Source organism: Lynx canadensis, chromosome F2 (assembly GCF_007474595.2).
Source record: "Lynx canadensis isolate LIC74 chromosome F2, mLynCan4.pri.v2, whole genome shotgun sequence".
Classification (NCBI taxonomy): Eukaryota; Metazoa; Chordata; class Mammalia; order Carnivora; family Felidae; genus Lynx; species Lynx canadensis.
Genome location: NC_044320.2, coordinates 58,128,096 through 58,416,453, shown reverse-complemented (window position 1 = coordinate 58,416,453; position 288,358 = coordinate 58,128,096).

Sequence of the window (288,358 nt, the reverse complement as noted above, 5' to 3'; positions counted from 1 at the left end):
CTTGGGATTCTGTCTCTCCTTCTCTCTGCCCCTCCCTTGCTTGTGTGTGCATGCTCTCTCTCTCTCCCTCTCTCTCTCTCAAAATAGGTAAACTTGAGAAAAATGAAAAAAAATTTTAAAAAACGATTCTTTCACTCTCCCTCTGCCCCTCTGCCCCACTCACTCTGTCTCTCTCTAAAACTTAAAAACATAAAATAATAAATAAAATAAAATAAAATAAAACAAATTAAAAGAACAAGACAAGGATGAACACACAAGGATTGAGGCTAAATGATTAAATGGGACTTAAAAATGTGAAAAGCTTTTGTTCCTACTCAATATATGGCAAACCATCCCAGCTAGCTGTTACACCCTCAGCTACCCTTATCCAATCCACATAGAAGAAATTCTATTAATAATGCCACAAAGTCCCATGACAAATACAGCTTTGCACAAACTCTTTTACCCTGACAACTTTTTATTTGTTACTGCACATGTTCAGAATCCTGCCTGGTAGCCATCTTGCTTTTTCTAGTCTCCTGCTCTTGCCTTGCTTGTCAATCATCCCCTCAAGCACAGTTCCTGTGTTTTGGGAATTCACTGTTAAGTGTCTTGTAGCCCTGGCTACTGCCTGAACATAACATCTGTCAATGCAAAAGAATCCAGCTATATCCCAGCTATTTTCCTCCAAGGATACAAAACTTGCCTGCACCATATTGGAGACTCTCTCAGACTCATGCCTACCTTATATCATCACGTGACTCTGTAGAGATCTTCCCAATTTTGCCTTTGCTTTTCATTTTTCAAACCAGATAGATAAGCTTCTGCTTGTGTTGGCTTAATATTTTGCACAGCGTCAAAATGTATTTTGTCTTTTCAAGTGAAATAAATAGGAACTGCTGTGGTCACCCGTGCAAATGAGCACATTTCGGGCTCTGCCATAACCTATTCAGGAAAGCAGGGCAAAGCAATACCCTGCTAAAATTAATAATAAAAGAATAATAGAGAGAATTATATAATTCTTCACATAGTCATTTGCAAAAGTGAAGTTTCTCTCCAAAGAATAGGAGTTTAAATAATTAAAAGTTACAGACTCTGCCAAGTTATGATGAAAAGTAAAGTTTACTCTGTAAAACAGTACATATGCTGCTGATCTAAAGAGAGAGAGGGAGGGGCGCCTGGGTGCCTCAGTCGGTTAAGCATCGACTTTGGCTCAGGTCATGATCTCACAGTTCCTAAGTTTGAGCCCTGTGTCGGGCTCTGTGCTGACAGCTGGGAACCTGGAGCCTGCTTCAGATTCTGTGTCTCCTTTTCTCTCTGCTCCTCCCCTGCTCGTGCTGGTCTGTCTCTCTCAAAAATAAATAAACATTAAAATTTAAAAATACATAAATAAAAAGAGAGCGGGAGACAGAGAAAGTGAGACAGACAGCTACTATAAAGGAGAAAGCATATCTTACAGTGCATATTATCAGTTTGAGTTACTAGGTATTTTGAATATTTACTTTATGTAGCAAACAAAATTAAATTATTTAATAGTGTCATGACATCCTTCAATAATCTGATGGCAAGATAATGCCAAATGAGGGGAAACTGATAAAAACTGATTTCCTTATAGGTTTAAACCATGCAGAACACCATGATACTGCTGTATTTTATTGCTATCTTTTAAGAAAGACAAACTAAAAACAATTAGTTTTACTTCCCAATTTCTGGAATTAGGATATATGCATTATAGTTCATATTCCTATATGTATCTAGCAGATGGGAAGTGTTGAACTATAGCCTCTGCAAATTGCAAATTAGCTTGCTGGCTGGCCTTAGAATGAAATATCAAACAAATACTCTTCCCCTGCTCTGTCTTGTGCCTTCCGTCCCTTTCCTGACAGAATGGCCAAAACTAGTCAAAGAGGTTCTGGAGAATTCCATAAAGGGTTACTGCTGTGACGATTCATGCCAAATCATCACAATAGAGCAAAAGCTTTTTTTTTTAAATTCAGATAATAAAATACACGTTAGAAATGGCATAAAAGAAAATCGTCTCATTCAATTTGCTTTTAAAATTGCTATATGATCCATAATGTTTATTTGGACAGACACGTTTTAATTAGAGTAGTCATATTATCACTGACTATCAAGCAAGCTGCATAGTACATCATTCATGCACCTGAATAAAAATGATGGGAAATATTAATATGATATCCACACAGCACTTCACACAATTGTTTTTTTCTATTACTGCATTTTACTGTTAGGGAACATAGTTTGAAGTTGTGGGTTTTTGGACATACATCTAAATACTTGAGAAGAGCATATTATGGGTATTGAACTCATGATCTTTAAAAAAAAAAACAAACCCAACTTTGAAGTCAAGAATTAACAACACCAACACAAATGCTATGAGAAATGAATTACATATAGAACAAAGATGAAACTCACTATGATTAATTTTATTGTCCTCTTTATTTTCTCTGCATATTTTTATAGACATGCTTTTGTAGACATATGCAAATATATGAAAATAGTAATGCTGTGAAGCTGCTCTTTGAGGTAAAGATGAAGAATTTATGTCCACCAAAATCCAACTTCCTGTTCTTAAAGTACAAAATATTTGTGTTTTCAGTTTTATCTTTCCCACCTCAATTATCACCAAATTTAATTAAAAGAAAAAAATATACTGGAGCATTAATTTGTTTCTCTGTAAACTTTCCATCTCAGAGAGAACCAAGTTTCAGACTGTAGACCTGTCTTAAATTGCCTTATTATTTGTTTAATGTATTTATTTATTTTGAGAGAGAGAGAGAGAGAGAGAGAGAGAGAGTAAGCAAGCAGGGGTGACAGAAAGAGGGGGAGAGAGAGAGAATCCCAAGCAGGTTCTGGACACTGTCCACACAGAACCCAGTGCAGAGCTTGATCCACAAACCATGAGGTCATGACCTGAGCTGAAATCAAGAGTCTGACACCTAACTGACTGAGCCACTCAGCACCCTCCCTTAAACTGCCTTTCTATCTGTTGCAAGAAGTTTCACAATGAAAGGAAAGTCTTGGAAAAGTCATGATGGGTGAATGGTTATCAGAACTTGTTTCAGTTATTCTCATTGTCGTATACATTGGTGCAGGTGAACCAAGTTGGAATGAAAAAATGACTATATGCTGGTAGCATGAGTTCATTCAGAACTGGGGATCTGAGCAGCTTCCACTGTGATGCTACAGATATGACTATGAGTAAGTTCTTTACCTTCTTTGGTGCAGTTTTCTCATATCTGTAAAATGAGAAGATTATGTTATGTATTTTCCAAAATGAAAATCTAAAAATCTACCTGATTACTTGTTTCCTTAAAAAAAAAAAAAAAACCTGACTCATTTTTAAGCAAACGTTTAGCCACATACATGGAATCTTGGCTTTCTTGCTTTCATTTGTATCTAGATTATTCATAATCTGTAAATTACTTGAATATTTAGGGCCATTAGTAGTTGGTATTTCCATAATGTTTCCATTTTGGAAGGCATATAAGAAAAGTATAAATAATGCCATGAAAACGAAATATGTCAGGAATGTGTAAAGCAAAATTGCTACTGTCACTTATTTATTTAAAAATTTTTTGAATGTTTATTTTTAGAAAGAGAGAGAGACAGACAGAGTGTGAGCAAGGGAGGGGCAGAGAGAGATAGACACACACAGAATAAGAAGCAGGCTCCAGGTTGTCAGTACAGAGCCCGAAATCGGACGCCTGAGCCGATGTCAGACGCCTAACCGACTGAGCCACCCAGGCGCCCCACTCATTTATTTTTTGAGGGGGAAAAATGTATTCCAAAAGGTTCCTCTGTTTAGAATAGGGCTACATTCTATTCATATACTGTGTAAACCCATTTTGTAATATATATACTAATTTGAAACAAAATATGTAAATTTGGCATAAAATTAAACCCCAGCCCTCTTTTATCTGTCTTCATTGTACCAAGAACTGTCTAGAAATTGATCACTCTGAGCCAAGTGACAATCATGTTCAAATATGACATAGAGTTCCTACGAGAGTTAAAAATTAGTGAATTGACATAATTCTAGTTCAGCCGTGTTTACACTGCCATTCTACAAATGAGCTTTTCTTTCTAATAGAACAGCTTGACAATTCTCAGAAACCCAGACTACTTGAGTGAAAATTCAATAAGTAAGTTAGGAATACCAAATGGTAACCAGGCCTTGGGGAAGCTATAGAATTGAAACACAACTTTTTTTTTGACAGTTTGTAGTGTAGCTCTGGTGCTCTGTTTCAAAATCTGTCAAAAAGATGATAACTGGACTTAGGAGTTTAGTTTGATTTTTAAACCAAATAATCGGACAGCCTGTCTGGCATTACTGCCTTTGGCCATTTAGAAAAAAAAAAAAAATCTGAGTTCTGAAAGAGCAAGAACATTAAAATCATCAAATTGTTGCCGTGTACTGGCAGAAACATTTTCTAAGTTTCACTGCATGAACATCCAGTCAGGGCAACCGGATAATGAAGGCATCCTCACTGATGTCAATAGGACTCGACAGCAAACACATCCCCAAAGAAATAATCTTTAACAATGATGTCATCTAAAGTGATGGGGGAATCATCAGCCTCCATTTGTTTCAATGGTGATTTTAGTTTCACTTTCTCAACATCAATAAACAGGTACCCCCACATTTATTTTATTGGATACTCAAGGAAAACTAAGGAAATTGACACTAGAATCTCATTGCTTTTGAGTTTCATCAGGTTGCTGTTAGACATCTACAAAGAAAAAAAGGATAACTAAGAAAATACATTAGTAATATTATATTTAGGGTTGTATTTGACTGGACACTTATTCAAAAAAGTAATTCATAGTTGTATGAATCACAGAATCATTATTCCCTAGGGACTGAAAATACTTTAAAGATTATGTCATTTTAAACTCTGCTATTTCTGCATTCTGTAACATTTGAATACAGAATATATTAAATTAAGCCATTAAAACAACAAGATCCTGATTTTTTCATGATGACTTGAGACAAGTAACAATCGTAGAGAATATTTATTACAAGTCTTTTATTTCTCAGTGCTATACTTAATACTTTATGTACCCTTTTTTTTTTTTTTTAATTTTTCTCTCAAACCCTTCTGTGATATCCCTTCTGAGGATATTGAGCTTAGAGAGGCTTTCTGACCTCCCCGGAGCACAAAGTCTGTAAATGGTATTCATAAGTGACTCTTAATCATAGTCTACCCAGCTTTATACAGAGATGTTTGACAGGTGTTTGATCTCAGTTCCTAGATAAATAATTACCTGAAGAAGTATTTGTAAATATTCAACCTGATGTACTTAAGGGATTTGAAATGGTCTACCCATTAGGAAAAGAACAAACAAACAAACAAACAAACAAAAAACAGCTCATTGTGGACCTGGTCGAAAATTTATATCAATTAATTCAATAATACAAACAAATTATTAAGGAACTTACCTGCATCCCATTATGTCATAATTCATCAGATCTATAACTATTATTCCGAAGGCAGGTGGCACCAAAAGGTAAGTTTCAAGAGAGTAGGTAAGACAGGGACAAATCTTACTAAAAGGATTAATGTGTGACATGAAACTAGGGAAAGAAGTTCCGACATGGGGCTTTGTGTAAGGAAAAAAAAAGAGAATTGCTGAAAGAAAAATGAGATAGAGAAAGAGAGAGAGAGTAGAAGAGACAGAGAGAGAAAGGGAGAAGGAGACAGAGAAGAGAGGGAGAGAGAAGGAGACAGAACTCTTTGGTGAATATAAGCTCAACTCTTTGGCATAGGATTGGCACTATTCATATGTCTCTAATGTTTTTTAATGCCCATTTGTATATTGAGTAAGGAAAGAAAATTTTTAAAAAGTCATTATATCTATAATGCTTATAAGATGTAGAACTAATATCTGTCAAAGAACTCAGACAACTAGGATTGATGCTGAAATTACAAGAACTGGTTTAAGGGTCAGGACAGTATGGAAATTGCTCAATGTTCTCTAGCCATGCAAACTCCATGAGAAACATAAGAGGATGAAGAAAATTGTACTTCCTTGAACTCTCTTCATGGGAAGTTATGTACATAGTGGAAGATGGAATACTTAGGGTGAGCTTTGGCTCTCTGTCCCCAGCTGTCAAACTAGATTCTTCTATCAGGAATTTCCAGTCTTCTGTTAAGTGAAAAATGCAAATTTGGAGCTTGGAGTTTGGAGATGAATTCTTCAAGGCATTATGGTATTGCCATAAGCAGTTCTTTTTCCATTCTCCTTCCTATAGATCCCAGCATCTTCCTTATTTAAAAAAATGTTAAACAGTCATCTGACAATATTTATCTGAAGGAGTATCAGGTTATGAGCCTTCTTAGGGTGCCCATATGTCTTTGACTAGCCCTGATCACTGCAGAATCAGGAGAAGCAATGAAAGAATATCCCACTGTTTTAAGTAATCACCGACATTATAATAAAACTAAGCAGGGACGTCTACGTAGCTCAGTTGGTTGAACATAGAACTTCGCTCAGGTCATGATCTCCTGGCTCATGAGTTTCCAGCCCCGCGTTGGGCTCTGTGCTGACAGCTTGGAGCCTGGAATGTGCTTCGGATTCGGTGTCTCCGTCTCTCTCTGCCTCTCCCCTGCTTGTGCTCTCTGTCTCTCTTTCTCAAAAATAAATAAACATTAAAAATTAAAAAAAATAATAAAACCAAGCAAATATTGAAACTCAAACCAACAAAAAGAAATCAGAAAGAAAAGTTCATACATATTTTTCTTTCACTCTGTATATCTTTTTATCACTTCTGTCCTTTAATACTGGATAAGTATCCTCTAAATAAGCAATAACTTTTCTTCTGCAGGCTAAATCGATAAAAAAGTTTGTCATCTTTTCATAGTGAACTAAATATCTGCAAAGGAGACTAAGTGCTCAGTTCATATGCAACTGCCTCTCGTTCTTTCTGGATAGTTGTGGGGGAGAAAACTGTACTTATACTTGTGCTATGCACTGTAAAGAAAATGAGTTGAATTTGCATATTCACTGGGATAAATACCTACAAAACAACCCCGTAAGTAATATTTGGACTATTTTATAGAATCATAGCAATAAGGTGGAATGTTGGAGATGCTAGGCAAAATATAACTACGGAATTTCCACATTTGGAAAAAAGGTTTTTACAAACAGCACCAGTTATAGAAGCTGTTTCCAAACTACCAAGTGGCATGGAGGACGAGGGAATTCTGTCACCACATCAGCACCGAGAGGAAGGCTGGTCACCTGCCATGTGCACGCTGGTCATGTGGCACATCTGAGACACCTACAGTAGGAAGTAGAAACAGAGAGGGCCAGACCTTGGGAAATCCTGTTTGTAACAAATGTTTTACTTATCGAAATTACTCTTGAACATTTATAAACTTCGAAAAGAATCCTTTGCAAATTTATCTTACTGCTATGGCTACAGAGGAGACAGACAGAAATCAGTTAGTTGGGTGACTGAAAGCCAGAATCACAGAATTTGAGGATCTAGAATGAATCAGAACAGAGACATTCTCCAGGGCCATAACCGACTGATGGTTTTATCAATTTTTGTGGGAAAGACTTAGCAGATAACACCAGAATACCAGATCAATTCCACAATTCATATATATCTGTATGTGTGTTGTGTGTATCAAAATTGCTTTCTATATTTACGCTCAAATTGACTTATATTTTGAGAGCCTTTTTTGTTTCGATGAACTTTTCATTAAGGACGTGAATTGAAAAAAAAAAAAAAAAAAGGAAAAATACCTTCCAAAGATGGTAATGGGATATTTATATATTTGAAGCAATTATTTAAAACAAGTATAGAAACATAGTTAAATGTTTTTAAATATAATATAAAATGAAAAATAATTGGGCAGCAAATTATATATGGTAAGGTAGAAACTGTTAAATGTTCTAAAATATGAGAAGGTATTGTAGTACTGCTCATTCTGAAATAATGGTTTTTTTTCTTAAATAAAAAAAACCCTTTATTTATTTTTGAGAGAGAGACAGAGAAAGCAAGTGGGGGAGAGGCAGAAAGAGAGGTAGAGAGAGAATCCTAAGCAGGTTCTGCACTGCCAGTGCAGGGCCCTACGTGGGGCTTGAACTCACGAACTGTGAGATCATAACCTGAGCTGAAACCAAGAATCAGTCGCTTAACTGACTGAGCCACCCAGGTGCTCCTTGAAATGATGTTTTAATTAATTTCTTTCAATATGTTTTTCAGTTTTTAGATGACTATGCATTATTAAAATTTTTTTTTTAGAGTTTCTGTTTCTATGAGGAACCAGTTTAGATATTAAGACTGAATAGATCAAATGACTGTCTCCATTCCAGTGACTGGTGCCACCTGGGAAGCCAGGTAAACAGCACCCTCTGCAGAATGGTGACAAATGGGATCTTTTTGATTTTGGATGAACTAGTCCTTGACTTAAAACCGACAACAACAATAAGAGCTGTTAACAGGTTGTGTTATGCTTAAATATAATAATGTACTTTTGTTCTTCTTGTTACAGAAAAAAAAATGGTGCTGATAGTGATTGCTTGCTAAATTAGAACATTCTTTTTATTCTTTCCTTCTACGTTCTGCTCCATGCACACCTGCTTTCAAGTCTCAGTGGCATGTAAATTTGGACCTGCCAAATTATACTTGTAAATTTGTACTTGCTGAACGCAGAGACAAAGTTTATTTAAGTCAGATATTGTGTTTATAAAAAACAATGAGGTATTGTTATGTTAGTTATGATGTTAGTCCAGGGCACTGTCACAAATAAAAAGCATTGACTTTAAATAACTAGGTGGGTATAATCGGCTGATTGTTGAAAATAAAATCTTAAAACTGAAGTACTTTTAAGACTATTTTCACTCATATACCAACATTACACCATTGTTAGTAATCTTTGGGAAAATACCTTGTTCTTTTCTATTCAACTCCAACCAGATTTCATTAAATTAAACAAAGCAAGTTTTAGAAAAAAAGTATACTTCCTACACTAACTTTCCAGCCTTTATATTTCTTTTTTATTTTTTATAAATTTTTTTTATTAGTTTTCTTTATTTTTGAGAGGCAGAGAGAGACAGAGTGCATGTGGGGGAGGGGCAGAGAGAGAGGGAGACAGAGAAACGGAAGCAGGCCCCAGGCTCTGAGCTGTTAGCACAGAGCCCAACGCAGGGCCCGAACTCAGGAACCGTGAGATCATGACCTGAGCCGAAGTCGGACGCCCAACCGTCTGAGCCACCCAGGTGCCCCGCCTTTATATTTCTTAACCTCACTTTTTCTCACTATCCACACTTGCACATGCATGCACATGCACACTTACGCCCGCAAGCATGTACATGTACACAGTCACGTGCACATTCACCTACAGTGAAATTCCTTTCATCCATTTATCCACATTTATACCCCATTGGGGAACTGACTTATTAATTTAAAAATCTATTCCCTACTTCTCTTAATTCTATTCAGCTCAGTCTTATCCTTTGCAAAGTCAACCTTTAACCAATTGCTCACGACCATTCTCCCTTCTACCCTATGGATTCTTTAACATACTGCTGCCAATTCTTCTGACTCCTCTGAAATTACATAATTGTTCCTGGCATCTTTTTATCTCTTCTTGTGAATTGTAGTTCTCTACCACTTCCCTTCGATACTGTAGCCTTTGTTTCTTCAGTACCCTCTTGAAGTGGGAGCACCCTTTACTTCACACTCTCATTTTTGGAACTTTGGTTGCACCACATCTCAGCAACTCAACTTTGTTAACATTTTTGCCCTCTGTTTAACACATTCCCTCAGAACCACATACTCTTAATCCCTGGGACACTCTCCCAATTTACCACTTTATTATGAGCTTTTTGAAAAACAGACCAGCTACTTACTTTTGCTTTATTGAACACAGTGACTGTTACCAAGTAGGAGCTCAATAAATATTATTTAAATGAGTTTATTCTGAAATTATAGAACAAGACTTATTTTATTTCCTCCACTCAAAGCCCTCTCAATAACCTCTGTGATTTTAATATCTATGTTAATGCCTCTGTTATTAATGCTTTTCCCCATATTCCAGAATCCTTATATTCTCTCAACTACTTCAATCATCCATCGGGACACCTATAACGGAGACCTCACTGTCATTCAGAATGGGTCATCCCCAACATCTTTTGTTAAGTACCTTTCCCATACCTTCATTTCCATATAAACCAATATAAAATAAAATCTTTCGATCATTGGTTTCTTCGTCCCAATAAAAAAAGTTTATAAACTTATAAGTAAATTCTCACATTTCCTCTTAAGTTGATAATTCTTGCAATTTCTTTCAAAGTCATATACGTTGGCAGAGTGAAATTTACTCACTTGGTTTACATTGTCTTATGCCTTTCAACGTTCATTTCTACAAGTTTCACTTCTCTTGCACATCCCCATATATTCTTCTGGTTGGATACCTTCCATCAATGTGTTGCAAAGTTACTATTTGCTCTGTCATCCCTATTCTGCTATTATGCCCATGCAGTGAATTGTAAAATTATGTATATGTAAAATTATATATACATATTATATATATATATATGACAGTTTTAAAATTTCCATTTGATGATTGTTTCTGTTTCCTCAGGCAGCTGCACATCAATTACCACAAACTGGGTGATTTCAAACAATAGAAGTTTACTCTCTCCCAGCTCTGAAGTCTGAAGTCAAGATGTTAGCAGGTCCACGTTCCGTCAGTGATTGCTGGCAGTTCTTAGTGTTCCTTTCCTTGTGGTAGCCTCACTTGAATCTCTGTGTGCATCTTCCTGTGGCATTCTCCCCTCAGTCTCTTCTGCGTTTGAGTCTTTTATTAAGACGCTACTGATTGGATTTAGAGCCCACATCAGTCCCTTATGACTGCATCTTAACTGATTACATCTTCAAAAGCCCTATTTCCAAATGAGGTCACCTTCACAGGTACCAGTGGTTAGGACTCCGACATGCTTTTGGCAGGGGTGGGGGAGGGGGCGCAGTTCAATCTACAATTCTTGTTTTTATACTCCCTATTTGTGGCTGAAAGTTTACTATCTTGTCTTCAATGACAAAAATATTTGCCTTCATCTCATTGAGCAGAGTTATATTAGCTGCTTTAAAACCCTTATCTCATACCAGCATCTGTACCGTCTCACAGTCGCTGCTGTTGATGATCTTCTGTCTTTGGAATAAACCATAGTTCCTGAGTTCTTTGTGTACTGAGCAATTTGCAATGGTATTATATGCATTTTGAATATTAGGTTGTGGAGTCTTTGGATTCTGTTAGCTTCCTCCAAAAAATATGACTCTTTTGTTCTATCATCTAATGTGGTTCGACTCCAGCAAATTCTGTTCCAACTGCTGTGGGCAGCTCAGTTTGAGAGTCTTCATTAGCTGAGAGGTTTATAGACTTCTTACAGGCTGGGTCCAGTGTTCAGAACTGGCATCGATTTTATTGATGGAACTGGGTTTCCTTTTTCTGGATCTCTTTTGTGCAAATTCTTCCCTTGCCTTCTGGCTTCTCTGGTTGTCCTGTCTTCCTTTTCCAGAGGCCGGAAAGATGGCAGATTTTCTCTAGGAGCTGTGCCATGCTGCAGTCTCATCCTGCCGTCAGGCCGAAGCCACAAGGACAGGAACCATCCCTTGAGAGATTCTATTTCCAATCCTCTGGTCTCATGCAAGACAGGCTTGCTTCTGTTCACTCTTTAAACCCAGAAGGTAGTTGTTTTATGGTATTCTGCCCAGAATTTATAACAATAAATAGGTGTTGGAAGGTGGGTTCACTGAAAACTTACTCCGCCATATCAAAAGTTAAACTTACAACATCTGTTAGATATTTCTAGTATCTTTACATTCTGGCCTTGATATTTCAAAGTCGTGTTCATATTTTTTGTTTTCATCTCTCTGTAGTGCATTCGGGGTAGATTTATTGAATCTATCTTCTCATTTATGAATTAGCTATTCAGTTTGCAAGGAATCTCTTTCCCCCTTCCCCACTTTCCATTTATGTTAACTAGTAGAGCTTAAGTAAGAAATTGATGAAAAATAATAACTAAGGAAATTAATAAAGACGGTTATAATCCCTTTGAGGAGAATAATAATGGATTCACCTATATTTTGTTTTATTTCGTTTATCATTTCCCTTTTGGGGAATATTCCTTTTTTTTTTTTTCTTGTGAAGATTTCCTTTTGCTTTTTTTTTTTTTTGTACTCTATTCTTGATTTCCTATATCCATATCCCAAACAGTACAAGATAGCATAATTTATCTTTGTAAATTGCTTTCAAAAATCATTATCATCTTACTAATTATATTGTCTGAAAAATTTGCATTGACTCTAGTCACATTTACCACAGATAAAACTCCATTTCCTGGATGCCTGACCAAATACCAGTTTCAGCCAACATTGTCTGCATCTGCCCATATAAATCATTTCATAAATTAGAGTCTGCATTCCTCACAGAAAATGGATTCGTTTTTGAATCCACACAAAATAAATCATAAAGGAGAGTCATGAAATTAGGATTACAGCCTAATTTTCATTAAGTTCCTTCATTAACATAGTTTAAAGCTTCAATTCATAATCAAAATATTGTAAAATTATGCCCATCTTCAATGTTATTTTTTCTTCTTCTCATTTCATCCAAATATACTAGTCACTTAGAAAGTTTTCCTGCTTTTGTTTTCAGGGTCTTCGGGCATTCATCAGCTGCTTAATATCATTTATGACTTTCAGGTTCCTTTATAGGATCCTGCAGAAAGTTAACAAGTATTTTTGATATTTTAATGTGAAAGGGGATGGAGTTTGGATTCGGTTACAATATCAACATTTCAACTATCACAGTCCTTATTCATTCTTTTCATATTAATTAGTTCGTTAATTCATTTAACGTTCATTGAGTGCTTACCATGGGTGAAGTATTTGATGGTGATAAATGTTATGTTTTCTGTTCTTAGTCTCACAGTCAAGTGATAGAGACAAATACTGATACATTCGAGATATGTGCTGTAAACGAAACATGTGCATAGGAAGAACATCTTCACCGGCCATTGCCAGTTAAATGTCTGATGCAAACCTAAATCAGTTGGAAGGCTGTCAGGAATCATTGCTCATATCACTGACGTTATCACTTCCATAGCTGCTCAGTCTTTGTTTCTTTATTGGCTAGGAATTATGTAAATTGTTTACTCTATATGCTTAGAATGTAAGGATGATTGTTTCTTATAAATTTTTTTTAAACTTGTCCAAGCATTTTAAACAGTATAAAGGGTGAGAAGTAGGAATGTCACATGTCACAGTGTATCAGACTAATGAGATGTCTAAAAAAGACTCAAAAACATACAGCCTGAAAAACTCTTCTTCACATTCATGTTCTTGATAATTTTTTGTTTATACTATTGCATAAGCAAAGAAAGCTATTTCTTTCAGTAGAATCATGGGTCATCTCAAGGTAAGCCATTATTCTATAAAAACATTGTTCAGAAATAACCTAATTAGGTCTTATAACCACATTTCTAAGGGCTACTGTTCCGTTATTATGTGTAAAATATAGGAACACTTCCCAATAAAGTGAAAATGAGGAAAACTGATAACGATATCTACAGGAGTAAGCTAACAATTTCCCAGACAACAGAGTTATATATTTTGCATTATTGTACTGAAGACCTATAGGCTTTGATTACTTGGAACTGCCTTTTTTTTTTTTCCCCTGCCCTTCCTAGCAGAGCTGCAGATTTAATTTTATCGGTATGAGAAATATGAAGCTAGGGAATTTAATAATTGTTTCACTAGGTAAGGGATGAAGTAAATTCCATTGCCTTTCGTTTGATTACAATCTTCCCTGCTGGTTTAATTAAAAATATCCATGTGAGGAAGAAGAAACATGGTAGAGGATCTAATTGTTTTATTGTATTGGATGTAGAGTAGGAATAATGAAATTGAAAGTTTATAGTTGTAAAACCTAAATGTTTCATGTAAATCTAAAATGCAGACACAGGTCAGCTATAGACAAATGTCAGTAGAGTAGATTCAAAATGCACTGCAGGCAGAAAAGATGACATTTATCAGTCATCCATACATCAGTAACTAAAACAATTTTAGGGTTGTCTAGACAGGCATTTATTATTTCTTAAATTTAAATCTTTAGCAGAAGGACAACAGCAGGCATAGTATCTATATTTAGTTTCACAAGAAATGAGAAGGCCTAGGAAACATTTCAAAAATATTTGCAGGGATATATAGAAAAAAGTTTCATTGCTCTTACTACATATTGGAAGCAACTATGTGACTCGATTTGTTTTCTCTCCTACCATGACATAGGCCTGAAAAATTATACAAAAGACATACACATAATTCAGTTTTCTGATCTTTGGATAATTTGCCAATTACAATGTTTTAATTTAAAATAGGAACCTTCAGTAACATTTTCAAGCTTTAAAAAAATTTGTCATTAAATTAGAAAATTGTTTTTAATACCAATTTTGAAAATAGTAAAATTAAGTAGCAGGAAATGAAATGTGCTACCATTATGAAAACATCATCCAAAACTTTTTCCAAATACAGAGCCAAGAAAGGATTGTGAGAAATAAAAAACAAACAAACAAACAAAAAAACAAAAAAACCAGGATGGTGTGTTGTAGGGCTATAAATTAGCTTTCAATCAAAGGGAAAACAAAATTGGACAGGAAATTTTATTTAAATTATATTTGAAACTATCAATTGGAAGTGTAGTTTAGACAACCTGATCTGTAAAATAACAACTAATTTGTCACAAAATTTCTAAATGGAAAGAATGGAATAAATCATATATAAGAGGTTTGGGAAGTTAAAAACAAAACCAAAGAGAAACACAAAGAAATAAACAAAGCACAAACAAGATAAATCTCAACCTATCAGTTGATGGGATATTCTGGAATTTTATTTATTTTTCTGCTGCTATTTTATTTTACTTTTCACTTGTAATTACAGCTTTTAACGGTATAATTTATTATTATTGAATAAATTTGCTAGTATTAATATACCTTTCTACATGTGTAGATATCTAGTCTATCAATTATTAGTCTTCATCCTTATCTACCATCAAGAATCTATAGGTTCCAATATTTTTCACTGTTCAATGCTAAAGAATTCCTTCTTTTCTTTTTTCTTTCTTCATATTTTTCAAACAAAATTTTTGATTTTTTAAGACTTCCTTAGTTTGGGTCCAACAATTTTTAAAAAACTACCAATGAACTTGATTTTCTAGCAGTGATTTATTTTAGGTATGCATTTTTTGTGTTTGGAAATCATGGTATTTTAATGCTATCTATTCTTTGGCTTTCCAGGAAGTGCATTTTACCCTCTCCCCCCAACACATACCCCAGATATCTGTCTTTGTGATGAACATTATTGTGCTAAATGTATTACATGGTGCAGATTACCTCAGTCCAGTACTTCTAGATCTTATAGCCGTAAATCACAGCTTTTAAATATTTATAACATTCCCTTGAACACTTAAAGGAGAAAGCCAAAATAAAATTTTTCATTTGCTCTTAGAGTAAAAATTCTTTTGTTGGTTAAAAAATACTAGTTTTTCCCTCCTCCTCCTCTTCCTCCTCCTCCTCCTCCTTCTTTTTCTTAAGAAATTAAGTTACATCAAATAACCCCACTTAAATCTTTGGTACTAAATAAGTATGGCTGAGTGTTCAGCTTTGCCTTTATTAGCATCAAAATAATGGCAAATAGGAAGATCCTTAATATGATCTAAGGTTCTCTTTTTATCTTTTATTTTTTATTTCACCTGGAATTACCTTCAGCTTTCAATGTTATCATCAACTTCCCTGTTTTCTTTAGGCAAAAAATTTGAGACAATACCCACTCAAATATCCACCAAATCAAACAAAACAATCCCAATTCCATTTAGAAATCATGTTTTCCTATATAAGACCAGCTACAATACACACTTCAAATGTACAAACATAAAGTTGGTTTCATGTTCAGCGAAGACACCTTGCCCATAAGCAGGGACCATTTTCTAACATCTAGAGAGAAAATAATATGCTCCTAGATTTAAAAAAATAAAACACACTAGTATCCTAGCATTCCTTAGAATTTCTCAGGACATCATAAACCAATTTGGGGTTCATGTCCAAGATTTTTATGGCAAACCTGCTTTGCTATTATACGGTGGGAATTTCTTAGCTTTTACTCGTTATACCTGCTTTACCGTCAGTATCCACTAGGTGGAGATAAAATTATATATTTTTTTAGGCTTAGGACAACTTGAGCATTTATGATGCTCTATGAAAAAATGTTCATCTTCCCAATTGAACATGAACCCCTTAATTGGTTGCTGTTTTATAATACTCTAATATCAGTCTGTATTTTTCCTGAATATTATTTTTATTATCAGTCCACATTTCTTTCTTTCTTTCTTCCTTTTTTTTTTTTTTTTTGGTTTTTGTGTTTTATTATAGATTCTAAAATATAGACAACTGATTGAATTGACTTAATTTTTGTAATTTCCTTTATCTATGAGAAAATACAATTGGATGAATATTCTCAATTCCAGAGTAGAGTTAAATGTAATCTCTAGCATTATTACAGATGCTGTGAGACTAAGCACAGGTTGTTGGTAGGGATTTAATTGGAGGGGTTAGACAAGAGGTAGGAGATTTTCCTTTTTTCAGAATCAGGTAAGAATGCTCCACTTAGCTCTATGACTACTAGGAAGCAAAGGATATCAAAGCAAATTAAGTGGTTACCAGATCCTGCAAGATCACTGAGTCATAAAGATCTGTCTATTTTCTCTACTTTTTTTCTTCTCTCTGCTTTCTTCTTTCTTCTCTTTCCTCTCTCTCTCTTTCTTTATCTCTACATCTACCATTTGGATACCCATATCCATCTAGCTGGATATAAATAGTTATATGTATACAGACATATACACATACCTAAATTTATATTAGAATTTTATACAATGCAATTTATGTCATATATGCATACCCAATAAACATACATAGTTAAGAATTTTATTTTAAAAAGGAAGAAATAAAAGAAGTATCCACTTTTAAGAGGACTCCTTTTGTTGCTCTCTTTCATGTGGTGCTTGTTTGACTATTTGCTAATTGCCTATTAGATCTCTAAGCATTTTATTTCCTCCTTCTTTCTTATTTTGCTAGAGAACAGAATGTTTCCTGTGAATCGTGTTCAAGTGCTTTCCGGGAAACTGGGACTTTAAACTCTTCAGGCAGAAGGCAGAAGGGTGCTCTTCCTTACTTAAGAACAAGCTAGATTTAAAACAAAGGACTTATAACTGCCTTAAATCTAGGGATGGCAAGATTTCCAGAGCTAGTTGAATGTGAAGCTCTGAGTTACCAAGCACAGTAACTAACCCTTGGAAGACAGGATCTCTTACTCTCTTCCTAGGAAACAAAATCCTAAAGTTCAAGGATCTCTCTGACAATAGCACTTCTTATCTTTTTTTTTTTTTTTTTTTTTAAATTTTTTTTTTCAACGTTTATTTATTTTTGGGACAGAGAGAGACAGAGCATGAACGGGGGAGGGGCAGAGAGAGAGGGAGACACAGAATCGGAAACAGGCTCCAGGCTCTGAGCAGTCAGCCCAGAGCCTGACGCGGGGCTGGAACTCACGGACCGCGAGATCGTGACCTGGCTGAAGTCGGACGCTTAACCGACTGTGCCACCCAGGCGCCCCAGCACTTCTTATCTTTTGTGACATACGCACACAAAGGTTCATTTGTGAATGACAGCACCTCTACCAAAGTCTTGTAAGAGCAAACACACAAGAGCAAAGGAAACATGATTACTTTGCTTTTGGTAAATTGTTTAAGCTCATTTAGTACATTTGATCATATGTAAATGAACTCAGTGTCTTTGAGGTTTGAAGAAATAGTTTTCTCTCATTCTCTGTGGTTATCTGTGTGGATGGTCCTTTAATTCTAGGTTACCATGCTCACAGTAACTTTAGCCAGCCATATGTCAAGCAGCCTGTCATTTTTAAAAATAAAATAGAATTTTGTGATATGGAAAGTAAATAAATCATGCTCAGTGAAACACAACCTTTACCAATTTGAGTCTTTGACCAATCCATGTTGTTAAAATCAATGATATAATTGCCCTTAGATACTAAAAGCTTTTTAAGCCTAAAGCATTTAAGGCAAGTTAGTTTCTCAAAATTTCAAATTGCTTCCAGTTGGTAGCATTAGGGCAATAATAATGTTTGATGGGTTTAGGCTTTTCATTTAATTCTTAATTGGAATAGAGACAAATGTTACTGATTGTGAAAATGTTACATCATATAACCAAATAAAATAAATCATCAAAAAGACAAATGGTGTCAATCTTCACACTTGTATAAAGAAATAAAAAGTAATAAGTAATAACATACTATTACTGTTTGAGAGTAGGCACATGGGCTTAATACTGAGCATTTCTTCACCATTCCCACCCCCCCACCCCATATTTATTGGCAGTCTTTTTAAGACCTGCAAATAATCAAAGAAAAAAACAAAGAAAATAACTGGATAATGCATACTATTTATATTTTTTATGCTTAGAAATATCTTTTATGCACTAATGTTATGTACTAATACTGTTTTGGTACAGAAACCACCATTGTTATTGACAATGGCCTCCAAACTGCAATTAATATCAGTATTCATCTTCCTCAGAAATGATAAATTCAAAAGAATAGTGTTTTAACATATCTTAAAGGGACAAAAATCATCATGAAGTTCAAGTCATTTTTCCCAATGTTTTTTCTGCTCCATGCTGACCTCCCATCACACACACACACACACACACACACACACACAAATACACACATGCAAATGCACACACACATTCTCTCTCTCTCTCTCTCTTTATTCTTTCATGTAATATTTTAAAACATAGGAGTAACAAGAAAGTTTCAATACTGAATTTCTGTGAATCTGGAGTAATTCTTACTATTGAGTTATGGTTTTGTTATTCAGAGAATCAAGAGCTAGTTTACATTCATTATCTCAGATTATGAACTGGACTATGTGAACTGAAATGAAAACATTACTAAACAACATTACTAATCTGACAACATTACTAACATGACAACAACATTACTACTAATGTGACTTTGACCAAATAAACTACTCCTCATAATTTCACCTGTAAAATTAAAATGATACATACCTGATTTTGATATTAAAATATTAACTCAATTTAATATTGAGTTAATGCATGCAAAATTCTTAGAAAAGGGTTTGAAACTCAAATGTAAAATGTTACTGATGATGATGACAATGGTGATGATGATGGTGATGATGATGGCAACGACTATGGAATCTGGAAATGTTTTAGCATTTCTTGGCATTAGTTGACTTATTTTCAAATTTTCTTGCATGGCATTTGGCACTTTTATATTATCATTTATTTCTTTCTCTGTTTTTTTTTTTTGTTGTTGTTGTTGTTTGTTTCCTGGAAGTATTGAAAGCTTGTAGATAAAAGACAATGTGACTTTTCCAAAGTTTTAAGCCTTATACATGAAATAGAGCTGAGGGTATGGAAAACAATCATCATTGAAAAGACCCATCATGCTTATTCACCACACATGCTACCTAAAAAACAACAGTGTGCTAACAATGAGAATGGTCGCTATTCAAAATTAAGAAAAAAATAACAGAGGCTCTCGGTGGCTCAGTCGGTTAAGCACCTGACTCTTGATTTGGGCTCAGGTCATGATTTCACAGTTTGTGAGACTGAGCCCCACGTCAGGCTCTGTGCTGACAGCACGGGGCCTGCTTGGGATTCTCTCTCTCTCTTTCTCTGCCCCTCCCCCACTTGCATACACTCTCTCAAAATAAATAAACAAACACTTAAAAACAAAAAAAGAGAAAGCAATAAGAATACTTCTATAATAGCTATAATTTGAATAGGTAGATTTAAAACTATTTTTGATTTTGTTTTATTTGAACCCAAAATAACTGTGTAAAGTAGGCATCATTAGCTCCAAATAAAAAAAAAAATAAGGCAACAGAAGCTCGCAGACTTAAATAACTTGCCAAGACTCACTTAACACGAAATAGTGGAACTGTGTCTGGGAGGCAGGTTTTCTATCTGTGGAGCTCCCACTCCTAAATAGATCATTAGGACTTAAATGGACCTTCACATTTTCTAGTCTAAATCATTATTTATTCATTGAGAAGATGGAGGACAGAGAGGAGAAGGACCTGGACAACGTGAGAGAGAAGTAGAATCACGACAAGTCTCCTTCGTTGTAACTTATAATTCATTGGCCTTTTTTCTATACTACAATATCCTGTAAACTGCATTTTAAATAGTTTTTTTCCTACAAAATTTGAGAATGTCTAAAGCTTTTTTGAAACCCTCCTAATACTTATAATATTGCACAATTGACCTGATCCTTTGAGTTGGAAACAAGAAAATGGTTTCCATGCGCTGCCTGTGAGGAAGCACAGAACTTTATCTCTTAAGATCCCACATTCTGTTATTTGTACAGTGGGGATAGCAAATGAGGTTAGCAGTGCCTTATAATCACGGTTTTCTCAATTGTATGATTCTCACAGACCTAATCAGAAGCCCTGTAGTTTGCTTTATATGGAGCCCCAGGTTTTTTTCCCCAAATCCCAGTAGAGGGGATGCAAAGAAGGTAAAACTTCCTCAAGCAGTGATGAACCAAAGAGACATTTCTTCAGGAACAATGCATTTGTTTACAAATACTACCTAGGAATTTATATCTAGAGTCCCTGCAGATGACCATAGTAGAATAACATTTTCCTAATGACAACTTTATTTACATGTCAAATGTAGATGGATAATACTACCTTGAAGAAATCAAAATTTATGTCTCAGGTTTTGGTACGTGGAGTACCCTAAGACTTCATTCATTTAACAGAGGCTTTGAAGATAAACATTATCAAGTGAATACAAACTGAAAAGTCTAGAAGGATGCACTTAGCCTTCTCAGACTGAATTAAATGTGATTCTCTGCAAAACTTAGATTTCTTTCATTTACTCATTCATTCATTTTCATTCATTTATTTAGTAATATGGATATTCATTCTACAAACATTTATTGAGTCTACCAAATATACAGGTCTGTGCTAAGTGCAGCTAAGGAACAAACAAACAAACAAACAAACAAAAAGGTATGGGCTTCTAAGAAAGCAGGTGGGAACTGTAATATTAATACAAATAACTATTTTATAAAATTGAGACCAGTAAGTGTCATAAGAGCTCATTTTAAGCAAGAGTTTTGGAGGTTTTAAGAAACAAGGGTGTGTTCTCAAGGAACGAAGAATTGGCGAATGGTTCACAAAGGAGGAGAGTTCTGGTTAACTAAAAAGAAGATAACCTGAGTTTGTGCAAATAGAGGTCAGGGCAATTAAAGAACAGGGCACAAAATGAATGTCAGTAGAAAGTCAGGCAAACCAGAGGGTAGTGAAGATTAGTGAGTTGTTTATTTTGACTAAAGCAGAGAATAATTCGATAATACATTGTGAGAGGGGCACCTGGGTGGCTCAGTCAGTTATGCATCTGACTCTTAACTTTGGCTCAGGTCAGATCTGATCTCATGGTTCGTGGGTTCAAGTCCCACATTGGGTTCTGTGCTGACAATGTGGAGCCTGCTTGAGATTCTCACTCCCTTGCTCTCTGTCCCTCCCTCACACTGTCTCTCTCTCAAAATAAATAAACTTAAAAAAATTAAAAAATTAAAAAAAATACATTTGAAGAAAAGATTAAAAAGAGGTTGTTTTGTTTTTAAATAAGCAATTTTATGCCTCGAAATTTATCTTGCATATATACTTGCTCCCTTGAGCAATGACATCTATAGACTATAGCCTTTACAGTATTACTGAAAATTTTAAGACACCTAAGCACTCATCAACAGGTAAATAAATTATAGTACTCCTATGCAATGACTGAGCAGCTATTAAAGCAAATAAACAAACAGATAAAAGAAACATCAAAAACAAGTCTAGATCTTTTCATATGTATGGATAATGCTGCAGCCTTCAAGAAAATTTGTGTCAGGTGAAAAAAAAAACAACTCATGGAATGTTGCTCATTGTATGTAATTGATTGTATAAAAAAATCAGGATATAAACATCTATGGTTAAATACATTTAGACTACCTCTGGAAGTGTACCCTGATAAAAGTGATTGCCTCTGGGAAAGGAGGCTGGGCAGTTGTTGGGAGAAAGAAGTATTTTCCACTGAGTGCTATTTAATGTACTTCAAATATTATATATATTCAAGTATTTATAATATGTATCATTTAAGGTTTATCTGGAGACAGTTGGTGGAAAGTTAAGTTTTTGAAAACACAATTGGAGAAAAAATAAAATACATACGAATTGGAAGCACCAGTGTTGAATTTTTTTTCTTTAATAGTAAATGTCCTGGGTGCGCTCGAAGGCAGAAGTGAGGAGATGGATGGATGGAGAGGAAATGAAATAGAAGGTAAGTGAAAATTATAGGATTTAGGGCAGAAGTAGAATGGCTGGTATCTTACAAGACAAATGTTCTTTCTGTGTCGTGTCTAAACAGAGCCACTGAATCACATGTTTTGGACAAAAGCTGATGGGTTGTTCTCTGGTTTGTTTTTCTATCAACAGCAGTGATTGGGGAGATGTGTGACTGAGTGTTTTACCTGGTGCAAAGGTGAAAGCACAGTTGCTTTAAGAAAATGGTTGAGTGGTTGAGGTCTACAGTTGAATGACTGCTTCCCTAGCTGCTACTTCCTCATAGAACATTTTGTTCATAGCCAACCAGGTGATGGGGGACTTAAATGGGAAGGACTGGGATGGAAACTTAAATAAACTTGTTTGCCATTCTTAAGGGCATGTGCTTTTCTCATCTATTACTTAATTGATAAATCTGGGGCAGTTCCCTAACCTACCCACTTGTTGTGAGGATAAAATTAAGTCAATATACTGACACTACTTTGGAAGAAAGTATAACATCTTATTCAAAGACAGGTAGAAGACAAAATATAGATGGAAAAAATTTCATTTTTTCCCTAGGAATTTCAGAGAAAATTTCAGGCAAAATTTCAAAATTTTGCCTAATTATTTTAGTCTCCAAAATAAGTTGCACTGATGGCAAAGTCTGAAATTAGGCTGTGGATTATTTGGTTCACATCAGATAAACATTTTAACGTTTAATATAAATGTGGGTACTTTACTGCATTCACTCTGAAGATGGGCAAGTAAAAAATAAAATTTGTTTTTGTTGTAAAACAAAATCCATTTGGTTTTCATTTATGTGGATCTTAGCATAATGTTGCATGCATTATTTGGTGGGTGAATGGTATTGTTGAGAGGCATTCTGGGGGTTGCTGTGACCTCCACCCTCTCCTGTTCCAAATTTTTGAACCAATCTAAACATAACTGAATAAATATCCAAAAAGTGTTAAATAATGAAAGATTAGTAGAACAACAAGAAGGTCATTTTTAGTCATGGTTTCTGATATTTGGGGACTAGGGAATAAGAATCTTGGGGCGCCTGGGTGGCTCAGTCAGTTAAGCGTCCGACTTCAGCTCAGGTCATGATCTCAGAGTTTGTGAGTTTGAGCCCCGCGTCGAGCTCTGTGCTGACAGCTCAGAGCCTGGAGCCTGCTTCACATTCTGTGTCTCCCTCTCTCTCTGCCCCTTCCCTGCTCATGCTCTGTCTCTCTCTGTCTCAAAAATAAATAAACATTAAAAAAAATTAAAAAAAGAATCTTGATTAAAGAACTATGGAATAAATAAAAAGAAAACATTTTTTTGGGTTGTACTTAGCCTGGCATTTATTCTCTTTATTTCAGATCCACAGTAGACTACAGAAGCTGACTCTAGAAAAGGGTAGAAGATGACATTTTGAAGGTAGAAAATGCATTAAAAGAGTTGAAAGTATCTCTCTCTCTCTCTTCCCTGCCCTACATCTCTCTAGCTATCCATCTATCATCTTGTATCTGTGTATCTATGCATGGGTGTGTATGACATATTAAGTAAGAAAAATAACTAAGGCAACGTAACTTTCCCTAATAGGGTAAATATTAAACTTTGAACAGTTGGTTGAAGTGCATAGTCGTAACTAATTGAAATTAGTATATCAGCTCTGGTAAAATAAATTTGACAGGAAAATTGGGTCTGGCAAATATTTCTTTTAATATATAAAACTTCAAAATAAATAAATTAGAACCCGAATTATGACGAACATTGCCCCAGCCATTGCTTGTTAAATATATCACCATTACCTCAGGGAAATATTTCAAAAATTTCATTCATTCAGTCAAACGCTACCTTTGTAATTCTTGTTATGTAAGTTTGCCATGTCACAAGTATTACTGACTTCTTTATAATATTTTTAGATCAATTTTAATTTGAATTAGAATTTTTAAAAGTAGTTTCTTCCTACACAAGGATTTATTTGAAACTTTAAGTTTGATATTTTAGTTATGTTGCTTCTAATACAGATACAGTGAATGTATAACTAATAAATAATATTTACCTGTTTATCTTCTAAAGTTGTGTTGAACACTGTAATTTAGCCATAGTTATTAACTTTGGCATAGTGAGAAGAGATAATTATAAAAACCCATTATTTTGACTGTTGCTAATCTATTTAGTAAATATAAACTTTATATATGTAAAGTAAACAATATAGATGTAAAGAAGTAGCACCAGAATTCTTAGAGAGGAAAGTATCTTGTAGTGACTTTAGGGAAGGTAGTGAAACTCTGAAGGTCTAGGCAACAAATAATTTGGTTCTCAAAGAGGGGATATAAAGAGAGGAGAAAGGAAGAGACATTGGGGCATGAGAGACAGTATGCTTCAGGGATGGCTTTAGCTAAAGCCAGGGTAAAATCTGTTACAGTGTAAAAAATATTTTACTCCCCACCTCTCTCTCCCTCTGTCTCTCTGTCTCTCACTCATTGTGCCCTCTCTCTCTCTCAAAAAAAATTTTTTATAGCGCAGAGAATAGAGTCACCAGGTAATGTATTGACAATGGGTTGTGCAGTGCTCTATGGGAGAGAAATGGCTCTCTTTCATGTTACAGTATAAATATTTCTCCCTTCCCACCTCTCCCAGTAAAGTCTCAGTGAAGTCACCACACTGAGTGCTAATTTGTGTGAATAAGAATTAAAGAGGCTGGCATAGAAGTATGGTCCCGGAGACACAGGTGATTATGGAAAGTTACGTTTTTTCCCTAGGAATTTCAGGAAATATATGAAGGACTTTGGACTCTCCCAGTGTGGAATTCAGGGGTATGAGATGATTTCAGACTCCTCAGGGTCAATTACATTACACTTAGTGCTTCTATTGCCTACAGAGTACATTCAGTTCTCAGCTAGTTCATTTTTGATTTTGGTAGTTTTCATATTGGTCCCAGAAGATAAGTGTTCGAACTTATAGGAAAAGACAATGAAGTCAACTGGAACTCATAACAATTGCAGTCACAAGCCCAGACTTCAGACTAGGTTGATCAAAACATTAGCATCCCTGAGGAAGCTGTTTATGTGTGGGTACATCACAACTAACAGAGCTTCCTCCTACTCACTCTACAGAGGTGCAGTGGTTTTCGGCGGGGTATTACTGGAAGCAGACTTTGAGACAAAGCTGCAAGCGCAAATAGCTTATTTGGAGTGTGAAGTAAACACTAGAAGGAAAATAAAGAAGCAAGTTTATTCTCCCAAGGAAACTCAGAAATGCACTTACCTCAGAATTATCCCACTGAATGGCAAGCGAGCTGGGGGATTTATACCCACCTCTTAAGAGTCATTACTTAAAGAATAACAGGGGGTGTTAAATATTGATTTCACCAGTATGTCCAGCCTGTTTCGTGTGGGCCACTCGGGCATATTTAGCCCACAGACAGCAGGCTAACCAGGAGTTGGCAGGAGTATCCTGACAGAGTAAAGTCTGCAGGATGTGAGCGTCCTTCACAGTAACTAAATAGGCAAGGTTACCTCCCTCCAAATGCCAGAAGGCTAGGAAGAAAAGGGATCAGAAAACCAGCAGACTTTCCTAAGGCTACTATATATCACAGTGCCACAAAGTTGCTGGGGTATTAACACAGCACACACATGCATACTAGTAACAGTTGAGTTGGTTGGTCTGATATTTAGATTTTATGTAAATGTCCTGTCACACACTAATCGTCTCCTGACTACAGAAGCAGTTCTAAATTTGTATACAAGGTGACTTGCATAATCTTCACATCACTTTAGCACTGCAGAATTACCGTATCAATTTTAGGTGAGAAGGCTAAGGTTGAGTATGGAAATGGTTCCATGATCCATAGCAGCAAAACCTGCATATGAAGACAAAGGTCAAGACCATTGTCCTTTGCACTTTTAAAAGTCTCTACCTTGGGGCACCTGGGTGGCTCAGTTAGTTGAGCATCCGACTTCAGCTTGGGTCATGATCTCATAGTTTGTGGGTTCGAGCCCCGCATCAGGCTCTGTGCTGACAGCTAGCTCAGAGCCTGCAGCCTGCTTCAGATTCTGTGTCTCCTTCTCTCTCTCTGCCCCTCCGCTGCTCATGCTCTGTCTCTCAAAAATAAATAAATGTTAAAAAAAAAATTAAAAGTCCCTACCTTATAAAAGATTGAGATGTATGTTCCTGTGTAGGTTAAGGAGAGAAGAAACTTTGGTGGTCCAAGGATATGATATGGGTAAAACAGGATATAAAATGAGAAATCATAAAGCAATTGTCTTTGTCTGTTTTGGATGTTATGACAACATGCCATAGTCTGGGTGGCCTAAACGAGAGACGTTTATTTCCTCATGGTCCTGGAGCCTGGAGGTTCAAGATCAGGCTACCAGCAGAACAGGGTAGCGGTGAGAGCCTTCTTCCTGGCTTGCAGATGGCCACCTTCCTGCTGTGCCCTCACCTGGTCTTTCCTGGGTCCATGTGCAAGGAGAGAGGGAGGTCTGGTGTCTCTTCCTCTTCTCATAAAGGCACTAATTCCATCATGAGGGGGTCCATTCTCAAGATCTCATTTAAAACCCAATTAGTCTCTAAAGGTCTCACCTCCAAATACCATCACACTGACGGTTGTGAATTAAACATCTGGATTTTGGAGAATTTCAACAATATAAGGAGTTATTTACAAAAATATATTTTTGCAGAATGTTCATAGGTATTTTATAAAACAGGATGGAGAACGGAAGTCAAATAAATTAGGGAAATGTTAAGTTTAAGCAATGTGACTTTGGTTAATATATATTTTAAAAATTTTTTTTTTTAACGTTTATTTTTTTATTTTTGAGACAGAGAGAGACAGAGCATGAACGGGGGAGGGGCAGAGAGAGAGGGAGACACAGAATCAGAAGCAGGCTCCAGGCTCTGAGCCATCAGCCCAGAGCCTGACGTGGGGCTCGAACTCACGGACCGCGAGATCGTGACCTGAGCTGAAGCCGGACGCTTAACCGACTGAGCCACCCAGGCGCCCCAATATATATTTTAAAAAAATTTATTTGTTTTCCTGCAGGACATTTCAGATTTTTTAACACGTTAAATTATATTGTGGCTAGCCAAGAAGAAGATAGAGTATGTCTTTCTCCCAAGATTATTTGATTATAATCCCAAGATTATTCCCCTACTTTTCATGGAATATATTCCGAGTAGAGATCCTGAGCTCTTTTATACTGGATATCTTCCCCCACACATAAATACTGTTCAAGTTAATTTGTTAATAAATTTTCCATTCTAAATTTCCTAAATTAAGTACTTCTAGATTAAGCATTAGAAGAATTTATGCTTCCTTTTCAAAAAATTGCGTCAGGTGAACACATTGCCAAAAGATAGTTATAAATGTCAGAGATGGGTTCCTACGCGGATCTATTTAGTGATTAAGGCCACAAACTGCCCACTATCATTTTCATACTTGCAATTATTCATAATTTCAGACTTGTCTCAGGCAGATCAACTAAATTTCCCTTGAAAAATGGAGAAGGAAGCCAGTCCCATTCAGTCACAGTCCAGAAGGAATTCCCTGATTTCAAGGACTCACATGACACGATTTCTTTTTAGTTCCATACCTTGTGTATCTTTTGGTAAATCGCCTTCTATATTCCTTTATTTTTTAATTCAAATTAATGAAGTCCGACAGGGAATTCATTTTCAGTTTCTTCAAAATTCTCTTCAGTGGTACAGAAGTCTTCCAAATCACAATAAAACCTTTTTTAAGGTCTTTATTCTCTCTCCTAGACTGAAGTGACACTCTGAAGTTTCATATAATTTCTAGTCTGCATCTCATAAAATACTGGCAAAATTTATCAATTCAAATTAAATAGATGTAGCACAGCGTAATCTTTCTCTATTAAATATGTCACTTTTTGCAATTGTTTCTTAATATCCCTCACAGCTTCCATCTAAGATTAGCACTTTCTTTGCTGCCAGAGTTTCACTAACCTACTGAATTATTCACTGAAGCATAACCTTCAGATATCAGGTTAGAAAGACCTTGATTATGGCAGGAAGTGAACTGTATAAACCATTTTTCTTTAAAAGAAAATTTCTCAGTATAGCAAAGTCTGAAATGAGATAAGTATTAAATGTGTGTAAAAATTAAGTTCCTAATTGATAGGAATTTAGCCAACTGTGACATTCCTGTATTTTGTTTATTAGAATGTATAATACCATCTTAAGTACCGCAAAGCAGCATAAAAACATGCGCATTGTTAGAGTGGTTTATGTGCATTGCCATAGTGGTTATTTAACCTGAGAGGACACCAGGTGTAATGAACAAAATTGTTGTGTGTTAGATCACATGATGTTTTACACACTCTCTGAATATTCAGCATAATCTTTAAAAATTGTATGTCCTCTTTATGTTCTATTCACTTTTTTTTTCCTTCACTAGAGCTTTGGTTTAGTGTCCTGTACCACTAGAGTTCATGGTGAAGTCAGCAATTCACCACGGGCCTCCCTGCAGCAAATTCTATTAGTAGCGTCCATTGCTTTATCTCAATTCAGTGCTGAAAGGTTATTAGAATACCGACTGAGGAGACAACACTCTTGGAACACCTTTGCTAGTGTTGAAATCAGAAAACTCACCACTCACAAATCAGCCGCTTCATGACCAATCCACTGGGTACCCAATAGCTAAAGTGCAACACAGCAGTGTGTTCCTACTAGATGAGAAGAAAATGCATAGAGACAAACACTAGTCTACATTTATCTACATTTATTCCATCAGCCATTGGGAGAGATTTTTTTCCTGACAATATATTTGACCTAAGACAGCATTCAAATGACTTTCCAAATACTCAGGTGGAGCATATATATTTTAAATATCAGTCTACTTATTAATGTTAGGCTTCTCCTACCATTACCAGTGTTGTAAAAGTCAACACAACTTAAGAATGTCAATAGCGAGACATGATGCATTATTAAAGAGTGTGCTTTGATCAGATTTTCTACGTAGACTTGCTGTTCAGATGGAGGCAATAAACTAAGAAACATTTTTCACCATGAATCAATGTAAATGGTATAGACAACATTAACAATTTTCTTTTAATGTTGCCCACCCTATCCCCACCAAAACTACTGATTGCATTCTCTTCTAAAATTTTAATCTGGTTGAATGATTATTTGAAAGGCTTTTTATAAGCACTTAGGGAAGTGCCAAATAAGCATGCGAAATGACAAGTTGCTCAGAACAAACAGTGCACTGGGGGAGAAAGACCCAAGAAATGTGCTGGTAAAAAGAAAACTGTGAAAACGCTTTTTCCTTAAGAAACAAAGAAAATCTTATTAGAACCAACATCTCAGTAATTTGTGATTTTGTGCAGGTTAAAAATTCAATTATTATACATTCATACCAACAAAATGTTTTTAATGGAGAGAAAACTATCAGAACTCGGAGGTTTTATAAGAGGTTGCACATGGTTTATTAGAGTACAAATGCATAATTTTTCTTTTTTCTCTCTATGAATTTTTTTTAATCCCATAAGTACTTGAATTATTGGACAAATACAGTAAAAAAAAAGTAGAAGAAAAGATTTCCCCTTTTATTGCATCTATGTCATACCTTGCCAAATTGATACAGCTTCCTTTTTCTGCATTTGGCACTTGCATCTTTTCTGGGTGGACTATGAATTTAGAAAATCATAGCATCAACATATGAATGTGAGAGACATCATATGAATTAGAAAGATGCAGTTCCATCACCTGGTAATGAGGTATGGAGCCATAGGTCATATTCCAGGAAAATTCCCAACAAAACTTCTTCCATTAAACAAAAAAATGTGGGATAGAATTAAATTACAAAGAATTTTCCTAGTGATAATTCTCAGTGGTGGGAGGCTATCTAGAATTGCCCTCTCATTTACAATGATTAAACCCCTAAATAAGTGCAAAAATGAGTAGGACCCTGTCTAGCCCTCAAGAAATTCTTTTATGGAGGTGTTCTCAGTCTAGTCCAAAAGGATGTGCTCCATCTAGCACAGGGCTGGCAAATAGAGTTATTCTTCTTATGTTCACATCACTCATACTTTTATTGGTCCTTTTTCTTCTGGTCTCAAATGTGACTCAAGAATCTTTCTTGACAAAGTGTAGATTAGCCTTTGACTTGAGATTGCATTGCTGTCTCTGATTTAATGGGCAGTCCGTATTCTATGATATTTCTACTGTGTCTGACATTATGTATTCAGGATTTACATGGATGAGAAACAAAGTGCAAGTGTTAGTTATGTCAGGAGAATGCCTCAGTAGATTGCTTTGAGGACAAAGAATTTAATTGTTCTAATTTACTTGAGAGTCAGGAATTTATGCCAGTGTGAATCAGAATTCAAGAGAGGGTCTGGGATTCGTTTTCCTACCTGTCTTTTGCAGGTTAAAACAGGACATGATTTGTTTGATGCTCTTGATGGTAGTTACAATGAGCTCCAGAATCATTGTGTACATAACAGTCATCAAATTTCATTGAATTTTTTTATATAATGCCTGCTTCCATGCAAGACCACATCTTGTCTGCAGGCATAGAACACATCTATCTTGTTCACTGCTTTATATCCAACATATCATAAGGGGATCTCTGGGGTAGCCTAAGTGCTCAATAAATTTTTAATAAATTAATAAATTAATTGGATGATTCTCTGAGGGTGCTTGATATTTGAAAGTTCAGGCAAAATTAAACAAAATTCTAGGGGTGCCTGGCTGGCTCAGTTGGTAGAGCATGTGACTCTTGATCTCAGGGTTGTGAATTCAAGCCCCACGTTGGGCCTAGAGCTCACTTAAAAAAATATGTGAATATAAATGCAAGACCAGATGACTGGATATACCATATTCATCAGGCTAAAACCAGGCATTCTCTTGGCTTCTCAGAAGTTCCATTGGCAATGGATATAAACTTTGGTACACTCAAAGTCACCCAGTTCTTAACTGGCTTAATTCATGCTGGAAATGCAAAAGTCAGTGGAGACCCCCAGGGAAGGGTAGATCTCATGGAAAGTTAATTAAGTAAATTAGGCATGTGTTGGGATGGGAGAAGCTTCAGAGATGGGACAGTGAGTAGCAGGGTCCAAAGTTTCATATGAATCTGAGGACTGCTGGATACCTGGAGCCAAGGTTTCCTCCAAGGTGAGGATTCATTTCTCCCTTTATATTTTTTCTTTAAAAAAAATTTTTTTTTAATGTTTATTTATTTTTGAGAAAGGGTCAGAGTGTGAGTGAGCAAGGGGCAGGGAGAGAGGGAGACACAGAATCCGAAGCAGGCTCCAGGTTCTGAGCCGTCAGCACAGAGCCCGACACTGGGCTCGAACCCATGAACCGCAAGACCACGACCCGAGCCAAAGTCAGACGCCTAACTGACTGAGCCACCCAGGCACCCCTTATATTTTTTCACTTTCCCTATTTTCCCTTTGTTTTTATTCCTTCTCAAATTGATAACAGCAACTACATATTATACAGCAATCCAGTGTAAACGACACTTAATCTGTGGCATTAAGATCACTCATGACGAATTAAACCAATCCATACCCATTCTGTTAGTCTACTTTTGCTAAGTATATTTATAAGAAATGGAATAGTTATATGCAAGAAATTACCAAAATAAACTGAGCAAGCAATCTTTTTCCTTCCCAAACAATTCTTTCTTATTAAGATCCTTCATGAGATTGCTAATGAAGACTGTGATACAAGCATTTTATTTAACACCTTTCTCTAGTTTGTCAGGATACAGTGTTTACAGTGCTATAGAAAGACCTATTGCTGGCATTCTGGAATTCACCAGTGGTTTTTCAAGAGCTGAACACCATTATTTCATTGAGACATCTTTTGCCTCTGTCCCTGATGTCTCCTTTGTTACCAATAAAAACTATACCTGAGCTACCTGGTAAGCAGTGGTTGTGGTTTGCCTCGGAAAATAGGCCACAAAGATGGCAAATGGAACTTCTGCTGGTGGTCATTTCAAAGCACTTGCTTCAAAACAAATTTGAGTGATGTCTCCAAGCCATATAACAAACTAAGTTAGATCATTCTTGGAACAATTACTCATTTCTGTGGCCCCCTTATCACTTCCTTGACTAGCCAAGTGAATATTTCACTAGTGGGCTATTCATGGAAACCCAATCAAGATTTGTGTCAGGGTGATAATTTATTTCAAGTTTATGATTGTATTCCCAATGTGTATGAAAGGAAGTAGTTTGCCCTTACTTTCCCTATGTAGAGCCATACGATGAGGATTTTCTGAGTTAGGTGACTATTTCATAACTAAGTCTGGGCTGCAGACAGAGTAAGCTACCACCTAAACAGCATGATTTATAGATTTTTCAAGAGTGCTCTCCTACTGATTTTATTTCTCCCAATAGCTTACTACCATACCTGAAATTTTCACTAAAATCGCACCTTTGGATCCCCTCAAGGCAAAGCTTTTAGCAACTTTGAGGAGTCTGCTTTGTGGGGGAGTAAGCGATTGAGGAATTAAGACTCTGAATTACCAAATACTAGAATATTCCAGGATTCTATACTCAGGTGACTTTTCTTCTCTGTTGAAGCTTTCTCCCTAAGTGATCTTAACCAAATCCAGGTAAGTGAACTTTGCAAAGAATATTTCCAAATTTTATCTTACTCTAACTTTTCCATCATGCTCTGTATTTTACATCTGATTTCCTATTAAACAACTCCACTTGGATGTGTAATTGGCATCATAAATCCCATCTGGAAGCAAGTACTTCTCCCAGCTTCCTTCATCTTAGCAAATAGCATCGCCATGGATCTGGAGCTATTATTGATTTCTTTATTTCTTCACCTTGCACATCTAATTTATTAGTGAGTCTGATCAGTTCTGCCTTAAAAATATGTCCATTTTCTGCACCATGCCCAGAATCAACTTATAGAAATGTGAACACGATTAGTATATTTTCCTACTTAAATTTCTCCAGTACTTTCCCACAGAATTTAACAAATAATTGCAAGGACTCTTGCCTTAGGTAGTACTACTCTCTTCATGTTCACTGTGTTTTAATACTGTAATACCTTGGATTTCTTTCTTTTCCTTAATGTGTTAAGATCATTTATACCCAAGGTCCTCAATCTGAAATGTTTGGGCTAACTCCTTTATTTCTAAAAAAAAGAGGCCTTCCATAACTATTCAATTGAATAGTCTCCTAGCCAGCTTTCTCACATTATATTAATATTGCCTTTAACAACACTTGTTCATTTTTGAATTACTTAGCTAATTTATCTTATTTTTATCTTACCCCTTTTTCTGAGAACAGGGATTTGTCTTATTTACTATTCCCAGGGCATATCTGAAACAATGATTAAAATACTGTAGAAACTCTATACATATTGTCTGAAGGAATACAGAATGGACAGAAGTAAAATCCTAGTGTCTTAAAATACGGCTTGTGTATTCTCTCTAATTCGCGTGCTGAAAATGAATACCAATGTACACATTAGTTTAAAATGTAGCTTAATGTTGTGTGTCAACTAAACCCAAATAAAAAATTAAAATAAATAAATAAATATTAAGAAAAAATTAAGAAATATCTCTGTGGTCATCTTTGGAAACATACAGTCTGCTGTATTATACTGCATTGCATTTTAGCTCCACTAGAGTGATAGCTCTGTGACAGCTGTGATTTCTTACTCATCCCTGTATGTGTTTGTTGAGTAAATAAATAACAGTATCCACCCACACAAATAAAATAAATAAAATAAAATAAAATATAGCTTAATGTATAAACTAGATTATGCTGCAGGAACAAATTGTCCTCAGAATCTCGATAGTTTAACATACAACTAACTTTTAATAATTTTTCATGGGAGGTCTGATGCCAGTCAGTGGAGGTGCTGCTTCATCAGGTGACCCAGGGTTCCCTGCATGTTACCCTCTCCCCCAGAACATGGAGCACTAGCTCTTAACTGCTTGGCCTACAAGTGAAACAGGTCACTTCTGATAAGTTAGTATTGGCTGGAACTAGTTTCATGGCCCAATGTAATTGCAAAGGGAGTATGTGATGTATAATTTGGGAGAGTGTATGATATGCATGGTAAGCAGTGCTGCCTCTAACACATCAGCGGCAAATTAGGCAAGTTACAGGAGAAAGATGCAGAAGGGATGTAGGAAAAAAGGTCAAGTGCTTGAAATTTTAAGAAGAAAAGAGAGAGGGAAAGAGGGAAAAACAACGTAACTGAAATACGCCCACATTGCTCTCAGGGCTCTATGAACAGTTTATGCAAGGCCAGCATCTCTACACTGGTGGATGCATTTTCCCATTTGGTTTGCAGCTGTAGCTAACATTATTTCCTGTGCCTACTATTATTTGAAAGTTTGCTTCTTAAACTCATGTCCTTCTTGATCCTTTGGCTCTAAAGTATCTTCCCACCCTCAGATGGCTCCACCCCAGGCTCGCTTTTGTGTTCCACTTCACAGCTAATCATCTTAGATTAATACCAGGGGCACTTTTTCCTAATGGAGTTTCAGCCAGAAAGAGAGAGAGAGAAAATCCAGGGAGAAAGCTCCTGCTAAGTGAATATGTCTACTCATTTTCTTCTGTGTTTTACATGCTCTCTAGTATAAAAGAAATCACAGAAGTCAATGGATTAAATGTAAATGTGAAGTAAGGAAATATGCGATAAAAGAGAGGCGGATAAAAACGTACTTGAGCCCAATGGGCGGACCATGTGGTGAGCTGATATATACTTTAATTCTGGCATCCCCGTGGCTAGCCAGGTTGACAACATTTCAAAGATGACAATTATTTGGAATAAATCCAAGATTATACTTTAAATAAAAATGTTCATAAATCATAGCTCTTCCACTATGAATAGGACAAGCACATAAGCAATTACTTACAGGAGCAGTATTATCTTGCAATTCAAGCTGTTTCTTAAGTTGATTTGACTAAAAGCTTATTTTTTTCCCCAAAGTGAAAAATGAACACATTCAACTTGTCTTGCTTTGTCCTGTATATGAAGTTCAATTAGATGAATCACTTATTCTCTCAAAAAGTTACATGAATGAAAAATGGGAATTCAGGGAAAAGGAAAGAGAGAGAGATTAAACCTGGGCCAGGTGCTGCAAAAGGAAAGCTGGATGGCTGGGAGAGAATTGGGACCCAGTCCCCCCAGTGAGAACATAAGGTGCCTCAGGAGACTCTGGATTTGGGAAGAAGAATCTCTCTGTCTATTGGCATCGAAAACAATGGAACCCATAAAACAGCTCCTTTTTTTTTTTTTTCCTGCCCTTTTGGTAGTGTGTAAGAGTGAGCAACTCTGACTTCTGGTCTTGGATGTACCAAATTTCAGCTTTGTGTACTTGGGTAAGTTTATAAACTCCTAAGTGTCAGCTGCAGCATTTGTACAATGGAAGTTTAAACCTCACAGGCAGAGTTTAAATAAGGTGATGCATGTCGACTTCTTAGCACATCTCAGGCACATATTACATGCTGCTATGAAGCTTTGGTGCTGGTAAGGATACTATAAAGAATTTCATATATAGCTATATCTATCTATTTCTGACATTGAGACAATTCATGAATGCTCAATTAGTGTATAAAAAATAATAATCTCATCACTGTTTTCCTATCACAGCTTATAATACCACCAGGTGATATAAACTTTACTACTTCAATTTCTTAGTGGAGACAAATGTTTCATTGCTACATGTACTCTCAGTGATATGTCAATTGCTTCTTAGATAAAAATGATACAGGGTATGCTACCCATTCATTTGGTATGGAGAATGGCTCTTACCTACATACCAACGGAATAGGTTTTCTTGATACAAAGGGAAGTTGTAAATTCATTGAATAAATGTTACATTGCCTAGTAGCGAATCAAATTCAGGGAGATGCAGAGAAGAAATTACAGAAGACAAATCCATGTTGGTTCCAGATTAGAACATGTTTCTTTAACATGTTGAGAAATGTTAAAATGTAATGGGAATGGATATAACCTGCAGACTACATTTGACAAAATTGCCTTTTAAAATGGGAAGAAAGATGGTGATCCTTAATATAATGCCAGTATATATCCACGTGGACAAATTTTGGTAGGGGGCATTGAAAATTGAAAAAAAGGGATGCCTGGGTAGCTCAATCAGTTAAGCATCTGACTTCAGCTCAAGTCATGATCTCATCATTTGTGAGTTAGAGCCCCGCATTGGGGTCCGTCCTGACACTTCAGAGCCTGGAGCCTGCTTCAGATTCTGTGTCTCCCTCTCTCTCTCTGCCCCTTCCCCACTCATGCTCTGTCTCTCTCTCTTCCTCTCTCTCTCAAAAATGAATAAACATTTAAAAAAACATAAAAAAATAAAATAGACTGTTTTATAAAATATTCAATTGAATTATTAAAAATAAAAGCTATAAAGGAATATTTATATTATCATGTACTCACATGTATAAGAAAGTATAGGCATAGGAGTGAAATAATATAAACTCCTGAGTTATACCTGTGTTTATAAGAACAATTTCACATAAAATAAAGATACGGTTCCAATCAGGGATAAGATCATATGTTGTACACAAAAAATTGTTAGTGTAAGTGTTAGTCATTTGGATAAATGATGTTTAGATTCTCTATTTCACAAATTATGCCTAAATAATTTGCAAATGCATTAAAAGATAGGTATAGAGAACAAAACATAGAGAACAACATAGGTATAGAGAACAATAATGATGTGACATGCTTGTCACATCAAGTGCCCTCCTTAATTTCCAGCACCTGTTTTACCCATCCCCCCGCCCACCTCCCCTATCAGTTTGTTCCCTATAGATAAGAGTCTGTTTCTTGGTGGAATAAAGCTGCTTTATGCAATTTGGGGGCTGTAGAGGCCTTTCTAAGCATGACAATAGTCAGAAATCATTTTTAAAAAGTTATAGAATCAATTACCTATAATGCAGAATTGAAACCCAAATGACAACCTGAGAATAATTTGAAACATATATAACATCCAAACTATCTCTAATATATAGATCCCTTTCTTAATGTTTAAAATAAATGCCACCAAAATAAAAATAATGTGTAAAAAGTATAAATAAATAATTCATAAAGAATAAACATAAACATCTATAAGAAAAGAAAAAAAATATTCAAGCTGATTATTAGAGAAATTCAGGTTAAAATAATAAGTAACTTTTGTGCTTATCAAATTGGCAAAGATGTACTTTTAGAGTTAGAATGCCTACTGACATTTATTGACTGCTTTCTATATGACAGGCACTGTTTTAATCATTCAACGTCTTGTTTACTCTTTCTAACAAACTTGTAAGAAGATAACTACCATCTCTATTTATAGAACAATGAAGCTGAGACTGGTTAAGTAACTTGCCTCATACAGCTAATAAGTGGTGGAGTCAGGTTTTGATGCCAGGAAATCTTACATTAGAGCCCACATGTTTAATGAGGAGTGTGAAAAAAAAAATATTGTTAGAGGAAGTGCAAGATGGCACTATATTTCTAGACAGCAATTTTACAAAATATCTCCCAAATGCTAAAAATGTGTATACTGTTTGGAATATCAATTGCATTTCTACAAATTTACCCAAGATACAGATACAAGCTTATGCAATCACATCAATTTCCGTAAAAACTTTTTTATAATAGCAGAAAGTTAACAGAAGAAGAGATTAAATATTTACTAGTTGAGTACATTATTTGTGGCATATGCATGTAACAGAATATCTTTCATCAATTGAAATACTGCCTTTGTTGAATAGTTATTGACAAACAGAGAAAGTATAAAAAAACAGATTATGAAACAATATGTATAACATGAATCAGGAGGAGGGAAGAGAGTGATCAGAGTAATAATCTTGGCATCCTCCCTGTAAGTTTTTCTTGAACTGGCTGAGTCCAATGACCATGGTCATGTTTGCTAACAAGATAACTTGACTCTACATAATTGTCTATCCTTCTAAGTTCCAGAGACAATACTCTCATTCCCATTCATTTGTACATAAAGTTTTGGTAACAGCTCACCTGTGACAAGCTCTGGGTTATTGTCCTAATCTTTGTGATTTCTCTATATTCCAAACATTTGTAATTTACCGACTTTTAAAATAAACCTCCTCAAATATCCATTAGAGTTCATTGTGTATCCAATCTGAAGAAGATATACATAGAAGAGATTAAGTAAGTGCCCTATAGGACTCACTTTGAATTCAGAATATAAGTATAAACTCTTAAAGTATTTTAAAATATTTATTTATTAGTTCTGTTCACTGAAAAGGCTGATAGACAATGACTGGCCCAGTAGTAATGAGCATCATCAGGATATAGATTGTGCTGTTGGAATAATGGATGATACCACACTGGCACAGAGGAGAAGGGTAGAAGACAACTCTAGAGTTTCTTGATATACCAGAAAGCATGACAGTTATCAAAGATTACTGGGATAAATGGGAGAATTTGAACTTGTAGAAGGGAGACCACTGACACCCTGGATGATTGAATCAGGAGCTCTAGGGACGTATCTAAGCTGCAGGTGCTGCAGAGCTCTGAGGGTGGTTCTGAGAGCGGGGGGCCCTGCACTGATGATGTGTCCCTGACTTCCTGGCCTCAGTACCATCCCCAAACCCACCCTAGCTAGCCTTGGTGACACTCTTGCTCTCCAGATGTAAGGCCATGCTTTCAGGATGATAGGCTGTATTGGGAAGCATAGGCCAGTGAAGGTGGCAGCCATTTCAATTGTGTCCATGACCAGAACCAGAAGAACTTGGGAGGAATGCAAAGCATGATGTGTTGAGATAAACTCATGACTGCACTTGGAGAGACTGAAGCATCTTACCTCCATTTGCCATCATAATTTCATTACATTCCATGAGAAGTGTCTTGGCATCACAGGGATTTGTGTTTGTAAAGTGTAGCTCTGAATAGATGTTTCCAGTGTCCATGTGAATAGTTGAAAATAACTGAAATCGGTATTCAAAATTTACTGTTGACTGCATTCTCAATAAAATGAAGGTAGTTAAAAGCTCAGGAAAAATATAAATAAAAAAATAAAAGGGTAAACATTGAAATTGATCTAAGTTTGTTAAATATGTTTAAACAAACAAGGTTAAAAAATATACCAAAAAATTTAATTGGAGGGTACTTGGGTGGCTCAGTCTGTTAAGTGTTGGACTCTTGATCTCAGCTCAGGTCTTGATCTCAAGGTGATGAGTTTAAGCCTGGGGTTGAACTCCGAGCTGTGTGTGAAGCTTACTTCAAAACAAACAAAACAAAACAAAACAAAACAAAACAAAACAAAACTTAATTGGTTACCTGTGAAGATAATAGGGAACCAATTCATTACCTTGAAAACTTGTTAAATCAGAGGAAAGAAATCAACATTATCCTACCTTTCCATATGAATTAAAACCATTGGACAAAAAGTTAGTGGGTGAGGAGAGTTGTCTTTGAAAATATTTCTTAGCTTTGGATATTGAAAAGAGTCATAAGACTGAGCAGAATGTTCTCATTTAAGGATATTATCTAAAGTCAAAGAGGGTGATACATCAGAAGGAAGAGAATGTAGGTAGGCATTGGAGATCCAAGAGACATTCAGGTGCAAGCTCTCCATGGTTCTTATTGATAGACAGATACATTTCATGTTTTGATTTAACCACCAAGATCTGAGCAATGAATTTTGGCCTCAAAAGAGCTCAAGGCAGAAGCTTCCAAGAGGTCTTTCATATGCCTCTGGTTACATAACCTCTCAGGTTATCTAACAAGTTATGCCAGTAGAAAACTCTCAGTAAATAAACTGGCCTTAGGGTTGGGGAGGGGTCACCAGAGGAGTTTGGGGTTTTAAACAAAACATCATAAATTCCAATGCAGTTATTTTGGTCAAGAGTCAAAGCCAGACATCTAGGCATGCCTGGAAATAAAAAGACAGCTTTCCAAGGCCAGGTGTAGATTAATTCTGTCTTGTAGAGCCTCCTTTTGAAATCATTCCACCTAATTAGTGAATACAAAATAATAAATTAGAATATCACTGGTTTGCAATCCTTAATGAATTAATGGATCTAAGTATTTTGTATTTCAGTTGCAAACATCACAAAAAGGAAAGACATTTTGTGTCTCTTGATGAAAGAGCACAGCATCAAAAGAATCAATCCTGAGACCAACAGAGTCTCTGCACACAGTGGCCAGTTTTCAGGAAATCTGAAGGACAGAAGAAAATGTGACATTGCACCATGAGAACTCAATCAGCACATCTAGACTCAAAAACTCAGGTCATGTGTTTGTAGGTTCTTTAAGATATTAACAGTCATGAGGACACCTGGGTGACTCAGTTGGTTAAGCCTCCAACTCTTTTTTTTTTTTTTTATGTTTATTTATTTTTGAGAGAGAGAGACACACACAGAGCATGAGCATGGGAGGGGCAAAGAGAGGGAGACACAGAATCCGAAGCAGGCTCCAGGCTTTGAGCTGTCAGCACAGAACTCGAGGCGGGGTTCCAACTCATGAACCGGGAGATCACAACCTGAGCCAAAGTTGGATGCTTAACTGACTGAGCCACCGAGGCGCCCCACAAGACACCTTTTTGTATCTCATTTGAGGATTTTTGCCTATGGTCATTGTTAAGGCCACTGATTTGTAATTTTCAATATTCACCTTTTGTCCATCTTTGGAAGTCAAAGCTATCTCCAGCCTCCTTTTTTTTAATTTTTTTAAAGTTTACATCCAAATTAGTTAGCATTTAGTGAAACAATGATTTCAGGGGTAGATTCCTTAATGCCCTTACCCATTTACCCATCTCCCCTCCCAGAACCCCTCCAGTAACCCTCAGTTTGTTCTCCATACTTATGAGTCTCTTCTGTTTTGTCCCCCTCCCTGTTTTTATATTATTTTTGTTTCCTGAAGCCTCCAACTCGTAATTTCAACTCAGGTCATGATCTCACTGTTGTGGGTTTGAGCCCCACCATCGGGCTCCACGCTGACAATGCAGAGCCTGCACTGGATTCTCTCTCTCTCTGCCTCTCCTTTGCTTGCGTTCTCTCTCTCTCTCTCTCAAAATAAATAAATAAACTTTAAAAATATGTATGTTTTAAGAAAAGATACCATTGGTCACATGCTCTCCACTTGAAAAATTGTATAGAAAAGAAGGGTAGAGTAGGGGAATGTAAAGATTCGTTTTTATTTTTTTTATTTTTTATTTTTTTCAATGTTTATTTATTTTTGGGACAGAGAGAGACAGAGCATGAACGGGCGAGGGGCAGAGAGAGAGGGAGACACAGAAACGGAAACAGGCTCCAGGCTCTGAGCCATCAGCCCAGAGCCCGACGCGGGGCTCGAACTCACGGACCGCGAGATCGTGACCTGGCTGAAGTCGGACGCTTAACCGACTGCGCCACCCAGGCGCCCCTAAAGATTCGTTTTTAAACTTGAGAGATATCAAGTTAAAATTTTGGCAAGACTATATTATAGTGACTAGGGCTGCACACACACTTAGGTGATGAAACCCTAAACAAATGTAAAGAGAGTGGGCTCCCATTGGGCTGAAGCATGTAGAGGTGTTTCTGGGGTGGCAGAGAATGTTCTATTTTGATCTGAGTGGGATCACAAGAGTGTTTGCATTATAATATTTCACCAAGCAATACTATTTTTGCATGTGTGGTTTTCCAGATCTGGGTTTTATTTTACAATAAAAAAAATTTAAATTGTAGAAAGAGAGGTTGGAGCCTTGAGTGCAAGGATAAGGAATCTGAATTTAACTTGATAATGTACAACTATCTATCGATGATCTTTAATATAATAAGCAGATTTTGGAGAAATATAGTCTTGAGCCTGAATCCCAAAGAGTAATTTGAGAATAGCTGAGTAATTAGAAAGGCCACATTTGGAGCCATCTGGCATTAATACTTGGCTAGTCTTGAGAATTCTAGACCAGATATGAATAAGAAAACTGTGTCTTCATATATCACAGACATTTTGGTGTAATAACCACAATGTATCTGTGACAGCTTCATAAAAAGAGCAAGCTGGCTCCGGAGTAAGGGAGAGATCTATACATGCCAGGCATGCTGTGGTTTAATGCCAGTGTACCTTTTGTCTTTTTGAGCTTGTCTATTAAAACAATAGATGGCAGAGAATGTGATCTTTGCCCAAATAATATATTTAATTTTTAAACAATTTGCTGATGTTCTTTCTTCCTGTTTATTACTACTTCAATACAGTAGATGATGACCTGATTTTCAAATGGGAGCTCTGCTGTCCTTACAACGATTGGATTAATAGGCAATGAATTTGTTGAGAAAGAAAGTAATTGAGACCATAAAACCAAAGTGTAAAAGATTCTATTAATAGTTATCATTGGACTTCCCTGTGATTTTAAATGGAAAGAGTAAGATGGGGGTTAGGACCAACGGTGGAAGGAAGTAGTCATATGAATAGATTTTCTTTAAACACTGGGTGAGGGTGGAATTCAAGATAATATCATGATATATAAGTGCCTTTAATTTGTTTGTTTGTTTGTTGGTTGGTTCTTGGCTAGGATAACAAGAAAGATGTGGTCTGGTGGTAACATGTATGCATTCACATGCACTGTGGCAATGTATAAAGGGAAGAAAGGACAAAAAAAAGTAGATTTTATATAAAGAACAGAAAGCAGCACTAACTGTCCAATTCTGAGCTTTAGATGATGGCGAACCCTTCTATTTAAAATGACCTGTTAGATAATCTAACCATTGGTGTTCTTAAAAGGAGAAGTGCTTTTGGGGTGCCTAGGTGACTCAGTCAGTTAAGCACCCGACTTCAGCTCAGGTCATGAACTCCCTATTGATGGGTTTGAGCCCCGTGTCGGGCTCTGTGCAGACAGCTCAGAGACGGCAGTCTGCTTTGGATTCTGTGTCTTCCTCTCTGTTCCTCTCCTGCTCTCTCTCTCTCTCTCTCTCTCTCTCTCTCTCTCTCTCTCTCAAGAATAAATAGAGATTAAAAAAATTTTTTTAAGACGTGCTTTGTACTTTTAATAACTATCATTCTGTTTTTTTGATATATAAAAAACTCCCACATTGTTTTTTCTTGAAATGATGACCAATTTCTAAGGTAGTAAGAGAAGCAAATGAAGTGTAAATTGAGAAGGTTTATATATTTCCATAAAGTAGCCGGGGAAACCCTCCCCCATACACATGCACGTGCACACACACACATACACACACACACACACACAGTTCCATGGGAATGGTAAAATTAGAGTTATTTGAATTATTACATTTGGTAACATCACAGGCTGAAGTAATACCTGGTCAGACCCAGAACACATGAAAATGGGGGAAAAAAGCTAAATACCAGCCTAGATAGGCTTGTGATATGGTAAAAATGAATTTCAAGTACTAAAAGCACCGCATAAGAGGAAACTATCAAAAAACTGCCAAGTTTGAGATTTAGAAATGTCATTCGCTGATGCTGTTTCCAAACAAAAAGCTTTTATTCTTATGGCAGGTTTTCACAGCTTAACAGATAAGCTTGTGTTAGGTGTTTGCATGTTGCCTTTTACAGAGGTATTTTCTAAAACAAGGAAGTCAGTGTGCATAAGGAAAGAAGTTAATGGGTTAAAAACTGTGTAAATGTTACTCCAGTAAAATTACAGCTTGTTGTTCAGATGAATACTCTCCACTTCTCGTATAGCTTTAAATTATGGACAAATGCTTGCAATTGTGAACTCCCTACATTGTGGCTGCCTGTTCCCAGGCTTCATCAACCAGGGCTGTCCAATGGGATTACTGTAAGCCTTCACGGCAGTCTGCCAGCCACTGATGAGAAACTCATACCCCTGGATGTTAGATTGCTCTCTTTATTCCATCCTTGTGATGGCTGTGATTGCTGTCATGGTGTTAGGCTAGAAATTAGCATTTTGTGCCCCCAAATTTTGCCATCCAGAACGCACTAAAAAAAAAAAATCAGAGAATAGTAATTTCTTCTGTCAAAAAAGCAACACACGGCTACCATGATACAGATGTCTACAAAACTTAGGGCAGGAAATGTTGTTGTGTGGTCCCGGTTGGCAAAGCTAATGAAGGGGGTGTTTTACTGTTGTCACAGGCCTCTGCTTAGAAAACAGTGGTTTTCATTTTGCAAAACTAAGACTGATTGAGGAAAATGTGGATGAGCTCTTAAAAATGTAAAAATTAAACAATAAGCTTGATTTTTAGCATTAAATTAAAAAATAATCTGAATCTTGAGGCCCTCCCCAAACTAATTTTTAGCATCATTTCAGTTCTTACATCTAGAAGCAATGACAATATATGTGCTCTCTTGTAACAGCTTCTTTCTGACACGTGTTTGAGTAAACTATGAAAAGATGAAAGATAAAGGAGTTATGAAAAATAAAGTGGTAATTATCACCAATTTTATTTGTGGTTACTCCTTAAATCATTATGACAAAATGACTAAAGTAGTGCTTTTATAGCAATCTGGGTTTTATGTCATTAATGATTCTCTAAATATCCTTGCATTAATATTTCCTCTCTATCTGGTATTTTTTTATACTGTTTACTTACTAAATAATTATTAAAACTACTGACTTTGTAGTTTTTTTTAGTTTTATATGAACCTGCATTGTGCTTAGGACGTATATGTAATTTAATTCTACTCTTTATGCTGGGGCTTAATTACAGGAAAAAAAAAGGGAAGAAAGTGATTTAAATTTTACTAAGAAAAGATGATACAGTTTCCTTATCTCTGGTTCTTCTTAGGCTATCCACAGACATGCTAATTTTTCCTGTCATTAACAGTGAGGAAGCTGGAAGGATTCTGACATGTGAGGTGCACAGATTCTGTTAGGAGCCTTGATATTTATCCACCCAAGCTTATCCATCATCTTTAATCATGCAAAAGGCAGAATTACTTAATCATTTCATTTTATTGAAAAGAAAAAGAAAGATTTACATTAAAATGATGACATGCAAGAAAAAAATAAATTGAAAATGATTACGAGGAGAGGGGAATGCGGAGACTACAGCTCCATCGGTTTTGTGATGCTCATTTAAAGCAATGATCTAGTCAAGCTGAGGCATAAAAGCAATGATGATGTTCGCTATTGGGGTATAGTCATCTTATCTTCACATTCCTCGTTTGCATTCTTAGAAAATTATGTGGGGAAGCTAAGGCAAGTAATTAAACATTAGACCTAATTACCTACCCCTCCTCATTCTTATTCCAGATTGAATTATACTTTAATGATACTCTTATATAAAGAAACATGACCCCCAGATTTAAATTCAACACCTTGAAGATCTTTATACAAAATACTTGTTTTAATTCCGACAGCAGAAAATAGGCCAAACCATTTAGACTCCAAGAATTATAACGTTCTGTCTATATACATTGATGTATATTTATTTTTCTCAAGCAAGCATGTTCTTTTTGGTTTTGATGTATATTATCAGTGTTCTTTACTTTTATGGACAATAATAGATGTTTTCTATAAGCAGTGTCTCATGCCCTGCTTTATCCAGAGATGGTTAGGATATTTCAAAATAATTGGTTGGTATATTTCCACTGTTCCCCTCATCTAACTTTTCTATTATATGTGGTCTTTATTTTTCCAGTTGAAATATAATAAGTAATTATTTCAAAGATAAAGAATTTTAAAAGATTTGTGAAGACATTAATGAACAATTTTAAAAATTTTTTTTAATATTGTATAAAAGATATTTGAAAAAATAGATCTCTCTCACAGTTTTTTTTTACCTCAAAATATATGTTGTCTTGTAAGGTTAACATATTTCTGAAAACAATCTATACTTGAAAGGAACTGTGTTTAAAATAATTAATTACATCAAATAAGAAGAGCAATTATACACAGAGGAGATGAAATTGAGAAAAAAAAATGCTTTTGATCCTTCCAAGGCCATACAGTAATTGTACTCATTCTTTTAACCTTGGATAGATAGGTGTTTAACACCTACTATGTACCAAGAACTATGCTAGCTTTTGTGAACAAAATTCCTGGTCTATAAGACGCTTTATTACATTTTGAGACACAGCACAAATTATTTAGGATCGAGAAAAAAAGATATTTCCTACTCTCCTAAATATGTAACTGGCCATATTTTCTCTAAACTTGAATGTCTTCTAAACATATACACAGCTATACAGTCAGTGATACTAAACTAATTCAATATTTCATCAGACTCAGACTGTCCATGGCATTCATAAAGTTTATTTTGAATTTAAATGGCACAATTTGAGATGATCCAAGAATATTACCATTTGTCATATAAACATATACAATGAACAAAACAGTTCAATGTAATTCAATATAAAAATTAAAAGATACAATTGAAAGATTGGAATAATTTTTACATCTAAGTTACAAAGATTATATACAAACTACAGTAATTGTAATTTTGAAAACCATATAATCTATATAATTAGGTTTTAGAAGTACATGATTTATGATATCTTCCCTAAGGATCAAGAAGCATGTCTTAAAAATCATCTGTTCTTTTGCTCATCTAAAGTATCTTTAAATTCCAGACTCTATAAATACCACTTTAGACCACAATCCATTTGGGGAGATAAAGAGAAAATTCTGCTTTCTAAAAAATTTAACTTCATTGATGACTTTGCTGCTGGAAAATTCAAGAACTTCCTTTTACATTCTTGGACAGTCTTAAAATTTATGCAGCCCTATGCAGTTGCTTTTAACATACAATAATGAAGAAACAGAAAGCATCACAATATAGCTAAATGAACTAGCAAATAAACATTTTATTTTTAAACATATTAAAAATTTAGTTACATTAAAAAGATATTCATATGCATGTTTTTGAAAATAGGCAACTGATATTAATTGTATGAATGTGTATGTGTAGTAAATTTTGAATTCTTATTACAAAATAGAAACAATGAAATAAAATGTGCCAACGATTACAATTTACATATTTTTACATAAATCCAAATTAGTGCTATGAACAATTTTTTGAAAAGAATTTCACAATTTTTATCACAACAAAAGAAATTGTATTTTCTTTTCCAGTGATCTATTTTAAATATATTTTAGTATATTTTGTCACAGATGAAATCAAAGACCTAATATTTATGCTTGATACTGATATAAAATAATTAAACATACAAATTTCTGCCATACATTTTTTGGATGCTGGTTTTCAAAGATAGAAAAAAAAAATCAAGCCTAAATTATTTTATTTTTATATTGATTATTGACCCGTGGTCTATTTAAACCTTCAAGTAAACCTCTCTTTTTAAAATGTACTTTTCCTGAAAGCATTAATATATTTGAATTACTTGATGTCATCCATTACTTTAAAATGAAAATGAAAACTTACGATAACAGACAGAAGCAGAAAAAATAAGGATTGTAGCATCAAATACTAAGGGCATGAAAACAAATAGGGTTACTTTAACTTTATAGCAATAGGTGGCACTGTTACCTAAATACTCTTTGATTTGAGTTGAAGAACAGTGGAAATGGGTTGTCTCTGTATATAATTTCATATATGTAAACAAATGAGAACACAGATGTAAACTTTAAAAATTCTGGGAATTATTTTGTTCCGTTATTCCTTAATTATTATTTTTATTTTTACACCCAGCAGTAATTCAAACAGAAAAGCAGATTCATGAAAATGTTGACATTTTAATACAAATAAAAAGAAACCCCTTAATATTTTTCCCACAAAATTGTACTTTATGAATTCCTACTCCTGTGGGAATTAGTACCGGACATTTTCAGGTGTTCTCATTACCAAACAGTAATTCAGAATGCTTAAGTTGATTAATAAAATTAATTTTCTATTGCCACGTTTCTTCTAGCCTTGTTTTGTGAAGTGGTGTAAATAAGATAGGTGTCATGTGATGTATATGCATGTTAAATAGTGATTTTTTTCTAAAAATTTTTTATTAATTTTTTTTTAATGTTTATTTATCTTTGACAGAGAGAGAGCATGCACGTGGGGGAGGGCTGAGAGAGAGGGAGACAGAATCTGAATCAGGCTCCAGGTTCTGAGCTGTCAGCACAGAGCCCGACTCAGGGCTGGAACCCACGAACCGCGAGATCATGAGCTGAGGCCAAAGTGGGACACTTCATCAACTGAGCCACCCAGGTGCCCCTTAAATAGTGATTCTTGACAATGCAACCCATTAGGCTGATAGTGCAGAAGTGTAATTCTTTCACCACTGCCAACATAGTCACTGTTAACATCTGAAAGGGAAAAGAAAAGGAATAAGACTATATATGTGTTCACAGTGTTTATTTTAATTTTTAAAAATGTTTTATTTTTTGACAGAGAGAGAGAAAGAGAGCAAGCACGAGTGGGGGAGGGGCAAAGAGAGAGGGAAACACAGAATTCAAAGCAGGCTTCAGGCTCCCAGCTGTCAGCACAGAGCCCGACATGGGGCTCGAACTCACAGACTGCGAGATCATGACCTGAACCAAAGTCAGACGCTCAACCGACTGAGCCACACAGGCACCCCCACAGTGTTTTTATGCAAGTGAGAATAGCAATAAAGACTGAGCCCTAACTACAACACACAGCACTTCTGTGAAAGCTGGATATGTTGACCCTATGGCACACAGATTGCCAAAAGACCATTCCTTCTTCTGGGCAGACAGTCTGTCACAAGTCTTGCTAAGTTGGACAAAGGCTGGATTTAACCCCCGTGCTCCCCGCACCTTGGCGATGCAGCCCAGTGCAAGCCACAGTCCGCACCAAGCCTTGCAAATTGATTGTTACGCCAACTGACGGTTGATAGCCCTTCTCCCAGAATTCTCAGAAACGATGGCCAAATGGTTTGATGGTCTTCGTGACTATGCTGTCTTGTGCTTAGACAATGCTACTGTCGTAAGAGAGAACCAGAGCACTGTGACAAACACTGACGCATGATGCAAACCCCCTCCAGAAAGGAAGGACTTACTTCCTGCTCTGCTGCAAATGCTGGGGGAGACAGGCTTCAGCTGTCTGCCCCAAGCAGATTCCTTGTGCTGAACAGGAGCTTGAGGCCCAAGGTCACATTCCTTTTCTGAGGAGACTCCTGCCTAATGAAAACCAAGGAGGGGGGGGGCGGTTACTCTTAGTTTCAGTTTGGGGCAACTATTAACGTTCAACCCAACTCCAGAACTTTCCACAGAACTGGGTGAGACCTCTGCGGAGAGTGTCTCACAGGTCAGGCCTTTGCCCAGTGCTGCTTGATCACCTCCCCTTGCACAGGGGCTGATCCCGTTGGCATTCAGGGATAACCCTCGTGCACAGGAACCTCTATCTCCAAGCCTACTTCCTGAGGAATTCAAGCTGTGCCCTGCACGGATAATAGGATGCCAGTCTAACTGGAGTCCAGGAGGCCAGAAACTATAGATCATAACCATGGCAAGAAATTTCATAAACAAGTTTTTGATAATAAAGAAGACCTTAAGGAATGAATAACTGAAGAAAACAAACTTAAAAAAATGTTATTTTAAGAGACAGAGACAGCACAAATGGGGGAGGGCAGAGAGAGAGAGAGAGAGAGAGAATCCCAAGCAAGCTCCGCACTGTCAGTGGAGAGTCCAATGCAGGGCTCAAACTCACCAACTGCAAGATCATGACCTGGAAGAAGAAGAAGAGAAAAAACAACAAACAGAACAAAACAAAACAAAAAACCTCTTATAGGAACACCTAACACTGCTTGATACTAGAATAAGTGAATACTCAATAAATGTTTGAACTGAATGCTATACTGATTGGATACAGTTGAACAGTATGATTTTGTCCATATTTACTGTACATCATTTATGCGTCTGTCCCTAGGGAGGAACACAAAGTTAAGTAACTCAAGAAGCTACTGGACCAGCAGCATTTATAGTCTGTCCAAAACCCACATTAATTTATGCTCTGCTATTTAGGATGAATCAGATACCAATTGTGTGGAGCAAACAATTTTCCAAGCATGAAACATTTTTCATGTGATATAAAACAAGTCTATTGGATAATTTGGATTTTTGTGTAAAAAGAAAGATTTCTGTTTACACACAGAATTGTACTAATTTCTCCATCAGGTCAAATACATTCCAGTTGAATGCCATAGTTAAAATTTATTTTCAAAAACAGGTGGCCCAGAAAGTATTATTACAAACAATTTTAACGTAACCATAAGGAATTCATGCATTTTTTTAGAGCTACAAAGGATCTTATTTATACAATTCTTCAGTAGTAAAAATAGGACGTGTGGGCGACCACTACCTCATCCGTGGCCTCCTTCTCTCTATGGCCAAATAGAAATAGAGTCTAAAAATGAGTCTTAGCACAGGACTCCAGAGAGTTATCATTAATTGGTTAAAATAGATGTTATACCCTATTTGCTATCCAAATCTAGTCAAATTATATCACTTTATAGTACAAGGCACTAAACTGAGATTTAGGAAAATAAAAACATTGCCTAGATATCTTTATCTAGGGTTGTGGTGCCCTGATTTTCCAGTCTAGTTCCCTTTAAAATTAAAAAAAAAAAAATTAATGTTTATTCATTTTTGAGAGACAGAGAATGAGCGGGGAAGGGGCAGAGAGAGAGGGAGACACAGAATCTGAAGCAGGCTCCAGGCTCTGAGCTGTCAGCACAGAGCCCGACGTGGGGCTCGAAATCATGAACTGTGAGATCATGACCTGAGCCGAAGTCGGGCGCTCAACCGACTGAGCCACCCAGGTGCCCCTTTAAATTTTTTTTTTAATGTTTATTTATTTTTGACAGAGAGAGAGAGAGAGACAGAGCATGAGCGGAGGAGGGGCAGAGAGAGAGGGAGACTCAGAATCTGAAACAGGCTCCAGGCTCCGAGCTGCCAGCGCAGAGCCCGACAGTGGGGTGGAACCCACAGACCGCGAGATCATGACCCGAGGCAAAGTCGGATGCCCAACCAACTGAGCCACTCAGGCGCCCCTAGTTCCCTTTTTATAACACTCTCTGGGCAAATATTCGTGGTGCTGAGCTATTAAATCACTGTGTTACCAAAATTATTCTTCAATGAAAATGGAAAGCAGTTTATAGATTGACTTTTGTACTATGCTCCGAGATGTATAGTATTTAAGCCAAATTGTTTGGCTTCAGAATCGTCGTGCTCTGTATTGTGCTGATTAATCATGTGGAATCTCCAACCAGATTAAATGTAGCATTTATCTAATTTCTTGTATTACTAAGCCAATTATCAAAAGCCAATAGCCAATTTCAAGCTTTCATCAAATGTTGGCATCAGGCATTATTAAAATTTCTGATGATTTGTTACATTCTAGAAGCAGATGAAAGAAAACTTGAGTGTCACAGTTTTACAACTGAGAGTGTTACCTTTTTTTATTTTAAAACATACTTTTTTGGATAGGTGAAATAATCTATAATAGTACACATGCTTCTAATTCACCTTGCCACATTTTGTAGTTGAATAAGCCAATTACTGTCATGATTGTACTCAGTTCATGCAGTCCATTTCGTGGAGGGATGATACTTGGCAAAGCAGAGCAAATCAAGCAAACAAACCCACCCCATTTCTTCTCCACCACTACAAGTGGGAATTTTAATAACCTATTAATTAGAGGAAGGGTATGCAATAAAAGATGAAACAGGACAGTTCAGAAGATGGCCAAAGAAGGCACAGAGCAGCATTTATATCAATACCTTAAGAGATAGACTTTGAGAATACTAATAGCTCCCCGTGACTGATGTTTTCAAGTGCGAGGCCCGCTTTCGAGTGTTTTGTGGGTACTTTAACATGCTTAAGATGTTTTGTAATTGTTTTTATTCATGGTTGGAAGATAAGGTAACTGAAGCCCGGAAAAGTCAAATGACCTACCAATGAATCCAATACTGGGAGAGGTGAGATCTGTATACCCAGGCAGTCTGATGGCCAAATCGGGCTTCTGTGTTATTGTACTATAGTTGTCTTTTGGCAATTGGTAATAAATATTAATAAAGCATACATAAAAATTATTTGCATGAGGCAATTTTACACTTTATTTTTTATTTATTTTGAAAATTTTGTAATTTTTTAAATTAAAAAATTGTTTATTTTCGAGGGATAGAGGGAGAGTGCGTGACAGTGCGTGAGCGGGGGAGGGACAGAGAGGGAGAGAGAGAGAGAACCATGTGCTGTCAGCACAGAGCCGGTTGCCAGGGTCCATCTCAGGAACCGGAAGATCATGACCTGAATTGAAGTCAGACGCTTAACCAACTGAGCCACCCTGGCATCCCATATGTTTTATTTTAAGGAGTAACAATGCCAACTAAGACATATCTACAAAGGTAACAAGGTTGCTAAGTCATAGGGTTGAAGGCAGAAACTGCAGTTTTCTGTAATTAGAGTCCAGGGGTGTATTGGTCCTGAAATGATGTGCCAAACACTGCATGTATGTGCAGACGGGCTTATTTGTGGGGAATGAATTCATAGAATTCATAACAATCTCAAAGAGATCAGACTGGTAACACAGGAACTTTTACTTAGTATACTATTTAACTTTACTCACAAGGTATACATATATATATATATATGTGTGTGTGTGTGTGTGTGTGTGTGTGCAAATATACGTACTTGCACATATAAAAAAGCTAAGCGTGCATATAAAGGCAAAAAAATATTCGTGACTATACACACACACACACACACAGAGGTTCCTAGTAAATGTTATGTTGCACATTTGTAGCAGGAGAAAGCATTGCATTGTGTTTTGAGTAGCCCTTTACCTTTCTATTTATCCCAAATAACTTTTATCGCAGACTTATCTCAAAAGGTCGTGTCAGTGCAAATAATTTCTCAAGAAATGTTTTCATTTAGTTTTCTTTAAAGACTTTGTTTTCAATGGAACTGAAAAATTGTGATCACCTGTTGACTTGTGCAGAACTATTGAAGCAAAGGCTAACAGACGTTTGTTTTTATGGGTGGTGTGGTTTATACTTACTGTATACATACATAATAAGGACAATCTTTGAAAAATTTGGTTCTAAATGTCAAGAACCAAAAAGAACTCTATCATGTGTGTTATTAATATGTTTCACTATCTAAAAGAATATTCCATCATGTAGTAGGAATGTCACATTACCATAATTTTCTTATATCAAATGCATGCATTTAGCAAGTACATTATGATAACGTCTGCCCTGAAAGAAGAAAATCCAGTTTGTACTGAGATTCACAATGTGCTGATGCTGAACTGTCCAATCTACTTTAAAAATAGATCAATATTTTAGAAGTAATTTTTGTATCCTTTGTTTAGTAATTAAATATATTTACATAAACTCCTTTGTGTCCGTCTACAGAATACAAAATATAATAGAGTCTGGTAATTATCTTGTCAACAGGATCAGTGTGGACACAATATTAAGTGAACAAAGTTGTATCTCTTTATTTTTACTATGTGTTAAATTGTGTATTTTGTCTAAGTTTAAAATAATTATTAAATCTTCATTTTTTGATTCTATATTAGAATAGTCATGATTCTTTTCATATGCTTACAAATCAAATATAATTTATTTATGGGGATTTTTTTAGGTTTAAACACAGGTAAAAAAAGAATACTTGTACACCAAAGAAAGTAAAACTGGGAAATTTTTACTTGGCCTGTTATAATATTTCTAACTTAAAATTTAAAATTTAGAAATCCATTAAATATATGAATATAAATTATAGGCAAAAATACAAAATTGGCAATGTTTGACTAGTTGGGGTCTTCATATTTTCACATGGTTCAACTTAACATATCAAGGGATAATAGTGCCATTGCTATCCATATTATATTTATAAAAATATAGCTTTGCTTTGGAAATAAATACATTTATTTCAATTGTATATTTAACAACTATGGTTATAATATTAGTTCATCTGCCTCACATGGGAAGCCTTATATTGTTTGCTTAAATTTGGTAAATAATCATGTTTTCATTAGGAGCTCCAAATTCCATGGCTAGAATGCACATTACTCTAACTTTGCAAAATTATAGATGCTATAGTCATCATCTGTTATCTTCTCGGGTAGAGTTTGTGTTCTAATAGAGATCAGTAGAGATCTTATCAGACTTCTATCTAGTAAAGATCTAGTAGAGATCTTATCAGACTTCCATGATAAACTTTGTAGAAGTTTGTTTGGAGCGTTGCTTTCTGATATTCAAATAAGACATATTTAGGTTTGCTCTGCATTGACTGTAAACTACCTTATTCATCTCTATACTTCCTTGGTTCCCAACTTGTCAGCTTGTTTCAAATAGCATGTCTCTGGTGTCTGTCCACATCATTTACCTTTACACACTACTTCTTTCTCAAACTCTGAGCCTGCATTTCTAAATTTCATGCACACCCATCTCTGAATACCAATCTTTATTTAAGACTGAATTTCTGTTTACTTCTAAAATGCCACTCCAAAGCTGGCATCTGAAGAGCACTATCATGACTTTCCAACTCAAAAGCCTTAGAATCATCTTTAACTCCTTTTTCCTCTTCTTTCCTAGTGGGTGCATTAAATTAGTGTTTATTTTCCTTTAAAATAGCTCAGGTTTCTCTTCCTACTGCTACTCTTGTTGATTCTGACCCAACTGCAGTGGCCTCTCAATTTGTCTCCCTGTTAGTTTGCTTCTCTCAACTCCATCTTTTTTTTATCATCACTAAATAAATGAGCAAATTATATCCACTTCCAAAAATTCCATAGGTCCTAATTTTCTACCAGACAAAAGCAAGATGACTTGCTTTGTTGTTATAGTCCTGAATATTAAAAAAAAAATATTTTTATCTAGTTTTGAGAGACAGAGACAGAGCACTAGCAGAGGAGGGGCAGAGAAAGAGGGAGACACAGAATCCGAAGCAGGCTCCAGGCTCTGAGCTGTCAGCACAGAGCCCGACGCAGGGCTCAGACTCACCAACTGTGAGACCGTGAACTGAGCCGAAGTTGGACACCCAACCAACTCAGTCACCCAGGTGCCCCTATAGTCCTGAATAATTTGATTGTGCATTCCTTCCCACATATTCTGTCCAGCCTCGCCTCAACCTCTTTTGTAAACAAATTATTCTTCTTAGCAAAAACTCTACTTATGGTGGTACCTCTGCTCAATTGTCCCATTACTTGCACTTGTAATACTACATGTGCTAGAATGTTCTCTTCCCTGCTTACCTACCAGCTGTGCTCATATAATCTGTCCTAACAGTTACTCTAATTCATTGAAGAGATTATTTTGTATAGTCTTTCTATTACTTTTGATAATCTTTCTATTACTATCTTAAATTACAAATAATAAACTTATTGTTATTTACTTCTAATGTTTTTTTTTTCCCCAACTAGACTATGAACTTCTTGAATGGAGATTAGGACCTAAACTTCTTTTACCTTTTCAATGCACCTTAGGGCTTATCATAATTCCAAATGCTTGAAGTGTGTTCCCAAAACACTTTCAACTCTCTGTTATATAATTTATTACACAATTGCCCAGTTTTTGTTTATGCTCCATAGGCTTATTTTTCCCCCTTTCCTGGGATGCTGCAGTAGTGTGTTCATAAAAATTTATAGTGTCTTGTCACCCTGTTCTCTGACAAAGTTGTGCTTATTTCAACTAATTTAATCTCTAGACCATTTTAGTTAGTTTTATTGTCTTAGTTTTTAACCCCAGATGTAGAGTGTTTAGTTTCCTTATTTATACTATTCATCCACCTCTAAAATCTAACAGTAGGCGAAATTAAAAATTCTTTGTTCAACAAGTCAATCATTTTGCAGATATCCTTATGAAAGAAAACTGGGGATCAGAGGAGGGAAGTGGATTCCACAAATCTATAAAACTACTAGGTGACAGAATCAGCATTTGAACAGCTATCATCTGCTTCATGATAAATCAAAACTCCCACTCATTGTGGGGTGATATTGTCCTGGTCATTCTCTGTCTGTCCTCTAGGAATCCCTAGATGCCGTCTTCATCCTTTCTGACTTTGTTCCCTGGGATATGACACTTCTTTTCATTCACCCAGTCTCCCTTACTTATTGAGTTCATTTTTTTAAATTTTTTTATTTTAATTTTTTTTAGCTAATATGAAGTGCCAGGAGGAAATGAATAGGAGAGGTGATGGGGAGCAGTGTATTTTTTTTAAAGCTTATTTATTTATTTTGAGAGAGAGAAAGAGAGTGAGCAAGCAAGGGAGGGGCAGAGAGAGATGGGGGGGGGGAGAGAGAGAATTTCAAGCAGGCTCTGCACTGTCAGTGTGGAGCCCGATGTGGGGCTTGAACTCACAAACCACAAGATCATGACCTGAGCCGAAATCAAGAGTTGGATGCTTAAATGACTGAGCCACCCAGGTGCCCCCAGTGTATTTTTTATCTGTTCCCTCCTGCTCTGGGCTGCAGTTACTGGCAGTCACCATGTCCTTCTGTGACTCTAAGGCTATAGTATCTCTCGAGCAGCTCCTCTGTGTCTCCAATTTCCACTGGGCTTCAGTAACTCTGCTCCCACTAGACTGGCTTTCACAGTTCTTTGTTCTCCTAAACCCAGTTATACCTCCGTTAGTAGATCTTCATTTAAAATCTTTCCAAATATCTGAATTATATTGTCTTTTCTGCCAGGAAATAAAACTCAGCAATAGACAATGGGGCGCCTGTGTGGCTCAGTCAGTTAAGCGTAAGACTCTTGATTTCAGCTCAGGTCATGATCTCATGGTTCATGAGTTCGAGCTTCACACCAGGCTCTCTGCTGTCAGCACAGAGCCCACTTTTGGATCCTCTGTTTCCCTCTTTCTCTGCCCCTCTTCTACCCATGTCCTCTCTCTCTTTCAAAATAAATAAACATTAAAAAAAGAGAGAAATAAACAATAGGTAAAAGGACCACTTGAAAAATGGGAAGACTTTTTGATTCAGGTTTAAAATATAAATTCAAATATTTAACTAAGTCTATTATTCATTCTCACATCTTGTGCAATAATTTTTCTTGGATTTTCTTCATGAAGACTAATCAAAATGCAAACTTTTCCTAATTCTGTTAAGATGAAGAATGAAAGAAAAGGGATTAGATTTTTTTGTCAAAGATAATTAAAAATTATATATTTAGAAATATTATCATTTATTTTGATCAATAAAGTGCTTCTGGTAAAGAGTAGCTTTTTCCTTTTCCCTTTAAATGGCAGTGAGGTTGTTGAAGGATTTCTGTGTGATGGTGCAATGCTTAAATTAAATATAGATTTGGGAGTCTGAGCCTGCTGAGATGAGTGTGCTGAACACACGAATGGACCGATCACAACAAACGGGAATGAATGATGGTCATGGAATTGGTTGGCACTTGTTTATTTTGTAGACAAACAATTTGACTTTTTCTCAGCCTGAATGGAAACAAATGGCTTTAGTGTTGTCAAGATTAGATGATGTAGTCAGAGTTTACCTTTTAAGCAAGTCAGTTCTTGGGTTCCATTAAAATTACAATAAATGTGACACTAAAAAATAAATTTTGTCAGTGCTACTTGCTTTTCCTCCAGAATTTTGTAGAGCAATGAAGAAGCTCTATTTTTTGTCTATTTTTACTGTTGTTATCTCCAAGTCCAGAACAAATGCTGTCAATCCATGCAATTACTTCCCGTCTTTAAAGATGTCCATCAAAACTTTATGGTTTGCCTAGACTGTGTCCTTAGAGACAAGAGTCTTATAGACCTCAAAGGCACACTGAATTTTGTTCTGTCTACTCAGCTATAAATTTTTGGCAGAATAATCTAGCCCATTGTGTCTCAAAAACTCTTTTAAATTTAAAACATTTTTTCCCCGTATGGCCCTTCTTTGTCAAACATAGACTGATACCTCATAAAGCCATACCTTCATCTAGCACTTCATTAAATTTAAGTAGATAAATATGAAAACATATGGTCACATCTATAATTACCTTACTCTACAATAGAGAAGTTGAGAAGTAGACTCCCTTGAAATAAAACTATGACACCACACGTGAATTTAGTAAGGGAAGTACAAATCGAATGCCTTGAGAATTCAGAAGAAATGGATTATTAACATTATTTTTTGACACTAATAAAGTCATGCTACTTGTAAGAATGTGATGTAAGGTGTCTAGCTAGGCTGAAAGTTCTTTGAGGACAGAACTGGCTATATGTATCTCTTCATGGACAAAACTACTTCTTGCCCACAGTAAGCTATAACTGAGTAATGAAATGGAGGTGATATTCTGGCGTGAGAGAATTCAAAATGGCACGGCACTTTTTGAGCAAATGTTCTGAGAAGGATCAAATGTTCCTGAGAAGGAAACCAAATTTAAGTAGAGATCATCAGAATAAAATACATGAGCATGCAAGATGAAACCCTGCCCCTCACATCTGATGCCCCCAAATAAATAAGTAATCCCAGAATACCAAGACTATAACAATCTCTTCATTTTCCTGTCAATTGCTATCTTCTGTCACCAATTCCCAAGACCTGGCAAGAGGAAATAGTCACATCCAAGAGCTGGACCCCCTGTACCTATATGTGCCATGGTTAAATTCTAAGAGTACTGAGTATCCACCTCACCTTCGATAACTTTCTGTCCTACACTACTTTTGCTACATATCTGATGACTAAACTCTACTTTGCTCTCACTTGAAACAACTCTAATCCTGAAATTAAACTCCATAGAGCCTCCTTGCTAACTTTCTAGCTTGTACTCCAACCACACTGGTTTTTAGATCATTTTGGAAAGCTTTAATCCATTGATTGCCATACCAGATAAAATTTATTGAATGTTTTGTATGTACTGAACCCTATGGATAGCATCTGCTCATGGTTTTCCCCTCATGCTAAACTCATAAATTCCCAATTTTAAATCATTCCAAATACCTGCCTTTTCCACATCTGCATGCAGCCTATCTAACACTGTTGGGGAACTAACCCAATAGTGTAAATTCTTGCCACTTGTTTTCATGAGGAACTCTGCTGGGAGAACCCAACTCTTCATCCTCATTCATTCAGTTTTCTTCTCTCCACAACAACTGTTTCAAATATCTTCTGTTTTCAAAGTCTGTGTTCTTCCTTTGATTTTCAGAATTAAAAAAAAGCATTTCTTTCAACTTTTCCGATGAAATGGAAGCTGTCCGGTAGGACCTCCCTCAACTTCTCATCATAAAAATCTACAATTCAGGTCTCTGCACCATTCTTTCTCCCTTCCCTCCTGCTACAGTGGAGAAAGGACTCATTCTCCTACCAGAGACAGTTCTTCCAGCTACACTCGTGTCCGTGGACTGTCACGATTCATCCATCATTCTCTCCCTTGCATGACTCTGGTCCCTTCCCATTTTACTCCCACTCATGTGCCCTGCGGCCTCTCCCACACCCTCATTACACACAATTTAAACTGTCTTTCTGGATCTGTTCTTATCCACTCAGACACCTTGCAGTTAATTGTGTGCTTCTACCCCTCCTTCAAAGTCATATTTTGCAAATAGTTTTGTACATTCCTTATCCATTTTTTTCTTCCTTTGACATCAGTCTTTTATCTGTTTTACCACCACCTTCTCCCAAATCACCATTGGCCTTACTATCTCTAAATTCAATAGGTAATTAGTACTATCTTGCCTCTAAATCACATTTTCATAATATATTAATAACTCATTATTGGCCTTACTGTCTCTAAATTCAATAGGTAATTATTATGGTCTCACCTCTAAATCACATTTTCATAATAGATTAATTACTCAAGTGATATATGTAAAAAGTAATGCAATTGTCCAAGATTAATTTTATGCAGATTAGCTTTCAAAAAAGAATATGACCTCCTACAAAACTCCATAGAAATAGGTCACATCTCAGTGCTTAAGGCAACCAAACTTAACTAACCTCAAGATTTGGACTCCTGCCTCTTAATTATGCTGTGGAAGGAGCCGTTGCTTCTGTAAGCAAGAATGCAGATATGGTGAATTCTGCAACCAGCTTGCTAGACAATTAGCTGCAACAGCAAGTCGTGGACCCCAACCCTTAATTAGATCATGGAAGGGCCAGTGACTACTGGCCCAAATTGCAATCAATTAGCTTTCAGGCTAGAGCTGGGATGAGGATTCTACCAGATCATATTTCTATTGTATCCCCTGAGTGACCAGGTGAGGGGCTGAGGTTTGCCTGTTCCTGCAACTAAAAAGTCACAAGCCCAAGTTATTAAGGTACCTCACCTGGAGTCTGATGAACAACCTTAATGGAGCTCTATGTGCTGCATAAGAATAAGTGGGAACTGGGGACCTGCTTGCTGGCTACTCATCTGGTCTTGGCAGTTTTCTCCATTGAATACTGCTGTGGTAGGTAGGGAGAATGTATGCCTTGGTAATTTGCTTTTATCTGCAGGGTAATTGGTAGACATTTTTCTTTTAAAATTTAAACAAAATTTATATAATAAAACTATTAAGTTCTTTTTCATCATCTCAGATTTCATTCATTACCTCCAAAGTAACCATTATTAACGTATTGGTTAATTAATATATACTTTTCCTATGGATGTAGAATATACAAATGTAAGAAAGCAAATATATAGGGACAGGAAGATAGAGATTGAAAGAGAAATGCAAAAGAATATCTGTGGAAAAGTACATGCAGTCATTTACATTTATTATTCTGCAAATTGCCTTTTTCGTCATCATTTGGAGATCTTTCCCCGCCAATATTCATAGCTCTGCCTCATTCTTTCTGACAGAAGCTTATTATCTGCAATATAGACAAATCATAATTAGATTAGCTATTCCTCATACTGATGGACTCTATTGAATTCCAGTTTTGCATTATTGTAAACAAATCTGTAGTGGACATCCTTATAGATTCTTCTTTATAAATACTTTTGATTACTCTACTGAAGCATAGGAATTGTAAGGAATGATTATATTACTATATTACATAAGAATGTTCTTTCGGTTGAACATCAGACTTCAGCTCAGGTCATTATCTTGCGATTTGTGGGTTCGTGGGTTCATCGGTTCATGGGTTGGAGCCCTGTGTTGGGCTCTGTGCTGACAGCTCAGAGCCTGGAGCCTGCTTCACATTCTGTGTCTCCTTCCCTCTCTGCCCCTCCCCCGCTCACACTCTGTCTGTCTCTCTCTCAAAGTAAATGACCATTAAAAATTTTTTTTTAAATATTTTTTGATGATCAGTCTGGCGTGAACATGAAATAACACCACGGAGAAGTACCAAAGTGAAAGAGATTTATTATATTCACAAGTCCTAGAATAGAGAGGCACAGCCTGCTGTTCAGGAGGCCATGTAGGAGGTGCTCTAGGAAGTGGGCTTAACTAAGCAGGTGGGGAGCTGAGAGACAGATCGCAGATCCACAGGCAAGTGTCTATGTTAAGAGTCAGGGTAGAGTACACAGAAAAGGCATGAGGGGATTTCACTGGTGTGTTTAAACATCACCAGGTCATTGTCAGGGGTGGGGGCAAGAAGGAAGACTTGACAGGGGCCAGCCTTATCACACTGGTGCACCAAGTCACCTGGGTGGGGTGCTCACACAACTTGGTTGTGGAGATGCGGAGGCATCAGGAAAATACAAAGTTTTCAAAATTTACAGTGTGGTGTGTGTAAGAATATAAGCTCCATGAAGACAGACACCTTTTATGTTTTATTCTGCTATATCCTCAATGCCTACACGTGTTCAATAACTAGTATGTAGGTGCTCAATAAATGTTAGACAGAGGACTATCTATAGGTTGATCTGTACATGTGGGCCAATAGCCTTCCAAGAAGCTCTATCAGTTTAGTGTCTGTCAACTGTGTATGAAAATATGTTTCCTCACACTCATGTTAACGCTGTGTATTATAAATATATGTATATTTTTAGTTTTTCCTAATCTAATGGGAAAAAAACCCAAAAATCTATTACTTTAATAATGAACTTGCTACTTAATGAAGTGATTTACAGGCTTTTAAAATATTTATTGACCATTATGGTGCCTGGCGGCCCAGTGAGTTAAGCATCCAACTCTTGGTTTTGGCGTAGGTCATGACCTCACAGTTAGTTTCCTGAGATGGAGCCCTACATTGGGCTCTGCGCTGAGAGCATGGAGCCTGCTTGGGATTCTCTCTCTCTCCCTCTCTCTCTCTCTCTGCCCCTCCCCTGCTCATGCTCTCTCTCTCTCTCAAAATAAATAAATTTAAAAAAATAAAATATTTATTGGCCATTACAGGCTTTTCAATAAATTTTCTATGTTTTATTTATCTATTTTTAATGTTTATTTATTTTTGAGAGAGAGAGAGAGAGAAAGAGAAAGAGAGACAGAGCATGAGCAGGGTGAGGCAGAGAGAGAGAGGGAAACACAGAATGTAAAGCAGGCTCCAGGCTCTGAGCTGTCAGCACAGAGCCCGAAGTGGGGCTCAAACTCATGAACTGTGAGATCATGACCTGAGCTGAAGTCAGACACTTAACTGACTGAGCCACCCAAGTGCCCAAATTTTCTATGTCTTATTGTTGTCTTTCCTCATTGATAGAAATTCATTGCAAATTCTGGAGAGTAATAATTTTTCCAATAGACAATACATTTATTTTTCATAAACTTTTAGTTGTATTGTTCAGTGTATGGGCGTTTAAAATGTCATAAAATAAAATTCATTAATATTCTTTGTGTTGGTTTCTGTCTTTTAGGTGTTACTTAAGAAGGCCTTCTGTACTTCCTCAGATTGTGTAAGCATTTCCTCCTAATATTTTGTTAATTAAAATATTTACTTTGTCCTCCAAATATACTCATATCTGAAAGAATTGGGCGAATAAAGTCTTCAACTACAGTTAATAAATGTCAACTTCTATTTGTATTTGGAACATTTATTTCTTTATACACTTTAGGATTTTTTTTTTTTTTTTGTTTAAGAATTTTTCTTTTTTCTGTCATATTGATTCTTTTTCCCTATTTTTAAGGCTCTTAAATTCTGAAACTCTTATAAGAGAATGGTAGACCTCCTGGAGTTCACACTATTCCTCCCACCCCCAAATACTTTCTACAAGTATTTCCTTTTATTTTTTCTATATTCTGAATATTTCCTTAATTTATAATTTATTGATTTTGTTTTTTGACATTGTTTTTCTCGTTAAGCCCATATACTTGGTTTCTTAAAATTTTACAATTTAACAACCTTAAATTTTCAAAGACTGTCTTGTCTTTTACTTAACCATTTGAGAAAACAGCTCACCATTATTATTTTATAAAGTATCTTGAATTTCTCTGAAGACATGGTCTCAAATTCATCTGTTTTCTGAATAATCTGTTTTCTGTGAGATCAAGTACTTTGGATGTTTATTCAATACTTATCTTTTGTGAAACATATTTTCCTCAGTCATCTAGAGATATCTGTGTGTCATTGATACCCTTGGGAGTTGAATGTACTTAACAGCCATGGGTCCTTGTAGTGATGCAGTTTATTTTCTAAAAGGTCACTGTCAAAATGTAGGTGCTGATTCTGAGAACTGTGCATTTGTCTGGGTGTGCATTACTGTCTGACTTTATTTTAGACTATAGATTTGCAGGTAGATGCTACAGAAAATTTTAGTATATTTCTCTTGTTGGAGGTATATACTTCTCTTCCTTCTTTGGGGAGTTGTGGCAATCCAGTGCTAATGCAAGTTCTGCTTTGTTTCTTTGTTTTTTTTTTTTCTTTTTTTTAAAATTTCTTTTTAACATTTATTTTTGAGAGATAGAGTGAGACAGAGCATGAGTGGGGAAGGGTAGAAAGAGAGGGGACACAGAATTTGAAGCAGGCTCCAGGCTCTGAACTGTCAGCACAGAGCCCTATTAGGGGCTCAAACTCATGACCTGAGCCAAAGTCGGCTGCCCAACCCACTGAGCCACCCCCAGCGCTCCAACTATGTTTTGTTTCTTTTCCCAAACTCTCAGTCTCATTAGGTAGTCGGCATTTTTCCTCAGCACAAAGAACACTTATTTTTTAACGTCATACAGTTACTTTATTCTCTGTTGAAATGGGGCTCCCAGATGCAGCTCAATATGTCTCCCACACCACCATCAATGGCTGCTTTTTAAGAATGCAATTTCGTTGGGGAATCTGGCTGGTTCAATTGGTTGAACATCCGACTCTTGATTTCAGCTTACATCATGATCTAACAGTAGTGGAATAGAGCTCCGCACTGGGCTCTGTGCTGGTAAGAGGAGACCACTTGGGATTCTCTCTCTCCCTCTTTCTCTGTCCCTCCCCCGTTCTCTCTTTCACTCTCTCTCTCTAAAAAATAAATGAATAAACATTAAAAATTTTAAATAATGCCATTTAATTAACTAATAACACTAATTGTATTTGTTTTCTATTGCTATGTAACAAACTGCCAAAAATTTAGTGGTTTACAGCAAAAAATCCTTTACTATCTCACAGTACTATCGGTCAGAAGTCCAGGAGTGGCATAGCTGCGTTCTTTGCTCAGGTTGTCACAAAACTGCCAACTGAGATGTTAGCTAGGGCTACGGTTTTGTCTGAGGTTCTGGGTTCTCTGCCAAACTTATTCACAATATTGGCACAAGTGAATTCCTGTGGTTTTAGGACTGAGGTACCCAGTCCCTTGTGGCTCATTAGCTACATACTTCTTTTGGCCCCCTGAGGCCACTTGCATTCATTTCCAGAGTCTTCTCCATCTTCAAGACCAGCAGTAGAGAATCTCCCTCAAGTTAAATCCTTATCATGCTTCAAATCTCTCTGATTTCTCTTGCCTCCACCTTTTAGCCTGGCTTTTAAGAGCTAATCTCATTAAATAAGGCCCACTAAAGACAGACTCCCATTTGATTATATCAACCAATTATACACCTTCATTGCCCTTGCCAAAATCCCTTTTCCAGTATAATGCAACATAATCATAAGAATGATATTCCCTTATGTAATTGGCTATGCCCACACTCATGATGAGTATATAGGCAGGCTATAATGGGTACTAGGATTCTCCCCACAATATTTGACTTTATATTTTGCAGTTATAGCTCCACAGGGTCAATGGAGGTAACATAATATAGTTAAATACCAAATGGATCACAACATATTAGATAAGTTTGTTTTCTGAGTTATGTCAGATAAAAACAAAATGATCAACAATACTATGTTTTGAGTCCAACTCAAAGGAGTCAACGTTTTTTAGAGTTCACATAGTGTCCCCCAAATGTGACTAAATTTCAATAAATTGTGGTGGTATTTCCTCAGTCCTCTTTGTCTTGATTTCTAATTTATTAGGGTCTCTGATTTATCCAGAGAGAATACTGTGTGTAACCTCCATCAGCCTGTATCTCAGCATGCCTCTTGCTGGGGTTCTGAGTCTCTTGGAGACAGTGGCCTCTTTTTGCCCTGCTGTTGATCAGACCTCTGCAGTCATGGCCCTGTGGCAGGGCTTAGGCTGCAGTATTACCACTGCTCTGGCCTTACAGGAAATATTGCTTTTTTCTCACTACTTTCTTTTAAAAAGTGTTCTCAAATACTTGTTTGAATTTTCTACCATTTGTCTGAAACCAGAGTATGACATGTAGCAAGTTTTTTTTTTCTGAGAATGTGAGGGCCAGGAAAACGAATTGCAATTTTAAGTAACCATCTTCTAGTCCTGGCTGTTCTCGTAACCCACAGATTTAGGCTCATGGTCATTCATCCTTACCATTCCTATTTCTAATCTGCTTCTATTCAATAAATTCCAGCTTCCTTCAAGCACCAGGAATGCTTTTAATCATCTCCAAGCCTGACAAAGGAAGGGCTATTCTTTCCTCCTCCCCTAGTCTAAAGCTTCCTTTTTTCCTTATTACTTTCTTCTCCATGACCAGCTTCTTTCCAGGAAAGTTGGCAGTGTTAATAATATATTACCACTGAATTCTGGGGCAGAATTCAGAAACATTACAGCATTTTAAGTAAAGATTTAATATTGAAATTCATGTCTTAAAAGATCTCTGGATGGAGTGGTATAATGGCAGTCAGAGTGCAGCTACATGTGTTTAAGAGTGTAACACATCCCAGGCACCTGGGTGGCTCAGTTGGTTAAGCATCCAACTCTTGACTTTGGCTCAGGTCATGATCTCACAGTTTGTGGGATCTGAGTCCCACATCAGGCTCTGTGCTGACAGTGCAGAACCTGCTTGGGATTTTCTCTCCTTCTCTCTCTGCAGTTCCCCCACTCATGCTCTCTCTCTCTCTCTCTCTCTCTCTCTCTCTCTCTCTCTCTTTCTCTCTCTCTCTCTCAAACTAAATAAGTAAACTTTAAAAAAAAAGAGTTTAACACATCCACTAAATTCCAGAAGTTAGAACATTTCTCCTGCTGCTATTACTATTGCTGATAAAATGCCTTTTAACATTCACAAAACTGGTGGCTAGACACAGGAATACTGAGATGGACTACCACAACTTTCTCTAAACATTCATGTCACCATGACTGTCCTTGCCAGAAGAAAAAAGCAAGAAGTTGGGTATAGTAGACAGAATTCTAAGATGGTTCCCAAGATTCCAGCCCCATGTTGTATAATCCTTGTAGTCCCCATCTCTTGAGTGTGAGTGAGACTTTTAAATATGATAGAATATCTCCTGACTATGTTATGTTATATGGCCAAATAGATTTACAGATGTAATTAAGACCCCCAGTGAGTTAACTTGGAGTTAGTTAATCAAAGGAAGATTATCCTGGGTGGGTCTAACCTAATCAGGTGAGCTCTTAAAAAATGTCAGAGGGATTCACAGAAGTGCTGCCCTGTTGTTGTACTTGAAGGTATAAACAGCCATGTTGTAAATTGTTGTGGAGAGGGTGCCTCTAGGAGCTAACAACAGCCCTTAGTTGATAGCTGGCATGAAAGCAAGGACTTCAGTATTAAAACCACAAGGAACTAAATTTGGCCAATGTACAGTGAGCTTCAGATAAGAGGGTATCTCCCTTTGACACCCTGATTATATCCCACTTCAACACTGTGAGAGGACTCAGCTAATCTATATCCTAATCAGTACCCATGGAAATTGTGAGATAATAAATTTATGTTGTTTTATGCTGCTCAATTTTTTGGTAATTTGTTATACAACAATAAAAACTAATACAATACCTTTTGTCTCATTTGTGTTTTACAAATATGTGCCTGTGCACCTATATGGTGGAACCCTAGTGGTAAGGGAATCGGGACTATGTAGCTTTTGGCTCCTTTGCCCCTGTGGCATTGGGAAATACGTAAAAAGGAAAGGGAATGGAGGTCAAGGAACAATAGACAATATCCTGCATATATAATATCTAAATATTTCAAAGGAATCCCTGGTTTTTAAATTACATGTGTGGTTATGTCTAGTTGCCTCAATAGCATATAAGAATCCAAAATCAGTTATTCTGCATGTTTTGTTTTAAATAAGTTAAAATAGTTAAAACTAATGCCACGTCTAAGACATTAGTAGTGCTATCTAGGTTCAGTTTTATCTAACCTGATCCATTCCTTCCTCCAATGTAAAGAGGATAAGTGTTCTAGAACTTTTTTGGTGTCTAAGGATCTGATAAAAATACATCCATACACTTTCAAGATAAATAATGTTTTGCCTCTGCATGCAGTTGGGATATTTAGAAAATAAACAGGTCTCTATGTTCTACATGATCACCTACATGTTCACCAAAAGAGAGAAATCCTTAGAATTGCAGCTCCTCTATATTTCTCTCCCCCCTCTCCTCTTTCTTTGTCTTTTTTTTTGGTTTTCATTTTTGTTCTTGTTTCTTTGTGATCGCTGGTTTACATTTGCAAAACAAGGACTCATTTTGTGGATTTGCTAGAAAATCTGAACTTTTTTTTTTTTTTTTAATCTTCGACAGTTTCTGAGGGTTGAGAATTTGGGTGCAGTTTAGCTGGCAGTTCTAGTTCATGGTATCTCATGGGACTACAGTGGACCTGTCAACCAAGGCTGCAACTTCTGGATACTTGACTAGAACTAGAGAATCTGCCTCCAAGATCACTTATATGGCTATTGGCAGGGGCACTAGTTCACATGCAGCACTTCTCCATAGTGCTGCTCATGATATGGTTTTCCAAGCATGAGTCATCTGAGAAATTGAGAGAGAGAGCGAGAGTGAGAGAGAGAGAGCTAAAGAGAGTGCACGTGCCTGAGAGAGTGCAGAAGAACCATCAGAGCAGAAACCTTTGTGTCTCTTCTATTACCTAACCTTGGAGGTGGCATGCTATCACTTCTGCTATATTTTATTGGTCATAAGTCAGTCACTATGTCCAGCTTCAATGGGAGGATATTACACAAGGGCATAAATACTAGGGGGTAAGTAACACTGAGGGTCATCTGAGAGGCTGCTTCCCAACATGGCATTTTTTAAATTATTTTTTATTTTTTTAATTTAATTTTTTATTTTTTTTAAATTTACATACAAATTAGGTAGCATAGAGTGCAACAATGATTTCAGGAGTAGATTCCTTAGTTCCCCTTACCCATTTAGCCCATCCCCCCTCCCACAACCCCTCCAGCAACCCTCAGTTTGTTCTCCATATTTATGAGTCTCTTCTGTTTTGTCCCCCTCTCTGTTTTTATATTATTTTTGTTGCCTTTCCCTTATGTTCATCTGTTTTGTCTCTTAAAGTCCTCATATGAGTGAAGTAATATGATTTTTGTCTTTCTGTGACTAATTTCACTTAGCATAATACACTCCAGTTCCAGTTCCACGTAGTTGCAAATGGCAAGATTTCATTCTTTTTGATTGCCGAGTAATACTCCATTGTGTATATATACCACTCTTCTTTATCCATTCATCCATCGATGGACATTTGGGGTCTTTCCATACTTTAGTTATTGTTGATAGTGCTGCTATAAACATGGGGGTACATGTGTCCCTTCGAAACAGCACACCTGTATCCCTTGGATAAATGCCTAGTAGTGTAATTGCTGGGTCATAGGGTAGTTCTATTTTTAGTTTTTTGAGGAACCTCCATACTGTTTTCCAGAGTAGCTGCACCAGCTTGCATTCCCACAACATGGCATTCTTAATAAAAACTAACCAGGAAATCAAAAGAGAGAAAACGAAGAGTAGCCACAGCAGAGTTGAATTTCTAGCCTGATTTCATATGGTAAAATCTGAGTTTTATCATGTCCTTCCTTTATGTCTACCAAACATAAATGTGGCAAGATGGCTATTTGTGCCCAAATTTCCATTTCTCCATGTTACAAAGTTAATTAAACTCTGGATTTTTGCTAGCTATCTGTCTGCCCAAAATACAGATCATACTTCCCAATCTCTCTTGGAACTAGATAATAGCATCTGCTGTGAATAAAAGCTGTGGACAACTTTGAGTCATGCTCTCATATTTCCCTTCTCTCTCTCTCTTAATGATTGAAATGTGGACATGGAAGTGAGCCATCTTGGATCACATGGGTGAGAAAAATTCTCCAGAGATGTACCACAAAGCAACAGAGGAAGAACTGATCCTGTGGAGATGCCATGCTAGTCTTGGATTGTTTATCTACAGATCTTTAGATGAGAAATAAACAACTGCCTTTGTGTTTAAACCAAAATTATCTATGCTAACAGAATAGCCAAACTCATATTCTAACTGCATATTTTTTCAAACTTTTTGAACCACTGCCCTTAGTTACAAATACATTTTAAATTGCAACTAGTATATATACAACTATAAAACTCATCAAGAGTTCTTACAAAAGTATAACTGTCTTTAGTATGTACACTCTGATATTTTCCATTCTACTGTACTGAATTCTATCCTATTCTATTCTATTCTATTCTATTCTATTCTTTTCTTCCATGCTATTAAGAGAAATATTGCTGAACACTACTAAATCAATTTCAGGACTCACTAATGGATCATAATTTATAGTCTAAGAAACACTGTCCAAACTGTTTTAATAAGATAAAAATGATGTATATGTGTGATATGTTCTATTACAGAACTTCCCACCCCCATTCTGCCAACCTCACTCTCCTGCTTAAATAAAATGAGAAGTAGAAACTTTAAGTTATTATTAGTTCTTTTTTTTTAATTTTTTTTAACGTTTATTTATTTTTGAGACAGAGAGAGACAGAGCATGAATGGGGGAGGGGCAGAGAGAGAGGGAGACACAGAATCGGAAGCAGGCTCCAGGCTCTGAGCCATCAGCCCAGAGCCCGACGCGGGGCTCGAACTCATGGACCACGAGATCGTGACCTGAGCTGAAGTCGGACGCTTAACCGACTGAGCCACCCAGGCACCCCAAGTTATTATTAGTTCTTATATGTTCAATTTATTAGCAGTTTATCATGACTTCAATTCCAATTCAAGTTTTTAAGAAATTTTTCCTTATATTACTGAAGGAATACTGAGTGCCTTATGTTACTAGGTTTTGTGCTAGATGAATAAGAAATTATTTCCCTCAAAGAGTGATAGTCAGTTGACAGAGACCAACATGTAAACAGATTAATTAAAATACAATATGATTATTACTGTTGTAGCTGAGACACAGTGGTGATGAGCTGATGAAACAGCAAAACCTCATGTTTGTAGCCAAAGAAAGTATTGACAGTAAAACATCATGCAAGGTTGGAGGAATCTTCACTTCCTTCTGGAATTTGTTCCTTCCCTACTAAATAGCCTGGAACAGAACACTTTTAAATTTTAGGACTGAAAACAAACAAACAAACAAACAAACAAAACAACCATTTGAGTTAGAAGCCCAAATTCAAACTCCTTTTCTTGTACACAAGAATGAAAGATATTCTTAGGATGAAAAACCGTGTACATTAAGACTATGTGATGAATGTTATAAAACTAGCGTTTCAGTAGTGGTTTTTGCCCATGTTTATTGAGACTTATTACAGTGTAAAAATATTTATAGCTTTAATACTCAAAATCCCTTTGTCCCTTCCAATATCTTTGACATTTTAAAGTGACTGATCTATCACTTTTTTTTTTCAAACTAAAATCTTAGAAATGTGCTTGTCTACTTTGTATTAACCTACTCTAACTGGAAGAATTTCCTTATCTTAAAAGTGGCAGGAATGTGCTCTTGTAACAAAAATCTTAGGGGCAAGACAAGGTTCAGAGAGAATGAGACTATTTCTTATTTGGATGGAAAGTGTTGTGGACAGTTGATGCCAATCTCAGATTCAGAGTTGAAAGGTATAGTAAGAATTCAGATGAGCTTAAGCTCAAGAAATAAAGGGACATCAGTATGTTGTGAAGAGAAAGGGAAAGACGGACAGTGTAAAACTTTGAATTTCTGCTTGTTTTGTATTAACCACAGTTCCTTTTAGCATGTATCTCCTTGGAAATGGAACCACAGCACATTTGGAATATCTTATATAGGATGGCAGAGAACAGGCTATTTAACTAGTGGCCAAGAACAACCTGATGTTCTGAGCTACAAATTGAAAGTGAAGGTTACTTTCTTGTAGACTTTATCTTAAAGCAGTAAAACGGGTAACTGCAGCTACAACTGAAAGTATTGATTTTGTAATTTCAGCAAATTAAGAACAAGACAGAAAACCTATTAAACCTTTCCACTGATTGCCAGGGTACTTTTTGGTGATTCTGAGGTTGACATTAAAATTACACACACCTATCTCTTGAAAGTAAAACATATACATTATATAGAAGATGATAAATGAAATTTTAGTATGTTTTAAATGTGAAACTTGCAAAGCCTGATACTATAAATGTCAAACAGCATAACTAATTTTTGTACATTTTCATAAATTAGGGTTAAAGTTAGATGTACCTTTATTATGCTTTAATAAATTAAACTTTTTACAGAACCAGAAGATATTTTTTAAGTAGAGAAACTCCAATAATAACATTACATGTCAGAACATTGTAAGTAATGACTATGTAAGAAATAGATTACAAAGACTACTGAATAAGTATCAAATTATATTTTTTGTGTCCAAGAGCGGAACAAACCTATTTTAAAGTTTTGTGGAACATGTGAAACTTTTAAAATGTAATTCTAAGATTCTTCAAACGAATATATTAAAATTTACATTAATCGTAATGCCAAAGAAGAAACTGGTTATAAAAAATTTGATAACATGATAGAAAATAAAATTCAGGAATTTTTTTCAGTGAAATAAATTGAATTAAATTTATATCTTCCTTTCATATTCACTCTACCTCAAATATCATATTTTCTTAGTAAGTAGATAAATTAGAGAAAATAATACTTTAAAAACTTGGGAGGTAGCTTTTGTCTACAATTAAGGAAAATCACAACAAAAAACTCATAAACTGTAAGAAAAATTAACAAATTAGGGAAGTCCAGGCTTAGTTAATTCAGTGATTCAACCATGCATTTTTTAAAAAATTTGTTCTTTTTAAACTTTCTATTTTTCCTTCTTCAGTGTGTAATTTTTGTCCTAATGATTGCAAGACAGTGTTGATGTTCACATACAAACACAAAAATGTTCATCAAAAGAAAAGGATCATTTCTTTCTTCACATCTCCTTTTAAGAGCAAGGTAACTTTTCTCAGGCGCTGTCTAGATTATTTTCTTTCCTGCCTCACTGAACAAAATTTCATACAAGTTTTATGATTTCATTAATCTCTGGTAAAGTAAGTGGAAAAATCAAAATTAGCTTAGAGTTTTAATCACAACTAATTAACACAGGTTTTGGATGAGGATATTCCCTACAGGTATATGACTCTATATGGTATAGATTTCTGAACCAAGTCAGGGCCAGGAAGAAGGAGGATTGATTTGGAGTACTCAACCACAATGCCTGCCACTGGGGTTGTGTTTCAATAAACTGAACACACACATAGATAATATACAATAAGTTGGGAAGTTATCTACGGTTTCAGTAGTGCAATCTACACTTCATAATCATAAAAATAAAAGCTGAAAGAAAATTCTCTGAAATATCTGAAGAAATGCAGATAAAACTCCATCTATCTTCCAAAAAGTGAATAGAAATAATATGGTGCATAATATCTTATGCAGTTATTTGAATGTTATTTGAAGCATGAGGAAAAATAGTATTTTGAATATTGTTAATTAACTAATTAATTAATTTGAGTGACAGAGAGAGCACATGTGTGCAAGTAGGGGAGGGGTAGCAGGAAAGGGAGAGAATCTTAAGCAGGCTCCAAGCCCAGCAGGGAGCCTGACACAGGGCTTGATCTCATGACTGTGAGATCATGACCTGAATCAAAATCAAGAGTCAGAAGCTTAACTGACTGAGCCACTCAGGCACCCTGCAAGTAATTTTAGATCACTTATAAAAAGATCTAAATAAGTCACTGGAACATGTGTTTCACAGTTTGTTTGTTTGTTTGTTTGTTTTTAACTCAAACACTTGGCTTCCTCTTACTGCTCTTATTTTAAGTCTGCCATATTTTCAGTTCCTCAAAAATTTGTAATCATACCATCAGATGTACTGATATTTGATCTAAGGATGCTTGATTCTAAGGATGTTTGATTCTATTGCTACACAGAAAATTTTTTTCACCAGTGTCAAGAGAGTCCATTTACATTTTTTTTAAGTTTACTTATTCATTTTTGAGAGAGAGACAGAGAGAGTGAATGGGGGAGGAGCAGAGAGAGAGAATCCCAAGCAGGCTCCACAGTGTCAGCATAGAGACTGATGTGGGGCTCGAACTCACAAACTATGAGATCATCACCTGTGCTGGTCTCATGCCCAAGAGTTGGATGCTTAACAGACTAAATCACCCAGGTGCCTGTTCAGTGTTAGACTGTTTTGCAAAAGGAATGGCATAACCAGTTAAGTCACCCTCTCTATAGTGAAGGTCAAACAGCATTAGAATGTATGTTTACAACGAAACCCCAGATGCATGAGCTCTATCTCCATTAACTCATATTTCATGCATAGACATTTATCTACCATTTACCATGTAGCTAGCACTGGAATAAACATTTTGAAAGATACAAAGATGAATCAAATAATCATTTTCCTTTTATAAAGAGATAAGTCTACTGAAGGAAGTAAGATATGTTCAGAAATAAAGTAGAGGAAGTCTGTAGTTCCAGAAGAGAACAGAGAAGGGAAGTTAAGGAAAGAGAAGTTTAAGTCCTGGTAGAAAATCAGGAACTGATCTATAGAAACAGATATACTATTTCCATATCTGGCTTACAGTCAGCATTTCTCTGCTTCTTCATTCCATTTAAGCAATTCTCTGTAATGAGAGGGAATAAAGCAAGGGATTTAAGAACACGATATGAAGTAAGACTACCTCACTAGGTGGGAAAATATCCAAAAGAATATCAGTGTATAGGTAGACAAAAAGACAGACAAGTACACACCCCCACAACATAAAAAGTAGAAATATTTTAAAGAAGTAGAAGTATTTTCCAAAATCCCTTTTATTCTAGTCCAAGGAATTGCTTACAAATGTTGGATTTACAAGTTATATGATTATTGTCAGGAGAGATGAATTTATTATCAAGTACTTTCCCAGAATTCCATGTTACTAATGGTATGCAAAGTCTTAGATCATCAAAAAAAAAAAAAAAAAAAAAACTTTTAGCATCAAAATGTTATCTAAATAGAATTATTTTTAATGATGAATTTTTGTGAAATAGTAGTTGGAACCCCCAACTGCATTTTGTATGATTATCAGCTAATAAATTCAACCTGAAAATAGCCTTAGATATCTGATTGGACAAATATTTTGTTATGTGCCCTTGATACAGCTATGATAAAAGGTAAGGTTATTATACTTGTAGATTCTTATACTGAATAATATAACTTCTGATCTACTCAAGTGAAATCTTAATCAAAGAAATTTCTATAATACACAGTATAGTCTAAAGAAAGAATATAAAATAATATCATCCACAAACATAGGAAAGAGAAGAAAATTAGAATATAGTATCAATAAAATGTTTCTGAAACATTCATATCAAAAGATTTCTCATAATCAGAGACATAAATACAGCCCAAATGGCACCTAATGTCCATATGTTCAGCAAGTTATTTAAGTTGAGGAAATACGTTTGAGACATTCAGACAAGACTGAATTTATTTTGACATTGAAAAGTGCACAAGAATTTTCCATTTTTCATGAGACAATATGAGAAACTAAATCATTGGCTGACAGAAGATATTTTGACAGCCTAACTAATCAGTGTTTCATCTATATTACTAAACATAACACTTTCAAGGCACTGCAGAATGTAAATTGTGATCACTGACCCAAAGGGGCAAAGTACTCCATTCAAGCCCTGTGCTGGTCTCTGTCAGATTGTTGCTAGTCTGCACAAGAAACTTGTGTCGGTCATCTTTTCCCCAACCTGCAGCATCATATAGTTGTTACATCGAACTAAAACCAGATAAAGTCAGGAATGAAAAGATAAAAAATAAAATCAAACTCTCATTTTTATGTCCAGATTATTTGATGAATTTGGATGCATTTTAAGTATGCAAGTATTTCTAATTAAGAAAAAACCCACCTGTTTCTAGACAGACTAGCATATACAGTGGTAATTTAAGGTCACGCCATAAAATGAAAAGTTCTCCAGATAGACTCATTTTGGCCTAGATGGCAAATATGTGTATCAATAGTACACTCTCCAATGTCCATGACAGATATTGCTAAATAATCAGAGTGGAGTTTCCAGCTGAAACTAAATACATCTTCAGAATTGAATATAATACTCAATATAACACTCCAGGCATCCATTACTCTTCTCTTACATTGTTTGAAGTTTGTCATACTAAAATCATGTCAAATACTAGTTCTATGAGTGTCTGAATAATTGTTTTAATGAATCTGATAGTGATCTTTTTTATATTTTGAATGTTAAAAACTTTCTATTTACATTTGCAAGTTACTTCTAGTAGGCTATTTGTTAGAGTGAGAAAATGATTAAAACTTGCAAAAAAATAAAGATCTTATTTGGGGAATGCACAAATTGAGTGAATTAAAATGACCTAATTGTATATATATCTTATAATTTAAAAATAATATATTTATAAGAAAACAGTAAAGATACAGAGATTAACCATAGGAGCAAACTTAAATAACCTATTTCAAGTATTCATTATTTGGCATAGCATGAAAGCAAGTTAATTGTTCTTTCTTGGTGTGAGATCACACTATTAAATCATGAATCTAAGTTAACAAACATATCTGGAGACTTAAAACAGCTACTAGGACCCACTGGACAGCATAAGGGCTTGTAGATCTTTCGCAGAATCTCTTCTCACTGTTGTTCAGTAGCTCTGCACCCATCTTTAGACTATCTCCGTAATTTACAAGTGTACAATGCAAATAGACGTAACTGGCAACTGGCCCACTCTCCCAAATGGTCCCCTGACTCACAGAGCAAAGGTTGTTATGGTAGGTGGAAGTAAAGTGGAAGCTCCTAGAAATGCCACCCCTACCCCTACCTGTTAGCTTCTCTCTCTTCCTACACAATACCACACCAATACTAAGCCAAAAGTACTTTCCTAAGGGAATTATTGGTATTAGTACTACCATCACAAACCAAAGATGCCAAAGATGATGATACCTACCCAATGTCCATTTAATTCTCCTTTGGGTCAGTACAAAAACCAGATGAGTCTTAGGAATGATTGCAGATTATCATAAACTTTAAGAAGGTCGTGATTTCGACTGAGGTTGCCATTTAAGATATAGTATTTATGTTTTTATCACTGAGCAAACAACATAGCCTCTGTCACCTTGTTTGTAGCTGTTGACTTGAAAATAATTTTCTTTACCCATACTAATAAGGATAATCAGACGTAGATCGCTTTCACCTGGGTGGGACAGTAGTACGTCTTCACTGGTTTAAATTACACTTATAGCAACTCTATATTTGGTCATAATATAATTGGTAGGAATACTGAACCTTTTGATATTTCACAAAACTCCACGCTGGTCCATTCTTTTTGTGAAAATATGCTAACTGGACTTGAGAAGCAAGAACTAATAAGTAAAGCACGGGGTGCCTGGGGGGCTCAGTCAGTTACAGTACTGACTCTTGGTTTCAGCTCAGGTCATGATCTCGTGATTCATGGGTTCAAGCCCTGCATCGGGCTGTGTGCTGACAGTGCGAAGCCTGCTTGGGATTCTCTCTCTCCCTCTATCTCTGCCCTCCCTGCTCTCTTTCTCTCAAAATAAATAAATAAACTTTAAAAAATGTTTTAAAAAGCACAAGCATGCTAGAGGATGAGATATTAAGTCAGGAGAACCCCCAAGCTCCTGCCACAGTAAAATTCAGTTTAGTTTTCTGGAGCTTATTGAAGTAAACCTTCCAAATGTAAAGGCAAGTTGCTGCCCTTTGTAGTGTCCACCATAAAGAAAGAGCACAGTGCATGTTTTGAATTTTGGAGGCCATGTGTACCACATCTGGGTATACTGTTCTGATTTTTTTTTCTTAGTAACTTATAAGTCTTCCAGATTGGAGTGGGACGCATAAAAAAAGGGAGCTCTTCAAGTCCAGGCTGCTCTGTAAGTTCCTTGAGACTTACGACCAATGTTACCTCGTGCGTCTTTTACAGCTAGGGATGCTTTCTGGAGTTACGGGTGAGCTCCAATAAGAGAAACATGGGATCCATAACTTGGGGCAATGCAGTATCATCCTCTGTCAACAATTATTCTCCATTTGAGAAGTTCCTGGCTACTGGACCCTGTGAAAGATTGAACATCTAATTATAGGACATCTAGTGACTATTAAATCCAGTTACCTATCACAAACTCAATGTTTTCTGAATTGTGATCATATGTGAGAGATCTACTGGGTCCAACTAGATCCAGAAGATATAAATAAATTTTACTTGTAGTTGAGTCAGACACTCATAGTACCTTTCCTTCTGGCTTTGTTACTCCTTTCTCTGACCTCTCCTTTACCTTTTGGGTAGTTTCTATGACCAGTTAACAAAAGAAAATTTTTGGAAGTCTGGTTTAGAAATGGATCTGCATGTTATGTTGGTACTGCCAGACCTAGGCATCTACTGTCCATATTCTCCAACAGCTCAACCCAGGGTAACTCTAAAAGATAATTGTGAAGGTAAATCTTTCTAGTGGGCAGAACTTATAACAGTAAATTTGAGGTGGGGGGTTTTCCTATAGGGTGTGGTATATGCTTTATACTAAAAACAAATATATGTGGTGCTATTTTTACCATAACTGTAATACAAAGGGCTGGAAACCAAGGAATTTTACTATTGCATGTTACAACCCACTCACAGAGTGATTCTTCATATTTCCCCAGCCTTGGACTTGGAAGGTACAGAGAAGCCCTTGTTTCCAAAGGAAGAAGTTTCCACCAAGGAACAAAACCATGATACCATTAAATTGGAAGCTGAGGTTGCTCCTGGGTCATTTATGGCTGCCCATGCCTATAAATCAATAAAGAAAGTTACTAATTTGGCCCGTGTAATTCAACCTGATTCTTTACTTATTAACATTGCCAGAAAATGGGCTAACTCAATATTGAATGGACAACTGAGAATCTAGAACTTTTAGAAATAAAAATTTGGGGTCACTCCACCAGGTAAAAAACATGAATCAAAGTTTGGGAGAAGTTAAGGGAAACATGGATGGAAAGAAGTTTTAATACCCCTGACCAGCTGGAGAAGTAAAGACTGTAGCAGTTATGCCAATTTTATGCCAAAGGTATATAATTTTTAAATTTTTTTAAACTTATTTATTTTGAGAGAGAGCACAAGCAGGGTAGGTAGGGGCAGAGAGAGAGAGAGGGGAGAGAGAGACTCCTAAGCAGTTTCTGCCCCATCAGTGCAGAGCCTGATATGGGACTCGAGTCTAGGAACTGAGATCATGACCTGATCCAAAACCAAGTCAGACACTTAACTGACTGAGCCACTCAGGTGCCCCCCAAAAGGTATATAATTTTTAAAGTCAGAGGAATTTTATTTAATTTTTTAATTTTTAATTTTATTTATTTATTTTCTTGAGAGAGAAAGGGACAGCAGAGTGGGGGAGGGGCAGAGAGAGAGAGAGAGAGAGAGAGAGAGAATCCCAAGCAGGTTCCACACTGTCTGCACAGAGCCTGATGCAGGGCTCACACCTACATAACCATGAAATCATGACCTGACCCGGAACCAAGAGTTGGACACTTAGCCATCTGAGCCACCCAGGTGCCCCTCAAGTCAGAGGGAGTTTGAAATCTAAATTTAAAAATAAAGGAACTGAATGTAAGTAATTTAAAATGAACTAATGATGGTCATGTAACTACTTAATGGCAGAACCCACATCTACTGACCTGCTGGGCCTGTGTCCTTTGCACCACATTATGCCATAGCACCCTTAATGCCGCAGTCCAGGGAAGATGGTAGAAAGGCTCCATAGTGCCTGGGGCCAGGGCTGGAGCACTCATCATCTGGTCTAGAGACAGTTCTCCATTGAGTGTTTCCCCAGTGTGAGATGCCAAGAGCAGTGTGAGCATCTCACCTGAACTGCTTTTCTTAGACTCAAGCTTGAGAAGGAAATCTGGGAATGCATTAATAAGCACAGCAGATTTTCATCTCATCTGAATTTCCGTATCTAGGATAATAAGAACTTCATAATTCTCCCCAAGGATATTCCTAGCTTATTTGTTCACTATTTTCTTTTATCACTTGAGTGCTTATGCTAGTGGTTTTCCTCAACTGAAGATTATTATACAAGAGAAATGATGTCTTTAGCAGCAACTTTTAAGTAAACATTTTTTTAGTTTAAAAAAGAATGTTTTTTGATTATTCATTTATTATTATTATTTTTTTAGATTCCACATATGTGTGAAATCATACAATATTTGTCTTTCTCAGTCTGACTTATTTCATTTAGCATTATACCCTCTAGGTACTCAAATGAAATAAAAAGAAAAAGAAACAAAATCACTACGGTAAAACTCTAGAATTTAATTAAAGTAACATCTATGTTTTTTGCCTTATAACAAAAAAGGAGAATGTTGTTACCACTCAGCTCCTTTTCCTCCTTTTTTAAACTCAGAATTATAGAGTATATACTAAGACTATAATTTCAAACATAAGAAACTATCATTTCTTTTTATCTTTTTATATTCTTGTAATGGCTTTGTAATAACATACAGACTCATCATAGATTAACCAGTGGGCTGTTATTAGATATTTAATGTTTTGATAATTTTATGACTATAAAAACCACCACAATAAGCATATTTGCATCTGGATCTTTATACACATTAATAAGTAGCACTTTAGGAGAAAATCTTCAAGGTAAATCACTAGGTAAAGGAGTATATATCATTTTTAAAATGCTTGCACTAAGATATGGAATCATATCAATAAATTATATCTATACAATATTAAAATACCTATTCAGTGATATAACTTGTCTCCCTATTAATTTCTTCTTTTATGTCCTTTAGCAATGCCCTGTAATTCTTTTTTATGTAAACTTTTGCATATTTCTTAAGTTTTTCCTAACTATGCCATATTTTTGTTGCTATTCTGAATAGATTTTCTCTTTTATTATATGCTCAAATTAGTTACTGCTTGCATAAAAAAAGCTATTGATTTTTACATATGTATTTGAAAACAGATACCTTTTTGAACTGTTTTATTAGAATATTAAAATATTTTTACTAGAATACAGTACTTTTATTCCAGTATGATTTGAAAATTGTATTTTAGATCTCAGGGGTCTTGAATATCTAATGTTTTATAAAACTAAAAATGTAGGGGTGCCTGGGTGGCTCAGTCAGTTGGGCAACCGACTGCAGCTCAGGTCATGATCTCACAGGTCGTGAGTTCAAGCCCTGCGTCAGGCTCTGTGCTGATAACTTGGAGCCTGGAGCCTGCTTCAGATTCTGTGTCTCCCTCTTTCTCTCCCCTCTCCCACTCACACTCTGTCTCTCTCTCTCTCTCTCAAAAATAAAATAAACATTAAAAAAAAACTAAAACATGTAAAAAATAATAAAAATAACTCACCTAGATATAAAATTCTTGGGTCACAATATTTCCCTCAGATTCTGGTTTAATCTCGTTTTGGTCAGATATTATTCTCAAGTCTGCTCTTGAAAGGTTACTTAATACTCACAAAACTCCTATACAATTTCCTGATTTGAATGGACTTCATTTAGCATCGTTTGGCCCCCTTGTGATGATTTTTTCTCCTGCCCCAATCATTTGATGATTCAATCACTGTGACTTCCAAACCCTGCATCTAGGGTAGTTCCCATTACTTTTTGACAAGCTCAGTTTTTTTAGGAAAATGTTCTTCCTAGGTTTTGAACATTTGGAAACTTCCTCTGGTTGCTTTGGAGATTTGTACTTGTGACATGAGGTATAATGGTTCAGTTTCTGGTACAGCTATAGACTGCTGGGTTTCTGGGACTTGAGACACAAGGGGACGTAGGGGAAACTTCCCAGTTTTTTTTTTCCAGTTTATTTATTTATTCTGAGAGAGAGAGAGAGAGAGAGAGAGAGAGAGAGAGAGAGAGAGAGCACTGCAGGGGCAGAGAGGGAGAGAGAGAATCCTAAATAGACTCTGCACTGCCAGCGTGGAGCGCTATGCAGAGCTCAAACCCATGAACCATGAGATCATGACCTGAGCCAAAACCAAGAATCGGATATTTAACTGACTGTGCCACCTAGGTGCTCCAGAAACCTTCTGGTTTTTTAACCTAAACAATTTTGTGGATGTTCCGTGAGGCAAAACTTTAATAGATTTTTCTCCATCTAGTGAAGAAGTCTCCATTTTACTTTAAGGCAGATGGAAATTTCCAATATTCTTGTATAAGGCTGTCTGACAGTGAGATTTCTGCTTTTTCAGTCTGTCTGTGTATGAATTTTAGTGGAAAGTGAAAAACAATATTAAAAATTGCTAGGCAGGGGTGCCTGGGTGGCTCAGTTGGTTGAAAATCCGACTTTGGCTCAGGTCATGATCTCACAGCTCCTGAGTTCAAGCCCCCTGTCAGGGTCTGTGCTGACAGTTCAGAGCCTGGAGCCTGCTTTGGATTCTGTGTGTCTTTCTCTCTCTGCCCCTAACCCAATTACATTCTGTTTCTGTCTCAAAAATAAACAAACATTAAAAAAAATTTTTTTTAATTGCTAGGCAGATGCCATTTTCTTTTTTTTTTTTTTAATTTTTAAGTTTATTTTTAAGAGAAAGAAAGAGTGAGCGGGGGAGGGGCAGAGAGAGAAGTAGAGAGAAAAATCTCAAGCAGGCTCCACACTGTCAGCACGTAGCCCAATTCGGGGCTCGGATTCACAAACCGTGAGATCATGACCTGAGCCGAAACCGAGTCGGATACTTAACTGACTGAGCCACCCAGGTGCCCCAAGAATTTCCCCTTAAATAGTAGATACTTGCAGAATTACATAATTTTGATTTCTGTAAAAAAAGGTGTGGAAATACCTTAAAATTCAAATTTATTACTAGAATAAAAGTATTAGAATTATTACAAATATGCCCTGAAAATTATAATATAAAACTTGACAGCTTATCAAAACTGCTTCAAATTTTATCAACTTCTATAACTACTTGTAAAATTTCTCTTAATTTTTAGAGACTCAGTATTTGAAACTCTTCCTATTTTGACCTTTTCTTTCTTTCTTTCTACTTCTTTTATTTTCTTTGTTTTGTTCCCCAACTGCTCAAATAATCTCTGTACACATTCACTAGACATGCAACATATAATTCTTAGGCATCAATTTACATTTTAGTGACTTTTCTATTTGTTTTATGTTTTTGCTATATCTTACTTGTGAATCCTTTTAAAGTCTTCTAACCTATCCACCTCCCTGGGTAGTTTTTAGATAATATAGTTGGCTTTGCTGAATCTGTCAGAAAAGACAATTGCTTAAAAATATGTCTTTGTCAAATTCTTAGCCTCTGACATCAAGTATATATTGCTACACCTCCTATAAAAATTGCTACACTATTGTTTTCTCCTTGCATGTAATCCCAGAATGATTTAAATTTGAACTTTTAACCTGATACAATAGAAGCTGAATTAAAAAGCTAATTACAAAAACAGGTTTTATAATTGTGTGTTTATTTCTACTATTTAAATTTATTCTAAAGCATCAGGCATCTATGTGATTACAAAATTAAAGGACAGGAAATTGAACAGATTTTCAGAACTGGCACATTTTTACAAGTGTGATATGTACAGTACACTTTTCTGAGCGGAATGAAATTCTGTGAATCGTTAAGTTCCAAACAAATTGAGGAAAAATGTTTATATGGAGGATCTATTTTCCGTTAAATATATACATCTCTCCCATTTCCTTGCATTTTACATTTAAAAGGAGTTATTTTGGTTGCTACATTTTTTTTTTTCTTTTTACCTAGCTCTACTTTTTGTCATGGCTTAAAACCTTATATTTCAAAGACAACACTGAAAGTTCTCTAGGGATTGGTGTTGCTTTATTGAGTGATCTTTGATCAGATTGTAATGGAATATCCCTGCAGGTGATATAAAATGTGTACATATATTTGAATACATAAAATATGTATTTTTTTATTTCATCCATCTTTGACACTTCTAAATATGGACTTATTTAGCATGCTGGCCCTAAAATGATAGGATCATCTTGAGGGTATGTTTCAAAAGAGTGACAATTTTAAAAATTGATGATGAAAATAATTGGATTTATAAATTCTTTGGAAACCAGGGCATACGTCCCCACAACAAAAGTAAAGGCTCTTACGGAGCATATAGAAACTCAGTGGAAAGATATATAATATTCTTGTTCCATGAAATATGTCTTAAATATTGTTAAGCATCATGGTGTTCACAAGCTTAGATGACTTAAAAATTGAATACTAATACAGTCATTTATTTCAGAAACTGAGAGATATTTTGTATGTAAGAGAAATATGTGATATTATTTTTATTGACATTAAGTTCAAAGATCCTCGATTATAGATATTATGTGTTTTTATGTAGGTTCACGTTAGATTTTGACAAAAAAGCAAGAATTCTAAAAATTAGGGTTAGCCATTTCTTTAGATGTCACTCATTAAATTATCATTTACCTCTGAGGCTACATTTACACTAGTTTGTGTTATATTGTTAGATGGGGGGTGCTGAGAACCCATGTCTAAATTTGAAATAATTGCAAGTAGGAGCGCCCAGGCGGCTCGTTCAGTTACGCGTCCAACTTTGGCTCAAGTCATGATCTCATGGTTAGTCAGTTCAAGCCCCACATTGGGCTCTGTGCTGACAGCTCAGAGCCTGGAGCCTGCTTCAGATTCTGTGGTCAGAGCTGATGAACTGATTGATGGTCAGTCAACTGTGGCCATAAGAGGGAACACAGGAGAGGTTCAGGAAAACACAGTTTATTATACTTACAAGTCCTACAGATACAGGGTTACTGCCTGCTGTAAGGGACCATGTAGGAAGGATGGGAGTGGGGAAGTGGACTCAATCAAGCACAGCAGGAATCCATAGACAAAGGAACAGTACAGGAGAAAACGTGAGGAGATTTCACCCATGCGTTTGAATGTTACTAGGTCATGGTCAGGACAGGGCAGGAAGTGGAATTTGTGCAGGGAAAGTCATCCTTATCACACTGGTGCACCTGGTCACCTGGGCAAGATGTGCACAATGGGGATGTTAAGTTAGCAGGAGGCAAAAAACAAAGTTCCAAAATTTACAATACCCTTTAACACTCCTAAAAATCAGGAGATTGTGTTATTCTATGAATGGCATAGTGTGTCCTAGGTCCCCAAGACCACCCTCAGGTTCATCACTGGAAGGATTCACAGAAATCAGAAAAACTGTTACACTTATGGTTTATTACAATGAAATGGTGCTGATCAAAACCAAAAAAGAAAAAGGTGCATAGAGCAGACTCCAGGAGAGACCAAGCACATGTTGCCCTCTCCCAGTGCAGTCATATGAATAGCATTTAATGATTCAAGCTTCAATGTATGACAGCACATGGGACATACTGTCAACCAGAGAGGTTCATCTGAGTCTTGGTGTCTGGGATTTTTATTAGAAGTAGGCATGGAGCATCCATTGCAGCCGACCATAGTTACTGAGGCTCCAGTCCCCTAGATGTCAATCTGATTCCACATGGCCCAAGGCCCCCAACATAAAGGACATTGTTAATATAAACTATCTGATGTATTCCAAGGTCCCAGATAAACAAAGGTACTATTACCGGGGAGAATATTCCCAAGGCTTCGATGTTACCTCTCAGAAGCAGTTCAAGAAACAGACCTTTCTTTGGAATGTGCTGGGCTTGAACACCCTAGACCTGCTAGTCAGACTTTTAGTTTTTATTTTTTAGCGCTATTGAGATATAATTGATATGCAAAAAATAGCACACACTTAATGTGTACATCTTAATGAGTCTGGACATGTGTATACACTCATAATACCATTACCACAACCAAGATACTAAAGGTATCCCTCATCTCCAAAAATGTCCTTGTGCTCTTTTGCATTTTGTTTTGTTTTATTTGGGTTTGGTTTAGTTTTGGTAGGACACCCAACATGAAATCTATCCTATTTACATATTTTAAAGTCTACAGTATCATGTTGTTAACTTTAGGTACCATGTGGTACAGCAGATCCCTAGAATTTGTTCATGTTGCTTAATAGAAACTTTATATCCATTAGAACAATCTCCCATTTCCCCCCCACTCACACTTGAACCCACCATTCTATTCTCTGCTTCTCTGGGTTTGACTGTTTTAACTACCTCATATAAATGGAATCATGTAGTATTTGTCCTTCTGTGATTGACTTATTTCACTTTGCATTATATCCTCTATGTTCATCCATGTTGCGGCAAAGGGAAGATTTCCTTCTTTTTTAAAGGCTGACTAATATTCCACTGATTATATATTTCCACACATGTATCCATTTATGCATTGGTGAACATTTGGGTTATTTCCGTGTTTTGGCTACTGTGAATAATGCTACAATGTGGGAGTGCAGATATCTTTGATATACTGATTTCAATTCTTGTGGACATACACTCAGAATTGGGATTCATGGATCACATAACAGTTTTACTTTTGAGGAACTGCCATACTGTTTTCCATAGTGGCTGTCCCAATTTGCATTCCCACCAACACCATATAAGACTTATCTCCACGCGCTCGCTAATACTTACCTTCTTTTTTTAAAATAATAACCATCCTAACAGATGTGAGGTGACATCTTGAGGTTGTTTTAGTAAGTATTTCTCTAACAAATAGTGATTTTTGAGAACATTTTAATATATCTAGTGGCCATTTGTATGTCTTCTTTGGAAAAATATTTACTCAAGTCTTTTGTCCATTTTTATTAGGGTATTTGTTTCTTTTTCAGTTGAGTTGTAGTAGATTCTTACATATTTTGGGCATTAATCCTTTAGCAGATAGATAGTCTGCAAATATTTTCTCCGATTTTGTATATTGCCTTTTTACTCTCTTGATTGTTTCATTTGTGGTGCACAAACTTTTTAGTTTGATGCATTCCCAGTTTATTTTTTATTTTATTGCCTGTGTTTTTGGTGTCAAATCCAAGAAATCATTGTGAAAACCAATACTGAGAAGTTTTCCTCCTGTGTTTTCTCCAAAGAGTCTTACAGTTTCAGGTCTTAATATTTAAATTTTTTAATCCAATTCCGGATTATTTCTCTGTACATTGTAAGATATGAGTTCAAGTTCATTCTTTTGCATGTGGATATCCAGTTTTCCCAACATCATTTATTGAAGATACTATCCTTTCCCCATTGTGTGGTATTGGCACACTTACTGAAGATCAGTTGGTCATATGCATGTAGATTTGTTTTTGTACTCTCTATTCTATTCCATTGGCCTATATATCTGTTTTATGTTGGTGACAAACTGTTGTCATTACTGTAGCTTTGTACTACATTTTGAAATCAGGAAGTGTGATGCCATCAGCTTTGCTCTTTTTCAAGATTGCTTTGGCTATTTGAGGCCTTTTGTGATTCCATAAGAATTTTAGTGTTTTGTTTTGTTGTTCTATTTCTGTAGAGACAAGTGTTGGAGGACATTTGGGAAAAAGGATTCTCTTGTAAATTATAACTTAGTTTTTCTCTTTCTGGTTTTAAGATTCTCTTTGTCCTTGATTTTTCATAGTTTTATTATATGTTTCTTTGAGAAGATCTCTTTAGGTTAACTTCCTTTGGTAACCTTACAGCTTCATGAACTTAGATATCCAAATCAGTTCTTAGATTTGAGAAGTTCTCAGCGATTATGTAATTTTTAATTTTTTAATGTTTTATTTATTTATCTTCTTAATTTTATTTCTTATTTTTTAAAATTTACATCCAAATTAGTTGGCATATAGTGCAACAATGATTTCAGGAGTAGATTCCGTGGTGCCCCTTACCCATTTAGCCCATCCCCCCTTACACAACCCCTCCAGTAACCCTCAGTTTGTTCTCCATATTTATGAGTCTCTTCTGTCTTGTCCCCCTCCCTGTTTTTATGTTATTTTTGTTGCCCTTCCCTTATGTTCATCTGTTTTGTCCTTTAAAGTCCTCATATGAGTGAAGTCATATGATTTTTGTCTTTCTCTGACTGACTACTTTCACTTAGCATAATACCCTCCAGTTCCAGTTCCATGTAGTTGCAAATGGCAAGATTTCATGCTTTTTGATTGCCGAGTAATACTCCATTATAATATATATATAATGGAGTATTACTCGGCAATACTCGGCAATATATATATATCACATCTTCTTTATCCATTCATCCATTGAGGGACACTTGGGCTCTTTCCATACTTTGGCCATTGTTGATAGTGCTGCTATAAACATGGGGGTGCATGTGTCCCTTTGAAACAGCACCCCTGTATTCCTTGGATAAATGCCTAGTAGTGCAATTGCTGGGTCGTAGGGTAGTTCTATTTTTAGTTTTTTGAGGAACCTCCATACTGTTTTCCAGAGTGGTTGCACCAGCTTGCATTCCCACCAACAATGCAAAAGAGATCCTCTTTCTCCACATCCTCGCCAACATCTGTGGTTGCCTGAGTTGTTCATGTTAGCCATTCTGACAGGTGTAAGGTGGTATCTCATGGTGGTTTTGATTTGTATCTCCCTGATGATGAGTGGTGTTGAGCATTTTTTCATGTGTCGGTTGGCCATCTGGATGTCTTCTTTGGAGAAGTGTCTATTCATGTCTTTTGCCCATTGCTTCACTGGATTATTTGTTTTTTGGGTGTTGAGTTTGATAAGTTCTTCACTGATTTTGGATACTAACCTTTTATATGATGTGTCATTTGCAGATATCTTCTCCTACTCTGTCAGTTGCCTTTTAGTTTTGCTGATGGTTTCCTTCACTGTGCAGAAGCTTTTTATTTTGATGAGGTCTCAGGAGTTCATTTTTGCTTTTGTTTCCCTTGCCTCCAGAGACGTGTTAAGTAAGAAGTTGCTGCGGCCAAGATCAAAGAAGTTTTTGCCTGCTTTCTCCTCAAGGATTTTGATGGCTTCCTGTCTTACATTGAGGTCTTTCGTCCATTTTGAGTTTATTTTTGTGTATGGTGTAAGAAAGTGATCCAGGTTCGTTCTTCTGCATGTTGCTGTCCAATTTTCCCAGCACCACTTGCTGAAGAGACTGTCTTTATTCCATTGGATATTCTTTCCTACTTTGTCAAACATTAGTTGGCCATATGTTTGTGGGTCCATTTCTGGGTTCTCTATTCTGTTCTATTGATCTGAGTGTCTGTTCTTGTGCCAGGAACATACTGTCTTGATGATTACAGCTTTGTAGTATAGCTTGAAGTCTGGGATTGTGGTGCCTCCTGCTTTGGTTTTCTTTTTCAAGAATGCTTTGGCTCTTCGGGCTATTTTCTGGTTCCATACAAATTTTAGGATTATTTGTTCTAGCTCTGTGAAGAATGCTGGTGTTATTTTGATAGGGATTGTATTGAATATGTAGATTGCTTTGGGTAGTATCGACATTTTAACAATATTTGTTCTTCCTATCCAGGAGCATGGAATCTTTTTCCATTTTTTTGTGTCTTCTTCAATTTCTTTCATAGGCTTTCTATAGTTTTCACTGTATAGATTTTTCACCTCTTTGGTTAGATTTATTCCTAGGTATTTTGTGGTTTTTGGTGCAACTGTAAATGGGATCAATTCCTTGATTTCTCTTTCTGTCGCTCCATTGTTGGTGTATGGGAATGCAACAGATTTCTGTGCATTGATTTTATATCCTGCAACTTTGCTGAATTCATGAATCAATTCTAGCAGTTTTTTGGTGGAATCTTTAGGGTTTTCCATATAGAGTATCATGTCATCTGTGAAAAGTGAAAGTTTGACCTCCTCTTGGCCTATTTGGATGCCTTTTATTTCTTTGTGTTGTCTGATTGCCAAGTCTAAGACTTCCAATACTATGTTGAATAACAGTGGTGAGAGTGGACATCCCTGTCTTGTTCCTGACCTTAGGGGGAAAGCTCTCAGTTTTTTCCCATTGAGGATGAAATTAACGTTGGGTCTTTTGTATATGGCTTTTATGATCTTGAGGTATGATCCTTCTATCCCTACTTCTTGAGGGTTTTTATCAAGAAATGACGCTGTATTTTGTCAAATGCTTCGTCTACATCTATTTAGAGGATCATATGTTTCTTGTCCTTTCTTTTATTGATGTGATGAATCACATTGATTGTTTTGTGGATATTGAACCAGCCCTGCATCGCAGGTATAAATCCCACTTGGTCATGGTGAATAATTTTTTTAATGTATTGTTGGATCTGGTTGGATAATATCTTGTTGAGGATTTTTGCATCCATGTTCATTAGGAAAATTGGTCTATAGGTCTCCTTTTTAGCGGGTTCTCTGTCTGGTTTTGGAATCAAGGTAATGCTGGCGTCACGGAAAGAGTTTGGAAGTTTTCCTTCCATTTCTATTTTTTAGAACAGCTTCAAGAGAATAGGTGTTAACTCTTCCTTAAATGCTTGGTAGAATTCCCCTGGAAAGCCATCTGGCCCTGGACTCTTGTTTCTTGGCAGATTTTTGATTACTAATTCTATTTCCTTACTGGTTATGGGTCTAATCAAATTTTATATTTCCTCCTGTTTCAGTTTTGGTGGTGTATATGTTTCTAGGAATTTGTCCATTTCTTCCAGATTGCCCATTTTATTGGCATATAATTGCTCATAATATTCTCTTATTATTGTTTTTATTTCTGTTGTGTTGGTTGTGATGTCCCCTCTTTCATTTTTGATTTTATTTATTTGGGTCCTTTCCTTTTTCTTTTTGATCAAACTGGCTGGTGCTTTATAATTTTGTTAATCCTTTCAAAGAACCAGCTTCTGGTTTCATTGATCTGTTCTACTGGTTTTTTGTTTTTGTTTTTGTTTTTTGGTTTAGATAGCATTAATTTCTGCTCTAATCTTTATTATTTCCTGTCTTCTGCTGTTTTTGCGTTTTATTTGCTGTTCTTTTTCCAGCTCCTTAAGGCATAAGGTTAGGTTGAGTATCCGAGATTTTTCTTCCTTCTTTAGGAAGGCCTGGATTGCTAATATTTTCCTCTTATGACTGCCTTGGCTGCATCTCAGAGGTTTGGGGTTGTGGTGCTATCATTTTCATTGACTTCCATATACTTTTTAATTTCCTCTTTAACTGCTTGGTTAGCCCATTCATTCTTTAGTAGGATGTTCTTCCGTCTCCAAGTATTTGTTTTCTTTCCAAATTTTTTCTTGTGGTTGATATCGAGTTTCATAGCATTGTCGTCTGAAAATATGCATGGTATGATCTGGATCTTCTTGTACTTACTTAGGGCTGATTTGTGTCCCAGTATATGGTCTATTCTGGAGAACATTCCATGTGCACTGGAGAAGAATGTATTCTGCTGCTTTAGGATGAAATGTTCCGAATATATCTGTTAAGTCCATCTGGTCCAGTGTGTCATTCAAAGCCATTGTTTCCTTGTTGATTTTTTGATTAGATGATCTGTCCATTGCTGTGGGTGGGGTGTTGAAGTCTCCTACTATTATGGTGTAACTATCAATGAGTTTCGTTATGTTGGTGATTCATTGATTTATATATTTTTGTGCTCTACATTTGGCACATAAATGTTTACAATTGTTAGATCTTCTTGGTGGATAGACCCCTTGATTATGGTATAATGTCCTTCTGCATCTCTTGATACAGTCTTTATTTTAAAGTCTAGATTGTCTGATATAAGTATGGCTACTCTGGCTTTCTTTTGTTGACCATTAACATGATAGATGGTTCTCCATCCCCTTATTTTCAATCTGAAGGTGTCTTTTGGTCTAAAGTGGGTCTCTTGTAAACAGCATATAGATGGATCTTGTTTTCTTATCCATTATGTTACCCTATGTCTTTGGAGCATTGAGTCCATTGATGTTTAGAGTGAGTACTGAAAGATATGAATTTATTGCCATTATGATGTTTGTAGAGTTGGAGTTTCTGGTGGTGTTCTCTGGTCCTTTCTAATCTTTGTTGCTTTTGGTATATATATATATATATATATATATATATATATATAATATATTTCATCTTTTCTCCCCTCAGAAAGTCTCCCTTAAAATTTCCTGCAGGGCTGGTTTAATGGTCACAAACTCCTTTAATTTTTGTTTGTCTGGGAAATTTTTTATCTCTCCTTACATTTTGAGTGACAGCCTTTCTGGATGAAGAATTCTTGGCTGCATATTTTTCTGATTCAGCACACTGAATATATCCTGCCACTCCTCTCTGGCCTGCCAAGTTTCTGTGGATAGGTCTGCTGCAAACCTGATCTGTCTTCCCTTGTTTGTTAGGGACTTTTTTTCCCTTGCTGCTTTCATCATTCTCTCCTTGCCTGATTGTTTTGTGAATTTGACTATGATATGCCTTGTTGATGGTTGGTTTTTGCTGAATCTGATGGGGGTCCTCTGTGCTTCCTGGATTTTGATGTCTGTGTCTTTCCCCAGGTTAGGAAAGTTTTCTGCTATGATTTGCTCACATAGCCCTTCTATCCCTATTTCTCTCTCTTCCTCTTCTGGGACCCCTATGATTCTGATGTTGTTCCTTTTTCATGAGTCACTGATTACTCTAATTTTTTAATTGTGCTCTTTTGCCCTAATCTCCCTCTTTTTTTCTGCTTCGTTATTTTCTATAAGTTTGTCGTCTCTATCCCTGATTATCTGTTCTGCCTTGTCTATCCTTGCCGCCGCTGCATCCATCCATGATTGCAGCTCAGTTATAGCATTTTTAATTTTATTCTGGCTATTTTTTACTTCTTTTATCTCTGCAGAAAGCTATTCTAATCTACTTTTGACTCCAGCTAGTATTCTTATTATTGTGACTCTAAATTCCGGTTCAGACGTCTTGCTTGTATCTGTGTTGGTTAAATCCCTGGTTGTCATTTCTTCCTGCTCTTTCTTTTGGGTTAATTCCTTCGTTGTGTCATTTTGAAGGGAGAAAGGAATTAATAAGGTAGAAAAATTGAAATTAAAAAATATTGAAATTAAAAATTAAACACACACACACAAATCAAATAGATGATGCTAGATTCTAGGTGTGTTTTGGTCTGGATGTTGAAACTGGTTTGACAGATTAGGAATAAAAAAGGGGGGGAGAAAAAAAAGGAAAGTGTTTGAGAATTTGAAAAAATGAATACATTGAAGTAGACTAAAATGAGATGATGGGGTAAAATATAAGTTGAAAAAATGTACACAAAATAAAGAATATAGTAGAAAAAATTAAAGAAATATATTTTTAATAAAAATTAAAAATAAATACGAATTTTTTCATTTTCTGTATTTAATAAAAAAGAAAAGAAATGAAAAAAGGAAAAAAGATAAAGAAAAAAAGAAATTGTTTGAAAATTTGAAAAAGTGAATACACTGTATTAGACTAAAATAAAATGATGGGAGTAAAATAGAATTTGAAAAAATTTACATAAAAGCAAAAAATAGGGGCGCCTGGGTGGCGCAGTCGGTTAAGCGTCCGACTTCAGCCAGGTCACGATCTCGCGGTCCGTGAGTTCGAGCCCCGCGTCAGGCTCTGGGCTGATGGCTCGGAGCCTGGAGCCTGTTTCCGATTCTGTGTCTCCCTCTCTCTCTGCCCCTCCCCCGTTCATGCTCTGTCTCTGTCCCAAAAATAAATAAAAACGTTGAAAAAAAATTAAAAAAAAAAAAAAAAAGCAAAAAATATAGTAACAAAAATTAAATAAAAATATTTTTAAAGAAATTGAAAGTAAAAATGAATTTTTTCTCTTTGTGCATTCAAAAAAAAGAGAAAGAAAGAAAAAAAGGAAATTGTTTGAAAAGTTGTAAAGGTTAATACCTGAAGTAGACTAAAATAAAATGATGGAAGTAAAGTAGTATTTGAAAAACTTTACACAAAAGTAAAAATATAGTAATAAAAATTGAAGAAAAATATTTTTTTTTAATTTTTTTTCAACGTTTATTTATTTTTGGGACAGAGAGAGACAGAGCATGAGCGGGGAAGGGGCAGAGAGAGAGGGAGACACAGAATCGGAAACAGGCTCCAGGCTCTGAGCCATCAGCCCAGAGCCTGACGCGGGGCTCGAACTCACGGACCGCGAGATCGTGACCTGGCTGAAGTCGGAGGCTTAACCGACTGCGCCACCCAGGCGCCCCCAAGAAAAATATTTTTAATAAATACTGAAAATAAAAAGAATTTTTTCTCTTTCTGTATTCAAGAAAAAGCAAAGAATTGTGAAAGGGAGAAAAAAAAGAAAATAAAAGAAAATTGAATAGATTAACCTGCTAACAGATTGAAGTAGGAGTGAAATTACTTCGTTTTCCCCAGATGTCAATCTATGTAGCTCTTTATAGTCCATAAATTAAGCGGGCAGTGAGACTTGTGTTCTTGAAGAGCGACGTTGTCCCAGGTGGACGGGGCTCAGTGTAACAGCTCTGCTCTCCACTAGATGGCGCTGTTAGCCTACTGGGGTGGATTGTTGCGGGGCTTGTAGGTGTGTATGCGCATGCGCGGGATTGGTGAACCCGGCACCACCTAGCTACCCAGTCTTCTCCCGGATCAGCAATCGTGCACCCGTCCTCTGTCTTCAGCTTTTGTCTGCTCCCTGCTTTTTCACTCTCCGTGACCAGGCCCCTGGTAGTACCTCTGTCCTGAGTTTCGTCTCAGATGCGGCTGTTTTCCCCGGCTCCTTATTTCCGAAGGACGGTGGCTGTTCTGCCTGTCTGCAGGAGTGTCTCACTGAGCAATGGCCGAAAGAGCAATGGCCCAATGTCGGCTGCAGCCAGAACTCCCGCTGGACCCTGCTGCTACTGGTGCCCCAAGACTGCGACCAGGTGCCCGCCCACCCCAGAAAAAGAGTTCATGAGACAGTGTAGCAGCAGCGTTTCAGAGATTATGGAAAATCACAACACACATCTGGCACCAAGCTTCACCCTTAACGACCTTGCCCCAGCACCAGTGAATGTGGCCATTTTCTGGGGTCTGCTGGGACCAGGAGGCTTCAACAGTCTCTACCAAATGTCCTTCCAGCAGTGGAACTGCTTTTCCCCATGTGGCCCGAGAACCTCCTGGACCCCACTCTGTTCCTGGGGATTCGCCCTTCCCACCAGAGCACCACCAGGTATGGAACTGCAGAGTTGCAGCCTTTGTGCTCCCCTTGTTTACAGTCTTAATGGAATTTAAACTCTCTCCTTTCTCCTTTCTCCCTTTTTAGTTTAGTCCCTGTGGCTGTTCCCAATTTTCCACTTTCTCTCCAGCTGCTTTTGCGGAGGGGTGCTTTTCCCATATTCTCCCCCCTTCCCCAGTCTCCATCCTCTCTCCCATCTCAGCGGGTTCCCTACCCTCAGTGGCTTCTCGCTCCCCAAATTCACCTCTCCACGCTGCGTACCTGCTGAATTCTGTGGTTCAGGTTGTGCAGATTGTTGTGTTAATCCTCCAATCAGTTTTCTAGGTGTGTAGGATGGTTTAGTGTTGGTCTAGCTGTATTTCATGCACACGAGACACACAAAAAGCTTCCATGCTGTTCTGCCATCTTGTCTCCTCCCCCAATGTTTTATTTATTTTTGAGAGAGAGACAGAGACAGAGACAGAGACAGAGTATGAGTGGGGGGAGGGACAGAGAGAAAGGGAGACACAGAATCTGAAGCAGGCTCCAGCCTCTGAGCTGTCAGCACAGAACCCAACACGGGGCTCAAACTCATGAACCATGGTATCATGACCTGAGCCAAAGTGGGACACTTAACTGACTGAGCCCCGCCAGGCCCTCCAGTCATTATTTCTTTAAATAAATTTTCTGACCCTTCTTTTCTCTCCTCCACCTCTGGGAGTCCAATAAGTCTTGTAAGGCATTTCTAGTGGTGATTCTCTTCTGCTGCTGCTGCTACTGCTGCTGCTGCTGCTTTTTCTTCGTTCCTTTTATCTCTTCTTCATTTCTGAAGACATCTTTGGCAGATATAGTATTCTCTGTCATCAATTTTACTTTCAGTGCTTTGAATATGTCATCCACTTCTCTTGGCTTGCAAAGTTTCTGCTGAGAAATCTGCTTATAATCTTATGGGTGTTCTTTTGTATATGATGACTCACTTTTTGCTTGCTGATTTCAATATTCTCTCTTTGTCTTTGATTTATGACACTTTGGTCAGTGTAGATCTCTTTTGATTTGTCTTAATGGTATTCTTGAAGCTTCACAAATCTGGATGTCCATTTACCTATTTCAGATATGGGATGCTTTCTTTCTTTCTTTTTTATTGAATATAATTGGCATATAACATTTTGTTAGTTGCAGGTATACAGCATAGTTATTCAATATTTGTATATATTGTAAAATTATCACTACCATAAGTCTAGTTAATATCCATCCCTATACATAGTTACAATTTTTTCTTTGGGATGAGAACTTTTAAGATCTACTCTCAGTAACTTCCAAATATACAAAACAGTATTGCTAATTATAGGCACCAGAATGTACATGGTATCTCCATTACATTTATTTTATAATTGAAAGTTTGTACTTTGGACCACTTTCACCCATTTCACTCACCCCTCATCCTTACCTCTTGGAACCACCAATTTGTTCTCTATATCTGTGATTTCAGTTGGGTTCTTTTGTGTTGTTTTTAGTGAGATCATATGGTGTTTATCTTTCTCTATCTTACTTAATTTAGCATAAATGCCCTCAAGTTCCCTCCATGTTGTTGCAAATGCTGAAATTTCATTCTTTTTTATGGATGAATAATAGTCCATTGCATATTACATACCACAATGTATTTATCCATTTATCTATTGAGGGACACTTAGGTTGTTTCTATGTCTTGGCTGTTGTACATAATGCCACAATGAACATGGGAGTGCAGATATCTTTTTGAATTAACATTTTTGTTTCCTTTGGATGAATACCAAGAAGTGGAATTTCTAGATTAGATGGCAATTCTATTTTTAATTTTTTGAGGAACCTCTATATTGTGGTCATAGTGATTGCACCAATTTACATTCCCATCAATAGTGCACAAGTGTTTTATTTTCTCTACATCCCTGCCAACGCTTGTTATTTCTTGTCTTTTTGATAATAGACATTCTTAACAGATGTGAGATGGCAGCACATTGTGGTTTTGGCTTGCATTTGTCTGATGAGTAATGACATTGAGCACATTTCTGTGTTGGCCAAGTGTGTCTTCTTTGGAAAATGTCTATTTAGATCTTGTGTCCACTTTAAAATCAGGTTGTTTGTGTTTTATCTTGTTTTGTTTTTTTGTTTTGTTTTTGCTATGAATTGTAGAGTTCTTTATAGATTTTGGATATTAGCACCTTATGGGGTATATGATTTGAAAACATTTTATTCCATTCAGTAGCTTGCTATTTTTTGGTTTCTTTTGCTGTGCGGAAGCTTTCTAGTTTGATGTAGTCCTATTTACTTATTTTTGCTTTTGTTGCCTTGGCTTTTCAATTCCAAAAAATTGTTGCCAAGAATAATTTCAGTGAGGATTTATATGATTTAAAATCTTACATTCAAATTTTAAATCCATTTTGAGTTACTGTTTGTGTATGGTATAAGATAATGGTCCAATTTTATTCTTTTGCATGTGCCCAGTTTTCCTAACATTTATTAGAGTGACAGTTTGTTTCCCATTGTATATTTTTGGCCCCTTTGTCTTAAATTAATTGATCGTATCTGCATGGCGTTAAATCTGGGTTCTATTCTGGGCCATAGACCTATGTATCTACTTTTATGTTAGTACCATATCATTTTGACTATTATAGTTTTATAATACAATTTAAAATCAGATCTTGGAGTGCTTGGGTGGCTCAGTTGGTTGAGTGTCTGACTCTTGATTTCGGCTTAGGTCATGATCCCAGAGTTGTGAGATCGAGAATTGCATCAGGCTTCACACAGAGTGTGGAGACTGCTTAAGATTCTTTCTCTCCCCCTCTTCCACCTTGGCACTCTCTCAAAAAAATATAAATAAATAAAATAATTAATTAATTAATTAAATAAATAAAATCAGGAAATGTGATACCTCTAATTTTGTTCTACTTTCTCACGATTGTTTTGGCTACTTGGGATCTTTTGTGGTTGAATGTGAATTATAGCATTGTTTTTTTTTTTAATTTATGTGGAAAATGTCATTGGAATTTTAATAGGGATAGCACTGGGCCTTTCAATTGATCTGGATAGTGTGGACCTTTTAACAATGCTATTTCTTCTAATCCATGAACATTGAATAATTTCTTATTTGCATCTTCTTAATTCTTTCAGCAATATCTTATTGTTTTTAGCATACAGGTCTGTCATTTTTTTGGTTATATTTATTCTGAGGTATTTTATTATTTTTGATGTAATCAAAAATGGTATTTTTTCTTAATTTCTCTTTCAAATTGTTGTTAGTGGATAGAAATACAACTGATATTTGTATCAAATTTGCATCCTGAAACTTTGCTGAATTCATTTATTAGTTCTAAGTTATTTTGTGGAGTGTTTAAGATTTTCTATGTATAAGAGAGTGTCACCTGCAAACAGATACAGTATTACTTCCTTTCTGATTTGGATGCTGTTTATTTCTTTTTCTTGCTTAATTGCTCTAGTGACTACTTTCAGTACTATACTTGAATAAAAGTGAAGAGAGTAGGTATCAATGTCTTATTCCTCCTGATCTTACAGGAAAAGCTTTCAGCTTTTCACTGTTGCATATAATTAAATGGTTGAGTCAGGATTTAGAGCCCAGCAAATCAGATTTTCTCTCTACATGATGCTAAATTTTATAGTCTAAAGATTTAAATATGAATTAATTAATTTTATTCAATATGCAACAGATGTATATTGAATGTTTTTGATACATATTCTAGATCCAGGGAACACAGTAGTAAAAAAGACCAATAAGAATCTTTTTTTTTTTCCCATGAAATTCACATTATACAAGGAGCAGGCACTAAATAAACAACTAAATAAATAAACATAATGATTTCAAAGCTTTAAAGGTAATTAAAATAATAAAAGAGTGTCATGGAATTGGTAGGTATTTGGGTTAGATGAATTATAAAAAGGTGATATTTGAGAGAGATACATGAATGAATCACCAACACTAATATAAAAAATAAGAGAAAACACAGGAAGTTAATCATTGAAGGTAACCAGTGACATACACTCATTAAAAATGTAAGTGTTTCAGAAAAAAAAGAGAAATCTAGCATTGTGAAGCTAGATTTTATGGGGCATGTGAGTCTTGATAATGTGTTGGATTTGAAAACAAAGAGGGCAAAGTGTTTAGGATAATAACTCAAAGTATAGAAGTAGAAATAAGTATGGTATGTCAGTGGAAATTACATCAAGACTATTTTGTAAACAAAACAAAACAAAAAAAACTAGATAAAAGAATTGCCATTGTTGATTTGCCAATCCCCAGAACTGTCATTTTGTATGTTTGTTTTGTTGAAAGTCAAGTTTAAAAAAGGGGTATAGTGCTTTTTATTCCACTTGAAAGTTCTAATTCCTTCATATATATATATATGTATATATATATATATATATATACATATATATATATATGGTTACTAGGAGGTGGTGGGAAGTAGAGATGGATAAATGGAAAATGGGGAACTGGAATCAATTTAAGGGGTGCCTTCAAAACCAGTAAATGGGGCTCTTGGGCATTTATTATTATGTAGGACTAAGGAGATATTATTGTATTCTTTATATTGCCACTTAACAGTTAGTGGAGGAAAGGAGTGAATGGGTCAGAGAGGCAGGAGGCTAACTCCCAAAATTCTTCATAAAATGTATTAATTATTGCAAAATATGACATTAATGACTAAAAAAATGGCATTACTAACAGTGTAGCACTATAATGCGGTGTAAAGGGCATAGACCTAGCAGGTCAGTAAATCTATGTCTGCTATTAGCTGCATGTGTGACCATAAATAGGTCACTTTACATCACTTAGCTTCAGTTATTTCATTTTTAAATTAACCTCTTAAGGTCATCTGAGTTTAAAAATTCTATGATTTTATGATACGTGCTTTGTAATAAGATTTAGTCATAATTTGTGTTAAACCTTCTACAGAAAAAAAAAAAAAAGAATCAGAGAGTGAAAGGGTTTGCAAATTCATACTATGAAGGGTTGCATTTGCTGAGTCTTCTTAAATTACCTATATACCTTAATGTGTTTGTCCATTAACAGTTATTGTGAATAGTATATAGGAAAGAGGGTTTGCTCTTTTTATTCCTGGTAATTCTATGACTTAATTTCCTCTTCCTCTCTACCTTTAATACAGTTAATGTTATACTTTTGTATATGCTTTACACAGATTTCAAGACACTATTAAATAACATGACATGTTTATTTGTGATTTTACCATCATGGGAATAATATCAGACACAATGTTTCGAGTGGCATGTGCTTTATGAATGAATGAGATGAATCATGGATTGACAAATCTCTTTTTTTGGGGGGAAGGAAGGGAGAGAGAGAGAGAGAGCACTCAGGTGAGGAAGAGTGGCAAAGGAAGAGAGAGAGAGAATCTTAAGCAGACTCCGCATGGAGCCCAATGTGGGGCTCAGTCCCACGACCCTGGCATCTTGACCTGAGCAGAAATCAAGAGTCAGATGCTCAACCAACTGAGCCATCCCGGTGCCCCTCGTGGGTAAATCTTTTAAAGGAAGAAAAATTCAATTGTAGAATTACAGAACTGCCTAAGGATGTCCTGTTGGAACTCTGTCATTGTCATATTGTTAATCTTCTCTCTGTTCTCTCTTCATTACTAAATTTAAAAGGGGCTATTCTTCGAGCAGCAAAATCTTTATGTATGTACATGGCAATTATAAAGCAAAAAACCCAAAGTGTTAGTTAATATAGTAAGAATTCTAAACCAATAGATGGTTATATACCGTATATATGTTACATTTTTACTTTTGGAGAATAGTAACCTTTTCATAAGAAGTTTAGGTATTTCTATTACTGTAATATTTTTGTCTGTTAGAATGATAGATAATTTCCTGGAACCACAATTTTTTTCATTATTCCAAGTGATTATAAGCAGCTGCAGTATTTGTGTATTTAAGATATCATGCAAATTATCAATACGCTGATATAATTGACACCAACACATTCATGTAATTGACGCAAAGACAAGTACAGGGTCAAGAGAAGATAACATTCTATTAAATCAAATATTCTATACCTTTGAGCATAACATTTAGAAAACTAATTAACTTTTTTCAAGCAAGCTCCCTCCTCACCCAACAACAATTGTTAACCTTGAAATTATTTCAGTCTTACGCATATATGCCTACTCAACTTCCATCTCTATATGGAATGTTTAGCAACTACTGAATCCAAGAAATATGATTTCAAACTCTCCATGCTCTAGTGCACATGCACACATCCCCTAAGTTGTAAATAGCTGTTATCACTTGTTAGGATAACTTAATTAAACTTGCTTATTAAAAACCTTTAATTCGTTAGTGATAAAATCTTGATTAGTACATTTTCCTGCTAGGTGACCTTCTAATTTAATAGAAAATGAATTTTTAAATGGGGAAAAATGCCTGTGGCAGAGATTTTGTGCTAGTGAATAGAGTTTGCAATACACATAGGGATATATTTGAGCCTAATTAGTAAGGGTGCAAATGAATTTTTATTTCATACACCAGAAGTGTCATTGACGAACCACGGTGAGGAATTTGAAATGCATTCAGATTGGCAGTGTGGGACTGAAATCTGTGGGAAAATCACAAGCTAATTCATTGATTGCCCCTTGGAAATTACTGCTGTTAATTGTTAGGTAATTAACATGGAGCTACAATTATATTGGCCTAAGGGGGTGATTAATGTTTCAACATGTCACATTAGCAGTGGCTGGATTTTCAAAGCTTTTCTTTTCACATGGTTTAAGAGACAGATGGTATATTGTGTATGGATTTTTTTTTTTTACTAAAGTTTATGCTGAGAGTAAGTGTGTGAATTTTCTGTTCTTGAATCTCCTTTAATAGATATGAATTTTAACACAAGAATTTGATAACTTCTATGAAATAATGTAATATTTGCTAATAATATTCCTCTACCTAAAATATATATTGTTAAACAGGAAAGTTATTTTAATTTTATGTAGTGGTGTAAAATCAAAACTGTCAAATTTGAGGAGTTGGCATTTTTCTTTATGATAGGTCTTAAATTATTTAGTGATGGTAAGAAGAAAAAGAATTGTACAATATCATATTTATAACAATCAATATAATTTAAGCAGAAACCAAATAAACCATGCTGAACAAATGCATTTAGTAACAGTAATATAGAGTAGATTAATATTTCTATCCTTCAGCATTTCACTACCTCTGTCATCTTTTTTTTCCCCTTAAAGCTATGTATTCCAAATCCCATTTTAGCCACATTTACTGTAGCATGGATTTCTCAGAACTATCCTCTGAAATCATGTTAATCCCTAAACATCAAGGCTAAAAATGAATAGACAGAATGGATCAAATGAATTGTTTATTTAGGGAGGAGTCATACAGAAAGCAACACTACTTATTATAAAGTTAGTTTAAGATATTCATTATAGGTTAAGTATTTGCCTACACCAATACTTTTTATCTCGATATCATGGTTTGTTAAACTGTCACCAAGTTTTGGGGGCAGCTATCTTATGAAAATAACTATGGAAAATCAGACCAAAACTATAGTTACTTCTATAATTGAGAAAATTATTTTTGAACATGCAAAATTAATTTTATTTGAAAATCAATCAACCCTTTGTGGATTCCACAAAGACAGATTTCTAAAGCAATATTCTTTAGCCATCTGTTTTCATTTGAAGCCTATTATGGCTGAAACGGTTAAAAAAGTTTTCAAAATATTTTATTTTTTAATACAAGTCTATGTGGTACATTACCTCTTGTTAAAAAGATATATTCAATACTAAACCTAAGTGAATTCCAAAAAATTTGTAAGGTCTCCAAAGGTGGCCTTTAAAAAATCCAATTAAGGTACATTATCTAAAAAGGTAGAACGGATTTCTAGCAGTTCAAAGAACAGCTTCTTTTATAATTTTTTTTCTGTGAAAATTTGAGATGTCATCTTTCTTGGTAGCCTCATACTGAGGTCTTTGTTGTGACTGCAGTCTCTAGCTTTTATATTGATTTGGACTACTTCAACAAATGACAGAAATCTTTATTATCTACAGCCAAGCCATCTATTAACTTTTAATGTCCATTAAAACCAAAAAATTGTGAAAGAAAGCCAGTACTTCTAATTTAGCCTTTTAAAAATAGAGAATTACTGAAATCTTGATTTTAGACAACCCTGTATTCAGATCTTTCTGCATTTCTTTTACATTCAAAATCAATTGCAATTGTTCAAATACCTATTTTACTGCCAAGTTGACATTTCACCTTAGCTCTTCTTTACTTTGCTTATTATAATTTTATTTAAAAAAATGCTTGCCATGCTAGAAATAGCAGAATATGCAGCAAGGCTAAATTAGGTGCATACATTTTTATTGGATGGAAACTTGCATCAAATGCCTCCTTTCATCCTGTTCTAATAATGGGTGTAAGGTGAAGCAAGGAATCCTGACTTTGATTAGAAATTGTAAGCTTAAGTTAAAATTTGCATTTAAAAGTTCCCAAAGGAGAGTGAAGAAGCTATCTACTTAACTTGGACAGTAGGGGTCACTCTAATTCTTTTAAGATAAAGCCATAGGAAGATTATTAGCCATAATTAAGACTGCTCTTAAAGTTACTTTAGGGGAGCAAAGAAAAGTCTTTTCCAAATAGAAAGACCCATTAACGGAGTTATAAATTTGATGAACATACCACACACACACACACACACACACCCTTACCCATATGTATAGTTGAATAGATTTTTAAATGAACAATATGGTTAGTTATCCTGCATTAATCTTTGATGATATTTTAGGGCTACTGTCTTTGTAATTCCAGCATTGTGGTTTGCCATATACCAAACACTCCACGATATCCATGACTAGCCCACTTCCTGAATGTTATTTGCACATTGCTATTGGTTCTTTTTATTTTACCCTAATTATAACAATCTTCATGTTTTTTCATCTCGAGTAAGTAGCAGTCAGAAAATTGTTTAAACTTAAAAAATTAAGCTTTTATTGTGAATATCTATGTTGGCTTGATATTCTTTGTGATCTGTTCAGCCTAAACTGTAGAAGATATGGACTGGCCATCAAGAATGACATGACACATCATATCATCATGTTGTATGCCTGAAAATGATATGATATATCTGTAAATTAGATCTCAAAAAAAGTTTTATTTTTTTTTAATGGCGTGACACAGGGGCTCCTGGGTGGTTCAGTTGGTTAAACATCCAACTCTTGATTTCGACTCAGGTTGTGGTCTTGCAGTTTGTGGGATCAAGCCTACGTTGGGTTCTGCATTGAGCATGGAGTCTGCTTGGGATATTCTCTCCCTCTCTCTCTCTCTCTGTCTGTCTCCCTTCCCCTCCCCCACTCATGCTTGTGCTTTCTCTCTCCGTCTCTCTCTCTCTCTCAAACTAAATAGATAATTAAACATTAAAAAGTTGTTTAAAAAAAGACATTGCATAGTAAAATTAGCCATTCTCAAGTCCATTATTTTGTGATCCAAGCCTTTGACGATCTCAACTTCTGGTGAGTGAGACAGATATGAAAATAACCATTACAGTGTTATTTTTTAAAATATATACACATATTTTAATGTTATTTATTTTTGAGAGAGAGAGAGAGAGCAGAAAAGGGGCAGAGAGAGATGGAGATGGTATCTGAAGCAGGCTGCACTCTCTGAGCTGTCAGCACAGAGTCTGATGTGGGGCTTGAATCCACAAACCATGAGATCATGACGTGAGCCGAAGTCAGATGCCCAACTGACTGAGCCACCCAGGCACCCCCATTATAGTGTTATGAGTAAGGGCTGTTCTTGAGATGCAAGCAAAATTCTGGGGAAGAGAAGAGGAAAAACTGAGCCTACTGAGATGAATTAGTGGCAGGTTTTCAGCCAAAGGAGGGTAGGCTATTTCACAAAATGTGACATGCAAGGCACTAAAAATGAAAGGCCACAGGAGTAGTTGAAATATGGGTAAAACATGGGGACTGGAGCTCACAGTTCATGATTGTAGGTGTTATATTTGGTGGGAGGGGTCATGACAATGGATGGAAATGAAGAAGCTCAACAAGGATTTGGTACAAATTATTTAGTAATATTTACTTAGTTCCATGGAAAGTGAGGATCGAACATGATAGTATGTAGTCCTTTTGAAAAACAGTCACAAAAAAAGAAAAAAATTATATTTTGGCATCTAAAAAGATATTCCTTTATAGTTGCTTCTTTGTTTTATTAATCTTTTCCTTATCTCTATTTTTGTTTTCTTCTTTGGGGAGAAGAGCAGTGGCGTTAATCTAATACTGTTCTGCTAACTTCTTTAATAGCGTGAGAGCTTTCACTTTGTATTGGTTTTGACTGACATATTTCAACAACTTTTTTTTTGCAATAAATATCATGTTATAGCGTCCAAAAAAAGTCACAAAACTATCAGTTTAGCTATTACCCAAAAAATGATTTAAGAAAATCAAGGTTAGACAATTTTTCCTTATTTATAAATTCAGCACAAATTTATTAAGTACCTGCTATGTGCTAAGTGCTAAATTTACAGGGATTAACACTACAGATGAGAATACTGCTCTCATACAGCTTCCCTGATAGAGGAAGGAGACAGATTACAGAGAAGTAAAAAGAAAATGATTAGGTTAATGTTAAAATACTGAAAAGGCTGTGGGGAAGAAAACAGCGCTGTTGGGGGGGGGTGGGGAATGGCCTGGGTAGAGCAGTCACTTGGCTTAACTCAGAGGAAGAAGGTCTCTAGAGAAAGGGGCAGATGAATTGTCACCTGCACCATGAAAAGAAAGCAGCTCAGTGAGGATTTGGAAGACTGGCTTTTCAGGAAGAGAGAATAGTAAGCACAAAAGCCTGAAAGCAGTTTAACATGAAACATTTGGAGAATTGCAAAAGCATGGTTCTCTTCCCTACTTGGAGACAGATAACACAGTGGAACAATTATGAGTATAGAATCTAGTGTTCATTTAATCTGAATTCAAATTTGGGTCAGCCCCTCCTGGGAACTTTGGCAGATTATTTCTGTATTCTGATTCTGAACTTTCTCTTCTCAAAAATGTAATAATACCATATATGTTAGAGAATTTTTGTCAACAGTGAATGACGAAACAGTGATAGGACTTAGCAGAGCGCCCCACACATAGGCAGGCAGTTAATAAGTTGAGTTTACGTTGCCTTAACCTCTTCTGATTCATCACCTCCTCCGCAGCAGGGAAACGCATTGCTTATTAACCCAGCATGTTTTTGTTTGTTAATCCTCAAACAACATGTGTTTATCTTTCCAATGAACTCTTTCTTTCGCCTTATTCATTCAAGATTAGATTGATATAGAAGAAACGCTGGTCAGTAGAAGGGAAATTGTTCTCTGCTATTCTTGATTCTTAATCATTGTCAATATCATTCTTAATTTATGAGAAAAAAAAACCCAACATATTTCAGGTCTGTGTAAGGGATGATCATGTTTGGGAATAAATAATATTGTAGAGTTTTTACAATTTTTTAAGTGAAGGAACTGCTAAAAGAGGCTATTTCTACAGGCCTGCCAATTTTGAGTGAGGCTTTTAAAATCACTTAGCTAGCTGCTATTGTTATTGCTCTACCTCTGATTTATTTGTAGACATTGCTTCTAAATAAGACTTTTCTTATCCCATAACTAAAACACTTCCTTTGGCTTCAGCATTTCCAACAATCCTGTTCTTAACTTTTCTTCCCTTCTTTTGTTGACAATATATCTCTTACTATTGAGCCTCATTGCTGATTCCCTAAACCTCTTCTTCAAAATAAATCCTCTGACCTTCTTTTTCTAAAGTCTAATGACCAAAACAGACTCCTCACCAGCCCTCCAAGTAATCTTATCTTTTCTGTCACTGCCTGTATAAATTTACTCCTGCCACAGGCAAACTGACTTCAGTCATGTTTTGTGAATACTTACCACAGAACCTCCTTGGACAATGGTGTCCAATTTATTCTTCTTTTCTCTTTTCTACATAACCTTCTCTTGCCTTTTTCTATAATAGACTACACAGTGTATTTCTGGAATGTTCCAAGGGCTATATAAGTAAACATCCTTATTTTATGGCCTAGGTCTATATTTCACACATTTTTCTGCATACAATAAAAAGATAAGTTGTTACAGCAGAAAGGAACCTTACCAATAATGTAATTCAATCTCTATTTTATATAAGAAACCTGAAATAAGAGGAATTTAGGTTATATTTACTATCCAGACTTTGTTATTCTTACTCTCTTTTCTTTGCAGTTTACAAAAGATCATAAAGTTATAGCTGGGGGACTAGCTCCCATCAGCAGACAGGCTTTGTTTGGTCTTCATAGAGACTTTGTTTTTGGTTTTCTTCACACTTTAATATTCTGACATTTCATGTAAAACTCTGAAATTCTAGATTCTCTTAGAAATCAGATGATTCGGTAATACTGAATGCTCATGACTAAATGGCAGTATTTGGCTAAAGCTAATAGGTAGCAGCCCTATTGGTGAGAGGGTGCTCTCCAGTTGGCCAGTTTCAATTACTGTAATATTTCATGCTCTTCTCTGTATTACTTATTTATATTACTTGCCTCCCCCCATAGCAATTTGACTTACGTCATTCTTTTTCTGTAACCAAGTGCTTTTCATTTGAGCTGATTAAAATGTGAATAATTTGACCCAGGTCCCATGTCTTTGGGAATCTAGGACTGTGAAGAAATACCAGTCAGGCAGCTCATAGGTGTTCTGTTGACCTGTGGGTGCACAAGGTTGCTTCAATGGCTCAGTGCAATACCACAAATAAACAATACCACAATACCTAGAGTCTTTTTGTAAGGCATTGAATTAGGCACTCAGTTCCCAATGGCAAATGAAACCATCCTCAGAGGATTTCATTCGATGACAAAACTGGATTGAAATATCTTCAGGGGTGTGTGTGTGCGCAGGCGCTATGTCTTATTTGCATCAAAACTGTAGAATAACCAGCAAACCAGCACAAGATATATTTATTTACGTTAACAATGTAACATAATCATAAGAATACGGTTTGTTTAATGAAAAGTACTACGTAAAGCAAATAGTGTTAAAAATAATCAACCAACAACAGCACAAATGATGAAACTTTACTGGGCCATTTGACCATTGGTTGTTATCAATTCAGATGAGTATTCCTACTGGTCATATTAAACAGAGTACTTTAATAAGTAATTCCTTGTTTAAAGGTGTGCAGACATTTCATAATGGAAATGTGACCCTAAGGTTTTTATGTGTTTGCATCCCTAATGTTTGCTATTACGTAGGGATTCTTAGAGCTTTAAACAGTTTATATATCATATAGCAAGCACATTGGCATTGCTCTGGTTAAACTAAACTTTGATGGAAAGCTAACAAACTAGCTCTTCTTTATTAGCCAAACAGATGCTATTCATTCACTATTAGTAGTGTATGCACACTAAATAATTTAGTCAATAGTGATGATAGATTTTTACAGATCTATTTACATTCTGTGGCTTACTTACCCTTTTGACTTAATGGAGATATGTGTTAGGCATCTATTTATGTTATGGGCAGAACTGGTGGCTTAAGAAAAACAGAGCCATTGTTCAGCACAAGATTGTGCCTTCAATTACCACCACAATCTAATCAACTGAGGACACCAACATCCAGCATATTCAAGACATCAAAATTCTTTGCATCACCAAACTTTGTTTGCCTTAATTATTTCATTGAGTGAAAAAGAATATATTGAAGTCATTTATAATATTTATTCTCATTTCCTTTCTAGAGTGTGTTGAAACATAGGATGGCAGTTACAGTATGGGAAATACAATGCTTTCTATATACCCTTTAAAAGCTCAGTGAAATCATTCATGCAAATAATAATACAGTGAATTCTGGTAAATACTAGAGATGGAAAGACTGAAAAAGTTAAGGTCTTCATGATTCCTGTTTGTTGAGTCCCAGGTGAGCCCAATACCCTATAAACCATACTGAAGGACCAGATTAAATTAAACATGTTCACAGATTAAATTAAACAGGCAAGGACAACTGAATTAGCTAAGCAGGTGGTTGGCTCTAAAATAGGTCTTTTTTTTCCCCTAAATATTTGTTTAGAATATTTTGTCTAAATATTTTTTTTCTAAATGTTATTTCTGAACATTTCTAAATAAATGCCTATTTTTTGGCATTCTACACTTTTGTTTCTCATACTTTTGTCTTTTCAAAATAAAACAAAGTAAAGCCTTGCGTCTGACAAGGATCATAGCAAATTTGATTTAGTGAAAAGAATTTTTTTAAGTAAATGTAAAAATAGACTGGATATATGGAGGGAGATGGATTGCTACAAGCATGGCTAGAAAAATAGCAATGCAAAGTCGGCATGGAGAGATGAAACGTATAAGGAATGTTTCTGCATAGATAAAAAGAATGTTGAGAATCAAAGAGTGGAAAGCTGACTTAGCAACAACTTACAAGTCTGGTTTACTTCAAAATGAAAATGATGGTTTGCCAAACTGAATTTCTATCTGTTCCAGGGTTGTCCAGCTCTGCCTATTATGCTCTTTTAACAAACAACAATGGTGACAGGTTTTTAAAATTTATTTATCTATTTTGAGACAGAGAGAGGAGAGAGAGAAGAATCCCAAGCAAGTCCCATGCTGTCAGCACAGGGCCTGATGCAGGGCTCGATCTCACAAACTGTGAGATCACTACCTGGGTGGATATCAAGAGTCAGATGCTTAACTGACTCAGTCACTCAGGCGCCCCAACAATGGGAACTTTTTGAAAGCATTTAATAAAATATATTGTTTGGATTCTTTGTTTACCTCAATCTTCTCTAAATTTCATTTGTATGAAAAATAGCTTGCCCAGCTAATTAGGTAGCTTTTATTATTATTCCATTATAAAGTGTACAAGTTTCATATTTAGTAAGAAAATGAACAATCTGTTCACCCAAATTAAAGAGACATCTTCCATTTTAATTATGCTTTCAAATTATGATTTTACTTTAAATTAGTGATTGTAAAACACATAGACTTTTTTTTTTCTGTAATATGTAACATCTGGTTTTGTTAAAAATATTAGTTTGCAATTTCTTTAACATTTAAAGTATTTTATTTTGCCTTGATTAGTTTAGTTTTTCAAAGAAATGTTCCTCAATTCCTCTTCCCAAATTATGACAAATCAGAATATGTAACAAGGATTAAGCTAAATGGGTATTAGAAGAGTAAAGAATTCACTGAGGCAAAACTAATCATCATTAAGATTATCAATAGAAAATGATTAATAAACAATGCATTGTGTGACAAGTTCGGTTGATTCTGTGTTTGGGTAGCCAAATGCTTTAGCTTTACAAATGGAAAAAAAAAATTCCTAAGCAGCTTATGGGAGAAAGTAATCATTCCAGTTACAAACTTAAGAATTTCAAATTGCATACTTCATCAAGCTGAGCTTATTTTAATTTACAGAATAGATTTGGTATAACAGAATAAAATAATTACTTAGTGTTTCAAGTAAATGGAAATTAGTCTTCCTATGCTTATCATTTCTTTTCTGTACAATTGCAACTGTAGATATCTTGGGAAAATTATTGAGAACGCATCTCTAGAAGATAGTGGTCAGAAATATCCAAAGTATGCTCATTTATAAGCTTTTATACAGATATTTTTTCTTAGAAATTTCTTTTGCCAAGGTAAATTTTTTGAAGTAGTTCTACTTTTTGGAAATCTGATTTTGAAAAATAAATCTGATGAGATAGTAGGGGAGAGACATAAAGAAGATTTTTTTTTCACAATAAGTTCTTTGAATTGAAGCCAAATATTGGTTCAATAGTTTTTCAATACATTGTGTGTGTGTGTGTGTGTGTGTGTGTGTGTGTATGCATATGAACTTAATATTCCCCAGTTACTTTTTTATTAATTAAAATCTTTATTAATTTCTAAAGGATAATTAAGAGTAAAAACTCCTGGAGTTGCATAATTTGTGTTCCAATCCTAGTTTACCACCTAAATAATGCTGCTGAGCAAATTATTAAATTTTCCAAAAAGACACAATATTTTTACCTGTAAAATGATGGTAATAACAGCACTTATCTCATTATTGCTATTATGATAGCAATGAAGTATGGGGGTGTAAAACATTCAGTACTTAAGATATTCAATGCACTTAGCTCATAGTCAATATAGGATGTTACTATATTATTATCAGAATTTCTTTTAGTTGTTGATATGTTGTAATTTTAGGTCATTTCCTATTGTCTCAGACCCTCAAAAGAGTGCAGAAACTGTCCTAGTTCATGAGTTTTTTTTTTTAATTCCATGAAACAAGGCAAGTTAACAATACCATGAGACTAAAAAAAAAAATTCTAAATGAGTGTTCCCTAGAAGTCCTTCCTCAGTTTCTACAAATAATTCACTAAACTATAGGCTTCAAAGTATTTTTTCATAGAGATTTGAAAAAGGTGGCAGTTTGGATTATTTTTTAAAAATTAACCTTAATGTCACTGGCATCATAGTCTTTCTATGGTTCTTGTGAGACTATTGAATTTTTCTAGCAGCGCCTTATGCTATACAATGCTATGAAACATTGAGATTTGCAAGGTGGTTAAACGAAATTGAGAAATCATGATCTCTCAGGTCTAGCTTTGAACTGACGCTTTGTCAGTCATCCTTAACTTTCAGAAACTTATGGTTTGACCCTTACTTATGTGACACTATTACCCTAGCAATAACCTGCTACCACAAGATAAATATTACTACAATACCAAATGTAAAATCTAGCTCTCTGGGAGGGGGTGGCTGGATCAGAATTAAAACATTAATGTCACAAATTGCAGTGGAGACTGAAGAAGAGCTATCACTGTTTTTTTATGTTGCATCTATGATATTAAATGAAAGTAAACACATTCAAATTAAGAATGACTGACTTTGAGCTCTGTAGTTGTGTGTAAAGCAACATTAATTGCAGATTTATCTTGTTAATTTATTTCCTTTTGGTATCTTTAAGTTTATCTCATATTGTCTTCTAATACACCCTCTTCATGCAGGTTATTAGGGCCTTGAATTCCTTTATACTCAAATTGTTTCTTTGCTTTACCTGAAAGAGAAGTAGCAGTTCAAACTTTTGTTGTAAGTGGGTCTCTAAAGAAGAGATTGAGGGCCAATGCTTACCTGTATTCTTGCGACAATTTTCTTCTGGCTGACAACTTCATAAAGGAATGATGGTAGATTAAGGGATATAGGTTGCAAGAGACTTTTTGATTTGATACTGCTGTATTTTACACAAAATTTATGACACAAAACTTTTTAATAGATATGGCTTTGAACCTATCTTCTGCAATCAGGAGCAGACATATATCACCACCTTGCAACTTGTGAGAAGTTAATAAATAATAATTCATGGTTGTTTTTTAAACTCCCATATAAACAAGAAAAAGAAAGACAAGGATGCAAGAAAAGGCTTCAAAATCATACAAGATGTGGATGAATAAGCATATTCTTAATAGATAGTTCAAATCTTGGAGTTGACCTCTTATAGAAGCTTGTACCCTTCAAAAGAAACTTGAATTACATGTTACTATTTATTTATAATTTTAAAAAATTTAAATCTTTTATTTTTATTTTTGAGAGAGACAGAAGGAGACAAAATTCTAGCAGGGGAGGGGGAGAGAGAGAGAGAGGGAGGAACAGAATCAGAAGCAGGCTCCAGGCTCTGAGCTGTTGGCACAGAGCCTGACGCGGGACCTGAGCTCACGAGCCATTAGATCATGACTTGAGCCAAAGTCAGACCTTTAACTGACAGTCACCTAGGTACCCCTTACTTTCTTACTGTGTGCTGGGTTATAGCAACTTCAGCACACTTGTGTGATTGAACATTTTATGACCATTTTATCACTTGCCCAAGACCATTCTCTTCATAACTATGCTAAACGATCTCTTACACAGATACCCTGTATCAAATACTTCATATATATATTGCTTAATTTAATTCTCCCCAGAACTTTTTGAGGTGATTAGAGTAGTATTGTTAACTCTAATTTATGGTTGAAAATATAGAAGACGAGAAATGGCTGACGGTATCAGGCAGGTCTTTGTCTTACCCCTACCTTTGCTACCCAGTTCCAAATATTTTCAGTTCAAGAACTATTTCCCAGCATCTGTGGGAATTAGTGCTTTAGTCCTGAAGAAGTGATCTGACTAGACCCTAGAGCATCCTCTGTATCATTTAACACCTATACACCCTCCAAGTTTAGTTCAACCTTCATTTTCATATGGAATTACTCCCTGGTCCCCATAACTAGGTCAAATTTTCTCTTATATGCTGTCAGAGTACCATGCACTTTCACTTTGTAGCATTTATCAGAGTTGCAATTCAGTTTACTTGCGAGCTAATATAATTGTCTGTCTTCTATGTGTCTCATGCTCCATGAGGGTCTGGCCAATGATCGTTTTTACCCAACATTAGATCCCAGAATCACGTACAATATCACGTACATCGTAAAGGGACTATGAATAGAAAAGAACTGGCAAGCGCTCAACTGGGCCCAAGCCAAACAAATCAGGGTTTCTTTAACACAGGACTATTGGTGACAACAAAGTGGGAAATGTTTCCTACTTTTCTGACTTGACCAACATAAAAGAGGCCAGAATGAGACACCTGAAATTAGAAGCTGAAACTAATATTACACTATATGTTAACTGGAATTTAAATAAACATTAAAAAAAAAAGAAGCATAGGAGTGTGGTAGCCAGAGTCCTATATTTTACCATTAGGGGGACTGATTCAGGAACTAGGTCGTATTAATGGATCTAGCTAGGAAAAAAGGCAAGGCTTTCTATGTGCGTTGGCTCTCTCTGTGGTCATGGTCTTTCAGCCTAGGGCAGCATATGAAAACTTGGGTTGACAATGGCTCCTCATCAGCTAATCATCAGCTCTTGACAGCTTCTGGGGGCAACAGTTCAGATTGCTTGTCTCTACAAATAAATTGCAGTTATGGAAAACTTAATAGTGGTTTCTTCTTGCTGTCTTTTTTAGGGTTCACTATAAGTGCATTGTGGCTTTCCCCAAGTTTCCTAGGTAATTGGAGTTTGTAACTCAAGGTTATTGTCAATACCTAAGCTAGAGGACAATCCTTCTAGTGGCAACTCCAGGCTGTGCTATTTTTTTTTAGAACACATTTGAGGCCTTCTGGAGTTGTATTACTATGTAATAGTTACATTATTGTATATAATAATGCAGTGTCCCATAACCAGCCACTCATTTGATTCATTTTCCTTTGTCTTCAGGCAGAGCACCATTCTGTTCATATTCTGCTAGTTAAGGATGAATTACCCTATATTCTGAGGGTGCTGTGCTACTGTAGGAGTTTACTTTGTAAAAGAATCCCTCTTCCCAGACTCTCCAGATATCAACCTACTCTTGTTTGGTCAAAGATAAGTGGATGTCTGGCATGGGATGGAGTCTGAACATCTATATTTTGATGGAACCAATCTAAGTTGTCTGGGGCAGAGGACCCTGATAAACTTCCTCAATTACAGAATATACTTCAGAAGTATGTAATATAATCAAAAACAGTGTAATTTGGTCTCAATCAGAACTAATAACTTCATTTTTATAATAAATATTTTGCAATAACCCTTACTATTCTGCAATAAATTAAGTCATGTTTTCAGTTACCAATATATGTGATTAAACAAAAAGAATCATCTAATATCTTAACTATAAAGGAGAAATACGGAAGAAAATACTGTTTAATAAAGTAGTATAATTTGCAAAAGACTGGTCATGACTGTAATGAAAGACAAACAATTAGTAAGAGGCTAGCACTTGTATGAAGAAATTCATGAATATGACAATTATAGGTAAGATCTGTCCAGATGCTTACTGACAACTCAAATCCCATGGACAACCTTGCCTTTAAACACCTGCTATTCAAAATGATGATTAACTCTTGGTAAAATTTCAGTAAGACACAGTATAATCTTCTTTGATTTATATGGTAGATGTAGTTCTGGAAGTTTCAATACATACTAAAAACTTGCTCCAAATATTTTAAATTTATATATAAAATGGACCTTATTTTTAGGATAAGGTGAATTTAAACAGATTATGCATATATATATATATATATATATATACACACACACACACACACACACACATACACACACACACACATACACACACACACACATATATATATACATATGCATATATACATACATATATATATATGCATATAGTGTCTGGTAGAGCATTTAAAAGTTGTGTGGGACTAACTGTTACATTGCAGGGCACTGAACATCTCAGACTCCTACCACCTAAATGATGCAACATATCTTATCATTGTTACAATCCAAAATGTCTCCACAGATTTCCAAACCAGAAATTGAGAATAATAGTTGAGAACCACTATTTTTGATCTTCTGAGATGCTTATTGGTTTAATGCATGCACTCAAATTGTCTACTGAGGACCCAGAGGGAAAAGCTTTATTGGTTGCAAAAGATCCTCAGACCCATAGTCTCAACAAATAGCCTTTACATATACAAATGTGTGTGCAGAAGTGGGTATTGTACAATATGAAAATTTTGGATAATTTTCAAATGTGTATAGTATATCCTGTTATAATTTATAAAGTAACAAATTTAAAATCATTTCAATATTTGTGGAAAAATTTTTTATTTCATATTTGTTAGCTCAAGGAATAATAAAAACTGTTATGTGGAAGATCAAGAATATGTCTTCAAGTAAAAAGAGGTCTTCAAAAAAATTTGGTTTTAAAGTGTAAGCAGTAATTGTTAAGGAAAAGTTGATTTATTGTCAACAGTGTAATAAAGATGATATCAAGGTGTGGGCCAGAATAAAAGGTAAGAAATCATACTATAATGGCCACGGTTTGTAGCAGATAAATGGAGGCCATGCAGTAGCAGCTGACAAGTTAGTTAGGAGGCAGATAAGCAGCCAAAGTGCCCTAAAGGCTGTCAGAAATGCTATTGATTAGTCAATGATCGATTTTATCAATGTTAGTAGGGTGGAGAGGGCAAATTGACTTCTTCTCCTTTTTAATGTCTCATTGCCCTCACAACTTATGGATACACTTAAGCTTTTTATAAACTAAACAACTCACCCGTTTTAATATAATCAGTACATTTGCTATCAAATATATGAAGCTATTTAGTTGGCTTTGCATGAAAAAGTGACAAGTTGATTAAAAGATACTTTACTTACTATTAAGCACTTTGTAGCAGGTACTTTTCTGTATTTAGCTTATTTTAGCTGCCAATTATGCTGTCCTGGAAGTGTGATCACACCCACTTACAAATAAGCCAACCAGAGACTCCAGGGACTCGTGTCTTACTCAAGGTCACACTTAAGTATGCCAAGAATTGTATCAATCTTAACAAAAGTTCAGGGTGGCTTGATTTAGGGCAGCCTCGAACAGTGAATGAGAAGTTCTGGGGTGTCTCATCTATAAAACAAATACTAAATTAAAACCTGTCTTACAAGCTGATCAAGTTTGTGAGTGATTCAATTGCTAAGACTCTCATTTTAAAGTTCCTCTGTTTCTCTCTTCCACTTTTCAGGTATGACCCAAAAGAAGAATTTAAAAAACACAACAAATGAACAGCATGCATACTTCATAATAGACATTTGTAGTGATAATTTTAGATCTAGGCTTTGCAATAAGAGCTAAAATAAATATTAATAAAAATAAAGCAATGGAAGTTGTCAGAGTTGATGTCAATTAAATCACGTTACACAAATAGATGGAGAATTCTACATTTGTGAATGGTCAGTTTTAAAGGTGATGGACATTTCTATAAATTGACAACAGTTGAGTCAGCATGAAAATAAAATAAGGAGGGGCTCCAGGTTTACTTTATAGAGATGCTGAATGTTGAATTCTGCTAAAGTAATTTTTTAAACTTTATTCCTATAGAAAACAGTGGATCTAATTTTTAGTCTTCTCAGCCTTCTAAATTGACAAATAGAAGCACTTCTACAGCCAGAATCATGCAGAAGAAATATTTATGCTCAGTGCTGGAGTCTTTTAAAGATTTTTGGATGTTTGATTCAGAAAACAAATAGGGTTGTGAGAGGTTGGGTCAGAGTTAAGAAGGAAGTAATTTTTTTTTCCAAAATCTTGTTCCAAAGCAATTACATTTGAACTTGAGTGTACGTGTCACGAGTAGTGAGTTTTGGATTACTTCCTAATAGTCCTGAATTTGTTATTTTTGTGAATATTAGGTTTACTCTAATGCCTATATCATATTCTTTTCATTTCAATTTTAAGGTATTTTTTGTGAATGATTTTGAACTTTGCTTTTCCCCCCAAAGAACTTTGTCTTAATATCTCGACCAGCTCATATAAATAGAATGTTATTTAATAACATTTTAAAGTTATGTTCATTTTTATAATTTAGAGGATCATTTGTTTGGTTCGTATTGAGTAGAAATAGCTGTTGGACAATTTTTGTCAATAATATAAACAGCATAACAGCATGCATATTTCTCCAAGTTTTGTCGGATCATCACTAGCATTTTAAAAGCAGACCTATTATTTATTCTCCTTTTCTCCTTCATAACAGTCTCATTTGTATGAATGACATCACCCTATTTCCAAGCATACTACAATTCCTCTAATTTCTCTTTTCCCTTTTTTTTTAATGTTTATTTATTTTTGAGACAGAAGGATACAGAGCACGAGTGGGGGAGGGGCAGAGAGAGAGGGAGACAGAATCTGAAACAGGATCCAGGCTCGGAGCTGTCAGCACAGAGCCCGACACAGGGCTCGAACCCACGAACTGTGAAATCATGACCTGAGCCGAAGTCAGGTGCTTAACCGACTGAGCCACCCAGGCGCCCCTCTCTTTTCCCTTTAAAAAAAATATTTATTTACTTATTTTGAGAGAGAGAGAAAACACGCACATGCGTGAGCTGGGGAAGGGCAGAGAGAGAGGGAGAGAGAGAATCCCAAGCAGGCTCTGCCTGGGGCTCAGTCTCATGAACCTGGGAGATCATGACCTGAGCCAAAATCAAAAGTCAGACGCTTAACCCACTGAGCCACTCAGGCGCCCCTCTTTGCTTTTTATTCAGTCATTTACCTGTGGCCTCCCTTCACAATTCTCCAGATGCTCCTCTGCCATTCTTCATTATACCACCTGAATTTAGACCCTAGGAGAGCTTCATTAACCCTGCACATCATCCAAAGTGAATTTTCCTAGAATTAGGCACTTATTTGCTCAAAATGCAATATCTGATAATTTCCTATTAGATATACTCCAAAGGACTTATCCTGATATGTGGTTCCTGCTATAAATCACTCTCCAATAATTTCATACTCATCAACTCTTCCTTTAGTTTCCTTTTATTTAGTTCATTGCTTTTTCCTAAACATTTAGAGCTTTCCCAATTTCTGTGATTTAATTCATGCTCTTTGATCTATCCGGAACTTTGTCTACCCTTCCAACCCACATCTAAATTTGTTTGATCCTTAAATCCCATCTATAATACCAATAATTCCCTGATTATCCTAGCCAGATGTAAGCTCTTCTTTTTTTTTCAAAAAAAAAGAAAAAATTCTAGAGTATTTATTTTCTCTACCCCTTTTGGGACACTTGGCACTAGAAACATTCTGGAGAGTTTTCTAAGGTTGTTTGTCTGCTTAGTGTCAGGCTACACGGAGGTTAGGTCTCCTGAGTCTTCGTGTCATTTGCACCGGGTCACATTAATTTACTATTTAAATTATCTGAACTTATGCTATCTAGATAAACACAGGCTTGGCTTCCTTGTGCCTTTGAGAGAAGCCAAATTCACACTGTGTGAAAAAGAAGACCTTCACAGCAGTGGAGTCCCAGCTGAGATGCCCATCAGAAGTTGCTGAAACAAGTACTCAACGCAAGGAGTTCCTAGGCAGTCCTGCCCTCTCCTGTGAAGTCAAACTCATCAACGCTAAGTTCCATCTCAGCATTTTATGAGATCTTCAGAGGTTGAGATTTTTTTTTTTTGAGATTTTTTTCATAAGAATGTCCAAGATCAAATCGTGCACAATTTTAACAAGAATCTTACCATAAGTTTTTTTTTCTTTTTCTTTTTTTTTAGTTGACACAGATGATGTTTTGATTTCATGTCCATGAATGAATCACTTGGCTTTACCCTGCTTGGGATGGGTAAATTATGATTTTTATCTGTATTCCCATCAGGATATGGATAAATATGAAACTCTGGCTGGGATAATTTGATGTGAGGCTTTTGGCTTCTTCAAGCTGCTAGGCAGCATGAGTCAGTGATGGCTGGAGCATGCTCTGTACTCCATTGCTTGTCTCTGTGTGTGTTTTCATCAGTCACACAGCAGTGGGTGCATGAATCACTGCCTCAAGGACTTCCATGAGTGCTTCTATTCTGTTGAGGTGAAAAAGCTTCCTAGAAGAGAAAAATTCTACCTTCCCATGGCAGAGTAAAATGGAGTTAAAATTAATGCGTGTGTGTGGGTGTGAGTGTGTGTGTATTCATACCAAAATTCTATCAGAGAAAGCTAATCAAAGCTTTCTGTGATTGATTAAATGTACGTACATACATAGCTGTCAGAATATTACACTTTCAAGAATTATTTCAGACTGTGGATATGAAAATAGGTGAGTCCAGAAATGTTGACTTCTTTTTCCAGATCCTTAAATTCTATAGTTTTAAGAGGTAACTGATAAAAGTTTTCTTATTTATTAATACTGCTTTCTGAAATCTAAGTTGACTTTCAATTTGTTCTATAGTTTGCCAGAAATTAGTTTAATAAGTTAATCATTGCTCTAGCTTGATATTTATTTCATCCTTCTTCCCCTAGATATGCAAATAAATGTCTCTTTGCTAATATCTTTTCTCCATTCTCTGGTCTGAAAGCTGATGCGAAGAAGTCATTAAAATTGATAGCAATATTCACCACTTCAGTGAATAAATTACACTTTCCGTTTCATGGAGGTCCCATTATCTCCAGCCCTGACCCCTTCTTACTTCTCTACTTGAAAGGATCCTGATTTATCTGCAACTCTTGTGCAATCTCCCTTTCATTTTCTACCCTTAATTTTCTTATCATATTTTTTACACTTTTAACTTCATTCAGTCACCTCAGTGATTCTCTCTGGCTCATGTTTTATCCTATATATTCTCTTCTTTCTTGGCTTTGATTAGTTTTTGGACTCTTCTTCTTTGCCACATTTTTTATTCTACCTAAAACCATATTTATTTCTAGATGATATGCATAGTCCTTGAACATACTTTAATTCACCCTTCAGCATATTTCATTTACTCTTTCTCAAAGTCCTTTAACTTTCCCCCTTTTTCATTTGGTTACATATATGTCTCTACTCAAGATTTACTTTTCTTTTTGTCTGTTAAAGATCATACTTTTGCCTTTTTTGTATTCCCTTGGTTGCTCTGTTGGCCTAACCCAAAATCCAACTTTATTACTCCGATTTAACTGTTATATATATTTTTTATCTGTAATACTATCTCCTATTACTTAAACTACCTTTGGAATTACAAAGAAAGCACACTTTCCTGGCCTTTGAAAAATGTAAGAAAGTATTGTAAGCAGAAAAGTGGTAAATGCAGGAAACACTGTGTTGGTAGAATCTTTGTTGAAACTTTCAGCTTTGAACTTTCTACACAGAAAACCATTAAATGCTGGGATAATAGAACCAGTTTCATTGTATCCCCTTTGTTTGGCTATCTCTGTGCTTTATCAGTCCCCATAGAATATAGGACTGGAGGGGGTCTCAAGAGGTCATTTAATCTATTGCTCTATGGCCTAAAGGTTCTAAGGCCTCATAAGCTCTACAAGATACCTTTTCACTTTAGTTCTTACCAGCTTAAATGGTATTTGGAATTCTTGGTAAATATTTGGGAAGACCACAAATGTCATAAGGAAGAAAGAACTTGTATAGACAGAAATTATAGAAACGTCACCTCCTAAAAATTTTAAACCCAAGGTTGTTAGAGCAATCAAAGCATTTAGCAATTAAAAAGTATAGGTCTCTGAATTACTGCAGACTTTTTGGTACAAACCAAGACAATAGATTTAAGTGGTTTGGCCTCATGTTTTGTAAGGATGAATACCCTCAGAACTAGTGATAATATAAGCTTTTATATCAGATGGGCAAAGATGAGTCAAATGTATTGAGAATAATGAGTCCATCTACATTCTATGCAGAACTACCATCCATTTCAGAAGTGATGACCTATTTTCTCCATCAGATTAACATTCTGAGAAGAAACAGGAATAATAGTGGAAGTTCTTGCAAGAATGTAAATACAGGGTCATTCATTATAGATTCAACTAAACCATGACAACTTAAAAATGAGTCATTTTGATACTAACAATACTTCTGACTCAGTCTCTGACTCATATTATTAAAATGCCATGGGTTTCCAAGACCAACTTTTCAACTGATATTTAGAAAGATACGGTGGGGGCAGACTGAATAGCATCTTATTGTTTTAATGGATGAAATAGTTGTCAAATTCATATCTCTACATATTAGATAGTTTCAATTTTAGGAGGACTTAGTCTTTAGTGATTCATTGACAAAAGTAACAACAAAAAATAAACTAAAACTAGACCAAATAATAATGAGCATTACTTTCAAGCAAAACATCAAAATAAGCTTACTCACTTCGAATATGTGAATAATTTAAACTCTATAGATTTTTTAAATTCATTATCACTTTAAGAATTATTAAGAATTTCAGGAGTGGCATGAAAATGATTTGGAATGAGTGCCTGCACATCAGCACAAATGTTGAACAGATAACTTACTGTGATAGATGTGTTTGTTTAGTGGCAACCAAATTATTGAAATTCAAAGGAATACCCATAAATGTCCACTAGTTGAGAGTGATTAACAAACATCAGTGAAAAAACTGGAAAAAACATTAAATCCTCACGTGGAGCAATGTTAATACATTTTGATACAGAAACAAAATGTAGGCATTCAATATATGTTGGATGTCCATGTTAGACTTCTTTTGGCTTTGAGAAAGCTTTTGATATAGGCCTCGAACATGTTATTTTAAGATGAGCATGTTTGTAACAAAATATTGCATTTATCACAGGAGAGTTTTGAATTAAAGAATAATCCAACCTGTGAAGAAACAGGTGAAAAATTCCAAGACAATTTGGGATAATGTCAGTGTTATGCTAAATAAAAATAACTACCAACAAACCAAAAAATTTTTTTCCAGCATTAATATTTATGATTATTAAAGGTAGCAACACAGAAAGTTGATATCTGGCATGGTAACTAATGTATGCCAACTTTTGTGTTCATAAACACATAGTCTTTGGATCATCCAAAATAATTCCATTTATTTCACTTCATTACCAGTAGTTTAGATAAGGCCCTGTCACTTATTCATTATATAACTGTGGGAATCCCGCTGAAATTCTCTTATTCGTTGTTTGTCTGTGTAGTCAGATAATGATGCTTAGCTTGAAGAATTGTCATGAGAATCAGCTGGAATAATGCTTATATATAAATTATGTAGAACGGTATCTGGCCCATATTAGGTGAACAATAAATTACAGCTCTTCCCCACATTGCCCTGAACAACTGTAATTGCTTCCTTGCTAGACAATGTTCCTGAATCTTCCCAATACCATTCTACATGCAGTTTTTAAATTAATATTCTCCAAACAACATGTCAGTTGCATCATATCCCTGGTCCAAATTGTCTTCTCATTAAATTAAATCTTAACAACTTAGCCTGACCCTCATATTTTCCCATGTTGTTACACTGCTCCACTTTTCCAGCCTAGTGTTTCCATGTGTTCCAGATGCAGCAACCAAATTGAACTGCTATTCTGGCATAGACTTCATCCTTTCTCACCTGTATGCCTTTGTTTACACTATCCACTCTAGTGTGCCTTGTGGCGTCATGGAATCTGTACTGGTATTGCCTTTTTTGTTCTCAAGCCAATGTCCTGCCCTGCAAAAGCATCATAGAGCGTTACATTTCCCAGATAGCCTGAGCAGTTCATTTCTGAGTAAAAGTAACTAATGGGAGGCATTGCAAGAAAACTGGAAGGTAAGCAGAAAGGAGAAGTAAGAGTATTTCTCTATTTTTTTTTTCTTTCTGTCCTTAGAGCAATTCCAGCATTTCCTTCATGTTCCCTGATTCAGCAAGTTAACCACTTACTCTCTGGTCTTAGATTCTTCTGGAGACTCTGTATGTGAGGTTCTGATTAAGCTATCTATTTCTATTCCCTCCAACCTTAGGGTGGAGTTAGTTCTCAGAGATAGGTATTCTCAGAAATAGCTCTTTTGAGTTGTTGGTTTGGTACCAGAGCACTTCCATCACATGTGTATCCATTTTTCTATTTGAAGTTCTCTTAGGTTAAAGTGTTTAGGGTAGCATCTGTTTCCTTATGGGGCCATGACTGCTACAGAGTTCCACAGATTTGGATTTAAATATGGTCTTTGTGATGCTGGGGAAGCTAATTCTCAGAGTCACAGTTTCTTCACCAATAACCTAATAGTATTTTATGGGGACGTATCTATGTGAGAATACATAGATAATATTGGCTAATACTTGGGTGTTCACCCCTCATCTTCTATGCTATGAATCCTTTAAACACATATGGGCTGAAATTAATTATTTGAATGTAAGGGAATAAAGAAAAGTTTTTTACAATATTTATCCTACAGAGGCATCTTATTACTTGTATCATTTATGCTCTGAAAGTGTGTGTTGTTATTAATTAGAATCTTAAGTTGTTTTAGTAGTAAGCATTATTAGATAGATTTAGTGAACTATTAAATAACCACTGTATGATAAATGTCACTTTCTAAGTAAATATAGAAGGTCCTATACCAAGAAAATATTATGTGGCTCAGGCGAAGTGTGCCAGGTGAATATGGATGAACTGAGGGGAAAACAATCCCAAAAGTCCAGAGGGAGACAAGTAACAAGAGGAGTAAAGGATTTGCTGGATAAACATTAAGGTCAGGGGATTAGAATCAGGAATCGGAAGGAACTTTCCAATTACTGAGGATTTTCTCTTTCTGCCCTCAGTCTGAACAAAGAACTAAACAATCTGGGACTATTTTCCACCAATGGAGGCCACCAAGTTGGGGGATAAGAGACATTCTGTCTTCATAAGGGTGGGGCCCAGTACGTCTCATTATTTTCTGGGGACAGTTCTTCAGACCCTAAACTATTTTTCTATTATTTCTCCCAGAACCATGACCACTGTGGTCTAGTGTTGCTTGTAGTCAGTCATTCACATTTTGTCTCTGGAAGAGTCCTTACCAATACATACTTTATCTTCTGCATTTCAGATGTAACAAGTCTGTATGAAGTATCCAATTCCAGGATGATGTCTTCAAAAGAGAACAAAGATCAAATCTATGTCCCCCAAATAAATAGACTTCTGATTTAAAAACCTGGGATCTGGAGAACTTCATCTAAACATTTCACTTGCTGGGTTGGGAAGGATAAGTATAAACTCTTTTTAAAACTAGGACATTTGGACTCTACCACAAACCATTGTATATATTTGGGACAAATCTTGGTTAGATATGACAATAACACAACCTGTATTGGATATTGTTGATGGTTAAATGTAGCGGCCAGAATAGGATGAGATTGGAAATAAGCAAAAGCTCTTCTTAATTTGTTGTGACTTGTGATCTATATACCTCAAAAAAATTTTTTGTTTCCTTCAAGCTGAGAACTCACTGGCCCCATTACCTCTAACTTTTAACCACCTAACCCAGAGAACATTCTAGAACATTGAACAAAGATATATTAAATACTTGATTGAAATAATACAAGTTATTTGGTGCGATGATCTGAAATAATCTTGCTAGTCTAGAGGCAGCTAGGTAATTTAAAACACACTTATTGCCCTTGAAAACGCATGGGATTTAGAGTCCCCCCCGCCCCTTTGCTAACTATAGCTCCTACCAGTGTAGTGGAAATTAACTCAGATTCTTGATATAGGATTGAACCAGTTTACTTTAAACCATATAAATAATTTTTTATTTTTTTATTTTGGGAGAAAGAGACCATGCATGGGTAAGAGGGAGAGAGAGAAAGAGAATCTTCTTAAGCAGGCTCCACGCTCAGTACAGAGCCCATTGAGGGGCTCAATACCATGTCCCTGGGATCATGACCTGAGCCAAAAAGAAGAGTGGGTATTCAACTGACTGAGCCACCTAGGTGCCCCAGAAATCATTTTTCTTCAATAGCTTTACTCTATTTGTTATGGTCTTAATGGGAATGATAAAAGATAAAGGTATTAGTGTCCGGGATCGATACATGTAATGGACTATGTGTAATATGACACAGAATTACATAAGTGCTGAAAGTGAGGTTCTATGAAAGGAGAGCAAACAGGACAATTACTTCTGATTAAAGCATTGGGGAAGATGTAATGGACACCACATTTAAGTCAGGGATCATAACATGGGGAGTGTTCAGCTAGGTGGAGAAAACAATGAGAGCAACACCACAGAAACTGGAGGGTGGAGAGGATGTTGGAGCACCACTTGGTATGGACTGGAGTTAATAATTCCTGCTGGAATGAATTGGGAGGTGAGCCTCCCAATAGCAAGATAATTTGGGACATAAATCACAGGATTTGCACCTTGAGACTACAGGACTTTATTATTTTGAGAAAGAGCTATCTTTTCAGCATGTTGAATAGGTACACAATTCTATTCAACCTCTATTTTGGAAAGGTAAATGTATGAGTATCTTGAAAGGTATATTGGTGGGGAGACTAGGAATAGACCAGACAAGAGCTTTGGAGTGCTTGGACTAAGTTCAATGGCAGTGGGAATGGAAAGTATAGGTAACAAGAAAAACATCATAGTAGTTGAATCAAAAAATCTAGTAACTAATGGGAGTAGTGAGAATCCCAAACGGACAGAGAAAAAAACATTTCAAGGTTTCAGAAATTCATAACTGAAAAGTGATTGCAATATGAACAGGCATGTACAACACAATAAAGTGGAATAGATTATCAAAGAGAGCAAGTAGGTTAAGATATTGAATTAGAAATATATGTAGTTACTTAAGTATATAAAGTTTCTGTGAGTCTGTAGCTCAGAAGAGAGGCTGGAATCATGGCTCAGTCTTGCAAATACAGCAATTTGTAGATTTTTGTGCTCAGTCTTTTTTTCTGACACAATCTGCCAAAAGGATTCCCATCATGCCCACAGGAGTAACTCCCCAGGAAGTTTCTCCTGAGTCTCAGACCCAAATTTTTAATTACCTGTTTGTTGCCCCCACCCAGACGTTTAAAAAAATAGGTCAAACCTAACATGTCCTAAACTGATATCACTTCCATTCTCTGGTCAAACCTGCTCTAACTCCTGTTAGAATGGCCATGCCAGTAAATGTCATTACCATCAACTGAGACCTCAGCAAGTTCAAGTACAGTGAAACAAAGTAACACATACACAAACTTGTGAGTCACTATAGACTCTTCTGCATCCTGATATCACTAGTGTAGGCCCTAAATCTTTCCTTTTAGGATAACCGAAATGAATTTCTACCAGAAGCCCTTACCTCTAGACTATCTGTCAAATCTACTTCTACCTGAGTGGCATATAAAATGCCAATACAATCATTTCACACTAATCACATTTCAGTCTATTTGCTTGTGTATCTATTACTCTCTCCATACATTAAATTCTATGGAAGAAATGCCAACTCTGTTGTTATTTTTTGTCATTACTTTCTGGAGTAGTCATCTGTAAGGGGTTTGAATGAATACAAATATTCATATTTAGGAAGAGTTAATATATGATGGTAGCCAAAACTGTGGCAGTGGAGAATGTCCAAATTTAGAGTACAGAAAAAGACAATCAAGGATAAAACTTTGAAGAGATAAAGGAGATAAAAGAAAATGAAAATGGAGAGGGTATTAAGAAATGCATAATCGTGTGAAAACCAAATGAAAGTAATAATTAAGGAAAGAATGTTTTAAGAAGTAAGACTTATTTACTTACTTTCCCTCTGCAAGAAAATTATTACAGCTCTCTCTCTGAAACATTTTGCTTCTTCCTCCCACTTGTTGTTCTCAAGTGTTCTCTTCCTTTTTCTCTAAGAGTTGCATACATCCTCGTTGTCCACTGTTCTGTCCCCTCCGTCCCATGCCTACTTCTCTTCCCACTCTGTGTGATCTCCATGGAAACTTACTTGCAGTTCTACGATATAAACTGTCATTTGGAGCACAGTGCCTCCAAGTCTGTATTTCCAACCCTCTTTAGTTGCTTTGTTCAAATCCTATAATCCAGCTTTTAGCACATGGTATACTGTGTCCATATTTCTCAAGTGAAGACAGCCTTCCAACTCCCAAATGTGTTCACCTCATTCGTCCCATATCCTATAGATCCTGATAAATGTAAATATTCCTTTAAAATTTTTTTTAACATTTATTTATTTTTGAGAGACAGAGACAGAGCATGAGCGGGGGAGGGCCAGAGAGAGGGAGACACAGAATCTGAAGCAGGCCTCAGGTTCTGAGCTGTCAGCACAGAGCCCCACACCGGGCTCAAACTCACGGACCATGAGTTCATGACCTGAGCCAAAGTCAGACACTTAACCAACTGAGCCACCCGGGTGCCCCGACGTTCTTTATGTTTCACAAGCTTGGCGTGTGCTTTATTCTTGACTCCTTCCTTTCTTACACTCCATGTCAGTCTCCAAGGTTCATCAGCGTGACCTCATAAATATCTTACATTTTCTCTCCTTTCCATCTCTACTTCTGTTTTCATTCTGTTCAACATTTGTTGTACGGATTATGGCAGAGGCCTCAAACAGTATGTTCATCACAATCTCTCCTAACCCAAAGTATCCTTCACATGATTGTCAAATATTTTTCTAAAGTATAGTGTTGAACAAACTCATCTGTTTAAAAAAAACCCAATAAATAAAAACTTAACTCCCTAACAATCAGAGAAAAATTTCCAAACTCATTAATATACATGGACTTTTAAGATATGACTGCAACTGTATTTTCAGTATCATCTTCCTTAACTGCTTTTTCCACATCTCAAAAACAAATAGAAAAATTCTCATTTTTTTTTAACTCAACATGTCTTGTTACATTTCCCTGCCTTTCTAGGATATGTATCCTTATCATGGATTTTTTTTTCTCCTGTCCACTGATAGTTACTTTTTTGGAGAATATCTGCTTAACCTTGAGGAATTGTTTTAAGCGTCACCCCATTTATGGAAACCTTTTCAGATGTAAAGTGTTAAATCCAACTTTTCAAAGATGAAAGCCTCTGGTCTATAGTTACAAGCTACGCATTCTAAAAATTTATATCTGTGACAACCATTTCAATTGTGATCTTAATAAAAGTTGTCTGGTCAAAAGAAAATTACCTCTAGTTACTTTTTCTGCCCTCTCAATTATCCCATTGGTGTAGTGTTCACCTTTAATTTTATTAGTTTTTCAATGAGTGTTTGCTTTTGTTTCACTGCTAATATCAAATGAAAACCTATAGCTTTGGAAAATGCAAATACATGCATTTGGACCATAATGCACAGCTTACAGCTAATTTGTATCAGATGCTCAGCCATTAGATCAGGAGGCATTTCTTGACTGGAAAGAGAACTGTGAAATTGTTATCAAGAAATGGATCCCATTTTTAAAATTTTATCTTGCTGAGAAAATAAAAGACATAAACTTTTTCATATATCAGTGCTGTACTGATACATGCCCCCACACCCCTGAGATCTATGAGGCATATTTAACAACACACAAATAATCAAGAAGCACACAGCACAGAGACGAGCCCAGTCTACAGATGACAGTCCCTGCCAAATGCCATCTGAACCATGATCCTCCAAATTTTGGCCTGAGTAACCAGAAAGAAAGCGGTGTGATGCAGAGGGGGGTACCAAATGAAATCTTATCATGCTAAGCATCCCAATTGTAAAGTCAGGATGAATAAGAAGAAATGGAAAGCTATTCATTGAAGCTACCTCCACATGGGACAAATGATTCTTATGCTTGAAGGAGATTTAACTGTCCCCAAACGGCAATCTCAGTCTCGCACAGGAAATGAAAATAAAAGCAAGCAAGCAGCCAGTCAGAAACAGTCACCACCTTCTGGGTATAGCCACTTGAGAACTGGTAGAATGTGCAGCACTGTAGGATCCACACAATTATAAAAACATCTGAACGGGAATACTTGAAAATGGTTTTTAACTCTACTGGGATGTTGGAATGACTTTTTTGAACTTTTCTCATTTTTCTCAGGTTTCTTTTTCCTGACTCTCTGAGGTAAATTATGACTTCAATGTTTCATGCTAGGCTTTCTGTGTTGGATTTGGGGGCTTATCATAATTTTATTTTGTATATGTTGAGAGGTCTTAATAAATTGTGTCAACTAGAAAAACAGTGGGAATCGTTGTTTCAGATGTGAAGTGACAGCCTGCAGGCCTAAGCTGCTCTTACTTGAAATTCCATTGAATTCTAAATTTCAACACTTTTTTTAAAATTTAGCTGTTCGTGCTTCATATGTTTGCTAATTACAGAATTTAATTCTTGATGCCCAAGCATTATATAACAATTAAAGCCATGTTGTAAATGGGGAGGCCAGTGGGGTTGGAAGTCTTTTTATTATTTATGTTCATTTGTTTTCGTGTGTGTGTCTTTATCCATTTGGGGTGCTGTAACAAAATATCACAGACTGGGGTAACTTATAAACAACAGGAATTTATTTCTCACGTTTCTGGAGTCTGGAAGTCCTAGATCGGAAAGCCAGCAGGGTTTAGTGACGACTCTCTTCTGGGTCGCTGCAGACCTCTCATTCGATCCTCACATAGTGAAAGGGGCAAGGAAGCTCTCCTGGGTCTCTTTTTACAAGGGCATTAATCTTATTCATGAGGGCTCTGCTCTCAAGACTCAATCACCACCCCTCTCCCTGCCCAAAGTCTCCACCTCCAGATAACATCACACTGGGCATTGAGATTTCAACATATGAATTTTAGCAAACAGAAACATTCAAACCAACAGCAGTGTGTGTGTGTGCACGTGTGTGCGCGTATGTGTGTTAGTTTAACTGGATCTATCACTTACTAGCTGTGGTAATATGGGTGGGTCCTGAGAGTTTCTCTTTCCAAATTTTCAAAATATTTATGTATTGGCAATAAACCCTGGCACACTCCTATCACAGATTTGTTGTGAAAATCACAAGAGATCAGGTGTTAGGTCAGTTTGTAAATTCTAAACTTATACACAACGAAATACTTTGCTATTTAGATGGCCACATTGTTAAGGAACATTAAATTCAGGGTCATGTAACTTAAATTCTAGTTTCCATTCTACTGCTTGCTTGTTTTGCTAGTATAGGTGAATCAATGAACTTTTCTGAGCCTCTGTAAAAAAGAAACTGCTTTTGTGGTCCACGATCATTTCAAAGAAACCTATTGCTTCATTTTTCCTTTTATAATTTTTAGGAAGTAGTTATAATAATAAATAAAATAGTTGTCACTTACTGGACATAGAATTCAATATTAGTAAGATTATCACGAATCCAAGATTGTAATCCAGCTACGGATCATATGATTATAAATACTTGATATCTTGATAGAGAGTTCACTTTTACCATAATCCTTTGTGCATAGTGCTTGCAGTCTAAGGTATTTTCACATATTGGAAATGGATACGTTGGTTCAATCATGGCCTCTTTATTTTCCCTGTAGCTGAGGGCACAAATTTGAAATTTATGACAACATTTAGAGTTGTGATTTGGGTCAGGGTGCAGAAGAGCTATAACTGATAATACAAATAGTGGTAGAATAATGGTAGTTAAAATCTAAATTAGATAGTTTATGTGAATATAAGTTGTCATCTTCCTAATATCCTTAGGAGATAAACACTATTATTATTTTAAATTTTACAGATAGAGAAACTGAAGAACTGAGGAATTTAGTTCACATGAGTAGCAGACAGAGCCTAGATATAAGCCAAGGACTCCATAAAGCCACTGTGCTCTACTAGCTGAGAATCATGATCTAACTAGGTAAAGTAGCCTGAAAATATACCTTAGTTTTATTACTCTGTAACTCAAATGCTAATAATAATAATAACTTCCTCTAGCTGTTTTACAGGTGGATTTTCAAACATTCCAGGGATACTTGATTGAGAACATTCAAGTTATTACGTACATTTCTCTATGTGATTGCGTCTTAGTCAGCCCAGACTACTAACAAAGTAGCATAAATGAGGTGGTTTATCAACAAAAGAAATTTATTTCTCATGATTCTGGAGGCCGAGAAATCAAAGATCAAGGTGTAAGTCAATTCTGTGTCTGGTGAGGGCCCTCCTCCTGGTTGCACAGGGCTATCTTGTTGCTGTGTCCTCAAGGGGCAGACAGAGCAAGCTAGCTTTCTGGTCTTCTCTTCTAAGGGCACTAATACCATTCAAGAGGGCTCCACCCTTAAAACACATTATCTCCCAAAGGCTCCACATCCACATACCATCCCATGGGAGATTAGATTCCAATATATGAATTTTGGCGGATAAAGCATTCAGTCCACGACAGATGATTTGATGCAGATAGGTGATTTCAGATCTCATATCCCAAGCAGTGATCTGTATGATCCGTACATCCACAAACACATATATACAATTAGAATTAAACAAAACAAATATACAATCTATATTGTTTTTATAACAGGCTTTGTGTACAAGTTCTTATACGTGATTTTTCTTATGAACAAAAATGATCTCATAAGGAGAAATTATCCCCTATCTCATGCAAAATTTATAGGCAATTTTCAGCCAATCCAGACAAGTTTGGAATGAAAATTCTGTGTTGTGTCTTTTGGTATGAGCTTCTAATACTTTGGAAATCTCGTTTAGCAGTAACATAGACAGCCTATTGATTCAGTGGACAGAGATGGGAATCTCAAGAAATATTCTGATACACCTTGTACTTTTACAACCACTCAGCAGTTTTTAATTAATTATTTATTGATCTCCAACTAATTTTTTTCTAGCAACTTTTCCCAGCCTTCTTCACTTTCTATAATACCTGACCCTCAGCAGATTTACTTATCTCCCATACTGAGAAAATTGAGTTTGACACCCGATCCCATTAACTTCTCTCAGCTCAAAATCTAAAACTGGCATACCTGTTCTGATTTTTACCATCAGTGGGCCAAGACAACCCACTCTACATTTTACTGAAGATCTCTTTAGCAACTTTAATTGGTGCTAGGTAAAGTTTGGGCCCATTACTAAACCCTGCAGGAAGGTGATTATTTCCAGATTTTACACACAGAGGGATAGAGATTGAGAGTAGCTACAAAGAGGTAGAAGTAAAAGCCAAGGTTCATCTCATTTTGAAGACCATCACTCAGTTTCTTTGGACTGACAGTTAATTCAGACTTGTTTCAGTTTTTTACTCTCTTTGCTGTGTCGATTTTTTACAATGCTTAGAGCATGGTTAGATGTTTTATACAGTAAAAACAAAAGATGCTTGCAACCCATTTAATTCTTCAAGCTATTAACTTATTGCTTTACTTCCTTTAGCCACCAACATTTACATTTTTTTAAATGTTTATTTTTGAGAGAGAGAGAGACAGAGTGCTAGTGGAGGAGGGCCAGAGAGAATCTGAAGCAGACTCCAGGCTCCGAGCTGTCAGCACAGAGCCCAATGCGGGGCTTGAACTCACAAACCACGAGATCATGACCTGAACCTACGTTGGACGCTTAACCGCTTAACGCCACCCAGGTGTCCCAACCATCAACATTTTTGAAAGAGTAATTTGTACCTTCTTTCTACCTACAAGTAGCATTTGTAATTTGGCCTTACTGAAACAAATTTGTTTCTATGTGAAACAAATCTTTTGAAACTTACAACTGTGTTTATCATCACACAATTGATGACCACAGCTTTCAACTCCTTGACCTCTCGTTAGCACTTTGGCATCCTTGATCTTGCACCCATTGCCTTGATTCCATCTCCATTATAATTCAAGGAATTTCAGAATGCAAACTACTTACTACCTGTGTGTCCACCCTCTATGTGATTCCTCAACTAATTCTCCTTATCAACCCCCAACCCCAAAATGTAGGCATTTCCTGTGGTTCTATCATCTGTTCAGGGCTTCATCTGCTCCTTTCCCTTTGCCTGGCTAATTCCTATTCAGTCTTCAAGTCTCAGATTCAAACGTTTTCCCTCGGTATAGCAGAATACTCAGGGATGGGGGAGCTTGAACTTCAATATTAAGGAAGCATTATTTAGTTGGATAAAGTAATGAGTTCATTGCATAATTATATAACCAATGATAGAATATTTTTTGGGGTGATCTTCCAGTGCTTTGGTCACGTTATGGGGAGAGATAGCTATAGGAGTGGATGCAGATAGTTGTAACACAACGATTCAAGCCAATGTTATCATGCAGGTACCATATTAGGGTTGATAGAAATCTCTGCATCTGTGTATTTGTGTTTGTATCTATGTGGTATATATGCATATAGAAAATGAAATAAATGAAAATAGCCAGGAAATTCTAAAAGAGAAGAGAATTGAGAGGGTTGAAGGAAATAGTTCTGTTAGATATTTAAAATGTTTAAAATTTATTGTAATTAAAACATTGTGGTACTGACATAGAACTAACAAGACAGATCAATGAACAAAATAGAAAGTCCAGAATAGAGTACCATGAATGAGCAACTTAATATATGTAACCCTCTTTAGAAAGCCTAGTTTTTTTTTTTCAATTTTATTTATTATCTTGACAGAGAGAGAGAGAGAGAGAGAGAGAGAGAGAGAGAGAGCCAGCACACAGGATGGGCAGAGAAAGGAAGAGAGAGAATCCCAAGCAGGCTCTGCACTGTCAACACAGAGCCCAATGCGGGCCTTGAACCCACAAAGTGTGAGATCATGACCTGAGCTGAAATCAAGAGTCAGACACTTAACCAACTGACCAGGCACCTCAAAGAAAGCCTAATTCTTTATAAGAAAATAGAGCATACAGAAAAAAGTGTTAAGGTGAAAAAGCTATTACCTTATTTTTCCATGAGAAAATGTTGTAACTTATTCCCCGTCTTATAAAATCACATTATTTTTTAGTATATATGATATGTAAATTATAGATTACATAAAGAAACTAAATAGAAATTAAACTAAATAAAAATAGTTATTTAAAATTTTAAATAACTTTTTTAAGTTATTTTTTTATTTAAATGAAATTATAGTTATTTAGTGTGAAAAAGTAGACACAATTGCAAGGAGGGAGTATTTTTTGCCTTTTAGCAAAATCCATCATAACATAAATTTTTTCTAATTATATAAGACAGAGGAAAAAATATGCTCAAGTTCTTTTCCTCACACAATACAATATTTTTTCATTCAAAGTAAAAAGAAAGAAAAAGGCAACATAGAAACTGACAAGCTGATTCAAAACCATATGGAAATGCAAAAGAAGTAGAATAGCCAAAACAATTTTGGAAAAAATAAAAAAAGATGAAGGACTCATTACGAGGTATTGAGGCTTACTGTAAAGGTATAGTTATAAAAATAGTAGTATGACAGGTGTAAGGACAGACATATTGATCAGTGAACAGAAATGGACTCACACATATATAGTCAAGTGATTTTGATAAATATGCCAAGGTAATTTAATTGGGAAAGACTAGTTTGTTTTTGTTTTTGTTTTTGTTTTAGCAAAGTGGATATCTATATGGGCAGAAATGGTTCTCTAACCTTCCCTCACAAAAATTAACTCTATGTTAATCTTAGAGGGCTTACATATAAAATACAAAGAAAAAATTATGAAAAAAATCAGAACATATTTCTACTTGAATGATATAAACACAACATGTTAAAATTCAGATACAGTAGTGCTTAGAAGAAAGTTTATGGCTTTACCTCCATTCTAAAGAAGAAATGTGTAAAAATTAACAACTTTAGCTTGTACATTAAGAAGTCAGGTCGGGGAACCTGGGTCTCTCAGTCAGTTAAGCATCGACTTCAGATCAGTTCAGAACTCACGGTTGGTGGGTTCGAGCCCCACGTAGGGTTCTGTGCTGACTCAGAGTCTGGAGCCTGCTTTGGATTCTGTGTCTCCCTCTCTCTCTGCCCCTCTCCACCTGCGCTGTCTCTCTGTCTCTCTCAAAAATAAATAAACATTAAAAACATTAAAAAAAAAGAAGTCAGGTAAAGAAGAGCAAATTAAACCCAAAGGCTTTTAGAAAAAAACGAGAGTAATAAAAATAAGAATGGAAATAAACAATGTAAGAAAGATAAAGCAATAATGAAAATCAAGTCCAAAGGTTGGTTCTTTGAAAAGATTAATACAATTAACAAACCCAATCAAAATGAATTGAAGAAGAGAGAGGGTGAAAAAAAGAGAGGGAGACAGAGACAGAGAGAAAGAGAGATACAGAGAGAGACAGAGGGAGAGAGAGGACAATTTCATTCCTAGGCATTTACTCAAGATGTCCACAAAAAGAATCTACAAGAATGTTTAGAGTATTATTATTTACAGCAGATTGAACCTAAAAATCACTAAAGATCCATCAGGCACAAAATGGATTAACAAATTACAGTTTATTCAAATATAAAATATTGATGAAAAAATAATACACAAATGTCTGGAAATGCTTCAAAGATATATTAAACAAAAGAAATCACATACACAAATGCTAAGTAGTTTATGATTTTATTTGTATGGGCTCCAAGAACAGGCAAAATTAGTATATGGTAAAAGGAACCAGAAGAGTGTCACCTTCAGGAATGCATGTATTGATTGGAAATATGCATAAGGAAAATTTCTAGGTCAATGGAAATGTTATATGCCTAGTTTTGGGTAACAATCACATGGGTATACAAAATTATCTAAATTCATTTACCTAAGCACCTAAGATCTGTGTATTTAATTTTATGTAAATTATATAATATTTAAATGAATTTATAAATCAATTAGAAACAGGCCAAGATACATTGGCTGTTAGGACTATATTTTATTATTTTTAACAGATATTAATGTAAGAAATCTTGACAGCTAGAATCAATGGCTAAAAGGGCAATATATTCACATACTAGAATAATGGTCACATGGAAATCATACAGTATACTTTATTTTTAAAAAAATTATTTATTATTTATTTGAGAGAGAGAGAGAGAGTTAATGGGAGTTGCTGAGAGAGAGGGAGAGAAAGAGAATCCCAAGCAGGCTCCACACTGTCAGCACAGAGTCTGATGAGGGGCTCAAACCCACAAATTTGTGAGATCACGACCTGAGCCAAAACCAAGAGTTAGACGCTTAATCAACTGAGCTACCCAGGCATTCCTAATTTAGTATAATTTCTTATATTAAAACAAATTAAGTGAAAGACAAGTCAAAGGCACAAAAGTTGTTATATAATTGATATATATAATTAGTTATAATTTTTATCCTATACATGATTATTTTTATATAAATTTTAAAGGTACAACCATTTTCATGGCTTATTCTTGATTCCCACAAAATTTATGTGGGATGGAACTAGCCATATTTCTTGCTACTTTCTCACTCTCTCCTATGAAACTTATGGTTAGTATTTCATATATATGATAGGACATTTATTTAAATTTACATTGAAAATGTAAGCAAGATATTTTAGACCATGTTGCATCCAACGGTTTGAATTCTTACAAATTAAAAAAAATGAGGAATGATTCCTTTGAAGAACTTTTGAGAGAAAAATGTTAATAACAATGTATTATTTTCAAATACATCCGTCTATATGTATAACTTATTGTTTTCCTATAAAAGTAAATGCCAAAAAGTAGGTAGAAGCTATATGGGGAAAATTTTAGCATAACTATAAATAGAAAACATCAGATTTGCAGCCATCATCTACTTTTAATATATTCATGATCTGTTCTTATTGCTTAAAGCTGTGTTACATGTGCATTTTAATTTCACTGTGAATGGGATCTTTTGCACACGTTTGACAATAGAGAGAGAAAGTCTAGGTTGTCAGGAAGCAAACCACAAAAGCTCTTGCTGAGTGTGCAGTAAGCTGTCCGAGTTTTACATGAAGAGGTCAGAATTTTCTTGAAGAGTCACTTTCCAAGTATAGCATGCTTACAATAATTAGTATCCTGACTACTCAGGAGATGGTTGTAGACACAGCTGTTGTTTAAGGTAACGGGCACATCAATGGCAAGGCACTAGGTATTGATCTGTGCAGTGACATCCTTCTAACTATGTCATCTGAGTGAAAGAAGCCCCAAATTAACCAATAATAAAGTGTTAGAAGTTGTAGTAGCTGATCTCTTGGGACTTGTTCTGGAAGAGTATAGATGCCTCTCCCCACCAAAGGCCATCAATCCTGCTAAAGGACTCACAGTGACATTAAGTTGACCAGTAAACAATGTAAAGCCTGCAATAATGCTATATCCCATTTAATATGTATGTATGTGCATGCACCATTTTTATATTAGTTTTCTGCATGTAAATACATAATAATGTATGCATAGCTACATAAATAAAACACACATATATACTATCATGATCTGAAAAAACCTTAATTAATGAGAATTATATTTAACAGTAAAACTGTCAGGCATTATACATCTTTGATAAAACAATTTCACTAATTTGATGAAATAATTTCAAAGGCAATATGTATAAGTGATTATACATATTTCCATCAGAATTAGATAAGGGATAAACTTCTTGGTGAGATTTGTCTTTTGTTGTTGTTTACTTTCTGATTGGATTATATTTTCTATGTTAAATATAGGTCCTAGTTACACAGTTTAATAAATCTGGATTAGACATACTAATGTCACTAAAGCCAGAGACAACATATGTTTTAAAAACAGTCAACAAGAAGACTATATTTATTTTTGTCTAAGTTATCTCTTAATCCATCTTTGTATTAAAAATAATTATTGATCTGTAAACTTTCAGATATGGTCTTGTATTTCAATATAAACTTCAGGAGATATATTTTCTTGTGTTGGCCTCTCAATTTTTGTGGTCCTTTTGAGAGTAGTCATTGGACAGCATGGATTTACTCTTATACCTGAACAAAAATTAGGATTTCTTCCCACCATTCTCCCTTACCTACTAGATATGGGGTTTTTCTCTGATGGGTTTTATAAAAATAAAAGTAACTTTAGGAAACAGCATTTCACTTTTAAAAAAGCAGAGGCCGGTGTCAACAGGAGTGATATAGGCATCCACAAACTGGGTTCCAGCTTGCAATGCCTTCATAGCTCATTCCAGAATCTCCACACAAGTCTTCGATTGTCTCTGTCCTGTTATATGGTCCAGTTACCTATTAAGAAAGGGGAATTGGCTTTATAAAATGGATCAAGAAAAATTTTACCGATTTCTTTGGTGAAGTTAATTATTACTGAATTTCCCTGGCTGTTAGTCAGTACAAACCTAAGACATAATTTCCTCTCCAGTTGTGATCAGGAAAGGAAAAAATGGTAAAGAAAAATCTTAGCTAGATTACATGCTATGGGGAACACCTCGTCATTGGCCATCATCTCTGGCAATTTAGTTACTTTCCCAGGCAAGTAAGGGAGTTGAGATTAAAATTTTATCTAAAATATGCCTCTTATTAGTGAATCTCGGTTTGCCAGAGCGGATTACTCTCCACTTGTCTCTTGGGACCATTTATTGGACTCCTCTCCCCTCCTGTTTACTCCAGGAAGCTGCTTATCTACAAATTCCTCACTTGTGCTCTCTTGTTCTCTGAACTTTTATTGGGTTTGGCCAATGTAAGACAGCAAGAGAATAAAGGTGGAGAGAAAGAGAGAGTCCAGGGTATTATTCCACCTGCCCTTCACTCCCTTGCTGTTTTAAACAGTGGCTACCTCTTTTTATAGCCAGGGCTCCTTGCTGGTGACCCCAATCTTATGGTTCCACTTTTCTCTGGGTTCCATTGACATCATTTCCTTACCTATGCCTTCAGGCTTGGAGTAGTAATGGCTGCATGTTCTTGCTCCTCTTTAGAGCTTCACTACACTGATGGATTCTCTTCACTCTGCTGGCACCACATAATCCCTTCAATAAACTCTGTAGTTAAATTACTTGGGATCCAGGCTGGTGTATCACACACAACACATATAGGCATAGGTAAGGGTTGCTGAGACATGTTTTCTATCATCTTTTTGAATTGAGAACAGATTTCTTTTTTAATGTACAAAGACATAATTGTTCCATCAGAGACATTTACAATGTCAAGCTTTAAATTATAGAGTATTTATATATGTGCTAAGCAGGCTTCAGTGCATCCACATTTCCATGGTAAAGACCATGAGGCCTGTGATATTGCATCTTCCAGAGATTCAGGTGGTCTGCCAACAAATGCAGTGCCCTAGGAAAGTCTACAAGTTATGATCATATCTCTTGAGGCATAAAATCAGGAAGTTTGGGCTTTTGTCTTAGGTAGTTTTACTTTGCTTTAACTAACCTATTAAAATGCTCCCATCCATACATTCATCATAACTTATTTATATCCCAATTTGTGACATCTCAGATAAATTATTGTACAATTTTGTTATCTACTGTGTATCATAGTAACTTGGTTGGGTAGTGAAGCTTGAGTGACTAGGTCTATGTTTCTTCCTCTTCAGTCTGAGCAGAGACTTGTGACCCCTCCAAACAATAGAAGTGATACTATGAGGATTTCTAGGCTTGTTCATAAAATGAGACATCTTTTGCCTCGCTCTGTCTCTTAGACATCAACTTTGGGAACTTGACAGCCATGTGAGAAATCTGTTCATCCTACAGATGCCATCCTAGAGAGACCGTGTGAAGAAACAACAAAGGAGATGCCTGAGGAGATTTAGCTATTTGTGTCTTCTCAAATGAGGCACCAGTCATGTAAGGAAAGATGCTTTTGAGAGAACTTCAGCCACATTCACCATATAACTGCAACCCCTCGCAGTGCCCAAGCTAAAACCACCCAGTTGAACCTCTCCTGAATTATTAACCCACAGAAATCCTGACAGATATTAAATCTTTGTTTTCGTTTTAAGCTATTATGCTTCTAAATAATTTGTTACACAGCAATCATAACTGAAACAAACACCAATGACAACAGAAGATATTGAAAAATGAGAGTGTCCCATTTCTCAAAGTTACACCACCACTTGTATTAGAACCTCCTAAAGTGATCATTATAATAAATATTTCTGGATTCCACCTCTTTAAGGAATCAGCATCTTTTTGCCTGAAGTCCCCAGGATTAGCATGTGGTCTTTCTCTCCCTGTCTCTCAAACTTTCTTTTTCTCTCTCTCCATATACACATACCTAATATTCATATTATTGTTTTTGTTTTTACTTCAATACTGAAGTACAGGGGCATCTGGGTGGCTCAGCTGGGTAAGTGTATGACTTCAGCTCAAGTCATGATCTCACTGTTCATGAGTTCAAGCCCCGCATTGGGCTCTGTGCTGACAGCTCAGAGCCTGGAGCCTGCTTTGGATTCTGTGTCTCCTTCTGTCTCGGCCCCTGTCTCGCTCATGCTCTGTTTCTCTCTGTCTCTCTCAAAAATAAATAAACATAAAAAAATACTGAAGTACAGTAGTCTGCGGGGGAAAAACTCCAAATTGAAGAGGCCACAGCCATTGTAGAAAGAGCATAGATTTGGAATCAGACAAAGTTAAGTCCCACTTAGCTGCTTCTACAACCTCCCGTAAAGATATAAATTAACTTTCTTGGTCTCAGGTTTTTTATCTGTAGCATGGGGACCACTGCTGCCTACCTACCTTGTGTCAGGATTGCAAGGATTCAACCACATGAAGCAGCATATAAAAAGAGCCCAACTCATCCCTCAGTTAATGCCAATTCTTTCCATTTCTTTCAGAAGCTGAACACATAGTATGTTACAAATATTAAAGGCACACTAGCTGAATTTAAGAAAGAATAAATTTATTTATTTGTGTTGAACACATTAAACACTGTAGACAGTTTTTCATTAAAAGTTTCTTTATGAAGCTTCCCCAAACGACCTCTCTTGATTTTGCTGCCTTCATTTGCTTATTTTGGTACAGTTCACACCAGATATGATTTTTTTTAAACTTCATATAGTTGCAATATTTATAGAGAGGTAATGAGGCACAATTTTATCCTAACCAAAAATCACAAAATCAAAATGACATTCTGAGTATTAAGTAGGTTTTGAGAGTTTTATTTTTTCACTAATCATGAAATCCATATGTGATTTTATTCAAAAATTTTAAAGTGATTGTAAAAATATACCTTATAAAGATTAATTGAACAAATCAAGATCACATGCCAATGTAAATTACTTGTTGATATTGACTTTCTTTGAAAATGTGTTTTTTCTTTTTTTTTTAAATTAAATATCATCAGGGTTTTTAAGAAAAAAATTTTTAATGTTTATTTGCTTTTTGAGAGAGACAGAGACAGAATGCAAGTGGGTTAGGGGCAGAGAGAGAGGGAAATACAGATCCAAAGCAGGATCCAGGCTCCATGATGTCAGCACAGAACTCGAAGTGGGGCTCGAATCCACCAGCTATGAGATCATCACCTGAACTGAAGTCGGCAGCTCAACAAACTGAGCCACCTGGGTGCCCCTGTGTTTTGTTTTTTTTTTCTAAATTAATTAATTTACTTTGAGAGGTGGGGGAAAGGGGCAGAAAGAGAGGGAGAGAGAGAATCTCCAAGCAGTCTCCACTCTGTCAGCATGGTGTCCAATGCAGGGCTTGAACCCATCACCTGTGAGATCATGACCTAAGCCTAAATCAAAAGTTGGATGCTTAACCAACTGAGCCACCCAGCACCCCATTTTCTTTGAAAATTTCTTTGAAAGTTTTCTCAACCAAAATATATTTGAAGACTTCTTAGATTTACCTTTGAAATAATGTCAAATATATCAATAAAATATTGTCAGCAATGAATATCAGAATATAGATGATATACAAATACTGGAATTTTGAGGAATACCTATCTGAGACACTATCATCTACCTATTGTGCAACTTCACTGTGTTAATATCTGCCCTTAGGTTCTATCTAATAAACTTTCCTGAAAGGATAATTTTTTTTCCTACAGAACTTACTGGCAGTCGACAGTATTTAGAAGGATTAAATAGTATTAATTACACCATGAGATCAAAATATATAGGCCATCAGTTTGGAGTCTGGAACATTTCCGGAACAGTGACAATTTCCAGTAGTATCCCTGACATGGAACAAAATACATAGCTCATTAGGTGTGCTTTTATACTAGGACCACAGGAAGCATTTCACTGCCCCCATGGATGCTATCATGTAAGATGTAGTTCTACAAATATGGGCAAGAAGCCAAGTGGGCTAACCAAAACCCTTATATTAACATAAGATGCAGCTTTGCATATAAGGCTATTAATAGCTGTATGTATTTATTCTCCTTATTTTCTCAAAATCAGACATTTAAGTGAAAACTATGTCTTGGGTGCATTCTCATCCATCACATTAAAATTTCTTTAATAACTTTAAAGTACAATTTTTCCAGAAAGACTGTCTTTGCAACATTTGACCCACAAGTCTAGACTCCAGGGGGATAAAGTCCAGAGATGTACTTAACTAGCACTTTGAGCCCAGAGAGACTTGACACATTAAACTAATAAAAAATGACTGTAAAACCATCGGTAAACATGAAGTGTCATATAAGTGCTTATTAATAAGCATTTTTCTTCAATTTATATTTATTTTTATTCCACGATGCCTCTTAAAAAATGCATTATGGTTTATTGTGTATACTGTCTTTGAAACAAATTATATTCAAGGTATTTTAGAGAGTTAAATACATGTCAGTGTGTGGCATAAATTATGGAAGGACACTTTGAATGGTAAATGAATTAGTGCATTCAGTCATAAGGGCAGAGAGAAATGGGTTGTGTAAGCGTCTGGCTTGAAATATCTAGACTCCCTGGAACCAACACTTCAAATCCCAGCAGGCCAGCTCTGTCCTTCATCCTTCTGAGATAAGAGTCCATTCAGTTTACAGTCTGCTGGTTTTTTGAATGATCCCTTGGAACAGAAGGCATGTCGGCTCTGTGTGAACATTTTACAGAGACAGGGCAAGGAAAAAAAGAAAACATTCAAGAGAATTTAAGCAGAGCCGAAGTATCATTTTATGCTGGCAATATCTTAGTGGTGAAGAGATAGGACATAGCAGGAGTGAAGGGCTAGAGAAGAATATTCAAAGTTTTAAAAGGGGAAAGAGAAGTTAGTATCTGATTGATTGCTACTACTGACCCCTAGAACTGTTTTTAAGATGGGGTAATGGATTCCAATATAATGGTAGTCTTTAGAGCAGTGAGGAATTGACCTATGCTACCTAGTTGATATTTTGGATTGCCCTGTGATTTTTTTATGAAGCATTAATCTGAATCCATAATGAAAAGCATTAATTATGTAGACAAAACTTATGAGTATGAGGCAGAATAGGGCCCTATAATGTAATAAAAAGGACACAAGGCATATTTGAATATGGCCTTTCTAAAGGCTTAAGCATGGTACTTCTAAGTGGTGATTTTCAGCTTTCCCCAGCCTCCCAAAACTCTGCCAAGTGTCAAACATATAATTATAAGGAAGTGGAATTTGAATAAGCTAATATTGGGGATTCTAATCTTTCCCAGGTAGTGACTTACATTGAATTGTTCCAGATTCTGATTAGGGTTATGAGAATGCTTATAGCATAAATCACAATGGGGAATGGAGATAGCCCCAGGATGTTCCTCTTTCACTCTGAAACTCTCCACAAGTCTTGGTGGTAAATGAGGAGCTAGGAAAATCTACTAGATCTTAAAATTTCACCAGTGGATTTTGGCCAACATGATTGTGATCAACTGTTTAAGAAAAACTTTTTTTTTTCCCCTAAGAACTAGTAGTATTTGATATTTTAGTTTTCTAAGCAACCACCTTAAATCTATCTCTTTAAGCTTTCATTATGTCTGAATCATCCCCTTCTCTTTGCAAAGGGCCGTAACAACAATCCAGAGTAATGATCAGTTGCCATGCAGACAAGCTAGGAGGAATATCAACCTGTCCTGGAAGAATAAATTCACAGAAATGAAATAGAAACAGACCAATGTCTAGATTTTCATTAATTACTTCTTCAATATAATGCAAGTATATGTATGGACAATCTTAAAGCAAAGTAACTATGGCTGTCTATGTTTATATGACTAAAGAAGAATTATATTGTCATGTCAATAGATACCTTTCTGTCTTTATTTTAATCTTTCACCTAGACAAAGCTTGCTCTTTTTTTTTTTTTTTTTTTTTTCAAAACTCAAGGTTCTTCTCTATTTAAAAGGTTTTGCTTAACTCACTTGTCTGGCTTAGATCAAGCCAGACTTCCTTTGGCTCCAACCACACCCATGTGTCCTTCTCATATCCCCCTTATGCTATCTCCTATCCCTTTATACTATCATAGGGAAACTAACACAGACTTCCCTAAATCATCCTACTGAAATTGCAAACAGTTCTCTATATTGTGGTGCTACACAATCTTCTTTTTGTCTTTATTTTTTAATAATGCTTATTAAACTCTACCTTACTATATAATTTATGTACATATTTTGTTTATTTTCTATTTATCTCCCTTCACCACAAAGCATAAGTTTTATGTGGGCAACTCTTTTCTTTATTTTTATGATTCATTAACTTTTGTAATTCCAGTACCTTGAATAAAGTATAGCATATGATAGCAGTCATAGAATGTATTTGTAGAATTAATAAATATATGCATGCACACATGCATGAATAAATGAAAAACACATCTACAACCTATTTTGGAGGTGATACACTGGAACTAAACCAAGAAGTCAAAAAGTAATACACTTAACAAATCATCCTAATACCTGTAATACAAGTTCAATAGGAGCCAAGGAAGAAGACTGAATCAAATCCCGTAGAAACGTGTAGGGTCATAAGCACTTATTGCTGATTAGATATACTATGTAGGAAATTCATTTGCTCTGTGGTCACAGATTTGAGTTTTTAATTTAAATCACAAATAATATCAATAGCTAGCAATTTTGATTTTCAATGTGTGCTAGCTTTTTCTTTACTGTTCCTTGGGTCACTAAGTGCATTTAAACTATAGGTTTCCTGGTAAGGTGGGCAAAATGAAGGACACACTTTTTATCCAAATTGCAATAAGACACAGAAACAAGATATAACAGAAATAGGGGTTTCACCTATCTGTATATCTGCTGAATATTTGTTAGTATAAAAACAGTTTTCACTTTTTGTAAAATTTAATGTTTTAAAATATAAAGGGCTTAATCATGAGAACTACAATTCTGTATCTAATTTCAGTGAGAAGTAATTGATTTTTATAATAAAAGTGAATGATAACATGGAAAAATAAATGCCATTTTAGACTTTATAGCCATACAAAACATTACTGGGAAGCGTTAAAGATGTATCCTATTCTATGATAAGATAATTTAAAATAATTTCAGTCGAAAGACAGACCCTGACCCATAAGTGGTATTCTAAGCAAGAAGATAACATCAAAAGTTTGGCCCTCAAATTTGGAGTTTCAGATGATCTTGAAAACAAAAATTTGATTTAATCAAATAATACCTAAAAATAACTAATGCTTTCTTTTGGGGATTTTTTAAAAAATTTCAGCCTAGTTTTGGATGGCATATTCACAAATAGACTAGTAGGCATGAAATCAAAGACAAACATTAAAGAGTCACATGACTTAAAACAATGCCAGAAGACCAACAACAAAGGGCAATAAAAGGAAAGCCACTAGTAATTTAGAGAATGAAGACAGACAAGGAAGACACATAACGCAAGTTTGGGGACAACAGAGTAATGTTCTTGGATGACAAAACACATAGCACTTATAGGTCAATTATATATTAATAAATCTGGAGAAAAAAGGAGAAATTTTGAACTCATTTATTCCTTCAGTTAAGTCTGCCAAGGAGAAATTTCTGCAGATTTAAAAAACAAAACTATAAAAAGAAATTGAAGCCTCGATATGTGAGAAAATATGAGAGAATTAACTATTCCAAAGTATTCACAACTTCAAACTCAGAAGAATTTTACCTCAGCTCACTGAGAAAATCATTTGATGAGATGCCTGAACTATAGCTTCTCATCTCACATTTATCACCTCAGCATTTACTAAGTAAACACCTACTACATGCTTTAAAGTCAGATTGGCCAGGGTAAAAGAATGGGTTGCTTTCTGAGATATTCAATGCATAGGCAGCAGAGAAAAGCATGAGACAGCATGGCTCATTAAGAAAACTATATATAATTCTCTGGGTGTGGTGGGCAGAATTTTGAGGATTTCCAATGACCCATACCTTGTGTAATCCCCTTCTCTTGAGGATGGGCAGGACCTATGAACCATTTCTGTAGAAATGAACCATTTCTACAGAATACAGCAAATACATACTCACTCCCAGGAGTATGTTGCATTATATGGCAAAAGTGAAGGGATTTTGCAGATGCAATTAAAGTCCCTAATCAGTTGATTTAAAAAAAAAATTTTTTTTAATTTTTTTTTTTTTTAAATTTTTTTTTTTCAACGTTTATTTATTTTTGGGACAGAGAGAGACAGAGCATGAACGGGGGAGGGGCAGAGAGAGAGGGAGACACAGAATCGGAAACAGGCTCCAGGCTCTGAGCCGTCAGCCCAGAGCCCGACGCGGGGCTCGAACTCACGGACCGCGAGATCGTGACCTGGCTGAAGTCGGACGCTTAACCGACTGTGCCACCCAGGCGCCCCTAAAAAAAAATTTTAATGTTTACTGATTTTTGAGAGAGAGACAGAGAGAGAGAGAGAGAGCACAAGCAGGGGAGGGGCAGATAGAGGGGGAGCCACAGAATCTAAAGCAGGATTCAGGCTCTGAGTTGTCAGCACAAAGCCCGATGTGGGGCTCAAACCCACGAACCATGAGATCATGACCTGAATCAAAGTTGGACGCTCAACTGACTGAGCCACCCAGGCACCCCAGTTGATTTTTAATTAATTAAAAAGAATATTGTTCTGAGTGGGCCTGGTCTAAAGGGGCAAACCCTTTAAAAAACCACTAGAGTGTTCCTGAAATCAAAGGCTCAAATTTTTAGTGAGTCTTTCATTTGATGGCCTTGAAAAAACAAGTAGCTATAAATTATACAGACAAAGAAATGAATTCTACCAACAACCCAGGGGAGTTCATATGTGGATCATTTTCTAATCAATTCTCCAGATGAGAACATAGCCCAACCAACACCGTGGTTTGAGACTTGTGACACTCTGAACAGAGAACCTCTTGAAGCTGTGCTCAGACTTCTGACCTACAAAAACGTAAGTAATAAATGGATGTAGTTTTAAGCCATTACATTTATGGCAGGTTTTTTACATAGCATAGAAAACTAACACAATAGGTGCTATGGATTGATTGTAAATTTGACCAAATTATTCCCCTCCCTGTATTCATAGCTCTTGTGCTATGATTCTGAATAGATTTCCATTAAGAAGTGGAGTTTCTTTTCCACTCCTTTACTCTGATCTGCAGCCAACTTGCTTTAATCCATAGAATGAGGCAGATGAGATGATGTGCCATTTGCAAGTCACCTATTTTCTGTCTTTGATCCCTGCTCCTGTTGTGACAAGTGTCAGCTAACCTACTGGAGAATGAATGACCTTGTGGAACAGAGCTCAGCTGTCTCAGCTGAGGTCAGCCTAGACCAGTCTACAGATAGCTCCACAACATATGTAAGAAAGCCTACCCAGATGAGCAGATCTGTTTAACTGACCAAGAGCTGAAAACGTTTTTGGAAATTTACTTGTCCAGTAACTCCATATTTGTTTATATAACATAGTTGACAAAAAATTAAATGAGCTTAAGCAGCCACAACAGCAGGGGACTGTCTAAAAACAGCAAATTAATATTTCTTACTTGATTTTAGGATGCTTAGTTGAAGTAGAGTGTTCTATCTGAGAACTATGGCTAATGTGCAGGAATTGATAAAATTATTTTCCCTAAAAGGAGTGTATATGATGATGGGAATTTGAGACAGTATCCATGTAGAAATAGATTTTTTAAAAGACCTAATAAGAAAATATAGATGATAAAATTGCATCTTGTGGTGTGTTTAAAGACCAAAAATTGCTCTTATTTTTAATTTTGTAAATGTTTTTATTTATTTTTTGAGAGATAGAGTAAGCAGGGAAGGAGCAGAGACGGGGGGGAGTGGGGGGCGGACAGAGGATCTGAAGTGGGCTCTGCACTGATAGGCTGACGACAGTGAGCCGGATGTGGGGCTCAAACTCACAAACCCTGAGATCATGACCTAAGCTGAAGTTGGACGCTCAACCGATTGAGCCACCTACGTGCTGCCAAAACCAAATATTTCTAACCCATGAATGGAGATTCCATTAAAAAAGAAATTGGTTCAGTTGAGGGAGTAATGTTCTGAAATTTAGAGCATTAAAACATACAAGCGAACAAACAAGCAAATAAAAAGAATACTGAGAAACCAGTGCTTTTCCAGTGGCTAGAATTTTTTCAGGCCTGTGATTACTGCTTTTCATGCCTTGGTGGGAGCTGGAATTTGGGATTACTGCCCTCATGCCATTGATCAGACCAATATCCCGGGCAGCGGATAGAACCAGATTTCTAATATTACCTCTAAGTTCAAGAATTTGAACTTGTTTATTAGTTTTGTTTTTTTTTTTTAATCTTTAAAAATGTGTATTTATTTTTAGAGAGATAGAGAGACAGAGTCCAACCAGGGGAGGGGCAGAGAGAGAGGGAGACACACAATCTGAAGCAGGCTCCAGGCTCTGAGCTGTCAGCATAGAACCCCATGCGGGGCTCGAACTCACAAACTCCAAGATCATGACCTGAGCGGAAGTTGGATGCCCAACTGAGTGAGCCACCCAGGCGCCTCAGGAATGTTTGTTAGTTTGTATCTTGGAGCTTGGGTTTAATTACGTTAACATTGACCTAATATTATAATTTACTTTTACATTTCCTAATCTCTTACTTTTAGATAGTTTCAATGAAATTAGTACAGTAGAAGCTTAAAAATGATTTCAAGATAGAATCCTTCATACGATGTAATAATATTGTCAGGTCTGGCCACTGAAGTTTTGTGTTCAGAATATATAACAAAAATACAATATGCAGAGTAGTTACTTTAGGATATGATTTTCTTTCTGTCTTTTTGAAATTAAAATATATATAACAGAACAGACACTTATATTTTTAAAGAACTCTCAATCCTATAACAGCAACATACATTCAGATTACATTTTTAAGTAGAATAAACAGATCATGAATATTTATGTGGTTTGGAAAGACGTGTTTTCCACACTCTGTATCACCAAACCAAATAATTATGCAAAGATAGTTTCACTTAAAATTACAAATGCCATATTTTAGTTTGTGTTCAACAGTTTTAATGCATATTGATAATGGAAGGAAATAGCATCTATTTAAAAACAATGCATTTAAGTTGGAAAAATGCCATTACAGCATATTTTAAAATGTTAAAATGGCTGGAATTGTGTTAGGGTAAGAGCTAACAAAGGTCCAAATGCTGACTGATGTTTAAGAAGAAGACATAATTGCCTCTTTTGAAGATAATATACTTCTAAGATTTAGTCTGATAAGTCTTTATGCTCTGGTTTATACATTTATTGTGTTTAGCTTGTCCGGTTTGACCTGTACATACAACAAAGTGCATGAGGAACTTCAAATAGAGGTTATTATGAGTTAGGAGCAGAGTGACGTATCTCTAATAGAAAATCATGTGAATGCCAATTTAGTTCCTTTATCTTTTTCCATGATAGATCATATAATTAATCTTTTTAAAAAAGAGTTTGTAGTTATAATATTTACCTAATATTTTGCTAGGCATTTGGGGATGCAAAGAATATGTTACTAGAAAGGAGATAAAGAGTATGCCTGTGAAACAAATAGTTCTGTGTACGTATGCATACTTATGTAAAGAAAAAGAAAAGGAGACTTGTATTTTATGTTTACAAATATATGCTGAAATAAAGCAAATAGGTATTAGTATAAAAATTTACAGAGCTAGACAATGGACACCAAATGTTGCTGCTAAACAATGGCATGGACATTTAAGCTTACACTAAATATTAACATTACTGATCCTGAGAACAAAGTGTTTTCAGATCCTGAGAATTAAAGCTTGAGAGCACATATGAAATGCTTGAGAGCACCTAAAATATTCAGGTGGTGGAAAGAATGATCTTTGAAATCATATATTGACTTTCATATGGAAGTATATGTTCAATTTATCAAAATCTTCTAAGGCAAAATTCCAAAAATAATAATTCTAGTCAGACATATAGCATTAGTTTTTGGTGTGGTTAAACCTCACTTAGTATCTATTTCTTCAGGTATAAAACAGATTGATATGTCTGCTCACTGTCTTCTGAAGCTGCCATAATTATTAAATGAACTGCTGTGTGAAGGCAAATTGAAGATGGATATGCTGTAAAATACTTGATCATATTATCATTATTGTGAAAGTCAATATCAAAAACACTGGTCCCATAAACCTGTACAGCATTTTTGTCAAGTGCTCATAGAATATCATAAACAGAAAGCAGTAATTACAAAGAAGGAAGGAACAAGATGATTAGATGTTTCTATTTCAAGGGAATATTGGGAAAATTGAAAAAAGTTCCAAGCAGAGCCATAACAGTAATATTTAAGAGATGGAACACATGTCTTATGAAGATATAAAAAGGTAATTGGAGTGGTTCTTTCTTTCAGATAGAATAAAATTCGTTTATCAGCAGCATTTAAAAAAGGGCCTATAAAGATATGCCATTACTCTACATGTCTTATTAAAAAAGAGAAATTGACATAAAGTAAGAGATGTTTTGGATGAATGTAAGAAAGATCATGTATGATAGCATCAATACCAGAGATAAAAAATATAGAAAATAATCCAAACTTATTTTTGTAGATTCTGTATCTCTGTATCTATATCATCTATCTTTCTATATCTATCTATCTTTCTATATCTATCTATCTATCTATCTATCTATCTATCTATCTAGCTATCTAGCTATCTAGCTATCTAGCTATCTAGCTATCTATCATCTATCTATCATCTATCTCTTATTCTGTATACATGTTTTGGATTATCTGTTTGAAAATCAAAAACTAGACCAATATATCTCTGAAATTCCCTCTAACCCTATCATTTCCTGAGAAAATAAACAAATTTGCTATTTTCTTTTCATGTCAGTCTTTACTAAATCAACAGGATAGATTGAACCAAAATTTTTTATTGTTAATAACTTCCTGCAATTATTATAAGTGCCTAGACTGATTTTGTGTGTGGCTGGTAAAATATCTGATGATTTCATGAGTTTTCTTTAAAGTTATGGGGTGAAATGGAGTCATGCAGGAACATATATTCAAAATATAGGAACCTCTACATTAGAACCATCTAAAATGAAATGAAAAGAGTGAAGATGATAATATAGAAAATACTATTTGAAGAATTCATCTAACTTTTTGGAAAGTGATTAAAGAAATCAACAGAATCTGGAATATGGGCTAAAATAGAATATATTATGGACTATAAGGGTAAGATAGCTCTGAAGTGATTTTTAAAAATAGTATATAATAATATTTTCTGTATTTGAAATTCAAAATTATCCAGTTCTATTTTGATTGACTTAAAACAGTCAACAGTCAACAGATACAGACAATTTAGTTAAGGCAACTAATTGATTTGAGGACTTTTCATTTCAATAATGACCTTGAGGTTTTGCTGCCTAGAATGCCCTCAGATCATGTCATGGGGCTCTAGTAAAGATCTATCGTCAAATCAATTACAAAAAGCAATGGAACATCTGATCCTTCCCTTGAAATTAACTAGTGAAAGTAGGTCAGCACACCTTCAAATGACACAATGAATTATTATGTTCCCAATGACCCAGGAAAGAAAGCACTAGTGATTGATGGGAGGTGATATTTAAATGAGAATTGAACATTTCTGGTATTAAACATGTAGCGATGATCAGAAAAGTACCAGAAATTTAAATATATTAAAATAATTTATTTTTTCATTATAGCCAGGGAAAGGTTTTCTTCTCACTAATTTCTACATCCACAGCTCTAATTCTGGGAAGATGCTTATATAGTGAGGTTATGGCTGTACTATTTAAAAGTAAAACTGTGAGTAGAGTAGATTTCTCAATTTTATTTTTATTACTGTATAGAGAAAATATACAAAATGTTCCATCATATATTGCTATATTGATACTCTGGAAATTCAACTAAATAAAATTAGAAAGATGTGGTCAAAGATAACTACTTTAATGATAGTAACTGAATTTGCCAAAATGAAAATGAATATTATTTAGATAGTGATCTCATTCTGCATTATAAAAAGTAAAACAAAGGTGCAACTGCCTCCTTCCAAAAAAAATCCCCAATATTTCTTATTAAACTGATATTTTAGATAGTTATTGTGTTTTTATATGGGCCTTGGGAGTCTTTTTCTTTTAATTAGGTGATCAAGCACCTAGACTTATTCATAATGATACGTTTTAGTTTAGAGCTTAATTTTACATATCTTTGTAAGCAATATAAATTGCATATGTGCTTTCATTACAAATAGCTATAAGATTAAAAGTTTGAATCAAATATCAAATTATGAATAGCTTTCTTTGATTACACATAAAATACAAATTCTTATAATACTTAACTATATACTACCCTATAATACTGCCTGCATAAAAATAATTTCTTACAACTGCAATATGGTAGTTAAGCATGTGGGCTCGGAAATTCAGATCTTACCCCAACTTTAATTTTGAATTGTGTGGCCTTTGTTAAATTATTTATTCTTTACAAGTCTCAGTTTCATCATATGTAAAATGGTATTGATGATAGCTATTGTCTCATACATTTTTTTGTGAGGATGGCATTAGAAAATGTGTATAAAATGGTTATGTAGAGTCTGCAATGTGGTAAACAGTGTTAGCTATGTGATGGTCAAAGAGTCAATAAATATTCCTTTAGTTATGTTAAATACTTAAATGTTCCCATTCAATTAATTATGAAGACTTCAAAGTGGTAATACAGTGTATTTTATTTAATAATGCATGGGGTTTAGTTTTCTTTTAAAATGTTTATAAAGTCATTAATAAGCCTATCGTACTATTGTATGAATTTTTATATGGTAATTAATATGATATTATGACTTTGTTTACATTATGGAGTGGCTGTGAATTAATATAGTCATTTGACACGGTCAATAGTATAAATTATTATCATTGTGAGACATAAACTGTGTCCAGAAAACACATTCAAGTACCAAATTTCACATTTTCATGCCCATGGGATTAATGAGTTTTCTATCTTATTAGCAGAAACTCTTTAATAACATACCACATAAGTGAGGCATAGAAAATACTCTCTAAATGTGCTCAGAGGTTCATCACAGTCACTTAATAGAGCAGACATGTTTAGCATTGGTTTCTGGGGTTTCTTACACTTTAGCACAAGTATTATATATAGTATTATATATAGTACTATATACAGTATTCTCTGGGTAGGAGCCAAATGCTTAGATGAGAATAGATCCTCTTAACCAGCATCTTTTCCTTCCTGGCTTTACAAAGACCCAAGAAACCCTCAATTCAGCCTCGCTTTGTACTCAGCCTAGTCCCTGCCTATAAGAGCTGCAAGATGCTGGAGGGTGTCATAAAGGACCCTATGGAGTGTTTTTCTCTTCAGAGATCTTAAAGGAAAATGTAGCTCTTATCTTTATAGTCTTACTGGGTTAAAGGTCAAAATGGGGAAAAAAGCTCTTTAAACTCTCCTGTGAAGAATCAGGAAGAAAGAGAAGTAAGGAGTGGAACAGAATCTTCCACAGAAACATAACATGAAGTAACCTTGGGTACTTGCAGTTAGGCACTAACTTCAAATGTCTGTCTGGAATAGCAGTAATTATGATGACTGTTTAAATATGGAAGGAAGAAGAGAGAAATTGACATACTTTTTTACCTTTTCCCAAAGAAAAGGAATCCTTACTTACCGACTTTTAAAGACCTAGAAATCTATTTGGGAAATGTAGATATAAACATATACAATTTCATAATAATAAGATATTAAATGATATTTGAAGATAATAGTAGCAGAGCTATGATTGACAATGTATAGCTAAATACTAGATGCAGTCAAAAGTCACACAGCAAAGAAGGCAATTTTACCTTTCTATCTTAAGCCAGAAGGTTCCATTGGGCAGAAATGGAATGCAGGGGGTGACATCAATGGTAAACCCTTGATGGCTGCAAGCAGAAATGAGGTTAAGCCGATATTTCTGAGAAAATGCATAGAAGAGTTTCAGGCACCACTAAATAAAAATTCCATTTGCATATAAAGCAAAATTAAAGGTGACATGGAGCAGAATGTTAAAAGCAGTGAACCAGTTCAACACATTCTCTGGTCAAAAATGGTCATTCAAAGAGAAAACAGTAAAGGAGAACAAGGTGCTTGTGTTTCAGGAATGCACAAGATTGTACATAAGCAGTTGGCACAGACATATAACTAGAGAAATGTCAAGGACACTTTCACTCTGTGTAAACTTTTTGTGCTAGTGTAGGCAGAGGGACTTAAAAAACACTTATATTTTTGTAGTTAGTGTTTAAAAACATATCTGCAGGCATTATGGAATGAGAGTAGGTCAGAGAAGAAAATTAATAAAAACTGAATAATCAATGGTGAAAGGAACTGGAAGGGCCATGGTTGAGAGACAGTCAGACCTATCATTTTCTTGGTAAGGAAAGACTGTGTCATGGAGGAGAGTCAGAGACATATTATACACTATTTATGGTTTATCGTATTTAGAATTTGGCTTAAGTGAACTATAAACTCTTAGCTATTCCATTGTATTCTGTTTATTCTATCCTGTATGCTTAGCTATTCTCAATTTAGCAGGTGATCTTCTTTATAAAGCCACAAGTTAAAAAACAGTACTGGGTCATTTAGTGTCTAGAATGGTCTAAACAGTAAACATATTTCAGAACAGTATCTTGGTGAAGCCAATTTTTGTCATAGAGGTGGCTAGGCAAATCTATACTTCCCTGCCACTGGCAGAAATATTGGGTGGAATACACCACCCAATATGCACATAAAGAGGTAGTTAAGCTAATAACTAGGCAAATTTAAGACCTGAGTTAACTACATGTATTAGTTTCCATTGAGGCATCAAACATGTACTGACATAAAACAACATGTACTTATCTTGCAGTTTCTCTGAGAGTCCATGGATGGTTTGACTCACTTCTCCACTCATGATTTAATTAGGCTAAAATCCAGCTGTCAGTCAAGGCTGTAGTTCTCATTTGAGGCTTGGGGTCCTTTTCCAAGCCTACTGTTATCGGTAAAATTCAGCTCTAGGCAATTATAGGATAAAGGCCCTCCGGCCATGGGGGCTGCCCACAGTCTCTGCCATGCGATTTTCTCTACAACATGGCAGTTTGCAGGTTCAAGGCCAGCAGGTGAGCTTTCTTGCTTGGAATTTTTCACTCAGGCAAGGCCTAAACTGTTTTAAAGGGCTTACACTATTAGGTCAGGCTCACCCAGGAAAATCTTCTCTTTGATGAACTTAAGGCAACTGGATTAGAGACCTTAATTACATCTATAAAATCCCTCCACCTTTGCCATTGTCACATAACCTAATCCTGGGACTGAAATTCTTCGGAGTCACAAGTCCTACCCATACTTAAGAGTAGAAATCTTGGGGTTCATCTTAGAATTCTCCTACCACATTACAATGTTACATACTATTAATGTACAGTGGAATTACAGACAGTTCTGGTAACTTCTTGTAATTCTTTTCCTTCATCTCCATAGAATTACAATGATAGTTCTGTTTCATAAGATGGTAAGGATTAAATAAGGTAAGAATTACAAAGAGTTTGCAATAGTGCTTGAACGTAAAATTACATAAATATTTGTTAAAAAACAGAGTGAGTACTAATAAGTATTTGTTAAAAAAAAAAGAGTATTTAAAATAGTTACTGGCACATACTAAGCACTCAAGAATGTTAGTTGCTGTTATTTAAAAATATATACATTATTAATTATTGAAATGTAATGTTTAGCCATAAATATTTAGTGGTTTTTGGTTTATATCCTAAGTTGTGGTATAAAAGATAAACATACAGTATGCATTTATCTTCGTAGTAATACTATGATTTACACAAATAAGGTATTTGAAATTAGTACCATGTATATTCTAAACTGTATACTATCTCAATAACCACATGATAATTAGGAATGGTGTGTTTGAAGAACTGATTAATTTCAGGTAATGATTTTCCAGTACACAAGAGACATGGGCAGTTTTTAGTATAATTAGACTTTGAATGCCAAGGTCATGATCAATAAGAGTTAAAAGACCATTTGAAAAAAGCTTTACTTATGGAATTTATACAGACAACCAGATTTTTCTTTAAGAAAAGTCAAACTTCATTGTTAAAAATATCTGATGGCATTATTTGCTAACATCTCCAATTATTTTAACTTCAATCAGTATTTTATAAAAGAGGACTACCAATAATTTTTTTAAGGAAGAGACAAAAAAATTAGTTTTAATCTGACAAGTGTCAATTTAATTAATAATGAGCAAAATGGCATTCTAAATTTGCTTCATATGGCAGTTCAATAACATCTATCGATTTTGTATTATTGGATTGAATATTGTCATTATTATTTCTATGTGGCATGCTTTAGAATTTGAATTATGTCACATCACAGAAAATTTTCTTTTCCTTTGTGAAATATGTGCATGAATTGTCTTAATGCTACCAAATTTCATATTGCTATGGCCAGAATCTTTCTCTCAATATATATTAAATTACATATGTATGTACAAAACATTCCTCTAACACAGACTATAGCTATTAAATTAATTCTTTTTTATTCATTCAGCCTTTATAGATTACCTTCCACAGAACACTCTGCAGAGCATAATAAACCTGTTATAAGTGATGAGTAAGATTAAATTTTTTTTAATGTTTATTTATTTTTGAGAGAGAGAGACAGAGCGTGAGTGGGGAAGGAGCAGAGAGACAGGGAGACACAGAATCCAAAGCAGGGTCCAGGCTCTGAGCTGTCAGCACAGAGCCTGACACGGGGCTTGAACCCACAAACCGTGAGATCATGACCTGAGCCGAAGTCAGACGCTTAACCGACATTGGACGCTTAACCAACTGAGCCACCCAGGTGCCCCTATGTGATGAATAAGATTAAAAGGGCCTAGGAGTATGACATTCAGTGCAGTCTTAAATATCATGCTAAAAAGTATGGACGTTGTCCTTTAGAGAGTGGAAAGTTTGACATATCCACATGGTGATCAAATACCTTGGAATCATTTTTGGTTTCTTTCTTTCCCTTACATGATATAACCCTAACTGTATTGGCTCTACCTTGGTGATATATAAGAATGTGCCTTATTTACCATCATAACTGTGACAACCTGAGTACAGGCCATTCATATCTGGATTGAATGTCTCCCAATCAGTTTATTACCTCTACTTTTGCCCACTTTCAACCTGTGTATCCTCTTTGTCTTTTCCTTTTCTAAGGGAAATCATTCTTCTCTAACATTTCTTTGAGACCATGAAAAACTTTTATACCTTCACTGTACCCCAAAAGAGAAGTACATATTGCATTTATGTAATAATATTTAAATAATGGGATTTTGGGGGCTTGAGAGTAAAATTCTCCATAATTAAAATTACTTCCTAAATAGGGAATGATCCAGTGGGCTTTACTTATAGAAACTGGTTTGTAAAGGATAATAACTATAGGAAGCAGTGGTAGTCTTGTTTTCTTTTTTAATGTCTTTTTTTAATGTTTATTTTTGAGAGAGAGAGATAGAGCACAAGAAGGGGAGGAGCAGAGAGAGAGGGGGACACAGAATCCGAAGCAGGCTCCAGGTTTTGAGCTGTCAGCACAGAGCCCAACACGTGGCTCTAACCCATGAATTATGAGATCATGACCTGAGCCAAAGTAAGATGCTTAACCAACTGAGCCACCCAGGTGCTCAGCAGTGGTGGTCTAATTCATCTTTTTGTGAATTGTGTGGAAAAAATAACTTTTGTAATTCTCACCTTTATTGATATATAATGACCTCATTTTGACTCTACAAGCAGCTTTTCGGAAAGGCTAAAAATATGATTATAGAGGTACTGGAAGTCACAGTGATAAAGTAATTACAACACTAATTCAATCAGTACCTATTATTAGCTCTAAACAATATTTTCATTTTTTTTCATGTTTCCAATTACCAAATCCCTTCTACTATTAAACTCAGATATATTATTAATATTATTCCCAAAATGTCATTAACTTTAAAATTTGTGAAATAATTATGTATATCTCAAAATAATGTTTGGCAATGAACTTACATTTCATCTTCTTATAGTTAACCCATTTAGTTTGGTTAAATAATTTAAAGTACAAGTAAAAAGGCCCCTAAATACATTTCCTACAAAAGAAAAATGCCTCACCATCAAGTACCGGTGGATGTTTTTTCTCTTCCCATTCACAGTGACATACAGCAAAGAAACTGCGCCAGAGGAACAGAACGACACAAGGTGCATCAATAACACGGGTCATCAAAATAAAGAATAAATCAGGGAGGGGCGCCTGGGTGGCTCAGTTGGTTAAAGCATCTGACTCATGATTTTGGCTCAGGTCATGATCTCACATTTTGGTCAGACCTCTGCCACTTGCAAGTCACTTCACCTCTCTTAAGACGCATGTTCTCCTCTACACGATGGAAGAGTTGAACAATGTTAGATGAAGTCCAACATTTCTTCTAGCACTAAAACTCCATGAGCTTTCATTTAATTCATATGTCAACAAAGGTGGAGTCAACTCATTTTGTGGTATAGTATCCTGAGTTATTAGTCAACAACAATGGGAAAAAATGTATGAGGGAGTCTCAAAATAAGAAATCAAGTTTTTGTTTCATAAAAATGTGAGTCCCCGGGTAATTCATTTAAAGTTTTTAAGTCTCAGGTTCCATATTTTTAAGTGAAACTTTTATACTATGTGATAACTAAACGTATCTTCTTGGCCTTTATTTATTATTATCATTGTCAACACAGTTGGCACCTTCAAGGGTTCTATGAACTACACATTTTACCTCTCCTCCTCAACAGCCCAATTCCCTGTTTCCTGTGTTGTGTTGTCGTTGTCTCAGCAATGTTCCCCGCAATTCTATGTTGTTCTCAGCAATGTACAACGTTTTGTACACCAAATCAATAAGTATTGAATGTAGTCTGAGTATTACAAGAGTGCGTGGAAATGTTATTTGTGGATAGTAAGGGAAAACATATTTAAAACATTTTAATGCTTATTTTATTTTTGAGAGAGAGAGAGAGAAAGAGACAGAGTGCAAGCAGGGAGGGGCAGAGACAGAAGGAGACACAGAGTCTCAAGCAGGCTCCAGGCTCCGAGCTGTCAGCACAGAGCCCGACATGGGGCTCAAACTCAGGAACCATGAGATCATGACGTAAGCTAAAGTCAGATGCTCAACCAACTGAGCCACCCAGGTGCTCCAAAACATATTTTTAAATACACAGCAAAAGAACATTAAGAGTTAAGGTAAAAAAACAAACATAAAAAAAATAAAACCCAAGTATCAAATAATGCAGTTATTGTTTTCTGCAATTACAGGTTACTTGGTTTAAAGAATTCCTCCTGGATATTGTTTCAAAGAATCTAAAATTTTCTCAATTTGGAAACCATAAATATGCCTAACTATATGTTTGAGACTTTCTACACAGGGCACATTGTATCTCTATATATTTCTTAAAAATGATATTCTTTTCTTTTTAAATGTTTATTTATTTTTGAGAGAGGGAGAGAGAGAGAGAGAGAGAGAGAGAGAGAGAGAGAGAGAGAGAGAGAGAGCAGGGGAGGGGCAGAGAGAGAGAGGGAGACAGAATCCCAAGCAGGACCCACACTGTCAGTGCAGAGCCTGAGGCAGGGTTCGAATGTGAGATAATGATTTGAGCCCAAATCGACAGTGAGATCATGACCTGAGCTGAAATCAAGAGTTGGATTCTTAACTAACTCAGCCACCCAGGAGCCCCTGATCATTTTATTTTCCAATAAGCATTGTTGAAACTGGTTTTCATCGTCTACCTCACATACTGATTTGCGCAATTTAAGTGAACACGTTTTGGTTGATGTCTTAAAATCAAAGTATTAAAATATATATTTGTGCACAAATTTTATTCAAAGGTTGAGACCTAAAAGGTGGCTCATTTCCTAACATTTGCAATTTTAATTAACTTTTGGTACAATGACATTTATTCCATATATCTTGAATGTCTTACTGTGTAGTCTATCCAATCCACATTGAAGTCATTTATAAAACAATTGAAATCACAATACATACTTAAAAATATTGGACTACTTCAAATTTTATTACCTCTTAAATTTGGAGGTGATCAGAGTGTGAGCTCGTGCCTTAGGAGATAATTTAAAATTATTGGAACACTTCACATATTTTTAAAAACCACTTCAGTGGGGGAAATGATGGTGTTTGGAAAATGGCTATGAGGGTATAAAATTATCAGAGAGCTTAAGTGCTTCAGTGTGAAAGTGATCAAGGTTCTTTGCTTGCACATCACAAAGCAATGGGAAATTACTGAAGTGCTTCAAGTGGTTCATGTTTCCAGAAGAGTTTTCAGTCTTTCCTCCTCAGAGTGCTTTAAATTTCTGAATGTCTGAATAATTCCAATCTGTTGTATATATGTATACACACACACACACACACACACACATACATACATATACATATGGTTCTGATTATCAATTTAGAAGTCAATGCAAATATTGAACTTCTAAGCTACATCTAGGCAAATATGAAGTGATTGGAGATTGTTGATTTCAAGGGGCCAAAATAAATCAATGAAGCCAGGTCTACATTTAAAAATTGCAGTGAAAGATTTGGCTATTATTCAGAAAAATGAAGCTAGAGTGGAGAGATTTAGGGTGGGAAGGGAAGAGGAAATAATATTTTTATTTTGTTTTGCCTCTAGATAATATGAATATCAGTTTCAATTTTTTAAAAAAAATTAGAATTCAAGTTTATTGTAGATAACTGGGAATTAGGTGTTAAAGAATATCAAAATGCAGACAGTTATTAGCAACTTAATTTGGGATCTGAAAGCTGTGAGAAAGCCCATCTGTTTTTTAAAGTTAATGATGAGAAATAATGCAATTCTACAATTGTTAATGCAGAGTTTTAGAATGATTCCAACCACTTTTTTGGCTCCAACTTCTGCTGGGTTAGTTAATACTCAAATACCTTGATTTTAAGGCCATCTATCTAATGCTTTCAGCATTTGTAATCTGATAGGTGGCTAATCAACACAGATTTATTGAACACCTGCACTGGGCTAAGTACCATACTAGGCGCTGCAGATATTATAAAATATACACAGAACAACTGCCCTCATAAGCTTCAGAGTTAGAAAGACTTGAGAAGTTTTACAGGGCAACCCTCCCTGACAGAGAAGGAAACTGAAACCCAGAGAAATAATGCATCTGGCTCATTGTCACAGTCCTAGTGTGAGAGGCTGAACAAAAACTGGTCGTTAGTGGTGATACCCTCTCCTCAGACTAACACCATCGAAATCCATTTCAATTTGGTTTTTCTGGCCATTAGTAAATTTTTGAAGTCTGTGAGGTGATGAGGTCAAAAGGTTGAAAATGCAGAAGCACAATACTGATAATTACTAGGGATAATTTGACTGCAGTTCTCAGTCAAGAACATTATCAATAAATAATATAAACAAGGTACATCATATGTGATTTAGAGCCATTGCTCTTACCTGAATGTCTGAATATTCACATTCAGGTAATATATATTGGAAATCTAATAAACTAACAATCTAAAAGTCAGGAGAAGTATGAATGTATATTATTACAATAAGAATAAAATTCTAGAAAAAAACCCTCAAAATTTATATCCAAAAACAATATTAAGAAAATTATAGCAAATAAGTAGGAGGTTTGTGATGCTTTCTTAAATAACTTTGGTTAGGATATTATATATTTTTCAGTCAATAGGTATTTATTGGAATGAAAATAGCAATGTAAAGAAATATATCATACATGTAATGGTATAGTCAATATTACAATTAATATGTATATATATAGTATATTGTGTATATACATATATACAATATTATTTTGTATATATGCTCTCAAAACTACACAAGTAATGTTAGTTACTCTGAGTTTTAATAAGATAATTCTATTTAGGCTATGACATTTTTGTGTAAAATTTCTTTTTATTAATTATTCTTATCTCGTGAGAATGAATTAAAAGCCAAAAGTCAAAATGTTATGAGTAGGGAAGACATTAAAATAAAGCACAACATTCAAGATAAAGTATATTTGATCAAGACATAATAAAGAGAAGAAATAAAAGAGGGGAGTTTCAGAGAAAAGAGTTTTTTCCTCCACCAGTTCAAACATTTGGATTCCAAGGCAATAGTACAAAAAGGGAGCCAAGAATCATTTGGCTAAATATTTAAAAGTTAACAAACTTTGGGCACCTGGATGGCTCAGTCAGTTGGGTATCCAACTCTTGATTTCAGCTCAGGTCATGATTCCAAGGTTGTGGGATCAAGTCCTGTGTGGAGCTCCATGCTAAGCGTGGAGCCTGCTTAAGATTCTCTGTCTCTTTCTCTCTCTATCCCTCTCTCCCGCTCACGCACACTCTCACTCTGAAATAAAAAAAGTTAACAACCTTTCTTGATAACATAACTTTATAAAAACACAATTAAAAAGTTAGTGTCAGCACATGGTTTTTAACAATACAAAATAAAAAAAACATTAAACATAATTTCATTTAATTACTGATTTCCTTTATGTAATAATTGCTTAATAAATGATTTTTCCCAGAAAGTCTATTACAATGTTTCATTCTATTTTGGAAGACGATTTTTCTGGCCTAATGACTTTTCCAGTCTCATTTTCATTAAATAGTCTACAAATGATATTTCAGTATTATAGAGTAATATGGCATATGCATTCACATGAGAAAAAAGAAATTCATTATTATGTAGGATAGATAGCATGGCGCCAAAGTATACCCAAACAAGGTAAGATAAGTAATAAGCCAGGAAAACACCTTTAGGACAAAATAAAAGCTGAACACCAAAGTACTTCAGACACATAGGAATACTCCCCGCACACAATGTTCTGCTTCACAGAAGATGTCCTCGTAATCCCTGTTGCTCCACATACATAAACAAAGCAAAACATTTGGGATCTATTCAAATCTAGCATGCAATTCAAATTTGTTCTTTATGAGATGCTCTCTCTAGAAACTGCTGCATCAAACAAATTGAAGAGCATGAATTTGCCTGAAACTGTGAGTCCAAACATCACTTATGCTAAAGCCTATATACACACTAAACAAAAATGTTAAACTTGACAAATATTTCCAACAGTTACACCAAAACTACAAACTCAGGATACAAATTTTTTTTGTAGAATATTATTATCTCAGTTATTTCAAACACGCTCATAGAAAAAGACCAGGAGTAATCTTATCTTTAAGCGTAGATGGGATTTTTAGTCGTTTGTGATTGTTTCTTTATCATTTTCTATGTTGAAATAGTGCATGCCTTCTATCTTTAAATATGTTGAGCAGGGGCACCTGAGGGGCTCAGTTGGTTTTAGCTCAGGTCATGATCTCATGGACTGTGAGATTGAGCCTTGCATCAGGCTCTGTGCTGACAGCATGGAGCCTGCTCAGGACTCTCTCCCTCTCTCTCTGCCCCTCCCCCCACTCACTCTCTCTCTCAAAATAAATGAACTTAAATTAATTAATTAATTAATTAATTAATAAGTTGAACAGGTAAAAAGCCCTATAACAAGCCTCAGAAATATTGATATATGTTGACACAAAGCAATTAATTTTTCTTTTTTTGTATGAATGATCAACTATCTTCAATTCCACGAGATAGTGTTAGGACCCAGGTTACTTTCTAATCCCAAATAGAATCCTATGGGAAGTTTTGTCAACAGTTTTTCTGTAACCTAGATATTCTCTACCTACTTCATTCCATGTGTGTACTGACTAACAAAATGTGGTTGTGTTAAGATTGAAAACAATTTTATTGATTTATTAGTAAGGTAAGAAAAATGCCTCATACACTCGGCTCATTTTAAATACTTAATCCAGCAGATATTTATGAGAACAGTTCATTTCCAGGTGTAATGTTCCAGTGATGAAAAGCAGAAAATGTGATTCCCTGCTGGTAGTTCATAGTTTTGGAAAAGAGAAAGGTATATATATTATAAATATATGTTCTGTGCATGTGTGTGTGTGTGTATGTGTGTTTGTGTGTGTGTGTGTGTGTATAGTATGTATTTATAGATAGTTGATATATAGAAGGTATATATACACAAGTATATGCATTCAATATATATGTGTATATGTATATTTGTGTGTATATTCTATGCATATTTACTTTTTAGATAAAGAATAAAACCAATGAAAATATATTTGTATTTGACAGAATTAATCAGGTAATTCATTGCAGTATGATTTTAATACGGGTTCTTGAACTTTGTGAAATAAAGCTAGAATTTGAATTTGAATTTTCTGTATGCTTATGATGGAAGCGAATCTAGTGATGGTGCCCCCAAATCCCCAACAGTAAAAGTGTGATTGGATTTGAGTTTCAGTGCTGACATTTATGAGTCTTGTGACAGTAAACAATTTAGTTCACTTGGCTGAGGCTTACTTTTCTCATCTGTATGCTACAGATTTATTTCAAGGAATAAATGAGACAATTAAATAAGATTAAATAAATTGATTGGTACAGTGTCTGACATTTAGTAAGTGCTCAATTATAAACCTGTGTGCATAAACATATATATGAAAAAAAATTGAGGTGCAGAAAGTTAAGTAAAATGGCTTATAGTCACACAGCTAAAAAACTGATAAAGACTACGAATCCAAAGCCCATGTCATTTCCACTCCCAATATTTTTTTAATGTTTATTTTTATTTATTTTGAGAAAGAGAGAGAGAGAGAAGATGAGCAGGGGAGGAGCAAGACAGAGAAAGACAGAGAGAATCCCAAGTAGGTTCCCCACCGTCAACACACAGCCTGACACAGGGCTTGATCCCATGAACTGTGAAATCAACTGAGTCGAAATCAAGAGTAGGACACTTAATCGACTGAGGCAGCCAGGCTCTCCAGAACTCCCAAACTTTTAAGACTAGAGTCACCATGACTCTTCCCGGATTCCATGGGATATTAAACAGTACTGTTTACCTACTATGGGTCAGGTATTAGTCTATGTTTTCTATTTAGGATTTATTAATTATCTGTAATCAAGATTTGATCTTGAAGTGGAAGTTCATGTTATAAATATTATCTTTTTATTAATATGGTTAAAATTTTTAATGATTCTGGTGTGCAAATAATAGAGTCAAGAAATTTACTTTTCTATGCAGACTCTAGACTGAAAACGTGTGGGAACTTTCTGACACTCATTCAAATGAAAATATGTATAATATCCTGGAAACAAAATAGCAACTTATCAAATATCTTGAAAGCGATTTTGTACTTTACACTGCCGGTGGCTAAATCCCAGTCATCCCATCTGACCAAAGGCAAAGAAATATTATTACTTTAGTCTACAGTAACATGTCTGTCAATTAGGAAGGCCTGCAAGTCAATACCATTAACTGAGTACCCACTTTGCACAAAATACTAAACGTCACTACATAGCCATGAAATTACCAGGGGAGCCAAAGAGCCAGACTGTAATAAAGGTGTCATTTGATATTTGTGCTCTTTGATATTGTTTGGCAAAGTTAGTTTACTGTTAACTCTCATATTTTTAAATCAATTATATGCCTACAAAAGTATCTGTAAGACAAGTCAGAATAACTTCACTAAGCTACCCATACCAAGGGAAAAATCCAATAGTCATGCCTTTACTACTGTAATCTACCATCTATCTCCTGTTGGCGGCACATCCTAAAGAAAAATGCAATCATGTCATTCCTTTGCTTTAAACCATTCAAGGGGTCTTTATAATCTACACCTTTCTTTCTAAAGAAAGTGGTCCAAGAGGCATGTTCTGTATCAGAATCCCCAGAGTTTTAGGTTAAAACCTAATTCCTGCCCACTCATAGGAGCAGAATTCCCAAGGTTGCTGCCTAGAATCTGTATTTTTATAAAGCACCTCACATGATTGTTTTGCACGGGAAAATGTCTTTGCTCCTGGAAGCACAGGATGGTGCTAATGATACCTGGCATGTTTTACAGAAATCCCGATAATGAGGTCCTTATTTGCCTTTTGCAGCCTCATTTCCCAACGCCTTCTTTGCTGGTTATTAAGTGATTGTCCCTTAGTTCCAAATCCACTTTTCTTTGACCTGTTTCATGATACTGGCATTGGACCCTGTAAACATTTCTCACTGGTCAACTGTTGCGTTGTGAGGCATTATAAGTAGAGGATGTTGGAGGGGCATTGTAAAGCCATTATCAAGGGTGAGTCCCTTTACAGTTCTGAGTGCTATTTTTCTAGGCTGCTTACTGACTTCTATGGCAAGGTTACCAGAGGTATGGCCCATAGTGTTCCCATTCCGACACGTTTTGCCACAATCCAGGAGGCAGCTTCCTGCTTTCCTACTGTTTGGTGGCACTCTAGTGGCCTCTCTCATCGAGTGGGCAGCAGTCACACCCTCCCCCTGAGGTATGAATCTTACCCTTGGGGAAGCCATTTTCCAAATTTGTTCTTGCCTTGAGTTCTTTCTGCAGACTAAAGGAGTAGCTACTCTTTACATTTGTTGTCCCTACATTCTTTGGAATTCTCTTTTGTCTGTTTAGTAAACTTCAAGTTTTTGTATAACCTTCTTTCTGGACGCTCTCTGGCCCATTCTTGTTTTACAGTTTCTTCCAGTTTCTTTGAAGATTGCCTTTCTTAGTATCATCAGCAGCATTGATCTCCCATAATCAAAATTGTTTATTTAATTCTCTGCCACTCTCCTTAGTCTTTGAAACCCAAAGACCAGTATTCTATCATTTAGGTGTCTAACTCACAGAACACATACTAGGTACATAACACAAAATTTGCTCCTTAACTAGCTTTTTCTTCTCATTCTCCTCTTTCCCCTTCTCCTCCCCCCCTTCTTCTTTTTAATTTCTATTTTAAAGGGGGAAGTTTTGAGGGTCTATAATTTGGGGTGAGTGTTGAATAGACTTACTTAGGGATGAATGAGCTTTTTGTCTTGTCTAAATCCATACAGCAACGTGCTTTGTAGACAAGGAATCTAGCACACTATAGTGATTTCTGTAACATTGAACACTGAGCTGTTAGGAATTGGACCAATGCCAGAATACATTTTTCATTGACCATTGACAATTAAACACCCATCAACTGGTAATGACGACTCCTAGTCACTTGTGACACAGACTAGGCAGAAAGACTATGATCTAGATGGGAAAGGAATTTGATTTCATTACTCATCCTTGGAATCATGCACTGCCTCAAAATGTTGAATGACTGGAGCCCTCAATGAAAAGAAAGCTGCAAAATATAGGATTATTTATGAGAAATGTATGCATTCTATGGTAAAGAATATAATGTGCTATTTGATTTATGTATGTATACTTTTGGTGAGCATTAAACATTTTCTCAGTTATTCCAGTTTTCAAAAGTTGCAAAACTGTTGCATGATGTACAGACAGAAACTTGGCATCCAAAAGGAACACATTTTTCACATAGTTGCTCTTCAACTGTTGATTTTAAAATGTTAATAATAAATTTATTTAACATTTAACTTTTATCCCATTCACAAAATGAATATAATGGCAAGGATTATTTTCAGAACACAACCATTAGGAAATCTGTCCTGCATATGGAATAAGTTCAAGTTTGGCTTCCGAAGCAAGTAAAATGCAGTTGATTTCAATACATTTTTGATACTCCTCCAGCACTAATAATATGTAGCAACCACATCATTTCTGACTCAGAATATATGACTTATCAAAGAATTTCTGAACCTTTGGGTTTTCAGTCTTCTATCTTATTCAAGAACTTATTCAAGTTCTCAACTAAGAAAAGTAATCTGACAATCAATAGAAGTGCATTTGTCCTAATATAAGCTACTGGCAGGAACATGGTGTCATGGTATGGGGATATACTCTGGATAGAATACCTATATAACTTACCTCTAAATTATGGGTATTTCATATGGTAAAAAGCAAAAAACAAAAAACAAAAAAACAGGCTTAAATAACCAAAGGGTATAGATTTCTAAAAATTTTCTCTTCTCATAGCATTTATCTTCTAATTTTGTGACGTACATACTTACGCAAAATGCCATTTTATTACTGTATACAACATTTGTTGTGCATCTCAGGAAACTTGCAATTATATATGGGAAAAAGTACAATTTTTTTTCCTTATATATACATCACTGAATCCTTGGGAATTGAGTTTTACCCTCGAGGCCAAAATGTTTGTTTTCAATTATTTCATTTGGATTAAGTTATAAATGGTTTTTTTTTTCTGCTACATATTGCAACTAAATTATATTATTTGCAAATGAACAAAGGAAAATAACTGTATACATCTATTTTAACTGGTACAAAGAAGAGATATGGAGCCGATGTTATTCACTGTTTAAACAAATTTGTTAAATCTACTAGATTTTTGTAAAAAATGTTCAAGAGTACTCCATATTATAAGACAGATCAAAAACTCTAAAATTATACATATTTCACAAACATTTATTAGGTGCCTATTAACACCACAAATCATGTAACTTTTATATCATTTAGTTACTCCTCAAATCTGTGAGGTTTATAAAATATTTTTATATTTTACAAAATATAAAATGTTTTATGTTTACAAAATATAATTACAAAATAAGATTACAAAATTAGATTCAAAGAGGCAAGAAACTATTAATTCTAGTTAGTAAGATTCAAAAATAACTTGTGGGGTAAGGAAAAAAGTACATGCCATGTGAAATATTAAACAGCAGTTGCCATAGAATCTCTTCTTAAGGAAAGGGTTTAGTAGTGTAATACAGAGTTAGGTAAAATCAAACATGAAAATCAAACATATACCATTGGAATGATGCCTGATTTGATATCTGGTACAAGTTTACCTCTTCAGTTTTTCCTGTGGGTGAAACTGAACTACTGTAATAAAATTTGCACTCCTTACCTTTTTGCAGCACAGCGCGGTGGTTAAAAGCTTGGAGTCAGACTGCCTGGGTTAGATTACTAGGTCTGGAATTTACAAACTGTATAAATTTGGGCATGCTATTTACACATTTTGCTTCTCAGTTTTATTATTTGCTAAATGGAAATATAAGTATTACCTATCTTCCAGTTTTATTGTGTGGATTAAATAGTATCTTACAGATCTTACTTGACTTAAAATGGGGTTACATGCCAAAAAACCCATCATTACTTGAAAATATTGCAAGTCAAGAATGCTTTTAATATATCTAACCTCCTGAGCATCATGGCTTAGCCTAGCTTGCCTTAAACATGGTCGGAACACTTACATTAGCCTACAGTTGGGTAAAATGTTGACTATGTCATGTAATTTATTAAATACCATACTGACCTTGAAAAACAGAATGGTTGTTTGAGAACAGACTGGTTACAAGTATATCAGTTGCTTACCCTTGTGATTACTGTCTGTCTGTCTGTCTGGGAGCTTCTGCTTATTACTGATGCCCAGCATCATACAAGGGAGTATCTTACGCACATTGCTAGCCTAGGAAAAGATCCAAATTCAAAATTCAAAGTGTGGTTTCCGCTGAGTTTGTATTGCTTTCACACCGTAGGTCATAAACCATTGTAAGTCAGAGACCATCTGTACGTGGCATATATTCATTACTGGCTCTCAAACTTCAACTGTTTTTTTAAATGACTAAATATTATGATTAATTGTTTAGTCTTTATCAGATAGCTTAATTACAAACACGTGCATATAATTGTCACACGTTCCTTTACGTGATTTTATTAGGTTCTTTTTAGTTTTCGAAAGAAATTCTACTTTTTTTCTAATGTGTTTTGCTTAGCATTCTAAAGGCACTTTATCTACTCAACAATTCTCTAAACAGGTTTAGTTGATAAACAAATGAATGCATGCTAATGGCTTCTGATTGTTTTCCAGTGTCATTTAATGCTGTAATACAAATCAATTTAATGATGCAAAATTCTCCAATATTATGAAAAAAAAGTTGCTCTGCTTAGGTATTTGCATCATGACTATCATCATTCTAAAAGCAGATTATAAAAATGCCTAGTAATTTCTATTATGATCTACATATGATGATTTGCAAGGCACTTCAATTGGTGCAACATTAAAACTGACTTTATTTTGCATTTTGAAGAGTTGCAAGGGCAAGGGTTGTAAACATACACAAATAAGGATTATATTATGATTTGACACATGTGCTTGACATGCCTCCATATACTAGAACTTACCTTTCAAAGTGTAGAACTAGGTTGTGAGAGATGTCAAAATTACAGGACCTAACAGCTCTTATCTCTAGACATGTCATGGTCAGCCATCATTAAAGTTCCCTGATCTTGCCCACAACAATGTGGAAATCTAAACATAGAGGTCTCACTGCCAATCATTATTTAAGGTGCGTTGTTGCCTTTGGAGCAGTCACCATAGCAATAGAAGTGAATTCATTAAAAGTATTATAGCTCCCTAATACATTTGAAAAAATTATGGGCTCTAGTCAGCAGGAAACCCAAGTTGTCCATTTAGTTTCATCTGTTTCAAATGAAGCCACAGAATATCTTCTGTAATTACCTGTCTCATTATAGAATGTCAGAAGATTCAGCTTTTTTTCCCTAAGAAAAGATGTTTAAAAACATATTTCCAAAGCAAGCTCTGAGTATGTTTTCATATCGTCGGAAGAAAGATGAGGCAGAATTTCAGGAACAAATACATGGATAAACTTTATGTAAGAATTTTGTACATCAAAAAAAACGACTCTGAAATTGTTTACCTACTAAAATGACTGAAGTTCTAATCTCTCCAAAGTAGTGTTAGCATAGAAGTTGTATTATGTTTACTTTACATTAAATTTACATGGTTATATATTTTCTCTCCATTAGTCTCTCGCTTTTTTTCTATTCCTTTCTTTTCCCCTTTTACTTTATCTGTAAGTGATCATACATAATATTCATGAAATATTTCTATTTATTGTTTTTATTGAATACAGTTTCTCCCTTGTTATTAACAAGTGCAAGTAGGATTCACTTCTCCATGATAATGCCAACTAAAATTTATAACATAATGCATAGTCAGTAAAGTATTTTTTAATTAATCATGATAGTGATGATGATGATGATGATTGATGATGATGATGGTATTTAGTTAGAACCCTTGACTCCTATTTTTCTTTCTATTTATTATCACTATCTATTTATTCTATCTAACCTATTTACTATCACTTATTATCACACTTATTATCACCAATAAGTGTTCTTATATATAGACAATGTCACACACTCCTGATTTCCAGTTGAGCATCTTCTATCTAGTCTCGTTAACATCTACCTAAGTATAGCAACCCCTTATTGTGAATATCTGCGTCGAAGATACTTTGTATGTCTGTAATCCTTGTAACATCTTGTAAGCTAGGTATTTGTTATCATCCAACATTGACAAGAGCAGCTGAAATTCAGAGAAGAAAGGTGACGTGTCCACGGTCACCCAATTAAGATGTGACAGATCCACAATACGAACTCTGGTGTCTCCTTCAACTGTGTGACACAGCATTTATGAAAATTGAGTCCTGTTTTTAGAGTCAAAAAAAGTGGATGTAGCCTCATTACTGAATGAGCAAACTTGGGCAAGTTGTTTAACTTTTTTGAATCTGAGTCTCCTCCTCTATCTAAATATAACATTAATCTTGGCCTAATGTCCAGCAATTGATGCTACAGAATGTAATTTTCTTTATTACCATTTTTCCTTTCTCCCTCATTTTTACTTTTTCCCCCTCCTGTCATCTTCCTTCTCTGTCATGGAAGGGTAAAATAACTGTCCACGTTCAGTTTCTGGCTCCATTTTGTTACAACCTATATGATGTTGGGGGCATTACTCTGCCATCTGAACCACTTTTCCTAGATCACAAACAAGGGACGCCCAGGAAGAGTATGTACCATGGTTAGTATACTGTAGGCACTCGATAAATGTTGATTCTCTCCTTTCATCTTTGCTTTTTAAAATATGAAGTTCTACGTAAATGTCAGGTCTTATTATTATTAGGAACCGAAAGGGTGTCATCAAATTTACATTTAATTTGATATCCAGAGAGACCCAGAAAAGGGCATTTAAATGTGTTCTAACATTTCAAGTGCTGTTTGCTGACGCGGTGCCATGGTGTTTGCTGATTATTTGGAAAACAACACTTCTCTGTTCTCTAGACAGGGGAAAAAAAATTCTCTTTCTACTCATAACTGACCCTTGAAGGTGTCTATTGGACACCAATGTCTCATATATTATTTGAGCATTGGTCTTTTCCAAATACTCTTGCAATGCTGAGATTTTATTATTCTCAGATTGAAATTTGCTCCTTTCTCTTGGTGTTAATTTCTTTTGTCGTAACTATGGAAATCGTGAGATCTGGTTCTCCTTGTTAAATTAGCTAATTTAATATTTACTCAGTAGCCTCTCCTGACCACTATTCCAGTCCCTTTCCATCACTCCACAGTGGCCCCCAAATCAAAACTTTGTTTATTACTTATTCCTTCCTTGCCAACTCTCCTTCAGCCTGCATTTTCCTTCTTTACCGGGCCTGTTTTCCTCATGATTTCCCCTTTTCCTTTGTCTCCCTTATTTTCTCTTTCTGGTGTCCTCTGCTTTCAGCTTCTCTGACATCCTTTTTTTTTTTTTTCTTTTCTTTCTTGCCATTTCTTGCTGGATGTGATCTAATCTCCCCTCTTCAAAATCAAAAATGACTATTTTTCACAAGGTACAAAGAAGGTGGGTTCAAGGAGGTAGGTAGGATGTCTGTAAAGAACATAAATGTTTATATAACAAAATATATGGCAAAAGAGGGATTCTGGCTCGGAAGTGCTTCGTGTGGGTAGTTAGAATTTTCTGTGGTGGATATATTTGAAACATTCCATTCCCAATGCTAACGAGTGGAGGTTTGAAGTGTGTCCAGTAAATGAAAGCATGTCTGAGGAGACCTTAGAGAAATCATAACCTTGCTAGGAGGTAGTGCAAAATTAATTCTGCATTTTTAGTGCATTTCAGTTCCTCATCTGGGATTCCATTGTTATGTCACTCCTGTCACTTGATGACTATGGCTTACTGATGTTATCTTTCCGTGTTTCATTGTTAGTTGCATGGAATGTATTTAACTGTTCATGCTGCTGTCTGTTTTCTGGTGTTCCACTTGCCTTTCAAGTCTTTATTTTTTCCTGCTTGTTCAAGATGAATTTGTAATATTTTTCTAGAGGTGAGTTACAACTTGTGAAGTTCAAACACATGATGTTGACATCTCTTTTTGTCGAGTGTCAAATTTTTGTGGATATTTCCCTTAGATGTTTTTGAAAGCAAAATTTATGAATGTATAAATAGGTAATTGAATCAAGATACTGCTTTAATAAATTTTCTGCTAGAGTATTACAAAATATTTGTTTCATTTCTCAATATATATAAACATGTACTTCTGTGAAATGATTCTAAAACTTGTAATTTATATGAAATTATAATAAAATTTCACATATATCATCTTTAGATTCACATAAATTCTGTGAAGTAGGTAAAGCAGATATTGTCCTTGTTACTTATAGATGAGATAAGGGCTTCTAGAAGTTTTATGACATTCTCAAGGTTACATGGCTAGGAAGGGGTCGAGACTGGAATACTTCAGTGTACTGTTTATTCATAATTCATTATTCTTTCCAGAAATTTAAAAACCACTGATATAAATGTGTATAAAATGTTATCTGTCTTAATGACTTTGGATAAAAATCATTCACATTTTCTGTCATTGTTATCATAATAGCTACAATTTGTCAGCCACCAGACTTATATTATTTCTCGTTTTTACAAGAGAACTATAAGCCACGTCTAATTAGTCCCAGATTATAAATGAGAAAGATGATGTCCAAGGATTTTAATAACATGTCCAAAGTTATTATTTCAGGAACTAGTCTTGCATTTTAATTTAAATTTATTGAGTGTTCATCATTTCTTCTGCTTTATACAATATAATTTCTAAATAGTTTCTTTAGTCCCACTTTGTTTTACAGTTAGGAAATATTTTATGACTGTTATCTGGTTAAAAGGAAAACCAGTGAGAAGGAAAGAAAAACCAATGAGCTGCAATATAGCAGTAGCAGAACTTTGAGGTAGTAATGTCCTCTCTGAACCCTTTTGTCTAACCCTGATTTATCAGTGACTTAGATACATGTGTAGTGGTCAGCCTCACAGTGACCACTGAGGCCAGCTTCAGACTGAGATACAAAATAATCAGAATATCTTGCACAAACGTATGCATATACGCACTCATATACTGCTCAACTGTAATGAATTTCAATGATATCAACTGTATTTGTTTTCTACTGCTATGGAACAAATTGCCACAACGTCAGTAGTGTGAAACAATACAAGCTCTGCCCTGGATTTCCACCAAAGAAATCAGTGTCATCCCGGGTTGTTTTTCTTTCAGGACCTGAGGTTGTCTTGCAAGCTCATGCGGTTCCTCCTTTTCCGTGGTAGGACTGGGGTCTCCGTTTTCTTGCTGGTTGTCAACAGGGTCCCTCTCAGTCACTCAAGACCACTGGCATTGTTTTGCCACGTGATTCTCTCTCGGACTCTCCTAGCATGGCAGCTCACTTCTTCAAGCCCCAGGAGGAGAATGTCTCACTCTAGTCTACTAAGACAGAATTGTCTGTAATGTAGCACAATTACAAAGTGACTATCCCAATACCTTTGCCTTAAAATGTAACGTAATTGAGAGGACCTATCCAACCATTTTGCCGTACTCTCTTGCCTACAACCAAGTTAGAATTCAACTCACACTCAAGGAGAGGAGTTTCTAAAAGGACATGACTCATTGGGTCATGGAAATATTGGAACATTCATCTTAGAATTTTTTTTAACATACCAACTCACAAAGCAGAATTTACTAAGAGGAGCAAACACGTCCCACTTTCTCTTTCCTCTTTTTAAAATTTTTTTTTTCAACGTTTTTTATTTATTTTTGGGACAGAGAGAGACAGAGCATGAACGGGGGAGGGGCAGAGAGAGAGGGAGACACAGAATCGGAAACAGGCTCCAGGCTCTGAGCCATCAGCCCAGAGCCTGACGCGGGGCTCGAACTCACGGACCGCGAGATCGTGACCTGGCTGAAGTCGGACGCTTAACCGACTGCGCCACCCAGGCGCCCCCCACTTTCTCTTTCCTCTTAAGCTGATAGGAAAATGACGTATGATTACAGAGAATCTAACACCAGGCACCTACCTGTTCACAACAAGCACTGAGAAGAATCAAGTTTTTCCTCATCCATCTATGGCAAATAGATGATGTGCGTTTGCTCACTATTGTCTGTTGAAAATTATATCTTGCATTGTCTTTTGCTGTTTCTCATCTGCTTGCAACCTGATAGATTTCTGATGCTGTGAATTCATTGAAACAAGTAATAATTAGAGGCAATTAAGTTGCATATATTTTTTTAAATATGAGAATATATAAAATTTTATCAACTGTAGAGAATTTAAAATATATTTACCATTTCTTTTCAATTTGTATGTATAATAAGAGCACAGGGGAGTTTTAAAATGTTCTTAAACATTACCTATGTGTTGTTTTTTGTTTTTTTTTTTCCGGCACATGTTTTTAGCTTTAATGAAGACTAAAATAGGATAACATTGAACAATAATGTTCCCGAGAAAACACAATTTCGCAACTGGTAGGTTATAAGGGTTTCCACTCAGTGAGAACCCAAGAGTCAGAGTCTAAGATTTACTACCAGTGAATCCGTGTCTTACGAGAGAAGCCTTATTTGCAGCTCAGTACTCTCTATTGGCTGAAGACATGAGTGGCTGTAATATGGATGATGATTTATCACATAACAGTAAGATTTTCCTATTGTAGCATTTAAATTAGTCATGTAACAGGGATGATCTTTTCTGTTCTTATTCATTCAAAGGCATTTGTTCGAGTTGTATCTTTCCTTCTCACGTCAAAGAAAACATTAGACATGATTAGCTGCAGGTATCTGTGCTTCATGATATCCAAGCAAAGTCCTTTTCATATTTCATCTTATAATTGTATTTGCAACTTAATGTTTGAAGTGTCAGTCTTTGTAAAATTAGCTCATCTTGTTATGATCTGGAGCTTTGATGTGAGTGAAAGGCTTCAATTGCAATGCGGAGTCACATCTGAGAGTAAACTGCATAGACAAAGAGACTTACAAGGCTAGTAAATCAAATACTCTGAGCTGTCTATGTGGATTATGAGATAGTATTTGCATAACTTTGAAGTATTTATACTGATGAAATTACAATAATTAAAATCATTGCTGTGTCAATTGCTAGATGCCACAAGGCATAGCAATTACTAGCATGCAAATCAGACTTTGTGTAAGCATTTTAAAGAATAATTACCTTATTTGATTCAGATGTGCCTGAAAGGCATTAGGAATCATTTGAGCTATTTTGCCTTCAACAATTTTAAGGCTCGTAGATAATGTTGTTGTTATTATCAATTATTTACTTTTGTATATCACTTTTCCTTATTTTGGTTGAAACTAAATGCCACAGATAAAATAAAAACACACAACTTTGCTGTAACTAGGAACAATTTACAATATCAGTTCAATCTGCATCTTTCTTAAGCAAACATTTTTCTTTCTAATGGGCTTGACTCTGTTATGTCATCAGTTTCATGCTAAATAGCTAATATGTACTCAATGTGTACGTTCACACAATTTAAGATCACAGTTGTGAACTGCAGGAACATACCAGAGTAAAAAATCCACATGTAATAGTTTGTGAAATATTCTCTCAAATATATCTGTCACAGGATACGAATAGGTGGTCACTTGGCCAGCTGAGAATTTTAGGTCTTCACATTGCAAACGTTTTACTTTCTAAATTTAGCACCAAACTTGAAATAACACATTGAAATCAGAGCTGACGTATTGCAGTATGTGATAATTTAGAAACCATGAAGTACTTTCCCCAAGACTTTAAATAAAGTGGCAGCTAATACAGGTTTATTCCATATGATGTTTCTTTAACAGCATACCAAGTCTTGATCCATTTTTGATCTACGGGGTTAGTAATATGAATATAAAGGTTTTTTAAAAGCATGCATCATGCAGAAAAATTCAGTTATACATGACCGAATAGAGGCAGTAATTTTTATGAGGATTATTGCCCAAACTGTTTTCTTTTTGGAGGCTTGATCAATTTGCTCAAGTCTCTTAATAAATAGTTTCACTAAATAGGTAGCTTATGGGTTATTACTATGAAAAATTCAGGGAGTTTTATGATAAAAGCTTTGCTGTTTTTAACATCTATTAGTTTGGTTTGTTGTCTGGAAACTCCGGAAAATATACCAGATTTTGTTTTGACTTCTCTTTCCTGTTGAGTGACTGTGAGTAATCTATTTGACTCTTTCCATGTATTTTAAACTGTAGTTTCATTATTTTAAATAAAGCTTTCAGTAGATTTGTTCTTTTCAATTCTTTTCTATCTAATAAAGATACTTAGAAAAAAAGTTCCACTGATGACTCCTAATTACATTGGTTTATAGCAACATTTTATGCGACTTAGTTAGAGGGCCTGTTACAACCCATAGTAAAGTAAAAAATGTTCCTTTGTTCCCTGTGGCAAAATAAATTGATCATTAATATACATACTGAGCAGAAAGTTGGGCAACATGAACACTTTTAGCATTACAATGCATTTGAATAATAGTGTCATTATCGTAAGTTCTCTCCTTAACAAAAGATATACGTGCCGACCAAAATGGATCATAGTTCTCTAGAACACATCGAGTCAGGATTTGCAAAACAATCTAAATTCTTTTAAAGTAATTTTCCAAAGCTTCTGCAGAAAGCCTCACCAAAAATTAGCACTGACCAAATTATACCCCAATTTTGTCTTGGTATACTAAGAAAAGGAAGTGGCCACTTATATATGGGTTATCTTATTTCATTTTTTAACATAGTTTGCATTCACAACATGTGCTTATTAGCATATGCTTTCTGCTGACATGCTTATATTTATGCAATATTCTTAATGTTTACAGAATAGCATAATACTATAAAGCCGAGCATACAATGCAGTATAGACTTCATATGGTCCAAAGCAATGACTCAAAACAAGCTTAATCATAGAATTCCCTGGAGAATTTCTTCCCTAGGGTTGCAGAATCAGAACCTCAGAGAGGTCAGCCTTGGACTCGACATTATGAATTTCTCCAGAGATGCTTATGCATAGTCAGGTTTGGGTTTCAAATGTTGGGTTTCAATGTCCATGGAGAACACCTAGAGCATATAGATGTGTCCCAGACACCATCAATTGGGTGAGCAATTGGTACTTAAAAGTTTGTTAACCATGTATTTATTTTTCTTTCTTAAAGCAAATACATTTTACCTGTTTTGTATATAGCCTCAGTACAAAGTTCGCTGTGAAAAAAATTTATAGCCAAAAATAATTTAAAACATATTTGTTTTGGGGGTGCCTGGGTAGCTCAGTCGGTTAAGCATCCTACTTTGGCTCAGGTCGTGATCTCGTGGTTCACAAGTTTGAGCCCCATGCCAGACTCAGTGCTGACAGCTCAGAGACTGGAGCCTATTTCTTATTCTGTGTCACCCTCTTTCTCTGCCCCTCCCTGTTCATGCTCTGTCTCCCTCTCTTTCTCTCAAAAATAAACATGTATAAATATATATATATTATTTATATATTTATACATATATATATATGTTTTTATATATAGTGCTTTTTTAAGTAGATGTAACTTTTGACAAATATTTATGTCTCTAATAAGATCTCTTTTCCTCATAAATATATAGGAATGGGTGGGTCTCTTCTTAACATGATAATAACGAAGTATATATCAGAAAACAAAATTTGCCATCATGTATAATGGTGAAATAGCAGAATTTCCAAGAAACCACACAAAATAGTTTACTATCTACATTTTTTTAATACTGTTTTGAGGTGCTACTTAATACAGTGGAGGAATACAGAAAGGAAGAAAAGTACTAAAAGGTGTCAAGTATCTCAAAATCCATCTGTATCTTCAAAATAATGCTAATGAAAAACAAACTAATTTTGCTAATAGTGTCTGTAAAGACTGAAGTTTATGTGGAAAAATAAAGCTATAAGAATAAGAAAATTATAAAAAAGAAATGATCACATGATTGCAAATGACAGAAAACAAGGCCTAACAAATAGAGACATATGTTATGAAGTTTTATTCACAAAATTTATGTTACACTGGTACTGCCATTCATAGATGAAAGAGTCCAGAAATTAAGCAACGTATGTATTAGTATATGGTATAAATAGCATTTCACATTAGTAGGAAAATATGGTATTAAAAATGTATTGAGGGAATTCTGCTTCTGGGTAACGTATGGTCGGTCGTAGGGACCAGAAAAACTGTCCTGCCTGAAAAAATAAAAAAACAAACAAACAAACAGACAATATACATAAATACAATGGTTTGCAGACACTGAATATAGGACAACATAGTACAGTGACCACTGAGACAGGACTGGCAATTAAAACAAGCCCTAAAAGTTTCCCAGTTAACTGCCTGGAAAGAAATTCCGGACACAGTGCAGTATGGATCACCAAGATAGAATTCAGCCATCTCCTTAAATTATGGAGATAGAATTGGGAGTACAGAGAAGTCACAGATTACCAGAGAGGAAAGAATTGCACAGAAAAAGAACTCCAGAGATCTGCAAGGGGATCCACCTCAAACCTTCATGTAATTACTGATTGGATTGGTGCATACATGTGAGAAAACTATCCAAGGCTGGGAAACAAACAAACAAACAAACAAACAAACAAACGCAACAAGGAAACAATCCCCATAATTCATGAGAGTCAGGAGATTTGTATTATCACCAGCCAGAGTGGAAAACCTTGTAATTCATGGGACATCAGATAGAGTACTTAAAAAGATATTTTCTCACTAGTGGAGCACAGTTAGTCTTGAACCACAGACTATCTGGTCTTGCACATTGAAGCTTAAAAAGCAAAGCCCAGGGGCGCCTGGGTGGCTCAGTCAGTTGGGCATCTGACTTCGGCTCTGGTCATGATCTCACCGTTCGTGGGTTCAAGCCCCGTGTGGGGTTCTGTGCAGGCGGCTCAGAGCCTGGAGCCCGCTTCCGATTCTGTGTCTCCCTCTCTCTCTGCCCCTCTCCTGTTCATGCTCTGTCTCTGTCTCAAAAATAAATAAACATTAAAAAAAAAAAGCCCAAACGGATCAAGTTATTTCTAAGTAATTTAACTGCATTCTAGTGCAATGCCCAAGAATATTTATAGAAATACAAAAAAACAAAACAAAACAAAACAAAAAACCAGTCCAGCATTCAGCAATATGACATTAAAAATGCCTGACATTTAACCAGGGACGCTTGGGTGGCTCAGTCAGATAAGTGTCCAACTTTTGATTTTGGCTCAGGTCATGATCTCACGGTTCATGGGTTGAGCCCCACGTTGGGCTCTGCACTGACAGTGCAGAGCCTGCTTGGTATTCTCTCTCTCTCTCTCTCTCTCTCTCTCTCTCTCTCTCTCTCTGCCCCTCCCATACTTGTGCTTTCCCCCAATCCCAAAATAAATAAATAAACTTTTTAAAAAATGCCTGACATTTAACCAAAGATTATTAGAGAAACAAGAAATACAATCCACAATAAAGAAAAATCTTAATCCATAACTACACTGTGAAAAATGATAAAGATTATATAATTAGTAGAAAAGGATAAAACAATTATAACTATATTCCATATGCTCAAGAAAGTAGAGAAGGATTTGAGTAGGTTATGTCAAGACATAGAAGATACAAAACATATACTATAGATCTAAACACAGGAATTAAGAACCCCAGAATGGTAAATATGTGCATAAATATAACATTTCTTTTTTTTTCTTTTAAAATATTTTTGTAGGTTAATCAACCATTTTATTTATTTATTTTTTTTCAAATCTTTCCTTATTTGTTTTTGAGAGAGAGACAGAGACAGAGAAACAGAGAGACAAAGAATCCCAAGCAGGCTCTGCACTGTCAGCACAGAATTCAATGCAGGCTTTGAAACCATGAACCATGAGATCATGACCTGAGCTGAAATCAAGAGTCGGATGCTCAACTGACTGAGCCAGCCAGGTGCCCCTAATCACCTATTTTAAACCAAAATAACAGTTATGAAGTTTGAGATTTTCAACATATTAGGACTAAAATGTATATTAACAATAATACAAAGGCCAGGAAGGGGATAGTGGAAGATCACTCTCCTGAGAAAACTACGATGTATATCGCACAGAAGGAAAGGAAAGGTTGCTCTCTTCCTACTCTGAGTTACACTCCTCATTGAAGCTTATAAGCATGACTGCTTATTTTCCATGATTTCTTAAGATTCCTTTCTAAATTCTGGCTGAAATCTCTCTCTTGATAAGTCTCAGACATTACTTCCCCTGGCACAGACCTGGAGAACCTATGTTGTCGTTGTGGTTTGATCTCACAATGCCATTTTTCCCCTCGGGTTACCCATGCCCACCTATTCCCCCTTCATTCATCCCAAATTTCTCATGTAAATCACCCTTGAAAAATGAATCTGACCACCCGTCCATCAGATACACGCGAATGAATTCCAGCTAAGTCTGAGATGGGTTTCCAATTACAAAAAACTAACAGTGGAGCTGAGCCAACGAGGGAAGTGATTTTTATTTAAAGAACAGAGACGTTTTAATTCAGTACCAAATTATGAAGGCTGTATATGCACTTTCCTTTTGTCCTTTTATAATGAACTATTGAGAAACTTGCCAGCAGTGAAAATTAACCTGGTGTCCATGATCACTTTTGTTTTCTTGCTCTGGCTACTGTAACCTTAGAGGAACAAAATATTCTTTCAATTGCCTAGACGATTGAAATAGAATCCCACATCACGAAGGAAGGACTCTGAAATAACTACTGCACATTGTAAATTTGATAAGCATTGTTCAAGTCAGCTTTTCTCCTATGAACTTCCCAACCTGTGCTCTGGTTTTCCATTTTAACAGAGACATATCCTGACATACTTTTAAGCAGAGAGAGTGTGACAGACCTGTGAATAATCTGAGATCAGTCCTCAGTTCCTGTTGTTTCTCCAACACCACAATTTAAGAGCTGCCCTTTGTTGCTTGGATAAAGGGAAAGGGAAAGAATGACATCGAAACTCAGTGGAGAGTCTCCCTTGATACAAATTTATTCCTGAAATTTAACATTTTACAGAAGATATCTACTTTAATTTTTAAATAAATCAAATAGTAAAATGGATATGGTAAGCAAGAGAGGGCTATTTAAATGAATCAAATAGAATGTAAAAAGAGAGTACAATTAAATAAGTAACAAAAACAATGTATAGTAGGCTTAATAATACAATACAGTGAATTACTTGTGGAAAAGTCAAATAATAAGTATTCAGAGAACACAGGAAATTTTAAAAAAGATAATTAATGGAAAAAATCCTCTACTGATAGAGGATGATCATGGAAACCTAACTTATAAATAATGACTCTTTTCAAAGAAGGAAATAGAACAAATATAATAGAATGTATGATAAAAAGTATTTTAGTTTGTTTTAAGTATTAAGATCATTTACTCAGACTTGTGATTTGGGAAAAATTATTGAAAGGAAATCCATTCTTATATTTCTTGAAAAAAATTTCTAGGATTCCAAAAATAAAGAAAACAATATAACTTTTGTAAATATCCAAATAGAAATAAATAACTTTTAAAGGAAACATATCAGAGACATAAAGAAATTAAAAATGAAAGCATGAAAAAAATTGCATGAGTCAAACTTCCATTAAAAGGGCAAAAATAGCAATATTAATTGTCTCAAGTACTTTTTTGTAAAAAGATGGTTGAAACAAATCAATTATTAGATAATATAGAAATAATAGAGAATTTAAAGTATAAGGCATAAAGGGAATATTTTTATCTTACTAAAATATTCAATCACAGTGAGAAAAGGGGTGTCCTATATTATTCATGATAAGTCACCTGCTATAACAAACCATTTCAGTGGTTTAACACAATAAATCTCTTTAATGTGGCACTTCAATGCATGTACTGGGAGTTCCTTATTCTGGAAAATAGTCTGTTACAATTTAGTTGCTCTCTTATTTTCTAGAGCCTCACCATTCCCCATGGAAATTCCAGAATATGGACAATGCACAAGTGAAGGGACACTGTAAGGAATTATGAGAGGGAGAGCAGTCCTAAATTGGCAAAGATCATTTCTGTACACATTCCATTGGCCAGAGCCTCATTATACAACCACACTAAAACAGGAAAGAGTGGGAACTATATTAAGCACTGTTGTAGGAACAAAAGGAGAAAACTGATATTAGTAGAATCAGTGAGCACTAGGGTTCTTTGTTTCAAGTGCTAAACACTTATGTGTCAAAAATAACATGGGGCGCCTGGCTGGCTCAGTCGGTTAAGCGTCCGACTTCAGCTCAGGTCGTGATCTCACGGTCCGTGAGTTCAAGCCCGGCGTCGGGCTCCGGGCCCATAGCTCAGAGCCTGGAGCCTGCCTCCAATTCTGTGTCTCCCTCTCTCTCTGCCCCTCCCCCGTTCATGCTCTGTCTCTCTCTGTCTCAAAAATAAATAAATGTTAAAAAAAAAAAAAAAAACAATAAAAACTAAATACTAAGGGCAAGAAAAATTTATAGGAAACTTGAAGTATTATAACATTTTAATATATAATTATGCTAGAAGAGAAGTTAAAAATAAAGAAGATTATAAACAATGAAATTAAAATTCTAGATATGGCAGCTATAGACTAGGCTGTCTTATTTATTTATTTAATTTATTTATTTATTTATTTAATTTACTTATATTTTTATTTTTTTATTTATTTTAGAGAAAGAGTGCAAGTGGGGGACAGGGGCAGAGGGAGAGCAAGAGTGAGAGAGAGAGAGAGAGAGGGACAGAAGGAAAGTCTTAAGGATGCTCCATGCTCAGAGCAGAGCACAATTGTAGGACTCAGTCCCACGACCCTGGGATCATGACCTGAGCCGAAATCAATAGTTGGATGCTCAACCAAGTGAGTCACCCAGGTGCCCCTAACCTGCCCTCTGAAATATGTAGGAAATATTTACAAAAATAAGTAGATATTTTTCAATGAAGAAAACTTAAATGGACAATGCTAACACTAAGTTGGTTATAAACTGACTTTATATAAATTTTCTTTACATAATTTGTTCAATTCATGACAGTGCCTTGTGTGACTATCCATGGATATAACCACACAGACATGGATCTAAAAGAAACCTTAGAATATTAACGTGGAATCAGGAATGGACTGAGAAATGACAGCCAATTTAAAAATTTACATCAAGATCACATCAGAAATCCATGAAAAATGTAGCATTAGTAAATGAACATTGCATGGTGGTTTATTAGTAATTTGAGGAAAATTGAAATCTCTTCAGACAATTGCGTTTAAATAAGTTCAGTTTGATGGACTCAATATAAAAAATCAAATTTTTGAATGAAAATGGAGTATTTAAAATCAGGGTAGGAGAAATATATTCCAAGTTTTTTTTTAAAATAAAATAATGTCAAGAGGATCATGTGATTTGTGTATGATTATTAATTTGTTTTTTAAATTTTATTTTTAATTTTTTGTTAACTTATTTTTGAGAGAGAGAGAGAGAGAGAGAGCATGAGTGGGGAGGGGCAGAGAAAGAGGAAGACAGAGAATGTGAAGCGGGCTCCAGGCTCTGAGCTGTCAGCACAGAGCCTCATGCGGGGTTCGAACCCATGAACTGTGAGATTATGACCTGAGCCAGCATCGTACGCTTAACTGACTGAGCAACCCAGGCGTCCCCATGATTATTAATTTATGAGTGAAATGTAAGTCTATGGCAGGGCAATCCAGCAAATATGTGTGCAGAAAATAATGCCACATTATATAGACTGACATTAACTGTCTGACACTAACCGACTGAACCACCCAGGTGCCCCAGAAGGTATATAACTAATATTGATATAGTTATGTCAAACCCAGTGGTTTTGAATTTTGATTGATAGTGATAGTATGAATTTATGATACACTTATCTTAAAAAATACATATTTCCCAACTCTATCCTTTGGAAAATCCTAGAGAACCTAACCAAGTAAGTATCACTAAAAACATGATTTCATGCCCAAATTGTGGTCTCTAATTACTATTTCCCACTAAGAGAAATTTCTTTTTGGAGAAATGGCTGACTTCTAGGTTGACATAGGAATTGTACAAGATGTTAAGGCCGAGATCAAAGGATCTATTAAAGACTGAAAGAATCATATCAAAAGGACTCAGAAGCTAACTGGGATAGGTTTCCACTAGTCAAATCTGGGGCAACTAGAGCTTTAATAAACATAATAACTGTAATGGATTGAAGACAGTCTAATAGGCTTAAATATATCAGTCCATAATAACACTAAAATAAATTTTTAAGGAGTATAATCAGTGGGCACTATTGCTAGAGAAACAACCTCTTATTTTGAAAGTGATAAATAGAGGAAGCAAAGCAAATACTTTTCCCCATTCCTATAAGAACTATATTCAGAGGAACCGAACAGGTGACAAAGGGAAGTTGTACTTTTTTATATGTTGTTCCAGATAACACATGGTGAAAGAATAATTAGACTATTGTCGTTTTGCAACCCTAATGGATTAATGCATCTATGCAATGACTGTCAATGAGAAGAAACAGCCAGAGAAAAACTATTGCATATTACATCTGTAGGCATATATTGTCTAGTTGTCTCTCATTTGATGACTCTAAAAACCACTGATGTTTCCTTTTGATTCTTTTCTGCTTGCTCCTCATACTTTCTCTATTTTATAGTGGGATATTCTAGGGCTCTATCTTTGGATTCCCTATAAAGGTTCAGCTTGACCATATTAAGGACTTTAGCTTTAATTCCATCTAATTTGGAAAGCCACTAGAGGATCTTGATTGATTAGAGACACACTCTACCTTTTTCTGTAACAGCCATTCAGGCTGATGCATTTAGAATCCACAGCAGAGGGTGAAAGATAGTGGTAGACCATTAGAAAAGTGTTTCAAGGGGCACCTGGGTGGCCCCCCTGGGCTGGTTGTAAGCCCACAACAGTCTATTCCCTATATAGACTTATTCCAGCTCATGGCTTTGGATACCATTTATATATATGTATATAGTCAAGTCCTCATGACTCAGAAAGTTACTTCATTTGGAACAAGGGTTGTTGCAGATGTAATTAGTTAGGTTAGGATGAAGTTATACTGGAGTAGGATGGGCTCGTAATTCAACATGACTGGTTTCCTTATTAAGAAGACTACCATGTGAAGTTAGAGGGATACAGGGAGATTGCCATGTGACCGGGAGGCAGAGACTGTGGTTATGCTACCATAAACCAAGGAATGCCCAAAACCAGAAGCTGGAAGAAGCAAAGAAGGATCCCATAGAATCATTGGAGTGGCCCAGTTGACACCTGGATTTCAGACTTCTAGCCTCCACAGCTTTGGAGAACAAATTTCTTTTTTTTTTTTCAAGCAACCTAAGGTGTGCAACTTTGTCACAGCTGTCCTAGGAAAACAACCCAACAAATTCCTGAGTTTCCACCTTACCTAAACCTGCTCCTCTCTCAGTCTTCCCCAACTTAGTGACTCCTCCTCCCTTTGTCTGGATGTTTGGTGCCAAAGCCTAGAACTCATCTTTGACTTCTTCTATCTCACATTCTCCACATTTGAACCACCAACAAATCTTATGACCTTTAAAATATACCCAGAATTTGACCACTTAATACAACCTCTTTTTCCCTCACTCAGTTCCAGGTCGCTATTGTCACTCATCTGGATTATTGAAACACTTTTCTTTTTTTTTTTTTTTTAATTTTTTTTTTTAACGTTTATTTATTTTTGAGACAGAGAGAGACAGAGCATGAACAGGGGAGGGGCAGAGAGAGAGGGAGACACAGAATCGGAAACAGGCTCCAGGCTCTGAGCTGTCAGCACAGAGCCCGACGCGGGGCTCGAACTCACGGACCGTGAGATCATGACCTGAGCTAAAGTCGGTTGTTTAACCGACCAAGCCACCCAGGCGCCCCTTGAAACACTTTTCTAATTGGTCTACCACTATCTTTCACCCTCTGCTGTGGATTCTAAATGCATCAGCCTGAATGGCTGTTACAGAAAAAGGTAGAGTGTGTCTCTAATCAATCAAGATCCTCTAGTGGCTTTCCAAATTAGATGGAATTAAAGCTAAAGTCCTTAATATGGTCAAGCTGAACCTTTATGATCTATTTTTTATTTCCTCACCTCTCAAATCTCTTTGACCTTACCTCCTACCAACTTTGCCCCCATTCCAAACACATGTCACAGAGCCTATTTGTTTGCTGTTATCAATGTCTAAAATATCCTACAGATATCCTATAATTCACTCCCTCTGTTTCAGTATGATTCTATCAATATGATTTGATATGATTTTATCACTGAGATCTTCCCTGACCTCCTTATTTACTGTTGTAACAACCTCAATCTTTATCCTCTTATGCTTTATTTTTTTAATAGTACTTATCTCCAACTTGCACAATATAAAATTATTTGTTTGTTTATTATTTGTCTTCTCCTACTAAAATGTATACTTCATTAAAACACATTTAAATTCTTTATTCACTGATGTATCTAAGTTCCTTAAAAAAAATAAAGGTCTAGAACATATCAGGTATTTCATAGACACTTGTATAAATTAATGATTCCAGGGGAGGAATATTATCAGTCAATTTGAGCAAACAAGCTATTTTAAAAGACTAACTATACTTAATATATTCTTGTGACATATTTTAACTCTAGATGACATATTTCTTCATTAAAATATGTCTATCCAGACCAGTTTTGGGAGGGGGGGGGCACCTGGTTGGCACAGTCAGTACAGCATGCGACTCTTGATCTCGGTGGTGCAAGTTTGAGAACCACACTGGGTGTAGATATCATTTAAAAAAATTAAGAATACAGGCACCTGCGTGTCTCAGTCAGTTAAGCATCCAACTCTTGATTTTGGTTCAGGTCACAATCTCATGGTTCTGAGATCGAGCCCCATGCTGGGCTCCGTGCTAACAGTGTGGAGCCTACTTGGGATTCTCTCTTCCTCTCTCTCTGCCACTGCCCACCCCCCCCACCTCTCTCTCTCTCAAAATAAATTTAAAAAAACTTTAAAAAGTTAAAATGTTAAAAAAATAAAAAAATAAATCAAAATTTTAAAAGACTAGTTTTTAGAATTAAGCAGTGTGGTTTACTTTCTTAGAGTTATACAACTACATTTTTTAGTGATGTGAAAATGGTTAGGGGGAAATTCATTCCAATTGGAGTTAGGAAGCCAGGAGAGGGGAGCTCTCCTACACGACCACTCAGTGGCAGCTTGCATAGGTCAGCAGGGTGAAGGAAGACCATCACAGTAAACCCACAACAGTAAGCTGCCCTTGCCTATAGCCAATGACAGGCTGTCGCTACTTTGAACTCATTGCTGTTCTCCAATGAGCTCTTGTTCAAAACCACTCCTCCCAGCTTCCCCCTTTCTTCTTTAAAAGGATGTCTTCCTTTGTTTTCTGGACTTGCCTGTTGTTTTGCCATAGTTTGCATGTTTGGAATTGTCATTTTGCTGCTCTTCCTGTATACAATCATTTGCTGCTTGATAAACATTATCAATTAATTTTTAAAGTTGACAGTAATAAGATTCAACTATTTCACTGAATTTTATGATTGTGAGATTTACGCCAGAGTATTTGTCAAAGAATGCTCCCCAAAGTAATTAAATTTCCTTTTGTCTAAAATAATCCATTAGAAATACATATGATTGTTATCAGTGATAATACTTTTACTTTTACTCATGTATTTTCTTTGTATAAATTGTAGTACACAATAGAAACCTAAACAACAATGACCCATCAACTCACAAATAATCTGTTAATTTAAAATTTGATATTTCTGTTCAGAGAGCTTAATATTCCTGGCCATGGAAGAATACTAAATAATAATATCTGATTTCCAACAACTTTGCATTCTCATGAAATGTTGAGTTTTCATGCAGAGTAGATGTCTATTGTATTTTACTGCCAAGATAACATGTTTCAGATAGTAAAACAGCAGGGGAATACTGACTGAGCTATTAATAAAACACACCAGCTTTTAGCTGGCAAAGCAGCCTTCTTTCCATCAAACATGTCTCAGCCTTTAATAAAGAAACTCAAATGGTGTAGGTGAAAAATTACTTTTCTCACCCGGTCATCTGTCTGTCATGTATTATTCAGGTCACCAATGTTTGTCCTGAACTGTATCATTCTGTAGTTGTGTCAGGTCTGAGATATGTTCAGTGTAATTCCATCAGACTTCGTGAAGTTGATTAGAACAGATCACCTTTCGGCATGGGTACAAGTTATCTCAGCAGATTGAGTGAAAAAGACTTATTTATCTTTGCCTTATAATAAAGAAAGAGATGAGCAAATTTATCCATTAACTTGAAAAGAGTCACATATTTGGTGTGAAAACAAACTATAGTCAGTAATTCTATTGAAAATACCAGAGCGCGTGGATGTTTCTTCAGGGGAAAAAAGCTTATGCTGGAATCAACATTTAATAGCATGGAATACTTAGCCAAAGCACATGCATTTTATTATAGTCCTTAAAGTGGTAAATGTCTATCCCGCAACAACATGATAGAATGTAAAAAAATATGCCAGATCTTTGATGGCTTCCATTGGCTTTTACTCAGCACTTTTTCTGCAAAATAACTTGTACTTTGATTTTACAGAAAATAATCTTCAAAGTTTATCTAATCATTATACTAGTATGCCATCATGGAATCATCAACTATTTTATTACAGGCATTCTAAAATATTTAGCAAGTCAAAATAGGTAAAAAGGTTTGTATTAAAAAAAAAAAAGGTATGTGAGTTACGTGTTAAAGAAACATAAGATTATGTCTGACATGACCCTCAGTCCTCAGGTTCCTCATCTGACCAATAAATTATTAGGGACTCATGGATCCCTCAGGTGGGGAGTGAGTAGAGTGATACATACTGACCGTGCAATGGGACTAGTTCTACCTTTAAATTTGAACTTTGTTACTTACTAGATTCATGGTTTCAGACATGTTTCCAAAAATGAAAATAAAATTAGAGACTATAAGATATCGTATCTAGCACATAGTAATATGTACATACCTATATATGTACACACATACACTGACACACTCATACATACATAATGCTTAAGCATTGCGTCATCCTCAAATGATTTAAGATAGCACAAAGTAGAAATCAGTTTATATTCTTTATTCTCACATATCCCAATTGCTGACTTTAAGAACATTTTGAAATATTTTTTGGAAATATAGGACATTGTCACTAAAGGTGAGCCAGGAGGTTTAGTAATTTTCCAAAAAAATGTGAATTGCTATATATAAAAAGCAAAAATACATGTTGTGAAATCTCCTGGGAATTATTTGATTGTCCCTTTTTCATATACTTTATCTATAGTTGCCACTAGATGCTCTGGAAAACAAAGCTAATTTCTCCTAAGTTGTTTTTCATTCCCTGCTGTCTAGAACGTGTTTTGAAATAGAAAACTTAGAAACTGCCTTAACTCTTCTACATCACTGTTCTATATTTTGCTGTAACTTGTTTGTGTAAAAAGAATACTCACCTTTTTCCCCACTCTGTAAGCCAATAAATTTCCTTTTGCTAGATGCAACAACTTCAAGCAACAAGTATTTATTAAGCTTCCAGGATGTGGCCAATTTTTGCTGGGCCGTGGAGCATATTTAACAGGTATAGTCTTTGTACTCACAGAGAAAAATGCACTTTTGAGTAGATGAACGGGAAGCCTTACATGTAAGGAGCATGCTGACCACCATACAAGACAAGTCGAAACCAAGTGCTAGTACCTCTTGGAGCAAATTTAAGCCTCTAGAGAAATTCTGAGACAGGAAAACACCAAACAGTATTAGTTTTGTGTCAAATATTTAGATTTAAAGAGAGGAACTGAAAAGACAAACTAAACTGATTATCATCTTACTTTATATTTTAAGACCTTACATATTTTTAAAGATCATCAATCTTCATTTAAAAGATCATCATTTAAAGATTTTCGAGATCATCAACGTGGAGGCTGCTTTTCGGCAACGGGCTTGAGCAATCGGATGTAGAAAGGACCCACAGCAACCACCTGGCTGAATCCAGACAGGCCCATCAGGCAAAACACCTCAAAATATCCACAGGCCCTAACTGAAACCAATGGGCTACTTACAACCAGGCACAGTTGCCAAAAAATGAAAAATTCCATACCTCCTTACCTTCCCTTTTTAAAAACAGCCTCCTCCCACTGCCTCATGGGAGACAGCCTCTCCTGTGCCATCCTGCCCACCCCTCCCTTGTGGTCCATTCGATAAACTTCCATCTCCCTTGTTCTGCCTTGGGTGAGTCCTTTCACTGCCCACACGACTGGCTTCTACCCCATCATCACCACATTTGGGGGCCCCCACATGATATAGACTAAGTTGTCTGTGTGAATTACTCTATGCAACCCTTTTATTCATGGTGATCTAAACAGGCATCCAGATCACACTTCCATTGTACATGTCTGGGGTCACCTTTAAGACTAAGGGGAATAATCTCTTTGGAGGGTAGACACACGAGCTAAATTTCTCCAATCAGAGTCCACCTCAGAACCTGTGTTCCATTCGTGAGAGAAAATAAATCCTCCATCTCTTCACTGATTTAACCAAAGAAGCAGCAGCTTTTCCTTTCCTGATGGCCACGAACGCTATCAGCTTGAGGATGAAAAAGACCTCGGGAGGAAGAGGTAAGAGAATGCCAGAGGGAGGAATCATCCCAAACTTCCTCACTTCCTGACTTTTCACAAAAGCCAACACATCGCTCAATCCGGTTTAGAGTAGTGTGTGCTCTTATGTGTTGCCTGAAGTGCTTTTCAAAAATAGATTAGCATATATTTTTTTAAAAATAGAACAAATTCTTGGAGTGCCTGGGTGGCTCAGTCAGTTAAGTGTCTGATTCTTGATTTTGGCTCAGGTCATGGTCTCACTGCCATGAGATCAATCTCCACATTGGGCTCCATGCCCAGCACATGCCATGCTTAAGACTCTCTCTCTTTCCCTCTCCCTCTACTCCCCCCCTGCACTCTCTCTCACTCAAAAAAGAAAATAATAAAATAAAATTCTTTAAAATATAAATAAAAATAAAAATAGAACAAATTCTAACTATCATTATTTATTCTTCTTAAAGAATCAACCCGATTATTATAGAATTTAAAGTTTATTTAAGTCTGGAAATTAAACTACTAAGAACATGTGATAGAATATATATCAATTAAGACCACTAAAACTTCCCCAAATACCAAAATTAGACAAGGATGATATCTGAAAGCAATTACATGTAAGAGAATCTATATCACTGAGTTATAAAAAATAAACAGCTATCTAAAAAGTATAAGAGAAGCATAGGTTACCAGTGTCTGTTGGTGGTAAAGAGTACACGTTGTGGACTCAGTTTAAATGCCAGTTCGGTCACCTGCTAGCAGTGTGATGTTGGGAAACTCATTTAACCTGTTTGGGTCTCAGTTCCTCATCTATAATAGGCAACTAACAATAGCACCTATTTAAATGGCTTTGTTGAAAATTAAACAGTCATAACTAACATAGTGTACTCTCCATAAGTGTTATAATAAGCAATCAAATAAACATTACATTCACAAACATTTTAAAAAGCATGATTAAACATTTGTCTGAATTTTAGAATGCCACACCAATCATTTTGCAGGGCATTTTGAACAATTAAGAAACCATAAAATTTTTGAAAGCTTGGGAAATACACAATATAGGTCTAAATAATGCATCATTAAAGAAAAAATTACAAAGGAAAGAAGAAAATACTTTGATTACATGATAATGAAATTAAAACAGCTAGGATGCAGGTAAAACTATGCTGTGAGATATATTACTTTATTTATTTATTTATTTATTTATTTATTTATTTTAAGTTTCATTTGTTTTGTAATCTCTACTATGCCCAACATGGGGCTCAAACCCAGGACCCCAAGATCAAGAGGTGTATGCTTTTCTGACTGAGCCAGCCAGGCAACTCTGAGATATATAACTTTAAATGTATATAATAAGAAAAGAATAAAGGTTAAAATCAGTGATCTATGCTTCTTAAATGGAGTTAGAGGACAGTAAAATCATACCAAACTAGGATAAAGTAAATATTAAAGACAAGATTAGAAGGATATACTATGTTCATTAATTAAACAACCAGCAGTGTAAAAATATCAACTTATTCAAACTTATCTGCATAGTCAATGCAATCCTTCATCAAAAGCTATTTGTGTATGTGTGTGTGTGTGTGTGTGTGTGTGTGAATTAACAAGCTGATTCTACAATTTATATGAAAAGGCAAAGGATTAAGCATAACTTGAAATGAGAAGTATAATACTCAAAGATTTCTTCAACCAGATATCAACACTCATGAAAAGGATACACTTATGTGGAACTGACACAAGAAAAAATACTAAACCAGTGGAATATGAGTGGAACTCCAGAAACAAAGGCAAAAATATATGAACTCCTTATTTAATACAATGCTGAACCTGCAGTGTTGATAGGAAGGAAATCTCTTTTTTTTTTTTTAACGTTTATTTATTTTTGAGACAGAGAGAGACAGAGCATGAACAGGGGAGGGGCAGAGAGAGAGGGAGACACAGAATCTGAAACGGGCTCCAGGCTCTGAGCTGTCAGCACAGAGCCCGACGCGGGCCTTGAACTCACGGATCACGAGATCATGACCTGAGCCGAAGTCGGAAGCTTAACCAACTGAGCCACCCAGGCGCCCCGGAAGTCTCTTTCTGATAAACAGTGCTGAGGCAACTGAATATATATCCCTCTGCAAAGAGGCTCTTACCTCATGCCATATACAAAACTCAGCTTCCTTGGTTTGTAGTTCTATATGTAAAGGCAAAATAATAAAGCTTCTAGAAGACAATATAAAAGATTATGTTCATAGCCTTTGGGTGAAAAAATATCTTTTAAGTGGGACAAAATTTAGAGCCATAAAATAAAAGATTTTAAATTGAATGGACGTTAAAGCTTCTCTTCATCAAAAGGCACCATTAAGAATTGAAAAATCATTCCACGGTGACAGAAAAAAAACCCCTCAAAATGTATAATGGCAAAAGCTTATGTATCTCTAATACATAAAGAAGGAGAAATCAATAATAAAGAGACAGAAAGCTCATTGGAAAAAGTGGACAAGAGTGTTGAAGTGTTGAATGAGTATTTTGCAAAAGAGAGTGTCCACATGGACAATACACACACAGTTCAACCTCAGTGGTACTTGAGAAATATACAAATTAAAATCACAATGAGAAACCAATGCTAATATAGCAGAATAGCTAAAATTGAAAGACTATCAATGCTAAGTATTGACTAGATGTAGAAAAATGGAAACTGTCTGCTTAAGGACTAAGTATCTGTGACTTTGGAATACTGTTGGGCATTATCTACCAAAGCTCTTGAGGAAATCGTTTTCTTGTGATCTAGTTCTAGTTGGTCATGCGTCTCCCAATGAAGCAGAAAAATCAGTGTCTTTCCTAAGCTTAAATGTACAAATTTGTCATGTTGCCAATTGAACGTAAACAAGCAAAGAAGACCATTCTATGCTCATGTTTGGAATAAAACATAGAAAATATCATACTGTAACCACACACACACACACACACACACACACACACACACACGATAGCTTAGCATCCCCCTCTTCTACCTAATGTAAGTGACTGCTTATCTTTTACCTATGAAAGCTTGCTTTCATCCATACATGTCCTAGATAAAAATTAAAATAAGCAATCACCAAATTGTCCTTGCTTTTTGACAATATCCAATTCATAATTGGTCTTGGCTTCCTTAAATGTGCCTTAGAATCAACCAGCACAGTCCCAAACCCTTCACAAAGTCTCATCCAAATCTTTTTGCTGAGATGTTTCACCTTCCTTTGGAGTGCTTTCTCCCTTGCTACATATGATCTAAATAAATTACCTTTTGAACTACAGGTGCTCTGGTGGCTTTTGGTTGGTGAGCTTTAACAAGACATAGCACTGATTTGTTCAGTCAATCCTCAATTGTATTTTTTTAATATTTAACTTTTAGTTTGAGTTATTGTTTCCGATGTTTTTATTTTGAAAAAAACCCTCAAATCTATGTAAAAGTTGCAAGAACAATTGAATGAAGACTGTGCTCACCAACTGAATTCACCAATTCCAAACATTTTGCCATATTTACGGTATTAAACACCAACTAAGCCCTCATCTTATTTGCATTTGATAATGTTGAGCGCTCCTTCAATTCTTAAAACCCTCTATTTTCTTGACCCCTTTTTCACAGGATTTTTATGGCTATTCTTCTATGTCTCATCCTACACTTTGTTGTCAGCTTCGAGAGGCACAACTTTGTCTCTTCATCTGTTACCTGCAGGGGGTCATTAAAGGTTCATCCTAAACCCTTTCTTTTCCTGACTCCATGATCTGATTTTTAGTTTCTTAGTTTCAATCAACATTTATAGTCAGAAAAGTTTCAAATTTATATCTCTTCCTTTTCTATTTTTAGAGCCGTATACATGACTTCCAACCTTATATGTCTTTTAGAAATATCAAAGCTATGTCAAACTCAATAGGCATAAAACCAAACCCTTGATCTTCACCACCCATTTCTTGTCCTTGGTCATTGTTATCTACCACAGGGACCAGCGCTGTCATTCTTGCACTTAGAAAGGCCATTGACACCTTTCCTATTGATCCCTCTCTTATAAATCTGATAGATCTTTCCCACTGCCAAATACCAGCTTACTCTGTCTATCATGGTCTCCTTTGTTTTGGCCACCATCATCTCTTGCGTGGAACTACTGCAATAGGTTGCTAATTTGTCTACATGTGTTTTCTTTGGACACTTCCAACCTGTTAACTAAAATACAAAGGGAATAAACTTAAAGATTAAAAAAACCCAAACCCTGATCATTTCATACCTCTGCTTGGTCTAAAAGAAGATGCCATAATAAAGACAGAGCTCTGTAATAGCATTTATAGGCTGTAATCTCCATCTTCAGATTGAACCACCCTTTTCCATTCCATTCTCTGTACACTCACCTCCTTAGGCTCCTCTGGGTTCCTTTTCTTAGGTTCCTTTCCCTATTTTTTCATAGCTCATCTCTTCACCAAGGTACTTCCTACTCATTTTTCATATCCCATGGCAATGGTCACTTCCAGGATGCCTACGTATGTAACAAATCACCCCATTTTATGTTTTTTGAGATACTATGTATCTCAGTTCTGCATCACTCATCACAACTGAATTTCATATCAATAAGGAATACGCACACCTACAAATCCAAACCAAATGAAGAAGCAACAACAATAGGAGTTTATTTGTCTCATAGACTAATGAGTCTGGAGCAAGGCCTTTCTGACCTCTCACATTACAACATCTGGAGGGCGTAGACTTTATTTTCACACCTGTCACTACAAAGTCTCATAATACATGTTGTACACCCATCCACATTTCACATTTATATTCCAGGCAAAAGCAGAAGTGGGAAGTTACATGCCAGTGGATTCTGCTTCTTTGTATTAGAAAAGCAAAGCTTTTTCCTAGAAATTCCTAGCAGACTCCCCCTTACATTGAGTTGGTCAGAATTCTGTTATAATTCTACCACTTACTGTGGTGGGAGCTGGGAAACAACAACGCAGAAAGATGTTGGAAGGACTAACAGAATTATCTTGTGGATTTATATTATTTTTTAAAATGTTTGTTTTTGAGAGAGAAAGAGAGAGAAAAAGTGATCAGGGGAGGGGCAGAGAGAGAGAGGGGGACAGAGGATCCCAAGTGGGCTCGGTGCTGACAGACAACCCAACGTGAGTCTTGAATTCATGAACTGTGAGATCGTGATCTGAGTCGAAGCTTAACCAACTGAGCCACCCAGGGCCCCATGGATTTATATTATTTATGAAGTTATTTCATTGATATTTGCCTATCCCACTAGAAAAGACTTTAAGCTCCTTCAGAGCAGGGACCATTTGCATTTCACTTGTACCAAGTAGTCGATTGATACAAATTGAATATAAAGTGAAAAAGTTTTTATTTATAATTTGAATTAGTAAAAAAAAATGCCTGTGTTGGTCAAGGAGGGAATACCCAGGGGTATCTAGCATCCATTCTAATGTCTTATAGTTTCAAAGCCTTTTTTGAGACAGAACAAGGGATAACACTGGAGCTCTTTAGCTCAAATTCTCAGCTGCATGTGCTGCTTGCATATGTGAGTTCAGTATAAAGTTTTAGTTTTAATCTTATGGAAAAATTTAAAAGACTAATTTTAAGGAATTAATGTTTTCAGTGTTTTCAATGACGATTTCAAGCTTTAGGTTTTGGTATTGTCTGATGAAGGCAAGTAATGCATCTTTGGAGACTACATGTGCACACAAGTTCCTGAAAGGGAAAAATTAATTTTAGTTACTGATATGTGCATAAGAGCAAAAGAAATGGGTCACACAAATAATCTTTCGGGTATATTTTCTATCAATATTACAAAGGGCATAATGGGGGAATCCTTATAATTACTGTCTATTACACATAGCTACATTGTAACAACTTTTCTAAACATAATTGACTTCAGTTTATAAATCTAACATGAAGTTGAGATACATGCATATAATTGAATGAAACACAGAAATTAAAAATACACATATATGCACTGATATGAAAATAAGTGTCATAGGGGCTCCTGGTTGGCTCAGTTGGTTAAGTGTCCAACTCTTGATTTCGGTTCAGGTCATGATCTCAGTTCGTGAGTTTGAGCCCCACATCAGGCTCTCTGCTGTCAGCACAGAGTCTGCTTGGGTCCTCTGTCCCCATCTCTCTCTGCTCCTCCCTCGCTCGTTCTCTCTATATCTCAAAATAAATAAGTAAACTTTAAAAATAAAGAAAATAAGTATCATAAATTAATAAATAAAAAAAAAGAAAATTGGAGAACAATGGCCAAAAGCCTGTTGGAGATAATATATTTTTAAAAATGAGCAAAGGAAAAAAATGAAAGTAGGTGAAATCATTGTACTTTTAGGAAATAAAACAAACATCCATTTACACAAGGCATTACCAGTCATTTTTCTGTTAATATTCTGATAATAAATATGTTGGGCTTTGTGGACCATAATATCTCTGTTCCAGCTACTCAAATCTGCCAACATGGAGGCAGTGCTTGTCTTTGCCATAGACAAGACACAGATGGATAGGTCTGTGTGGCAATAAAACTTTATTTGCAAAAACAGTCACAGACAGGATTTGTATGGTATCAGAGCCCCCTGATTTATCCAAAGAGAAACCATTGGTCAGTTAGTAAATTGGTTAAAATATACCAAATGAAACAAAATGAGAAACTGTGTTCATTGTAAAGGCAAGAATAAAAGGGAAAGTTGAGCTGCTGGCATCCAAACGCAAAACATTTGTGACATAGAATAAAAGACTCTTCATTTTCATTATGTTTTGACTCAGAATTTCTAACTCCTAGATTTTATGCTAAGGAAATAATTCACAGCTTTCGGTATCTAAAGCTTATTAAATTACTTACTTACTTATTTATTTATTTATTTATTTATTTAATTTTTATGGATTCTGCATTTGACAAAATGGAAGAGAGAAAAGAATGAAAGTAAAACATGATTGATTTAGAAACTTATTTGGGAGGTTTTTGGGGGGTATTTTCCAAAAATTCTGTGTACATTTGGAAATTTTATTCCTAATATATTAACAGCAAAAAGTCTTTTTTTTTTTTTTTTTTTTTTTTTTTGAGAAAGAGAGAGAGAACCCAAGTTGGGGAGGGACAGAGGGGAGAGACAGAGAATCTTAAGCAGATTCCAGGCGCATCACGGAGCCCGATCTCATGACTGTGAGATCATGATTTGAGCTGAAATCAAGAGTCCGACACTTAACCTCCTGAGCTACCCAGGTGCCCCTAACAGCAAAACGTCTTAAAGATTTGTCTCTTTAGTTTAAAATAGTCATAGCAATTAATACGGATATCTCTGCTTTGATATGTTATTTCAATAAAGCAAATTCATCCTTTCTGTAAGTTATCCAATTTTAGTTTCCTGATCATCTTACATGGGCAAAATGATGGACTAGCTTTTTTTTCTTTGTTTATATAAAGAGGACCATAAAAACAATACCAAAAAAAATAACTGAAACATGTTTATCTTGAAATTTTTAAAACAGCATTTTCTGATTGATATCTTGCTTAGTTGATGTACTCTGCGAGATGCATTAAATTTTGTGTGTGTGCGAAATTGTATCCCGATGACCTATATGTGACAATAGTTAGCGAAAAAAAACCCACATAAAAAACAAACAGAACACTGGATAAATCCATTTCATACATGTGGATTTTATTTACTGCTCCCTAATGGGCAAGGTTGTTCAAGCACAGAAAGCCTGTTTCTTACTTCTTCACACAAAAAAGAGAAGCACTGTTCCTCTTCAGTGTACTTCTAAATTCAGAATCATCTTGGGTTAACAGGGTTACCATTTCTGGGCCAACTGTCAATCTGGGGCATCTGAAACTTCAGGCACCTAGAGTCAATGTTAGCTTGTTAAGCCATTCCTACAGTCTATGATGGTAGGTGCTTTAGTTACTGAGCCTTCAAACCTTCACAGTATTCTACTTTCATTAAAAAAAAATGTTTCTCTACATTTCCTCTTAATATCAGTGCCCTAACAGCATGAATTGCTAGAACTATGATTAGATATAGTAACCTTGTCTTTCCTGATGCCGACCAATTGACCTCCAAATAGCAAAGGGAGATCTGAAAAATAATCCTCCTCAAGTTCTCACTTCTATGGTTGCCTTAAGTTCTTTTCTAAGCTGAAAGTCACAATGAAAGGTCAAAACTAGATATAAGGTATACTAATGAAATATACCTGTGTTCAACCAAAGCTATATTACATGAGGTAAAAAAAAATGACAATAACATGCTGTCATATCTAAATAGGGGATGGAGGTGAAGCTTTGAGAAAAAACAGAAATTTGAAATGACACATTTGATGAAGGTGTTTAAATATCAAACAGTATGTTCCAAAATGCACATATTAATGAATCCCTATCTTTAAATTTCTAAGATAATTATACTTTTTTATACTTATTTTTTTCAATTTTGAGAGACAGAGAGAGAGAGATAGAGCCAGAGAGACAGAGAGAGAGAGAATCTCAAGTAGACTCCATACTAAGCACAGAGCCCAATGCTGGGCTTGATCCTATGACCCTGGGATCATGACCTGAGCTGAAATCAAAAGTTGGATGCTCAACCGCCTGAACCACCCAGGCAATCCACGATACTTATACTTTAAATTTCATGTTTAGCTGGCAAATACCAGGGGAAGGATCACATTTATTTAAATTTTGACAGGGGATAACTGTACCTAATATATAACTGTGGCTTCAGGTATATAACCAGAAACATTTTTCTGTTAAAAACTTTTTTCTTGATACTGCTTTCTGGACCTAATGTGGCTATCTGCAAGACTTTTTATTCCTTACTACACCAGGAACACATGAGTAAATTGAAGAATGACATTGCAGAACCATGACAAGCCTCTCAACCAGCCCCTGCTGACATGAATTATGAGGGCCATTATGGGAGCTCTGAGGTGAGAGTGAGAAACCTTAAGGGTTTGATATTTAGTGAAATGTTTAGAAGTTTGGATGTCAGTATTTCTTTATTAGAGTTTTTAAACTTTTTTAAACATATCTAGGACTAAAATTTCTGATAAAAATGATCTACAGTGCTGTTGTGGCTTTTATCTTTGCCCTTTTGAAGTGAATTGAAAAATGAGTTATTTTTCATCAAAAATAATGTTTAAGTAAAATTTAGTATTCAAAGACTAGACAAATTAAAACTCAAGAATATAGCTTTAATTTTTAAAAAAATTTTTTTAATGTTTATTTATTTCTGAGACAGAGCATGAGTGGGGGAGGGGCAGAGAGAGAGGGAGACACAGAATCAGAAGCAGACTCCAGGCTCTGAGCTGTTAGCACAGAGCTCGACACGGGACTCGAACTCACAAACCATGAGATCATGACCTGAGCTGAAGTTGGTCACTTAACCGACTGAGCCACCCAGGCGCCACTAGCTTTAATTTTTGATAGTGCATTCTTTGGTGGGTAGTTAAAAAACATTTGAGTTCATGTGATCAATACCATGTTTACATATATATTGTATTAGAAATGCAGATGAAAATCAAAACGTACTAAAATCCATGTACTGCATATGTGATACTCATAATTAAAATTGAATCCCATAAATATTCACCTAATAGAGAATATTAACCGGAGCAGACCAGATTTTGCAATATTGGCTCATCAATACTTCTTCCAGTAATGTTGAAAGTTGCTTCTAGTATTGTCGAAATTAATTATGACTCTTGAATTATTTAAGAATGTGTCAGGGAGTAGTCTATATATTTTGTGTGATTATTTCCACCATTTCTCTGGCAAAGAAGCTGCCTCTGCATACATTCCTTCTGAGAGTGATATTTTCCCCTAAGAATTATATATTTAGAGGTTATCTTATATGTATTGTTATCCTTTAAAAAGTTGTGAGCAACTTACTAGAGCTTTTTCTTTAAAGTTTATTTATTTTTGAGAAAGAGACAGAGCAGGGGAGAGGCAGATAGAGAGGGAGACACAGAATCTGAAGCAGGCTCTTGGTTTTGAGCTGTCAACACAGAGCCTGATGCAGGGCTTGAACTCGTGAACTATGAGATCATGACCTGAACTGAAGTCGGACACTTAACTGACTGAGCCACCCAGAGCTTTTTCTTAAGACAGGATGAGGGCCGTGACTAGAATATGATAGGTAAGATGCAGGTGAGGATGGCTGGATTCCAGAGATATGTCCATTGGCAGGACTAAAGGACCAACTGTATGTAAAGGTCTAAAAATGGGGATGTATCCACGAATGACTGAATTATCTGGATTAGATAACCAATGGAGAAAGAAATTCAGGAGGATGAACAAGTCTCAGAGGAAACATACCAAAGTTTGGGATGTGACTTTGAAGGATTGAGAAATCACAAAAGTACAGATGTGCAAAATCTGAATGGACACTTGAAAATAAGGACTGGAGAGACTGGGTGGCTCAGTTGGTTGAGCGTCTGACTTCAGCTCAGGTCACAATCTCATAGTTGGTAGGTTTGAACCCCGCGTCAGGCTCTGTGCTGATAGCTCAGAGCCTGGAGCCTGCTTCAGATTTTGTCTCCCTCTCTCCCTGCCCCTCCTCTGCTCATGCTCTGTCTTTCTCTGTATCTCAAAAATAAATAAATTTTTTTTAAGTAAAAACAAAAGTAAGGACCAAATGGAAATAAGGGTTGAAGCCATAGATTTAGGACCCTAAAATCAGGAACAATAACAGGGTGCTTAGTAATAACCAACACAGGTCCTGTTGAAACCATGGAAATACCAAAACTGCCAAGAAAAAATCATCACATGGGAAGAGAATTATTCTGAGGGCAGATCTCTGATTCCAATGGAAGATGCAGATGAATGAATGAAAGAAACCTAAGCTGTCAAAACTATAGTAAGAGCAAGGATAGTCTGGACATGTGTTCCACCAAGGGGATCCTCCTGGAAGACAGGAACAGGACTTATCCCTGTATTGCATCCTGGGGATCTGTCACTTTAAGGGCATTTCTAAAATATGAACAGAGGAACGAATTATTGAAGCAAAATATCAGGAATCTGATTATTTAACAATGTCAAATGTCATACAGAAGCAAAATACGTTTATACCTTAAAGGAAATCATCAGCAAAGAGGACTTTGAGACAAGGGCTGCCTTTGACTGGTGGTAACAGAAGGCAGCGTGCGGAATACTGTGTTGGTTATTAAATTTCCAGACGGTATTTGTGAAGTGGAAAAAAATCTGAACTGTTTTATTAAAAAAAATTTTTAATGTTTATTTTTGAGACAGAGAGAGGCAGAGTGTGAGCAAGGGAGGGGCAGAGAGAAAGGGAGACACAGAATCTAAAACAGGTTCCAGGCTCTGAGCTGTCAGCACAGAACCCGATGCCGGGCTTGAACCCACAAACTGCAAAATCATGACCTGAGCTGAAGTCGGATGCTCGACCGACTGAGCCCCTGAGCTGTTTTTATCTACCATTAACAAAGATAATATGATGTAACATCTTTAGTGCACACAGTCTACAGCTACTGCTTAAGGTAATTAAAATAATGATTTCTATTTTGCCTTCAGGTTTAGGAGCGCAATTTACGGATAGCATAAGAAAGACACAATAAGTCTCTAGGTATTTCCTCCCTGATTATTTTTTCCCCCTTGCTCTGCTTAGAGGTGAGTTAGGGCTTCCATCTTAACCCATCTCCAGACCAAACTTTCCATGGAGTAAAGATAAATCCACTCCCACCTGAATGTAATTATTTGCATTGTCTGTGTGTACATCAGACTGTTTGAGATAATTAAGGCATGGTGGGAAAAGAAACGGATTTAGAAACAAAGAGTTTAGGTCCTAGTCCAGGGACCTTTGGGCAGGAAATTTCATCCATTTGATTTTCATTGTTTTTCATCTACATAATGAGAAGATTGAGTTAGGCTACTCTAAATTTCCTGTAAACTTCTACATTCTAGGGTTCTACAGGAAATAGCAAATTACTTTTTACTGCTGATGGCTTAACTATGTTCGTTATGTAGTCCTAGGATCTTGAATATAAAAACATGCAAGGGCCATGATACGCATAGGGAATATTTATTTTTCCTACTCAATAAGAGTTTGGAAACAATGTTTAGAATCTTGAGAAGTCAAAGACATTCTAAAGATTCCATGTATTTTCCTGATATTTTAAGAAGGTATATACATATTTGTCTCAAAATATTTATATATAATCCTGAATGGATCATCAACCATATATACACACTTCTCTATTTCTTCATCTGTCAGATTATGGAGTGGGGCAGAGGGAAATGTGAAAAGCACCCAGGGGGATAGATGACTTCAATTGTCTCCTTTCTATTTAATGACTTTTGCTTCTATTATGTCAACCATTTTTTTCCTCCACAGTTTTCATTAAATTCTCCTTAAAACTTTTAGTTGTTTTGACCTTTTAGACCATGTGGGTGCAATTACCCAAGCAGTTCTCTGATAACCTAAAGCATAATGCTACCTCACTGACTCTCTCACTGACAATCATTTGTATCAGTGTAGGAAGAATAAAAAGTTCCTTAGATGGGAAACATTGCCTTTGTGCCAATTGCCTCGGTCTTTTAAAGATTAACATTTAAGGGTAAGGAAATGTTTTAAGGGAGGACACTGAGCAGGTTTTATTGTAATTAGTTTCTATATTCAGATTAATTCATGGGTTCATTGTCAACTACAGAAATGCCCGGACTAGATAAAGTAATCCATCCCTCAGGGGAAAGAATTAATTCAAAGTGTCATGGATATGAACACAGAAAGCACATGGAGAAAAATATTCAGTGTGATGGGGGGAAGGGTGAGAGGGAGAAAAGGATTTATCTTTAGTCTATTTTATTTTAATCCTGTAATGTCTTTGTATTATTTATCTACTACATGTTTGAGAGACCATTATTTTTGTTGTTTGTTTTAAAATCATTGCTCTTTAGATATTTTGATTAGTGTAAGTCACTTCGGAAACAAGTTTATATGATGGAGGGGGAGGGACTTTATCTTTCCCCTCTTTTATTTTAATCTTGGAATAACGTTGTATTTTTATATATTTGGGAGTCCTTTTTTTTGTATTTTTAAACATCTATTGTTTACCCATTTTGATCAAATGTAAAATATGTGGAGGAAAGATCAGAGAGGTATAGGGAAGGAAAATGTCTATACTATTTTAATCCCGGAATATCCTTATATTTTTGCCTATATGTCTAAGAGGCTATTATTTTTTAATCACCGCCCCCCTTTTTGTTAGCTATTTCATCAAATTAAACACATTGCTTCTTTGATTTGTGCTTCTGTTGAGCCAGAAATAATTAAAAAGCAATTCCATTCCTTGGAGAAATAGAGTCCGCTTTTACAGCACATCCCTGTGGCCTAAAACAAGCAAAATAATGTGCTACAACCAGAGACAATTTGAGTGGTGCTTAGAAAGATGTTCATCTTCACAATCTATTATTTCTTTTCAAACAACTATCTTTTCGCCACACACATCCTGACAGCCTAATGAGTATGAATTTTTTTTTACCCTGTTTTCTTCTATCTGCTTAGTCTAAAGAACCAATGACTCCGGTGCCAAGACTGATATCTGATTGAGAAGTCACTGCCCTCGCTCTTATTTGGATGAGAGTTTGAAAAATTTGAGCTTGTTTGTTTTACTACTTCTGCATCTTCCACTTGTGTTGACTTTGAGATTTGAAGCATTTGTTCTCAGCATGGGTTCAGAATCTTTAGCAGAGCTGCTCAGAGTTGTCTGGTACCAAACAGAAATCACTAGTTCTTTTGAACAAAGCATATGAGTCTCAAAGGGTACAAATTGAGTTCACATTTTTTGACAATAACCTTTAACTGCCTGAAGTACCGGTAGAAGCAGTAGAGACATTGCTTAGAACAGAAAAGATAACTAGAAATTTTAGAAAGACATTTTTTCATGGTTTGTAATATTTTTAAATCATTATTCCCAATATGTATTTGTAGCAGGATATATTCCCTTCGGAGATTTGGGAGTACCTGTATTTTGAAAGAACCAAAATGTGTTCTCCTGAATCTTCCTTACAGTCAAGTTTGCATATTTGGAATTCAATCATACTTGTTTGCTGCAGGTTTCCAATTTCAGATTTAGTTAATTGGAAATTAATTGGACCCTTTTCTCTAAACTAAATAAAGACATGGCTTTGTATTTGCATTTTACTTGTTTGTTTTTTGTATTTCATGTGTCTCTTCATTCCAGTTGTTTGTTTAGTTGGTTGGGTTTTTTTGAACAAACTCAGCTGAACCTGATAATTTGGGTGAAATTATAGGTGCTAAATAATGATAGGAAAATGTTTAAATTGCAGACCCTACAGGAATTCTTTCCTTTCATATTAGGCTTACCGTAAACACAATAAATTTGTATCTCTTATACAGGTACTATACTCTAAAATGCTCACCATCAATAGCCAGGCGGCTTTTAAATTTGCTCTTTTAACAGGTTGTTGGTGATTGAACAAGAAATTTTTGCATGAGGAAACAATTCAGAAAATTTCTCATAAAAATTTATTTTAAAATAGTCTTCCTTTGGGGAGTGGCTGGGGGGCTCAGTTAAGCATCTGACTTCAGCTCAGGTCATGATCTTACCAGTTTGTGGGTTGGAGCCCCACATCAAGCTCTGTGCTGACAGCTTGGAGCCTGCTTCAGAGTCTGTGTTGCCTTCTCTCTCTTTCTCTCTCTCTCAAAAATAAATAACATTAATTTTTTTAATTAAAAAAACAAAATGTGACAAATACAGATGAATTTATAAACAAAAAAAAAAAAAAGTAAGGCTCCTCATTTAATCCTGCACCTGTATGGGCACAAACATGTTTGGATAAATTTCATAATAGATTCTCTAAAATATTGTTCATTCCTTCAGTATATTGATGCTGGTAAACAATAATCTTTACAAAAACTCAGTTCTTGATTCTATAAACAGATTATGCCTCCTGATTTTATTCCCAATAAATAATATTTATAGAGCTCTGCATAGTCTATGAAATCACATTTTGAGTTTAAAAATGGGTCTCAAAAATCTTTAACTCCAATCCGGGCAAATGTATTGTTGACTTCCCCCTATAACCTCATTTTATTTAATTTACTTAGAATTAGGTTAATTACTTTGGCTTGCCTATGGAAATAAAAGCACTTGCATACTTCATGGGGGTGCCATGTAATTAATGTATTGAAATGTGGATTAAATAATACTGGAGTGATTCTAGTAACTGAAGTATTTATATAATGGTTACTTTGCCCTGTATGTATGCACAAATACAATCTCAGGGGATGCATCAGTACTCATTAGTGGCTGTTTAAAAGCTCTCTTTGGTACCCAAAGAGAACTCGTGAGAGGAGATGAGTATACTGGGTTGACACCCATAGCAGATGTGCACTGATTGTGAACCACTGAACCCTTAATAGCTGGTAAAATTCAGAGATGCCTCAACTACATCTTACTTTAGTGGATTATGATCAAACAACACACAGTGTTGAGTGGACTTCCTACTGTATAAAATGCATACTGAAGGAAACATGGTTTATTTTGTAATGCTATTCTAATTAGGTAAGTACTAATGACAGCAATCCAAAGACAATAATGTAACACTTTACCGCTCTCAGAGTCTGTTTAACACATTTATAACAGAGGAATTGGTAGATGAAGACTATCAATTGTGGAGAACAAAAGAAGCCTCCACTTTGAGAAAGAAACCTCAGGAATGCTTTTAAGGTACCCTTTGCTCTTTGGAAAAGAAAGAGAGTGATTAACACATTTCCTGCTAAATGCAACTGCTTTCATTTAAAAATAATTAGGAAGGAAAGCAAGAAACAATCATTGTTGTGTTGTTTGATACAACTGAGTAATTGTATGTACTAATAGAAAACTCCTTGGCAGTGTAGAAAAGCCATTGGCTTTAGAGTGAGATACTTAAGTTTGAGTTTCAGCTCAGCATTTTCTCTCTCTGTGACTAATAGACAAGACATTTAACTTGTCTGCACTGTTGTTCCCTTATGCAGAAAATGGGGGTGATAGTATCATAAATATAGGGCTATTCTAGGAGTTAATATAATATTTAAAAAAGTTTTGCATGAGCTATAATGCATATTTAACACGTGCTCTTTTTTGTTATTATAAACTTAAGCCACGTTGGAATCCTGCACATGGACAGTTCACATTCATCTGGTGGAAATTCCATTTATTACTTAGAAATATGCTTCAGAATATTATTTTCTTATGTTTGGAATCATATGATATTATAGATAAAAACAACAACTCTGGTCATTGGCCATCTTCATTTTACAAATGAGGACATTAAATACAAGAAAAGTCTAACTGATTTGTTTTAGGTCCCTTAAATAATTACTGACCAAGAAGACTGGAATGAACATCTCTTAACTTCCTGGCCAATGTAAATTTTCTGCAGCTGACATTCAAGAAATGGTTATTCTGTCAGTTCTCTGAAGGAGCTTTTTCATCAGACCTTGATAAATCTTGACTGATTTGCAAATATAACAAAACCAAGACCATAAAATATGATTTTAAAATGCCAATATTTAAGCAGAAAGCCAATATTAGATATAAATAGGGTAAGCTAATTAAAATGAAAACTTCTGAAGTTGTTACTTCAATTCTGACTTCCAAATGTTTGTAATTTTTATATATTTTTATTTTGAAAAGAAGCATTATTTTTTCTAATTTCAGATTTAGAATGTTCTGACAATGGTAGTGAAATTATATCTTACAGTCTGCAAAGATTTCTAACTTGAAAACTTTTCTGCTTTGAATGGAACCTCTTTTTCATGTTTTCAAGACTGACTCATTACGAATATTCATTTTTCTTTTAAGGAGTGTGCATCCAAGTCTGGGCAGGGTAAGAAACTACCAGTGGTACAACACCCAACAGTGAAAAGTATGAGAAACAAGGGCCACATTCAGGAGAAAACCAACAGGGAGTTTTCTGCCTGCTGTCTTGAAGAGTTGTCATTGGGTACACAGTTGAGTGGGTGGGTTAGAGAGAGAAATATTCTAGTCTTAAATATACTTTGAAATCCCTACTAAACAACGAAAAATACATTTCTTGATTGCACAACTTCTAGAGTCTTCATAATACAGGTGTATATTATGACTCTCTGAAAAGGGGAAATTATACAATAATTTTTCCATTGGACCATTGAGTATCACTTCTAGGCATAACTATTCCAAGACATGGGCACCACAACAGATATTTTAGAAAAGAAGGTTGCAATGAAGTAAAGGAAGACTGTGTTTTGTTATCTTTTATATTCTTCCACTTCTGATTCCAAAAGTCCCATTCCATTTTCTGTTATCTATTAGGGCAGTACTATTCTTAAAATGTTTTGGTACTTTCCATAAGAAGGAGTGAAGACAGGTATTTTTTGATAGACTGTCGCTATGCTTTTCTTTCCTCTAATACTGGTAATGTCATTTGAACAGATTATTGTTATATGTCCTTAAAGGATGAAGGCAAGAGACTTTGTTAAAATAAGATGAAGTACAAGTTTGAGTGAAATGAATTTTTGAAGAGAAACACACAGTAGATAACCTTCTGAAGCTCAAAAAAGCATCATAAGCGAAATCTAATTTATTGCAAGTTCTCTAAAGAGTTCAGTTGCAGATGCAAATGGCTATAGCAATGAAGTGTTTTTTTTTAAGTTTTGCACAGACTGTTTATTTTTCCCATAAGTAGGCAAAAATAATTCACCACTGTCATACTGAAATTAATACTTCGTATTGAGAATAGGTTTTAAAGGGGAAAAAGGGGGGGGGGGACTTGAAATAAGGTGACAAAACAGTCCAGCCCAAATAACATATTCATGAGTTTTTCTTAGGACATACACTAAGTATAAGGTTGTATGAAAAAAATTGGTGCACTTTTTTGAAGAATTTAAGTTTTAGACTTTGGAAGGCAGCTATGCTCACCAGTATACCACCAATGCAAATTTTTGACTTTTAAAATAAATCTGTTAACATTTTCTTTTTTTCTCCTCAGCTATGATTAAATAAGTTATTTCATAAATATCAGTAAGGCAGATAAATATTAATACATGCAATATTTTAAATAAATTAGGAGCATTGTTTAGGACTTGTGCCAATAAAATGACTAAATCTTTAAGAACATAAAGTAGAGCATATGCATTTGAATTCTTGCCTTATTCTCCAATATGGTCACCTATTCCCACAATGAAATATATATAAATATATATTATGTATATAAATATATAAATATAAATATATATAATGTATATATATATTACATTATGGATATCTCTAGGACCTTTGTGGTAATAAATCTCCACTTTTTAAAAATACTGTACTCAGTATAAATCTATATATAAACTTTGTGATATTGACTTTTTGAAATAGCAATTCAATGGGTCAGATTTTAATATTTTCAGTGAAAGAGAGTATGAGAATATCCACCAACTATTTGTATGACCTCCTATTTCTCATCACTATGGTCTCAAGTCAGATGTTTTCCTCTCATAGGGGCCCCTCTAAGGTAGCCACAGCCTCATCACTCTCTAATGTTATTATTCCCAAGTATATTTTCTTCATAGCAATTACTATAGCAACTGCCTTTTTATAATTTATTGACATTTTTATATGTTATTGGTGTTGATATATATGTTATTGGCATATTTAATTTCTTTCTGTACACCCTAGTTGTGGGATGCACAAAGGTACATGGTAGATGCTCAATAAATGAGGATCAAGTCCATGTTTTGTTTTGGATTATAAAGAAAAATGTATCTGTGAAGGGATGTAATTGAATTTATCTTTGAATATTATAGGGATGGAAGGTAATCAACACCAAGAATTAAAAAGAAACTTAATTGGTAATAAGATTACAAGTAGTAAAGAGTCAAATTAATATAGACCCCAAGTGTCTATTTTTATAAAGAAGATGTGGTATGTGTGTGTATGTGTGTGTGTGTGTGTGTGTGTATATATATATGATATATTGGTATATAATATGTGTGTATATATATATATATAATATATTGGTATATAATATGTGTGTATATATATTATATATATATGTATATGTATATTACTAAGCCATCAAAGGAATAAAATCTTTCAGTTTGCAACAACGTGGTTGGAGCTAGAGTGTACTATGCTAAACAAAATAAATCAGTTAGAGACAAATCCTTACGATTTCACTCATATGTGGAATTTAAGAAACCAAATAGATGAACATAGGGGAAAGGGGGAAAAAAAAGAGAGGGAGGAAAATCATAAGAGACTTGAATGTAGAGAATAAACTGAGGGTTGCTGGAGGGGAGGTGGATGGGGGGATGGGCTAAGTGGGTGGGCACTTGTTGGGATGAGCATTGGATGTTATATGTAAGTGATGAATCACTAAATTCTCCTGAAATCAATATTATACTTTATGTTAACTAACTATAATTTAAATAAGAAAGTTGAAACAAACAAAATTAATATGTGGATTCTAGAATTTTATGAAAACATTTATCTTCTTGTTTTATAGGTCTAACCTAATCAGGCATTAAGATAATGATTACCTAAGATCATCAAACTTAGCTTTTTAGATCATGAAAATATATCTACAGATTAAATTTTCCTATAACTGGTTAGTTAAATTAGGTTAAAAATAAATTAGGAGCATTGCTTAGTATTTGTGCCAATAAAATCTTTAAGAACATAAAGTAGAGCATATATATTTGAATTCTTGCCTTACTCCAATATGGCTACCTATTCCCACAATAAATAAATATATATATGTATTTTATATGTATATATATATATATGTATTTAAATTAAGGATATTAAGTTATGGATATCTACTTAGTTCCCACACACAGCCTGCACAGGCATATTTTAGACAATTACAAGATACTATGGAAAATATGCAGAAGTATCAGTTCAAGTATATAATTCTCATGGGAAAATATTCTAAAATTAATTCTGCATTAATAGACAATTGTTCTAATCTTCAGCAAAGATGATGTAAGGGTTTTCTGTATCCAGGCTTTGTATTACTTATTTCAAATGTCTCAGTGACTAACACAGTCTCTGCCTTCTAGAGACTCAAAATAGTGAACAACGTTGATAAATGAAATAGTCTGTTAATGTCTCTGGGTATACTGAATGTGACTGACTGAACTGCAAGGATTAACAGGTAAATTAGCAGTCCTAGCTAAAGAGTTGAATATACCTCTTTCAAAAATTGATAGATAAGGCTGACAAAGTACAAATTAAGAAATGACTGAATAAATGATTATACACTCTACACCCAAACACACACTCTTTTCAGGTCTTCACAAACTTTTATCACACGCCAGGGCAAAAATAATCCTTAAAACATTTTAAAACTCAACACCATATATCTCAGTAAAACTGAAAACTAATAACTAAAGGAAATTGGAAAAACTCCTATCACTAGAAATTAGATAATATAGTATTAGGTAATGATTTTGTTAAAAAAGAAGTCATAAGAAAAAAATATGACCTAGAACAGAATGATCTTTAAGAGTATTCATCAAACATTGTGAGACATAGAACAGTATTTAAAGGGAAACTTAAAATATGTTTGCCAAGAAATGAGAGAGATTGATCCACATTCTTTTCCATCTCAGTGAAGGGCACTTCCATGTTTCCATTTGCTTGATCCATTTCCTTGTATTTTTATTCTTCCATTGCATCTCATTCACGGCACTCCTTTTTTTCTCAAACTTTCCATTCAATCATTCAACAAATTGTTTTGGTTTTGCTCTCACCCCAGACTGAGCCATTATCCTCTCCTCTCCTCTATGCATTATTTCAGTAGCCATTTACCTAGTACTCCTTCTTGTCTTCCTTTCTTTCTTTCATTTTGGTTGCACCATGTCATGTAAAAAACCCTGGTTAAATTTAAGTTCATATCAGTCCTGCTTAAAATCCTTGAGTGGTTTCTACCAATCTTAGAGTGAGATAAAATTTTTTTAACAATGACCTGAAGCTTTTACATGCTTTTCCATCACCTCCTTACTTTTCCAACCCTGAACTCCTCTGGCCTCTCATTTTTTCCATGTCAGTCACACTGGCCTTCTTGCTATTCCTAACCTTTGTTACACACTCATCTGCTTTGGGCCTCTGCACTGCCTCTTCTGTATTGCTGGCCTTCTCTTTTTCCAGAGAAACAAATGGTTTCCTCCTTCACTTCCTTCAGGTCTTTACCTTAATGATAAAATTTCAGTGAGTATTTTCCTATACAACTCCGAAATTTCACAAACATATCTGATACTACCTATTCCCTTTCCCTACTTTATTTTCCTTTTGGATATCTATCACTATCTAACATAAGCTACACATACTTACTTATTTGTTTACTATCTGTGTCCTCCACTAAAACATAAGTCCCATAAGGGCAGAGATTTTTTTGTGTGTGTGTATTTTGTTCACTGTTGGCTTTCCAGTTCTTAGAACAGTGCCCGGAACTCAACAAACATTTGTTAAATAAAAGATGAGTAAACTTGGCAAAGATAGAGTCTCCAATTCAGAGGGACTTTAATCTGTTTTGGAAGGAATTATCTTCAGTGGATGATTTATTTAACTTGAACCTTTAGCATTGTATCACACGAGGAACATTTGCTAAGACCCAGTCAGAAATAAGTATACATCAATAAAGAAATGGTTTTATTGAATTTGACTTATGAGGCTGGAAATAAGGAGCCTCTAAATTTCCACACTAAAATCTGAGATTCTATTACGGCATTCAAAAAATTCAAATCGTACATAAGATTAACTGCAAAAATTCCATCTCTGCCTTCAAATGCCCTCAATCCACAGGGCTGTTTATTACTTGAATTTTTCAAACCAGTAAAAATTTTGTATTAAAAGGATTTGTGTTTGATGAGACCCTAGGTAGACTTTTTGAATGTTAATTCCAATTACTTTACTAACCTTGCCAGATTTTTATTATCTTCATTGTAATTTTCTTGTTTGTGTATAAACTAACCTAATATTCTTCAATAAAAATCTGGCACTAGAAGAGTAAGACATATTTTCTAGAATACAAAGTAGATAAAAATGTTTTTAATTTGTCAGTAACTCATGGATAATCATTAATAAAAGATTGCCTTTCCCTTAAAGCCTCAGAAAGTTTTAAGTATCTTTATATAGAAAAGTACTGTATGGGCATTAGAAAGACTCTCTCCTTTAATACAAATAGACATTGCACACAAAAATAAGACCTTTTGTTATTTATATTTGCTACTTGTAATTAAAGTTATGAGACTTATTAGGCACTCCATACGTGATATTTTTGATATGTATAAAATTTAAATTTTTATTTGGTAAATGTTGAGGGCCCCTCAGACTTCTAACAGTAAAAAATAAATAGTACTAAATATTAGTAATCTTTTATGACTTTAAACATAATCATCTCTGTGAACATTCTTGTATCTCTTTGGCAATGAGGGGCAGGTAAGGACATAAAACATGTCTAGGATTGATATTCAGGTTTATGCTACAACACTTATATTTCATAACTTTATGGAAACAGGGAAACATGGGACAAGCACATACATGATTTTTTTCAAGGTCAATAAATAATTATGATGAGAATTTTAGATCATACTTACCCTAATGAACAGGGAATTTTACAGAGCATTAAAAAGAAGGGCAAATCAGTGAATCAATAATTACCTTCTCATATAATAGTCAGCTTGTTGTGATATATTTCAATGTACGGATAAAACTTGAGAAATGATAACGAAACTAAAACTTCTGCATTTTTAAAAATTATTGAGACTCCTATGAGGATAATTCTCCCTCCCAGTTAAGAAAAATACACCAAAAATGTTTTCAGATTTACCAACCCCCTACAATGACTTAAAATTGAAAATTCTTTTGGATGTTATTTGCCTTGTGAACTATTTGGAAAACCTGTCAGCATTCAAAACTATAATTTGAATGGCAGAGATTCAACAAAACCAATAACACTACAGAAGAAATGGCAGAGAAGAAACTCCGAATATCCTATGACATCATTAAAATATGTGCAGGAGAAATTAGAAGAACTTATTTTGTTTGGTTTCTCTCTTTGTAGAAGGCAATGCAAAACAAAACAAAACAAAACAAAGGTCATAGTTAATATTAATGTAATTGTTTAGCAATGTATAGCTTACCAAATATTTTTATAAACATTTCTTGCACGTAATCTTCACACCTGACCTTGTTGCAAAGATTAAATCTGTTTTCTAGAAAGTGAAACAGACATGTAGAGTTGGAACAAAAGAGTCCAGATCACACATCAAGGAATGGGGTGGAGAACCATGCCCACCAATAATTCTCCCACTTGCTCAATTAACTGACTGAGCTTCTAATAGCGAGTGTTAGTACCCACTGTGAGCCAGTTTCTGTGCCATTGTGTGGTGTATAGTGTGAAGAGACAGACATGGTCTATGTTACAGTGGAATTTAGAGGTAGGCAGCCAGAATTCCTATTTTTCCTCTGTACCATTCTTTCTTATACTGATTACATCGAATCTCTCATATTAGAAAACCATTTGAGTCATGAAAAATAGAGAGCAATCCTCTTTAATAAGCAAAAGATATTAAATTTTTATGAAAAGGGATATACTTCAAAAATTCCATTCATCAAATATATCTATGAGTTGAGCATTTACCTGGGTGCTGGGGAGAAAGGGATGAATAAAACAAGAGCCCTTTGTTAGACACTAATGGGAAATACAGAATAACTTGAATGCCGAAAGAAAATACAAGTACTTTCCTATGGGAGGGTAGAGGACTATGAGTTTCTCATGTTTACATCCTTGGTTCTTAGCAAAGTGCCACATGGTAATATTTTAAGAAGAATTTGTGGAATTAAAGAAAGTAGCACTAACTTCTGAATAAGGGAGCTAGGTAAGATCTTAAGGAAATGGTGGCATATAAGGTGGCACCTAAAAAAGAAAAGATTAAAATATCATCTCATCTATATCTGGAACTACTAGAGTAAAAAGCTAACTAACCAGAGGTAGTTGGCTTATTTAACTTTCAAAGTAAAATGTCTCAAATTCCTACATTGCCCATAATCTAATAAACAACACAATACATGAATGATGTTATCTCCTGAAAGCAATAAGGAAATGTCTGTAAATCTTAGAAAGTTGATTGACTTATAATATGAAGTTTAGGTCCATTATCCAGCAGGTGTGAAGTTGTATATTTTTTAAACCACCTGAAATCGCCTGGTTAAATTCAATGACCATAGAGACTTTTAAATGTGTTTTCTACTTTCAAAATCTAAAACAATTTTAAAGTTTCTACTTTATATATATATATATCTCAAGCTTTTGTGTGTGTGTGTATATATTCATATATATATATATATATGAAACCCCTGCTTATTGAGATATATGATTTTGCTTATGAGATTAAAGACTTGAAAACAATTTTAATGTCTTATATTCCCAAAATTTTTCATAGCAAACTTTTCCGTACTGATTCTCAAATACAGAAGATATTAGCAATTATAAATTTCAACATGATAGAAAGCTGATTAGAAGTAGTTGAACTGCAATTCTTCAGGAGGATTTCTACAACTAAAAAAAGTCAGTTAGTTTGTTGTGTTTCTAACAGCACTTAAGTTTGAATACTATCAGCCTTAAAGTGGTTTGGTTTTGTTCCATTTATGATTATAGTGAAAGATTATTTTCCCACAATTGCTTTGTCCATTTTTTTGCTCAAAACTATTAAGTGGAATAGGGTGATAAAACTGCTCAATTTCAACAAAGACAATCTAGCGGTTTTAGATGAAGAAGCTGAGAAATAACTTGGGCAGAAACATCTGTAAGTTTGTCATAAAATTGTAAGCATTCAGAATCTGACATTCCAAAGAGGCCTTGGTATACATGGAATAAAGAAATTATCCAAGCACGAGCTCACTGCTCACTTGTCTTCAGATTAAGGTGTTAATGGCATTTTCACTGCCATCAGTAGTTTTCAAAATCTGTGTTGATAAACTTGATCAATGAACTGCAAAATTCATTAAAAAAAAAAAAGAACAAAGCAGCCCCCCAAAACAAACAAAGAAAAAAACAAACACAAACCCATGCAAACTTGAAAAACAATTTCTTCCAATCATATTGCTGTTTGTATTTTACTACCCATACCAAACTCCATACACAGGTGAAAAAAAAAAGAATTCTACACTGGTTAGAAAATATATAATTTGTTTCCCAGTATTAGGTTTTTGGATTCTTAGTTGGTATGATTTACCTTCTGGCTATACAATCATCAAAACAAAAGACAGTCATAACCATACAAGTAAAAATTTGTATTTCAAAAATATTAGCGTACTTTGAAGTACAGTACCTCTTAAACTCTTAAAATACATACCCATTTTTAAATTATCATCATTTATATTACATGCATCATTTATATTACTACTACAATAATTTCACCCACATCCTTGTATTCTTAGTTCCGATCAACTCCTTCTAGACATGACAAACAGAAAAGACAACAGTTATGAACTCCACTGTAGAATAAAAAGGTGTATTTTAAAAATTTCTTAAGAACTTGAACGGCAAATAAAAAATGTATTCATATCCATGGCTTAAACTATCACTTATATACTGTTCACTGGCTTTTCCCCACAACTAAACTGTGATTTCTATAGGACATAGATTAGGATTTAAATAATCTCTTTATTCCTAGATCCAGTACAATTGCTAAAATGTGTTCAATAGATGTTGAATGAATTAATAGTCCAAAGTAAGAATTACAGTTGTTTTCAAATACATATGCCTTTTTTATCAGGCTTCCAGATAATATCCAAAAGAAAACTCCTCCTGGTTTTTGGAAGATGAGTTTGATATATGCATAACTATCTGTTAAAACAAAAAGCTCTCCCACAGTCTGAAATGCCATGTAATGGCATTGACTTAGAAAGCTGCAGCATTGAAGATGGTTATCAATAATCAGCTGATAACCCAAGATTTGATTTCATTGCATGAGTACAGAAGTTGACTTTAAATCCCCTTGACTCAATAGCTAATTCCTGAGGCTATGTAATCTGGCTGTGTGGCAAATTGTTCTACAATAGAAAATCCTAAACAAAATCTGACAGCTACTCCTCAGAATATCATTAACGAACCATTTGAACTTCTCTTCTGCATAATTGAAGGATTTTCTCAGATAATTCAGATCCAACTTCCTATCATATAGTTATTTTTTCTCTAGATACCTCTGTCTGGAGTTGGTTTAAACCTAGGGTATGACAATAGAGCGGAAGAGATATTGTTGGTGGAAATTCAACAGAAGTAACGGTTACACCCATTATACATATATTTTAAATCTATCATGTTGAACTATGTGAAATTACCATTTTCATAATTGGCAACTTCATGTGGTTCAAGTTAATACTAAATTACGTGTGGATTGTTTAAAGATTAGGGAATACATTTTTATTTATGGAGAATCATAAATCATATCTACTTATTTTCAAGTTCACATATTAATTTATAATTTGAGAACTATTCTCAAAAAGATTCAGTACTGAATTTTAAATTTCAAGTTAAAAAAATAACCATAGATTTTTATGACAGTGAAGCACTGATGAAAAACTTCAGCACATTCACACTCTGGCTTACCTGTGTCTTCACATTCTTATCTTCAAGCTAAGCTACATTATTCTCTCAAACACCCATGAGGCTGGATAGGTGGAGGGAAACTTGAGTGAACAGGAATTCAGGACACACACCTAAATTTTATCATTGTAATTCTATTCCATGAAGATTTGAATTTTGGAGTGAAACTTTCTGGGAAGACGGTGTTCTGCAACTTATAAAGCAATATTAGTATAATTGGATATTTTGGGTGATTTCTGGGTGTGAACTGTCTAAAGGCTTTATACTCATCTTTTCCAAAACCATTAAATCTTGCAATATTGTCAGTTCTTAAGGAAAAGAAATGGGAGAATTGAGGGCAGTAAGGGCTTTGAATTGGATGGTCCTTATATTCCTGATACCATCACTTATCGATTTGTCATATCTATGTTATATCTTGTAGGATCTGAAAATTATGCTATTGTATTCATTGGTTAATCCTATTAAAAGAGACCTAAAACTCTTTTTGCACCTCTCTGGTAGATCATTAGTAAGACTGATCATAAAAGCAATTCTGTCCAATAGAAATTTAACATGAGATATATATATAATTTACAACTTTCTAATAGTCTTATTAAAAGACAGAGGTATATTTAATTTTCACAATTTATTTTATTTAACTCAGTACATCCACAATATTATCTTAACATGTATCAGTAAATAAGGTAAATTCTCAGGCTCTTCACAATTTCTGTTTTAATTCTGTGAGTCAATGAAGCTTTTGAGATGGACTCTGAAATTTGATATTAATCTAATTTTTTAATGTTTATTAAAAACATTAAACACTTATTAAGGCATTAAAACATGCTCAGACCATGCATGGGGGAGAGGCAGAGAGAAAGGGAGACACAGAATCGGAAGCAGTCTCCAGGCTCTGAGCTGTCAGCACAAAGCCCCACGTGGGGCTGGAACCCATGGACCGAGAGATCATGACCTAAGTCAGATGCTTAACCCACTGAGCCACCCAGGTGCTCCATATATTAATCTAATTTTTATGTGTCTCAAAATCTAATTCTTCTTTTGATTTTCTTCAACTGTTTAAAGATATAAAAACCACTCTTGGGATGCCTGGGTGGCTCAGTCAGTTAAGTCCCTGAACTCTTGATTTAGAGTTAGGTCATGATCTCAGGATTCATAGAATCAAGCCCTGTCTGGGGTTCCACACTGCCAGTGTGGGGCCTGCTTGGGATCCTTTCTCTCCCTCGTTATCTCTTCCTCTCCCCTGCTTGTGCTCTCTCTCTCTCTCTCTCAAAATAAATAAATAAACATTTTTTACAAAGATATAAAAACTAGTCTTGGATCATGAGTCATATAAAAGCAAATGGCAGGCTGCATTTTGCTCTCAGGCTCTAGTTTGTTAACCTCAGAGCTGACACATTAGTGGGTACCTAATTCAAAATGGTATTTAAAATCTTTTTTTTTTTTAATGTTGATGTATTTATTTTGAAAGGCTGGGGGTGGGGCGTGGGACGGGGGAGGAAGGACAGAAAGGAGAGAGAAAATCCCAAGCAGGCTCTGTGCTGTCAGCCCAGAGCCTGACATGAGGCTCCACCTCACAAACTGCGAGATCATGACCCGAACTGAAATCATGAGTCCAAGACTTAACTGTCTGTGCCCCTAAAATCTATCTTGACTTAATTTAATACTAATCAACAGGAACTAGGATGGTATAAAAATCCAAGCTATAGATAAACTAAAAAACTTCATGAATTATGACCTTATTTTTTTTTAAGAATGAGCAAGTGAATAAATTCCATTAAGATTTTGGCATTATTGGGGCGCCTGGGTGGCTCAGTCAATGAAGCGTCCGACTTCAGCTCGGGTCATGATCTCACAGTTCATGGGTTTGCGCCTCACATCAGGCTCTGTGCTGACAGCTAGGAGTCTGGAGCCTTCTTTGGATTCTGTGTCTCCCTCTCTCTGCTCCTCCCTCACTCACGCTCTGTCTCTCTGTCTCTGTCTCTCTCTCTCTCAGAAATAAATAAACATTAAAAATTTTTTAAAAAAAGGTTATGGCATTATTCTGGAATCATAATTTGTCCTTCCTTGTAATTTTATAGGACTCATTCCTCTTAAGAGGTCAGCAAAATGACCCTGGCATCTGGTATCTTTCTCATAGTCTGTGGTAGAAGTTTTTGTTCTCCAGGGAGAATACGTTGTACCTAGGTCTATCACTGTAGTCATTCATTTGGGAAGTTTGTCGATACACCTTTTGCCTTCAGATATATTCCCATTTTGCACCAATGAACTGATCCCAGAAAAACTTATAACTCTTGTTCGTGATTCTTAATTTGCAGAGTTCCGAATTGTTAACATTCATTAGGCATAGGAAGATGCAAAAATATTTCCAGGTAGAGATGTCAATTCTTCTATGATCCAGAAAAATTAAAAACTGTTTCATCTTTTCATGACTCCCCTAAAATAGAAAAATTCTCAATATAAAGATTGTGTTACTATATAAATGAGCCTCTTTGCACCCCCTTATTTAGCTGTCCCTATCAATTCTTAGTCCAAACAAATGGAGGAGGTTAAGCATTAAATCATGCTTTAATTTGAATTTTGAACTTTTAGAGCCAGATTTCTTTTTAAAGACTAAACTGCTTTAAAATAGTCATTAAAACGTCATTTTTCTTTTTACCAACTATTTCTAGGGTTTAAAAGAGTGTAATAAAACCCCATAGATTAATTAGTCATGACCTGAAGTCATAATTTAAAATATTAGAATATTATGTTAATGTATTATTACATCAAAAACACATTTAACTGAAGTCTAAATGAAATGGATTATGCTCTATTATTAGAACTTTGGAATAATATCTTCAAAGTCAATGCACAATGTTCCATTTTAAAATACTTTAAATGTCATTTTATCTTATTCTTGGGAAGTTGAACTTATGATTCATTTCTGCCTACCTTATGCTATGCAACAATTCACCTTTGTTTCATACTTGCTTGGGGAAGGAATATTAAATCACTATTCTCCTTTGTTTATTTTCATTATCCTCTGACTTTATGTTGGGCTTAGAGTTTATCTTGACTCTTCTAGCTATGCAGGTTGTTGTCCTACAAGGTATTTTTGAGCAAAGGCTAATTTTTTCAAAACTCCTGCCACATACTATGTGATTTGCCTGGAATCCTTTATGTGCACATGATTGAAATTCCTAATGCTTTATGTTCTTCCTTTTCTTTGCCTTAACTAAAAGGTAAAAGGGAAGATGAGTAAGTCACAACGTGTGATTGTGCAATTGGTTGTTCTTTGTGTACAAAGGAGATGGAAGAGGAAACAACTTACATATGTTGAATCCTGAAGGGTCTGTGGCTGCACGCAGACATGCTTAATATGGACTTATAGAAGTTTAGCAGTTTTATGGTGGAGACATTCTGCAAACCAGGTGGAGGTGTTATCAGTTATGGAATAAAGATTCTTCCAAAAGATAACTTAGTCTTAAGTTAGTAAACAGAAATGGTATTAACATCTAAGCTGGACTTACGCGAGGATAGAAATAGTGCCACTTGAAACTAATTATTTTGCCAAAACTACTGGGCATTAGAACTTTGTAACTTGAGGGGCACCTGGGAGGCTCAGTCGGTTAAGCGTCTGACTTCAGCTGAGATGGTGATCTGGTAGTTGACAGGTTTGAGCCCACATTAGGCTCTGTGCTGACAGCTCAGCCAGGAGCCTGCTTCAGATTCTGTGTCTCCGTCTCTCTCTGCCCCTCCCCTGCTCACTCTCTCTCTCTCTCAAAAATAAATAAACATTAAAAAAATGTAAAATAAAAAGAACTTAACTTGAGACAGGAAAAGTTTTATGTGTAGTATAATCGAGCTAAGAAAACATTAACATTTGAGTACTCTTCTTTCTCTCTCACTATTATCAGGTTGCTTTAAGACCAAAACTGCAGCTGTAGTGAAACAGAATATTGACTAATTTTAAAAAGAGAGAGAACTTTCACTCTCAAGCAAAATGATGCAGTCCATGGCGAGTCAGTCCTCTCACTAACAAAGCTGAGAAAAAAACGATATATTACAACCACCTTATATTAGGCTATCAGAGAGCTGTGGAAGCACAAAGAATGAAGGGAACAAATTTCCAGAGAGCAGAGAATAGAGAAACTCTCAAAAACAAACAAACAAAAAACCCCCAAAGAACAACAACAACAAAAAAACACAATAAAACCAATAACCAACTAACAATTTGCAAGTATCTCTGGGAAATTTGGCAGTTCTGAGTATAGGCTGTACACAGAGACTAAGATTCTGGGTTACATCTGGATAGAGGGTTGCTACCAAGGAGAAACCAGAAGCGGTGTTGGATTTTATGTAGGACTGGAGGGTAGATAAAGTTGGAGACTCAAGGAACCTCACACATGCTGCTGCTCTTTAGAAATATTCTGAATTCTTAAGTTGCATGTGTTAGGGAGCCTCTAATACTAAATACAATATTTCTGAAATACAAGGTTTATTTCCAGGCTACAATATTTATGTTGATTCTTATTTTCAAAGTTATCTGGCAGCACTTTTGTACTATTTTATTGTTTTAAGACCAAATTGGCAAATTATGTATGAGACCATTTTTATTTCTTGGTTAATATATTTATTTTCAACTTTTTTCATTTTTACTATTTTTGTAGGTTTATTTAATTTTTCACTTTTAAAACTCTGAACCTGAATATTTATTTCATTTACTTTCATATATCATTCTTCAATCATTTCAAACTAAAAATAAAAATATGCAGAACATATTTTAAAGTAAATAGGTATGAAAATACTTAAATTTTTATTATAAACTTTAATGCTTTATTTTTAAAGTAAGCTATTAAAGTTATTTATCTATAAATGAGTACAATCTTGCATTTTTCCTCAAAATTTTGATATGTATTTCCCCCCCAAATTCTACCACTTTAATTTTTTTTAAGTTTACTTATTTTGAGAGAGAGAATGTGCGTGTGCACATGCAAGTTGGGGAGGAGCAGACAGAGGGACTGAGAAAGAATCCCAAGCAAGCTCTGCACTGTCAGTGAGGAGCCCCATGTGGGGCTTGATGAGGGGCTTGAACTCACAAACTACGAGATCATGACCTGAGCTGAAGTTGGACACCTTACCGCCTGAGCCACCCAGGTGCCCCCTTCAATAATTTTTTTTAATAAATAAATATTCAGATGTGAAAGTGTGTTTTGGAGGATATATATACCATGTGGCTTGTGGTAGTGTTGGAAAAAGGGGATATACATTAAGTATTCTGTAAGCATTATTTTAAGTTTGGTATATATTTTTAATAATGTGTTTAAAGAATGATGTTTATAATTTTTTCTTTCTTATATTTAGAAACTTAAAATATTCTAGCCTTGTGCAGTATTAATGTTTGTAAAATAATGTATGAGCTTTTGGAAAGAATAAAGCATCACATACATTTGGGAAGTTTAAAGGTAGCAATCACTTCCTTCAACTTTATTGTTCAGATTTTCCCCTATCTTTTGTCATTTAATGTAACAGATATACAGAAATATAATAATGTTTCTCTATCATGTTTCTGTATTTTTCTTCATGTGTATATAACAGAAGATGTGCTGTCTTCTTCTGAAACAGATATGACTTATAAAATGAAGACAATTCTAGAAAAGTACACAAATTTGTGGTCACATCATGTAGAAATAAGAACAGGGTATGTTTCCTCTCCCAAATTCCTACGTTTGATAAATTAGATTTTCTATATCATCCCATCAAAGTTATAATTTTCTCTCTTATGATTAGATTATTTTTAAATTCTCTCTTCCTAGAGAATTTGCTGAGTTTGTCTTTTTCATGTTACTTTACCTTCTATACTGTCTGTTCTGCTTATGTGTTGCTGTCTTTCAAACAATCAAAAAACGGAATGTCTTAAAATATCAACAATCAGTATGCTCATGAATCTGCGATTTGGACAGGTTAGGTGGGACAATTTGTCTCTGTTCCATGCCGGCTTCCCTAGGAGATGTTTTTAAGAGCTGAGAGCCGGAATGGTTGGAGGGCTAGTGAAGCAAGTTTTTCTCTTCATGAAATCTCTAGACTACTCTAAGTGGTTTTTCCATATGGTCTCTGCAGCATGGCAGCCTCAGGGCAGTAGGATCTCTTACACGGCAAGTGTTACAGGCATCAAGAAATAGAAGTCACCAATTTCTCAGGGCTGGACCCAAAAATGGGCACAGTGTCACTACCACTGTGTTGGTTGGTCAGGCAGCACAGAAACTGCCTAGAATCAAAAGAAGAGAGAAACAAACTTCACCTGTCAGTAAAGTGAATAACAAAGTAATTTTTTAAAGTTTTTTATTTATTTTTTGAGAGAGAAAGAGAGAGAGGGAGAGATAGAGCTCTATTGGGGAGGGGCAGAGAGAGAAGGAGAGAGAGAGAATCTCGAACTCACGAATTGTGAAATTATGACCTGAGCGGAAGTTGGATGCTTAACTGACTGCGCCACCTAGGAACCCCAACAGAGTAATTTTTATTCTATCACCAGTCTGACGGTTCCTCAGACACATCATCACGGTTTATAATTTAGAAACATTGTTTATCTCAAAATAATTTTCCCTAGTTGGATTATTTCCATTTTGATGGCTTCCCTAAGACTTTGTAGCATGTTGTTGCTTCCACATCTTTTGGTTGTAGAACACTTTCATGGCATTGTGGCATCTTTCAATTATGCAAGCATGTCCATGTCTAAAAAGATTGAATGAGAGCTTTCTTATTGCAATGGAAGTGGCAGTTAGAAGCCAAAGCCAAGTAAGAAGTCCACATAAACTACTAAAGTGGTAAAAGAACTACTGGGGCCAAATATTTCTCATAGGACTCATTAAGAATTGGTTGAACAGTTTATGCTATCCCCCAACCATTACACAGTATGCTATGGACCTTGTCAACAAGCAAAAAGGCAAAAAGACCAGGGAAAGGAAAAACAAGTTAAAATTGCATTGTTCTTCATAAGAAGGAAATAAGATAGATGAGGGGGCTTCCTAGAATCCCAGGCTAAGCAAAATATGGTATCAAATGGGTAAGTCCTGGAAAACAAAGGTGCCTAAAAGGAAGCGTGTCCTTTTTGTCAACAACTATATATGAACTACATTCACTCTAGGAATGACTTTTGAATAGTGACAAGTACGGTGAGGGAAAACAATACATTTCATGTTTGTACACCATTGAATTTAGACAGTTTAATAAACTGATTCCATATACTTGTCAATAATGACTTGAAATGGAAAACAAGAATTGAACTGGGTTCTGTTGATAATAAATGTGTATCTCCACTCAAAATTTTCACAAAGAAATCTTCATGTTTGGGTGGCCTCAGATAAAGGGAAAAATATTAGTAGCTACCTTTTGAGGATTCAGCCATGCAGAAACATTATGAAAAGATAGTCATTTTGGTAATGTCTGTTTTCTTAATTTCTTTGTTTCTTAAGGTAACAGTATTCAAAATATTGTTTAATGAAGATTGTGCAGTTAAAGACTCTCTAAATTAAGGGGATCGTTTGGATTCTATGAAGTACCCTTAGTACCTACCTAAATACTACGTATTCCAAAGAAAGGGGAGAAGTGACATTGTGTAAAACTGTCAATTGTGATTTTTTTGGTATTTAATTTGGTACAAAATGTTTCCTTTGACATTATACCTAGTGGAAATTCCACCAGTTTTCTGGTATTTGGGTGATATTCTTTTTTTCACTATCTTTGCCAGTGTGGACATTTATCCCCCACATTTTCATAGTTTGTTGACAATTTAATGGGAATTTTGGAAGCGAGATTAAGGAACTTATCACAAGCCCAAGAATCTAATCTTGTACTTTTGATTTATGATTTGAATCATGAACATGTATCTTTAAGGAAAAATATATGAAAAATAGAAAATACACAAAATAGGCCAGAAAGACACTTCATGTCTTAGCTGGATCTAAGGAAATCTCTTCCTAATCTACTAATCATTTATGGTAAATTTTACTTCCTTATACATTTTCAGCTTAAAAAAGGTACAAAATGACAGTTATTTTACTTATGTGGCATATGCTTTAAGTTAATTGGAGATCTCCATATGTACAATAGAAGGTTAGCTGAAACTAAAGTAAAAATGAAGCCTTAACAACTTGAGCAAATCTGAGATATAGTTAAATTCACAGTTATTTTTTAGAATGTAGAAGGAACCTCCACAGAAAGTTCTTTTTAACTGAATTAAGATTTTTGGTTACTATTACTTAATTTTCCTCTCAATAGTCATGATATTACAGATTACTGACAGAACACGTTATGTCCCTTCTGGTTCATCATTTTCCATTCTCCGATTATCCATGTAACAATTTCCTCAATAGCTTTAAGAAAAGAAGATAGTTGTAAAGGATGAGATATAGTATTAAGAATATCAAAACTCAGAGACAGAAGAGAAGAGAAACCAGAAGAAAAACAATGTTATCTTCAGAGTCCTGTTTTCGGTTGCGTCCCCTCATTTTTCTTCTAATATAAATCCCTCATTGACTTAAAAAGAAAGTAAGTAATGCAGTCAAATTGAACCTCAAAATTGTTTTGTCCCTTTTGTTGATAATTATACATGTTGTGTGTGGTATTTAAATGGTCAAGAAATCCAAGAGAAATTTTCAGATACTTGTCCATATTTTCCTTATTGAAATGAAATACACTTAATTCAAAACAGGAACAGGATCATCCGTATGATAGCTTTTAAGAACAGAACCATTTCAAAATACAATATTTATTGAGGATCGGTCTTTTATTGAGGATTTTATTTCCTTGTTTAATGAACTGGCTAAGTGTTTCAGGAACCATCCTTTCTTATCACACTATTTCATTTCTTCTAGAAATGAAATTTTTAAAAGTTTAAAAAAACATAAAGAAGTTAGTCTGCAATGACTTTATCATGTTATTTAACAAAAAGTAAGGGGTAACAACAATTTATCTGATTTCTAAGTGGCCATGATAATAGTGGTTATTTACTTGCCCCAGGCACTAACTGTTTCTGTTTGCTCCAAAAGAGAAGATTTTCTTTAGTCTCCTCTGTGTAATGCCACAGATCTATCAGTTAAGCAGAACCATATGGTAAGTATTTCAGAGTTTAAAAACTGAACAATGGGAGGAAATAACAGCAACTTCTTCTCCTTCTTCTTCCGCTCCTCCTCCTCCTCCTCTTTTCTTCTTCCCCTTCCTTCCTTCCTTCCTTCCTTCCTTCCTTCCTTCCTTCCTTCTTTCCTTCCTTCCTTCCTTCCCTCCCTCCCTCCCTCCCTCCCTCCCACCTTCCTTCCTTCCTTCCTTCCTTCCTTCCTTCCTTCCTTCCTTCCTTTGTTTCTTCCTTCCTTCCTTTCTTTCTTTCATTTCTTAAGGGGAGGGGAGGTCAATGAATATGTTATTCTTGAACTGAATAGCTCCACTGCCACATTGTAGAACAAGCTGCAGAGGGGTTCAGAAGAAGAGTCATTTATTAGTTGAATACCCAGTTAAAGACTATGCTCCCTAGCCTCCCTTTTATATAGATGTGGGCATATGACTAAGTTTTGAGCAATGAAAAATTAGCAATAGTTAATGTGTAAAAATTTTACCCCAAGCAGAAAGGTTATATGCCTCTTTCCTATATTCCTATATTCCTCTTTCCTCCTGACTATAGTGTAAATAGAATGGTGGGAAATGGAATAATCTTTTCATTCCAGGAAATAGATGTTCTGGAGGTCAGAGAAATAAACCAAAGGAAGTTCAGCATCAAAGAAGGAGGTAGACGTGGGCATAAATGTTGGCTCTTCTAATCTCAAACAGTGTAATAATATAAGACAAGTTACTGAATGAGCTTCATTTTTCTCATTGAAAAACATGGATAATATCAAAATCAAGTGAGAATGTTATTGTTGTGAGAATGATTATATTGTGAGGACAAAAGGAGATAATGTGTGCAAGCTACCCAGGTTGGTGTGCAGCTACAGGAAAATATAATTTCTATCCCCTACTCTTTTCTATTTAACTTTAAGCCCATGTTCTACTTACTTTTTGCAACCATTTTTCAGTAGACGTGCAAACCAAGTTAATTATGAAAGTGTAATTTCTTCCCTCTAATCTGTTGTCAATTCTATCCAGTGTGTTTTTTATCTCTCATGTAGTTTTCTGTCAAGAAGTTTGATTTGAGTCTTTTTAAAAATATAGATCTTATACATACCTACTTAATATTTTGTGTGTGTGGAAATGAGTTATAACTGTTTCAATGTCCTGTGCTAATTCTAATATTTGTGTCAGTTTTGAGTTCATTTTGATTGATTGATTTTTGTCCTTGTTGTAGGGTGTATTTTCTTGCTTCTTTGCAATCAATAAAAACATTTTTTATGGATGTCAGACATTGTAAATTTTACCTAGTTGGGTACTGGGCATTTTTGTACTTCTATATAGATTCTATAAAGATTCTTGAGCTTTGTTTTTGGATGTTGTTACATAACTTAGAATTAGTTTGATAAGTTCATGTCTTATTTTTAAGATGTGTTAGGTAGTACTGGAGAAATGTTTAGTCTAGGACTAACTATTTCTCACTACTAGGAAAGACCCTTCTGTGAATTCTACCCAGGACCCCTAACCAGTCTGGTTGATGAACCACATATCATTCCTGTCCCTATGCGAATCCACACCCTGATACTTCTAATCCTCTCAGGCACTTTTTTTTTTTTTTGTCTCTAAGCCTCGGGTAATTCCCTCCCATGATCAGAATTCAGTTGAATACCCCAGGGGGACTCTCTGTGGAGATACATAATTCTCTGTGTCTGTGCATCCCTCTCCTCTCTAGTTCTTTCTTCTATGAATGCTAGATGCTTTGATCTCCTTCTATTGGGGCAATCCTGGAGACACTTCATTTTCCTCTTGTTTTTCAAGGATCTTCATTATCTGATGTTCAGTGTCTTGAAAACTGTTGCTTCTCATGTTGCCTTTTTTTGGGTTGCTCTCTGAGAGACAAGCAAAACACATAAGGCCACCATTGAAATAGTCTAAAAAAATCTCTGATGGAGGATTGTACAAAATATTATTAAAAGACAGAAAAAGGAGCTAAAATACTCTTCACTTTTTATTTAATAAATACTAGACTTTTAAAAGAGAACACTATAAATATATGGAAACTATATTTTATATAATCAATATTCTAATGCAATTTGAAAGGTGGTTTCCAGTCTCTATTGCTGCATACAAATCAACACAAAATTTAGTACCTTAAACAACATAAGTCATTTTAATATGTTCACAATCTGTACATCAAGGATTTGGCTGAGACTAGACTTTGAGAATAGTCTATTCCATGTAGCATCAATTTGGATCACTTGGTGGTATTTAGTTGGTGACTGAACTGAATAATGGCTTCCCTCATGTTTGTCTTGGCAAAGGTAGCTAGAAGGCTGAGCTTATTGGGACCCTTTTCCTTCTTAACATGATCTCAGGGCCTCTCTATATGGTCTTTTACATGCAGGAATGGGTGAATGTTTCAAATGTGTGAGCAAGAAAATGCAAAGCAGGTATTTCAAAGAAAGATACATCATATTTGATTCCATACTAGAACATGATGGAAAATAAAATCTCTGTAACCTTTTTTTGTAGACAGTGATGCCCCAGGAAATATTTTAAAATGTACTAAAAAATAAATTCTCAGAATCATTTATGGCAATCGGTGGAGATCTCAAAAATAAGTGATACTTAAGCCTATAATTTTCTAACATAAAAAATACTTTCTATTAAAAATCCTAGCACGTAACAAACGGACATCCTGATTCATAATCCAACCACTGCAATATAACAAATTTGAAATGATTAATCTCACAGCACAATATTTTTAAGGGCCAGTGTGCTAATAATTTCCAGAGTCCTTAAATCTACTGAGATATTACATAGCATCACACCATTACTTTGATAAAAACAATACATGTGATTAAAAAATATTTCTGACAGATATATAAAATGTTCAGTTAAAAACTTAGTAAGTCATATGCACATGAAAACTTTAAAGTGGAGGAATGACTTCTATGGAAAAAAAAACCCATAAATTGGAAATTTGGAAACCCATAAATTGGAGCAATGTGAGGCTCGAACTCACTATGAGATCAAGACCTGAGCCAAAATTAAGTGTCAGACGCTAAATTGTGGATAACTATTTTAAACTTAAAAACAGGATGTAAAGATGCTCCTATAGTCATAGTTTTACTACCTGTTTTTATTATCATGATATTCAATATGTTCTTTCCATACTCGATTTTAAACATGTGTTGCTATAGATACATTTACAGATTTGTTCTCTTTTGAATGAAGGTAAGAATGCTGTTTTTTAAATAATAACTTGTTCCTCATGTCCATAAAGTGTTGTGTCAATAGACTAAGCAAAGTGTGTTTGAGAATGAACTTCAAAAGAGACAGTAAAACACACACACATACACACACATTCCCCCTACAATTGTGAATCGAAGACTGTAGGAAAAGAAAAGTAACAAAAAAAAAAAAAGAAAAGGAAAAGAAAAAGAAAGGTAACATATACAGTTCCCTTGAGTTCTATACTAGGGCCAATCTTATTCAGCTTCTGTATAAATGACCTTGAAATTGGAGTAAACCTGACCATACCTTGCTTTAAAAACAGTAGACAGAGCAGAGTCGGCATAAAGCTACAGGGAAATCTTAATAGAATATAGCCGTGACTGGGAATGTTACAGATGAAATTTAATGTGGTACAGTCTCATTTTAGCATCACATGGGAAAATGCAAGCATGTGGTGATGGTGGAGGGAGAAATAGCGTATATAATTTAAAGCCAGAAATACAGGTGTTTTCTTTAGTCCAAATAATTTCCTAAAATGGTATATGTAGTGTGATAGGGTACACTTTGGCAATTTGCATATAGATTCTAAGATACTGAAGTAAACGTATAGATGATTACTGTTAAGTCATATATCCGGAAAATCTACTAAAAACTTGGAATCGTATGAATTACACATGAGTACATCTAGGTATTGGGAGTTTGTTTCTGTTGCCCTCAGTTTTCATCTATCAGACAGTAAAAACTCAAATAAGTGGCAATGAAAAACAGGGGGTGTGTATGAGATATTAAAATTTTACTTCTAAGCAAAATTAGATAATGGATAGAGTAATATAAAAATCAGTTAATGACCAACTGTTTTTCTACTTTTAACCAGTATCTTTTGAAATTCTGTTGCTTTTGCTTTTGGGGCCATTGTGGTGCCTCTCTTTTGACAGCGATGACCATGATAGCTCTTCATGGAGTGACCCCTGAGAGGAAGCTATTCAGAGGTGTGTGATCTTGAAGTTTTGCTCTTAATTTTTTGTTGCTGTTGTTAATTTTCACAAATGAATTAATAGAGAATCAACTCCTGTTCATTTCCCCCACCAAGGTTGAATTCATTAATCAGTTAAAAACCCTCTTCCTTTATGTATATTCGGAATATTTTTTATTAATGTATTATTTCAGTGTTTAAAAGTAAACATTTTACAAGTCACTCTTTGCCTATTTGAGGGTAAGATAGTAGAGAATGTGGAAATGGGCTGAGAAAAGATGAAATTACTCAGGTTTATTTTTTTCAACTCTGCCTCCAAACCAGGCTAAGAAAATTAAGTTGGCTGAAACATAGATACCATCCTAGAGATACTGGAAATATCTTGATGGAAATGTTTCTCCTTTGAAAAGCAAATATAGACACATCTTCCTCTAAGGAATGGAGTCTTAGAACTACAGAACTAAGTCATGTCACTGAGCTTTGAGAAGCACTTCTCATACCAATCAATTAAGAGCTTGGGTAACAAATTTATGTTGCAACTGCACAGCTTTCAAGTACAGGTGTGAAAGTTAAGCAGAGTAATCCTTGTTCTTTTCTTGACTCTTTCTCAACTGTAGAGCTTTGGCCCTGGAGTCAAAAACTCTGAGATCAAATTCTGGCTCTAACACATGATCTTGAGGAAATTATTTAACAGCACCTGCCCTGGTCTCTTTATCTTTACCACTAGTCCATAGAGCAGTGATGATTACCTGGCATAAGTCATCTAAGGAAGTTAGCACTATGTTTGGAACTTAATGAGTACTCATTAAATGTTAGGCACTGGTGATATTGATAAGGTTGATAATTAGGCTTTCCTGCTTGTACATGTTTATAAAAAAATTAGAACTGCTGGGGCTACAGAATACTGACTCATTTCTCTGCTTCATGATGAAGAAGATGAAGCTACTAACAAAGATGAGGAGGGGCAATTTTTCACCAGGAGTTTTACTCTAAGAAAATGACTATTTATTAAAATTATTTATTTGTTTGTTTATTAAAATTTTATATGAAACTTTGTGTGGTACCATTTACAGGGAAACATAGACGGTGGTGATGATGTGATGATATTGAAGTGATTATTTCCCTCAAGTGGGCCATATCTTATTTTAATCCAGTTACACCTCTCTATGCTAGATATTCTTGAATAGGTCTCTCATATAAAAATCAGTAAATCAGTAACTAATCACCAAGTGTCTAGCATTTGCTAAGTGCTACAGAAGACCCAAGAGGGTCTTGTAATATTTTGAAGGAAATAAAATTTTTGTGGGCAAGAAATTTAACAAACTCACCTGACTATTTATTGCCTATCTTGCACAGGGCATGTGTTTAGTAAAGCACTATTTAAATGTGTGTAGTATATATATATATATATATATATATATATATATATACAATAATTTATAAATAGAATAGTTGTAGAATTAGAGATACCATGAATTGCTAATTGAATTATTATAATCTCTCCAGAAAATTGAAGATTAAAAAAGTTACTCAGATATTTAAAGCATAGTCTTTATTTTAAAATTTATTTATTTATTTTGAGAGAGAGAGAGAGAAAAAAACATGTGTGCATGCGTATATGAGCGGGGGAAGGGTAGAGCCCAATGTGAGGCTCGAACTCACTATGAGATCAAGACCTGAGCCAAAATTAAGTGTCAGACGCTTAACTGATTGAACCACTCAGGCGCCCAAAGCATAGGTGAACCATGTCCCTGTAACTGCCTAAAATAGGCATCTATTTCTAATCCATTTTCATTCTACAGAGAACTTAGTCTCTTACCCTAGGAAAGCAGCTATCCTGAACATTCCAGACTGTGAAGCAAAACAGGAGAGATATATTATTAAGTTTATTGGGAAAAAGGTTTTCTATGATCAAATAAATTTGAAGAGTGCTAGGATAAACTGAATTAAATGAGTTTCATTTCTGCAGGACTTCTCAGACTATCGAATATGGTCATGTGAATTGGTAGTACTTCCAAAATAGATTAGAATGTGCCACCCTTACCCTACCTTAAGCATCTTACTGGAACTGATAGTATTCTGTGGAAAACACTTTTCTAGGTAAATTATATGTATACCACAGATTCAGATCAATGAAGCAGTTCTCATCACATGTAGTACTACCCTGTAGGGCCATTTTGGAAAATTTTCAGGGTGCTTTAGTCTTTTAGATTAGTGTTTAACAAATTTTAACATATATTATTCTATTGATATTATACATTATTTCTTTTATTTTTTCTTTATGTTTGAATTAGGGCATCATGTTGCTTATTTTTAAATATTATTTTGAAACTATATTACATTATCTATATTATCTATACCTTTTATTTCATGGCCTGTGAACAATATTTGTTGCCTTGAATCTCAAAGTCTCAATTACTACTCTGATATTATTATCTCAACTAAAAAGCTGTAATTATTTGAGGTTATCCATGCTTACAATAATTCTCTCCTGTGTTTTTAAGAACTTCCTATACTAGAAAATAGAAGAGATAAAGAGAAGGCAGAGAATGTACTCTGGATTTCTGGAATACCATTGAGGTAGTTTTTTTTTCCCTCTGATTGAAGGACACATTTATCTCAGTCATCAAGGGGCACCTGACAAATGGCTACTGTTAGGAGGGAAAATTCCATAGTGTGTCCTTATTTGAGCCCAGACTCTAACTTGCAACTCAGGATCTGTCATGTGACAAGCTAATGTCTCTTAGCAAACAAATCTACCTGTTTACTTAGCAATTTGAGCTGTGGGTGTTTCCATTAGTTCCCTGACCATTGTTTTTAAATTAGAGAGTTGTCAGACCAAGCAAGGAAAAGTACACTTCTACTTAATTGCTAAAAGGTTAGTTCAAGTCTTACTCTGAACTGTAACTCATGAACCTTCTGATTAAGACAAGAGTTCTCACTGAAGTCTTTAAAACACACCCCTTTTCTGAATTTTCATATTACTTCCTGGTTCCAGCTTCATCTATATGTGTTTCTAATTCAGTCTAGAGCATCTGGATTTCGCAGTGCCCTAAACGATAATTTTTGATGATTTTAAGTTGGCTGCCGAAATTGTTAAAATGTGAAGATGTTGTATGAATATATGAATTTATTGCGTCTCTTGAAAAATCAGACTATCTGGCCACAGTAGTTGTGCATTCTCACATGGAAACAATCAGTTGGACCTGAGTAGCTTCTAGCCCTTTTGAGAAGATATATTTTATCCATTCCCCATAGACCCTCTTAATCCCTCGTGTCTCCCTAACACCAAGGCCAAGTTTTACTTGCCATCCTTGACTGTGCTTGATTGTTACTTTCTTCCTATTAAAAAAGAAAATAAATAAAGTGACTGTTTGTCTCATGAAACAGATTCTTTAAAAAAAATTTTTTTTTAATGTTTGTTTTTGAGAAAGAGATACAGAGCGCGAGCAGAGGAGGAGCAGAGAGAGGGAGACAGAATCCGAAGCAGGCTTCAGGCTCTGAGCTGTCAGTATACAGCCCAACAGGGGGCACAAGGCTGAGAAATCATGGCCTGAGCCTTAGTCAGACGCTTAACTGATTGCGGCACCCGGGCGCCCCTAATGAAACATGTTCTCATGTGTCTAATATTCAAGGTGTGTCTCTGTCCAGAGAATACTAGTCAGATTCTGTTTTGGAGCAACTCTGGTACCCTTCACTTGTTAATATTGTCTTCTGACCCCTCAACTCATTTAAGTTATAACAGTTGGCCTACGATCTTAGATTCAACAGTCAGGATGTAGTGAATCTATTTCCTCTGCCAGTTTCATGAAATTCTTTTGCTCTTGTATATTTGATATCTTTGACCAAGTAGAAGTATAGCTAACATCTACTCATTCAGGGTTTTTTTTCACTAAGGAAAGGAAATGGACTTTGAGGTATGTTAACAAGGTAAGTATATGATTGAAGCTATACTTAAGATCATTTTTTAAAACAGAATATTGGCTTGAAATAGAGCATCTTAGAAGAGTTGCAGACATTAAGATGAATGCAAGCCTAAAGATGAGTTTTAATAACTTAACAATAATAACTATGCCACAAAATGCAAAGAATATTGTCCTAAGAATCAGGAGACTTAACTTGTTGTAAGCCTTTAAACAGACTACTTAATCTCTGGGGACATTAGCTTACTCATATATAAAATGGATATTGTAAGATGTTCTCTATAAGAGTTGTGGGATCAAATGAGAATCTATTTTAAATTATTTTTGGACAGTTTAATATTAGTTGTAAGGTTTAATTATACAGTACCACAGAAGAAGGCAATGTATAAATTTTAAATTTATAAATCAAATGGAAGTGAGAAATAAAGCAGCCCCCAGAATTCTGACCTAGAGAGCACCAGATTCTTCCCCAAATATTCCTTATCTTTTGGTAGATAGTGGCCACAGATGTGTCTGGGATGTGAGACAGAAGCGGTGGTCAGAATGCATCTGACAGCAAGACCCAAGTTGTCAATGATAGAATGGCAGATCATAAGGAGATACAGTAAACTATGTTACCAATGGAATCGTAGAGCATGACCAATTGACCATGTTAGTGATGTGAGTAGAAAACACTAAGAAAAAGTCTAGAGCAGCAAATGAATCAGAAGATAATGCTGCCTTGAACAGTTGTCCTTATTTCTACCTATTTTCTTATTCTGAAATACACTTTTTCATGTTGTTCAGTCCAGATGGATGTTTGCATAATGCTCTCATAACCTTATGGACGAGCGTGGTAAGCCATCCAAATTAGGCTGCTCTGATCTCGTTTCCCAGACCACAGTGATTACTCCAGAAATTGGCAAGTAACTAAGACTGGCTGAGAGATTCCTTCTCTGAGGTTTTATGGATGGAGGTTGTTGAGGAAGACATTTTTTAATTTCCTTCCTTTCTGATCATGGGGCCTATCTGATTCAAGTCTAAAACCACCAGCAGCCATCCCTTTGCCTCCTTGCACATCTCCGTGGACTGGGAAAAGAGAATATGAACTGAGAACTAGAAAAAGTCTCAAAAAAAATTCAACTCCTTTGTTGTGCTACCCATTTCCATTGTCTTCTTTTTTTCTTAATTTTTTAAATATTTACTTATTTTTGAGAGAGGGAGAGAGAGAGAGAAAGAGAGAGAGAGAGAGAGAGAGAGAAAGCATGAGTTGAGAAGGGGCAGAGAGAGATGGAGACACAGAATTTGAAGCAGGCTCCAGGCTCTGAGTTGTCAGCACAGAGCCTGATGTGGGGCTTGAACTCACAAACCATGGGATTATGACCTGAACTGAAGTTGGACGCTTAACCAACTGAGTCACCCAGGTGGCCCCATTTTCTTCCTGTGTCTGGGGTCTCTGTTCCAATAAATACCCCATTTCTCTCTGAGATACTGTGAATAGCCTGCATAAGTGTTGTTTACCAAAGGATACTGAAAATGGTCATAGAAGATAATGCCAAAATCTATTTTTAGGGAATAATGAAATTGTAGCTTAAAATCAAAAGTAGTAAGACATTTAGAAAGGAGAATTAGGGGTTAGCTTCGACCGGGTTCTATTTATTAATGTGTCAGAGCAAAGACAGATTTTAATTAACAAAAATATCTGCATATTCTTGTTACCACCAGAAGAAAATTTACTCTGAGGAAATGAAGGATTTTTTTTTCAGAAGTTCAGAGATTAAATTGCATAAAATGTGATGCTTATCACAAAGTTCAGAGATTTAAATTGCATAAAATGTGATACTTATCACAAAAAAAGCCACCTCTCATCATAATATCTCTTGATTTTAAAAGAAAAAACAAACAAACTATGCACATACTTAAGACTGAAAAAAATATCTTCTGAGTACATACAAAGGTTATTTTTTCTCATGCTTATCACAATCCCATTCCCAATCACTTGAATGCAATTTACCATCGTCATAACGTTCTGTGGGGGAGCCTATAGAGATTGTGTTGTGATGTCAAATTGCTTTATGAAAACATTTTGATAAGTGCATGGACACCACATTATAATGACAAATTATAATGACAAAATGGTTTCAATGTTTCCATGGAGACCAAATTACAATGTCAAATTGATGGCAAAATGAGGTCAATACAAATCTACACAGACCAGATTGTGATGTTAAAACAATGCAAAGCAATATCACCACAGGTCTGGGGAGGCTATGCTATGATGTCAAGATGATGGGAAAGCAATATCTAGGATGATGTCAATGCAGTAACAGAAAAGATGTCAGTGGAAATCTCTGCAGCATCCTTCATGGTGACAATACAATAGAACACTATTATTAATGCAGATTTCACCAACGGTAAAGTAAATTTAATGAAAGTATGAAAAATGGGAAGCTTATCTCTTTCACCATTCTGATTCTAAATATTGTCTTATTTTACATTCTTCGAAACTAAGTGCTTAGTCATGGAAGTTAGAGAGGAAAAACTAAGCTAGGTTACTCAGTGGCAGAAGTTATTTATTGAAGAATCTGTTTTGATGTAAATTACTTTCTTCATTTACAATACCACTGTGAAAGGACCCACAGGGAGACAGTCTGATTAATTCAGTTCTCTCTGGAAGGCTTCACTGGCCGACTTTTCTGTTGAAATGTCTTTGGGGCATCCACACCCCTCCCCTTGTGGTGGTTGTCATACCTTTTAATTCTTCTTTCTTAAGGATGTTAAAATATTTACGGTTACATTTTTGTATTTTATAAATTATAAACCAAGTAGTTTAACACTTAAACCTGCCCTTGTCAAAAATAGTATGAAGCACCATGTTATCTTCACCGATGCAGATTATTTCCATTTGTTCTTAAATAATAAATTATGTTGATGCAATTTATCTTGAATAAGTGCAATAAATATTTTAACCTAATGCTAATGCCAATCAGTTGGATGTTAAATGCAAATGGAAGAGAATACATTTATCATGGTTTCTCAACCCAAATCGTTTTTTCTTCGCTCCAGTAGTAAACCTGACTTCTCATGGAAACAAAAAAGACAGTACCTTATAGGATTGTAAAAACATTCTGATTATTTCAAAATAAACTTTTGCCAAATTAGGAAAATATTATGACACTTTGCTATATTGTTTGCGTTTGTGTTGGTTTTTCAAGTGTAAGCCATTCCAGGTTTGTGGATTTACCATTTTATGTGACAGTTAAGCCCATGCCTCAGTATGCACACTCATTTAACCATGTTTACTAAATTAACTGGATGATTCACTTACATTCAACAAACATATTTTAGTTGAATACTATGTGCCAGATAGTATGCAAGGTCAATTAAATCAAATGGTTTTAGAGATTTGTTTTACAATCTGCCAATTGTTTTAAAATGCTCAGCATTTAAGTTGAATTGATTCATGTGCTTGTGAGCGAGGGAAATCTCTGTTCCTTAGGTTTTGGCTTCTTTTTCTTTTATTTTGCTTTCTCTTCCTTTTTGAGGAAAAAGTGGATAAAATGTGATCAAGGAAGAGTTCCTTGAGACCCGTTGTTCAAATTAGTTAATGTGGTAAAAGACCCTCGCAGGCTGAACAACACAGGTGTCTCAAGAAAGAGCACTTAGTTTTCAGTCACTCTTGAAAGGATACAGAGCCAGGGACAAAACATACCCACACCAGCATATTTGCCCAACTGAAACCTGTTCCAATTAAACACGTGAAGAGAAAACGTCACGAAGAATAGTGATAGTACTACTACTAATAAACCAATAGCTTTCCTAATGCAGAGGCTATAGTATCTCACTGGGATACCAGTGCCGCCACTGTGTGAAGTTCATTTACTTCTGTGAATCTCAGGCTATGTTTCTCAAGGTATTGGAGACAAACAGGAAACCATCTGTCTATGAGGTGGGGTAAACATGAATACCACCTGTTTTTCTGGGAGCTGTGCTTTTAGAGTCTCAGAGGAAAACATAGGAACTGTTTGACTTTGTGGCACTTTTGGGCCACATAATTGTCCTCTTGAAGATCTGTGAGGAAGCTATGGCGGTAGAGTATACTTTGTATTGTGCTCCACTCAAAGAAAAAAAATCATCACAGAGATTTGTAATATCACTATGGCAATATTTTCTCCAAATCCAAAGGACAAAATAGATCTCCCTTATATCCCTTTATCATTATTTAAACACAGCTTATTGAAACTCATGGCCTATAACCATTTCAGACTTTTTAGAATTTTTTTGTAAGGTAAAATATTGCCTGAAGTCAAATATTACCTAAAACGGAACTACAGAACACTACAGATATGATGAAGTAGAAATACTTGAAAACATTGTAATGGAACAAAGTAACACAACAATATGGTAGCCATGCAAAAGATGAAACCAAGAAAGAATGCTCTACCTACACAGTCTAATTTTTTTTCTTTCCTTCTACTTCTTATCTTCTACAATATACTTTTTTTTTTAAAATTTTTTTCGACGTTTTTTTATTTATTTTGGGACAGAGAGAGACAGAGCATGAACGGGGGAGGGGCAGAGAGAGAGGGAGACACAGAATCGGAAACAGGCTCCAGGCTCCGAGCCATCAGCCCAGAGCCTGACGCGGGGCTCGAACTCCCGGACCGCGAGATCGTGACCTGGCTGAAGTCAGACGCTTAACCGACTGCGCCACCCAGGCGCCCCTACAATATACTGTTTGAATGTGGCTCACTATAAAATTTTATGTCTACCTCAAGTTTTCATACAATACCTTGTGCAATAGAAAGGTCTGACCTTTGCCCCCAGTTCCTGGGAGGTAACTAAAGCCCCTGGAATGTCCTTCTTGGTAAGGGTGTCTGTTTACCTGGAGACCTTGGGTCATGTCTGATAGTCTATGCTAACACTTTGATTTATATTGGGGATCTTGGGTCATGCAGTAGCAGCTTGACCTCTGAAGGGATTATAGAGTAAGGTCATCCATGTGAGTGATCAGCCATGCCAACATGTCCAACCCCTAGTAAAGTGCTTGCATACTTAGGCTCCAGTGACATTCCCTGGTTGGCAATGCTTCCTCCGTGTTACTGGGAAAAGTAAGTGAGGAGTCTGGCTCCTGGTTAAAAGCCTATGTATGATTTGTCAGGTCTGACCATAGGCAAATGCAAAGGCTTTACCTGGCAGGGCTTTTGGAGTAAAGCTGTCCTCCTCACTCTAAACTATGTGCATAGCCAGTGCATGCCAGTCTCTGAAGGGAGTTGCCATCAAGGGTCCAGGCTTCTCTGGCCTGTCATGCTCTTATTTATTTATTTATTTATTTACTTACTTACTTACTTATTTTTTAATGTTTATTTATTTTTGAGAGAGAGAGAGAGACAGAGCATGAGCAGTGAGCTGTGGAGGGGCAGAGAGATACAGAGACACAGAATCTGAAGCAGGCTCCAGGCTCTGAGCTGTCAGCACAGAGCCTGATGCAAGGCTCAAACTCACAAGCTATGAGATCAAGACTGGAGCCGAAGTCAGACACTCATCTGACTGAACCACCCATGCGCCCCTGTCATGCTGTTTCACTATTAACATTCTTAGCCCTGGCACCTTCATTCCTAAGACTTCATCTGAGGCCTTCCACCAAGATCCTTTTCAGGTACCTCTGCTGAGCATTTCTTACTGGAGGAAGGAAAGGGAACTTGAATACATTCTTCCCCCTGTCATTTAGTACCTAGTACTTCTCTACTCCCAAGCCTTCTCTTCCCCTTCCCTCCAATATCAGGATCCACAGAACTACTTGAACATTTTGTGCAGATCTCCCCCAAAAATGAGACGAGTCCCACATCAGGCTGATCCACCTGACCCTCCATCAGTAGCCATTCCCCGGGGCAAAATACAAAATGGTGAGTCAATGCTTTCTCAAGTTTCAGACTGTTGCTTATACCATCAAAGCAGTAATTATGGCTTAACTCCTTCATTTTTGACTTGTTGCTCTAATTGGCTAGTAGGATACCTGGCAACTCAGCTTTCTCTGTCTTCCAGCTCAGTGGAATGCCTGACAGTGACACCTTTCCCACACCCCCCAACTTCACTGGTAGAGGACACCTGGAAGTCCTGTACCTAGACTCTCCTTTTTCCCATCCTGTGTGCCTTTTCCTGTTGCTAATTTTAATATGTATGCGCTGATCGTAATAAATTGTCCCAAGGATATATTGCTCTGCTGAGTGCTGTGAGTCCTACTGAACTATTGAATCTGAGGGTAGTCATGGGGACTTGCAGATCATACATGCACTTAAAATTATTTTGTTAAGGAAACAATGTGTGAACACTGCTTTTATTTATTTATTTTTTTCTTTGAAGATTTTATTTAAATTCAAGTTAGTCAACATATAGTATAGTATTGGTTTCAGGAGTAGAACTTAGTGATTCATTACTTATATACATCACCCAGTGCTCATCGCCAATGCCCTCCTTGCTACCATCACCCATTTAGCTCACCCCCCCACACACCTCCAGAAAACCTCAGTTTGTTCTCGATAGTTAAGAGTCTCTTATGGTTTGTGTCCCTCTCTCTTTTTATCTTATCTTATTTTTTCTTCCCTTTCCCTATGAACACTGCTTTTAATACAGGTCTGTATTTTCTAAACCCAAATAGAAGAAATCAGAAAACCCCAGAAATATATTAAAACTTTACATAGTGTCATCAATAGCATTGGGATGTACTTCTGCTTCCATTGAAAGGACCAAGAAACTTGGGGCGCCTGGGTGGCTCAGTTGATGAAACGTCTGACTTCAACTCAGGTAATGATCTCACAGTTTGTGGGGTTCAAGCCCCACATCAGGCTCTGAGTTGACAGCTCAGAGCCTGGAGCCTGCTTTGGATTCTGTGTCTCCCTTTCTCTGTCCCTCCCTAGCTCACATTCTGTCTCTTGCTCTCTCTCTCTGTCTCTCAAAAATATAAACATTTGAAAAAATTTAAAAAAAAGGGCCAAGAAACTCTTGACAGGTGACTTTCAGTTTTAAAATCAAAGTCTCAAACAGGGTAGATGTATTCAGCTACAGTGGACATGAGATATGAAAGTGAAATAGTAAAATTATAGCAGAATAATTTGCTTTAAAATGGATTTTCTTTTTAAAAATGATTTCTGTAACTACCAATATTTCCTGTATCATTAAAAGATCAAAGTTGGTGTTTCATAGCTGAAAGGGCAAATAGTCCGCTAAATCAATGTACTAACTTTCACAGGAAAAAACCGAGGCACAGATTTATAAAACATAGTTAAGATTGTAGATTAAGTTAGTGGCAGAGAATATTTGAGTCTAGGTCTTCTGACTTCATATCGTGGCCCTTTATATAAATTTTATGTTCAAAACTTTAAAGTTAAGTGCACATTTACCAAAATTAAATTTCCAACATTTTCTACCACTTTTTACACATAATTTTGGGAGAAAAGAGATAGAGATTTACTGCCATAGTTCATGCAAAGTCATCAATTTCTGTATATAATGCTGAAATACAACAAAGCCATTTTGTGTGTGTGTGTGTGTAAGGTTTTAAAAATAGCATACTTCACATATAAGTCATGGGAGGAAGGAATAAATATTAATGGCTAAATTAATATTCTTGCAAATTTATTATTCAAACCACAACCAATGATAAAACTTTTACAAATGATACCCTGGATCAGTAGGTATAAATCTGGCAGGAGCTCATAAGATGACTCTGATATCTTCCCATTTCCCCAGGTTGAGAAATATAGCTCTAAGTTCTGCTCAGAAGCTAATATATAAGAATACATAAAAATCTGAGGAACAATCAGTATCCCTATGGGTACTAAAAAAGCACAGACATAGGGCACTTGGGTGGCTCAGCCGGTTGAGCAATCAACTCTTGATTTTGGCTCAGGTAGTGATCCCAGGGGCATGGAAGTAAGAACCATATTGGGCTCATGCTGAGCATGGAGTCTGCTTAAGATTCTCTCTCTGTCCCTCTGCCCCTCTCCCCCAGTTGTGCTCTCTCTCTCTCAAAAACAGAACAAAACAAAACAAAATACAGACCTAAAAGAGTTAAGAAAATACTAGGGAAATTAATCGCCTTCTGTTCTTCTGAAGTTCTCCTCTTTTGTATCTTATGAAGACACTTGCCATTGGATTTAGGCCCTACACAGTTAACCAGATCTCATCACAAGATCCTTAACTTAATTACATCTATAAAACACTTTTTTCCATATAAGGTACTGTTCAACAGTTCTGGACATAGGACATAAACATATCTTTTTGGCAGGGGGCACCATTCCGTGGAATACAATGACTAATATATTTAGGACCTCTGAGCTTATTCAAATCTTTAGCAGTGTCTCTAGGATTACCTAGGGGGTTATGACAAGTGGTTGTGCACTAGTTTGCCCAATCTTACAATTTTTCTGATCCTGGTCTTTTCTGGACACATTTGGTGAAATCTTCTGCCAATGTCTCTGTTGTGTATGAAATCTTTTGAGGTAACTTCATCAGAGAGGCCCCCTATTAGAACTGCAATGACCCTGCCATTCTGGGGCACCTGTGTAGTTCAGTCCATTGGGCATCCGACTTAGGCTCACATCATAATCTTGCAGTTCATGAGTTTGAGCCCCGCATCAGCCTCTGTGCGGACAACTCAGAGCCTGGAGCCTGCTTCAGATTCTGTGTCTCCCTATCTCTCTGCCCCTCCCCTGCTCATGCTCTGTCCCCGCCCCCTCTCAGAAATAAATAAACATTGAAAAAAAAAAAAAAGAACTGCAATTACCCTACCATTCCATTCATACCATTTCATGAAAAGCTATCAAGTTTAGCTTCTATGCCAGTGTTGCTCTTTATGGTGCCACACCTACCCTGGCCACCACTACCTCTACCAGATACTGCCTCTGGACACTGCCAATTGTTTTTTAATTTTTTTTAAGTTTATTTATTTTTCAGAGAGAGAAAGCATGAGATGGGGAGGGGCAGAGAGAGAGGAACAGAGAGAATCTCAAGCAGGCTGCACACTGTCAGTGCAGAGCCAGACGTGACTCAAGCTCATGAACCGTGATATCATGATCTGAGCTGAAATTAAGAGTCAGAGGCTTAACTGACTGAGCCACCCAGGCACCCCTGGACTCTGCCAATGTTTAATGCATTGATAGGAGCCTTTGTAGTTCCAGAGAAGTAAGGAGCCCTCTCAGCATGTGTGCCAAACTTCCAACAATAATCAATTCATGGTCAGTATTGTTTTAACTCATTTCACAACTATAACAATGGAAGAGTTGAAGGAAATTTCTGATGTCATATAATTTTATCCATAAGTGTTTCATTCCTGTGAATCATTTAAATTTAACAGGGATTCCTATTAACTTTATATTTAAACATATCTGATTTTCTTTTAAATATTTTCAGTTCATTTACTGAATCAGAAGCCAAACAAAATTATCTCATTATAACAAATTGATAGTCTCTTTCATATATATATGTATATATACATATACATATACACATACATATACATATACATATATTCTTTTTTTCTTTCTCTCTCTCCTTCTCCCTCTCTCCTCTGTCTTCATGCATTTTGTTATATACCTTTATCAGGAGGCCCAAAACTGTCTGGTGGACTTCACTGTAATGGTGTTACAATCAATCTATTTGGTTGTTGTCAACCTGATCCAATCATTATAAAGCCTCTCTTCAGCTTTTCACTTGATAGCTTTAGCAGGCATTGACAATTATTACCCAGATTCAATATTTTATTACAGAGTACACATTGATAAAATTCAAATTTTATCATTTCTTCTTTGTTTATTAGCTAGAATACTAATAAAATATGGTTTTTAAAAATGCAAAAACACACAGAGTGGTGAGTGGTGTGTTCTCTTTTATAAAGAGAAACTTCTTTTCATCAACTATGTGGTTACTCAAATATACTAATCATACAAGTGAGGCAGGATATTTGTAAGATTCTTGTTTTAAAAAAAATTTTTAAAGGTTTATTTTTATTTATTTATTTTTTTTTTGAGAGAGAGAGAGAGAGAGAGAGAGAGTGTGTGAGCAGGGCACAGGCAGAGAGAGAGAGAGAGAGAGAGACAGAATCTGAAGGAGGCTCCAGGCCCCAGGCTGTCAGCACAGACCTTGACGCGGGGCTTGAACTCACAAACTGAGATCATGACCTGAGCTGAAGTCGGAGGCTTAACCGACTGAGGCACCCAGGCGCCCCTAATATTTGTTAAGAATCTTGCTCCTCACCAGGTTTCAGCATAGTTGGTACCCTAAGAGCCCTCCAAAGATGAAATAATGTGTGCCTGTATTTTTAGCATCATTACGAACTCATAGATCAAAAACATACTTTGTTATATTTCAATCCACTGCAGCTACTACATATATAACAGTATAATCTCAATATTATACCATAATAGTGTGTAAAATTATTCCTCATTCCTCTTTGTAGTATGTCTGCATAGTACTCTCCACCATTGTAGATATACCATAGTTTATTTATACAACTCTTTATTGGTGGAATTTTATGTTATATTTGATAAATAATCAGTAATACCTTTAAGATTTAGATTATTCATTTACTTTGATTTCTCTCCCAAGAGGAATTTAGTTCTTTATTTGAATGCATGTTCACTCAACCTGGATCTTCTATTACAGTTACAGTGTGTTCATGGTTTCAGTTTTTATATAACACTTTAAAAATATATAAATTATAAAACAATGTAATTTGTTAAAAAATAAAAATCTATGCTTTGGACAACCACTTGGAATATACCCAAAAGTTGATTCATTTGACAACAAAATATTTTGGATAATTAACGTGTTGAAGAATTCAACTGAAAATAAATCAACTCACTCCCCTTAAAATGTGGCTTGAAAATAATTTATATCTGTGGAGATCAAAATAGGAAAAAAAGTTAGTTGATAAGTTATTTGTAGTCAGAATAATAGATGATTATATCATTAGGAACTCACCACTCTATGTGTTTTTGCATTTTAAAAAACATATTTTATTTATAGTGGAAATTATAAACATATATACCTAGAAGGAAAAACTAAAATTATGATTAGTTTCCCATTCTTGTGAGATGTTGGTTGCCTGAATGTTAGAGAAACAATCTCAAATGATATCTTTAATGTTAAAGTAATTTTTACATCCTTGTTTGTCCATAGTTGTTTTTCCTCCTTAATATTAAAAAGAATCATTATTTTCTTTCTTTTAATAACTATTTATTTGTAATATGATTTTTTTTTGCTAATTTCCCTTCCTAAATTTTACTTGTCTTCAGTCTGAAACTAAAGAGGATTTGTTATAAAATCATTATGCACAAATTTCATATAAAAAGTGGTAACTTTTAATCTTCTCCCACAGTATTTACTAAACAGAACAATATGCAAATATAATATCCAAGAGAAACATTATTCATGAAAATCTTTTTATTGAATCATAAATTGTTTTTAGTTGTTTTCTTCTCTTTCCTTCTTTCATTCTTTCTTTTTTCTTTTTCTTCTTTCTTTCTTTCTTTCTTTCTTTCTTTCTTTCTTTCTTTCTTTCTTTTGTCATAAGTGACAGGAAGCCAAATGTAAATTAGCCTCATTGTAGGGGAGGGTGGGATAGAATAAAGGAATTAATTGATCCTTAATAGAAAGAATGAAAAGTAGATCTACCTTTAGGTATGGGCCAAACAATTCAGGACTGGGATTCCCTCCATCTGTTGGGTCAGCTTCCACAATATTAATTCCGTTCTCAAAAAGACTCATTCCCTGCTGGTCTCAGGAGGACTGCCAGCAGCTCATAGGCCTGTGTCAGAGAGCAAGAGTCTTTATTTGAAGGCTTCTAGAATATATCTTGAGATTAATTTCAATGTGATTCAATATGAAGCAATGTCTGGAGTCGGGGGAATTCATTGTGCTGGGTTTTTTTTGGCCTGAAAGCCTCACTACATAACAGGTTGAGAGACTGGGGGAGCAGTGGTTTCTAAAACAAAATTCCATCTTTGGTTTGTGAGAAGGCAAATGGATGGAGGAAAACAATGAAAAAAAAAAGTCCTAAGAGTTTCTAACATTTGCCAGTGCATTAGAAAACAAACAAACAAACAAACAAACAAACAAAAAAACCTTTCCTGATAAGTCAAACCAATGTTTTAATAGGTTTTGTATATGCTTGTATATTCTTCATTGTTTAGAAGATGTCTTGGTCTTTGGAGCCTCTGCTGAATACTGCACTTGGGATATTGATTTACTTATGAGACAAATAGGGATGAGAAAAAGTGAGAAAGTTAAACACTGCTTTATTTCTTTATTCTGCTTTCCCTGATTCTTCTCTTTCTTTCTTTCCTTCCTTCCTCTTTACTTTTTATATTCTCTATTTCTCTTCATTTCTTACTCCTTATTTCCTTCTCTTCTTTTTTCATCACTTTTTTTGTCTTCCTTTTTCTGTTTCATTTCTCCTTCTTTTCCTGTCTTCTTTCTTGGCTGTACCTTTCCCTCATTCTCTAATCTGCTTCAAGCTCCTCCCCTTTCGTCTCTGAAATCTCCTTCCCATCTGTCTAAACCAAAGGGTAGAGCCAGCATGACTTAAATAAGTTCTTAATGGATAATTTCTCTCTGTGTAGGGTAAAGGAGTACTAGACAGACTAGACTCCCCCGTGCCCTGGATCCAGTTCTATCAAGGTTCTTAAAATAAATGATCCTTGTCGCTTCCTTATCTTCAACTACTTTATACATTTTCTTTCCCTGGTACAGTGGCAATTGATCTTACCAAAAGCACAAACTAAATAGATGCAGGTTTAGTCTTAGCCTAATATTAATTACTTTGTGGCACTTGCACTGTTTAATTTATCCAACTTGAAACATTTTCTTTCTTAATTTTCAGGACACAATACTTCACTCTATCCTAGATAGATTTCTCCATTTATATGACACCATAGAGCAATAACTCTCAGTGACATTCAATTGCTGTAAATATACTCATATATATGGTCAATTTTCTTTTTTTGTGTGTAGGCTCTTTTCTCTGTGTCCTTTGGAAGAGACCATAGTATGAACATGTGTATCTCCAGCACTTGGTACGGTATTTTACATAAGATTTTCTGTAAATACATTTAAAATTTTTTTTTAATTTTATTTTTTATTTTTTTAAAATTTACATCCAAATTAATTAGCATATAGTGCAACAATAATTTTAGGAGTAGATTCCTTAATGCCCCTTACCCATTTAGCCCATCCCCCCTCCCACAACCCTTCCAGTAACCCTGTTTGTTCTCCATATTTAAGAGTCTCTTATGTTTTGTCCCCCTCCCTGTTTTTATGTTATTTTTGTTTCCCTTCCCTTATGTTCATCTGTTTTGTCTCTTAAAGTCCTCATATGAGTGAAGTCATATGGTATTTGTCTTTCTCTGACTGACTAATTTCACGTAGCGTAATATCCTCCAGTTCCATGCACGTAACTGCAAATGGCAAGATTTCATTCTTTTTGATTGCTGAGTAATACTCCATTGTGTGTGTGTGAGTGTGTGTGTGTGTGTGTGTGTGTGTGTGTATACACCACATCTTCTTTATCCATTCATCCATCGATGAACATTTGGGCTCTTTCTATACTTTGGCTATTGGTGATAGTGCTGCTATAAACATGGGGGTGCATGTTTCCCTTCGAAACAGCACACCTGTATCCCTTGGATAAATGCCTAGTAGTGCAATTGCTGGGTCGTAGGGTAGTTCTATTTTTAGTTTTTTGAGGAACCTCCATACTGTTTTCCAGAGTGGCTGCACCAGCTTGCATTCCCATGTAAATAAATTTTTGACAGAGTGATTAATCTCCTTCTGCCATCAGGTTTTATAAATGATTCATTCAAAAGCAAGTGATCTACATGCAAGAAGAAAACTAAAATTACAGCACATGAGTTTCTCTTTAGCAACAGAAACCAACATAGTATATTTGGCAGCAGTTCTTGGTACTGGAATGAGTTGGGGTTCAAAATTTGATAAGTATATTTCATTAATTTCTATTCAAGATGCACTTACTCTGCATCTGTGACATTTGAGTCACAGGTTGAAATTATGAGTCTTGTTTAGCCATATGGCTGAGAGCTCACTGTTTATAATGAACCAACTAGACCTTGAATTCTTGATCTAACACTTTTTCATTGTGACTTTGGAAAGTTACTTAACATCTTTTGCTGTTTTCTTGTTTGTAAAATAGAGTTTTTAACATGTATCTCCTAGGATTTTTCTGAGGGTTAACTGATAAAGCACATGCAACAAGCATAGTGCTTTTGAAGTGCTTTCTGATATAGATACAATAGTTGGTAAGGTAACCAGGCTTCTCCTGCATCTAGTTCATTATGAGTGATAAGCTATGAAGCTGGAGTTGGGAGGAGAGAGGCCATGATTCGCTATACATGGAAAGCCAAAACTCACTCCTTCTGGTATCTATTAAATACAAAAAATGGGAGGAAGTGGGGAGAAAGAAGATTTACTCTTGATTCTTAAATATTATGGGAAAAGGAGAAAGAATGAGCAGAGGGTGATACAGGTGAGCCTGGCTGCTCAAAGGTAAATCTATTGGGTAAATCTATTGGGTAGGGTAGAAGTATTTTGCCAGCTCATGTTTTAGATTCAAGAAGGAGACTACCTTATAATTTAACTACTGTACAAACCTGGTTTTGTCTTTGTTTTTGTTTTTCTTAGCATGTGTGGACAAAGGAAGAAATTATATGAACTTTCACCATCTACCCTTAATGCCAAGTGGCTTGAACTGGGCAAGAAATTCTTTTCTTTTTTTTCCCCAAAACTTAATTGTATTTTGATTTTATTGCATTTTAATGGTTCTCTCTTGGACAAGAAATTGTCCTATAAGAACAGGACTATCCATAGAAAAGGACTTAGAAAGTGACTGAGTATGTATTGCTGGTCATATAGGGCTAGATAAAAAGTGGCCTGGAGAACTTTAGTTTGCATTGCCAGATCTGGGCTAGTGTGGTGGCCATGGCCAGACCTCGAAGATCTGTTACATAAATGAAGGTGAGATGAAGTTAGCAATGGCAGGCCATCAGGTACTAACTCAACAGAGCTTCCAATCCAATTCCCACGGTGGGATTAAAATATTTTAAGCAAACACCACAAGGCTATGCAATCTGCAGGCCTTGCAGGAGTATCAGTGTGGTTTCTGAGGGAGCCAATGAACGACGACCATGTCCAAGGATCTCTTCTCCATGTCCATGAAGGCATGATAACCACATTTTGCACTGAGGTGAAGAAAGGGAATTGGAGAGACTGGACTACTTAAAAAGAATTCTTTTAGGTCTTCCCAGATAGGGAGCAGAACTTTGAAAAGACTGGATATTATAAGTGAAAGGAGATTGAAAGGACTGTTTATTCTAGCAGATACTGGAATATTAATAACTGGAAAGCTGCAAAATTTTCCTTTGAGTAAAGTCAAAGTGGTTTTATGATATGAAGTAACCAATTTTTCCTAGACATATGAGTCTGAGTAGTAATTCTGACCTGTTTTTGTCTGAATTCCCCCCAGGAAGCAGTTTGATTGTGTGTGGGAGGGGAGCAGGGGGGGCAGGGAGGCTTTAGGGAGAGTGATGACAGAAACAAGTAAAATCAGGAAGTCAGGGATGAGTGATTGAACAAGTCACCACTCTGAGCGAGTGGGGCATAATGCTGTTGTGACTTCCCATCAATGCCCATGCCACCGTGATTAAGTGTTAAGTTCCTCAGACTTCCAGGTCTGCACGGGTATGATGATCCACTGAGTCCTCGCAGGCATTCCTTCATCATCAGAGAAGATCCTGGACAGCAAATGAGAAATGTGAGGTACAACTGAAATAAGAAGCTGCCAGGTCACTCTGTGCAAAACTGGTAGCTACAAAATGGCTGACGTAAAAGGTGAAGTAACAGGTTGTCAGGTGGAGCACAGAGCTATCCAGAATCCAGGCCCACTACACACGGGAAATACTCAGCAGAGTTCTTGGTGCAGAATAAATGCTTAAATGAGAGCTATTTTTATTAGCAGGCCCCATTCCTATGAATCACCCATACTCGCAGAGCCCATTACATAAAATGGTGCCACGTATAACAGCAAATGGTATCCAAAGAGAGGGCTTTGGATGAATGAACAAATATAAACAGAGATAAATTACTGTCTTTAGTAAGCTCAAAGTCTTCTAGAAAAAAGAAAATTTTAAAGTAATTATAATGGCTTCATTAGTACAATCGTAAAAAATTTTGTGTTCGTTGGCTGATACCTTTATGCTGTAACTTGTTCTAATCATTGTCATTAGACAACAAAACTATATACAACATATAGAAGCAGTACTAAGAAGGTGGAGAGAGACGAGATCAGGAAATACTTCCCAGGTGAGGAAATATCTCACAAGTCTTTTGCTACAGAGTCAGCACATAATAAAATATGCCTTATAAAAAGACAATCCCTGGGATGTCCACAGCATATATTTATAAAAGTAATTAGCAAGCAAGATAACATAGGATCACACATGTAGGACTGCCTAGATCAGATCCCATCTTAATAGCTTTGTGCCTTTTAGAAAGTTATTCAATCTCTGTGCCTTATTTTCTTCATTTGTAACAAGTGTATTAAAAATAGGAGCTCTTGTGAGGATTAAATAGTTCAATTCTGATAAAACAGTTAAAATAATGCTTCATGCACAAAAAATTCTGTATAAACATTTGCTGTTTTTTAATAACTGTTTTATTATTTTAATATTCCTGGCTAAAACAGAATATATATATAAGTAAGGGAGAAATTATTTCATTTTGGTTTTTGAGAGCAAGACAAAATGATAGATTTTTTTCATATCTAGTCTTTTAAATAGTTTATGTCAAATTAGTATTATAATTTTCTTTGGTAGAATTTGGTTTGGTTTCATGATATCATCTAGGCCCATATTTTCTTTCTTTTTTTTAATGTTTATTCATTTTTGACAGAAAGAGAGAGAGGGGGGGGAGGGGCAGAGAGAGAGGGATACACAGAATCCAAAGCAGGCTCCAGATTCCGAGCTTTCAGCCCCACCTGGGGTTCAAACTCATGAACCATGAGATAATGACCTGAGCTGAAGTAGGATGGTTAACCAAATGAGCCACCCAGGCACTCCGGGTCTGTATTTTCTTTGCATAATTTGTAAAATAACATTTTTTGATGTTTTTTATTTATTTTGAGAGAAATAGAGAGCATGTGCAAGTGTATGAGTGAGGGAGGGGCAGGGAGAAAAGGAGAGAGAGAATCCCAATCAGGCTACACGCTGTCAATGTAAAGCCCAACTCAGGGCTTGAACTCACGAACCCTGAGATGGTGACTTGAACAGAGATCAAGAGTCAGATGTTTAACTGACTGAGCCACCTAGGCACCCCTAAAATAAGATTTTAAAACCATTTAATATAGTGGCTACCTGCGTGGTTCAGTCGGTTAAGTGTCTGACTCTTGTTTTGGGCACAGGTTATGATCCCATGGTTTGTGTGTTTGAGCCCCGCATCGGGCTCCATGCTGACAGTGTGGAACCTGCTTGGGATTCTGTCTCTCCTTGTCTCTCTGCCCCTCCCCTACTTGCTCTTTCTATCTCTCTCAAAAATAAAATAAACTTAAAAAAATAAAAAAAATAAAACCATTTAAATTAAATGCATTGTTAATAATTTATTTGTGAAGGGTGGGAGATATGTAGAAATGCTTCCTTTGTAATTTTTCATATTGATAATTCATATTCTTACCTGGTGTTTATGAATTTGTTTTGCTGTTGCTCTTTATTGTAGATTTATTTTCTAACATTAATTTTGGCTCATATTTATTATCTTTTATTGCATATCTTAGGAGCTTGATGTGCTCTTCTTTTATTAATTTCTTACAGGGGTGCCTGGGTGGCTCAGTCAGTTAAGTGTCTGACTTCTGCTTAGGTCATGATCTCATGCTCTGTGGGTTCAAGCCCTGCATCAGGATCTGTGTTGACAGCTCAGAGCCTGAGTCTGCTTCAGATTCTGTGTCTCCCCCTCTCTCTGCCCCTTCCCCACTTGCGCTCTGTCTCTCTCTGTCTCTCAAAAATAAACATTGAAAAAAAAATTCTTATAGTAGTTGCTCAGATCACTAATATTTAGCCTTTATTCTTTTCCAATATATACATGTAAGATTACAATGGCTCTTGTAAGCATAGTTTAGTTGCATCCCACAAATTTCAAAATTATTATTTTGCTATTGTCATTATTCAATTTCAAGTATCGTCTAAATCCCATAGTGATTTTTTTTTCTTTGACCTCTGCCCATTTTAAATTGTGTTCTGAATTTTCAGTCTTACTGGGATTCTTCAACAATTAGCCAATTTTTATTGTTGCTTCTGGAAAGGGCAGTTACCATAATTAAAAAGTAATCCCAAATACCAAACTCATCACTTTTGTCCTCCCTCAATTTTTGGATCTGGTTCTGCAAATTCTTACTGTAATTATTGTAGGTAATCCTTGTGGTTTTTGGTAAGTCTCTAATGTGTTTTAATTTTATTTTTATTATAATTGTTATGATTATTATTTTAATATCTTACCTAACAATAGCTAGTCATTGCAAGAAGTAATATTTTAATTTAACCTTTACTTACTTCATTTAACTCAAGAACAGACTCAGATTGTTACCTTTTCTTGACTGCGTGTTGGTAAAGTTCTTCCTTCCTCTCCGTGACTTCCTACTTGGCTAGTTGAGGGAACCTTTTTCACCCTGCAGAATTGTTCCTTTATAACCTCACCTGAAGATTGGAAAAGGCCAAGATGAGTTAGAAGGAGAAACAATAGAGCACTCTACTTCTTCCTATAATTCTTCTCGGCGTTTTGCACATGAATCATACTGTAATGTTGCCAAATACGGTGATTTTGGTGAGCTCTATGTTTTTGAGTAGTCACACATGACCTTGTTTACTGAATTCCGAAGAAACAGCTATTGTAAACATTCAGAAAAGCTAAAATCGTTGACTCAGCCACTTTCTATAGCTAATCATCTGTTGCAAGTCATGAGATTATAACATCACTCTTTGTTACAGATTTTCATATATTTCCTTTTGACTTATAACTTCATTTTTCCAAAATGACCACAGTGACGTTTAGGCACCTGAACTACTGCACAATCTAGACTTCAGTGAAAATATGCAGCCATACGTGGCTCTAGTAGGTCTTTTTAAGGCACATATGTGAGGGATAAAAGCATAAAGATAAACAAGGGAATATTATACATGCTGTTGGTGCCAATTTTAATTTTTAAAATGTATTTTATTTTATTAAGTAGGCTCCGCGCCCAATGTGGGGCCTAAACTCATGACCCTGAGATCAAGAGTTGTGTGCTCCACCAACTGAGCCAGGCAGGTGCCCTAAAACAAGGGAATATTAAACATAAATTTGAAGATGATGGTTGCTCTTAGCTGAGAAAAATGAAATGATTGGGAAGGGACTCACAATGGGTTTCAAAACACACTATTTTTTCTTGATGTGGTTTGAGAATATGGGTATGTAGTTTTAAGCTATTTGTTGAACTTATTTATTTTATAGGCTCTTCTAAGTATCAAAAATATATTTTACATACACATACACACACATCCGTGATAAAGCGTCAATTATCTGATCAAGTTTAGGAAAATCTACTATTATTTTTCATGGTCCCACTTTTTTTTTCATTGGCCAAATCAATGAGGTAAATGGGAATGTAATGGGAATCTTCATTTCTGTATCTTTCAAGTTTTGGGGGATGGTGCTAATTTATGTTATTGCCCCCAAAGATGTGGTTCTGCATTTAGTTGCTATTTTGGAGGGAGTTTTATCTAGCCCTTCCAATCCTGAGAGGTTTTATTCCATAGGACAGAGAACCATTGTGAGGAATGTGCTAACTCTTGAATATATTTATTCCAATTATACATTCAGGAATTTGAGAAATTAATACAGAATTATTTCAGGGACTCATTTAATACACTTTGGAAGACACCTGGAGAAGTTTTCCCTTTATTTCTCATTCCCACAAGCCTTCACCTGAACTAGTTGTCCACATAGCTATCTAGACCCCAGGGATTAATATGAGCTCAAATACAGTATCTAATAATTACCTAGATGTTCAAAGTTATTTTTATTGCCCTAATTTGTAATTATCTTTATAAATGGTCACAGGTACCTTCGGAAATGCTTAGTAGGAATACTTGCAGTGCATAGCTGTGATGGATCTTGTTTAAGAGTCCTATCTTTCCCTTCATTTATGAGGTTCTTGTCTCTGAACTGATTTAGGCTTGGGATTTGGGTAAAGAGCTGTGATTCTTCATTACTGTGACTCAAGATATGCCTCAATTTAACACTTATCGATTTACGTATTTTTTTCAGATTTTTACTAAAATAAGATTTAATGTGTTACCTGTCTTGGAATTCTAGGGATTACATGATCAGTTGGTCACCTTAATGATGCCCGTCTGATTAACATTCTCATTCTGACCCCCATTTTGGTATCTGTACCCATGTGGCCTGAGGTAGTTAATTTCCACCACCTTGCCTCTGCCATTCCCAGATTCCACTATCACTGTGAGGTCTGGAAGCCCATTTCAGTAATATCATTAGTCTCTCTGACCTGCATCAGCTACCTACAGAAGACAAAATCGACAGCAATTTGAGGGCAATTGTAGCTTTTCCTAGCCATGTGTTTTCCAATTTTTCAATATGCTTTATGCTCTTAGGGACATACCTAGAGGGTAGGTGAGTGTTTTGTACATAATAAGCCACTTTTAACATTCTCATCTCAAATGTTTTCTGTTTTCTTTCTCTACATTAAAATAAGGGATTTCCAATAGCTCAGTTTCATTCTATGGAGGTCACCATTGTTTACAGAGCAACCAGCTTTCAAAGCTAAATTGAGAATCACTTCCAATTACTCAGTTTCATAATAAATCAAGAATCTTGCATAAAATCATTCATAATGAGAAATCCAATTTGATCTAAAATTATGTTTCTCTATGCTTAATCTGGCATTTCCAGAATTCATACAAACATAGTCTCTGGATTTTTGTCAATAGAAATGATCAAGTTATTGAAAGGTTTGGTTCCTTTACTTCAGGTAAAGTTATTACAGTGTTTCCAATGAGGCAGGAATATCTTATGTGGAGTTTATGTATTTGGAATACTCAGAACCATCTAAATTATTTCAAATGAACTCATTCCATTTCTCAGCCTTCTATTGTGCCCAAATGAGAATCCTAACTCTTAAATAGTAAATCCAATTTATGTTCTAATCTAGGAACTCATAGGATTAGATTCCATGTCTGGTTTTCAATTTATGTTAGCTCTGCAGCTGAAAGAAGAAAGAAATTATTTTAGGAAAGGGATAGAAAACAGTAACAGAAAATTATATCTTAAATACAAGTTAAATACAGCAGTATTTGCTACTTTTTTTAAAGAATTCTAAGACATATCATATTTGATTTAATTAAGATACATTTATTTACTTTTCATGGTCTGACAAATTTATCATTTCAGATAAGTTTGTTAATTAAATTAAGACCCCAACTTGTAGAATGGACCAGCTTTCAAACAGATAACCCCAGATCATCAAACTTGGCCAGAGAGAAAGATAGATAGACAGAGAGAGACAGAGACAGAGAGAGAGAGAGAGAGAGAGAGAGAGAGAGAGAGAGATTTTTCAAAGCTATCTTCAAACCAGTCAAAATAATTAGCGTACCTAAAATTAGATTGGTGTGTTGGATATTTAGGTAGGAATTGTCTTAAGAAAAGGCTATCAGTCAAAATGATGATAACATAAATAATATTGAAATAGATACCTGATGAAGCACACTCTGTTGAAATAAACATTCATTTCACCATGACACATCTTATCAGCCATTTATTTCGATACTGTAGATATATGTAGTATAAATAATAAGGTTTATAATAGGTTATTATTAGCCAAACTCACAACTCTCCACTTGAGACTTTGATTGTATTTCTAGGGGATTAGGGAAACAGTGGAATGAGAGATACACAAATGGGGAGAGAGACCAGACGTTGCAGGTACCAAGACCCTCTGGATTCTTCCATCTCACCCTTGCCATCCATAGACTCTGTGTCCACTTTTTTAAGTCCTTCTCAGGGTGGTCAGGTCCTCTCAAGCCTCAGAGAACTCTCTTTCTTCCATTCCCTAGCCCACATACCAGTATATGGGCTATATATACTTATATACTTATATACATAAGTATATATACATATATACATATATACTTGTATACTTATATACATATAACTTATATACATAAGTTACATACGTATGCATGATGGATCTTATGAATAACTAAATATATACATAAGCTATGGGAGCTAGGGATTTGTGATATGAAACACTTTTTAACTCTGAGTCAAGAAATATACAGTCACCTAGAATGAAGAAATTATTTATAATTAAATCTAGTTTATTCATCACTGGCTCTGGTGATTCAGACCACATTTTATCCTTGCAGCTGTAGTCCTTCAAAAGCATCATATTCAATTGGTAATTGGAATGTGGACAAAATACTCACTCCAGCACTCACAAGATTCTTTGCTTTATTCTCTCAGCAGTGACAGCAATAAACACTTTACCCATGACCTTTTTTATACCCAAAATATATAAAGAACTTACCAAACTCAATGCCCAAAAAGCAAATAATCCAGTTAAAAAGTAGGCAAAAAATATGAATAGATATTTTTCCAAAGAAGACATACAGATGGCAACAGACACATGAAAAGTTGCTCAATATCAATATTTATTTTTGAAAGAGAGAAAGAGATAAAGTGTGAATGGAGGAGGGGTAGAGAGAGAGGAGACACAACATTGGAAGCAGGATCCAGGCTCTGAGCTGTCAGCACAGAGCCTCACACGGGGCTGGAACCCACGAACTGTGAGATCATGACCTGAGCTGAAGTCGGACACTTAACCGACTGGGCCACTCAGGCGCCCCTGGACTACATTTTTAATGTAAAATTATTTTATAAAACTCCAATGCCCCATATCAGTTCATCATTCTAGCATAAGCCTTGTATATTTATGATGATTCATTTCGAGCATTTTTTCTAGACTCTAGTATCACCAATACCACCTTATTAATATAAGTTTAGGAAAGCTGTGGGACAAAGGAACAAAGTGAAATTACCCAGTGTACACAAAGACATAACTAGGTAGCCATTGCAAACATTCATACCTAGATGTCTACATCAGCTTTTGTCTATGAGTGTGCCAAAATGTGTATCACTGTATGTTAATATACAAACACATGCACACACAAAGAGTGTTTGTTCTGTTTCTTTCTCTCAATCAGCTAGCCATAAAAATCATATTCCTATTTTGTCTTAAGTATTTAAGAACATCAATATCAAGAGTTATGTATTATGTTATTTAATATGGTCAAGAAAAAAAAGAAAAAAACAAAATGCCATTTTCCAGGAGGCATAAGGTTAGGTAAATAGCATCATCATTAAGCAAATAACTACTACCGTGTGATATTTTACCACCTCACACGAAATAAAACTTCATTTCTGAAGACTTCATAACTACCTTTAAGCTTTATGACCTTGAGTTTAGAATTAAGTTGACATAATTGACTTTTAAATACTTTAAATAGAAAATTCGCATTAACAAACATTTATTGACTACTTAATAAGCAAAAGAGAACTGTATGTAGCATGATGGGAGATATAGAGAACGTTTAAAAATTATAAACAAATTTAGAAATATGTTGTTAAGCACCATCTGTTATTTGTGTTATTTTAATAGTTATAGAAATGCATGATAAGTAAACACAATGTGTTTTTTTTTTTACCCTGTTGTCAATAATACAGGACAGTGTAATGGAAATTAGAAAACAATTTGATTGTAATTGTAAAATTAAGTTTGTTTTGTTTTTTATGTAGTAACTAATTCATATAGTGATAGAAATCACAGCATTGTTTTTATGTAATGCTTAAATATTGTTAACACACTATATTAATTATAGCTATCTGACAATACATCTTATAATAAATAAGATTTTTTTTATTTGGAGACAACTCAAAAGAAAAACAAAATTTAAATTAGATGTGACTAGCCTGAAATATATGTCACAAAAGTGAACACTTAAATAATTTATTATTGAATTTTAAAAAATCATTAAAGATGATGCCCTATTTCCTAAAGAAGTTGAGCAATTTTTGTGAATCTTAAGATATGATTATCAGTATTTTAAAGGATATGTCCAACTGCCTGAGGTCTGTAATATAATTATACATGTTAGCGCTATCTCTTTAATTTGGGTGTAATTTTCCTGAGAGAATACAACTTATGAAAACTATACAATGCCAGTAACGTTGAGTCAATTGACTAGCATAAATACATTTTGAATTTTAATTCCTATGTGAAGTCTTTGATTGAAGGACTCCTCTAAGTAGACTTTGTAGTAAGTATGTTTTCTCCAAAGATATAAAGTTGGACTGTTTATTGAAGTCAGTAGCCTACAGCAGCAGGTGTAAGTCAAAGACTCCATTTATCACAAAATGAACTTTTCAGATACTAGATTTTTTTTTAATGTTTATTTATTTTTGAGATAGAGGGAGCATGAACAGGGGAGAGACGGAAAGAGAAGGAGACAGAGGATCCAAAGCAGATTCTGTGCTGAGAGCAGAGAGCCCAGATAGGGCTCAAACTCATGAACCGTGAGATCATGACCTGAGCTGAAATCAAAAGTTGGATGCTTAACTGAATGATCCACTCAGGTGGTACCAGATACTAGATTAATAAATAGTTTTGTGATTAATGTCATTGAGAGTATTGGACAACATATTTCAACTTCTGATTTATTTAAAATTAAAAGAAAATTATACAGAAAATACTAAACAAATAATATATGAATTTTAGATGCTTCTTATATGCCAACAGATTGTTGAGTAGAAAGCATGTCATTTTTAAGAATATTTCATTATGAAAGTGTTTAATACAATTATTCCTAATGCTTAATCATATTTTAAATGCATATATTAAATTAGAAATCATTATAAATTGTCATAAAATGGCCGAATATCTTACTTATGAGTATTATCTCGTTATACTGTTAAAAATAGTGTTTAGTATCATATCGTAAAAACTGATGTTTGTCAAAATCATGACTACAATATATCTCCAGAATTCTTGATACTAGTGACAGTTTAAAAATATATCATGTGATGGCTCTACTTACTAGTTAACTGTAAGTTTAGTGCTTATTTGAAAAGGAAACTTAAATATTAGTATTGAGAAATGCTGATCTTCCCTTATGTGATTGTTAATGATGGCCTTGGAAGTTTGTTTCTGGGCAAATAAGGTCATTTTAGTAAATATTTAGTTATAATTACATCGAAGAATAAAACACCTAGGAATGAATTTAACGAAGGAGGTAAGAGACCTGTATATTGAAAACAAGACAGTAATAAGGAATTGAAGAAAACACAAATAAATGGAAAGATATTACATGCTCATGGATAGGAAGAATTAATATTGTTAAAATGTCCACACTGGTGATGTATGGAACTATCGAGTAACTATATTGTGTACCTGAAACTAATATAACACTGTCTGTTAACTAACTGGAATTAAAATTAAAAAAAGAAAATACCTACATAAAGTGTTCACACCATCCAAAGAAATATACAGATTCATTAAAATCCCTGTCAAAATTCCAACGGTATTTTTCACAAAAATAGAACAAACAATCCTAAAATTTGTTGGAACTACAGACCCTGAATAACCAAAACAATCTTGAGAAAAAGGACTGGAAGTATCACATTACCCAATTTTAAACTATACGACAAAGCTATAGTAATTAAAACAGTGTGGCACTGAAAAAAAAAAAAGAAAAAAAAAACAGTGTGGCACTGACATAAAAACAGACACATAGGAACAGAATGCAGAGTCCAGAAATAAGCCTGCACGTATATGGTCAATTAATTTATGACAAAGGAGTAAGACCTGAAACTATAAAGCTCCTAAAAGAAAGCATAGGCAGTAAGGTTCTTGACATATATTTTGGTGATGATTTTTTAAATCTGATACCAAAAGCGATAGCAACACATGCAAAAATAAACAAGTGGGACCACATCAAACTAAAAACCTTCTGCACAGTAAAGGAAGCTATCAGAAAAGTGAAAAGGCAACCTACCTAATGGAGAAAATATTTGTAATCATATATCTGATAAGGAACTAAGATCTAAAATATATAAAGAACTAGCATTCATACATCTGATAAAGAGCTAATATCCAAAATTTATAAAGAACCCATACAACTCAATAACAAAAAAAGCAAACAATCTATTAAAAAATAGGCAGAAGATCTCAACATTTTCCAAAGAAGACATACATGTGGACAATGGGTACATGAAAAGGTACCCAACATCACTAATTATCAAGGGAATGCAAATCAAAACCACAATGAGATATTATGTCACAACCGTTAGAATGGCTATCATCAGAAAGATAAGACATAACAAATAGGATATTATTCATTCATTAAAAAAAAGAATAACATCTTGCCATTTGTGACAACACATATGGACTTAGAGGGCATTATGCTAAGTGAAATAAGTCAGACTGAGAAATGTCATATAATCTCTGTTATGTGTGCAATCTTTAAAAAAAAGCTCATAGATACAAAAAACATGTTGGTAGTTGCAAGAAGTGAAGGGTGGGAGAAATGGGTGAACAGTATTTGTTTTCAGCTTAAATAAATTGAAAAAAAAATTTTTGAAAAAGCTATCAATTTAAGAAAAAAAAATCAGCTAACTAAAAGTAAAACAATATTTAGTAAATTATATTCAATTGTACATCAGTGTCTATCATTTCCCATAGGAAATGGTAAATATTGAGAAGAAAACAGTGTACTCTCAATAAAAGTTTGCTTAATCTAGGTTGAATTTTACTCTTTGGCATCACTCTTCATAGCACCCTAAGATAAGCTTAATTATGCCAGAAAACTCCATGAGAAATTTTATTTCAAACACTTTCATCAGTATAGTTTTCTAAGGCACTAGTATTTTCTCTAATTGAAGCACTAAACTTCCTGCACTTTTTCTTTTTCTTTTTGCCATTATGCTAAGGATATATAATTTCTGCTGATTTAAGTATCTTATGTCAGGGCAGTAAGTATGCAATTAGCTTTAGTTTAAGTGATAGCAGCATGCTATAAATAAGATTCTTAATTGTGTTTGCAAGATTAAAATTCAGCCTCATTGTTTGTTCCCTTTATTTCTTTGGTGGCATTGTGGTATATTCACATTGCTACCTCTAAATGAATGTCAACTTGTTTTACCTCGACTGCAGTCGATCGATACTTCATTAGGCTGAATTGTCTTGTGCCCATGCAACCTTGAAGCTGTGGCTTAATTACCATCCGTATTATGCAGTGGCTCAGAGAGCTGTGCTCAGCTGTGTCAGTTTTGAAAAAAAATTTTAAAGCCATGGTGTTACCTATATCTTGGAAAACATGACCCCTTGGTTAAAAAAAATTGGCAATATTTGATAAAAATTAAGCAATGATGATTGTTAAAAATTCATTGAAATGCACAAATTAAGTTCAATTTTGAAACTTTTATTATTTTACAAAACTCTTTGAAAGGGAATACAATTCTCATGATAAGGCCATTGTGCAGTTAAGATAATTTAAAACTAATGGCAAAATTGCATTCATATGAAAGAGAAGAGGGGGAAAGTGCAGTCAAATGGCAATCATGACAAATGACATCTCTTGTCCAAGAGTCATTTTTCCTCACTAGACTGATTTGTCATCCTCACTTTTGACATTTTTCATCCTGCTATGAAATCACACTGACAGAATAAGATATTTCTAGACTTAACAGCAGGCCACAGAAGATGGTTTTGTGCCTCCATTTATTTTTTGGTTGGCTGTTTCAATTTTTATTTTCCAACAGCTAAAGTCCGGACATACAGAACTTGGTTCTAACAAAATGTTAGCAGTTAAACAACTGCATGGAAGAAGACTATTTTAAAATAAAATGTGAAATGATATGTGATATTGCTTAATTGACAATAAATTCTCTACCGGTCACATTTAAAATGTACCAAAATACCAAAAGTTTTGTTTGGCATGGCATTTAATGAATCATTTAATAGTTCCAGCAGTTGATGCCAAAGTCCTGGAATTGGAACAGTCCCATGGAAAAATAATCAAAACAAGGAGATTGTTCATCACCTCGTAGGACTACTGATGGGAAATTGGCCTTCGAATTTGTATTTTCTAGGGCTGTTAGAACAAAGGACCACAGGACCATAGCTTGAAACAGCAGAAATTTATTTTCTCACGGTTCTTGAGGAGAGATATCTGAAATCAAGGTGTTTGCAAAGCTATTCTCCCTCTCAAACTTGTGGGAGAATCTTTCCTTGCCTCCTCCCAGCTTCTGGTGGGTTGCCAGCAATCTCTGGCATTCCTCTAATCTTTCCACAGCCTACAGGCAAATTTTAGGGTTAACTCAGCCTCCTGAGCTTGAGTTTAAGACAGGGTCTCTTTTTTCTTCCCTCTTTTGCCTCCTTCCTTCCTTCCTTCCTTCCTTCCTTCCTTCCTTCCTTTGAGAAATATTTACTGAGAAACTGCCAAAAGCCAGGAAACTAAGCTAATATTTAGGGACAGTTGGATCCATAAGAATTTCCCATTTAGTACATCATAGTTTACACGTGGGGAATGGAGAACAAACTGTACATAAACCAAAAAGGTTCTCTAAAACATGTTTCTCAATGCCAGTGGGCATGTAAGTCACTTGAGACTCTTCCTAAAATGTAAATTCTGAGACAATAAGTCTGTTTTCAGGACCAGATTCTGCATTTGAGACAAATTTCTGGGTGGTGCCAATGTGTTTTGTGGACAAAATTTGAGTAGCCATGTTAAAAGGCATGAAAGGAGGAGAAAGGATGAGCTCTAAGTCAAGATCTGGAAAACTCTTGAAGAATATGGTTTTATGTAATCTACAAATTGAAGAGTCAGCCCGGGTTTTCCAATATAGAACAGGGCAAGGCATTGCCAAATGTAAATAGATGTGCTGAAAGAGTGACCTGAATTGCAGTGTGATTGAAGTGAAGAGCTCAGAGTGAATGGGAAGAGGATGATACATTGACCGATGAGTTGCAGCTTTGCAGGGCAGATTAAAGAGCACAAACATAACCTTAGACAATGGAGAACCAGAACAATGTGAAGCAGGATATTCTGGTGTCAAGGAAGGATCCAATAGCAAGAATCTCACAGTTCAGGGGCACCACCTGGGTGGCTCAGTCAGTTAAGTGTCAGACTCTTAATTTCAGCTCAAGTAACAATCTCAGGGTTCCTGGGATTGAGCCCTGTGATGGGCTCTTGGCTGACAGCACAGAACCTGTTTGGGATTCTTTCTCTCCCTCTCTCTCTGCCGCTCCTTGCCTCTCTCTCTCTGTCTGTCTCTCTCCCCCTGTCTCTCTATTAAAATAAATACGTAAACTTAAAAAAAAAAAAAAGAAAGAATCTCAGAGTTCATTGAACAAATATTCACTGACGGGTTGCTAGGTTCTGAGTACTGTTCAATTCATTCATGAAGCACTAGTGAGCAAGAGAAAGCCTCTACCCCATGGAGACTTGGGTTCTAGTGGGGAAAATACAGGCTTAAGAAGACAAATCATCTCTCTCTCTTTTTTCAGTAGAGGGGCATCAAGGAATAGTATGAAGTCAAAATGCCATAAGACAGCAGAGTGATGTCTCCACATAAAAATAGAATAGATAAATCCATCTGTAAACATCAAGATGAAATATATACTTCTGGTGAAGTCTATAGATAAATTGGTCATAGTTTCTTAGAATATTAAGCAGATGACAAGATAAAGCAATCAACTCTACAGTAAACAAAAAATATAAAAATTAACTATAGTCATTGTACACTACATGACTCAACCGAGCATATCACATAATATAATAAGAGTATGATGGTATATAATAGTATAAACATGATGATGATTAATTTAAACCAAAACTTGAGTATAAAAGTTAGAAGGGTTTGGTTAGTATAAGAGACCTTTTTATTTTAAATTTTAAAAAGCCAAATGACCACCTCTAAAGCAAACAAAAAAATAAATCAAGAAATAATAGACGTAGCAGACTCTTTGGAAGCATGTAGCTAAACAACAAAAGAGGCCAGATTGAGAGAGGTTGAGGTTGAGAGAGGTTGAGCCAGATGTGGGGCTTGAGGCTGGGGATGCAGGTTTTACCTGAAATGTAAATTTATGTGCATTTACTACTTTGAAAATAAGAGTGGTGGAAGTTGACTCACAGCCTTGGGAATTCCCGGGGGTGAAATCTGAAATTTCTCCCCTGCCCCCCACCCCTCCACAGGGAGGGCAAAGAAAGACCAAAGAGGCAGGCGATTACAGATTGGTAAGTAGCAGTTTTAATAAGCAAGGGGACTTGCATAGAAAACTCGTCTTGGGTGGCTGCAAAAGGAGTGGAACTCTGCACCTGCCTGACAGAAAATCCAAAGTTTACACAGAGACCTTAAACTAGGTTTAGGCACGTATTCGGTACAGACTGTCTCAACACCACATCACTCTATCGACGCTGTGTCCTTGAAATGGGTCCTAGTTTGAGTCAAGGACTGAAGTACATTTCAAGGAGGAGGGGTGGGTGGGTTAGAAACCTCTGACCATCCCAGTCTAGCTCACATGTCAACTGGTGGTCCCGTCCTCTAGATGACTCCTCCAGTACGTGTCTTGAAAATCTTGTATACAAACTAAAATGCAATAAGCAGAGAGATATGGTAAAGCGTACCCAGCTGGAGCAGGTGGTCAGTAGAACCTTCCTTGTGGCAGGTGGCATTTGAATTGAACCTGAGGGATGAAGGAGCCAGCTCTGTCAGAAGTCGAAAAGAAAGGCCTTAAAATCAGTGGTACCAACAAATGCGCAAACTCTGTGGCCAGAAAGAGACTGGGTGATATAGGTGGTGAAGAAAGAATGCCCAAATGGACCTGAAGCAGAGTGAGAAAGAGGGCAGAGTGATTCTGGGGAAGTTCATAAATATAGGTGGGGGCAAGACAATTTAGGGCATTGTTGCTCATACTGAGGGGTTTTATCTGAAAGTCAAGGGGAAGCCATCCAGGGACTTCAAGTCAGGGGCCTGCAAGTGTAAAAAATAAAGTGGGGAGACTCCAGTAGCAGTAGGATGATCAGGAAGTGGTTGCTATGTTTTAGGATACAGATCATAGTGCCTAGGCCAGGTGCATGCTAATGGAGAGGCAGAAAAGTAGATTTAAGGTCTATTTCTTTTTTTTTAATGTTTATTTTTGAGAGCGTGCAAATGGGGGAGGGACAGAGAAAGGGGGGCAGAGGATCCTAAGCGGGCTCTTCACTGACAGCAGCTAGCCAGATGTGGGGCTTGGACTCATGAACTCATGACCTGAGCCGAAGTCGGATGCTCAACTGACCGAGCCACCCAGGTGCCCCTGGAAGTTGGAATTTCTGATGGAACTGCAGAGTAATCACAGACGGAAAAATGATGAGGACTAAAAGGGAGGAAATAGTAGGAACAGTAAGCATGTCCAGATTCAAAAGACATTGTGGAAAGAGAATTTACAGAGCTGGTGACTAATCAGATATTGAGAATAGATGTAAAAGTAGAGGATGACTCATTTGTCATCAGCAGCTTTGGATCTTGGTAGCAGAAATTCTATCGCCCCTCTTTGAAATATTAGACTAGATCTGGGAAAACTTGGAATGCATTTTCTTAATAAAAAGTCAATATTTCACTAGGAGTATTTTGATACCAGTAAGTGCTGAAACCACACAGTATTTTTTTTATTTTGAATCATTCTACAGATCTCAAATGTCAGACTATTTCAAAATAGTTCCAAACTATTTTGGTTCAATTTGGCATCCTCAAACTACATTACAGTACTCAGGGTGTTATAATGTTATTTAGCAGTAGGATTATTATTCTCTTAGTCTTATGAAATGAAAATGAATTTTGCCAAGCTTTTTTTTCTTAGCTCACCCAATCCAGTTTTGTATACTTTCCTTGTAGTTCTTCAGATCTACCTTTTCTATGCGTAGCTCATCTCTGTTCTAGCTTCTCCCCCTCTTTGCCCCCAAATATTACCTCATCTTGCTTGCTGGTCCGTTTATTCTTTTCTTCTTCTTCCTCTTCAGTATGGACTGTTGGAGTGGGCCCCTTACTTCACAGTACCCTCATACATCTTTTGGCCATAGTATGCTCACACAGAAGGCTGTGATAGTGTTTGAAATTCCTGATGGTGAGTTTTTACTAGAGATTTCTTTTCTCTGTAACCCTGAAATGTGCTCTTGGAAAATGGTCTCTGTGTGTATGTGTGTGTCTGTGTATGCCTATGGGTTTTAATATGTCTATTTTGCTTTCTGTTATACCTATTAGAAACTGTTCATAGAATAAGCAAAGCCCTTGTGTCTGTTAGGCATCATTGCTCTTATGCATTGTGTCCTGAAATAAAAGTTCGAGACTTCTAGCTTTAAAAATCTGTTTCCCTTAAGTGAACAAGTGCCTTTTCTGCTACATTTCCACTTCTTTGTTACCAAAATGCAACACTTTCAGAGATAAGTGGACCTTAAAAGTAAAATTCAGGTCTTCTGAAAATCACTTAACTGACTAAAGCACCTATCTGCTTCATTCGATTGTTTATTTATTGCATCATTTCTTTATATATGGACTTCTTGTGTAAGTACTCTATGCCAGACTGAGTTATCATTTGAAAATATGACAGTATATTACCTGGGTTCTACTTTAGGGCACTATTTCCCCTGTTTTCTTTTTTAAATTATTTTTTTAAGTTTATTTATTTATTTTGAGAGAGAGAGAGTGAGCAAGCAAGGGAGTGGCAGAGAGAGAAGGTGGGAGAGAGTCCCAAGCAGGCTCTAAGCTGCCATTACAGAGCCCAAAGTGGAACCCAAAGCAGAGCTCGAACCAATGAACCGTGAGATCATGACCTGAGCTGAAACCGAGAGTCAGAAACTTAATCCACTAAGCCACCAGGTGTCCCAATTTTTCCCCTTGTTCTTAAATTTTTTTTTTTTGGTCTTTTAGTATTTAGAACTTATGGTATAAAAAGATTTTGTTGATTTGTCTTTTAAATTATATTTTTAAGTTTCTCTTTTTGTTTCTGTGATATTATGGCATCTGGTAATTATATGACTTTACCATTATGTCACCTGGATTCATTAATATAAACACTAATTATATTTACCCTGTACCTCTGTTAGATTATATATTCTTAAGGAAGAGTCCATGCCATTTAACCCTTCACAGTTTTGAGAACATTCTCTGCTGTGGATTTATTACATCCATATTGAATTTGATTTTATTTTTCTCCATCTTCCACAGTTGCTATTTTTAACATTCAATTGTAGCATAAATATTCCATATAAAAGCATTTATTTTTCATAAAAATAGATCCACATTTATATATATCCCTCTTCCATGTTACTTCAAGCAGTATCAAATAATTCTCTGAGCATATATCTTTGACTGCTTTTAGAATAAATGTGCCAATATAAAAAGAAACAACTGGCTTTTATGTAACTTTATTGGGCTCAATTAAAGGAGAATAGAAGAGAATAAACTGGATAATCATTTCTTATAAATATGGTTTATAACTAAGGAATACTTCGTAAGAATTGATTTCTTTAAATAGCTTTTGATTTTTTGTCATGGTATAGAAAACATAGTTGGAGCTTTATTATATTTCCTTGGCTGAAATTATACATTTTTTGGATTATATTGATTATCAGGTGAAATCTGCCACTCATTCTAGTACTCAAAGAAAATAATACAATTAATATTACATATAATAATATATTACATGTAATATGTATATAATACATATAATATACATTAATGTTGTTTTAGTTAATGCTCATTAAAATTATTTGTCATATTTGTGGCTAAAGACCAAATTCGTTTGGGGAAAAAAAATATAAAATATTTGCCTTTTTTTTTTTTTTTAAGATTTTTCTTCTTAAAATGTTCTCATCCAAGCAAGAAGAGGTAGTTAGTAACAGAGGAGCCTGCAGAAACCCCTCACAAGTGAAGAAGGACAGTGATTGTTAAAACTACATAGTCAGGACTTGAGTTTTGAGTCCATAGCCTACAACAAGAGTCTGGTCAGGAATATTCGGAGTTATGGATGCCCAGAGGAGTGATGAATGGCACTGCTGTGGTTTTGCTGGGCCATGTGGATCTACTCTTCACTCCCTCACGGCAACATGTGTGTTCAGGAAATCTCAGATTCACTGCAGCTGGACATAGGTAGGGAAAGTCACAATAATAATGACGGCATTTCCATGTTCTTAATTTTTTTCCCAGTGTTTGTAGCAGATGAGTCCCATGGAAGATGGCTGCTTTTCTTCATTGTTGTGTCACCAGTACCTTGTATTTAGTAGGCATTCAGTGTCTGTTGTCTACACGACCATGAAAAGGACCTTCAGGAGGTTCATTTGCCATCAGCCCCTCTTCCTGTCTTCCACTGCTAATTTAGGACTTTTAGAAGACTCAACCACATGTTTTAGACTACTTTATACATAAATTCTAAATTAATGCTAACATCGTATGAGATCTAAAACCTATGTTTAGGCTGATATTTAAGAAAGAGATTTCCATGTTTCTTATTATAATGGGTAAGATAATCTGAGTTTTTACTTTGAGGGAGGGGCGCTAGTATGTCCCTAACTGGCTGTTGCCCCTCTCTTGTTTTCTGGACTTTGCAAAGTGTCATCCAAATTTTAGAAGTGATACTTGTATCCACATTTGTGCTTTGTAGTTTAAAATTGAAGCGTTTGATTGAGATATGATTGACATTTAACGTCGAATTTATTTCAGGTGTACGACATAATGATTTTATATTTGTATGCGTTGTGAAATGATCACAATAAGTGTACTTAACGTTCATCACCTTACAAAGTTAGTTTTTCTTCTTGTGATGAGAACTTTTAAGATCTACTCTCTGGGAACCTTTCAAATATGCAATATAGTATTAACTATAGTCATCATGCTGTACCTTACATCCCCGTGACTTATTTATTTTATAACTAGAGGTTTATACCTTTTGACTTCTCCACCCATTTTCCCACCCCTGGCTCTGGCAATCACTAATCTGTGCTCTGTACGTATGCTCTTGTTTTTCTTGTGGTTGTTTTTGTTTTGTCTTTTTAGATTTCACATAAGTGAGATAATTCAGTATTTATCTCTCTCTGACTTGTTTACCATAAAGACCTCAAGGTCCACCCATGTTGTCACAATGGCAAGATTGTGGCATTGCTTCTTTTTTATGGCTGGATAAGATCCCATTATGTATATATACCAACCTTTTCTTTTCTTTTCTTTTTCTTTATTCCTTTCTGGGCTTGGCTTTTTTTTTTTTTTTTTTTCTTTCTTTGTCCTTCTCTTCTCTTTTTTTTCTTTCTTCCTTCTCTTCTTTTTTCTCCTTTCCTTTTTTTCTTTTCTTTTCTTCCTTTTTTTTTTTCTTCTCTTCTTCTCTGTCTTTCTTTTCTTTTCTTTCCTTTTCTTTCTTTCCTTTCTTTCTTTTCCTTTCTCTTTCTGTTCTTTTCTTTTCTTCTTCTTTTCCTTCCCTGCATACCCTCCCCTGCCTCCCCTCCCCTTCCATCCCTTCCCTTTCTTTTCTTTTATAATAATCAAGAACTTATTTCTCACAGTTCTGGAGGCTGGGAAGTCCATGATCAAGGTACCAGGAGATTCAGTGTCTGGTGAGACACCACTTATTGATTCATGGCTGTTGCCTTCTTGCTGAGTCTTCACATGGTAGCATAGGTCAAGGCCTCTTTTTTATTTTTTATTTACTATTTTTTAGGTTTTATTTAAATTCCAGTTAACATACAGTATAATATTAACATACAGTGTAATATTAGTTTCAGGTGTACAATATAGTGATTCAACACTTACACACATTACCTGGTGATCATCACAACAAGCACCTCCTTAATGCCCATCATGTACTTTACCATCCACCCTACTTTCCCCACTGGTAAACATCAGTTTGTTCTTTATAGTTTAAAGTCTGTTTCTTGGTTTGCCTCCATGTTTTTTATTCCCCTTTGCTTGTTTGTTTTGCTTCTTAAATTCCACATATGAGTGAAATCATGTGATATTTGTCTTTCTCTGACTGACTTATTTCACTTAACAGTATCTAGCTCTATTCCTGTTGATGTAAATGGAAAAATTTCATTCTTTTTTATGCCTGAGTAATATTCCTGTGTGTGTGTGTGTATCCATTCATCAGTCAATGGATATTCGGACATTTCCATATTTGATTATTATAGATAATGCTGCTATAAACATTGGGGTGCATGTATCCCTTTGAATTAGTATTTTTGTATTCTTGGGGTAAATACCTAGAGGTGTAATTGCTGGAGGGTAGGGTATTTTATTTTTGGCTTTTGAGGAATCTCCAGTTTGCATTCCAACCAACAGTGTAAGAGGATTCCCCTTTCCCTACATCTTTGCTGACACCTTTTTTCTTGTGCGGTTGATTTTAGCCATTCTGACAGGTGTGAGGTGGTATCTTATTGTAGTTTTCATTTGTATTTCCCTGATGGTCAGTGATGTTGTTTTTCTTTATTTTAAAATATTTTGGGGGCGCCTGGGTGGCGCAGTCGGTTAAGAGTCTGACTTCAGCCAGGTCACGATCTCGCGGTCCATGAGTTCAAGCCCCGCGTCGGGCTCTGGGCTGATGGCTCGGAGCCTGTAGCCTGTTTCCGATTCTGTGTCTCCCTCTCTCTCTGCCCCTCCTCTGTTCATGCTCTGTCTCTCTCTGTCCCAAAAATAAATAAACGTTGAAAAAAAAATTAAAAAAAAATATTTTGGGGGTGTCTTTGTGGCTCGATCAGTTAAGTGTTTGACTCTTGATTTCGGCTCAGGTCATGATCACACAGTTAGTGAGATCGAGCCCCACATTGGGCTCTGTGCTGACAGCGTGGAGCCTATTGGATTCTCTCCTCCCTCTCTCTCTCTCTCGCCCTTCCCCTGCTTGTGCAGACACAGTCTCTCTCTCTCTCTCTCTCAAGATAAATAACCTTAAAAATTTTTTTTATTTGTTAAAACCACTTTCAGAGTGGCTAAAATGAACAAATCAGGAGACTTATAGATGCTGGAGAGGATGTGGAGAAACGGGAACCCTCTTGCACTGTTGGTGGGAATGCAAACTGGTGCAGCTGCTCTGGAAAACAGTGTGGAAATTCCTCAAAAAATTAAAAATAGATCTACCTAGGACCCAGAAATAACACGCTAGGAATTTACCCAAGGGATCCAGGAGTGCTGATGCATAGGGGCACTTGGACCCCAATATTTATAGCAGCACTTTCAACAATAGCCAAATTATGAAAACAGCCTAAATGTCCATCAACTGACAAATGGACAAAGAAATTGTGGTTTATATACACAATGGAGTACTACGTGGCAATGAGGAAAGAATGAAATATGGCCTTTTGTAGCAACATGGATGGAACTGGAGAGTATTATGCTAAGTGAAATAAGTCATACAGAGAAAGACAGATACCATATGTTTTCACTTTTATGTGGATCCCGAGAAACTTAATGGAAGTCCATGGGGAGGGGAAGAAAAAAAAAAGGGAGGTTGGAGAGGGAGAGAGCCAAAGCATAGGAGACTGTTGAAAACTGAGAGCAAACTGAGGGTTGACAGGGGTGGGTGGGAGGGAAGGGTGAGTGATGGGTGTTGAGGAGGGCACCTTTTGGGATGAGCACTGGGTGTTGTATGGAAACCAATTGACAATAAATTTCATAAAAAAAAATAATAAATAAATAATAAAAACCACTTTCAACTATAGGTTTAAAAGATTCTTGAAATATAAAATAATAGGCTTAAAATACTTTTAAAAATGATTTATAATGAGTTTTTGATATTTCTGTGACATTTTTACAATGGTCTCTTGAAATGGCTGGACATAGCCCCAGAAACCAAGTACAAGATATGATAGGTGAAGATAACTTTTTAGTTAGAGAAAAATGAACTGATCTATAAAGACAAGCAGGAAAAAAAAATTCTTATATGAGATATTCATGTGTTTGCCTTGTTGTGGCGGCCCTGCATGCTGTCTTCCAAGAAATCTCATTTCAAAGGCATGAAAATGTAGATGGTGAAGCAGGGTGATCGCTCCAGGAAGTACTTTTAGGAGTAGACTCACATTGAGTCTTGGCCTTTTGAAGCAGGCAGGTAGAGAAATTATATTTGGAGGAAACAATGGGAGTTGAGAAATAGAGAGAAACAGAAACCCTAACTTCTCTTTTTTCTGGGTTTCTGTGATGAATTTATGAGTATAAACATAGCAGTTTCAGAAGAAACCAGAACCCATCCATCTAGATTTCTAATTCGAGTTGAATCCTGCACACCAGTTCCCTGAAATCCCTGTGAAATGAGAAAAGCTCTGACAAAATGCTCTGTGTGATAGCAGAGTGATTAAACCATGGTCTGTGCGTACATCAGGTGGTGTATTTCTCACCTTCTTTCTTTATCTCCTTGAAGAGCACAAACCTTAAATCAATGGGAGAATTCGGTGAGAAGTGACTCTTGGGGACTAGCGTCCTGGCTGAAACTTGGCTAAATAGGTAAATGGATCACTGAACTTTTATGGATTCTTTCTAGGCTTACCTACATACCTCATGTTATTATACCTGGGGAAAGTAAGTGCAAAGCAGTGCAAATGACGATCAGGTTTATGAAATTCCACACAATGTATCACTATTGCTCTCAAGGAAGCCATGCAGGGTTTTTGATAATATGGCTTAAATTCTTCTATCATTCACCCTTATCAATGTCATCCAATGCGAAGGAAGTCCAGGAGCTCCATAATGGTTTATAAAATTGTCTGCAGTGATGTGGACTTTACATGAAGATTAAAGCAATTAGGAGAATAATACAAATTTTCATGTTAAATAATAAATGTGACAATCTGTCGGCAGTCAAAATACCAAAATATTGACAGTGAAAAAATACACAATGTTGAAGAAAAATATAAATTTGGATTATAAAATGTAGTGTCTAACTCCAAAGTTGGAAATCACCAACTGGTTTATGAAGAAAGGAAAGATAATCAATGTGTGTAACATGAGGCTTTGGTATCAATTTAATAATTTGAGATCTTGAATATAAAATGATTTTGTAAGGTTTTTTTTTTTTTTTTTTCTAGCAGATTGGCTTTTGCAAAACTTTCATGTGAATTAGGGAAGATCATTCTGGCATTTATTAAAAAATGTTTACTTCTCACAAATAACCGATTTCTATCCTACACTGACATAACAAAAACACAGGGATGCTCAATGAATGTTTGAAGTATATTGCATATATTATTATTCTACATGTAGGAAAGGAAGCTTGTATGTTGATTTCAGATAGTGTTGCACTGTTTATGTCTACTTTAGAAAATATGCCTTAGATTCAGTAATTTATAAGCACAGATTGTAATTTCAAATAAAAAAAGTTTTGAATGTATTTTTAATTTACATAAAATATGGATTAAATATAATGTATTATCCATAGCCAACAATTCCATATTTTAGACTTTATCTTCACAATTAAATTCAATTCTTCATCCATACAAAAATTTTTAATTCCCCATTTTAAACAAATTTTAATCGAGATTAGATAATTTCATTTGATATACAGATACTTAATTCATAGTCTGTCAAAAGTATGTAGAAAAAATATTAATTAGAAATTTTACATAAGTTTTTAAAAAATTACTTCAATATAATTAATTGTTTTTAGAGACTTTTGTGACTCAATCAAAAGAAGAAATTACGGAGGCATGTGGGTGGCTCAGTTGGTTAAGCATCTGACTTCAGTTCAGGTCATGATCTCATGGTTCGTGGGTTCAAGCCCTGCATTGGGCTCTGTGCTGATAGCTCAGAGTCTGGAGACTACTTCAGATTCTGTGTCTCCCTCTCTCTCTGCCCCTCCCCTGCTCATGCTCTGTGTCTCTCTCGCTCTCAAAAATTAATAAACATTACAAAAAAATTTAAAAAAAGAGAGAAGAAACTATGTTAATGGCATCTGTATGCTTACTTTGCATCTAAAACTCACTTATGGTTATGATTTAATACTTGAAAATATACTGAAATATATTAGCAGTGAAATGTTTCAAGATCAAAGCAATCTTGCCCTCTGTGAATAATTTCATGATTTCAGGCATAAGAAAAACATGATATGGACCTGGCATCTTAGTCCAACCCTTCTTGGCACATCTCTGCCAACAGAAAGGCAGCAGAGATAAGAAATATTTCTTTTATCTTTCTTTCTGGTCATGTTTTACCCTCCTGCCATACTCAATTTTTCAGACTGAGTTTTCACATCTTGTTTTTGTTTTAAATCATTCAGCATTCTATCCTGCATAGTTTTGTGCAACTACTTTTGACAAAAATTTTATTTGAGAGGAGTCATTATTGGATTTACTCATACACAAATGGTACTAATGATCTGTACTTGAAAAAGACTTTGAATTAGTTACAAAGCCCAAATGTCATTATCCTTTAAAAAATAATGAAGACAAAATGCAAGCGATGTTCTAATTCACGATTACAATTAAATTAAATTTTGTTTATGGACAGGAACAGGAAGGATATAAAACATAAAAGCATATGCAAGTTTAGTAGGGACTTTGGTCAAGTTTGTACTTCATTTGGATTAGGAATGATTTTTTGGTAATAAAACATCTTGCCAACATTAAAACAAATAAACAAAAAGCTTGAATTTTATTACTGTCAAACATTAAAATCTAGAGAATAACTAGTATGGCTTGACTTGTAAATTTGTCTTTACAACTTTATTGAGATACATTTCACATACCATAAAATTCACTCATGGCTTTTAACATATTCATGGAGTCGTGCAACCATCTCCACAATCTAATTTTAGGTGGTTTTCTTTACCCCATACACATGAGCAGTCACTCTTCATTCCTGCTCCTTTCTATTTTCCAGCCCTGTTCTACCTGCCACCCAAGCCCTAGGCAACCACTAATCTGCTTTCTCTCTTTGGGTTTTCTTATTTTGAATATTTCACATAAATGGAGTCATCAATATAGGTTTTTATGAGTTTTCCATTACTGAGCACATTAGCTTCAAGTTTCATCTATGTTGTAGCATGCATCAATACTTCATTATTTTTATTAATGAATATTCCATTGTATCAATAACCACATAAATATATATAAACGTATCGTTTACCCATTCACCAGTTGAAGGACATAGGGAGTTATTTTTACTTTTTGGATAATATAAATAATAGTGCTGTAAACATTCAGGTACAAGGTTTTACATAAGCATATATTTTCATTTATTTTGTATATAAACCTAAAAGTAGAATTGCTGGTCAAATGGTAACTCTACATTTAATATTTGAAGGGCTGCCAAATTGTTTTCCAAAGCAGCAGCACTATTTTATTTTTCTTCCAACAATGTCTCTGTCAACATGTTTTCGACACCAGTTATTTTCTGTATTCTTTATTTATCTATCTTGGTGTTTATGAAGCAGTATATCATTTGCATTTCTTAATAGCTAATGTTAAGCAACTTTGCATGTATTTATTGGTCATTTTTATACCTTCTCTTGAAAAATGTGAATTCAAATTCTTTGCCCATTTTTGACTGGGTTATTTGTCTTTTCATTGTCGAGTTGGAAGATTTCTATATATCGTATGGATACAAGTCCTTGTCAGATCAATGATTGTTAAAGATTTTTCTCTTATTCTGTGGGTTGTGTTTCTTGATGGTATCATTTGCCACATAGATGTTTTTAATTTTGATTAAGTCCAATATAAGTTTTGTTGTTGTTTTTGCTGTTGTTGTTATTGTTGTTGTTTGTACTTTTGGCTCATATCTAATCAGCCATTGCCTAACTTAAGGTCGTGAACATTTATTCCTATATTTTCTTCTAGGAAATTTATAGTTTTCTTTTTTTTTTTTTTACTTTTTTTTTTTCAACGTTTATTTATTTTTGGGACAGAGAGAGACAGAGCATGAACGGGGGAGGGGCAGAGAGAGAGGGAGACACAGAATCGGAAACAGGCTCCAGGCTCTGAGCCATCAGCCCAGAGCCCGACGCGGGGCTCGAACTCACGGACCGCAAGATCGTGACCTGGCTGAAGTCGGACGCTTAACCGACTGCGCCACCCAGGCGCCCCGGAAATTTATAGTTTTCTTGAACTTACATTTAGATATACAAACTATTTTCAGTTAATTTTGTATGTTTTGTGTGGTAGAGGATGGAAATTCATTTTTGTACATGTAGAGATCTAGCTATTACAGCGCCATTGTTGCTTTCCCCAATGTATTGTCTTCATATCTTTGTCATAATTAATGAACCATAAATGTGAAAATTCATTTTGGGATTCTTTTTTTTTTAATTTTTTTAATGTTTATTCATTTTTGAGAGACAGAGAGTACAGAGTATAAGTGGTGGAGGGGCAGAGAGAGACAAGGAGACCCAGAATTTGAAATAAGTTCCAGGCTCTGAGCTGTCAGCACAGAGCCCAATGCAGGCTCAAACCCATGAACTGTGAGATCATGACCTGAGGCAAAGTCAGATGCTTAACGACTGAGCCACCCATGGGCCCCTATTTTAGGATTCTTATTTCTTTTCTATTGACCTAAGTTTCCTATGTCAGTATCAGACTGCCTCAATTACAGTAGATTTGTAGTTAATTTTGAATTCTGAAAATGTCAGTCCTCAATTTTGTTCTTCTTTTTCAAGAAGTTTTGGACTCAAAACTCCATACAACTTTTAGAATTAAAATTTTGTAAATATGCACAATGTGTGGTTACAGAAAATATATATTAATAATTCTATATATCCACATATGTATATGTGTATATCAAAGAACAAGAATGATAAAGGAGATTAACTCAGTGTACATTTTAGGTTAACAAGTCTCAAGTTTCATTTAGATTGATATTGTTTAATATAAAACAGATTATGATCTTTATTTTTACAGACAAGTAAATTGAAGCTCAGGTTCATTAAAAATATTTAGTGTCATCGAGCTCATAAAGGTAAATTTGGAATTAAAATTTAGGAAAAGCCAATTCTAAGTGTCTTATATATTTGATTACACCCAATGTTCCATCTATAGGCACATACAGTGCTAATTAAATTGATTGGAAATTAAATACTGGAAATATAGCAAATGAGTTATTACTGTTATAAATAAGCCTACTATACATGGACAGTGAAATCCTAATTAAATGTCTAATATTTAATCAGAGTATTTTCTTATATATCTCTGATAAAGCAACAGTATTCTTAGATGAAAATGGAAAAATACATTAATATTCTAATCCAATCTACCACGAGAAAAACACCAAGTTTTAATTTTCTCCAAATTCTTCCTCTCAGCATAAAAAGTAATTCTAGCGACAATATTTGTAACATCCCACTGGAAAATTAGTCAGGAAAGAATAGTATTTGAAAAAGGAAATGTATATACTGCTTCTAGGAGTGGCATAGAAGCACTCGTTGGACTAACACTCCTTCCAATCAGAAATGCTAAATTTAACTAATAACTTCTTGAAGTCATGTAAAAATTGGAGATGGACAACTATTTAAAGGAAAGAAGAACTCTAGGGGAAATCCACACTTAACTGGCTTTTCCCTTAAAGATACTCTTGTCTGTCACTACTGTGTTAGAGAATAGACCTAAAACAGAAAGTGGCAGACTTTCTCTGCTGAGGAATTAGAATTTGAAATTTGGAGTGGCTGGAAATCCAAGTGACTGCAATCCAAGAAAAGCAGCTACAGAGAAGGAATTCTCAAAATTTACATATGGATTGCCATTTAATATTTGATCAACCGCTAAACTGCACAAGCCTGACAAAAAAGCAATAGCTAGAAGAGGAAAAGGGCAGAGCAGACATTTCAGCAAATTCCCTGTGCCGTAGAAATAGTCTGAAGTGCAACTTCTGCCAAAGTAACAACTTAGGTTTTCAATTAAACTCCCAGAAGAACCATGCTGGAGTAAGGATCAAGTCCAAGACTAAGGAACAGTCCTTTGGGCTAAGGACAAGGCCAAAATAGACCCGCCCTGATAAAGTGTCAAGAAGATACCCAGTGATTTAATTGATTACTGAGAAAAAAATCTTAACAATCTTCACAGGAAGAAAATAGATTCCAGAGTCCCTACCTCCATATTACAAAGTATCTGATCAAAAATTGCTAGTTCTGAAAATGACCAGCAATACACAACACACGCATTCAAGATTATTATTTAAGAAATAATCAAGGGGCGCCTGGGTGGCACAGTCAGTTAAGCGTCCGACTTCGGCTCAGGTCATGATCTCATGGTCCGTGAGTTCAAGCCCCATGTCGGGCTCTGTGCTGACAGCTCAGAGCCTGGAGCCTGCTTCAGATTCTGTGTCTCCCTCTCTCTCTGACCCTCCCCCGTTCATGCTCTGTCTCTCTCTGTCTCAAAAATAAACATTAAAAAAATTTTTTTTAATTAAAAAAATCAAGATTATTCAAAAACAAATAATCAAGATCATTCAAAAAATAATCAAGAAATAATGAAAACAGTTAACAGAAGCAACTTTTCCAGAAGACCAGATATTAAAAAGAGTAAAGATTTTTAAATAAGTATTATAAATATATTAAAAATTGCCAATAAAAAATTACCATATGATAGGTGAGAAGATAATAAATTTCAAGGAAAGATATGAGAGATCTAAAAAGAATCAAATGGAAATCCTAGAACTAAAAAAATAAAATTTCTAAGATAAAAAAATATCATTGATGCACTTAATGGAAATTTGAAAACTTCAGAAGAAAGACTCAGTGAACGTGAAAACAGGTCCATATAAAACATAGACCATAAAGCACATACAGCAAAAATTGAAAGAACTTTTCAGAATATGAATGACTTCTAGGTTATTACTGAGTGTGCTAGCATAACTGAAGTTTCAGAAGGAAAGGAAGGAGGAAATGAGGGAGGAATATTGGACATTTCCCCCTCCAAATTTGATAACAAAACCGCTACTACTAAGAGGCTTACAGATTATTAACAGGATACACACAAATAAAAATACATCTAAGCATCTCTACTCAGACTATTGAAAACCAAAAATAAAGAGAATATATTAAGAGCAGCTAGAAAGAAAAGACATTATATGCAGGGGGAGGGGGAAATTATTAGAATAAAGTCTTATTTCTCCTAAGGGGCGGTGGGGATAAAAAGAGTCCAGAGATAACCAGAATATCACTGTCAAAATGCTGAAGTAAAAAAGCCAACCCTTAAACATATATTTTGATATATCTATATCAAAATATTGAGTGGATTTATTACAAGTGTGCATGCAATATAAGAAATACTAAAAGAATTTCTTCAGGCTGAAGGAGAATGGTGCCACGTGGAAATCTTGTTATATTGGTTTAGTCAGAATCCCCCTTACCCCTGATGTTTGCTCTTAGTAATTTTCCATCCACTGACCCTCACCCTGCTCTTTGGCTATAAATTGCCTCTTGTTCATGTTGTATTCAGAATTGAGCCCCATCTCTCTCCCCTGCTGCAAAATTTGATTACAGGGGTGCTTACACTTATTACAATGGCTCTGAATAAATTCTGCTTTACCATCTTTACTAAACATCATGAATACTTTTTCTTTAACAATGTATTAACACAGTTTTGCTCTTGTTTGGTTATCAAGTCTCTTAATGTAAAATTTTAATTCTGGTTATTATGGGGGAAGTTTCATAATTCTAATGAAGCACGTCAATGAACTGTGTCTGGTATAAGCATAATGTAGTGATGAGTCATATGAATTTTGGAATCAGGCCGACTGGGTATGACCTTGTAATACAGAAGTAGGAGTAACTTTCTGTAAATGACTTCCCATCTTGGCTCTCAGTTATTTCATCTGTAAGAGGCACAAAAATGCCTTTTATGAGGACTAAGTAAGATAAGATATGAATAGCAGGAGCAGCCTTTTGCTCAACAAATATCACATCCCATCCTTCCTAATGTAGTAAGAAATGCACAGATTTAATGAGCCCCATGGACACCAATTTCTCCTTTGCCATTGCATGTGTGCTACTATGTTGTGTTTGGTAGAATATCTGCAGTTGTCATGTCTAAAGCTTCAGGCCCTATCATAATAGAAAATAAAGTGCCCCCAATTTGCTTGCAGGGAATGCAGTTCTTGTATTATAGAGTGGAAGCTCTGGCTTGGCCATATCCATCTGGAATATTATGCAAGTCAAGCATTCTCAAACTGTAATATGCATACAAGTCACCTGGATATTCTGTGGAAATTCATATTTTAATTCAGAACATCTTGTTAGCACCTGAGATACTACATTTCCAACAAGCTCCCAGAAAACGCTTATGTTGCTAGCCCAAGAACCATACTTTGAATATTAAGAATGCATTCGGGGCGCCTGGGTGGCGCAGTCGGTTAAGCGTCCGACTTCAGCCAGGTCACGATCTCGCGGTCCGTGAGTTCGAGCCCCGCGTCAGGCTCCGGGCTGATGGCTCGGAGCCTGGAGCCTGTTTCCGATTCTGTGTCTCCCTCTCACTCTGCCCCTCCCCCGTTCATGCTCTGTCTCTCTCTGTCCCAAAAATAAAAATAAACATTGAAAAAAAATTAAAAAAAAAAAAAAAAGAATGCATGACACTTACTCATGGGCTGTTACATGTGAGAGAGAAACATCTATTTTCCCAAATGGTTGTTATTTTGGTCTCAGTTATAGTGGAGAATTTGAATACTTGAATACTGACTAGTATAAAGTGTAAATGTCTTATTGTAGTGCCTGTTGGAGAAGAAATTCCAGTAAATGATTAGCATTTCTTGGATTAGCACTGTTGATTTATTAGTAATTATTAAAAATAATGGAGAATAATGGAAAAATTATTTTCTAATTACAGTGTTCTCTCTACAGGTGTGCACATAACACATTTACACATGTGCATAAACTTACATTTAAATATTGTATAGATGTACATATGTGTATATGTATGCATAAAACTTGCATGTTTACATATTAAATAGTATCTTTAAAAGCGAGTACCACCTAATATTTAGAAAGATGTCTGTAATCACATTTGTTTCTACAATAAGTAATGTGTGAAACACAGTCAGGAATTGAGAAATTCCTCAGAGATCAAATCTGAAGCATAGACATTATGAGTTGCCCATGCATTGAAATTTAACCTCTCATCCGCATGGAAAACTTAAGGAATTAGTAGTCAGTATTATTGGATAAGAATTTAAATACATTATTTAGCCATGGCTTTAATATAATTTAGATTGTAAATTATAATATATCATGTACTACAATTATACTACATAAATAATGGATAGGAAGAATAAAGGTAGAGAAAATTATTGTACCAGTAATTTTAAAAGATTTAATTTGATATAATCAGAAGAAAAAAAAACGTCCTTTAAGGCAACCTTGTCTACACTGCTAAATGGATTTGAATTTAAAAAAAACTTCTATGTAAAACTATTTTCTGTAGGTCCATAAATGCTTCGTAATTTTTCAGAGAAACATATATTCATTAAATGGATAATTAAGATGTAATTATATTTCAGTGACTATTGCTGAGCCATTGGAAGATTAAGAAATAGTTTAGACGCTATCTATAAGGTAAACAGGTATTGAAGTATCTATTTCTAATGATTAAAACAGTCATTTGAATTATTAAACTGAATTGATGTTATCAGTGAACAGAAGGCTACCTCGCTGAGAAAGAAAGTATATAATTGTTCAGTGAAATGTAGTAAGTAAACGCTTATCTTTGGCAATGCTGAATGATGGGGGAATATGCTGTAAAATAATTAAATATAATAAGTTATTTGCATAAGAGTAAGTGGCTCTATAACTAATATTTTGCCATCATTAAGTAACTGCTGAAAAATTATGTTAAAGTATGCTTTGGGCAATGTTAGTTTCAGTCTAAACCATGTTAAGTCTGGTTGTCATTTTTTCTCTCTTCTCTGCCACTCCCTTTCATATGCCAACATACTACAACCTGACTTTTGCCCAAAATGTTGTAGAAAAATTGTTCATCCAGAGGTCAGAAAATGATGTCTTGGTTGCCAAATCAAATAAAAAGACTTTTAGTGCCAGTTTACTTCTCTGTAGCATGTTCTCCAGACCTCCTCCTCTCTGAACCTTCCGTAATCCCACTTTATCTATTTCCCTGTTCCCTATAATTCTCCTTCCCACAACTATTCTTAAAATACTATTTAAATACTGCCAGATCCTGGGGCGCCGGGGTGGCTCAGTCAGTTGAGCGTACGACTTCAGCTCAGGTCATGATCTCATACTCCCCACGTCGAGCCCCGCATTGGGCTCTGTGCTGCCAGCTCAGAGCCTGGAGCCTGCTTCAGATTCTGTGTCTCCCCCCATCTTTTCCCCTCCCCTGCTCATGCTCTGTCTCTCTCTGTCTCAAAAATAAATAGAAACATTAAAAAGAAAATTTTTTTAAATACTGCCAGATCCTTTTCCCAGCCTTCTCTCTTCTCACCTGCCCTTTGCGGTTCTCAAACTTGTTTTGTTCACTGACATCTTTGAGATTCCAATGACCTATAACCCTCCTCTTTAAAGAAAAATAAACACACAGCAAATTTTAAGTGAAACTTTAGGAGATCCATGAATCCCCCAAAAGCTGTAGGTAGGATATCCCTGATTAAGGCATTCTGTTCTACAAGCTTTCTCATAGATTTGCATGGCTTTCATGACTGTGTAAGCTGACAAATTCCATAGCTATTTTCTAGTTCAGTCCAATAGTTCAAATAACTGTTGCAACTTTCAATTGGACAGTTCCTTTGGAAGATCGGGTTGGTTTGTCAAGTCCAGCAGAAACTTATAAGTAAATTTGCCAGAGTTCCTCCACTAAAACCTCCACTGTCTCTCTTCGTTGATCCCATATCCACTAAGAAATATCTTCATACTTGACATTGTCTCTCTTCTTAACTCCATAACATAGAATAAATCACTCAGTGTACTTTTTGTTTCTCTAAAATATCACTTACTTTTGTTTCTGGCTGTCATCAACAGTATAGCCCCTGACCAGGTTCTCGGTGTCTCCTAAATTATTACAATAGCATCTAGTCTCTTCTCAAAGTAATCTCTCTCCTCAGAGCCACTGGATTTGATCATTTCAACTTTCTTAACAAGCTTCAATGGCTCCCTGTTATTGAAAAAAAAGAGAGGTAGAAAGGCAATAAGGGAAGGAGGGAGGGAGGTAGGAATGGAGGAAAGGAAGAAAGAAAAGAAACAAAACACATGCTAGCAATCTAATTAATGTACTAGGTAGAGCACTGCATACTTTACATACATTCCTTTTATACTAATAACTAGTACAATGAGGATTTAACTCAAATCTCTCCCTTGTGCTCTACTTAATTTCACATTCTCAGTGAATTCCTATCCCGTCATGGTACGTATGAACCTCCACAAACAGACCCAGAGGCAAACATGGGTTTCTGCCTTCAGAACAGCCATTGCTAATTCTTTTATCTCTCACCCTCTTCTTCCTGTAAAAGAGGCAGACACATCCTTTTCCTTTTTCCCTGTAGATAGAAGGGATCATGGGATTTAGTCTTGGGACAAAGAAAGCCTGAGTGTATCTAGACAGAAATTTTCTCCAAGATAAAGAGAGAGAGGTAGGTGAAGAGATCCATTTGTGTTCCCTTGGTCTTTCTACTTTAGTCATTTTAAGGGCACAATGTCTGAAATTGCAGAGGCCACCATTTGACCACAAGGTGACAAGCCCAATCATGAAAATCAACCCTTTCATACTGGAAGAGGAAGGATGGGAAGCACTTGGATTCTGGATGACATCAGTAAACCCCCAAACTAACTCTGGACTGTCACTTGAGCAAATAATCAACTTTTTAAATTTATGGCGTAAGCCACTGTTAGTGGTTTTCCTGTTATTTGTAGCATAAACCATAGTAAATGATAAACTACTATTTTGGTCTTAGCCATTTTAATTCTCACCACTGAACCATACCTGCAAATAGAATTAAATACCATTTCCCAAACCTGATATGCATTCTCACACCCACAGTCTTTAGGATAGGTTCCTGAACTGGTTCTTACTTATTTTTCTGAATGACTAACTATCTCCTCCTTTGATATCCAGTAAAATCTCACTTCTTTCAAATCTGTCCTTTGTGTTATTGAACTTTTCTATGGCAGTACGGTTTTTTGGAAAAACAAATTGCGGCAGGGGGCTTAAAATTGTATCTGTCTGCATAACCATCAGCCCTCTTAGATTCTGTTTCCTCCAGGTTGAGGACTTTAGTCACATGTTTCTCCAAATTTGACACATGTCCCTATTTAGAGAACTGGAAGTGCTAGATGAATACATGAATCCAAAAACTTGAGTCATTTTGGGGATTTCATTTTAGCTTTACCCATTCTTTATTTTTGTTATTTTTTTTTCAAAAATTCAAAATTATTTCAAAGAAATTTTCCAGCTAGGATAATCCATTTTCAATGGAAATTAATATGAACCTGCCACATTAAAAATGGATATATTTACAAGAAAATTCCTTTTCTCTGAAATATGAGGGGATCTCTGAACTTGAGCTTTACACCAAGAATATCAGGTGCTATGCGCTTAGATCTGCTTCCTCGGAAGCTACAAGATAGGAGTAGGTAGGTAAGCTTCCTACTGTAGTCCTGATGTTTCCTCTCTCTCGAGACTTAAAATGCATCACTACATTATAACAGCACTTTAGTTTGTCTGCTTCATTAGAGTTTAAGTTCCTTGAGATCAGGTAGCTGCTTTTCTCTACTCTTGTATCACCCATATTATGCCCAAAGCCTGGTTCATATTTCCTAACATAAGAATACCTTTCTTTTCAATTTATTTTTAAATTATAATATCAAAATACTTCATCTCTGTAAGTTTGAAGTATTTTTTTAATCTAAAGTCAAATATGTCTCTATATATATTCCAGAACTGCATGCATTGAATAGTCTTCCAGGAAAAGTATAATTATATTAATATTCCAGTAATAATTAATTAATTTAGTACAGACAGATACCTTTTAAGAGACACATAGAACTGAACTGGCAATGTTGTCATTTACCCAGGAAAGGGTAGCTCAGACAAGACAGGACTTAACCTACCCCTGGAGACTACACCCTAGCTCTGCAGGACATTAAGCCCTCGCCAATTTCTATAATCTCTTCTCAAAGATTGCAAACCTCGTCTCCCCAGGGTTTACAATCCCTGACAGTCTGTAAACCAGCAGGTATAAATTCCGCTTGTAATTTGTAATTACTGGGTCCACATCCCAACGAGATAGATATTGGGATTGTCTTTATTTAATTAGTGGACATGCTTCTCTCTAAATATAAAATAGTACAGTTTGAAATATAATGTCATGAAGCCTTCAGGTTGCTTTTTAGATTTTTTTAAAAATTGTTCTATGATCTACTTGCTGGGTCTGTATTCTACCATAGCCTATTATTACCCACATTAATAATGCTCAATTCTATGCATATGTTTAAAGAAAATTTGTTTTTGCTAGAATAAAAACAAAGATAGCAGGTGATAGAATGGAGACTGTCGGATCTTGAATTCTTATCCCTTTCTCTGAGAACAGTCCCTATTATTAATGTATATTATTACTTCAAGTATGTCAGAAAAGGAGACAAACAGTCAGAGGCAGGAATTTCTCCCTAATTCACTCTGCCTAGCCAGCAAAATGTAACGCAAAATTATTCAGGGGAAAAATACAATTTTCTGTCATCTCTGTCATACACTGATAACAAAGCTACAGGCTAATATGTTTTGATATTTTTGTCACTCGTTTATCATGTGACCTTTCATGCTATCATTAATACAGCTGAGGGACAGAGCAGATACACTGAAATAAGGGTGTGGAGAAGTCAGATTGCTTCTCTAACAACCAATGGTCAGTCACAGCAATTTATGCTTTTCTCCAGTATAGCCCTGACTGAAGAAGAGGAATTGTTATTAAAATTTGATATTACTGTCTAGGTTCTGCCACCTAGAATTTGCAACTTTTAGCAATGATGGGAATACTGGAGGGTTAATAAATTTCCCTCTGAATTATGATATTAATACAATACAACGTGCCTGTTCAGATATTCAGAGCATATATATGAAAACATGTATCTTAGATATTTGAGCATTGACTATTATTCATACTCTGATTTGGTAAATCCAGGGAGCACATTAAAGTATAATTGTTGAAATTGCTCTGCATGTGTTCTGCAAAAACTGTTGATATTTTAAAAGTAAAGATGAACAAAATAATTTGTGGTACTGGGGATTGTGGTATGGACACCCGAAAGTTTAATCCATCTTGTGTTTTCTTTGATGATAAATGATACCTGGTTTGAATTTGCATGCAGCCTAACACCATTTCTGACAATGGTCTAGTTTTTATGTTGCCCGTGGAGGCTAGACTGTTAAAATTCCAATATAAAACTAATTTATACTTGACATTAATGAGTTAAGAAATGTTTTATATAGTACATCAGGGCAGGGAAAGAACTTTACAGGAATATACTAAAATCAAATTATGTCTGAATACTACCATTATGTACAAAAATGAAAAAATCCTTTCCCAATCTTAGCTAAGCGCTAGTACAAAGCTCTATGGTTTTAATGTTATATTAAGGCAACCATTTTGTTTTCTTTTATACCATATAGAAATATGATAACATGAAGCTAAAGTAGTAACATTTTAAAAGAATGTACATCTGTTAAAGATTGTGAAAAAAATTATAGGGTTTTCTTACAAAATTATTAGTATT